The 254896-nt window shown below is 43.1% G+C and overlaps 1 protein-coding gene across 1 annotated transcript; it reads right to left on the reverse strand.

The window, feature by feature from the left end:
• Positions 1 to 2043: 2043 nt before the first annotated feature.
• Positions 2044 to 234935, reverse strand: ARFGEF1 (ADP ribosylation factor guanine nucleotide exchange factor 1). Its single transcript, XM_040354367.1, has 39 exons — positions 234592 to 234935; positions 156174 to 156204; positions 150504 to 150660; positions 147543 to 147689; positions 142800 to 142979; positions 136062 to 136344; positions 134548 to 134661; positions 131948 to 132108; positions 128665 to 128795; positions 111612 to 111846; positions 107474 to 107573; positions 107199 to 107338; positions 98551 to 98659; positions 95645 to 95846; positions 93021 to 93132; positions 86783 to 86988; positions 82567 to 82651; positions 79394 to 79565; positions 78096 to 78247; positions 75538 to 75666; positions 64835 to 64993; positions 61350 to 61494; positions 58695 to 58785; positions 50286 to 50326; positions 50036 to 50205; positions 49179 to 49330; positions 48002 to 48174; positions 44466 to 44626; positions 41883 to 42013; positions 36054 to 36183; positions 26430 to 26565; positions 23563 to 23701; positions 22302 to 22365; positions 19372 to 19501; positions 17622 to 17761; positions 16908 to 17076; positions 13303 to 13441; positions 7014 to 7131; positions 2044 to 3404 (listed from the first exon to the last, which is right to left on the reverse strand). The coding sequence occupies exons 1-39, from the start codon at positions 234686 to 234688 to the stop codon at positions 3171 to 3173; spliced, it is 5565 nt and encodes a 1854-aa protein (XP_040210301.1). The 5' UTR covers positions 234689 to 234935; the 3' UTR covers positions 2044 to 3170.
• Between the last annotated feature and the right edge of the window lie 19961 nt (positions 234936 to 254896).

Consider the following 254896-nt stretch of genomic DNA (forward strand, 5'->3'; position numbering starts at 1 on the left):
GCCGATTAGAACCATCTCCCATCTTTTTTTGTTCTAAAGAATAACTTATAAAAAACGATCCTGGTCTTTTCCATCTTGCTTGTGGGCATTGTGAAACTGGGCATGCCTGAAAGTATTCAGTCCACAAAAATGCAGTGTTTTGAGGCCAAATCAGGGGAGGTAAATGCAATTCTGGCAGATCTTGAGATTTTTCTGTACTTGCATAGCCTTTAAATGGATAAGACTTGGGGAAATGTGCATGATTGCAGAAATGTACTAAATATGTTTTTTTGCCCTTACATATGCTTAAAATACTTAAGCATTTTGATTCTTCGTATCATCAATAAACTTCTTCCAAAAACATGAGCAAAAGTTTTGCTCTCAAAACTGTCAAGCCATCAAATAGCTGGTGTCATAAGAGATCACATGTCCAGCACCATTCTAACCGGCAGCTTCCTTGGCTGTAAAGAAGAGGACGACTTAGTTCCACTTTAGCGTATCAGAGAAAAAGTCTCCCGTTTACAACCTCCACAGCCCAACTGAGCATCCATTTGGATTTTTATTGTAGAGATGATCTGCCCCCTTCCTTCCCCCATTTCATTGTACAGCACACAAGAAATGTATCAGGCATCTAATTTGACCCTTGATGTCTGCTCTCTTAAAAGTGGACCTCTCACCACCTATGTTCACTTTAAAAAAGGGGTTTGTCAAGAAACAGTATTAAAGCAATTGACTCAGGACTGGTGATTAGGGTTGTCCCGATACCACTTTAAGACCGAGTACAAGTACAATACTTTTTTTCAAGTACTCGCCGATACAGATACTTTTTTTTTTAAAGTCATGTGACAGTGATGCACTGATGGCTGGCATTAACTGATGGGTACTAAAAGGTGGCACTGATGGATGGGCACTGATAGGTGGCAGGCATTGATGGCTGGCACTGATTGATGAGCACTGATAGGTGGCACACACTGATGGCTAACAGTGATGGGTGGCACTGATGGCTGGCAGTGGCCCTGATGGCTGGCACTGACTGGGCACTGACGTGGCCGAGTGCAGGGTGTACCAAGATGGGCGTCGGATGTCCAAGCACTGACGGCAACACGGAGCGTCACTTCAGCCACCAAATGCGACGGCTCCGGTCACCGATGATGCGGATGGACCCTGCACCTCTGCCAGGTCAGCTTACCTGCTCGAGGACTCGATCTCCACTCCGCCCGCTGACTCCACCCACTGACTACGCCCATATTGAATGCCGCCTCTCCCATCCCAGGTATCAGATTAGGCATTGGTAGAATTTGTGCGAGTACAAGTACTCGCACAAATGCTCGGTATTGGTCCCGATACCGATACTAGTATCGGGACAACCCTACTGGTGATACTCCCCTTGGCCAGCTCTCCCCTTTCTACTTCCCTGCTTAGCACCCACTCCTTTTTACCCTATTCTTTTCTCTACTTTTTTTTCCTACTCAGTCTTCTTCTTTCACTTAAATTCCATATGCACAATCTCCACTGAATCCCTTGTTAACTGTCTTTTGTATCTGTATGTGTTTGGTGAGCCGTTTTTCTGCACATTGCCTGTCACGTACATGAAATACACAGTTTTGCTTCTTTTTTTGTTTGTCAACTGTTCTAAAAAAAAAATGTAATAAAATGTAATAAAAACGTATTGAACAAAAAACATGATGATCATTTAGGAAACTATCATGGTATGTAAAAAAAACTAGCCCTACCTTCTATAGTTCATGTGTATCAGAAAAATATGGTTGGGGAGGAAGGGGTTGTTTTTTTGCAAACTTTGAAGGCTGCGACATGAAAGTGGAAAAGAGCAAATTGGTCTGTCCAAAAAACAGTTACTTGGATCAAAACTGCAGCATGTCATAGTACTAGAATAAGAAACAAAAATCACAGCTATGCAAAACTTTATAAGAGGTAAAAAAAAGTATCTGCCTGGTTTTTAGTTTACAGCTTTTCAGAGGGAAAAAAACGGCTTATGGGTCAAAAGACACCCACATGCTCAAATTCTTTCTCCCTGATACACAAGAAGGGCATTAGGACTCTGTCTTGGTTTGCAATGATGAAAGAATTCAAAAACTTTATTGACCTATAACCTGATTAGAATATACCAGATGAGAACCAATATAGTACAGAAAGTTGTACAGAATTTTACATAGAAAACTTTACAGATCTGTACCATGTACATTTTTTCCAATAATAATTCTACATCCACCGCAAGAAGGAATACTCAACAAGAATTTGTTTCTTTGTTTTGTTACCATTGAAGCACAATTCACAGTAGTGATATAACCCGCCCCCCCCCTCCATTCCCACCCCAAAAAATTAGGTTTCCCACAGGCCAAACCAAAGCCAGATTTGTTACTTTTAATATATTTAACATTAATTTCTGTACAGAGTAAAATCTACATCAAACGAGGGAGCATTGTCATTATAATAACAGCAGATGCAACCTAGACTTGGCTATGCTGATTCAAGTCCCAGTCCGCCCGAGAGGAAAATCGCTCATTTTATTCAAAGCCCTACTATTATTTTACAGAGAAGTCAATGCAGTATTGTCAGCCTCTGCTTGGAAAAGTCAGCAGCAGTAACATCAGGGCTAAAATAGAGTATTAAAGAAAACTAAAAAAATATTTATTCTTTTAAATCTCAAAAAAACCTAGTGCATTCCATAAATGATAAAATAATGGGATCTGCAGCAAATCAGTGAGGAAATGAGGAAATCAAATATCGCAGGAAGATCGGCATATAGTGTTTTATCTTTTATATTACAGACCTGCACATCTGTACACATTTTATTTCACAGATGTCTAAAAGTTCTTTGATTAACAGAGTGCAACATAAAATAGCAACATCCGATTTCTTGAACTCTTCTCTGTGGTATGGGCTTAATTCTTCCATCCTAAAGGATTAGTAAGGAGAGGTGAATTCGGCCATTCAACCCCTTTATAGATTAGAGCTTTCACAAGTTCTATATGGCGCAAATAGGTTTCATGTTTCCCCCTTATCTGCTGTACTTTATACAGCAGTTAGGGCTCTGGACAAAGACAATCCAGCTCAGTGCTAGAAATGATCCAGTAAGGGGACAGTGTCTACTACAAGACAGTCTGGAGTGTAATGAAGCATCATATTCAGCAGCTGTACCATTAAAATCACAATAGAAAATTGTTTCAGGTTCAGAGTTTCTCTTCATGGGTGGCTTTCTGTCTCTTGTCCCCTTGGAACGGTAAGTCGGTAAGCTCCATGTTTTGTCCTGACCTGTCTTGGTCCTGATCTGGGGGTAGGGAGATTTTAAAAACAAGCCCAATTCGGTGGAAAAACCTTCTGAGGATTGCACGCAGTTCTGGGATCAAGTCAAACTGAATGGTTTCACACAGCAGGGGGTAATAACAGGAGGCATGAGCTTTAAACTGCAAGTAAATAGAAAATAAAACCATTAGTATGTGCAGTTATATTGTTATATCAGTTTTCATCTTTTCTACATATTTTTAACGGTACAAAAGATGCTTGATTCAACAAGTTTAGAGAAGTGACAATTTTGAATATACATACAATCTCTAGTATACTTGTGCAGGCAATAAATATCAGACAATACTGAAGATGACCGTTTCTGGTGATACATGAGATTGGCCATACAAAGATGTAAAAACAGTTGCTTCCGTGTTCGACAATCCTATGATGTCGTTGCCCAGTTTAAGCGCATTAATTACCGGAATTGTCTCCCTTCTTTTTTGTTGACATCATTAAAAAATCTTTATAGTCTTCTTTAAGTAATTAAACCTTTCATGTATTTTGTTTTTTCTTCCAATGTACTGCCTGGGTAAAAACTCCCCCATTAGAAGTTGGCAAGAAAAACAAATGACAAATTATGACATCAACAGAATTTAAGTCTTGGGATAAAAAGGATGAGTAGCGGAATAAAACGTATACCATGTACCCATTGTAGCACTAGCCCTTTTACAACTATCACATGTCAAAACAGGAAACATTAACATTTTTGTTATACCTGTAAAATCATTTTCTTGGAGTACATAACAAGACACAGAAAAGATAATAATATTCATGACTACTTGGGTTACACTGCAATTTTCAGGTGAATGGACACTGGTCAAAAAAAGTCAGGAATCCCAGTTAAGGCATAACCACTCCCAGCTCACCTAGGCCTCATTTTTTTGTAGCAAGCAATAAGGACAGCCAAGAGGGGACAGATCTTTGTTTCCCATGATGTTCCCCAAGATTTCTTAATGTTAATCATGCAGCACAGGACACAAAAGTTCATTTTCATGTATACTTGGGATGTTCCAAAGCACTGAACATGCAGGGTGGGCAACACAGCAACAAGGCCAACATGCCCAAATCAGAACAAAAAGGGAACACCACAAGACCTTCTGACCAATACTGATGTCCACAGAGGTATAAACATCTACCTGGTAGAACTTCATAAACGTGTGACGGGAAGAACAGGTAAAAGCCTTACAAAATTGAATAGCAGATGATTGATGTTAAATAGCCCTGGAAGCACTGACAATCCAGGTGGAATGAGCCTTGCCTGGGAAAGGAAGAACCTTACCCCTGATTCCATATGCCCGAGAAAAATGAGCTGACACATCCATCTACTAATACTAGTTTGAGAAGCAGTCTGACCCTTATGAGGCTCTTCAGGCAGATCAAATAGGGAATCAGACTATTGAAATGAAGCTGTAGACTTTAGTTAAACTCAAACAACTTGATCTTCACCTGCAGAGTAAAGCACCCTTTCCTTAGGATGGTTACGGTTAGGATAAAATGATGCAATGCCCTGACTTATCCTGGTTAACAACCAAGAAGGCGACTTCTTGTCCTACCTTGATGATTGGTGTATGCCACAGCCATGGCATTGTCCAAATTCACCCTGGTGAGGAGACCAAAAAGGTATACAGACCACTGTAGAAAAGCAACTTAAATTGCCCAAAGTTCCAGGAAGTTGATCAGCAATTTCCACTCTTTTGAAGACCATATTCCCTGAACCAAGAGATTCTCAAAAACACCTTCCTAGCCCGTGAGCCTGGCATCCGTCTTCAAGACCTTCCAATTCTCGGACAGAAGGATTTTCCTGTATCCAACATTCCAGAGCCGATCTGATCTTGGGACTCAAGTATTGGCAGATCCAAGGACATTTGTCCCAAACCAATACAATATTGTGCTGCAAAGCCCTGGAATGAAACTGGAAATGGGGACTGCATCAAAGGCAGCTACCATCTTCCCCAGCATCTTTACTGAGGCCCCATATGAGGGACTTCCCAATAACCTTTAAGAACTCTATCTGGGCTTGAAGAGGCAGGCAATATTTCTGTGCAAGCAGTACAAGGCTTACGTAATCTAGACTGCTGACTTCTGAAGGTATAGCACCCTTTCCAAGATTTGCACCACTGCTGGACATTTGACATCAGTTTGAGCTGATTATTACCTGAGGAACAGGTCATCCAGGTACCCTATAAGGGTCCTCAACAACTCCAAAATTAAACTAAACTAATCTGACCCTTTGGGGAGCCACTGCAAGGTGAATTTTTAGGGGGGTCCCTCCCTGCCCAAGTTTTTTGGACCCCCAATTGTCCTTCCCCCTACCTCTCTGCCTGCACAAGGACATAGCTTGCTGAGGGTTAAAAAGGTCTGTAAATCTTAGAAAAATGCATCCACCAAGCTGAAATGAGTGTTAGACTAAGCCAGACACACTTATGAGGTAGTTATCCCTAGTAATAGTGTCCTAATGCTGCTTGTACCTGGTAATATGAAAGCGGCAGGCACAATGGTGCTACGCAGATTGAAGCCTGGTGTGGTGCACAGGGTCCCTACGTTGCATAGGGCCAGGAGGCTGCAAAATGCACCTGTTCCGTGCCCAGGACCAGTGACAATTGTGCCTGTGCATGATGACATTGCTGTGCAGGACCACTCCATTTTCACCCCACCACTAGAATATGTAATTACACTGGTACATTTTCTACAAACATCCCATACACGGGAAAACCCTGCCTGGGGGGACTGCATCAATAGTATTCAGAGGCATGTACAAGTCCAGTAGGACCAGTCTTCACTGTTTATGGCATGCACCCTGCAGGGACTCTACTTGACTCCCCTACAGGGAGATCACTGCCCTAGACCTGTATAGCACCCTGCCAGTGAAGTTACTGGGTAGTGTACACACAAGATTGTAACCTGCAGTGTCCAGCAGACATAAAAAAAGGCCACACCAGCTCTTGCATGCAGGGTCCAGTTACTGTCCTTCATGGCCATAGTGATCAATCCAGATAAAGCCCATCTCTGTTCTACCAGGGATGTGATGGACAGATCGAAGTTATGGAATCAGAGACCCCAAAATAAAAAAGAGATCTTCAGAGAGACCCAGGGAGGCAGATCCATCACCTAAGAACATTAGTTAAAAACTGAGCTAGGAGTGGTTATGCCTGTTTTTGGCCATTGTCCATTCACCTGAAAGTAACGGCATAACCCAAATAGTCATGATCATCAACTCCTCTGTGACATGTGATGTACGATTAGGAAAGTATGTTTTGTTCCTTTTCTATTTGTATATCTTACATGGGTATATATATATGGCTGCTAAAAACCCTTTAGAAAGAAGACTTACTGCATTTACAAAACACATGTGCTATCTGGATTGGCCCACAAGTATCGCCCAGTCAATCCAAAATTTTTCAATGATTCCTTAAAGACCTGCATCACTTTCTGTTTTAACATTTACTGCCAACGTCCAGCAAATGAGGACTTTAGCTTAAAATGTTCAAGCTAACATTTGTCTGGCAGCCTAGTTGTATACTTTATGTGAACAACTATTCCAACATGTAATATAAAATAACTACAGGAAGGCAAAACTACCAAAATAAATCCTTATTCGTCTCCAAATCAGTATGTATCATTTGGAAATCAGAAGTAATTACATAGATAATATCACTCAATACCCCTATAGCTAAATTGTGGAAATGGCATTTGACTCGATATCGTAAGAACACATCAATAGTACTTACTCGCTCATCGCTGATTTTCAGGACTTTAGTAAGAAACAGTAGTAGAAGGTTTGTCCAGGCCTCTCGGTGACTTTCTGATGTAAGTGTTAAAAAGTAACTCAAAGCTTCACTACAAACACTGAAAAATAAAACAGAAAAGCTATAATGTAATTATGTTTTGTGAAATGCTTCTACTACTCTAAAAGTAATTCATGTAGAAATGTGTGAAGGCGTTGCCCTTTTTTTTATTCATGTGTAAGCTCTCAAAGACAGGCCGCCAATATTGTTCGACTCTTATGTCGCGTACACACGATCGGTTCGTCTGATAAAAACGGTCTGATGGACCATTTTCATCGGACGAACTGATCGTGTGGGCCCCACCGTTTTTTTCCCCCATCAGTGAAAAAACTTAGAACCTGTTTTAAAATTATCTGGTGGTTAAAAAAAACGATAGAAAAAAACGATCGTCTGTGGGCAAGTCCATCGGTTAAAAATCCACGCATGCTCAGGATCAAGTCGATGCATGCTCGGAAGCATTGAACTTCATTTTTCTCAGCACGTCGTAGTGTTTTACGTCACCGTGTTCTGACACAAACGGATTTTTAACTGATGGTGTGTAGGCAAGACTGATGGAAAGTCAGCTTCATCGGATATCTGATGAAAAAATCCATCGGTCCGTTTTCATCGGATGAACCGATCATGTGTGCGTGGCATTACATTATAGTGTTTTTTTTTTACTTTTTTATATTTCCTTTATTATAGAAAAACATTTTTTTTTTAAATAAATCTATTTTAGCCAGGCACATTCAAAATTTTACATATGAATATTTAATATTTACTGCATCCAGGCAGCAGATGGAGCTCTAGGCTCGTTTTTATAATTTCTTGGCTAAACTTAACTGCTTGCAAAAAAAAAAAAAAAAAAAAAAAAGGAAGAATTTTGACATACCTATAAATTCTGTATCTTGAAGTAATATTAAAATACAACTATACAGCAGCAATAGGCCCACAGAAAAAAACAAACAAAAAACAAGAAGGAAGAACAGACCCAAACAAACAGTAGAAGCATCACAAGCGACATCAGAAACTCAACAGTCACCTAGTAACCAATGGTTTGGGAGAAACGTGAAAAATAATGCAGGCAGTAGCTCTGATCCAAGGAGTATAGCTGGTAGGTGCTGTAAAACCCAACCACAATGGGAGAATAGGTTCAGGCAGGGAACAGGGGACTCAATCCCAGAGAGCAGAAGCCCTGTAAAAAGGAGGCAAAATAACCACACAGATGGGTAGAGGCAGAGGCCAGGGGCACCTTCCAATAAGGCCCCTTTCACATTGGGGAGGGGGCGGCATCTATGGTAAAGCACAGCTATTTTTATTGACAGTTTACCGTCAATTTTGCGGCACTATTCTGCCACACGTGGGGCGCCCCCCCCCGCCCTCGCTAGCGGCCGAGAAAGGGTTAAAAAACTCTACAGAGGCGCTTTGCCGGCAGTATAGCCACGGTGCCCCACTGATTTCAATGGGCAGGAGCAGTGGAGGAGCGGTATACACACCGCTTCTTCAACGCTCCAAAGATGCTGCTAGCAGGACTTTTTTTTACCATCCTGCTAGCGCACCGCTCCAGTGTGAAAGCCCTCAGGGATTTCACACTGGAGAGACAGCAGTGGCTGTTTCAGATCGCTTTGCAGGTACTTTTTTTTGCGTTATAGCGCCTGCAAAGCGACCCAGTGTGAAACTGGCAATAAAATATAGCACCATGGTCAAAAATTAGAAGAGGGAAGGATAAGTGCCCCATTACCCAGAAATAGGTGAGTTGGTGGTCTGGAGTCAAGGAAGGGGTAGAGAAGAAAGTCTGTTCTTAGGTCACGGCTCGAGGGCCAAAGCCATGAAAATACATGCCATGACAAATTGGAGTGAGTAGCAGGGGCTCTAGGTTGTGGCACTAACCTCAGTAGAGAGGATTGGGAACCTGGTACCAATAAACTCCCCCTAAGCTGTCTCAAAGGAAAACCCACATAATGAAGAAAAAACTCATAACAAGCAAATGAATAGCACCAAGAAAGCCACAAAGATTTTTTCGTATCATGGATCAGGCAGAGACAAGAATGTTGTGCCTAAGGAAGGTGTCAAAAAAGACCTTGACACATGTCCAGTAAACATTTCTGAAAGGGCGTAGGCACAGCCTTAAGACATACAGAGACATACAGAGACCTGCAGATGGTCAGGTACTGGATGTAAGAAATCTGTATCTAGTCTGTAAAGTAGGGGATATCAATTCCAAAGAGAATTGTGATCTTGGGTAATGAGGTCACCGTGAAGTAGCTTCCTCAGTATATTCATTGAGGGAATTGCCAAAGAGAGGCTCCTCATCAAAGGGCATGTGCAAAAGCCACCTTTCCCACACCGGATCAGTCACCCAAGCTTTAAGCCATGGGTGCTCAACCTGTGGCCCTCCAGCTGTTGCAGAACTACAAGTCCCATGAGGCATTGCAAGTCACTGACAGTTACAAGCATGACTCCCAATGGCAGAGGCCTTAAGGTTGAGCACCCATGCTTTAAGCCATAGGATTATGTGCATATGAACAGAAAATAGACAAACATTCTGGAGATCTGGCAAATCATTCTCCAGCCCAGGTAGTCAACATATGGGCAACCGCCAAGGTGAAAATAGCTAGCTCTAGGGCAGGGCCTGCCAGCGCAAAGGAGGATTTCAGAAGAGTCTCCAAACGCCTAGTCTTTAAAGGAGGGGATACCTACAACAGAAACAGACTGGCGATTTAGTGGGGTCCACAGTGGGGACAGACCAATTTTTGTTAAATTCTGCATTCAAAGGATACAAAATCGTTGTCAGGAGGGGGATGTAACCTCTCAGAGTTTGGCTAGTCATTGTATAAAGCCAAACTTGCCTGATCAAAATAATTTATTTTGTTGGATTTTAACCCCTGTCAGTTTTTGCTTTTATTGCCAACTGTGTCCCACTGGGGAGATTTTCATTCACTTCCTGTCAAACAGTCACAACAGAAATCAAAAGTTTAAAGAATAATCTTAAGCGCTAGCCAATAATGAAAATGATAAATAAAATAAACTAAATGTGCATTCCTCTGATGAAGTCACGTGCCGTGACGTAACGCGTAAGGAACAATAGCTGGACGTGACGCGGAACCCCGTCCGACCGGAACTCTGTTATCCAGCGTTCTGATATTTTTATGCGTGTAAGCAGTTTTTAGTCTTTAATAAATCCCCCTTCTTTTGATATACTTCACGATGGAAGTCTCCATGTTTGTGTTCTTTTCTGGTTAATACCTGTACTCTACGGGGAGCCTCCATTGTTGTGAAGACCAGGATCTACAATACAGCACCCAGGACGTTGCAGTTTCCATCTATCTGGTTGGAGGTTATTCTAGGCGATTTTCCCACAAGAGGGAGGTAAGCGCTCTGTGAGCCCACCATTTAGGAAGACACCTCTGTGTTGCTATTTCATTGGCCAGCTGAACTGGATTGGACTTTTTTTCAATGGGAGTTTATTTATTTACATACCATTCCTTTTGGAACATTTATTCATTTGCACATAAGATTGCACTGAATCTTTATTTTTATTTTTGATGAATTTTGACAGTTAGCTGTCAATTTTTTATTTATTTCATTTCTATGTTTGATTGCAATTCATCCATTAATTTTCACTTGACCACATTTCTTATTCACGCATTGTTTGCACACGTATATATATTTGTTTATTAGACCATTCATAGTGTTGTTCACTGTTTAGTGCACTTGACTGCGCTCGTCACTTCTCACCTAGGAATCAAAAGTTATCGTGTCTAAAAACTACGGGTTAGATTTATGGCATTTTTTTTACTAGTAATGTCGGCAATCAGTGATTTTTTAGCAGGACTGCGACATTGTGGTGAACAAATCTGACCCCAAGTGACAATTTTTGGGGACCAATGACACCAATAAATGACACTGGAAGGGGCATTCAAACAGTTAATGGCTGTATTCGTTTTTTTTAGGCTTTATTTTTCTCTACTTTTATCTGGGGACCCAGCCAGTAAGCCTGTTCTTTTTCAACAGACAAGTTATCTTGCAGTTACAGGGATGAAAAAGACTGGCGGGAGTGCTTAAAATTATCAGCTTTTTTTTTAAATATAAAACCTTTATCCCAAAGGGTAAATCCGCTAGTACTTCCAACACTCCCCACTTCCCAGACTGACAATACTGATGTCCTAATCTGCCCCCTGTGCGCCTTCATCCAGAGTGGTGCCTGTATAATATAGGTGGTGTGATACTGGCCAGATCACCTGGGGAAAAAAAAATACAGGCACCACATCTATTGATTGGTAAGTTCCAATATATTACACTTTTGGTTTTGAGTTTAATACCGCTTTAAAGTGGAAGTTTTATGGTAAAAGTAAAATCCCTGCATCTACATTCTAACACTAACCTTTCTAGCCCTGTAAAGAAAAAATCAGTATACATACCTTTCCTGAAGCTTATCCGACCCGATCTGCAGCGGCGGAAGCTCTGCTGAGTACACGTCCGACAGCGGCTGTGAAATGAATGGAGAGTGACATCACCCATAGAGTTATTGGGGCTTCCGTTGTCGAAAGTGTCCTCTGCAGCTGACTTTTCAGCGTGGGATCAGAGCTTCCGCCGCTGGAGATCGGGTCGGACCGCCTGCAGAAAAGTTATGTATACAGATTTTTTCTTTACAGAGCTAGATAGGTGAGTGTTAGAATGTTGGTGGCTATAGATGCAGGGATTTTAGTTTTAGCACAGACTTTCACTTTAAGATTCCAGGAAGGTGCACATAGATCTGACTGGTTCAAAGAGATCCATGGTTTTCTTCTCTTTCCTCTAACCCTTTTCAGAACTCTTAAGAAAGAAGAAATCATCCTGGACTGCCGCACTCTGTTTAGGCGAATTTAACCGCTTAAGACCGGGACCTTTAGGCAGCTAAAGGACCCGGCCAGGTTTTGCGATTCGGCACTGCGTCGCTTTAACTGACAATTGCGCGGTCGTGCGACGTGGCTCCCAAACAAAATTGGCGTCCTTTTTTTCCCACAAATAGAGCTTTCTTTTGGTGGTATTTGATCACCTCTGCGGTTTTTATTTTTTGCGCTATAAACAAAAATAGAGCGACAATTTTGAAAAAAATTCAATATTTTTTACTATAATAAATATCCCCCAAAAATATATAAAAAAAAATGTTTTTCCTCAGTTTAGGCCGATACGTATTCTTCTACCTATTTTTGGTATAAAAATTGCAATAAGCGTTTATCGATTGGTTTGCGCAAAATTTATAGCGTTTACAAAATAGGGGATAGTTTTATTGCATTTTTATAAAAAAACATTTTTTTACTACTAATGGCGGCGATCAGCGATTTTTTTCATGACTGCGACATTATGGCGGACACTTCGGACAATTCTGACACATTTTTGGGACCATTGTCATTTTCCCAGCAAAAAGGGCATTAGAAATGCACTGTTTACTGTGAAAATGACAATTGCAGTTTGGGAGTTAACCACAAGAGGGCGATGAGGGGGTTAAGTGTGACCTCATTTGTGTTTCTAACTGTAGGGGAGTGTGGCTGTAGGTGTGACGTCATTGATTGTGTTTTCCTATAAAAGGGAACACACGATCAATGACGGCGCCACAGTGAAGAACGGGGAAGCTGTGTTTATACACAGCTCTTCCCGTTGTTCAGCTCCGGGGACCGATCGGGTCTGCGGGTCCCGCGGTCACGGAGCTTCAGACCCACGGCTGGGCACTTAATGAGGACGTACCTGTACGTGCTTGTGCCCAGCCGTGCCATTCTGCCGACGTATATGTGGTTAATGTAGAAAAAACAGGAAATAAAATCCAAAAGATACAAAATGGTCCAAAAAATCATGTAAAACAACAGTCAAACAAAAAGTGGACATTCAGGGACAAATGGCTGACACGTTTCACATGTTAAATTCATGCTTACTCATAGCCTTTCAGAACTCTTGTCAGCCTATTGGAAATAAGATATTCACAATGCAACAGCCTAAGGGATACCTGCTGCATCCTATGGGAACAATTGATCCAAAGGCTTTAATACTTTAATTCACAGACCCTCAAGTATGCATATACGTTTTGACTTAACTCGCTGAACATTTCTTCTGTGTCTGCAACTCAAAATGCATTTAAGATCGTGAAATCCAGGCAGATAGTATTTTCAGAACAAGCAGTAGTGGCGAATTGCATACATGTTTTATATGTCCTTCATAGTGGCTGTAGCTTTCAGCAAAGGATTGATTGGTTGTTAGACTTGTAGGTTTTACTCACTTAAGTAACCGATGCTGGACCTCATCCCAGGCACTCTTCCGACTCTCATCCATGTACATGCGGAACAAAATCCGCAACCCACAAGCCAGGCTGCTTGTCTCCTGCTTCAAGAGGTTTGGCTTGGATTTGCCTTTAAAACCTTAAAAAAAATAGAATACGATCAACTAAATAACCGTGAAGGTTTAGGAGATATTCATAGTACCTACAGGTAAGCCTTTTTATAGGTACAAGCCTACAGAATGGGTTTATATCCACTTTAAAACACACCAGGAGCTGTTTGACCTGCTTTGCCTGCATGGAGAGCAGATGTCAATAATACCCAAAGCAGGAAAAATGCAGCAAGAGAAATTCTGGTCCACAATACACAGCACCATTATATACACAGCACCATCATATACACAATCTACTTTGCTCCTGAGACTCATACAACTCTAAGGCCCCATACACACGGGAGGATTTATCCGCGGATACGGTCCAGCGGACCGTTTCCACGGATAAATCCTCTCAAAGATATCCGCTGATTTCGATGGGATGGAGTGTACACACCATCCCATTGAAATCCGCGCGGAAATCCTCTGGCGATGACGTGTCGCGCCGTCGCCGCGATTATGACGCGGCGACGGGCGCGACGCTGTCATATAAGGAATTCCACGCATGCGTCAAATCATTACGACGCGTGCGGGGAATCCCTTTGGACGGATGGATCCGGTAAGTCTGTACAGACGAGCGGATCCATCCGTTGGGATGGATTCCAGCAGATGGATTCGTTGTGCAGCACAACAAATATTCGATCTGCTGGAATCCATCCCAGAGGAGATTTCTCCGCGGAAAGAGATCCGCTGGCGTGTACACACCATAGAATCTATCCGCAGAAACCCATTTGCTGGGATTTATCTGCGGATGGATTCTATCGTGTGTATGGGGCCAATGGCCCCATACACACGATAGAATCCATCCGCTGAAAAATCCCAGCGAATGGGTTTCAGCGGATAGATCCTATGGTGTGTACACTCCAGCGGATCTGTTTCCGCGGATATTTATCCCCTGGGATGGATTCCAGCAGATCGAATATTTGCTGACATGCCAAACAAATCTATCTGCTGGAATCCATCCCAACGGATGGATCCGCTCGTCTGTATAGACTCACCAGATCCATCCGTCCGAAGGGATCCCCCGCATGCGTCGTAATGATTCGACGCATGCGTGGAATTCCTTATATGACAGCGTCACGCACGTCGCCGCGTCATAATCGCGGCGACGGCGCGACACGTCATCGCCAGAGGATTTCGGCGCGGATTTCAATGCGATGGTGTGTACACTCCATCGCATAGAAATCCGCGGAAATCCTCGAGAGGATTTATCCGTGGAAACGGTCCGCTGGACCGTATCCGCGGATAAATCCTCCCGTGTGTATGGGACCTAAGACCCCATTCACACCTGAGCATTTTGTAGCTTGAAGCCTGAAACGCTGGAGGGGAAAAAATCTATTATTCTCTATGGAGATGGTTCACATCTCCACTACAAAACGCCTAAAGCCAGAAGTTCAAAAACGCCTGAAGCTCTAACAAGTTCTGGGACTTTTTTTTAGGCAGATTTGGGCGTTTTTCAGTTTTTAACATTGGTGACCCTAGACCTGTCCAAATTCACAACAAAATGCCGTAAAAAAACGCCGCAAAAATTGCGGTAAAAATCATTTACATCATTTTTTGTCATGTTATGTCCACAACTAAGACAGTTACAGAAAAGGAAATTACATTAAACCCCAAGTATAAAAACTCCTGCAAATGCATGTAAAACTTGTGTTGGATACATACAGTGTGAATGAGCCAAAGCCCAGGTTCTGGTACTGCTTCTAAAAAGCATTACATAACTTATAAGGCTACATTTGCTTATTTTTGGTTTGTTAAATAAACTGAATGCATTTTTATATCTACTTAATATGTTCAAAAATTCCTGCTGATCCTGCCAGAAATCCAGTGAGCCGATACACTGTCTCGGTAACAGTGAAATGCCCAATAATGTTATCAGCCCTGCCCAGTTCTCTATGTGGGTTAAAGAATACCCCTTATGGTATAAAGAGAAGGAGAGGAGGAGATGTTCTGTAGTCCAAAGTCAGGAAAGCCCCCTAGGGGACATTGTTGTTTCTCAACAGATACAGTACCGTGAGTGTGTGTTATCACTTTGGGGTAGAAAGTGCGTTACCGACAGGATAACCAGATGGGAAGGAAGGAAGGAAGAAAGGAAGAAAGGAAGGAAGGAAGGAAGGAAGGAAGGAAGGAAGGAAAGAAGGAAAGAAAGAAAGAAAGAAAGAAAGAAAGAAAGAAAGAAAGAAAGAAAGAAAGAAAGAAAGGAAGGAAGAAAGGAAGAAAGAACGAACGAACAAAAAAAAAAAAGTGTCCCACATAAAAAAAAAAAATGCAGCCATTACAGATAAAGAAGAGCTAAACGTACCTTTCCTTCAATGTTCCCTATCCCTTTACAGAATCTTCTGCTGGCTGGCAGTCTTCAGCCGTCTTCATTGGCCAGCGCGGGATGATGTCACTCCTGCGCACGTGCAGGAGTCTGTTATCCTGGCACATAGGGACCGCATTGGCAATGTACACAGAGCTGTGCAGGCGCAGCTCAGTTTATATGCTGGAGAAGACTGAGTAGACAGGTAGGTATATTTTATTGCAGAAGAGTCTGCCTGCTCGCAGTTTGTGACAGTGGAACTTTAGTTCTGTTTTAAGGAAAGGTAAGCTGCAATATACTACATGTTTGTTCTTATATTCAGATAATTTAAAGCGGAGCTCCACCCAAAAGGGCAAGTTTTGCTTGTTTGCACCCTCCCCCCACTCCACTGCCATATTTGGCACTTTTTGCGGGGGGGGTCACCTGGTTTTGGCAGTGGCATCTAAGCTGGAAGTTCGTTCCCCCACAGTCTTCTAGGACACATCACAGGTCCCAGAAGACTACAGGCCATTCACAACGCACAGTGCGACTTGCAAATGCGCAGTAGGAAACAGGCTGTGAAGCTGCAATTCTTCCTGTTTCCCTTACTAGAGATGCTGGTGCCTACACTCAAAGCTAATTGAAGAATTGGCTCGGGTGACAACATCGTGGGCTCCCTTGACAGGTAAGTGTCCTTATATTAAAAGTCAGCAGCTACAGTATTTGTAGTTGCTGACTTTTCATTTTTTTGGGGAACCCTGGAGCTCCTCCTAATTTACTTTGCCAGCAATCTCACAGGCTCAGCATCAGGTCTACTTGTAAAATATAGATAGCGGCAACTTACTGGGATTCTGCTGGTGGGACAGCCATATGCCATATGCACGTGAGTAAATTAATAAATAAGCACCAAACAGAGAAGCCTGGGCCCCCAAATTCTATTGAAAAGCAAAATATTCCATGTTTTATTAAAGTGTACCTTTATTACGAATGTCTATTTATATATTTACCTAATAGGTATTTTTAATACCTTAATTACATGAATTAAACAATAGCTATCACACAGTGCCCAGGTATGTGTGTACTACATAGACAACAGTGCAAGTGGTATGTCTGCTAATTAACCATATGAACTTTGTATCCAAGCTCTCCACAAGATGGACATCAGAGGCACTAACCTGCTTTCCATAGCGCCGTTCTCTGCTCATTATTGGAGTTAAAAGCTTTTGCAAATCTGTGGGATTCCAGCAAACAATCAAGGAGTTTGAAGAGCTGCTGAGATGTGAGGAAGCGATACATGCCTTGATCTTGAGTGTCAACATGGACATCAAAATGAACAGCGTCCCTCTGTAAAGACAGAAGCACATAGCTTTATAACGGTGGCTGTCAGTCTGCCAACACAAGAAGAAAGGAGGCGCGTTCCGACACCGCGGGATGGCTGCAGGAGGTGGAAACTAAATAAACCCCCTGGTAGTTCATATACACACCGCTACACTTTATAGATCATTCACAAGGAAATGAATGTGTATATTATAATCCATTACATTTTTTTGCTATACGACTTCACAACTGCTGTTCTATATTGTGATCACTACTTTTTATACACAGATGTGTTTATTTTCCCAGTAGGGACAATGTCAGCCAATGTTAGCACAAATGCTGAAAAACCAATGAGAAGATCAATTACTTATAAGAAGTATCCATTCATTTTAAACCACTGAACAAGCATTGATAATGTTATTTGGAACAGAGACAATTCAGGCAGTTTTTGCTGGCTTTGCATGCTGGGAGTTGTTGCTTAGTAGCTTCACTACAGCTCTAGTCCAACCCTAAAGAGGTCTTTGTGATTAAGCTGGGGGGGCAACAAGGCTACAGAAGATGATGTGACCCACCTGAGCTGCTGCCAGGTTTTCGGCATCCTCCTTCCTACTGGTTGCCGGAAAGAACACAATGTTGTCAATGGTCTGAATGAGCTCCAGTTGGACCACACACTTAATTAAAAGTGCCGAGAACAGCTTCTGCTCTGGAAGTTCTTAAACATAAAGCCAGAAAAATGATTACTTACAAAGAAGACATTACAATCTCTACAAAGAAGACATTACAGTCTCTTCAGACTCAAAGCACATAGTTATCAATCAAAAGAAAGACTCATGAAAAAAAAAACATTTCACCCATTTCTGGAAACAATGGAAGTACAATACAAAAAGGTACAAATCACGCATGTTAAAGTGGTTGTAAAGTCAGAAGAGGATTAGTGCCAGCCCCTCTGTTATACCAAGGTATACTACACAGTGTAAATGTTTAAGATGATGCCGATAAATACCTTATTTCAAATCGCCTCTGTGCAGTCACGTGACCTCCTACAGCTCTCTTTCCCTGATCTACAGCGGGAGGGGCCAAGAGACCCCTCTGATGTCAGCTGGGAGGTCATGTGATTGCTGTGCTGTCCACTCAGCCCCTCCTGCTGTAGCCCTTAGATTGGGGAGGAGATCAGCGGGAGGTCACATGACCGCACAGAGGCGATCTGAAAGAAAGTATTTAGTGGCAAAAATGTACACTGTGTAGTATTCCTTGGTATAAAAGAGGGGCTGGCAGTAATCCTACTCTGACTTAATGGCCAGCTACTAATAGCAGCAGGAGGGAACGGGCGGGGAGGAGATTGCTCACACACAGGAGCTGACAGACAGGGAGAGAGGAGAGACTGCAAAATGATGGAGGTACCTAAACTGACCACGGTATCGTGGATCAGCAGCCATGATTACCATGGTCAGTTTACATAGGGGGGGACACAGGACTAGGCAGGATCAACCAGGTTTTTTACAGCATAGAAAGGGACTGATTAGACAGCACAAGACTATCCCGTTTCACCTGTTTTAAAGGAACAGAATTTTTTTTTCTTTAGGGATACAACCTGTTTAATACAGCCTACGTACACTTGTGGTTAATAAAATGGAATGACCAGTGCAGCAGGGGAAAGCAGCAATTATTCAATTTATTTGCTGTATACTTGTTCTGGTGAAGCTACTGCCCTGAAATTAGCATATTGTCTGAGCTGGGGGAATAGTTATTTCCATTTCAGGTTTCTCATGGGAGTTCTGCATTAGGTAGTTGAATACTTCTTTATTACACAGAATGGCAAATGACAGATACATTTTTATTCCTCCTTTTATAAACTCAGAATCTGTCAGTTTCATCACAGTTGGGGTCACAAGAGCAGTACATCTGTGCACACAAAACTTTCCCCGATCACCTGCACAAATGTGGGGGTTTCCATGCATGAGTAAAGGACGGCTGTTAGGGGATACTCAAAACATTGTGATCTTTGCACATGTGCAGAAATCGAATGCACATACGCAGATGTGTCAAAGTACTCTGCCAGGACCCGAAGGCTGGGCACATCGGCGCACATGCTATAGTGGCGCTGCTGGAGAAGGGGAAGGACTAGTACCTCCGCTTTAAAAGGGCAATGTGGAGAACAAAATTGCTTGAACTGAGCGATTTTTTTTCCCCAAGGGTAGAAAGTCTTTGGTCATCTAGTTCTTAAAGCTCAGAATAAAAAACAAATGCTGTGCCACACAAACCAACACAAGTAAAATTATCCAGTCTTAATTCAACAGGGCAGTAAAATAAAGAGATACTCACTTGTTCCAGACTTGGAGTAGAACTCCTCATGGGTGACTGATGTCATCCCCGACTGAGTAATTCTCCTGCCGTCTGTTGTCCGAGGCTGGATAGAGTCATGAATATCCACTGATTTCTGAGATACAGAATCCTGAAACAGGCACATGAACACTATTAAGAGGACGGGTGATGAAGAACAAAATACTTACTTGGTTCACGCACATAAATCAAAGCTTTTATTTTAACTGCAAGACTTTAAAGCTGAACTCCAGCTTTTAGTGAAATTTAAATAGTTTGTTTGGACCAAGCTGGTCTGAAATTTACCTTTACTGTGACTTGCAGCAGCTGTGAGCTCTATACAGTATACATCGCTGTGTTCTGGCAGTGGGATGGAAGCTTTCCATCCCAAACTTGCAACAAAATAAAGTTGGGCTGAGCGCTGCTCAGCCATTCACAGGGAGCTTTGTTTTTTTTCCAGAACGAATACAAGGCTTCCTCTGATTGGCTGAGGCAGAGACATGAGCAGATGATAGCAAGATCTTCACCTCAGCCAATCAGAGGAAGCTTTGTATTCGTTCAGAAAATACCAAGCTCTCTGTGAATGGTTAAACATAGCTCCATTGTGTTCCAGGTGCTGCACCCAGCCTCTGCGTGTGTTAGTATATAGGTAATAGTTTGGATAAAGCTTGGTGGTGGAGGTCAGCTTTAACACTGCAAATTAGTTGAGTCCCGTGAGCAAGACTTGTGCAATAATTGTTGCAATTTCAAGACATGCTTTTGGAGGTCTACCTGCTACTAGATACCAGCAGTACTGATACACAATACGGTTTGAACCTAGAAGAACGGGTTAGACCCCTAAAAGCATGTCCTGAAAAAAGAACTGGTAGAGCAAATTAAAATAAAGTATCACACACACAGTACGCATCTATTATCGCTACAAATACCTTACACTAACAATAGAATGCCACCACTGAGCACTAAGGCTGGGTTTGCAACTAGTGCAGCTGCAACTTGATCCAATTTTCAGTGCAATTTTGTAGTGTGTTTTTGAAGTCTTTGGTGCACAAAATTGCACGGCATTGTATCAAAGTAGCACCAGTAACTTTCCAGCAGTTGCGTTGCAGTGCACCATTGAAAGCAATGTGATTTTCGTTGTCATGGCTATACATTATACAGTTTTCTTGTACAACTTTAAATTTACCAAAATAAAAATGGTCAAACCTAATCACTTTCACTTTGTATGCAATCAGGCAGACCATATACAGTTGAAGTTAAAGCTAAAGGAAATTGAATGAGAAAATTGTATATTTTATGGCCAGCATAACTCTTGATAAATAGCATTGGGTGGCAAAAAAAAATACAGTTTATGTAGTATCTGGGATCAATGATACAGTAAGTCCCCTACATACGATACTTTGAGTTGCGAACGTTCAAAGATGCAAACTTAGAGTTTTTGTGTTCTGACAGGGGGACTCCCCCCACCACAACACACTGATCAATGTTCACAGCCTTTGTCTGCAGGTACTGATCTTTGTTGGACTTACGATCAAGTTGGCTTGTGACAGACTTCGCTGGGACAGGGGGCTTTTGGAGAGGACTGAGAGCAAGCCTCTTACCCACTGACTATGGGCCCTGGCATTTAAGGGAACACTATTTTTTGGGAGGTGTATGCCTGGGGGATCCGTGGAGTGGTCTTGGTTCCGATTCAATATCATGTCTCCCCAAAACACACAGACTCTGTAACCTGGAGGTTCCATATTCATATTTGGGGGCCTATATGCCTCAAATCAGCAAAGACTGTAGATGTTAAATGTAATACGCTCAAACCACTGGGGTCCCCTACTATAATATGTTTATTGTAAGTAGGTCTCCTGCTATAGCTTGTGGCCTACTATGCTGAGGTGGAGTGAGATCACGGTTTGTATTGTTAATTGTGCTAATTAACTCACCTAGTGTGTGCTAGGGGATGTGTTTACGGTTGTAATAATGTGTATCGTACTTTGTAAACTCTATGCCAGCAAGTCTGGACTGAGACCTCTGAGTGTTCAGGTGGCTAGTTGTTTAATTAACTTAAAGGGTCACTAAAGGAATTTTTTTTTTTTAGCTAAATAGCTTCCTTTACCTTACTGCAGTCCTGGTTTCATGTCCTCATTGTTCGTTTTTGCTTTGATGTTGCTGTAATTCCTCTCTGTTCTGGACACTTCCTGGTTGTCTGTTTCCTGATCACCACAGTACTGGGAGATTTCTCACTGTGGTGACTAATCAAGGAGGTGTGTCTAAAACCCCTCAGCACCAATCCAGTTTCGTTTTGCAAAACCTTCACTGCCCTCTATTGGCTCTCTGGCTCTGTACATCAGAGAACCAGTAAACAACAGCAAAAACGAAACTAAACTGTAGGTACATTTTATGATTGGTTTTTATCTATTTTTAATCATTTTTAAAAGGAATCCCTTAACTATTATGTCTCTATACCCTGTAAACAGTCATTTCAGCAAAAAAAAAATGTTTTCCTTTAGTGACCCTTTAATGTTTATAGTGTTAATTATACTTCTGTGTACAGTTGCGTATGATAATGTGATAAGCCTCATCTAAGTGTGTAGTGTATGAAAAACCTGTATGCATGCTCAATAAAGAGTTCTAGTTTTGCAGCTAAACTAGTCCTTCCTAGTTCTTGGTTGCAATAGGAGGCTATAATATCTGATTATCTATGTTCAGACTGGAGGAAGCGGTACACTGACAAAAGCACTCAAGCGGAGTGTGGTACGGTTCTGTCACAGGACTTGCGAACAAGCTCCCTGAACAGAATTCATGCCTCACTTCCTGTACTTTGAGTGTAAATTACACTGTTTTAGATAACATTACAGAAAATGTTTCAGATTTATTCATGTGTCCTCTTTAAACACTGCCACACTTCAAATGAATTACTATTATTCTGGGAAGGAAACGCTTACCAACTGCTTGTCAGATTGGGCACTTATATCTGCATCTCCACCAGCAGGTTTCCATGTCAATAACCTAAGCAGAGAGAGACAGAACAAGGGATGGTAAGCCCATTGCACACAGACACACCATGACAGATCTATTATACAGTTTTACAGAAGCAGCAGAAATGATGCGACTTCAAAACCAATCAATCAATCCATCAATCACACATGCTTTCAATGGTAGACTAAACCATACCAGGACAGTGAATGGAAGCTAGAATTTCTCTATAAATTACTTCTGGAACAATTTTCATAAATGCTTACCTGACCAAAATTCATAAAGGCCAAGCCGTTACAGATGAATTCTGAAACTTCTATCTCTAAAAAAAGGTTTGTAAACACTATGGCCCAGATTCACGTACCACTTACGCCGGCGTATCTTCCGATATGCCGCGTAAGTTCTCTGATGCGCCGTCGTATCTGTGCGCCTAATTTCACAATACAAGATACGCCTGAATTTTGGCTTGATCCGACCGACGTAAGTCTCCTACGCCGTCGTATCTTGGGCGCATATTTACGCTGGCCGCAAGGGACGCTTCCATTGATTTACGCGTTGAATATGCAAATGACCGAGATACGCCGATTCACAACATACTTGCGCCCGGCGTATAGTTACACCACCAAAAGCAGGGGTAAGTCATGTTAGGGTATGGACGACGGAACAGCCGTCGTATTTTAGGTCGTTTACGTAAGTCGTATGTGAATGGGGCTGGGCGTAGGTTATGTTCACATCGTAGGCATTGAGCCGGCCTATCTTAGGGAGTAAATTCGACGTGATTCTGAGCATGCGCGCGCATGCGCCGTTTGTTCGGCCATTCATTTACATGGGGTCACGCTTCATTTTAATACATCACGCCCACTTCCTTGCTACTTTGAATTGGGCGGGCTTACGCCGGCCAATTTACGCTACGCCGCCGCAACTTACGGAGCAAGTGCTTTGTGAATACTGGTCTTGCCTCTCTATGTTACGTCGGCGTATCGCATATCAGATGTGCTACGCCCACACAAAGATACGCCACTCTACCTGAATCCAGCTATAAATTTCTATTTCAGGATGTGACCTATGTGATCCACCAATAAACCATTTATATGGTGACTTCCTATTGAATGCAACAAAAGCCGTGAACCCCTCTGCTATATTCTATTCCCATACTTGTACAGACGACCTGCCTTATGTGTATATGCGATTTTGTGAATTTGTACAAGGAACCAGAGACTGAACACTCACGCATGTGGGATGGTGGTCTTGAAGATATCTAGCATACAGTTGCCGGTTTTATCCCAGATTTCAAGTGTAAATTTTTCTCCATTTAGAATAACAACATTTTCTAGGCAATTGGTTCCAGATCTAGCCAGCTGTTCATTGTCTGTAAAATAGAAGATATTTCTGCATTATTCAACAGGAAATTGGAAACATAAGAAATGTGGAGGGGCAAGTTACGAAGAAGTAGGCAAGCTCGCAAACTGAACATGTGCTTTGTCCATGCAAGTTATCTAAAATGGGGATGCCTGCAGTAGCTTATTATTTAACATCCCTTTCCTCCTCAACATCTGATTGCGACCACGAGAAAAGAGAAACACCATACGTACACCTTCCATTCCTCCTATATGACACCACTGGTCCTGGCTCAACCGCTGGTCAGCACTGTCACAAGGGGGTGGGGAAGAGTCTTTCATCGGGTCTAAACCAGCCTTTCTCAACCTTTTCAAATCTTTTTCCTGTCTCAGGGAACCAATGATAAAATGACTATATCTACAACTCATGATACATTATTGTGATTGTCAGTGGGAATAATTTTCCCTACATTGTGATCATTGGAAAGAATTACCCCCTTGCAGATAGCTAAAAAAGATCAGTGGTGTCAATTAGAACTTGCTCATTGCTTAACTGCTTGCCGACCAGCTGATGCAGTTATACGGCGGCAGGTCGGCTCCCCTGCACGAGAGCCCGTAGCTATACGTTGGCTCTCGCGCAGGCCACTAGGGGCGTGTGCGCGCCCCCGCTCACCCCCAACTCCCATGCGTGTGCTTGGCAGGCGCGATCGCCGCCGGGCACACGCGATCGCTCGTTACAGAGCAAGGACCGGGAGCTGTGTGTGTAAACACACAGCTCCCGGTCCTATCCGAGAGAGAAATGCTGATATTCTGTTCATACAATGTATAAACAGAAGAACAATCATTTCACCATGTCAGTCCACCCCCCCTACAGTTAGAACACACCCAGGGAACATACTTAACCCCTTCCCCGCCCCCTAGTGTTAACCCCTTCAATGCCAGTGTCATTTTTATAGTAATCCAATGCATTTTTATAGTACTGATCGCTATAAAAATGCCAATGGTCCCAAAAATGTGTCAAAAGTGTCCGAAGTGTCCGCCATAATGTCGCAGTACCAAAAAAAAAATGGCTGATTGCCGCCATTACTAGTAAAAAAAAAATAATAAAAATGCCATAAAAATACCCCCTATTTTGTAAACGCTATAACTTTTGCGCCAACCAATCAATAAACGCTTATTGCGATTTTTTTTTTACGAAAAATATGTAGAAGAATACGTATCGGCCTAAACTGAGGAAAAAAAATGTTTTTTATATATTTTTGGGGGATATTTATTATAGCAAAAAAATATATTAATTTTTTCCAAAATTGTCGCTCTATTTTTGTTTATAGCGCAAAAACTAAAAACCGCAGAGGTGATCAAATACCACCAAAGAAAGCTCTATTTGTGGGAAAAAAAGGATGCCAATTTTGTTTGGGAGCCACGTCGCACGACCGCGCAATTGTCAGTTAAAGCGACACAGTGCCGAATCGCAAAAAGTGCTCTGGTCTTTGACCAGCAATATGGTCCAGGGGTTAAGTGGTTAAAGAACCCCTAGCAACCTTTGGAGGAACCCTGCTCTAATTTGTGATTGTTTTTTTTCTGTTCCAGCAAATGCAGCAGCAGGGGAGAAAATGTAAGATAAGTAATAAGCAGTGTGTTTTGGATTTATTGTATGTAAATCTAAACTTCAGTAGAAGTTAAATCAATCAATACATCATTACATTTTATTTGTTTTTTCCATTTTAGAATAAGTACCTGAATAGGACTTCAGCCTTCCAGTGTACTGTACAGCAGAGATCAGACTAGCAGAAGTAACATCAGAAATTATGCTGCAGTGATCATATGCCAAGAATCATGCTAATAGAAGGAGATCGCTTAAAGCGATAGGGTAAGTGCCGCTAGTTTGCTCCCCCCCCCTCGCTGCCACATTTGCCACTTTCGGGGGTGTGTCTGTTTTTGACAGGTACCCGCTCCCAATTCCAAGTGACTTCTCTGCGGAGAAGCCACTCGGAAGTTCTGACCCCTCCTTCTTCCCCCTCCGCTGGGCCATTCACAAAGCGCAGCAGGGAACCGGCTAGGCTTTAATGCCTGTTTCCCTGACAAGAAATGGCAGCGGCAGCAGCGGAGAGCCGATTGAAAAATCAGCTGGGGTGCCAACATAGCGGTATCCCCTGAACAGTTAAGTGTCCCAATATTAAAAGTCAGCAGCTACAGTATTTGTAGCTGCTGACTTAAAATTTTTTGGTGGGGGGCTGAAGCTCCACTTTCACTGTATCTTTCCCTGCTGGACAGGACAGGACTTTGCAGTGTGGAAGAGCTGTGTAAATCTTAGGACTGGATGGCCAGAAATACATAAATGGGATTTTTACCTGCCAAAGAAAGTTCATTCTAAACCAACAATTTCTAGAATTAACCTCTTGTCTACCAAGATAAGTTTGTAAACAGCATGACAGACAAGTAGTTAAATCAAGCTTTATGGTTTGCGGCTTCCACTGTGAATTAGTTACCACAACAGCCAGCAAAAGGCTTTTTGGTGAAGGTGATCCAAGTGGCTCCAGATTTGCCTGATCACTTATGGGGCTCTCAAAATGCACCCTACAGGAGAGTCTGGGAACCCACCAAGGGACTTTGGTTTCTCACAAGACAAAGATTGCACCATTGTATCTCTCTCAATGAGCATTATTCACATTAATACTATAGCAGTAGAATTAGTGAGTAATGCACCATCACTTGGTGAACACCGATTTACAGTCTGTAGTGAAAACCAGCCGATCTCACCTTGCTGCACACACCAGTATAGCTGAGAAAAAATATCATCCAGTAGGACATCACTGAGGACCTCAAAGTACTGTGTGAAGACATCACATATTGCATAGAGTGCGTGGTTGCATGTAGTTGTCATCCACTCTGCTTTCTACAATGACACAAGGACAAACAATAAGTATGTGCAGATTCTTCATTCACAATGATTAGCAATATGTTCATATACTTGTACAATGGACTGGATCACGCTGTGAATATATTCTCCAAATGCAGGATTACATTGTAAGAATCACACACTAATATTTAACATGTACCTGTCACTATGCAAAGCAGCCATCTTCTTAGATGAAATATAATTCCGCCTATTATATTAATGACATTGAAGCACTTTCAATAATTTCTAATTAGAAGTTACCTTAGAGCGGTTCTAAAGGCTAGAACTTTTTTACCTCAGTGCAGTCCCTGAATTAAGGTAAAACAAGTCCCAGTCCTAGATTGATCCAGCGCTGTGCCCGTTTACAGAAGCTTTCTTCTCTCTCTGTTTGCTCAAGAAGGCAGCAGTGGAAGTCATTGGCTCCTACTGCTGGCAGTCAAACTATGAAACAGAGAGCGAGGGGGGTGGACAGGGCTGACCCGGGCTGTGTGCATCCACAAGACATACACAGCGCGGGTCAGCCCTGCCCGCCCCCCGCCCATGCTGTGTATGTCTTATAGATGCACACAGCCTGGCTCGGGAGTTAGTCAGGTTGAAAAAAGACACAAGTCCATCCAGTTCAACCACAAAAAAATAAACAAACAAAATAAAAAACAGTACAATCCCATACACCCAACTCCATACCCACAGTTGATCCAGAGGAAGGCAAAAAACCCCAGCAGAGCATGAGATCCAATTTGCTACAGCAGGGGAAAAAAATTCCTTCCTGATCCCCCGAGAGGCAATCGGATTTACCCTGGATCAACTTTACCTACAAATCTTAGTACTCAGTTATATTATGTACATTTAGGAAAGAATCCAGACCATTCTTAAAGCAATCTACTGAGCTGGCCAGAACCACCTCTGGAGGGAGTCTGTTCCACATTTTCACAGCTCTTACTGTGAAGAAACCTTTCCGTATTTGGAGATGAAATCTCTTTTCCTCTAGACCTAAAGAGTGCCCCCTTGTCCTCAGTGTTGACCGTAAAGTGAATAACTCAACACGAAGTTCACTATATGGACCCATTATATATTTGTACATGTTGATCATATCCCCCCTTTTTCTCCTCTTCTCAAGAGTGAATAAATTCAGTTCCTCTAATCTTTCCTCATAGCTGAGCTCCTCCATGCCTCTTATCAGTTTGGTTGCCCTTCTCTGCATGTGTACCCTTATAGAAAGCAGCTTCCTATGGTGGTGCAGAGAGAAGAGTAGGAGCCAGAAGCGCCAGTGGGGGACTCCAGAAGAAGAGGTTCAGGGCTGCTCTATGCAATACCATTGCAGAGAGCATGCAAGTATAATATGTTTGTTATTTTAGAAAAAAAAAATTAAGCTTTTATAATCACTTTAAAAATGGATCTGCCAGCATCTTAGCTGTGGCACAAATTAACAACATATCACCGCCTGACAATATTAATTGGTGCAATATAACTAAGAAATAAATTACACCCACTCCATATCCCCAGGCTTCAGGATGTCTGTAGCCACAGGCGCCTGTTATCAGATTTTAAAGATGCTGGAACATCAGACTCCAGACATGGGGTCCTTTTAATGTGCTGCATGCAATGTTAAATTAGGTGTTAAATTAGGACACATTCTTTATACTGCCTTAGATATATCCATGCGCTCAACATGGCTGGGGAGGGATGCCAAAAATAAATCTTTTTGTATTTGCATACTGTTACCCTCTCCAAATAAATGATTAACACAAGCATATCTCACTTCTTCTCATCAGTCTTAAAGGACAGGTGTACCCTTTAGTAAACTTTCACTAACCCCCCCCCCTCCCCCCAGAGACATGGCTCATTTCTATCTTTACATCTTTGATTACTGAATACGATTCCACTAAAGCCAATGGAGACCCAGGCATGGAGGGGGTTGCAGAAAACGACTACCAATAATGAAAACAAAAGAGTGGGCTGCAGCTGTAAGTATGCAGCTAAGGCAGGGGAAGGCATTTCATCGAAAGCATAGTACACACAATCAGAAAATCTGAAAAAATATTGCTTTCGAAGTGATCATAAGATAATCTGATCATTTGTACACAGCTATTGACAGGCCATCACGACAGTTCATCCAAAATTATGAGAAGGGATAAACACAAAATTTCTCTCGTACAATACCAGATAGTACAATTTTCACTTAATCAGTAAAGTTTTCATCTGAAAAAAATACACAATACTTCTGAAGTTGTACTTCTGTCGTATGAGAATTTTTGTAAATTGAATAACCTGTCCATTTTCAAAATGGAGACTAGCATGCTAAAAAAAAAAACGGACGATGTTCTCATTGTGTGTACGGTTTAGGTTTAGTAAAAGGTACAGGTGTCCCAAAGAGTATGATGATATACCAGGACTTGAGAAAAGAAGGCATTTGCCATCACTACCATCAGGTGTCCAAAAAAAAGGAAAAGGTTTATTTCTAATTTATGGTCAAGAAACTGAGCGAAGAAACAGAGCGAGGCAAATCATAATTTTCCATGGTGAATCCATAGCTACCTGGGTTCAATACGTATAAAGATTTCAGAGCCAGTTACTTGGTTGAATTTTTTTGCTTTCTGCTGTTTGAGGCTTATTATTAACCATTAGGGCAAAATATGGAAGCCATGGCTTCTACAAATTCGGGGTTGGAGCGTTACAAGCCAGGATAAACAGTTGGGTTATGGGGAGAGGGCTACAAGAAAGAGGTCTTTCTCCAGCATAGTGGGATTAATTTACTAAAACTGGAGTGTGCAAAATCCGGTGCAGCTGTGTATGGCAGACAATCTTCTACGTTTCTTTTAAAGGGGTGGTTCCCCTAAAAATAAACTTTTAACATTGCATTTCCCACATTAATGACAAATAGAATCGGCTGGTTTTATTTAAAAAAAACGTCCGTAAGTACCGTTTGCTGTAGCCGTTCTCACCGCCACTTCCGGGTACGATGGTGGGGCTGGGCGTTCCTAATTGATGGACAGGCATCCGACCGACGCATACATCGCGTCACGAGATGCCGAAAGAAGCCAAACGTCGGTGCGCATGCGCCGTATAGAGCCGCACCGACGTTCGGCTTTTTTCGGCATCTCGTGACGCGATGTATGCGTCGGTCGGATGGCTGTCCATCAATTAGGAACGCCCAACCCCACCATCGTACCCGGAAGTGGCGGTGAGAACGGCTACAGCAAACGGTACTTACGGACGTTTTTTTTTTAATAAAACCAGCCGATTCTATTTGTCATTAATGTGGGAAATGCAATGTTAAAAGTTTATTTTTAGGGGAACCACCCCTTTAATTAGGCCGGGTTCACACTGGTCCGACAAATGCTCCGACATTGGGAGCTCATGCCGCATGACGTGTGAAAATCAATGTTTCCCTATGAGAGGCATCTTAACTGGTCTGACACATGTCGGACCGACTTTGAAAATGCTCCCTGTACTACTTTGGTTCGACTTTGATCCTAATTCAGCCCATTGAATATCATTGAAGTCAGACCCTTGTCCTAACCATCCTACTTTTGACATCCAACATTGTGATAACAGCAGCAGTAAAAGGAATTTATCTCACTCTGGGATTGTTTTGATTGGTCAAAGTACGAGTCAGACGATTACAAAGTCGGATCAAATTAGTATCCTGTTCATGAAAGTCGGATGGATGTAGGACCAATGTAGGACCGATGTCGCAGAGCAAAGTAGGATGAAAGTCGTACTACTGTCGTGTATTATAGTGTGAACCCAGCCTGAAGCTTTGGCAATAAAACCCAAAATCCGGTGCAGCTGTGTATGGCAGCCAATCTTCTAAGCTTCTTTTAATTAAGCTTTGGCAATAAAACCCAGACGTTGATTGGTTTCTATGCAGATTTTTCACTCTCCAGTTTTAGTAAATCAACCCCAGTGTTTCACCACACCTTTCACTGGCAAGGTCTATAGACCACACCACTCACCCAATAATCCATTAGAAGAATAGAAGGAAGAAAATAGAGAAGCTCCGCAATGTACAACTCTGCGAATCCAATACACATTATCAAAATATCATTAGGTTATGGTAAAAATACCACTTGACATACAAATGAAAAAAAAAGACCATCAAAGTCAGGCAATTGCTGATAACTAATACTGTAATCTACCTGACAGGATCACCTCAGCATTAAAAACATGCCCATATTTAAACAGATTATAGTTAAAAAACAAACAAAAAAAAACGCTCAGTTTATTATTCCTTGGATTTCGTTCCAGTCTACAGAATGGTGAAATCCCAAATGAAAGTAAATCCAGACTTAGAACAACGTTGATGCAAGTAACAAAGTATCAATTCTGAGCTGGATTTGACAGCAAGATTATTGCATTATATACATTTGACAAGCTTGTGTCATCCATAGAGGAGATTTTAGTTTGGCTGAAGAAAAAAATACTTGAATATTTAATATGAAATCTTAAAAACAATCTACAATTTTGGTAAAAATCTTCTGCAGATTTTTTGAGAAGATAGTGAGACCTGTTTCTTCCAACAACCCCTGATCGTGTTCTGATGAAGCAATACAGCAAAACGCGTTGACGCACAGGTGCTCACTGTTTAACCGCTTAAGGATCAGCGCACGCCTATTTACGTCGACAGAATGGCACAGACAGGCATATGGGCGTACAGGTACGTCCCCTTTAAACTGCTGCCGCCGATGCACTCGCGACCCTGTCGCGAGCTCCGTGACCGCGCCCGTGGGAACCGTGGACCTGATTGCCGCCGGTGTCCCGCGATCGGGTCACAGAGCTGAAAAACGGGGAGATGTTGTGTGTAAACACAACATCTCCCCGTTCTGCCTAGTGACATCGGGAACAACGATCAGTGACGTGTCAGATGTAGCCACGCCCCCCTACAGTAAGAATCACTCCCCAGGGTACACTTAACCCCTACAGTGCCACCTAGTGGTTAAACCCATTCACTGCCAGTGTCATTTTTACAGTAATCAGTGCATTTATATAGCACTGATCGCCGTAAAAATTACAATGGTCCCAAAATGGTGTCAAGTGTCCGATGTGTCCGCCATAACGTCGCAGTCACGATAAAAATAGCTGATCGCCGCCATTACTAGTAAAAAGTTATTAATAAAAATGCCATAAAACGATCCCCTATTTTGTAGACACTATGAGCCAGATCCACAAAGAACTGCCTATCTTTAGGCAGGCGTAGCGTATCTCAGATACACTACGCCGCCGTAACTTAGAGCGTAGTTTCCTTATCCAGAAACAATTTGCGCCGTAAGTTACATCGGCGTAGTGTAAATGTGCTGGCGTAAGCGCGCCTAAATCAAATGAGGAACAGGGGGGCGTGTTTTATGTAAACTAAGCATGACTCCACGTAAATGACGCTTTTTTGGAACGGCGCATGCGCGCGCATGCTTAGTTTCACGTCGAATTTTCAAATTAAATTACGCCCGCTCAATGCCTAGACGACGTGAAGGTAACTTACGCAAAGCCCTATTTGCGAACGATTTATGCAAACGACGGAAAATTTGACGCCGGGCGGACGTACGTTTAAGAATCAGCGTATCTAGCTCATTTGCATACTCTACGCGGAAATCAACCAAAGCGCCACCTAGCGGCCAGTGTAAATATGCACCTCAGATCAGACGGCGTACCAAGACGTACGTCAGTCGGATCGAGCCCACATTCAGTGGTATCTTGTTTTGTGGATACAAAACAAAGATACGACGGCGCATCGTAGAACTTACGCGGCGTATCAATAGATACGCCGGCGTAAGTTCTTTGTGGATCTGGCCCTATAACTTTTGCGCAAACCAATCAATAAACGCTTATTGCGATTTTTTTTTTACCAAAAATATTTAGAAGTGCTTTTCTATTTATTCACTTTATTTTTTTTTCTTTTGGTTAAGTAGATGGACTATGTCACAGATGTAACTATGCAATAAAACAAGGTATGCAAATATTTCATTCCTTACAATATTCAAAATAAAAAAAATCATACTGTTGAACTAAATTGAAGCCCAATGAATATTAATACTTCTATTCTCCGTAATAGCCTGTACACATGACTGGAAAGTACAATTACAGAGAGATGCATAATGAATGATTGCACAGGCTCAGTCAGCGAGAGGATAACCCTGATGTCACTGGAATGCAGACAACAAATTTACACATTACAGCAGTTTACTCCAATTTTAAATAATTCAGTAGCCTATGAACGGGAAAACACTATGGTGTATTAAAAAATCAGAGATAATGACTTTATACCACTGTTCAGGTACATATTTCTGGCAGAAGTGACAATGAGACACGTGAGTGCTGCACTGAAGGCTGTGGATCAGCTTTTCTCAGCTGAGTGACAATTTCTATAGAAAGTAAAGGAAAGACTAATGATAAGATTTGCTAGTGAAATCCTGCTGAAATAAAAAATACAGCCCATTTACACTGCTTCCTACTCCTATTCCTTCCTACTCTTCACACTTCACACTTCACAGCTAAGCTGCAGTCCAGTGCCTGACACCCTGTCATTCCATTTGCTATATATACCATAAGATAGAACACAGATGACAATATTTTTTTACCCTGGTTTAGATCTGCCCAGCTATTAAATATATGCCGAGGCTGAATGGTCAATGCAGGAATACAAATTCACACCATTACAGTTGCTGGTGAATGCTGCATTTAGACGGATAAATGTTTCCTGCCATTTACACACGCCTTAATAAAATATTAAAGTGGTTTTAAAAGCCTTAACGTTTTTTTTACCCTAATGCATTCTAGGCATTTAAAGTCGTTGTAAACCTCAGACAAGAAATTTGAACAAAGTATATCCCTCTATAGCGTGTACTTGTCTCAATCCAGAGCACTGAATATCATTTCTGTCCACAATCTCATTTCCCTGCTATCAGCACGAGTCTCTTCTGACGAATTTTATGGACACCAAGAGAAAAATGGTGACAAGGGAGGGAGCTCCAGCAGATTGACAGCCTCAGCTCTGTTCCTGTGTGATGTGTGAAGGGGGTGTGTCCCGTCCCTCCAATCAGCTCTCAGAGCTCTCCTCACTGCTGTAACTTTAGCTCCCTTCCCCCTTCTTTTCAGAGCCGAGAGAGCCTGTGTACATGTTGCACTTTTAATGGGCATGGGGGAAAGACAGCTATAGATAAATAGGTAAAACTTGATTAGGAGGATTTGTTTCCTCTCTGTGTACTATTAGAGGCCAGTCACTTCACTGGGTATGTGTAAGGGTTTACAACCACTTTAAAAAACCTTCTGTGCTAGAGAAAAACCTCCCCAGGAGCCACCTCTTATACCTACCTCAGCCTATTCTCGATCCAGCGCTGTGTTTGAGAGCAGCAGCTCCCTCCCTCTTCATTGGGCAGAATGATAGCAACAATGCAGTTGGTTCCCACTGCTGTCAATCAAATTCTGTGAGAAGAAAGCAGGGGACAGGGCTGAGACACACTGTCTGTATCGGGAGTGAGCCTGCACGAGTGCGCCCATAGAGATCCATGGTGGGCACATAGCAAAGAGTGGTAGCTAGAAGAGCTGGCTGGGGACCCCAGAAAAGGAACATTGGGGGTTTTCTGTGCAAAACCATTGCACAGAGCAGGTATGCATGACATTTTTATTTAACCACTTCCTGACGGCCGTACGACTTTGTACGGCCGCAGGGTGGCTCTACATCTCTGGGAGGCCGTGTTTTTACGGCCTGCGCGCGCAGCCAGCGGAGGCGCGCGCGCCGCATCGCTGAGATGCCGATGCGAGTGCCTGGCGGCCGCGATGTCCGCCAGGGACTCGCGATCGGCGGCTACAGGGACAAGACGTGGAGCTCTGTGTGTAAACACAGAGCTCCACGTCCTGTCAGGGGAGAGAGGAGACCGATCTGTGTCCCTTGTACATAGGGACACAGCATCGGTCACCTCCCCCAGTCACCCCCCTTCCCCCACAGTTAGTAACACAATTCAGGGTACACATTAACCCCTTCCTCACCCCCTAGTGTTAACCCCTTCAATGCCAGTCACATTTATACAGTAATTAGTGCATATTTATTGCACTGATCGCTGTATAAATGTGAATGGCGCAAAATGTGTCAAAAGTGTCCGATGTCTCCGCCATAATGTCACAGTCACGAAAAAAAATGCTGATCGCCGCCATTAGTAGTAAAAAAAAATAATAAAAAATAATAATTCTGTCCCCTATTTTGTAAGCGCAATAACTTTTGCGCAAACCAGACGCTTCTTGCGATTTTTTTTTTTTTTTTTTAACAAAAATATGTAGAATAATACGTATCGCCTAGACTGAGAAAAAATTATTTTTTTAAAAAAAATTGGGCAATTTATTATAGTAACAAGTAAAAAATATTGTTTTTTTTTCAAAATTGTCGCTCTATTTTTGTTTATAGCGCAAAAAATAAAAACCGCAGAGGTGATCAAATACCACCAAAATAAAGCTCTATTTGTGGGGAAAAAAGGACGTCAATTTTGTTTGGGAGCCACGTCGCATGACCGCGCAATTGTCAGTTAAAGCGACGCAGTGCCGGAAGCTGAAATTTCACCTGGTCAGGAAGGGGTATATGTGCCCAGTAAGGAAGTGGTTAAAAAAAAAAAAAAAATATCAAGCTTTACAATCTCTTTAACAGAGAACCTGGCAAGCTAACAATATATAGCTGTAAACATTTACACAAATGAGATTTAAATTATGGCTGAAGTATTAAAAAATTCCCAACAGCTTTATTTTTCCTGGGTGTTGCATATTTCCCATCAGGAGAGCTTTGCTGATTACAGATTTCAAGCTTCAACTAAGCGGGAGGCATGACATACCTCTACAGAAAGACCGCGGCTATCACATAAAGCGCTTATTTTTTTGATGAATGGTAAACACATTTACACTTCATTCAAATAAAGTTTAACACGCTTGAAGAAAATTCACTTTTTGAGTATTTTTGGGAATTACACAGGCTAATTAATAGTTAAAGACTGTACAACAGTAAACAATAGACCATACCTGGAGCTGCATAAGTGATGGTTTATTACAAGTATAAAAGTGGAAAGGAGTCAGAGTTTTACCCGCGAGTCATCAACTCAAAGAAGAGGAGGAAAAACGAACAAGAAGGAGTAGTCTAGGATGGCTCATTGACAATCAATAATGGCTAATGCATTATAAAATCAACATTTATTAGAAACGTTGTATAAAAAGTTTCCCAATAGAAATGTATCACATATACTATGTTTTTATACTATGTTTATAATAAATTATGATTTTTATAATTCAATAGTCATTATTGATTATCAATGATCAATGATTCTTTTTCTTTACACACCCACTGGCTTCTAGTTTCCACCAGGATACAAGAGGATAGGTACATGCAACACATTTCTCACTATGAACTATGATGTCATAGAACCTCCCTGCCCTTACTATACACACACACACACAATGTAGAGAGCGATGCAATTGGGACTGTTTCATTAGATAGACACAGCAGTTTGTCTCACCTCAGTCTGCTGCTCCGGAAGTTTCATATTATCAAAGATTCTGAAGACGATTCGGAACAAGTCCTGCCACCAATGCTTCTCAAATGTATGTCCGTATGTCTTCATCACCTCAAACATCACGGTCAGACCCCTGTCAGTAAAAAGAGAACACTGCCATCTCCAAAAACATGAAAAAATACACAAATACTTTTTATTCACTCTTAAAAGATCCCTGTCATTTAGCAGAAAATCTGTCAAGCATATCATTGAGAGGTAGATAATGACCTTGGTTCATTCAGCAACATTTTTGTATACTTTGGAAGTGTTTAAAATGGTGCTAAAGCCTTATAGTTTTCTACCTTAATGCATTGCTATTAAAGTAAAAAAAAAAAAAAAACTTCTAGGCCCCCTCATACTTAACTGAGCCCGATCTTGATGCAGCGTTGTGCACAAGAGCAGATGCTCTCCTGGCTCTCTACCTCCTCACTGGGCAAACTGATGGCAGTGGGAGCCATTGGCTTCTGTTGCCGTCAATCAAATCTTGTGATGAGGGAGGGGCCAAGGCATGCTGCCTGTCTCTATAAATGCAGACAAGGCGACTTGGGAGCGAGCCTGTACGAGTGGGCCCCCCCCCCCCCCCCCGGCCCCCCCCAGAAAGCGGCTTTCTATGGCGGGAATTCACTCATAAGAAGAAGCCCACAGAGCAATTAGTATGACACGTTTATTATTTTAATTTAAATAAACTAACTTTTTTTATATAATTTTAAGGTCTATTAGAGCACCATGTTACGCTAACAGCAAGGCTTTTGGCTTGAGTTGATGGCACCAGTTTGAGAGCATTCAAAATTCGCTGACAGGTACACTTGAGCTGGGTTGGCCTTCTTATAAGCTGAATTTCACATAATCAAATGGGTTTTGCGTTGCCATAGACCAGTGGTTCTCAACCATCCTAGTGCCGTGCCCCCTTTATAAAATTTCCGAAGTTTCGGGGACCCCCAACAGAAAAAAAAAAATTGTAGCGTGGCAAGTAATTTGCTCCCCTAACCCCTTCCACTCCACAATTTAGGATGTACCACGCTTTTTTATCTCCCTATCCTAATTTTTTTTCCCCATCTTTCTCTCTCTCTAGCCGTATTTCTTGTTCTCTCTTATATTCTTTTTCTCCCTTTTTCTTTGTTACTCCCCCTCTTTTCCTCTCCCTTCCATGTATTCTCTCTTTATTCCTTCTCTTACTCCTTGTTGGGGGGGTGGAGGGAATGGGAAGTGTAGCCATGCTGGAGGGAGTTCTGATTAGCCAAATTAGGTGCTCTTGATCAAGGTCATCTGCTGATCTGAGAACTTTAGTGGGGACTTTAAATGGCAACTATAATCACAGGAAGTGTTACTCACTGTGTCTCCGGGTTCATGGTGTCTCGCAGGAGTGACCCTTATGCCAAAATCAGGAGTTGGGGTCTCCTCCAGCCCCTCCTACTTCACATTCCTCACCAGTCAGCTGACCTCTAGTCTCCGCCCCACATCCATGCCATGAACTGAATGGGCAGCTGCAAAGAGGCCGAGTGGGCGGCCGCAGGCTCCAGGAACAGCCCTGTTGGGCGGCCACAAAAACGCTGGGAATGTGGCGTGGGCTTAACAGCCTGAGATTTGGTGACCCCTGGCAAATCATCATTTGACCCCCAAGGGGGTCCCGACCCCCAGGTTGAGAACCATAGACATATGAGAATGCAAAACCTGCCAAAAGCCTACAAAACACCCACCAACACAGGCTCAAACAAGATATGATCTAATGTTTCCTGAATAATAGTTCTTCAAACATCCTTTTGCATCTCATTTTCTCTACAGTTCTCTTGCTTAATTTGGCCACAAATGTTCAGAGGTGGTCAAAAAAGAAAAACAAACAATTAAAGGAAAAAAGTTTGTAAGCTCTGGAGACAGTCTCTTTAGATATAGGCATGAGTCAACACGTGACAAAATGGTAAATACAGGTGTGTATGAATGTAAGATGGAGCAGTCCTAGCTGCTTGCTGATTTAGCTCTTTGAGCATCAATTCTGGGGAACGCACTTGGCTATTTCAGCAAGTAATGGGCAAAGCAGTTGAACAGCATGTGATGATCCATTCTGTTGCACATGGCAGAATGAGTATAAAGTGTACACCCCAGGAATACTGCTCAAAGGGTTCAATAAACACTGAAAGTATTGGGTGGAACAACAGCTCATGCTCTTGGCACTACGAACAGCAAGTGGAAGTCAAAATCAATTGACTCTGACATTTATTTTAGAAAAGAAGAAAGGGATCACAGAGGGTGGGAAATAACACTTTGTGCATGAACAGAAAGCACTACCGACTCCAGGCAACGTTTGAAAACTATCAGCAATATTATACAAAAAATGGTATTGGTGAAAAATAGGATTTTTACAGCTTACCTGTAAAATCCTTTTCTTGGAGTACATCATGGGACACAGAGCCTCAGGCCCCTTTCAGACGTCCGCTCCGTCTGTCCGTTCATTACAAGTCCGTTAACGGACTTGTAATGAATCCCTATGGGGACGCGTCCGTTAGCGGATGGAGCATCCGCTAGCGTCCGCGTCAGTCAGGTTCCGCTTTTCCGAACGGAAGAAACCCTATTTTTCTTCCGTTCGGCGGAGCGGAACTGATGCAGACGGACAGACGGTCCGTCTGCATCAGGTTCCCCATAGGGGACAGCGGAGCAGAGACAGGGCGGTCCCTGCACTGTGTGCGGGGACTGCCCTATCCGCCGACAGCTGAGCGGGGATCCCCGCTGAGCCGACGGAGACACACGGAGCGGAACCGGGAAACGGTCCGCTCCGTGTGAAGGAGCCCTTAAGTATTTACTTAATGGGTAATAGGCCACCTTCAGGTGTTGACACTGGTAAACCCTAATTAAGGAAGTTTACTCCCAATCTAACCTCTCCTCCTTCCAGGAGCACATCATTTTTTGTAGCAAAGCAATATATCTAAATCCCAAAAGAGGGGAGGGACCTCTGTGTTCCATGATGTACTCCAAGAAAAGGATTTTACAGGTAAGCTGTAATAAAAATCCTATTTTCTTTATCGTACCCACTGGTCCCATCTGAGGGAGAGAAAAAATACCCTTTTTAAAGGATCTTTTGACCTTGTAAGAATCTCCTCTCCACCTGATGTGCAAGCCATGCACGGACTGAGCTCTAGTGAAGATGACAGAGTATGGTAAGTGCATAGACTCCCTCTTTTCCTTAAGGGAAGAAATACATAGATATTTAAAAATATCCAAGTCTCTTCCTTACCTTATCATTGCCGCAGGATTTTACTGAATTAACAGAAAAAAGTCCAGCTTTCACCCATCACCGCGGGCTTTGTTTAGCCAAACCTTCAAGGACGGGGTCCCTGAAACAGGGTTCCACTGCCTTGGGCCATGTATAGCACCCCCTCAGGAGTTTTAGGTAATTTTACAAAGACCTACACCCTGGATTTCTGGGGTCCAGCCCTACAAAGAGAGGCATTACAGGCCAAACCTCATGCTTCAGATATGAAGTCCCAGGTACCATCCATTTAGGCCTCAGTGGCAATGTGGTTGGATCTGGCTTCTTTTTATGGAGGAATTTAAATCCAGCATGGATCCCTCCTGGAGCTCTTCAGAGTTTTTTAGCTATATTTGCTGGGTTCAAAGGCTACATAGAGGTATTTCAAAGATAATTTCACCTCTGGGAACATGTTACATGTTCCAATGATGCAGCCACTGCCCGATCCCGGCTCCCCTGTGAAAGCAGTAGGGGGAGAAGTTCCCTGTACTAGCTGTCACTTTTTGAAATCAGCTCGGCCATGTGGCCACATCATTTATTCTGTGTATGAATGAACTACAAGCCCCATGGTGCTGTGGTAGTTCACGGATTCTTCCTGTCAATGTATCTGCTTGCCCGTATGGAATGCATGAGAACCAAGCTACTCAGAAAGATCTGCAGGAGACCTGCATGGCACCAGTGATGTGCTGATTGCTGGTGCAAAGCTTTCCAGGCACCAAAAAAAAGTAAATGCACATCTTTTTACCTGCAATAAATGTGCATTTTGTTTTTTTTAAAGTGAAACTTACCCTTTAAGCTGGGTACACCCAAAAAAAATCGATTGAAAACAGACGGTTTGGCAAGTGTGTAAAGCTCCTCGTCAGACTATGTCGAACAAGCATGCTGCAAAACCAGCATCTGATCAGAGCAATTGGCTTATCAGTGCGTTCTGGTCAAAGGCAATAACCCTGTCAGAACACAACAGCTTGGTGGGGAGATCACTGCACTAACATCGAATGTCGATCTAAGTTTTTTTTTTTTTTCATTTCAGTCCGCTGGGTTAAATTAAAAGTGAAAAAAAAAGAAAAAAAAATGATTGTGTGTTCCCAGCATTAGTCATGAGGAATTAGAATTAACTGACCTCCTCCAGGCATCTGGCTGTCAGGTTGGATGGATAGTGAACATACATATGGACTTTTTTTTTCTTAAAGTGAATGTAAAATCTAACAATCAACCCCTCTTATTTGTGACCCTTTAAAATATTTGTTATATCTGATCAAAAAGTGTTAAAAAAACAAATTGTGGATCATGTAAAAAAAAAAAAAAAAAAAACAGCTGTCATGTGCGCAGATCCTGTGATAACTCATGAATCTAATTGGCCCTCTTAGTTCTTATCTTGGATGAAATAATAATTACTGTCTAGGCTGTAGAGATAGTAGAGCGGCAGGGTCTGAGTAGCTTAGTAAAACTGAAGCACTCAGAATCTGGTGCAGCTGTGCATGATGGCCAATCGGCTAACTTCAGCTTGTTCAATTAAGCTTTGACAACAAGTCCGCGTTCACATTGGGCATGCGATTTGACATGCCAAATCGGTGGCTATTGCTGGCAATAGTACCGTCTGAATAGGTGCAATGCCGCACCGATTCCCAAAAGTAGTTCCTGTACTACTTTTGGTGACTTTGAGGTCATTTGAATACATATCTGTACACAGAAGTCTGTCAAATCACCCCTGAAGTCGGACTGCATTGCTGGTTTGAAATTGTGCGAGTTCAGTGTGAATCTAGGCTAAAACCTGGAAGTCGATTGGTTTCTCTGCAGAGCTGCACCAGATTTTGCATGATCCAGTTTTAGTAAATTCCCCTCACTGGGTAGGACTGATACCACTCAGTCCACAAAAATGCTGTGTGTTGCCAGTCCACAACAGAACTTCGGTACTGAAAGGCCTTCTAGCAGATCAATGGGTATTTTCAATGCTTGCAGGGTCTTGATTCCACATAAGGTAATGTACATGTATTTTAGAGATGTACAGTCTCTTTTTTTTTGCACTTACATATGCTTTAAAGCAAAGTACAATATGTAACGTGTGGCACCTCATAGCAATCAATGTTAATAAATCTTAATTATCTAACAAATCGCAATGTGCATGGCCTTATTCTACTGCCTGTTTTGCCCTACATTGGCCAATCTGCCTAATATTTCCCCGTGCAGGTTTTGGTCAGACTGGCTGCTAAGGGATAATACAAAGAATTCTTAATGTAAGTACTTTGATATGAGCTGCGTGACACTATTCTATTCATATTTTTCAATTGTGCAGATTCTGCTTAGATAGGTAGTATATAAAAAGCCTATTTAGACTGATTGTATAAGAAAGTGAAAATGCAGTAGCTCCTTGCACATAATAATTTCACTTTTGCCAATGACATGAACAGAAATTTGACAGGTTCCCGAGATATAATGTGCCTGGCATCAATCCAAATGTCCAAATGAAAAAAGATGCTTAACATGTTAGAAGAAATACACAAATGCAATACTATAAAATACCTTAAAACTGAAATACAAATACGGATTGTTACCTGGTTCTTACATCTAATTTGCATCTGTTGATGATGCAGGACAACTCAAACAGAATGGGGAACCATCCTCTCACCCAGACACGGTCCTCAGGAGCTACATTCATATCATCGCTTGTATACTCCTTGAATGCCTGCAAAAAATACATATATTCTTCTGTAAGATAGAAGCAGATCTGCAAGAATTCATAATGTGCACTCACTAACTAGTAATCCTATGAACTATAGCTTTTTATAATGCTTTGTGAACAAATAAGCAACACAAGGGCTAAAATACTTTGCCTTTTCAAAGAAAATTATGCTCTAGATTCACTCAAGCGTTGACTGCAATTAGTCATGTGGTATCTGTTGAAGGCTGGTCCTGACTTTCAGCAGGGATCACAAACCTTAGATTATGAGAGCAGAATCTTCTCTAAGAAAGGCAAATGTTTTAGGCGCTCTTTCATTCTCAATCCAGTCAAGCAAGAATAAGCATTGTTTAAAGGCCAAGTTCACTTTTAGGAAAATGTTGCATGTTCACTGTTCGGAACATGTTCCTAAGCACTACAACCCCTCACGCCCAGAGTCCCCTCATGAGAGTGGGCAGGGGGTTAATTCACAGAGGTTTGTGTATGAATTAAAGGAGAAGTACAGCCAAAGCTCATTTAGCTGGGTTTCTCCTGTGAATCAGAAGAGTGCAGTTCGTTTTCACTCCTGTGACCCGTTTTTAGCAGAAAGCGGGCTGAAGCCTGCTCTTTGCTGACATCACAAAAGTCGGTCCAGGCTCCACGTCATCACGAACATGGAGTCGGGATCCACCAGATCCCTGGACCGACACCCTGCTCAGCCTCTCAGTGAGCCGCTGAGAGGTTGAGCCAGGCGCCCCCATCCCCTCCACAGCCCAGCACTCCAGTGAGTGAGAAGGGGGCAGAGCAGAGAGCTGCGACTGACAGTCTGCAGCTATCTGCTCACGGAGCTGTAAGAACTGAGCGATCGACTGTGTTGGATCACTCGGTTCTTAGTGTAGAGCCGATGTTGCATCCACCTAGGTAAGTATGAATTAGGGTTACACCGATACCACTTTAAGACAGAGTACAAGAACCAATACTTTTTAGTACTCACCGATTCTTTACCAACAATTTTTTATTTTAAAGAAGTTGTAAAGGCAGGTGTTTTTTTTTTATCTTAATACATTATATGCAATAAGATAAAAAAACTTTTGAGTGTAGCAGCCCCCCTCCCCCCCATGATCCCCTCAGCCATCCAGTACACTCCTCCTGATTGGCTGAGACAGAGCAGCAGCGCTGTTGGCTCCCATGGCTGTCAAAGTCAGTCAGCCAATTAGGGGAGAGAGGGGGTGGGGCCAGGTCGGGGCTCTGTGTCTGAATGGATACACAGAGCTCTGACTCGGCTTGGGTGCCCTCTGTAGCAAGCTGCTGGCCGAGGGGCACTCAAATGAGGGAGGGGCTAGGAGCAGCAAAGAGTGACCCGAGAAGAGGCGAACCGAAAGAGGAGCCGGAGAGCTGGGAAAGACGCAGGGGGACCCGGAGGATGACACAGAGGGGGACCTGGAGGATAAAATGGATAGGGACTCGGAGGAGGACACAGAGAGCCAGGAAGGATGCAGGGAACACAGAAGGGGACAGCCGGGGGTGATCAATGTGGCGGTGGGGCCAGTTACCAGCACCGATCTCCCTGAGAGAAAAGCTATACAGAGAGATCAGTGCTTTTAACTCCCCCCACCGCCGCACGATCAGCCCTGAGGCTGCCTAAGTATTGGGTCAAGCATCGGAGCATTTGCACAAGTACAAGTACTCCTTGCAAATGCTCGGTATCAACATCGGCGCAACCTTAGTATAAATATAAAAAACCCCTCTCTGTTCCTTTATTCTTTTTTCTGCCTTTCTTCGACTTTCATCTCATCCCTCTGCTCTCTTTTTTTATACTTCACTACCTTTATTTTGTATGATTTTGTATGATCGTTGTTAGTTTGTGCTGGCTGGTTTGGGGCCTGTGCGGCCTGGGGGGGTGGCCCTTGGGGGCGGGCCTGCCTCCTGCGGGAACTGGGACTTTTAGTGGGATGTGGGTCCTAGAAGTAATAGGCCAGATTAAGCCCCATTAGCGCACTGATGTGCCCTGGCCCGATTTTGCACTTGTTTTTTTGCACTTAACAGGACTGTGATGTTACGTTCCCACTGTGTTGAATTATTATTTCTCAACGAAATGTTAAGATTATTTTTCTGTATCCTTGTATGGAAAATTCTTTAATAAATACTATTGAAACATAAAAAAAAGAAAACCCATATTTTTCTTTTAACTACAAGTCCCGCCTGGCACGTCATTCTTGCAGAGGCACTGCAGCACAAAAACTCTAATTGAATAAAAATTAATAATATTCAAATATAAGAAAGGGGGGGGGGAATGCAGGGGAAGTTAATGTTCTACTTGTTTTGCTTTGCTTCTGTTAATCTACCAGTGAATAACAATAGCAACATTTATAATAATGGTGCAATTTTGAATAATTTTTACTGCAGGTTGAAAGCAGCTGCCATCATGGAAGCCCATTGATGTAATGAAACATGACAAATTCCACAGCGGAAACTATACCTGAGGCCGGTCAGATACATATTTTGCACAATGGCGGATGAGACGTATGGCTTCCATGCTGGTATCTGGGAATGCTGCATTACAGGCAAATTCAGACAAACATTTCACTGCATCCTGAAAAGAATCAATGGTGGCTGGAAAGTGCTTCTCAAAAACCAGTGCTGTAACAAAGAACAGAGCGACAGGATGCAAATATTTCTTACAACTGAATTCCGACATAACATATTGGTTATCAAGTCTATTTTAGTAAGACGTGTCAAATATGCCACAAATGGCCTAAAAAAATTAAAAGTCATCCAAATATTTTTTTCATGAGTAATATTGCCAGTTCTTCAACTTTCTCCCTTACTCTCTCAATAGGGGGACTTTCCTTCACTTCTTGTCCTGTAGATGCAACAGGAAGTATAAGTACATCTTTCCAGGGTGAGGGCTATGCTATCTATGTTATCACAGGAACAAGTGTTCTCATTGAAAGATTTTCACTCTAATCCTGCTCTGATGGCAACTCAAAATGTTGTATTTACCCTCTCTTTCATTCCTGGTGACACTGGTGATAATTAGTGTGAATCTCCCCAGTGGTGACACAGACCGCAATAAAGAAAAAAAAAAACTTGACTGTGATTATAATCCCTCACCAGTCTAATTAAAAAGACGAGTTAAAAAGACCTACACCGCACAGACTCCTGGGAATGTAGTGGGTGTAACTTTCCAGGAGTCTGTGCACTCCCCAGTCTCGAAGAATCATGTGACTTGGACAGTACAGGTGCTGAAACCTGATCTGAAACCTATTACACTGCTTGTGCAGCACTGAGCATGTGTGAGATCTGCACGGCTGAAATCCAGGAAGTCATACAGTCTGGCTTCATGATGCCCACACTTAAGATGGCCCCAGTCAATTTCTATTTTATAAAGTGTCTAAATGCTGTAACAACCTAACAAAACGGACCTTAGTTTACAGACTAACTTTACTAGAATACATTAAGCTTGCGTATTACAGGGGTATTTATATTTAAAAAGTGAAATTGTGGCCGGAACTCCGCTTTAAACTTCATATTTTTCCTCCACATAGCTATTATCGTGGTGCCATTGTTTTCCATTCTTATCCAGCTTTCCTTTCTATCATTTATTTTATGCCTTCATAGTTTTGGTGATGCATTAAAAAAAATATGCAACATTGGGAAAAAGCATCTTTATTTTATTTGTAAAAAACGTTGCCACGCTATGTAATAGAATTGCTGCTCGTAATAGAGTTGTCATTATAAATGGGATAAATTATAGAAAAATAAATAAAAATAAATTCTGCAAGACAATATTGCCAAGTTTGCATAAAAAATGTTTTGGTCCTTAAGGGATATAAAGATACAGTACGTGAGCTTAAGTGGTTAAATTTCAGGTATATTGGCTTTTAAAAGACTATTTGAACATCTTTTAAAAAAACAAACTGGCAAGGATTTTCTCCAATTAACATAGGAATAAAAATTCTATTGAAAGCAGTAGACTTTCTCATGTTCATGCATTTTTTACTAAGCTGGAAAATGCCATGCCACAGTCTTCAACCATGTGTGACCACCTTATGATTTTGCTTTGGTTCTACAGTTTTGACAAAAAACATACTGTAATTAGAAGACGACTAATGGCTTAATTGTCCGATGACAATTTCTTGTAGCTCAGAACCTAAGAATTTCCTTAATTTTAAGGTGTTAGGAATATTCTAAACAGCATACAGTAGGTGAAGCCGATTTTGTGTCAATCTCGCTCTCTTTCTCAGCGAGATTGAGCACCTACGAGCCCCATCGCGGGAGCCAGCGCCGAGCTGGCTTGCCGCGATGGAGACAGAGCCGTCATAGAAGCGACGGGAGATCCGACTTGGATTCCCGCCAATTCTACACGTGTGCGGCGTTTGTTATGAATCCTGAGGGGGAAGTCCCCGCCGGATTTTAAATAAAAATCCGGCATGGGTCCCCCCCTCAGGAGCATACCGGGCCCTTAGGTCTGTTATGGGTTGTAAGGAGAGCCCCCCTACGCCGAAAAAAACGGCGTAGGGGGTCCCCCTACAATCCATACCAGACCCGTATCCAAAGCACGCTACCCGGCCAGCCAGGAAGGGAGTGGGGACGAGCGAGCGCCCCCCCCCCTCCTGAGCCGTACCAGGCTGCATGCCCTCAACATGGGGGGGTTGGGTGCTCTGGGGCAGGGGGGCGCACTGCGGCCCCCCCACCTCAGAGCACCCTGTCCCCATGTTGATGAGGACAGGGCCCCTTCCCGACAACCCTGGCCGTTGGTTGTCGGGGTATGCGGGCGGGAGGCTTATCGGAATCTGGGAGCCCCCTTTAATAAGGGGGCCCCCAGATACCGGCCCCCCACCCTAAGTGAATGAGTATGGGGTACATCGTACCCCTACCCATTCACCTGCAAGAAAAGTGGTAAAAACACAAATAAACCACACAGTGTATTAAAATATTTTATTTTTCTGCTCCGGAGGCCGCCCCCTGTCTTCTTTATTAGCTCTTTTACCAGGGGGGGCTTCTTCTTTGACGTCTTCGGGTGGGTGGGGGCCGCCGTCTGGTTCTCTTCCACCGCCGGGGGGGGATGGCTTTTAAAAAAGCCCCCACCCCCCCGGCGGGTTTCCTCCGGCGTCTTCGGCGGGGCTCTTCTTCTTCCGCTATCCCGACGGGTCTTCTCCGCTATCCGGGGGGTCTCGCCGCTCTCCGCTGTTGACTCGTCGCACCCCGGTTAATATTAAATAAAATATTTTAATACACTGTGTGGTTTATTTGTGTTTTTACCACTTTTCTTGCAGGTGAATGGGTAGGGGTACGATGTACCCCATACTCATTCACTTAGGGTGGGGAGGCCGGTATCTGGGGGCCCCCTTATTAAAGGGGGCTCCCAGATTCCGATAAGCCTCCCGCCCGCATACCCCGACAACCAACGGCCAGGGTTGTCGGGAAGGGGCCTTGTCCTCATCAACATGGGGACAGGGTGCTCTGAGGTGGGGGGGCCGCAGTGCGCCCCCCTGCCCCAGAGCACCCAACCCCCCCATGTTGAGGGCATGCAGCCTGGTACGGCTCAGGAGGGGGGGGGGGGGCGCTCGCTCGTCCCCACTCCCTTCCTGGCTGGCCGGGTAGCGTGCTTTGGATACGGGTCTGGTATGGATTGTAGGGGGACCCCCTACGCCGTTTTTTTCGTAGGGGGGCTCTCCTTACAACCCATAACAGACCTAAGGGTCCGGTATGCTCCTGAGGGGGGGACCCATGCCGGATTTTTATTTAAAATCCGGCGGGGACTTCCCCCTCAGGATTCATAACACGCCGCACACGTGTAGAATTGGCGGGAATCCAAGTCGGATCTCCCGTCGCTTCTATGACGCGCTTGCTGGGATGTGCTGTCACTATTCCAGTGAGTGTGAGATGCCGGCGAGATCTCGGCACCCTGTCGCCGAGAATCAGCGCGACGCTGTCGTGCTAAAAGCACAATATCACAAACACCTACTGTATGTACAGCTAGCTCAGTACATGCGTCATACAAATACTCACTGACTATGTGCCCAGTGGTCTGAAATGCCAGCTCCACTATGCTCTCATCCTGGTCGGAGGCAGCCAAGTGAAAAACTGAGAATATGTTCTTCCAGCCTGAGCGAATGTTAGCAGCTTGGGAGTTTACCATCTGTGCAATGCAGCGGACGACCATGTCCCGGATGGTGGGAGACCTTTTTTGACAAACAAAGCACAAGCGTTACATGAGGAAGGCGACACGGTCACAGCTTTGTGAAACAGTTACAGTGTGCGCTATCACACATTTCCAGAAAGTTATCAAGAGTTACCTAAACTAATATAACCACTTTCACAATACTATATGTACCCCAATGCTCAGTACTTAATTGTGCCCTCTACCTCCACTTTCTTTAACCCATGGGCTTAACCCACCCATCCATGACCTACCCCCCCTAATTTCCCACCCATTCCCCGGTTTGCATTGCTAGTTTAACCTTAAAGTGGTTCTAAAGTCTCAAGGCTTTTTATCTTAATGTATACTATGTATTAAGGTTAAAAAAAACTTCTGTACTGCAGGAGCCCCCCCCCAATCTTACCCGAGCCTGATCCGATCCAGCAATGTGCACAAAAGCAGTGGCTCTCGCTGCTGCCTCCCACCTCAATGGGCAGTTTGAGAGCACCGGCAGCCATTGGCTCCCACTGCTGGCAATAAAATGCAGTGACGAGGAAACGGGTGTGGTGTGGTGTGGTGGGGCGACGGATGGGCGGGGTTGGGCCGAGTCACCTGCTCTTTGTCCATAGACAAAGACTGGGCAGCTCAGGAGCCAGCATGCATGGGTGCATTCAGGAAAAGTGGCTTTCCTTTGGGGCACTCACCAAAGAGGAGGAGCCAGGAGCGCCGCCTGGGGACAACCAAAAAAAAAGAAAAAGAAAAAAAGAGGATCGGGGCTGCTCTGTGCAAAACCATTGCACAGAGCAGACAAGTATGGCACGTTTATTTTGGTTTAAAACAAAATGAAGGTTTATAATCACTTTAACAGTGCATATAACTCACACCAATGTACAACGTCTACCTAATACACACTTCACTGCATTTTGTACCCAAGATGTATCTGTACCCATATGTACCCCCAGCTGCACACAGACCACCAATGTAGCCCACCTTTATACCTTAATAAAAATAACACTCATGATATACAACGAGTACAGTATCACCTACCTGTTCCTCTTCATGATGTGTTCAAATGGCCTTAAGAAATCTTTTTGGAAGCGGAAATTTGCAAGCTCCCCTTTTTCTAAAAATTTCATAGACAGCTGTCTCAAAGAATCTACTGCAAAGATTGCAACATCTTCATTAGGGTTGCAACCAACCTAGGAAGAAAACATAGCAAAGACTTTATTAAAAGGTAGTTAAATCTTATAGCTTGTTGTTTTTATATTCTAAAACTACCAGTAATGTATATGTTATATATACTGTATATATGCCCAATTAATTAAAATTCAACTTGTTAAAATGCTATGTGCATCCTTTAAGATATCCAAAGCTTCTTCTTTCATAGAATAAATACTTGGTGACCCTATCAGTTTGGCCAACGCTTTTACTGTCCCTTAGCTGCAAAGGCAGCGGCTGGTATTGTACACATGCCGTGATTCTTTGCTTTGGAATTATACTCTGTTGCTTTCGGCAAAACGCAACCCATTTAAGCGATGGCAATTATGCCACAACCACATGCAAAGCACATGGTTGTGGCGCACTAGCGCGTGGTTAAAACAGGCGGTAAATAGGTGATATAAAGCCTCCTCGTCGCCTGTCAAATGTGGCAAACAAAGCCCTGGATAGCCGTACAAATCTGCCTGGTTCGACCCCTTCCCCACTCTATATAAACCTAAGAAAAAAGTTTTAGGATTTAGACTTTAAGACAGAAAAAAAAAAATCTGGTATTCTCCTTGAGAAAGCACCCTCCTCACCAAACTCGAATGCATGACAAAATGGCCAACATAGAAACAGTTGTATAGAATACAAAAGACCTGCCAGGTATGCAAGCCATTACAATCGGTGTGGAAAGCCAAGCATACCTTATTAAAATGATCTCCGATAACCTCCCATATCCTGGACCACTGAAGTCGGATACGACCCATGTTGTAATAAGAGATCTCTACTATTTTCTGTAAGCTAAACATTCGCGGGTGTGTTGGAGACACCAACTCGTCCATCGAGACGGCACACAGCCAGCGTACAAAATCCACTGCAAGCATAGAATGGCATGAGATTCATAGAAAAATGCAGACAGAAAGAAGACGAAAAATATAAATAAACTTGTCTTACCTATAGCATTTCCATCCAGTCTTGTGGATCCAGTAAATATCCTGAAATTATAAAATGTATTTCAAAATTATAAAAATGTATTTCAAAACGTACATCCAAGTACATGCTTATAATGGAATGGCATGTAAGCTATGGAGTTTGACACAATCCCTAAGAAAATAGCTAAGGCACCAATAATATATACTTGCATTGCATCTAATCTGCCATAATTGTGACCACGGCATCACCATGGGCATGCCCATGTACTCTTCAGTATGATGTTCGGAATGGGCCTATGCAGACAATCCTCTGCTCCGCCACTGCAGTGGAAAAAATACATATTCTGTACATTCCATCTAATGTACATGTGACACTTGCAGCTCCTGGCCATGTGAGAGTCATGAGACCCAATGGGAATCTGCTAATTTGCCCAGCATGCGAGAGTGATGGTGGAGATAGCTGTCCTCCTTACTTTTTATACCAATTATGGGAAATGCAAATAAAACAGCAGAGTGCGCCAGACTAAGCGCAGTAGTATAAAACAGCATTAAAAAAAGACCACACCCATCTGTTTCCGGTTCTGCTGGTAATGACGTCTCATGTGGTCTTGTGTCTCTATGGGTTCAAGCGTGGTTCCTCTATGGGTTCAAGCGTGGTTCCTGACCATCCAGCTGGGGTTTACGAAAGTGTTCCTATCATTTACTGAGTGGGAGGACACTCAAGCAGTCTACTTAGAGATGGAGCTATACCTATTTTATAAAAAACAAAAAGCCGCGCCAAGATAAGGTTGATAAAGTCCACTACCACAGTATAATTAATATCGATGGAAACAGTCTGTGGGCTTTAAACAGAGGCAGAGGTTGCACTCAATAATAAAAGGACACTGGTTCCATGTAGTGTGGCACAACGATGTATTGATGGATGTAAATTCCTCCAACACCCAGTGACATGCATGCAGTATGTGAATTCCTCCACCTGAAAATCAAAGCCTCTTACCAGAAGGTAAGAACTCAAAGCAGATGGCTATAGCCCAGCCTCGGCCTTTACTTTCTCCAGGGGTCCCGGATCAGGAGTCCGCAGTGTCACAGCGACTGTGATCTTTTGATTGTGACACTGCGGACTCCTGATCCGGGACCCCTGGAGAAAGATCAGGAGTCCGCAGTGTCACAATCAAAAGATCACAGTCGCTCCATAGGAGGGAGTGTATAAAAAAAGAAGTCACCCCCATTGATAACGTCACCTGTGACGAAACGCGAATCAATGGGGGTCACCCCCATTGATAACGTCACCTGTGACGAAACGCGTCTGGGGGGCTACGTCAGTGACGTCACCACGCTCGGGAGGAAGGGCTCCTGTTTGCCGGCCGGCTTGTTCAATTTTAACACATGACTGTTTTAATCAACATTGATGTAAGTAGACTACTTTTTCAATAAATTTTCGGTACTGTACTGTATTACGCTATATGCGTCTTCTTTTTTTATACACTCCCTCCTATGGAGCGACTGTGATCTTTTGATTGTGACACTGCGGACTCCTGATCTTTCTCCAGGGGTCCCGGATCAGGAGTCCGCAGTGTCACAATCAAAAGATCACAGTCGCTGTGACACTGCGGACTCCTGATCCGGGACCCCTGGAGAAAGTAAAGGCCGAGGCTGGGCTATAGCCATCTGCTTTGAGTTCTTACCTTCTGGTAAGAGGCTTTGATTTTCAGGTGGAGGAATTCACATACTGCATGCATGTCACTGGGTGTTGGAGGAATTTACATCCATCAATACATCGTTGTGCCACACTACATGGAACCAGTGTCCTTTTATTATTGAGTGCAACCTCTGCCTCTGTTTAAAGCCCACAGACTGTTTCCATCGATATTAATTATACTGTAGTAGTGGACTTTATCAACCTTATCTTGGCGCGGCTTTTTGTTTTTTATGTTTATTTGTGTACTTCACACGTTAGCTGCTGCCTTGGTGATCATTGTGTTGTAGCGCAGTTTTTTTGTTTTTCTGGTTACTATACCTATTTTATGCCAGGAACCAGTGACCTGCCCATTGTCTTTTTATAATAACTATTTTATACTACTTCACTTAGTCTGGTTCCCTCTGCTGTTTTATTTGGATTCCTTTTGAGATCAGTCTCATAAAGTGAAGCCGCTGGCGTGTGTAGCGCCTGGTTACTTTCCAGAACCGGTGCTAGGTTAAATTTAAAGGGGGTCAGAGAGTTAGGCAACTCTGACCATGTTAATTTGTTCAAATTAAGGCCTCTGTCTCAGCTTTGGCTGTGCTGTGGGCTCATTCTGTCGTTTCTGGGGTGCTGATCACACCCCAGGTTGGCAGGTGGCAGCAGTGGAGTCAAGGATTGGGTGCGCTTACCCAGCAGCCTATCAGGGGGAGTTTGCCTCGCTGTGCATGCTGGGGGAGGGTATTTATGGGACAGACGCCATTGGTCTGGGTCTTCTTCGAGTGCGACCCCCACCTTCAGGGTAGCCATACCACGACGAAATGGCCTTCCGGGCCGGGGTGTGCGTGCCACGCAGTGTTTCTGGCTCCGGGACCACGTTGGTCCGGAGCATCTGAGCTGTGGCTGGGCACCAGTGATCGACTGGGTCCCCAAATCTAAAGAGGTCCCAAGCGTTAGTCCCGATAGAGGAAGCTGTTCGGTGGAAAGTCTGCCTGAGAGGTGCCAAGAGAGGCTGGCGATCCAAAAGGGTTTTGACCATCCACCGGGGATCAAGGTAACCGGGTACTGAAAGGCTGGACGTCGGTCTCCTATCAGTCGGTAACCTACCAAATTACCTGAAGGAGATCCAGGTGCCAAGTCTGCTAAGGAGGATTGTCTCCGCTGTTTCAACCATAGGGTGGGTCTGTGGCAGAGACTTTTCCCCAAAGTTCCGAGTGACATTCTGGCTGCCAGGCCGGTGAGAGGGGCCTGTCCAGGTGCACTACACCCACTCAGGCTGGAGTAGTGAAAAAGAAAGTGTTGTTGGAAGCAGGACTGTTGCTCGCACCTGGGTCTGCTGTCTGCATTTCTGCTAGACCTCTACTCTTCACCAAGTTTTATTGTTTTTACCCGGCTGGGTAATAAAGAGGACAGAAAAAGACAAGACATTCCATTACTGCAACTTTTACCAAATACCCCTAGACATCAGAGAAACACGAGGTAACATGCCACCCAAAACAAACCAGCAGCTCCTTTGGGGGGTAGTGCTACACATGTATATACTTTCACAGAGAATTTATGACTTTTTAGGACTACTAATTAGTTACTACATGTGAATTAGCTGTATTGTTTGGTACACTGTATACCTACTGTTTGTTTATGGGGTGCTGCTCCAATATTGCACCATGCATTTGTTTTTACTATAGGAAATGTTTTTAATTTGCGCCAATTAAGACTATTAAAAAAACAACTGGAAGTATTTTATTTTATAAAAGCAAAAACCCTGCTAGAAATCCAGTGGGATTGAAAGTTCCACTATTTTTAGCTAGAACTATTGTCAGCCCTTCAGCTCCCTGCCATGTTATGAAGAGGAGGATAGGGAGAGATGTTCTGTGCCTCCAACACATTTCCTGTCCTGGGGGAGCAACGCTGCACCTTCATACATACAGTTTAGAGAGCGAGCGTCTTCTCCCTGGAACAGGACGTGTGCTACTAGTGAGACCACCAGCTCACAAATCGGGAAAAAATAATTAACAATAGTAAAAAGAGTCACGGCATTCAAGGACTGGTGTAGCTGCAATATATTAGAGTTTTACTCTTGGGTTTAGATACACTTTAAACATGGTTCACTCAACCACAGCCAGCCAGTCTGGATTTCTCACTAACAGACAGAAAGGTCACAGAATGAGACGTGTTGTGTTAGGACATTGGTCTGTACATTATGCGTTCTCTACCCTTTCACCGACATGGTTCAAAATGTTCCTGCAAGCAACTACCCAACCATGCTGAAAATGTAATTGTAATAAAAGATTAATCTGTCCTAAATATTAAAGTAAAAGCTGTAATAAGTCTGCATACTTTAGGATGTAATGAAACATCGTTCGAAAGAATCATGCCTAATTAATGAGAACAGTTCATTTACAGCAATTTAGAGATGTAAATGGGGTGCAAATCACTGGCACTCTTGCATGAGTCTTCTAAACTGCACAGTGGAGCAGCTGGCTACCTATAGCATGGGTAGGCAACCAATAACTAATGACCATCTCTAGGCTCACCCAAAGGGTTGTAATACCGTGAAGGAAAAAAATATTTGATCCCCTGCTGATTTTGTACATTTGCCCATTGACAAAGAAATGATCAGTCTATAATTTTATGGTAGGTTTATTTTGACAGTGAGAGACAAAACAAAAATATCCAGAAAAACGCATTTCAAAAAAGTTATACATTGATTTGCATTTTAATGAGTGAAATAAGTATTTGCTCTCCTATCAATCAGCAAGATTTCTGGCTCTCAGGTGTCTTCTATACAGGCAACGAGTTGAGATTTGGGGCAATCTCTTTAAGAGCCCTTTCACACTGTGCCGCCCATAGCGTCGGTGGTAAAACACTGCTATTTTTACCGCCGACGCTATGGGCGGATTTCAGCCGCTAGTGGGGTGCATTTACCCCCCGCTAGTGGCCGAGAAAAGCAGTGCATTGCAGGCGGTATATCCGCGCTATCCCATTGATTTCAATGGGCAGCAGTGAAGGAGTAGCGGTAATCACACCGATCCAAAGATGAGGCTAGCAGGACGTTTTTTAACGTTTTGCTAGCGCACCGCTCCAGTGTGAAAGCCCCTCGGGCTTTCTCACGGGAGTGAATGGGGACAGCTTTTTAAGGGTGTATTGCAGGCGCTATTTTTAACGCTATAGCGCCTGCAATACACTCCAGTGTGAAAGGGGTCTTCGGGACTGCTACTAATCTTAGTTTGAAGCAATCAGATTCCAATCTCTCCACCATGGCCAAGGCCAAAGAGCTGTCCAAGGATGTCCAAGCAGCTTGGTGAGAGGGTGACAACAGTTAATGCGACTATTTGCAAATGGAAGAAATATAGCTGCCAATCTCCCTCAGATTGGGGTTCCATGCAAGATCTCACCTCATGAAGTATTAATGATCATGAGAACAGTAAGGAATCAGCCCAGAACTACACAGGAAAATCTTGTCAATAATCTCAAGGCAGCTGGGACCAAAGTCATTAAGAAAACAATTGGTAACACTACGCCGTGATGGACTGAAATCCTGCAGCGCCGCACAAGGTCCCCCTGCTCATGGAAGCACTTGTGCAGGCCTGTTTGAAGTTTGCTAATGAATATCTGAATGATTCAGAGGAGAACTGGGTGAAAGTGTTGTGATCAGATGAGACCAAAATCAAGCTCTTTGGCATCAACTCAACACACTGTGTTTGGAGGAGGAGTAATGCCACCTATGACCCCAAGAACACCATCCCCATCGTCAAACATGGAGGGGAAAAAATTATGCTTTGGGGTGTTTTTCTGCTAAGGGGACAAAACAACTTCACCGCATCAAAGGTACGATGAACGTCAAATCTTGGGTGAGAACCCGATTCCTGAGGAACCACAGCTGGCATCCCACTGTGCATGAGCAAGCTCGCACAGCGCTTTGCGAATTGTCGTAGCCTCCTGGAAAATTTGATGTGTCCCAAGAGGCTGCAGGAGGAGAGGGGGTAACACAACGGACACCATTCCTGCCGAGACGAGGACTGCGGATGTGGGAACCGATAAAAATCAATACTTGCCCCCCCCCCCCCCAAAAAAAAACCTGTAACTCAGTTATAGCCTGGGGGAGGGAGTGCACTAGTAGGACATACATAAAGTAATACACGTATTCTTGCAAATCACCCATTTGCCCTAAGTCTGTGACTCTGCACACTCCACATTGATATCCCACATCCTGCTTGCTGGAACGATTAGGTAAAATTACTAGTGACAAGCTCTCTGAATTCTTCTCCCTCTTTTAAGCCCACTTAGGGCCCAATCACACTGCTCCGCACACTAAAACACAGCACTTTAGTGTGAGGGCAGCTGTCCATTCTGGCTGCAGGGAGCTGGTGGTAGGGGGCAGTGTGGTGCGTGTTTAAGTACATCACAGAGTTTCTTTTTTTGCATCAACTTTATTTGATGTGCACAAAGTGACAGTTCATTCATGTCACTGCAGTATCATGCATGTTGCATAATATCGCACATCTCTGGAACACAGAAACACTGCATTTTGGGATGAATATGTCACACAGAAAATTATTGTTTTCTATGCACCACTGCAGTTACCTGTATTTATCCATGGGGAAAATGCAGCTAACTGCACATGCAGTATGAACGGGCCCTGAATATCTACTCCTACAGAGCAAATGCTATAGTTTAAGTACTAAACAAAATAAATCCGCGCTATCCAAAATAAGTGAGCAGCTACAAAAACCAATAGACAAGTGGAAAGTGACAAACAGAACATATAAATTGTAGCGCTAAATGATAACCCAAAATAAGTGTATAAAGTAAACTATATGTTTTAAACAAATAAACATATAACTTGGGTATATTACAATATGGAAATCACCATGTGAGTGGTGTGCAATCAAAATGTAATGATTAAATATAAAAACATGTGTAAGTGAAAGTCCAATATAGAAGTCCTATATAAACATATGAAGTTGGAAAACGTGAACTTCCAATAGGTGAATGGTCCTATGTAGACAGGAAAGCCAAATGGTGTTCCCACAATCTGGGCGTGACACACACTTGTAAAGAAGCCGCCACCAAATGAACAGAGGCTCGCCAGAAATGTTGAACCCTAAGGAGCATACGCTTGGAGGGTCAACAAAGCTTAATAAAATCACTGGATGTGACCACTGCGAGACCAGATCTTCAACAGCAATGAGCGAATGACTTCAAATGATTGGTGTGTTTGAAGTCATTCGCTCATTGCTGTTGAAGATCTGGTGTCGCAGTGGTCACATCCAGTGATTTAATTAAGCATTGTTGACCCTCCGAGCGTATGCTCCTTAGGGTTCAACATTTCTGGTAAGCCTCTGTTCATTTGGTGGCGGCTTCTTCACAAGTGTGTGTCACGCCCAGATTGTGGGAACACCATTTGGCTTTCCTGTCTACATAGGACCATTCACCTATTAGAAGTTCACGTTTCATATGTTTATATAGGACTTCGTTATTGGACTTTCACTTACACATGTTTTTATATTTAATCATTACATTTTGATAGAACACCACTCACATGGTGATTTCCATATCGTAATATACCCAAGTTATATGGTTACTTGTTTAAAACATATAGTTTATACACTTATTTTGGGTTATCATTTAGAACTAAAATGTATATGTTCTATAGTTTAAGTACTGCAGACTCCATTCCATTTCCACCCTCCTGTTGAATCCTTCATAATATAAAAATGACAGAATACGTAACCTCTCATAATTGCCACAACACTTATGCATACTCAGAAATGCAAGTCCACATATCTCAGTACCAATCACAAAAGGATAAAGGAAACTGTCAGGTGATTCAACTCTCCAGCATCTACCAAAAACTGAAATATCCGTTTTGGGTGAACTGACACTGCTGCACTCCTGAGGCCCCGTACACACGTCCGAGGAACTCGATGTGCCAAACACATTGAGTTCCTCGTCGAGTTCAGTTTAGAAGCCGCAGAGACCTCGGCGGGCCGACTTTCCTCATTGAACAACGAGGAAATAGAGAACATGTTCTCTTTTCGGCCCGACGAGTTCCTCGTCGGCTTCCTCGCGGAAAAGTGTACACACGACCGAGTTTCTCGGCAGAATCCAGCTCCGACCGAGTTTCTGGCTGAATTCTGCCGAGAAACTCGGTTGTGTGTACGGGGCCTCACTCTATAATATTGTGATGTGCTAAAAACCAAACACCTCACGGCCGACATACAACTCTCCAATGTGGAAAAAGCAACAGCCTTCGTAGCTCCATCCTCTGTCCCTGGACTAAAAGATATATGGAGACCGATATGGCTGTCCTGCTTTGGAAATACTAGTTTCTTGGCTGTCACAGTGATCAATGCGGTCTTAGACATTGACCTAAAACCACTATGCAGCTTGACAAGCCAAAACAGAAATATGAAGTCCAGGTAACTAGGATTTCCTGAAATCCTAAAATCAGCAATGGCAGCACCCATCTTTCTATCCGCACACATTTCCGTTAAATGAGAAATAACCACTTTTTAAACTTTTGATGGAAGTAATGTAATGTAAATACCCTTCATCTCAAGAAGTCTGCACAGATAGTTCTGACTGTCTATAGATATATCTGTATGGTCCGACACCCTGTTTTTGTTTCCATTCAGGATTATGCAGCAATATTCTCCTCTTTATTATACAATATTTCTATATATTTACTGTTAGATCCAACAAATCAAACTACAGAATAACTAGAGAAAAAACAAACCATGTCATACATACCTGTCAACGGCTACCACAACACTCTGGGAGCTGGTCTCTCCTATGGATTCCTGTATACTTGCTATTTGCTTCCAGTCCATGTTTCCTCCAACTATTAATATGGAGAAATGGAAATAGGCAGAGATAATTATTACAAAGCCTGGAATTCCCACCAAGTACACAGACAGCATGACAAATAGGTAGCACTTCTACCACAGCTTAGTTTCATTAGTCTTGCCTTGCAGCTATGGGGGTCCAAAACCAAATCTGAGCTGAAACACTTCAGGGTTGATTTGCTAAAAGAATAGACTTCTCCATTTGAAAAGAAAAGTGAACGTTCGCTTAGCTTACCAAACAAGAAATCTTCACTTTGAACACCTAATCATCTGAGGGAAATTAAAAAGTCGGATTTGCGCACTTACATGATTCAATGATTGAAGTGATCACAGCTTCACATTGTTCACTAAAGCTAAATGAACATTAATTTTGACAGGTTAGCAGTCTACTCCTTAATAAATCAACCCCTCAGTATGTGGAATTTTTGAGGCCTATTTAAAACCAGGAAGCAATACATTTTACAAGTTATTATAAAAACATTTGTCCCAGCTTTCTCTGGAAGCCCCACTTTCTTCTCCTCATAAGAAAATGCTAAACCCAAACTGAGTGGCGTTAGGTCTCTACAGCACTGTGAATAATTAATACGTTTTCGTAATTGCCCAAATTTTTTTTTGTTTGAGTTCATTGAAGGCCACAGGAATTCAGAAATGGTTGAGTTACACTGCTGTCTTATACAGGAGGTTGGGACATGGCAAACAAAGATTGTAAGCCAGGCCCCGTATAACCCCCATTACCTAGAACGCCTCAGTTTTGCGATAAAGCAATAGATAGGACCAACATAAAACACAGAGGGCGGGACCTGTGTCCCTCAATGCAGGGACACAGGAATGCAGAAACATTCTGGACACCCAAAAACAGTCCAACTAAAAGGTAGGCAACCGTCTGTAACACAGGACTACCAGAAGGACCACTGTTCGAAACAGAAGCAGATGTGATGAATATGCCAACAACCACACAGGACCAACCTATTGCTCAAAAAAGGGCAAAATAGATCACCAAAGGAAAATAAGGGAGCCTAGAGGAATCAGCACCAGACCAGCACCAACAAGGTGCTGTAAAAAATAAAATGCCAAAACAGTTGGGCCATTGCAACTTTCTGATCAAGAAAAAATAGACCAACTATGTAATATGTTCAACAACAAAAAAAATCTCTTGGGAAAATCCCCAAGACAACAGGCCCTCAGAAGGCACCAAGGCCTTAAAAATGGGTCCACAAGAGGAGACCAGCCAAACTACAAGCAAAAAGCCTTGTACACACAATGAGAATATCAAATTAATGATCGTCCTTTTTTTTTTCTTTGCATGCTAATCTCATATCAAAAATGAAGAGGTTACGCAATTTACGAAATTTCTCATACTACAGAATACAACTTCAGAAGTGATGTAATGTATTATATTTTGATTGTATTTTTGGACGAAAACTGTACGGATTAATCAAAATTCGGCCAAAATTTTTTCGTGTTTGTCTCTTCAGATAATTTTGGATGAACTGTCATAATCAGCTCTTGAAAGCTGTATACGAATAATCTGATTATCGTACGATCACTTTGAAAGCAGTATTTTTCATTCTATTTTCTGATTGTGTGTACTAGGCTTTACACGCCCAACCCTTGGAATCCAAGGATGGAAGGTACCTGTAAAATAATAAGATTACCTGGCCAGACAACCCATCTCACATTAAATATCCAGGGAGAACTTAAGTTTAATATTCCATAGGATAGCCAAAAAAAAAATAACTAAGAAAGGCAGATACAGTACACAAGCAGTACCCCTACATAGGTGGCAGGGATGATGGTCTACACCAGAAGAATGAGCAAGACTCATCCACTAAAAAAACCTACAGGTGTTTCTGGGGCCTTAAAGACAAAATCTGCACAATCTACCTAACCTTGAATCAGATTATGTCTGAGGCCCCGTACACACGACTGAGTTTCTCAGCAGAATTCAGCCAGAAACTCGATGGGAGACGTATTCTGCCGAGAAACCCGGTCGTGTGTACACTTTTCCCCCGAGAAACCTGCCGAGGAACTCGTCGAGCCAAATGGAGAACATGTTCTCTATTTCCTCGTTGTTCAATGGGAAACTTTGGCTCGCCGAGATCCTCAGCGGCTTCACAAGGAACTCGACGAGCAAAACTATGTGTTTTGCCCGTCGAGTTTCTCGGACGTGTGTACGGGGCCTAAGAATCATCTGATCAGCCACAGTCAAGAGAAATATCCACAGCTGTAGAGCGAAGGGTAGGAACCTTAGCAAAACAGCTATGAACATTCACCAAACAGAGAAACAAGGAAGCGATCTGCAGATAACTTCCTCAAAAGGCTGTTAATCAGCCCACAGAAGGAAAACCTAACCTCAGGTGGTCAGGTCCCAAGAAGGCCTCTGGACTTACTTGGGGATGAAGTTCCTCTTTAAATGAAAGCTGCACATTTAAAAATATTGAACATTACTTCTGAAATTAAACATCATATTAAAGCTTATGAGATTCCACATAGTCAGGAAAGCAAGAACAAAACATCAAAGCTGTATGAAGAGAAAACAAATATTAATCATCTTACTAACCAAGACTAACAAATTCATCAGATGCGTGGTCTTTGGTTCCAGTGAATGACCCTTCTCTATTCCTCACTGTCCCAGAGATGTAGCGAGGCTTCACTCCAGTGCCTATTAACTGTGCAAGTTCCAGCTGACTGATGCACTTCAAGATCTGTTTTGTAAAGAAAAAAAATATTCTATAGCCACATGAAAAATGCTATTTGCACATCTGTAATGCACTCTCACAGAGCAATATTTTAGTTAGTAAAATCAACCTGTGCACCAAGTGCAACCTAAATAAAAAGCTACAGCATATTATGGTTTGAAAAAAACTGTTAAGAGTCGGTTCACACTAGGGCGACACGACTTCCAGCGCGACTTTCAGAGGCGACTCCGACACGACTTGAGCATGAACCACAGGGCGATCTGGGGCGATTTACAACACGACTTGAAGTCGTCTCCAGGACAGGAGACTTTCCAGTGGCCAATCAAACAACAATCAGCTCTAGGGGAGGGAGAGGTTTGCCTGAGAAATGTATGTTATCTTCCTGGAAAGTCGCTTCAGTTAAGACAGTGATCAGACTTGGAGGCGACTTCCATTGAAATCAATGGGTACAAATCGCCTACAAGTCGGATTGAAGTAGTACAGGAACTTCTTCTGAAGTCTGAGCGACTTGAGTAGTGTGTATTAACACCGCTCCCATTCACTTAAATTGTTTTTCTCTACAGCGCGACTTGGGACGACTTGAGGCGACCTCAAGTCGGATCCCAAGTCGCCCCAGTGTGAACCGACTCTTAGGGATACATTACATTAATTTATACATGTCTAATAGTACTTACCAGTACCAAATATTTATGTTATTGTAGAAATAGAATTGCTTCTAGGAGCTTCAGCATTCAACAACTTCAGTGTGTCAGACGCCTCCATCTCCCTGCTGCACGTGGTAGTTCCACTCACTGGTTATTTTGTCACAAGAATGTTCCTGAAGCTCTGAAGGATTCACTAGTGATGCTGCAGGTGGAACTAGTGCGTGCAGCAGAGACACTCAGTGATCTGAGAAGTTTTAGATGCCGAAGGTCCAAATGGTGATTCTAGCTATGCAATAAGGCATGTGTCAACAGACTTTTGTTTACTTCCTGTCTAAAAGTATGCCACATGTGTTAGAGATAAATAAATGGGCCCATTACCAAGAACAAGAAATATTAAGTGTTGCCAATGGGACATATACTGGAGATCAAAATTAGAGAACAACCTACAACTACCTAAATTTCATGGTCATTGCTTAGTCCCTTTTGTAATTATCTAAACTGGAGACAATGAGCAGTTTTGTTAAGCATATTTCATGAAATATATATATTTTAAAGCACAGAATAAAAACCTAAATGAGATTTAAAAAAGAACATTGATCAATATTAGAGAACACTTTCAGATACCTCCTAGTTATTGGTGTTAATCTCGCACCTTGCGCTAATTTCTTTAATCATCCGACAAACAGGATTGAACTGGCAGCCTAACTTTCCAGTTTTTACTGACTTTGCAAGATGGTGAACCGTTCTAAAGTGACTAAAATCATCCAGCAGCAAGTTGTCCAGATGAGGGCCAAACACGACCCTTTCAGCCATAGCAAAAGAGACGTTTTTTGGTTCAAATCTGTGATTTCTAGAATATTGCATCTTTACAACGTCACAAACTCATTCAAGTCCCCCAAGAAGGCTGGTTGTCCACGACTGACAAATTCAAGAGAGGACAGGATAATGCAGAGAATCTCAATGGGCAATCGGTTCAACACTGCAGCTGTGATTGCTTGCCAGTTCAGCGCTGAACAGAGTAAAGGCCCATACACGCGATCAGACTTTTCGACAACAAATGTTCGACGGATCTGTTTTAGCGGACAATCCGACCATGTGTACGTGCTATCGGACAAATGTTTTCATCTGACAAATGTTCGCTGTGAGAACAAACAAACTATCCGGCAAAAAAATGTCTTACGTCGGCTAATCCTATCGTGTGTACACAAGTCCATCAGACTAAACTCCAAAGTACAAACACGCATGCTCAGAACCAATGCTAAAGATCAGACAACAATAGCAGAAGTTGCCCACAGGGTGGCGGTAAAGAGCTGAAAAACCATGTGATTCAGTGAAAGTTGGCTGAAAAAGTCCTGCCGTGTGTATGCATACCAAGTTCACAGCCAAAGCCCTTCGGACAAAAATCCACGGAAAAGTCAGTTGGAAGTCCGATTGCGTGTATGAGGCTTTAGAATCTGTCTCATCATTCAGTGTCTCATCATTTAAGAGAATTTGGACTGAAAGCCCACTCTGCAGTGACCAAACCTCGCATTAGCAAACGGCTAGACTAACCTTTGCTGAGGAGCATGTTGTGTGGACAGAGGATAACTGGTCCAAAGTCCACTCTAGTGATAAAAGCAAGTTTGATTTATTTGGGTCCTATGGGAAACATCATGTTTCATCGGCAAACTGGGGAAATACTGAACCCAAAGTGTCTAAAGAAGTGAAAGGTGGAGGAAGCATCGTAGTTTGGGCGATGTTTTCAGCAGCAGGAGTTGGGCTTTCTTATACAGCTACATGGCAGAGCGAATGCAAATGTTTATCAGAACTAAGGATGAGCTCTGGCGTGTTCGCATAGAACACGTGCAGAGCCCGCCAGGAAGTGTGCACGGCGCTGCACTAATAACAGCCAGGGAGACATTTCACGATCCCTGCAGTCGAGCATCGGGACAATGTCTCCCTGGCTGTGATTAGCACAGCGCCGTGCTCACTTCCTGGCGGGCTCTGCACGTGTTCTATGCGAACACGCCGGAGCTCATCCTTAATCAGAACCTTCTTTGACAACATGCAGTTCCTTCACCCAATCAGCCAGCAATTTTTCCTGCATGACAAAGCCCCGTCACACAGAAAAACAGGGTAAAGCAGTTCCTTGAAGCTGAAAACATTGAAATAATAAAAAGGCCAGCCCAGAGTCCCGATCTGAACCCAATAGAAAAACATCTGGAAAATCCTTGGCGACAAAGTTATGGCCAAGAAACCCACTACAGTCACTAAACTGTGGGAGACTGGACGAAGAGTGGAACAAAATGACACCAGAACAGTGTGAGAGACTAGCGGTGTCCTGTGGCCGCAGATGTGCTGAAGTCATTCAAAGCAAGGGCCTGTACACTTCCCACTTGTTAATAGTTGTAACCTTTCTACAAAATAATTTTTTTTGTTGAAGTGCCTTGGTTATTTTGAAAAACGCTGTTATATTAAAATGGTATTGTCACAACAAATATTACATCAAATGTTGAGCAATGAAGATTACATTATTTCTGAAAAAATCAAGTGGTCATTTAAATTGTTCCCTAATTTTGATCTTCAGCGTATATGCAATTGTTATAAATATGTGTTTCTTATTCATGTATATACATATCTATCACAAAGCAAACAATGTTGTCACCACTAATCTCATTATTTTTGTCCTTGACATATCAAACAGACCAGCTGGAAGACAGTACCTCAAGCCATGAGCTACCCAAGTAGTTTCCATCTGTGTGAGCCACAGTGATGAGAGTTTTGATGGTATCTATGTTCTTCTGTTTCATTTCCGTAATTCCAGAGCTAACAGTTAATAATGTAAACCTTGCTAGTGCCTGGACATAAGCATCTCGTTCAAGCTGAAAGACACAGAAGCATCATTTTAGCACATAATACAAAGAATGCAGCATAATATCTCCTACTTTTTAAAAATGGCAGAAGTTGTTTTTTGGGTGGCTGACGGGGTAAAAAATTCAGAGAGAACAGTTGGAGAAATGTGTTGTCAGAATAAAATAAATAATTCAACTCCTACGGTCTAAAAAATCCATTGTAACATTTCAGAGAAAATTTTAAAACTAACCACTTTATTTATAATCCCAAATACAAGGCAATGTAAATTGTTTGGCTTCTAAACCCAACCATCACACTTTAAAATATTACTCCCAACATTCCTGGTAATACGTGGTAGTGAAACCCACTGGAAATATGAATCATGCCTTTAATTTTTTACCTTTCGCATATAAAAAAAAATTTTTTTTTTTATAAGGCTCCATATGCACATTATAAGCTAAAAAAGTGCCAGAAAAACACACGTTAAAAACGCAGATAGTTAGTAGCGCTTTTGTGCCAGCTTTTAGTAGCAGTTAGGAGCATTCAACTTTTTTTTGTAAATGGCAAATTTTCTCCTAGAAGCTAAAAGCTTTAAAAACGCTTCTAGACTAAAATAGTGTGCATGGATACATAGGATAATACTATTTTCTTCTAGAAGCAGAAACAAAATGCTCAAAGGCAAGGCCGTCTTAATAGCATCTTGGGCACCTGGGCAAAGTAATGCTCTGGGGCCCCTACAATGATGATCGTGCAGGTAAACAGACATCAAGTAGGTAGGAGGCAGACTGCCTCCCCTGTGTATCTATCACTCTCAGTGCTATCATGGGGCCCCCTCATTTCGGGGCAGCGTGGGCTTAAGGACCAGCTGCTTTGGGCAAAGTGCAGGGGCCCCCCATGCAGTGCCCAGGTGTGCCCTCTCATTAAGACAGCCCTGCTCAAAGGCTGCTGCTAGGAGAGTTGTTTTAAGCTAGTGTACATGGAGCCAATAGTTTTTACTTGAATTTTTCCTAGGTACAACAAAAAATATAGAAAAGATGAGCACATGACATTTAAATGTTGACTGACCAGAGATTAATATGTACAGAGATAATTGGATAAAACAGACATAATGGTATTATCATTACAAATTAAAAAATGCTCTCTTTGAACACCATTTCCAAACTGGCATCATTTCCAAAAAAATTGCTCTGCTGGTGTTCTAGGGTCACTCCGGGGTACTGGTTTGGATGGATGTTACCATTCCTGATAACTCTAAAGCCTAGTACAAACAGGCCAAATGTTGGGTGGTATCGGCAAGTTCAATAGAAACTGGCTGACATTCGGCCGGTGTGTACTGCAGCTGGTCCGACATTTCTGTCGATTGGGCATGACCGAAAAAGGTCTGCCAACCATTTCCCGATCAGCGCTCTCAGTCATTGGCCGGAGTGTTCTGCTGGGGGGGGGGGGGGAGCCCGTGTGTACTGTAGCCTGTCCTGCTTTATAGATGTAGAAGTTGCATTTTTTCAATGTTGTTTTTTGTCCTAAACCATGGGTGTCCAACCTGTGGCCCAAAACAACTATGAATGCAGCCCAACACAAAATCTTAAACAATTAAACATTTTGAATTTTATTTTGTGGGGGATGTTTTATAAAAATGCGATTACACTTCGCAAACACACGCGAACAAAGAAAAATTTGACAGTATCTCTTTACTGGACTTTTATAAGTTTTATCTTCCCAAAGAAAAATATCACACTCTTCACAATCACGCCTTATGTCCTCAGTTTTCGGCAACACCTATATTTGTGAGCAACTATTTTCAAGGATGAAGCACACAAGGGGCAAAATTAGAACCAAAATATCTGATGAGCACCTTAAGAATTTATTGAGAACTGCTACTACATCCATCAAACCAGATACTGATATGTTCATTTATCAAAAACAGTCTCAAATATAACACTAGTTTTATGCTGCCATCTTTTACTTTTATAATATAAAAAAAAAAGTTTTATTACTCAGATAGGTGCATTATCTATATCAGTGATCGTTAACTTGTGATCTGTCCATCAGCTATCATTGTTCGTGTATTTTATGCGTGGCCCAAGACAACTATTCGTCCATTGTGGCCCAGGAAGGTCAAAAGGTTAGACACCACCCCTATCCTTAAAGCGGAGGTTCACCCAAAAATCCACTTTTTGACATTAGCTGTAGCATACTGCTAACATCTGCAGTATGCTGTTTTTTTTTTTTTTTTAACTTGTACTTATCGTTATATGAGCCCTTGTTTTCCAGCTCCGAGCGGGGAATCCTGCGGGGAATGGGCGTTTCTAATCGAAGAGGAGTTGATTGACGGCTGCTAAGGTGCGTCTTGGCCGCTGTTTAATCTTCAACTGCCATGATGCTGCACATGTGATCAGTTATGACACCAGCCATTGGATGGTTTGACAGTTTGGTTGAGAGCACAACCAATGTGACAGTTAGCATTCCCGGCATGCCAGGAATGTAACTGCTTTTTCAAACTGTTAAATTGATGGGTTTACTTCCGCTTTAAGGATGCTGGAAAGTTCATTTTGAGGGTGAACCTCCGCTTTAACCATTCTTTCACATTTGCATTGTTGTGCAGTATTGATCATATGCAATCTCAATTTCATACAGTGGGTTTTGGGGAGGGAAAAATGGTGTAAAATGTATAGGGCTGGGCCCAAATCTGGGGTAAATACTGAGACTGTTGGAGTGAGGTTATGGACCCATGTCGAATAATCTGAAATGGAAGGGCAAGACCACTAAATATGCAGAAAGGTTCCTTAATCATTCACAGTGCCAGCAGGGTTTTGGGATACTCAGGGCAGCATGACCCCCCCCCCCCTGCCAAATGGAACAATGGCGGATCTGAAGGACATCGCTATAATGTACTGCCCAATGTTTGCTGCTCTATTAGTCACCATTCCTTCCATAACCATTTAATTAAAATAGAATGTGCCAATAAATAAAATTGTTTATATTTTTTCAATGACAACTATGATTTAAAATGATCTTTCTTTCATGCAACATACATTCTGAAGAAATACATTTTTTTTAACTTTACCCTAGGAGGACAAACGTTTGATGTGTAATGGGCTATGTCAAAAAAAATTGCAAGTGTTTATTTTGTCTAATCAATGTGTAGAATAATCCGGGCAAGCAATTTTCTGCTGCATTTAAAATATTAAGTAGAAAGACCACAATTCTCGCTTTCTTTGCAATACCTTCCACACTCTGACTAATCTTACTTTACAGCTGGCTCTGGGAGTCTTTGCTCATTTCAAAATGTAATGCACTTTAAATTGCCATAAACAATGAATTCTAGGAGTTCACCTCTGTTGACTCTGAAAATCTCCTGAATACGTACTCGTACTCTCAGAATATATGGCCCTCCTTAGACGATATATTTTTTAACTCACATTTGAACTTTTAAAATCAATGTAAAAGGCAGCTATGTAAAAAGTGAGCTAAAAAATAGCCCATGGTAACCAGGTTTCGGTTACTGTATATACTTCTAGTATAAGCTGTGTTTTTTCAGCACATTTTTTGGTGCTGAAAATGCCCCCCTCGGCTTATACTCAAGTCAACTTTTTGCGCCTGATCTCCCGGATTTTGGGGACGCGGTATCGGCCGGCCTTAGCACACATATAGCCTCACTCTACTTCTACAAGTGTGCAAAGTTTGCTGTCTGGGGGACCTATGGCCGGGGAGCCCCGACTTTTCAGCTGGGCACCCCTTCCATAGACTCCCATGTTAAATGCAAGTCTAGTCATGGACACAGTGAGGAATGGGCACAGTGAGGAATGCACATGGACACAGTGAGGAATGGGCACAGAGAGGCATGCACATGGACACAGTGAAGCACAGTGAGGCATGCAGATGGACACTCGAGTCAATACGTTTTCCCATTTTTTTGTGGTAAAATTAGGTGCCTCGACTTATATTCGGGTTGGCTTATACTCGAGTATATACGGTAAGTATTTTCAGACCAGTGTACTGTATTTTGATTTGGGATTTACTATTATAGGTCACTGCATTTATACACTGCCTGAATGGCTACAATAAATGAAATCTAGTTCACTTTGTATGATGCTTTGTTGCCCTTATTCTTAAAATAAGTCACTTAATACTCTAATATACAAGGAACCTATGTAATGATATGCAAGCTGATAAGAAGACGGGCAAGGAACACTCACTGTGGAACATCATAGCAAAATGTTCTAAGTACTCAGCCAAATGAAAAGTGATTTTGGAATCTATAGCTTGGAAGGTCCTCCAATTGCAAGATAAATTGCAAAGGAGCAAAGATAGGCAATACCTTTTTAAGAGGCACACACGACTAGAAAGTCAGTCACAAAGTGACCACATGGTCTTTTAAAAGTGCCGAATGGGCAGCACTAAAGACATTTCTTAAAATTCAAGGCGGTCCGGTCGTTGAAATGTTTTTGGGAGTGCCCCATTATATAAGGTTCCCCCCAATCACAGTAACCCCTTACATAGGGTGTCCTTGTCAGAGTGTCCCCTTAGAGTAGTTGTCACCATAAGAGTGCCTCCCTACATCAGGTAAACCCACATCAAGTGTGCCCACCAGAGTCCCATTTAGATTAGATTAGGTGTGCCCCTCAGAGTTCCCCTTTACATCAGGTGTCCCCATCACAGTGCCACCATACATCAGGTGTCCCCATCACAGTGCCACCATACATCAGGTGTTCCCATCACAGTGCCACCATACATTAGGTGTCCCCATCACAGTGCCACCATACATCAGGTGTTCCCATCACAGTGCCACCATACATTAGGTGTCCCATCACAGTGCCACCATACATCAGGTGTCCCCATCACAGTGCCACCATACATTAGGTGTCCCCATCACAGTGCCACTATACATCAGGTGTCCCCATCACAGTTCCACCATACATCAAGCATTCCCGTCAGTGTCCCCTTACATCAGATGCCCACGTTTCCCCTTACCATAAAATGTGCCCATCAGAGTGACCCTTAAAAAAAGGGACAAGCTGATGGGCACAATTAATGTTAAGGGGCACAACGATTTGTGCCCATTTGGGTGCCTCTTAACCTATTGCAGACCGCCCACCGTAGTTTTACGGCGGCAGGTCGGCTGCGCAAAATCACGTAATAGAACGTGATTTTGCATTGCAGCCACTAGGGCCGCGCGCACGCCCCCTAATCGCCCCTGGTGCTGATGCGAGCACCCGGCGGGCGCGATCACTCGTTACTGTAAACACACAGCTCCCAGTCCTGTCAGGAGGAGAAATGACTGATCGCATGTTCATACAATGTATGAACAGCGGTCTGTCATTTCCCCTAGTCAGTCCCAGTCCCAGTTAGAACACAATAAGGGAACATAATTAACCCCTTCCTTGCCCCCTAGTGTTAACCTCTTCCCTGCCAGTGACATTTTTTACAGTAATCAATGCATTTTTATAGCACTGATCGCTATAAAAATGCCAATGGTCCCAAAAATGTGTCAAAAGTGTCCGAAGTGTACACCATGAGGTCGCAGTACCCATAAAAATCGCAGATCGGCACCATTACTAGTATAAAAAAAATATTAATAAAAATACCAAAAATCTATACCCTATTTTGTAGATGCTATAACTTTTGCGCAAACCAATCAAAAAACGCTGATTGCGATTTTTTTTTACGAAAAATATGTAGAAGAATACGCATCGGCCTAAACTGAGGAAAAAAATATTTTTTTTATATATTTTTGGGGGATATTTATTACAGCAAAAAGTAAAAAATATTCATTTTTTTTCAAAATTGTCGCTCTATTTTTGTTTAGCGCAAAAAATAAAAACCGCAGAGGTGATGAAATACCACCAAAAGAAAGCTCTATTTGTGGGGGAAAAAAAAGGACGCCAATTTTGTTTGGGAGCCACGTCGCACGACCGTGCAATTGTCGGTTAAAGCGACGCAGTGCCGAATCTCAAAAAGTGGCCCGGTCATTGACCAGCAAAATGGTTCGGGGCTGAAGTGGTTAACATTAAATGTGCCCATCAGTGTTGCTCTTAAAATAAAATATGGCCATCAGAGTTCCCCTTAACATAAAATGTACCCATCAACTTGCTACTTATGTTATGTTAAGGGTCACGCTGATTGGCATATTTTATTTTAAGAGCAACACTGATGGGCATATTTTGTTGTGCCCATCAGAGTTCCCCTTACCATAAAATATGTCCATCAGCATGACCCTTAACCTAAAATGTGCCCATCAGCATGCAACATATTTTATGTTAAGGGTCACGCTGATGGGCATATTTTATGTTAAGGGACAATCTGATGGGTATAACAATATGTGCCCATACGTGTGCCCCTTAACATACAATGTGCCTATCAGTGTTGCTCTTAAAATAAAATATGCCCATCAGAGTGCCCCTTAACATAAAACAAGTAGCATGCTGATGGTCACATGTTAAGGGTCACGCTGATGGGCATATTTTATGTTAAGGGTCATGCTGATGGGTATAACAAAATGCGCCCATCAGAGTACCCCTTAAAAAATTATGCTCATCAGTGTGCCCCATAACAAATTATCACCATCACAGTACACAGGTTAAAAAAAATAATAATCTTCACCAGCACAACAAAGCAAATAAATTAAAATTATATTAACATTTACACCCATGGTCTCCAAACTACGCCCCTTGGGCCAGATGTGGCCCTTTGCTTGCCTTGGGGCCCTAGTCCATCCACAACTGACACGAATGATGGGGCAAAATTACTCCCATTGACACCAGTGGTGGGGCACTATTTCTCCCACTATACCAACAATAGGGCACTAATCCTTCCACTAAAACCAATGATGGGGTGCCATTATTCCCTCTATACCAACAATAGGGCACTAATCCTTCCACTAAAACCAATGATGGGGCATTGTTTACTCCCGCAGATGCTGGGGCATTTTCTACTCCCACTGACCACAGTCCTGCCCCCCTAAAGTTGGAAGGACAGTAAACTGGCCCTTTGTTTAGAAAGTTTGGAGACCCCTACTTTACATTATTCGGTACCCCATGGAGCAAAGTAGATGCAGTAGTTTGTCCCATTCTTCTAGGGGCCCTGTAAAGCTAGCCGCAATGTAAGAAAGAGAGAAAAGAGGCCGACATGCCTCATCTCCCCCTACATGCCTCTCGCCGGTGCTTGCCTTGGACAAGTGTTGAAAGACGGAGACAAATGCCCACAAGGCAGACGTCTCCTTGCTAGCTGTGGTGTTGGGTGGCTGTGCGCCAAGGGGGGCACCATGTCCAATACTGCAGCTAGCTTTACAACTAGGAGGATAGGTCAAAGTACTACATGCACTTTGCCCCATGGTGGACTGAATAATGTAAAAAAGATATTGATAATTCTTTTTTTTTTAAAAGTACAAAAACACTACATGTCCCCTTTAAGACCGTTCTGTGTTCAATTTCGATTTTTTACAACCTGGATTCCTAATATTTATGCATAGAAGTACATTACTGATAGGAAAGGAGAACTGCAAGATGTGCTCCTGGGACAAAGGAAAATAATTACCTCAGCTCTCTGGCAGTAATTACATTGTACAAATTAAACTCCATTGTACCTCAGCAGTAGAAACCGTTATTACAGCGAAGTGATAAGGTGTAAATATTGCCACAGTACCAGAATATCACATCATGTACGCAGAGCTCGTCTCCCAACAAGACACTTTTTCTTTCTAATCAAGATGTGATTATATCAAAGTCATACAATCAAAGTTATGTGTCACATTTTAGACTCCGAATTCGATTGTTCCATTTCTACTTGGCATAACAAATAATGCTAATCTGCACCAACTAAGATACTTGCTTCCCTCTCTATCACAGCGGTGGACACCTCCTTTATGGCAGAACCCTTTTGTCTCATAGATTTGAATAGGTCTGTATATCAAGGCTGGAAATTAGCAGGTGGGAGTGGAATACTAATGGGATCAATAGTCGTGCTCCCATCTGCTACAGTACTAGCCATTTCCATCTTTTATAGTACTAGTATGCACTCTCTTACTCCCTGATTAGTAGGGTGTAGGTCCTCAGGCCTGCCTTGAAAGTTTTGAGTGAGTAACTTGTATAGCGCAGCAAATGCGAACTTAATCGCCTCAAGGCGCTTGGCATCCAGCGTCGTACCGGTCTTTCAGAGGTGGGTCTTTAGTTTTTTCCTAAATGCCCGAGGGTTTTCCTCCGAGCGGATGGTAGTGGGTAGAGCATTCCAGAGCCGTGGTCCTTGGACCAAAAATCTACGTTCTCCCTTCGATTTGTAGCGGGATTTAGGAATTTGGAGAAGGTTTTGGTTGGTTGACCGGAGCACGCGCTTGGTGACGTAGGGTTTCATTTTCTCGCTTAAGTATTGGGCTTGGCCTTCTGGTCAGGTTCTCCCCCTCCCATAGGGTCTCCCTTTAGGGAGCCCCACCTAGTACTTGGGGTTGGCTTGTTCCAGCAGGCCTCCCAAAGTAAGGGGTCCATCTGTTTTCAGCCAGGTGGACCTGTGAGTACTCCAGTCCCTGTCAGGAGCTTTTCACGCCGAGGGATCAGGGCAAGGGTCCTTTCTCTTTAGAGGAGGACCATGTGTACACCCTGTGCACTTTTTGTGTGCACACTTTTTTTTTTGCACAGGGCGTTACATTTTTCACTACACTGGGATTTTAAAGAAAAAAATAAACTAGTAGATTGCCATTTGTTGCAGTACTAGCCGTTCCCATCTGTTATAATACTGGTCGACTCCCATCCCAAAGTACTAGCCATTCCCATCTGTTATAATACTGGTCGACTCCCATCCCAAAGTACTAGCCATTCCCATCTGTTATAATACTGGTCGAACCTCCCATCCCAAAGTACTAGCCATTCCCATCTGTTATAATACTGGTCGACTCCCATCCCAAAGTACTAGCCATTCCCATCTGTTATAATACTGGTCGACTCCCATCCCAAAGTACTAGCCATTCCCATCTGTTATAATACTGGTCGAACCTCCCATCCCAAAGTACTAGCCATTCCCATCTGTACAGTACTAGCTGGGATAAGGGGGAAGCATTACATTGAAGTTTCCACTCTCTCTTGCATGGGTTCAGTTTAAGATACCAACAGATATTATAATATAAGGAATTTTTATTTATTTTAGATAGAGTGTAGAGGGGTTAAAAATGGTCAGGGTTGTACTGCCATATGTGCCCCTGGTAGGGGATACACCCTCTATAACTGTCATGTTTACCTTCATCACCGAAAGTGAAAGAAAATCTTAAATTTTGGGGTTATCCCTAGAACAGCAGTTGAGGGGAAATTTTCCAATGAGGACTCCAATTCTAGTGACCCTGGTGACAACCAGGGATTGCCTCCCGCTTCCTGTTTTGGCTTTGGGATAGGAAGTAATGGAAAATCTCCCCAAATGACAAAAAAAAAAAAAAACCTGACTGGGGTTTATATGGGGTTATAATTATCCCTTATCCCTTACTCTTCCAAAATAATAATACAAAAGGTTTACCTTCGTTACACCTTTAGTGATGAGCAAGGATGAGCTCCGGCGTGTTCACAAAGCCCACGTGCAGAGCCCGTCAGAAAGTCGGCACTGCGCTGCGCTAATCACAGACAGGGAGACATTGTCCCGATGCGCGGCTGCAGAGATCAGAAAATGTCTCACTGCCTGCGATTAGCGCAGCGCCGACTTCCTGGCAAGCTCTGCACATGGACTTTGCGAACATGCCAGAGCTCATCCTTAGTGGTGAGCATACATTCACATTTAGTTTGTCTGCTAAATCTTACCATCAGAACCTCTAATCAATAAGGAGCAATGATTTATTGGAAGAAAATACAACTCCAAAAAAAAAAAATCTCCCAAGAAAAAATCTATCGACATTGGGGCTACTGAGCTTTCAGGGCATGCACAAACAATGCGACTGTCATTTGATCCTGCTATTATGGCATTTAAAGGGGAGGTTCACCCTAAAAAACACTTTCTCTAATTACACTGGCCCCCCACATTACAATACGATTATGCCTGTTATGTTTTTTTTTGATGCTGTACATACCTTTGTACAGCTAATTCACCCGTGGCTTCAGGGTTGCGAGTCCCGCGGGAGTGGGCGTTCCTAACATGTCTGTGATTGACGTTTTGACAAAAAAACAGCTCCCCCCCATCGCGTAAGCCGCGTCACGATTGGCGAAAGGGGCTGAACGGCGATGTGCAGGCGCAGTATAGCGCCGACTCGCCGTTCGGCTCCTTTCGCCAGTCGTGACGCAGCTTACGCGACGGGGGGAGCTGTTTTTTGTCAAAACGTCAATCACCAGCATGTGAGGAAAGCCCACTCCCGCGGGACTCGCAACCCCGAAGCCACGGGTGAATTAGCTGTACGAAGGTATGTACAGCATAAAAAAAAAACATAACAGGCATAATCGTACTGTAATGTGGGGGGCCAGTGTAATTAGAGAAAGTGGTTTTTAGGGTGAACCTCCCCTTTAAGCTGATTGTGGCTCTCCAGACAAGGGACATATGGAAACTAGAAAAAAAGCACAGCAACTACAAAGCAAAGTTTCTCTTGCTACGAACCAAGATAGGATCCTTTTACCTGTATACTGAAGATGCATGCAATTCTTATTGCACAGCGGATACCTTCCAAACAGAGAGAAGCCACTTCTGTATCGTCACAGTCTTGTAAACCCACACTGAAGGCCGCCAGAAATGGAGTCCACGCCAACTGCAGAGAAATTGAACATCCAGTTCAGACATGAACAATTAATAAGGCACACAAGTGACCTGATTTGGTTGAATTTAATTTTGAGCATTAGAGAGATTGATCTTTACCTATAAAAAGAATATCAAAGATATTGATATCTTAATATCTGAATGGTATAAGAAAATGTCCCAAAAAACAGTACTGCTATTACTTCATCTAGAAAAAGGCTAGCTGTCTCCGTGCTTAGCTATTTAATTCACAGACTTGAAAAGGGTATTAAACCAAAAATTTGAACATATACATGTTCTGGAGCAGTGATCCAGAAAGAATATGTAAACCCAACATTTCATATTCCTAATATGTGCCTGCTGTACCATGTACCTGCATGAAAACGTATCATGTTCCCTTTGTACTTATTTTGTGCGAAATCCCTGGTGTTCCTGCCCGTTCGTCTGCTTTCTAATAAAAACTGGTCACATTAGGCATGAAATCACAGTGTGTTCAGTTTTCTGGCTGTGCTGGAAGCTCAGCCTGATCTCCTCCAATGATCAGACTCGTCCTGAAACGCCCCCTGCACAGTCATTCACTGGGAAGATCAGTGCGTTGCCGTTTCTCCTCCCCCAGCTCGTATGCAGCTGAGAACAGAAGGAATGTTATCACTTTGGGGAAATGGGGGAAAAAGGTATTTATAATTATTTTTTTGTATCTATACACATATTTTACCTTTCATTTATTTTTAAAACTGAATTGGTTGTTTTACAAGGTGATCGTTTGGCTATCTTTGATTTCAAGTGATTGAAGACAACAAGAACTTTTTAGAAAAAGGACTCCACAATGGAAGTCTACATACTCTTCTTATCACAGATCTTTGGGAAAAATAGGAATCCTATAAAGGTTCTGCACCGACACACAACCAAGGGCAAGACGTTGGTCAAAAAGTCTCTACTAAATGCCTCTGCCTAAACATGAGTGCTACAATACTAGTCAAATGACTGGCTCCGTACCTTTGCGTCCTCCCTCCTCCCAGAAAATGTAAATTCTTCAGTGCCTAAATTATCATTAAGAGGGAATTTAAATGTGTGAAATTTACTTAATCACTTGCCGACCATCCGCGGCAGTTTTACCGCATGGCACGGCTGGGCGAAACTATGTTACGTTGCTTAGCCCTGTGGCCACTAGGGGCGTACACCTGCTGCTTGCCCCCCGGGGCAGATGCGAGTGCCCGGCAGGCACCCGCGATTGCTCGTGACACAATGAGAACCAGGAGCTGTGTGTGTAAACACACAAATCCCGGTTCTCTCAGGGGAGAAATGATTGATAGTCTGTTCATACAAAGTATGAACAGCGATCTGTAATTTCCCCTAGTTAGTCCCACCCCCCCCCCTTCAGTTAGAACACAGAGAGGGAACACAGTTAACCCCTTCCCTGCTAGTGACATTTTTACAGTAATCAGTGCATTTTTATAGCACCGATCGCTGTAAAATTGTCAATGGTTCCAAAAATGTGTCAAAAGTGTCCGATGTGTCCGCCATAATGCCGCAGTCCAAAAAGTGTCCGATGTGTCTGCCGTAATGCCGCAGTCCAAATAAAAATCGCAGATCGCCGCCATTACTAGTAAAAAGATAATAAAAATGCCATAATTCTATCCCCCATTTTGTATAACTTTTGCGCAAACCAATCAATATACGCTTAGTGTGATTTTTTATTTATTTTTTATATTTATTATAGCAAAGGGAGATTGTGTTTTTTTCAAAATTGTCGCTGTTCTTTTGTTTATAGCGCAAAAAATAAAACCCGCAGAGGTGATCAAATGCCACCAAAAGAAAGCTCTATTTGTGGGGGGAAAAAAGGACGCCAATTTTGTTTGGGAGCCACGTCGCACGACCGCGCAATTGTCAGTTAAAGCGACGCAGTGCCGAATCTCAAAAAGTGGCCCGGTCATTGATCAGCAAAATGGTTCGGGGCTGAAGTGGTTAACATTAAATGTGCCCATCAGTGTTGCTCTTAAAATAAAATATGGCCATCAGAGTTCCCCTTACCATAAAATGTACCCATCAACTTGCTACTTATTTTATGTTAAGGGTCACGCTGATTGGCATATTTTATTTTAAGAGCAACACTGATGGGCATATTTTGTTGTGCCCATCAGGAAAGGGGTAAAATCTTCCGGGGCTAAAGCAGTTAATGCCTATCATAACAAAATAATACAATAAAGAATGTCTTAGGGGCCAACACCTCACTTGAGTCATTTATACAGACCATCAAGTGTCTGCGATAATGGATAATACCTTTAGGATTATACAATAGGGCAATGCAATGAGCCATGATACTGTGCAAAATTGACACACTCCTAGCAACTAGGTAACCTCCAATCATAACAGAGCACTAAAAGATGTAGAGTAGTTGCTATGGTTACTGCATTTTGCACACTGTTCTAATCAATGTCTCACCTTGAACATTGGTCTGACATGCTCCAAATGAGTGGCACTTGTGAATGGAGCCTGGACATGACTCACTGCTTCCATTAAAGCCTTTGCGGTCCTTGCCATTTGCTCCATTTCCAAATTATACAGCAATCGTCTCTGCTTCTCACTGGCCACACCTGAAGGGGTTATCACAATAGAAGATTAATAAACAAAAGCTTTTCAAATTTAAAGACTAATGGTTCAACCACATTCACGGCTTTAATTTTTTTTAGTTAAGCAACACAAAACAAACATTTATATACTGCCATCAAACATGCCTAAAAACCTATAGCAAATTCTCATCATTTTTTCAAGCACTGAGAGTGGGAAAGATGTTAAGCTGCAGGTTGGCTCTGAATAGCGGTATAAACCTCACATAAATGCAGTGTGATAAATATTATTATTATACAGGATTTATATAGCGCCAATAGTTTACGTTGCACTTTACAATAAAAAAAGGGAGACAATATGGTTACAATACAATAAAATCCGAGAAGATTTAGAGTGCCCTGCTCAGAAGAGCTTACAATCTAATAGGGTGGGACAGGTGGTACAAAAGGTTGTCACTGTGGGGAATGAGCTGACGGAAATGTTAGAAGATTCGTTGGAGACGTGATGGGCTTCCCTGAAGAGATGTGTTTTCAGGGATCGCCTGAAGGCAGCCAGAGTAGGAGATAGCCAGATTGAGGTAGAGAGTTCCAGAGGATGGGAGAGGCTCTGGAGAAATCCCGAAGATGACCATGGGAGGAGGAGACAAGGGAGCTTGAGAGTAGGAGGTCTTCGGGGGAGCGGAGAGGACAATTTGGGCGATATTTGGAGACAAAATTGGTGATATAGTTTGGGGCAGGGTTGTGATGGGCTTTGTATGTTGTGGTTAGCCCCGCGATTTGAAAGCGCTGATGTGTCAATGGCAAATCGCGGGACTCGCATTTGAGAGGCCATTCATTTGAATGACACCTCAAATCACTGCATGGAACTGTCGCGCTGCAATTGCGACAAACACGCATCGCGAGAAGCACGTTGCTCAAAAGTAGCTCATGAACTTTTTTTGGGCGACATGTTGCCACGTTTGGAGTGCGATTTATCGCGCGGCTGACAGGCGCCGCGATTTGAGGTTTCATCGAAATAAATGGCATCTCAAATGCGAGTACCACGATTTGCCATTCACACATCAGCACTTTCAAAACGTGGGCAGATTCGTGGCAAATATGCCCGCAATTCCAAACGCTGAAGTGTGAATGCAACCTAAGGGAAGGCTTCATTTTAATGCGTTATTTACTCACTTGGTTTGGATGATTTAGTGGTGATTGAATGCTCTTTTGTTTCTTTCATTGAGATTTTTTTTCCAGCAATTTCATTGTAGATAGCAGACAGGTACTCTTCAGGTAGATCTTTGCTGTCATTAATACCGCGATTCATTTTGATGTACTGTTCTTTTGTCATTTTGTTCTTCACCTGAGTTACACATAGTAATAAAAAAATAAAAAATAAAAACCCAGTTTATAATGACTTCTATGTTTTATGGTCTGGTAACTGGAGAAAAGGCATCAGTAATAAATAACGATGTATAATAATAATAATAATAATAATAAGAACACAAATTTAGGCACAGTACTTTGCATACGCATTTGCCCCATTTTGGCTTTCTACCCATATTGGAGCATTACAATCTTAAAATGAAAAATGATTTAATTGGGGGATCTTAGGCCGCTGACAATCAATATTGTTGAAATGAGAAAACAAATAATGTACATATAAGCTAAACTGCTTTTATTGCATTCATAAGCATTTCCCCCTGCTGTTAAGCCTCAAAAAAGTTCTGTTGCAAGCAGCCGCTTGTGGAAGTCATAACTAGTTCATGGGAGTCTTCTGTGCAATTAAAGGGTCCCGTAATCTCAAAGTAAACCCGTTTCTGGAAGGCCCAATGTTTGTTGCAACTATCCAATAAAGTTTTGGAAAAGCACTGCTGTAATGTACTGTAAATCGCAGGCCGAAATCGCAAAAAAGTCGTACAGAAACTAGTTTTTGAAACCCGGGTAGCGCCGCAGATGCAGCGTCGCACCGATTAAAACGGTGCCATTGCCGGCAAATGCCACCGATTTGACATGTGATTTGTCATGTCAAATCACACCAGTGTGAACCAGGGCTTAACACTACAAAATGTGCGATTTGACATGGGATTTGGCATCTGCGACGCTGCACCGATTTCAAAAAGTAGTTTCTGTACTACTTTTTGCGATTTCGGCCCACGATTTACATGTAATCGTGGCCGAAATCGGGACAGGCAAGCGGGAGTGAAATCGTGCGAGTTCAGCTAAACCAGTGATATGCAATTAGCGGACCTCCAGCTGTTGCAGAACTACAATTCCCATGAGGCATAGCAAGACTCTGACAGTTACAAGCATGACACCCAGAAGCAGAGGCATGATGGGACTTGTAGTTTTGCAACAGCTGGAGGTCCGATAATTGCATATCCCTGAGCTAAACCCACACAGCTTCACTTCCGCAGCTCAGTGTGAACCTGGGCTAAAGAATACTTCTACAAAACACTGTGGGGCAGATCTACTAAAACTGGTGAACTCAGAATCCTGGTGCAGCCGACCATGGTAGCCAATCAGCTTTTAACTTCAGCTTGTTCAATAAAGCTTTGGCAATTAAACCTGGAAGCTGATTGGTTACTACGCACAGCTGTACCAAATTCTACACTCTCCAGCTTTAGTAAATAACCCCGTAAATGTATACATTTCAGAGCTTTTTAATAGATTATTAACACGGAAATTCAGATTCCTATACACGTCCTGTCCAGTAACTGTACTGAACATTACAGTCAACTGAGAAAACCAGTTCTAATTTTGCACTTTATAATCCATTGTTTGCATCAAAATTCACTTAAAATGCAGTTTGCTACAAAACTGGCAATCGGCAATGCAGGGGGTAGAATTCTCGGTCATGTGGTATTATAATCAACAGGCGCCTCTTTAGCAAATCCCTTTACTGGCTGCAACATAGGACTCTTAGGCCCAGATTCACGTAGGAGAGCGCATCTTTGTGCGGGCGTAACGTATCCTATTTACGTTACGCCTCCGCAACTTTGACAGGCAAGTGCTGTATTCACAAAGCAAAGTTGCAGCGGCGTAGCGTAAATAGGCCGGCGTAAGCCCGCCTAATTCATACGTGTAAGATGTGGGCGTGTGTTATGTAAATTTATTGTGACCCCACGTAAATTACGCTTTTTACGAACGGCGCATGCGCCGTCCGTGAAAGTATCACAGTGCGCATGCTCCAAATTAACCCGCAAAAAGCCAATGCTTTCGACATGAACGTACATGACGCCCAACCCTATTCGCAAACGACGTAAAACATGAAAAAATTTACGCTGTTCCGACGTCCATACCTAACATTGGTACGCCTCATCTACGCCTCATCTATGCCTCATAGAGCAGGGGTAACTTTACGCCGGAAAAAGCCTTACGTAAACGGCGTATCTGTACTGCGACGGCCAGGCGTACTTTCGTGAATAGGCGTAGCTAGCTAAATTAACTATTTCTAGGCGTAAATCAGCGTACACGCCCCTAGCGGCCAGCGTAAATATGCAGTTAAGATACGACGGCGTAGGAGACTTACGCTGGTCGTATCTTATACAAATTCTGGCGTATCCGATTCTTTGAATCAGGCGCCAAGATACGACGCCTCAGACTCAGAGATACGACAGCGTATCTGGAGATACACCATCGTATCTCCTACGTGAATCTGGGCCTTAGTCTATTTCCCTCGTTGATCAGCTGCCATGCTGGCTGCATATAGCTGTATACAGGCATGTTCCAATGATGAGTGGAGGAAAAAAAAACAGACATTTAGTCAGCCCATTATAATTGTGTTGCCCTGCAGTCTGGCTTGACTGCATCCCAACTAGCCGCTAATGAAGAGAACAGAATTGACAAGGAAAACACTGTTCATGAAACCGCCAGTACTTTTCTGGACACCGTGCACCATCCAAAAATAAATGCAGTTATTTTCACTTGTTTAGCCCATGAGGTGGTAAACAGAAAATATGGATGTTCTCGAGTTCACACAAACACGACTGGAAATTTACTTAGATGGATGCAATAGTAAATTACAGCTGTCAGAAAATGTGTCTTCTCAGTGTGATAGCTCCAGCATAAAAAATACATAAAAAGGGTTTATTCTTTACCCAATTTAATCTTACCTACTACAATTGCCACTATATATGATACGTTTATTACAATACATGTGAAATGAGCTACATACATTTTATAAACTGCATATGAAGAAAGAATAAGGTTACTGAGAATAAAACTAATTTTTAAGCATATTTCTGTTTGCACATATACTAATCTTAATAAATACTCCTTACAACACAGACCTAAGATACAATGATTGCACTGTTCTCCTCTGGGTCACACCAATTATATTATTATATACATTTTCAACATACCTGAGGGCTATGTAGATCTGTCGTCAACATGATAATTGAATAGGCCAAAACATAAGCAGTGTCTGCACTGGCAAACAAAGTTTGCCTAAAAAAAAAAGAAAAAAACAAACAAAAAACAGATTAACATGATTGTTAGTGAATTTGTTAAAAGTGTTAGGTCAGGGATTGACAAATTTGCTTTAGTTCAAGTTTTTTCTCCCTAGCATTGCTTTGTTTTCAGCGAATTAAGTGTCAGATCTTGGATTTGCACATGGATGGGAATGAAACCGGGCACATGCTGCTGGATGGGACGGCTTTCTCACTGTGTGGTCTTTGGGGATGCATGCCCCTCTGGGGCACCCGGGATGTGGGGATTGGACATGGGATTTTTGGGGCTGGGGTTTTTGGTGTGTGTAGCATGCTGTGAGGGCTGGACTCTGCTCACCTCCCTACTGGGATAGCCCTCTGCACCCCCGCAACACCACAAGGCACTATCCCACCGCCACCCCCTCCCCCCCCCCCCCCCCCCGACACCACAGGACACTCCCTGCAACAAGATAAAAAATAATACAACTGAATAGTGCAAAATAGAGAGTGGGTGATGATCACACAATGAAAGACAGTAATGTCTCTGGATTGCAGCCCCTGCAGCATCCACAAAGCCAGTCTTCAAAATCTCCATTTGTCTGCTTGCATTTGGCGAGTGGAAATATACCGAAGGCAAGTGTGGAGCCGTGGAGGGGGGGGGGGGGGGTTAAGCAGGCGGGGTTGAACAGGAGCTTTATCTCCTCCCCTTAGCTCGCACTTCACACTAAAAACCCTTCTCCTTCGCTCATTGGCTGCCTCAGACGCCTATCATCAGTGGCGCAGTGTGGGTGGGGGCAGCTGGGGGTATGGCCTCTTGCAATGTCCGGTTCAGTAGTGGCGAGAGGGCGGCACAACGGCGTCCTCAGGGTGCAGGTATCGCCACATATTTATCCCACAGCCTCCTTGACTCTGAAGAGGCACACAGCAGCATCCCCAGAGTCACAAACCCTGGGCTCTGCTCCTCCTCTCTACTTCAGCATCAGCAGTGAGACCCATGGGACGAGGATGGGCGGGAGGCGCAGGCTGCCAGGGAGCCGCTGAACGCAGCAGCAGAGCACCTCCAGGATCAAGTTTATTATTAAAGGTACCAGGCATCATACACTGATACACAGACCGACATGCAGACACAGACTGGGATAGGGGCCGATGAGTGACTGCAGATAGGGAAAGGGCTAAGGGTCCCTTTCACTCAACTCACCCCCCTCTCTCTCTTCTAGCCCCTCTCTTTCTGTCTCAGACCATTTCTGTCAGCCCCCTCTCTCTCTCTCTCTCTTAGCCACCCCATCAGACCCCCTTCTCTCTCAGCCCCCCACTGACTCTCTCAGCCAATTTATAAGGGTGTGCTGTGGGGCGGGGTAGGGGCAGGATTTGGGTAGGGGCTGGGATTGGGTGGGGCAACTAGCAGCGAGTAACTCTTAAGGCCTGGCTAGTAGCTCAGACCCCAAAATGTTGAGCCCTGCACCAAGCCACATTTCATCTGCTTCACAGTGCGGCATCCACAGGCTCACAAATTAACTTTCTGAACTCCTGTTCCTGAGGCTTGCTAGGGAACAAGGACTGATGATATGCCCGTTTCTGCTCATCCTCGTGAGTGCATTTTAACGCTTTGCTTACCAATTGTTTTTAATAAATTGATACACTTACATGGCGGTACCTTCTATTTGTCACTCCTCTGCCCCCCCTAAAACCACAAGATACCCCTTGGCACCCAACTGACACCACAGGATACTCCCACACATGTACTGATACCACAGAAAACCCCCCTGCTCTGTGACACCTCCTGACAACATAGGATAGCTTACACACAGAGAAAAGTTTGTATCAAGGGACCAGATAGTGATAGAGGTTTCTGGCCTGTACAAGGAAGGGGTGTGCTGTGTGTTCGGTACTCTCTGGCGGCAGGAGGTGTGAGGGCATCAGAACAGGAGCTATCCACTCGGGCGGTGGGAGTTGCTCATGCTTTGTGCCGGCAAAGGATGGGCTGGCAGGGGGCCCTGGGACATGGTTTCTAGTCACTGGGGTGACCTAGGATTTATTGAGCCCTGTTTTAGTGTATAGACAGCCTAAGGGTGCTGCCAAAGACTCCAGCCTTGCCTAATTGTAGTAAGGGACCCGTTTCCACTATGTAAACATCTGTTTGCCTACGTTCCCCAAAGTGTGTGTATAAATAAAAGATCAAATTACTGGGGCACCCCTAGTTTAGTGCAATTTTATAAAACTGGCTAAATATTCCAGAGAGACTTGATACTTTGAGGGAAACTTTTTTCAATGAATGCAAAAATGCATAGTATTCACAGACATTTAAATAAAGATGACTTTAGAGAAAGATGGATGCACAATGCCCATGTCTTCAGACCACATAAAAATGCCTAACAGTCTCATATAGGCTCTCAACCTTTTCAACACAGATAAACACTTGAAGTATTTTTCCAGTCTCGGGGGAACCTGTGCTCAAAATTTCTGTACCTACAACTCATAATACATTAGTGTGATGGTCAGTGGGAAGAATGTTCCTTACATCTATGGTCAGTGGGAAGAATTACCCCCTTATAGATAGCTAAAAGGATCAATGTCAGTGGGAACTTATCGGAGAGTCAGAAATTGCTCAATGAGCCACTAGCAACCTCTGGAGGAACCCTGCTCTAATAAGTAGATTACATTCTGCCAACAGACAATCATTAACCACTTCCATACCAGGCACTTATACACCTTCCCGCCCAGACCAATTTTTAGCTTTTAGCGCTGTTGCACTTTGAATGACAATTGCGTGGTCATGCTACACTGTACCCAAACTAAATTTTTATCATTTTGTACCCACAAATAGACCGAAAATTTAGAAAAAAATTATTTTTTTTTGTTTCTGTTATAAAACATTGTAAATAAGTAAGTTTTCTCCTTCACTGATGGGCACTGATGGTACTGCACTGACGGGCACTGATGGGCACCGATGAGGTGGCACTGATGTGGTGGCATTGTGGGGCACCAATATGCGGCACTGATGGGCACTGATAGGCGGCGCGGATAGGCGGCATGGATGGGCGGCACGGATAGGTGGCACAGATAGGTGGCACAGATAGGTGGCACGGCTGGGCACCGATAGGCGGCACGGATAGGCGGCACGGATAAGCGGCACAGATGGGCACGGATAGGTGGCACAGATAGGCGGCACAGATGGGCACGGATAGGCGGCACAGATAGGCGGCACAGATGGGCACTGATAGGTGGCACGGATGGGCATAGATGGGCACTATAGCATGTGTTGTACTAATGGATGCCAATCAGTGCCAAACAATGCCTGCCAATCAGTGATGCCCATTGTGGGCACTGATTGGCATCCATTGCAGCACTGATTGGCATCCATTGCGGCACTGATTGGCATCCATTGCGGCACTGATTGGCATCCATTTTTTGTGTCCTCCTCAACCCTGGTGGTCTAGGGTGGCAAACTTTTTAATTCTAATCCCTGGTGGTCTAGTGGGCATCCCTGGTGGTCCAGTGGGCATCCTCGGGGGGGGCTGTGCTGATAATCGATCAGCACAAACCCCCCCCTGTCACAGGAGCAGTCGATCGGTTCTCCTCTACTCGCGTCTGACAGACGCGAGTGAGGAAAAGCCGATTACCGGCTTTTCCTATTTACATCGTGATCCGCCGTGATTGGACACGGCTGATCACGTGGTAGAGAGTCTCCGTGAGAGACTCTTTACCTTGATCGGTGTTGCGGGGTGTCAGACTGATACCCTGCAACAACGATCGCCGCGATGCGCGCCCCCGGGGTCATATGACGTCCAGTCAGGATTCTACAACCACTTTGCCGACGTCAATTTGTCATTGGCGGGCGGCAAGTGGTTAAACAGTAACGCAATCAAAACAAAATTCTAGGAAATACTTCATGCACAACCCTTCATTCATGTTTCCAGCAGCCATACGCAGTGAGGTCCTCCCTGAAGTCTACCTTTCATCCATGTGTCTATGAAGGCATTAGTTGTCCCGCAAATAAGTCACTCTTGCCTTCAAGATCACTTGCAAATCTTTCTCATATTTCAAAACACAGAGAAGTTAACCAAGGTAGTTTCATCTAATCATATTTCATGCTAGGAAACAAAGAGTTATGAATGAGCCTATATCAAGTATGCAGATATGTAATACACACCCTTGATTACACTCTAAATATCGAGCAGCAAACTTCTCCATCAAACGGTCAATTTTCTGAGCTTCACCAGGAAGACGGAATCCTTCCAGGAACATTCGGAGGGCAGACACAAAGTCTTTCCCTAAAAAGTCATGTTGATCGACATATGCATACATCACTTCTTTATTAAACCTATCGTTATCTCCTAGGAATTCTCCAACCTGAGTCTGTAAAAAAAAAAGCCAAACACAGGTTTTTTTTATTATTGAGCAGATTACAACTGGAAATGAAAAACTGTAAAACTTCTGTTTTTATGCTGTTTGTGTCACTGTTGGGGATATTTTCCTTCACTTTATATTTGGTAACTGAAATAGAAAATAAAAAATATTTCCTTTTTTGTGGGAAGGGTTATAACCTCTGTCCAGTTTATCTGTTGTTCGCTCACTTTTGGTGAACAAAAACAAAATAAAAAAACAGAAGAAGTGAGACAATCTCCACTAAAGGGGCACAGACGCAATAACTTGGCACCTTCTCCACTTTGTCCAAAAGTAAGTAGAAAATGTTTTTGGCTACAGATGGAAAGGACACCGGCACAGAGTGCTGTGCTGTTTGGAATGCTTTATTCATCACAGGGTAAAATCTTCATACATGTAAACGTGTAAAATCTTCATACATGTAAACGTGTAAAATCTTCATACATGTAAACGTGTAAGCATGGAAGCCATGTGTTGAATAAAGCATTCCAAACATCCTGAGATCGGGTGTCGGTGTTCTTTCCTACATTTTATTTTTATGAAGATTTTTGGATCGTTTAATTTTTTTTTAAAAAACATCCAAGTGGAAATGAAAGGCAACGTTTTTAAATACAGATATGCTACACGTGTCATTTTTATACATGAATGGATATAAAAATCATCTATACATTTCAACCTCAAATGTTGCTTCTTTGTAACCATTGTAACACTGGTGCATTCTATAAATTGCATGTGTTTGGGCCAAAATTATTTTTCCCCCCCATGCAAAAGTAGGGTGGTTACTTCTCCCAGCATTTTTTTTTTTTTACCTATTACGGCTCAAGCACTGATCATGTGACTGTTTTAGCAGACAGATGCTCCCACTTAAAGCAGAGCTCCAGTAATTTTTTTGTGTTTATTAACCACTTAAGCCCCGGACCATATTGCTGCCTAAAGACCCAAGGGGTTTTTACAGTTCAGGGCTGCGTCGCTTTAACAGACAATTGCGCGGTCGTGCGACGTGGCTCCCAAACAAAATTGGCGTCCTTTTTTCCCCACAATTAGAGCTTTCTTTTGGTGGTATTTGATCACCTCTGCGGTTTTAATTTTTTGCGCTATAAACAAAAATAGAGCGACAATTTTGAAAAAAATTCAATATTTTTTATTTTTTGCTGTAATAAATATCCCCCAAAAACATATATACATTTTTTTTTCCTCAGTTTAGGCCGATACGTATTCTTCTACCTATTTTTGGTAAAAAAAAAACACAATAATCGTTTATCGGTTGGTTTGCGCAAAATTTATAGCGTTTACAAAATAGGGGATAGTTTTTTTGCATTTTCATTTTTTTTATTTTTTTTTACTACTCATGGCGGCGATCAGCGATTTTTTTCGTGACTGCGACATTATGGCGGACACTTCGGACAATTTTGACACATTTTGGGGACCATTGTCATTTTCACAGCAAAAAATGCATTTAAATTGCATTCTTTATTGTGAAAATGACAGTTGCAGTTTGGGAGTTAAACACAGGGGGCGCTGTAACATTTAGGGATCACTGTGTGTGTGTTTACTAGTGTAGGGGGGTGTGGCTGTAGGAATGACATCATCGATCGGATCTCCCCTATAAAGGGGATCACCCGATCGATGCGCCGCCACAGTGAAGCACGGGGAAGCCGTGTTTACACATGGCTCTCCCCGTTCTTCAGCTCCGGGGAGCGATTGCGACGGAGCGGCTAAAAACAAATAGCCGCGCCGTCGTCCCGGATCGCTCCCCGAGCGGACCCGACCTCCGCATGTACCGGGGGGGGTCCCGATCGGACCCCCCACCCACGTCTAGCAGAGGACGTACAGGTACGTACATGTGCCTGTCCGTGCCATTCTGCTGACGTATATGTACATGAGGAGGTCGGGAAGCGGTTAAGACTGCATTCACACCTCGGCGTACAAAATTGCAGCGTTTTGTCCCGCGAATTGCGGCGACAAATAGCAGCGTTTTGTACCGCGTTTTGCGGAGACAAAACGCCGCGATTGTAAATGCAGCCTCACCCCCTCTATGGAGATGGTTCACATCTCCTATGCCGAACGCCGAAAGCCGCCTGAAAAAAAGGTCCGGGACTTTTTTTCAGGCGGCAGGCAGATGGCGTTCGGCGTGGAGATGTGAACCATCTCCATAGAGGTGCATGTTAAATCATCCCTCTGGCGTCTCGGGGCTGCAGCGGCGTCGCACTACAGGCGTATATACGCCTAGGTGTGAACGGGGGCTAAAAGTCAGCAGCTTCAAAACTAAATTTTTTTTAAAAAAAAAAACACTCACCAGCGATGTAGTAACCCGTTCCGTCGTTGCTCTACCTCTCCTCTCCCCAGAGTCACCATTTAAATTGTGGGCACCCGGCTGTGACAGCTTGCGGCTTCACAGCTGGTTGCAAACCACGATGCGGCTGCCGAATGGTCTGGCAGTCTAGGAGACCGCAGGGAGGGAGAGGAGAACTAAGCGATCCGAGCAGAAGTGGGAGCCGTTACCTGTCAAAACCAGCAAGTTGACATGCTAAATGTGGCAGGGGAGGAGTGCTTAAAGCGGGAGTTCACCCATTTATAAAAAAAACAATTTTCTCCCCTTAGATTCCTGCTCGTTCGGTCTAGGGGAATCAGCTATTTGTATTAAAATATGAGCAGTACTTACCCGTTTTCGAGATGCATCTTCTTCCGTCGCTTCCGGGTATGGGTCTTCGGGAGCGGGCGTTCCTTCTTGATTGACAGGCTTCCGACGGTCGCATCCATCGCGTCACTCGTAGCCGAAAGAAGCCGAACGTCGGTGCGGCTCTATACTGCGCCTGCGCACCGACGTTCGGCTTCTTTCGGAAAATCGTGACGCGATGGATGCGACCGTCGGAAGCCTCTCGGAAGACTGTCAATCAAGAAGGAACGCCCATTCCCGCAGCCCATACCCGGAAGCGACGGAGAGGATGCATCTCGTAAACGGGTAAGTACTGCACATATTTTAAAACAAATAGCCGATTCCCCTAGAGAAAACAAGCAGGAATCTAAGGGGAAAAAGTGCCCTCTAAGGGTGAACCCCCGCTTTAAAGCGGAACGTGCCCTTTTTTGGTGGCGCTCCGCTTCAACACTCATGAAGGAACAGGAGACTGCAATGCAAGTCATTATCCAAAAAGAACAACAAAAAAAATTCATGCAGTGACAATTCCTAGAATTTCTGCAGTGTACGCAACTTTCTTGGAGACATTATTTTCTTATGAAAAGTTTGACTTTTAAGGTACTCCCATCATAACCATCAATCCCTCTATGGATACGAAGTCCTGCTCTGTATATTTCTTTTCTAAAGCAATTGTGGAAACTTTAGGTGACACAGGGATGTACTACAGTTTTTGATGACAGCAAAGCATGTCACCATTTTTTCTTCCACATGCTATGATACCCCCCTGCTAATACCATGGTAAGGAGGAGCACTGTGAAGGAAACGCACAGGAACACTTGAGAGAGAATTCTAGGTTTTGGGGCATTTAAAAAAAGAATTCTCCTGACTCTTAGCCTGTTGGAAGTTATTAATATAGTTTACACTAAATTTAGCTACGAAAAATGTTAGCTTATTTTCTATTTGATAAAATCTGGAAAACATGGTCCCATTAGTATAAAGTTAACAGAATATACAGATATAATATACTATATCTATCAGTATGCAAATATATCACTGTGCACGTTTTCTACTTTTCTTGAATATTTTCTCCTTTTTCTGCCATATTCTTATGAATATTGTCCTTGGTTATTATTTTCTCCTCTCCCCTTAAGTATATTAATTATACATCATTCTATGCAAGACTGAGATTACTTTATGAACAAAACTCCTAATTATTAACCTCTTTTACTATGGAGATGTACATATAAATATGTGGATGTGTACTACAGTTTTACTTGTTTCTATATGTTCAGGACCTTATAGGTCATAACTTGTTTCACTACACTAAGCCTGATTTTGCACTTTCCAGCTTTAGTAAATAAACCCCATTGTGTACTTAAAAGTGGGGTATGCCTGTACCTTTTTGTATTTGTACTGTCTTACTTGCTAAAGATCTTAATAAATAATGTTTTAAAAAATAAAATTAAAAAATGTTTGGGCCAACAAATTATTTGTAAGTACGGTAAGAACTAACTGGCTGCTGATTAAGCTGTAATGTATAGTACCTTGTGCTATGTACAACAGGTGGCACTCTGTTCTTGTAGCAGTACCAGAGACTTCCCCTTAACTGCTAGAATTAAAGAGAGTAGGCTGCACCGAACCCCACCATTTAGGAGAAGTTTGTATTTTCTCAATGAATGCAAGGCTTCTTCTGATTGGCCAAGGTGGAAGACTGACATCTACCCAACCACTCCCCCTTGGCCAATCAGAGGAAGCCTTGTATTCACGTAAAAATAAATAAAAAACACACGTTAATAGGTGCAGATGTTAAATAAGCAACTGTATATCCGACAGTAGAGTGGAGGCTGCCAGCACCGCTACTGGAACAGACCACCACTTACTGTACATAGTGTGACAGAACCCACTGTCACTGTGTGTGTTTTGGAAGGGCCTCTTACCCACAGATTATGGCCTAGCACAAGCTACTATTGTATATTACAGCCTGAGAGTCGGTTCACACTAGGGCGACACGACTTCCAGCGCGACTTTCAGAGGCGACTCCGACACGCCTTGAACATGAACCACAGGGCGATCTGGGGCGATTTACAACACAACTTGAAGTCGTCTCCAGGACAGGAGACTTTCCAGTGGCCAATAAAACAACAATCAGCTCTGGGAGAGGGAGGGGGAGGGAGGGGGGCAGGAGAGGTTTGCCTGAGAAATGTATGTCATCTTCCTGGAAAGTCGCTTCAGTTAAGACAGTGATCCGACTTCTGAGGCGACTTCCATTGAAATCAATGGGTACAAATCGCCTACAAGTCGGATTGAAGTAGTACAGGAACCTTTTCTGAAGTCGGATCGCCTTGAGTCGTGTGTATTAACACCGCTCCCATTCACTTCCATTGTTTTTCTCTACAGCGCGACTTGGGACGACTTGAGGCGACATGAAGTCGGATCGCAAGTCTCCCCAGTGTGAACCGGCTCTAAGAGTAGCGAGTTTGTTCTGACATGCAAACAATTTTAGTCTAAGCTGGCCCCAATAAAATATTTAAAAAGCCAGGAAACCTAAAATTCTCTTTTAAAGTGGTTGTAAACCTCAGTCATAAAATCTGAACAAAGCACATATATATGTAGCATTTACTTATCTCTCTCCAGAGTGTAATTTCTCTCTGGTGCTCCATTCCTCCGTTATCAGCATGGGTCACATCTGAGAAGTTTTCCCCACACATGAGATAAATATTGATAGGGGAGGGAGCTCAGCACACTGTCTATTCAGAACACAGCAGCTCTGTATCCTTCCTTTGTAGTGTGTGTGTGTGGGGGGGGGGGGTGTCCCTTTCCTACAATCAGCAATCACACACTGTAACTGCATCTCTTCACCCCACCCTTCTGCTTCTCACAGATGCAGAAGGATTTTATCACAAATCTGCACTTTTGAAGGGTTGTAGAGAAAACAGATAAACAAGGAACACTTATATAGGTGGATTTGTTTCCTCTCTGTGTATCACATGAGGCAAGTTACTTCACCAGGTATATTGGAGGGTTTACAACCACTTTAACTCTTTCAAAATGAAGCCAAAATTTCAGTACTGGAAAAAGTGCGTGTTATGGCCTCTAACCTTCTATTTTACGACATACTGTACACTCTAATACTACAGGTGCACTTTAGCTGCAGATAACAGTTTTGAGAAAATAATATCTAATTTAGCAGCACACTCGAGAAACATTTTAAGTCATAAGCATTTCTCTGAAGACATTCTGTCAGGCACAAAAGGTTAGAAGATCTTAAAAAACATGGACCTCTTCAAAGGGCAGACATCAAAACAAGCTCTGGGCTCCACATCTATAATCACGATGTGTTTCACAGAGATAAAATTAAAGGCATTCTTACTGAGTCTAATCGCTCCTCTTGATGCAGGAACTGAGCAATGTCTTCTGGAGTGTTTCCCAGCATTCCTTGCTCTTGCAAATATTGGATTCCCCTTTTTGGTTTCTTGTTAAATCTGCTCAGTTAAAGACAAAAGAAAATGCTTAGATATACAGAATTAATTATCAAGTGATACAAACACCCAATTTCAATTTCAAAGAATGGGCTAAATTATTTTTAGACTTGGAAAAAATTGAAAGTCAGTGTATCTCAAACTTAGGCAATCATGAGCACAATTCAAAGGAGTCTAAATGCTATGATCAGGAAAAGGCTTTATGCATTCGGTACAGAGAAGCTGCTTTGTGAAGAAGGGTAGTGCACTCAACTAGAAGAAATATTAAGTCAAGTGTGTCATTGTATCTATCATTTTGACAATTTTTCATGCTTTTAGTATGCAGTTGTCTAGGCAGAAATAGCCTGTTACTAAGGCAGACAATCCATTAATATAAAAGATTTAAGAGACTCTCTCAGTCAAGGGATAACACTGAACACCCCAAGCCAATTGAGAATTCAGGGAGCAGAGGCTGACAACAACTTTCTGCATAAAGAAGCTGTGACAGTAATGTTTGTAACCTAATCAGCGCATTGGGTGTATAAATGGTGGATTGCATTACCGAATCTATGGAAACATATACAACTGCTTTATGGTAAAAAGCACACTAGATTCAATGGAATTTTCGATTTCTGGGAGACGCTTATCTTCAAATACAGACTGGCTTTATTCAGCAAGGCAAATTGAACAGGTATGATTAAGTGAAAGAGCTATAAGTAAATAAATTCATATACCATACCTGGCCAATGTCCCTGGAAACTGGAAATTGCTGAAGTAGACATCGTTACTCCAGTGATATCCCTTCGCTTCCGGATCCCGCATCGAGTGGCTGCCCTGCTGCATTATGATCTCAGGAGGTTGGCCGCTCAGTACAGGCCCTATTCAGAGAATGTTTTTTATTTTCTTAATGTATAAAGTGTTATCCATTTATTAAGAAAATGCGGCAAACCTTTTGTGTTCAGAATGCAGCAGGAAGCCACTCGGCACCGTACCCTGAGGCAAGTGGAGATCACTGTTAATAGGGTCTACTTCATGATTTCCAGTTTTAAGAGACATCGGTCATCAATCAGGTATGCTATATGGATAGTTACATTGATCCCAGCTGTGTAACCATGTATAAAATTACCCACATGTCTTGAATTCTTCTTCAAAAAATCTCCTAAATAAAAGGGACTGCAGGAAACTAAAAGCCAATTAGTTGTTGCTGGATAGTCCACTTCCAATGTTTTTTTTTTGACAAACTGTTTCATAATGTGTGCCGATCTTTGAATTAAAAAATTAATTAATTAACTGCATTATTATTTTGTGTTTATTTTATTTTCGTTACTGTGAGATGAAATCAGTATAAGAAAAAAGTGTTATATACATATTAAGTTGTACTGATTAGCAGGATAGGACGACATATGACTGCTTCTGATGAAAGTATTGATTTGTCAGAAGACATTCTCCTGAATCAATACATTTGGAAATTATGATCTGCTGAATTAGACGGACTGAAAAGAAAACACCAGAAAAGTCCATTCATAAGTTATATTCCAATTCTAGAGAGAATTGTCTGATTGGGTTATGCACCACTTGAAGACCAGGCCTTTTCTGGTACTTTTTGTGGACAAGTAAACATCTGCATTTTTAATAGAAAATTACTTAGAACTTCAAACATTATATATATATATATATATATATATATAATATCTCTCAAAGAACCTAGAGAATAAAATGTCGATCAGTGCAATTTTTTATGTCACACAGTATTTGTAAACATCTCTTGTGACAGAAATAAGGGATTACAGGTCATCTTTATGGAGAGATCTGGGGTGAAAGCGTCAGATCAAAAAATAAATAAAAAATTGTTTACTTTCACCCTAGACTGGAAGTGACATCCTGACGTCGCTCCTTGATCATGGAGGTGAGGAGAGACGATCTAAAGGGTAAGCCCGATAAACACTGGCGAGCAGCAGGAGGGGGTGGAGAGGACCTCTCCCGTGGCTTCTAAAAACAATTCAGCGGCTAATCGCCCACTTGGATCGCTTTTACACAAGAGAATCACCAGCTATATATACATATTGCGGTCTTGAAGTGGCTAGAGGACTTCAGCAGATTACTCAATGTTTTGGAGTGTCCACTTTCTCTCACCTGATGAAGAAAGAATGAGTGGGTCTTGCTTTTGTCGGGTATGCAGCAGGAAGAGTGACACTACCTTGTTTGACAATACCCTTGGCTTGGGGAAGAATTGAAAACTGCTCGGATGTTCTAAACAATAAAATACACAAGAAGCCAGAGGGTTCAACCATAACTGAAATATCATTTGTGGGCGATTGCAGCATTTTTCTCTGCATTCACTTTACTCTGGATTTTTAGTAATTGGGCAGGGTAGAGACACAACAAACTTCTCTAAAAGAAAACAATTTTTTTTCAGCTTTTCATAATTTTAGGAAAGTAGACTTTTTATTTTGGATAGGCTACAAAATCATTCTCATAAACAAGAACCACACAGGGTTTACCAGCAGCAGCAATCCTAAAGAGCAGCCAAACTTACAAATCTATTCCTTGCTCTATAATCTCTTTTTGCTGTTTCAAGACTTCAAACTGTTCTGGGTTGTCTGTGCCAGACATCTGTGTGCTGTAGCTGCCGATGCCTGAAGAGGTGGTAGAATCCAATGAGTTCAAACTTCCATATCGATTGATGGTCTCCGGGTGCTTGGTCTCATTGGTCTCTTGCTCTACAGGTTTTTCCTGCCCTGTAGAATAAAAAATACTATTGAACTGTGTGGGCATATGTTTCCCGCAAATACAAGAAAACAAAAGTATATATTACTTCTTTGCAGTATTAAAAAGCAAACGCTGCTGATATACATTATAAATGTATTGCTGTGTCTCCACCACTGTCAACAGAAGAGAAAGGGAAACTCCAACATTAAGATTGTTTATCACTCTAATACAAGAAAAAAAAAAACTTAGTGGGGACATTCCAGAAGGTCCTATCATTAAAACTTGGTCCGAATCGCATATTTGTCCAATGATTCAGGGTCCTTCACATCACAGCCCCCCCCCCCCCACTCCTCTTATATCACAATCCCATTCTTACATCGGTGTCCTCTGCCCCTTCACAGTAGTGTTCTAAAGACCTCCTTCACATCAACACTCCCCCAGTAGTGTCCTCTGCCCCTCTCACATCACCCCCCACAATAGTGTCCTCCTCTGCTCACCCCCCACAGCAGAGCTTACCGTCCCTTTACTTCACCCCACCTCACAATAGGGCTCTCAGTCACTTTATATCACCCCCTCTTTCCCCAGTAGTCCTTTTGACCCCTTTACATCATCACCCCCCCCCCCCCACACACACACAGTAATGTGCTCAGCCCCGTTTAATACATCACCCCCCCCCACAAGTTGAGCTCTCAACCTCACATCAAGAATACTCTACTCCCCCATTCTTCAGTGCCATGTCCTCACTCCGCTACCCGACAGGTACAGAGAGCGGAAGACAGGACAGTTCGGGAGCGAGAGGAACAGTAGCACTGCATGGTGAGCGGGAGCTGCTGAAGTGAACTTAACGAGCATATTAACGAGCTGGTGGTTAGTTGCTAGGACTGCTCTGTGACCCACAAACCAACTACCTGCTAGTAAATCTGCAGTTATTTCGGGCCAGCACCTGCTCCTGCCCTCCATGCAGTGCTACTGTGCCTCTCGCTCCTGACCTGTCCTGCCTCCTGCTCTCTGTGATGACGACAGCAGCAGTGCCTGGGCGACAGAACTAGCTCCTAAACGGCACAATTGCGGGACCAGATGAGACAGTGACTTGGTCCGGATCCAGGCCGTGGTCCGCCATTTAGTGATGCCTGATCTAAGGCTTCATTGCTAGATGGAGTAGAATACCATATGGCTGTGCAGGGCCATGTTTACTCACGCTGGGATGCTTGGGTGTTCCATGCATTCCCATTGATGTCTAATGGGACACAGCAACTGCACACACACAGCTGCTGTGTCCCAATATGACATCTGTGTGGGTACGTGTCCCTGCTGCATTTGGGGACACACACACGGATGCTATATTGGGACACAGCGGCTGTATCTATGCCCTGAAAGACATCAATAAAACTGCCTGCACGGTCTAGTGATTGTAAGCAGGGCCCTCTTAACCCTCTTCTTGAATTGTAGATGTACCCTCTCGTTCTATATTGTAATGTGCTACGTCAACTGTTGGCATTACATATATCCTGTATAATAATAATAATAATAATAGACCCCTAATGTTACCTGTGCATTTTGGAAGCTGATCATGCAGAAATTACACTTAATGAGCCTCTCTGCCACTCAAAAATTACACATGTGCAGTGTGCAGACCTTTTTCCTCTGTGGAAGTAGTGGCTGAGCTTAGTTATGGTACTGCAGGGGAAGAGCACTGCACATGCATCGTTTTTAAACACAGGGGAAGAGTGCTCTAAAAGTAATGCCAGCAGCTAACTAGTCGCTGGATTGCATTAACAAGCAGCGGGAGGGGATGTTCCCCACTTCCACAGCTTTCTCTGGCTCTCCCATCCCATCGGGAGACCCGATCAACCCTACAGGTATGCCTTAAAGTGATTGTAAACAATCGCCTTGTAAAACAACCTATTCAGTTTAAAACAGAAATTAAAGGCAAAACATTAAAAAAAACAAAAAAACATTATAAATACCCTTTTTCCCCTTTTATATAAGTGGTCACATTCCCTCTGTTCCCAGCTGCATAAGAGCTGGGGGACGAGAAGCATCAGCACACTGAGCCTCCCACCAGCGAAAGGCTGTGTAGGGGGGGGGTGTCAGGACAAGTCCGATCATTGGAGGAGAACAGGCTGAGTTCCCAGCATAGCTAGAGAACTGACCACAATATGTTCTCCTGCTTACTGTAGTCAGTCTTTAAAAGGAAAGCAGAGGGACTGGCAGGAACATCAGGGATTTCACATAAAAGGAAGAAATACAAAGAGAACGGGACACCTTTTCATTTTTGCTACAGCAGGCACATATCGGGAATATGAATCGTAGGTGTAAAAAAAAAAATACTTTAAACTCAGCACAATATTTCAAAGGTGCACAGTGCTTTTGAATACACTGACTGTATACTATAGTTTATTAAATAGGTGAACTTAGCCTCCAAGGCAGCCTTCTCTCGCAACTTTTTCAACACTGCGGAATCCAAAAAATAACTTTCTGGTGTCAGGGAAGCTCTGCTAAAAATCAATATATCTACAAATCTTGATACATTAAGTTTGATGGTCAGTGGGAAGAATACTTCTTGCACTTGAGATCATTGGGAAGAATAATCTCCTTACAGAGAGCTAAAAAGATCAAAAAATGTCAGTGGGAATTTTGAGAAGCAGAAGGTGCTCAAAAGAAGCCCCAGCAACCTCTGGAGAAACCTGGTTGAGAAATCCCGTTTTAGGATAAGACTTTGATGATACATACCCAGAGTAGTCTGAGAGTTTGGATTAACATATAGGTCTTTGCTCCACTCCACCATACATTTTAATATGGACACCAGGCACTCCAGACCTTTCTTCCGTAGATTTAATTCCTTCAATGCAAAACACATTAGATAGTGTTAAAAAACACTGACACTCAGTAACAAAACACAAACATATTACTGACAGTTCTCTCTACATGAAAAATGTGCCTTTCCATTAGCCTCTATTCTAGGAACCACTGGCAGAGAAATTATTTAGTCCGATAACAATTCCAAGAAAACTTAGGAAAATAATAAGATAAAAGGTAGTCGAACTAACACCAGTTACATATATTTTCAATACACTTACAATGGACTATGCGTATGAGAACACCAAGACAGATGCTTGCCTTATACACTCAACTGACACTTTATTAGGTACACCTGTTCAATTACTTGGTAACACAAATTGCTTAGGGTTAGGTCAGCCAATCACATGGCAGCAACTCAATGCATTTAGCATTAGGTGAAGACAACTGTCAAGTTCAAACCGAGCATCAGAGTGAGTAAGAATGAGTAAGAATGGGTATTTAAATGACTTAGAACATGGCATGGTTGTTGGTGCCAGACAGGCTGGTCTGAGCATTTCAAAAACTGCTGATATACTGGGATTTTCAAGCACAAACATCTCTTAGAGTTTACAGAGACTAGTTCGAAAAAGAGAGACTATCCAGTGAGCGGAGGTTGTGTGGACAAAAATGCCTTGATGTCAGAGGTCAGAGCAGAATGGGCAGGCTGGTTCGAGATGATAGAAAGGCAACAGTAACTCATATAACCACTTGTTATAACAAGGTATGCAGAATCGCACAACACATCGAACCTTGAAGCAGCTGGGCTACAGCAGCAGAAGACCACACTGGGTGCCACTTTTGCCAGCTAACATTAAACTGAGGCTACAATTCGCACAGGCTCACTGAATTTGAATAAGATTGGAAAACGTTGCCTGGTTTGGTGAGGAGTCTTGATTTCAGCTGTGACATTCAGATGGTAGGGTCAGAATTTGGCGTAAACATGAAAGCATGGATCCATACTGCCTTGCATCAATGGTTCGGGTTGGTGGTGTAATGGTGTGGGGGATATTTTCTTGGCACACTTTGGGCCCCTTAGTACCAATCATCCCTTTATGACTACAGTGTACCAATCTTCTGATGGCTCCTTCCAGCAGGATAATGCACCATGTCACAAAGCTCCAATCATCTCACCACTGGTTTCTTGAGCATGACAATGAGGTCACTGAACTCCAATGGCCTCCACAGTCATCAGATCTCAAACCTTTGGAATGGGGTTGAATGAGAGATTTGCATCTTGGATGTGCAGCTGACAAATCTGCAGCAACTGTGTGATGCTATCATATCAACTCAATATGGACCAAAATCTCAGGAATGTTTCCAACACCTTGTTGAATCTATGCCATGAAGAATTAAGGCAGTTCTGAAGGCAAAAGGGGGTCCAACCGGGTACTAGCAAAGTGTACCTAATAGTGGCCAGTAAGTGTATAAAAATGTTATAATTTAAAATGATTATTCAAAAAAAACATTTGTCTCTAATGGAGTGGAATATCTCACTGAATTAATTCAGGCAACCTTAACTCAGTCTTTCAATAGCCTAATATATTATATAAAAATATATATATACCGTATGTATTTAGTAGTCAAGAATATTGTTAATGCCTTTATCTGTGTAGGGAAACTGGCTTTAAACTTAAAAACAAATTTGTGCATTGTCCAGGCAGGGTAAAGCAAAAGGATTGCTTTAAACCCCCCCCCCCCTCCACATTCCCAAGCAGCGTATATATTCCACTTTGCATTTCCAACTTTTTCTTGTAACTATGACATTAGCAACATGTACAGGGTTACACAGAAAACATACCAAAGCATCATATACTGAAAAATTCTAATAAAAAGTCACCATCCACATGTAGTAATGGTTGTATTATGTCCACCATCTACTCCCAAACGTTTTAAATCGCATTTCTGGTTTAGTTAAAAATAAAAAAAAGACCAAATGGTCCATCAAGTCTGTCACATTTTTTTTTTATCTTTTTTTGTCTTTTTCTCTCACTTACATATAACATATTTATATAATTGGTAATCATTAAACAATATGCCATATATAGGCACTTGGTTCCCAACTTGTGGCCCTTTAGCACCTCTTAGGAGGCCCACTTGGGCCCTGGAGAAGCTCATCTTTAATTTTCCTAATGCCCTGTTATAGCAGTGATTTCTAGCAGCTCCATGCAATATGTGTCCAGAAGCATGTTCTCAGTATCCAACTCCTATAGCGCAAATGGAAAAGTGGATAACCACACACCTCGAAGAAAAACTCCAGCTTCTTTATTTCAACAATTTAAATCTTAACAGCAGCACAGCTACACCAGGAACACAGTTGATGCATTTCCTGTGAAACGCGTCAACCATTTTCCTTGTGTAGCGGTGCTGCTGTCAAGATTTTAATGGTTGAAATAAAGAAGCTGGAGTTTTATTTCTTCGGGGTGTGCGGTTATCCACTTTATCATTATGTAACAGTACAAGCCGAATCTGCACCCTAGCTATTTACAGGGGCAACATAGTGGTGGACTGACCTGGAGCGGTGCTTTCTTTGCAGTGTACGATTATTATTATTATACAGGATTTATATAGCACCAACAGTTTACGCAGCAATTTACAATGTAGAGGGGAGACAGTACAATTACAATACAGAAGGAATAAGGAGGACCCTGCTCATGGAGCTTACAATCTAAAGGGAGGGGGAGGTGGTACGCAAAGTAATAGTTGCTGGGGATAATTTGGAACTCTTTTAGTATGTTCACTTTGACTCTGTAGTCTCTGACCATCTCTCGTAGTATGTCCACAGTCTCTGACCATCTCTCGTAGTATGTCCACAGTCTCTGACCATCTCTCGTAGTATGTCCACAGTCTCTGACCATCTCTCGTAGTATGTCCACAGTCTCTGACTATCTCTTGTATCATACCCATAGTCTGATTATATTCTGTTGTGCATCTCTTATAATGAATATTCACTGAATTGTATGCATGGTCCACTAGTAGGGAGCTAAACTTGAGGGTCCCCATATCAATATCTAGGCTGTCTAATAGAGTTTTTTTTTTTTTTTTTCGGTTGAACAAAAAAAGAAATGACTATTTCCCTATACGCACATTCGAGGTGGATGGGGGAATCCTATCCGCTGACCTTTTGTATTCTGACAGCATAGAGACTTCCCTGCCGTCAAGAGTACACTGATCAGAACTGATTGCTATAGTAAAAAATTTCCAACAGGACTGTTGTACAAATGTCAATCGATTGATTGTACAGAAGTCGATCTCTCTGCCCATTCATGGATTGAAATTCGGCTGGTCCCTGGTGTATCGGCTGAATTTTGATCCATATATGGCCAGCTTAAAATTTACGTTATGTAAGGGAGCCTGTGTGCCAAAGAATAATGTAATTGGCTAATGCTGACACATGACCTGCTAATTTATACGAACAGTAGACTTGAATTAACCCACTGTAATGTCACTATTTTCTTTGCGAGTGTTACAATCTTTTACACTAAAATGTATTTAAAAACCAGCTTCCCTTTTCTTACAATCAATTTTATTTTCTGTTCCTTATAGACTGTATGGAACAGCTGAATTTACCACTGCATTCTAACATTTTTATGTCACCAACTGTAAAATCTTTAGGTGCGTAATAACTTTTTTAAATAAGTCAATAAGGGGTGTATTAGGAAAGCATTGAAAGGAGCAACCTAAGGCATAAAAATAAAATAATGCATTTAACCGCATTTGTCTGGGAAATTGTCCGGCAATCGTGCCTGCTGGCCACGTGCATCCGGTCCCCTGCCGCGTAGCGGGCACGCGCCCTCTGGTGGCCGAAAAAAAGGACATACCTGTAACAGGAGTGACTTTTGGGCACAGATTGAGCCAGGAGATGGGGGACACATGTTGGATTGTTTTGGCGTGGACAGTGATCTACAGTATATTTCTTAATGCCTGCAAAGAATATTCTATGACTCATCTCTCTGTGAAGACTGTTAACATGTTAAATAAGGCTGGCTCTTGAAAGGCCTTTAATTGTGTGATAACACTGTCTAAAGCCTATTGATGCTCAAAGGTGTTAATTGCATCTACCCCTAGACATTTCATTAACCATTGTGTAAGGCTGTAAAGGTGTTAATCCAGGTCTGCTCCCAGACCTCTAATTAGGTATGCTAAATACTGTTTTATGTGTGGAATGTACTTGTCGGAGACAGAACGTCTGCCTAAAGAATGTGATTGAAGCCCCCACGGTGTGATGTGTGGGTGGGAAGTTGATTGTTCCTTTCATGCCTTGTACTGTATAAAAAGCTGAGAAGAAACCATTAAAAGTTCAGTTCATATTTTGACGCAGTAACAGAACTTGTCAGTCTCGTTATTGAGGGAATTCTTATGTAATGGATCGGGTCTGCCTGTTGGTTGGAGTGTCGATAAGCTGTCGTGGATGGGATGGAAGGTCGTAAACAGTGGTGACCGTTGCAATTGGTGGCTAGCAGCGGGATAATTCCATCGCTTAAAGGAAAGCTACAAGGACTACTGGAGAACCGTGGCAGACCAGCCAGCAACCATAAGAAGATGGAGGTGATCACAGAACTTGTCCAAATGGATGGAGCGGAAAGACCCAACTTAACGGAAAGGCCCAGCGTAACAGACAGGACCCCAGAGGAGGCAAGTTTTGATCGGGCTGTCAAACTAAGACTGGCACACTATGGCCCTAACCCTCCACCGGAGTTCATAGACCGAGTTATAGCTGCTGTGGACGCAAATTCGGCTACGGCAAAGACGTTCTGCAGCAGCCGAAGTCACAGCAGCACCAACTGAAAGGAGAAAGATACATTTTGCTGCTTTTAAGAACTTCATTGAAACTGAAGGGGAGATTGATGGGTACCTTGCTGATTTTGAACGGCAATGTGCCCTACACCGGGTGCCCACAGAGGAATGGGTTACCATTTTGTCTGGGAAATTGTCCGGCCGGGCCAGTGAAGCGTTCAGGGCCATCCCAGACAAGGATATTATGAACTATGGACTGGTAAAAGAAGCACTTTTGGCCAGGTATGCCGTCACACCGGAGGCATACCGGAGGCGGTTCCGAGAGACGAGCAAGCAGACTGGAGACTCATATACCGAGTGGGCATGCCACCTACACCGCACAGCATCCCACTGGGTCGATGGATGCCAAGCAGAATCCGGGGAAGAGGTGCTGCAGGTGTTCCTGCTGAAGCACTTCTTTGACAAACTGTCCTGGGAAGTCAGAGATTGGGTCTGGGACAGAAACCCTTTCTCCTTGTCTGAAGCAGCTCGCCTGGCGGACGAATACACAGACGCCCGCAAACTGGACAACTCTGTGGTCAAGACCACAGCTCGGGTGGATTATCGATCAGCGGCACCCCCGCCGGCTATTGCCTACAAACCCCAGTCGGACCGTCCTACAACACCACCTCCAGCGGCCACTTATCCTCAGCAGCCTAGGTTCAACTCCCAGGACTACTCCCAGCCCATCAGGTGTTTTGGGTGTAAACAGCTAGGACACAGAAAGCTAGACTGTCCATTGAATCCACCCAGGCAGTCAGTCATGGAGACAGCCAGAAAGGGGGAACCCCCGCACACCCATGCCTGCGGCCCACTGCGTTGAGGAGGAAGAACATTGGGGCGTTCTGCACGAGGCAGATCCGATACAAGCAGCTAACTAGGACAACAGGCAGCAACACAGGCAGACTGTCCGGGTCAATGGAAAGGTAGCCAAGGGGCTACGAGATACTGGGGCCACGATGACCCTGCTACAGAAGAAACTCATCCCAGAGAGCCAGCACACCGGAGACACCGTAGCCGTAAGAGTAGCGGGAGGCACCGTCTTCCGGCTACCCGTTGCCCGGGTTCACCTGGATTGGGGGGTTGGTTCGGGACATGTGAATGTGGGGGTGATGAAGGATTTGCCAACAGATGTACTACTGGGAAATGATTTGGCCCCCCTTGTTTCTGCGTACGCCCCGATGTGCCCCGCTGAAGCCCACACAGTGACTACCTGTGCCCCAACCCTCGTTGCTGGAACCAACTCGCTTGCTGCTGAGACCCGGGTAAGACTATCTTCCCCGACATGTACTGTAGATCCGGCACAATATCACAGTCTAAAATGGGAATGTGACAAGTTAGCCAGTGAGAAATCAAGAGATGCAACGACACTACGTCATGTATTATGAGATGTCCCGTGGCTTGAACATTGAAATGCACAAACAGGCTGAAATTGTCAAAAGATTAAATGGGATTTGCATGCAGGTGGTGCCTTATCTGTCCCAAGAGCATCAGCAACAGGTTTTGGGAGCCATTGAGAGAGCAAAGCAAGTGACTGTTCCAGAACTGGATTCCATTATTCACCTTCACCATCAGCTACCGACCTGGTAAGCCAAATGGCAATGCTGATGGTTTATCCCGGCAAACAGATGTCATCCCGGCCTCCTAGTTCCGTACATCCCCAAGTTGACCCGAAAAGGATCAAGCCGGGTCTGCCGGAGTGTTCCACAAGGAGGGAGCCATGTAACAGGAGTGACTTTTGGGCACAGATTGAGCCAGGAGATGGGGGACACATGTCGGATTGTTTTGGCGTGGACAGTGATCTACAGTATATTCCTCAATGCCTGCAAATAATATTCTAGGACTCATCTCTCTGTGAAGACTGTTAACATGTTAAATAAGGCTGGCTCTTGAAAGGCCTTTAATTGTGTGATAACACTGTCTAAAGCCTATTGATGCTCAAAGGTGTTAATTGCATCTACCCCTAGACATTTCATTAACCATTGTGTAAGGCTGTAAAGGTGTTAATCCAGGTCTGCTCCCAGACCTCTATTTATGTATGCTAAATACTGTTTATGTGTGGAATGTACTTGTCGGAGACAGAACGTCTGCCTAAAGAATGTGATTGAAGCCCCCACGGTGTGATGTGTGGGTGGGAAGTTGATTGTTCCTTTCATGCCTTGTACTGTATAAAAAGCTGAGAAGAAACCATTAAAAGTTCAGTTCATATTTTGACGCAGTAACAGAGCTTGTCAGTCTCGTTATTGAGGTAATTCTTATGGAATGGATCGGGTCTGTCTGTTGGTTGGAGTGTCGATAAGCTGTCGTGGATGGGATGGAAGGTCGTAAACGGTGGTGACCGTTACAATACCCATATGAGATTTCGCCCAGGGGGGCCATTCTGGTGCAGTATATCTGCGTGAGCCAGCCGGGAATCGGTTAATCACTGCTGAAAAAGACCAAAAATTTTGAAAATAAATTTGTAAATAATTTTTTCTCCTTCACTGATGAGGCGCCACAGATGGGCACTAATGAGGCGACACTGATGAGGAGGCACTAATATGCTGCACTGATGGACACTGATGTACACAGATTGTTGTCACTGATGTGGACAGACTGGCATCACTCCTGGACACTGCACTGATGATCAGTGCCCCGATTACCTGTACAGGTCTCCCCTGCGAGGAGATGCCGCTGATCCGCTCTCCTCGTCTCACACTGTCAGTGAGGTGAGGAGAGACGATAAATAGGACTTCTGTGCTTACATGTGATCGGCTGTGATTGGACACAGCCAATCACATGGGTAAAAAGCCACGTCATCGGCTCTTTACCGAGATTGGGGTTTCGGCCCTTCAGTGGGCGCGCAAGAGTGGCGACACTTGGGCGAATGACTGAGAGGGGATCCTGCCCGCCGTCATTTTACTATACGGCGGGAGGGAGGAGCTGAATGCATTTCTGGCAGATTAGCATGTATTTTTCTGTACTCAGAAGGTCTCTAAAAAGGGATAAAGCATGGGGAAAGGTGTATGTTTTGCCTAGATGTTTTATTTTGAAACTCCACCCAAAAGGGGAAGTTCCGATTTAAACCTCCTTCCCACATTTGTCAAAAAAATTTGGGGGGGGGCTGAGTACCCAGTTTTGACAGGGACCCACTCCCACTTGACCCCATGGTCTTCTAGGACAAGTCACAGGTCCCAGAAGACTGTGGGGCCATTCACAGAGCGCAGCTTGGCTCAGGCATGCACAGTGGGCAAAAGCAGCACAGCCAGTTGCTCACAGTTAGGATGTCAGTGCTGGGAACCCAAAGGCTAGTAAAGAACTGGCCTGGCTGAGGATGGCGCTGGATCCCTGGAAAAGTAACTGCCCTTTAATTTCAAAGTCAGCAGCTACAGAGTGAACCTCCTTTTTAAGGACAAGCAAAAAAGAATGCAGAAAGAGGACAAAAACGGCACAATCTCCTGGAATACAGAGGCCACACATCTAAAAAGACACTGCTGGAAAGGTCAAACACTGGACAAATGTATCTGGACTAAATTTTAACAAATTTCATTCCACTGTAATGAGAAAACTATAGTTTAATTATAGTTCGTAATAATTATACACACTTAGGTAAAAAGACAGAAGTCAATCACAATTCTTAACTCAAACCAATGCCTAGCTTTCAAAGCTTACTTTAAAAAAAACAAAAATTTGGTTTATTACTTAATTTAATGGTCTCTAGCAGTAAAAAAATTAACAAATAAATAAATCTTGACAGGGAGATTATATATGAGACGTTAATTACATACCTGAACATTTGACATGCCGAGTTCTTGACTGCCTCTTCCTTGAGCAATCTTCGAGAGATCATTAACCAATCTTTCAAAGATGTTGGCTGCGTTCAGGTCACAGTCATAATTGACATAAATGTCCACCACACCTTGTGCATCTGCAGGAGACATTGAGCATTACATAGCCGATTATAGACAGTCACTTAGTCTACAGCACATTAGGCAGAACAGGCAGAGGAAGTGACAGTTACTCAGTGTGTGATATGGAGGCAAGGCAACTGCTTGTTTCGTACCTGCGCAGATCCTTGTCAGAGTCTGAATAACCATCCATTTATGATCAAAAGAGCTTGTTGAGGTTTCCAGAATATAAAGGAAGATTTCTTTAAAGAAAACCTGAGAAGCAAAAAGTGAAGAAATTATTATAGAGACATGAAATGTAATGTACTGCAAATCATTTCAAATTGAAATATAGAATAAAGTAAGCTAAGAGATGACAATAGTATGAATCACAAACAAATGTCACAAACTGAGCACTCCACCTTGTTACCAAAGAAAATTTTAAATTATTTTTGCTCAGGTAAATATGTAATATCGTGTATATCCCTCTTGTATTTTTGCTATAAGCCGATGGAGCATTAGTCTCCTATAAATAAGGTTTTCCCAAGCCTGCTCAGTAGGCTGTTGAAAGCAGCCTGTTTACAGAGCTCTGTAGCTTAAGCTGTAGTCTGCACAAAGAATTTAAGGCCAGATTCACGTACAATTGCGCCTTTGGAAACTTAAGCCATTTAAGTTACACCGCCATAAGTTTTCAGGTTTAGTGTTCGATCCACAAAGCACTTACCTGGAAACTTGCGGCAGTGTATTGTAAATGCGTCCGGCGCAAGGCGGGCCAAATCGAATGGGCGGCTAACATTTAAATTAGGCGCGTGCCCGCGCCGGACCTACTGCGCATGCTCCGTTTCCTAACTCCCGCCGTGCTTTGCGCGAAGTGACGTCATTTTTTCGAGCGGCGACGCGCGTAGCGTACTTCCGTATTCCCGGACGGCTTACGCAAACGACGTTAAATTTTGAATTTCGACGCGGGAACGACGGCCATACTTTAGACAACAATACGCTTGCTGACTAAAGTTAGGGCACCAAGAAAAACGACTAACTTTGCGACGGGAAACTAGACTAGCGGCGACGTAGCGAACGCGAAAATCCATCGTGGATCCGCCGTAACTCCTAATTTGCATACCCGACGCTGGTTTACGACGCAAACTCCCCCCAGCAGCGGCCGCGGTACTGCATCCTAAGATCCGACAGTGTAAAACAATTACACCTGTCGGATCTTAGGGATATCTATGCGTAACTGATTCTATGAATCAGTCGCATAGATAGAAACAGATATACGACGGCGTATCAGGAGATACGCCGTCGTATCTCTTTTGTGAATCTGGCCCTTAATGACTAATCCAGGTGACTTATACTTCATCAGATGGCACAGTCAAATTCTATTCAACATAGCCAGAGGAGAGAAAAGTTATCACTAATTTTGATTGCAATATACCGAATCTATCATGTGTTAAACATTTATTAGTAAATCAAAGATGGTAAGTAAAAAAAAAAACAAAAAAAAAAAGGATATTAAAAGATCAATTAAAAAAAAGTTAATACAATTCACCCAAACCATTATAGTTTCCCTTTAGGAGAATGTATTAGAAGATTTTTATATTGGGCTGAAAGGAGGATTGTGACAAAACCTCTCGGCAGCGTGATGTAGCATTGAAACTTAGGTGTAAAATTAACAAGTGTAAAAATGCAACAAATGAATAATGGAAGTGTTATTTCACTTTGTAACACCCTCTACTTAAAACTTGAGGTCATTCTGCCATTGGAAAATGAATAAAAAAGCTTTAGTAACAACTTAACCACTTAAGCCCCGGACCAATATGCAGCCTAAAGACCCAAGGTGTTTTTACAGTTCGGGACTGCGTCGCTTTAACAGACAATTGCGCGGTCGTGCGACGTGGCTCCCAAACAAAATTGGCGTCCTTTTTTCCCCACAAATAGAGCTTTCTTTTGGTGGTATTTGATCACATCTGCGGTTTTTAGTTTTTGCGCTATAAACAAAAATAGAGCGACAATTTTGAAAAAAAAGCAATATTTTTTACTTTTTGCTGTAATAAATATCCCCCAAAAACATATATAAAAACATTTTTTTTCCTCAGTTTAGGCCGATACGTATTCTTCTACCTATTTTTAGTAAAAAAAATCGCAATAAGCGTTTATCGATTGGTTTGCGCAAAATTTATAGTGTTTACAAAATAGGGGATAGTTTTATTGCATTTTTATTTTTTATTTTTTTTTTACTACTAATGGCGGCGATCAGCAATTTTTTTCGTGACTGCGACATTATGGCGGACACTTCGGACAATTTTGACACATTTTTGGGACCATTGTCATTTTCACAGCAAAAAATGCATTTAAATTGCATTCTTTATTGTGAAAATGACAGTTGCAGTTTGGGAGTTAACCACAGGTGGCGCTGTAGGAGTTAGGGTGCACCTAGTATGTGTTTACAACTGTTTGGGGGTGTGGCTGTAGGAATGACGTCATCGATCGTGTCTTCCCTATAAAGGGAATGACGCGATCGATGCGCCGCCATAGTGAAGGACGGGGAAGCCGTGTTTACACACGGCTCTCCTCGTTCTTCAGCTCCGGGGAGCGATCGCGACGGAGCGGCTATAAACAAATAGCCGCGCCGTGGTCCCGGATCGCTCCCCGAGCGGACCCGACCTCCGCATGTAGCGGGGGGGGGTCCCGATCGGACCCCCCACCCGCTAATAGGCGAGGACGTACCTATACGCCCATGTGCCTGTACGTGCCATATTGTGGACGTATATGTACATGGGGTGGTCCTTAAGTGGTTAAAGGAGACATACAGCCAAAGCTTGTTTGTCTGTACGTCTCCTGTGGATCACAGGAATGCGGTTCGTTCTGCACTCCTGTGACCCGTTTTCAGAAGACCGCCGGCTGAAGTCAGAGTCGTTTTAGGCTTGGGAAAGATTGCGACCACATGGTCGGGATCCGACCACATGTCTGGACAGGGCACCCACCACGTAGCTGTGAGAACTGAGCAATCGGCGGTGTTTAATCGCTTGGTTCTCAGTCTTGGAGCCAGCAGGGGACAGATGCTGTATAAATCATTGATGATCGGTTCCTTTTTAAATACAACAAAGCAAAAGGTTTGTTATTTGACAGTTTTAACCCCTTTTCAACAATAAAGGGTCAGTACAGAGTTGCAAAGAGCTGAGAGAAAAAGAGACGAAAGAGGGATTAGTCACTTCTTGTTCAGCTGCATGTGTAATTTGAGCTTGAGCTACTCAACTCTGTAAACTAAATTATTTTTTTTGAAAAGCAGTTAAAATTGGCCCAATAAATATATCTAAAGGAACCTAAAGCTCCACCTGCTGGCTGTAAACTACAAATATACAATAGAGCAGAATACATTTTGGCTTAAATTGACAAAGAAATATTTTTTTTCTAAATTTTATAACAGAACCAAATAAAAATGTGTTTTTTCCAAAAATTCTTGTTTTTCTTAGAAAAAAAACATTTTTTTTTCAAAATTTTTATTTTTGTTCCGTTTATTTTGCAAAAATAAATAAATACATCTGCAGTAATTAAATACCAACAAAAGAAATCTCTATTTGTGTGAAAAAAATTATAACATTTTCATATGGAAAAGTGCTGCATGACTGCATAATTGTCATTCTAATGCCGCGTACACACGGTCGTTTTTCGGCAAAAAACGTTTTTCCAACTTCATCATTAAAAACGATGTTGCCTACACACCATCGTTTTTGAAAAATGATGAACAAAGCGTGGTGACGTACAACACATACAACGGCACTCTAAATTCCGTGTTAGTAAAAGACGATTCGTGCTTTTTTGTCTGTTACAGCGTGATGAATGTGCTTACTCCATTAAGAATGGTAGTTTTACCTGAACGAGCGCTCCCGTCTCATAACTCGCTTCTGGGCATGCGCAGGTTTAAAACATTGTTTTAGCCCACACACGATCATTTTTTACAATCCGAAAAACGACATTTTAAAAAACGACAATAAAAAATGCAGCATGTTCGAAAAAAAATGTTGACGTTTTTCAGAAGCCGAAAAACGATGTGAAGCCCACAGACAATGATTTTAAATGACGTTTTTTAAAAATGTCATTTTTTTTCATGCCGAAAAATGACCGTTTGTACGCGGCATAACTGTTATTGGCCTGAGCAGGAAGGGATTAAAAGTGTCCGATATTTAAGTGGTTAAAATCCTATGGCAAAAATAACTGTGAAGATGTTTTATCTTTTTTTTTTTGTAATTTCATTAATTGAAAAGGTCCTTTGGAAGTTTCAATAAGTTACTGAAGCCTTGAAAAAAGAAAATATACCTCAATCTGCATCTTTAGATGTAACTTGAAATTTGATAACAATGTCAAAAAAATGGAAAGCGAAAGCTCAAAGACTTCAGGGACGGACGAAACCCCATTTTTAGACAATGCGACGCAGAGGTACTGCTTGATGGCATTTATAAACATCTCGTTGGTCTTGAAGACAGGACCAGCGTTCTGCAGGATAGACAAGAGCAGCTGCAGCGACAGAACCTTTGAGCGCAACTCATGGGACCTAGGAAGAAATAGAAAAAGATTGGATTATCATATCTGTATAATACGAGGAAGGAAATTATACACGGCGGACACATCTTCTGGTTACTAAGAACATATAGGTCTCCAGGGAAGAAATTCATAACACCTACCAACTTTATCATGCACTGTACTTGCAAGGGAATTACTAAAGGGACCATTCCAATGCAGCACAACACAGTGTAAAACTCGCAATTTAATCTAGGTTATGAATATCACTTCTACACTTTCTAAGAGCTGTGACACCTGCATTCCCCAAGTGTCTTAAACCATAGATATAAAATAAGCAACGTGAAGAAAACAATGCTAGAGAGAAAAGAAAAAACAAGATCATCAGGCATGCAGTTGAAAATAAACATTTTGCTTTCAACCATCTGACATTTCTGCTGTATTATGTAGGTTCCCAGATACATTTCAGCAGCATTCAGAAAGAGCTCTGAATACAGAAGATCTAAAAAAAAAAAAAAAAAAATGCCAATAAATTACATTTTCAATGCTTCCCCTGCTTCTGGATGTAAACAAAGTGGCCGGGAGGATCCCGGGTGACATCACCAAACACCGATATGGGATAACATTATGACAACTGACAGGTAAAGTGAACAACACTGATTATAGTGTTGCAATGGCACCTGAAAGTGGGATATTTTAGGCAGCATGAGATACATGGAATATATTAGGCAGCAAGTAAACTTCTTGTCCTTGAAGTTTATGTGGTAAAAGCAGAAAAAAATGGGTTAGATGACTGGGTCAGAGCATCTCCAAAATGGCAGCTCTTATGGGATGTTTGCAGTCCGCTATGGTCAGGACCTACCAAAAGTTGTCTAAGGAAGGAAAACCAGCAAACTGGCAACAGGGTCATGGGCAGCCAAGGCTCACAGATGCATGTGGGGGACAAAGTCTGGTACATACTCAAGTTGCTGAAAAAGTTAATGCTGGCTCCGATAGAAAGGTTTCAGAACACACAGTGTACTGCTGTTTGTTGTATATGAGGCTACGTAGATGCAGAACGGTCAGGGTGCCCATAGCCAAAAAGCACATACAATGGGCACATGAGCATCAGAACTGGGCCATGAAGCAATGGAAGGTGGCCTGGTCTGATGAATTGCATTTTTCTTTAAATCATTTGGAAATCCAGGGGCATGTGCATTGCTTACCTGGAAAAACATGGTACCAGGGTGCACTATGGCAGGGGGTACAGCTTTTTTTAAACTACAAGTCCCATGAGACATTGCAAGACCCTGAGAATCACAGGCATGACTCGCAGAGGCATGATGGAATTTATAGTTTTTGGTTCAATACATTTTTATTGCAGAAATAGTATTAAAACATACAACAATGTCAAAGGCACCTAGACTGCCCTCGCAGGGGCTAGAACGGGATTTGTAGTTTCATCACACCTGGAGTGCCGAGGTTGCCTACCCCTGCACTATGGCAAGAAGGGAAGCTGGTGGAAGCTTTAAAAGGGAAGTCCAGCCTGAGCTTTTTAGGCTGGGCTTCTCGTATGGGTCACAAAAGTGCAATTCGCTTTGCACTCCTGTGACCCGTTTTCAGCGGAGAGCGGTCTGAAGTCTGCTCTCTGCTGACGTCACTGCTATCAGTCGGGGCAGCGCATCATCACGACTTCCAAGTAGCAAACAGACAACATATGACGACGCAGGAATACCTTTTAATAGCTAGGAGGTCACCAGTTTCCGAAAGAAGCCGAACGTCGGTGCGCAGGCGCGGTATAGAGCCGACTCGCAGTTCAGATTCCCTTGGAAACTGGTGACGCGCCTTATGCGCCGGGGGGAAGCTTTTGCCATCACGTCAATCACTTAGTCTCTGAATAGGAACACCCAGTCCCGCAGGAGCCACTACCGGAAGCCGGGGGGGGGGGGGGGGGGGAATAGCTATACGGCGGTATGTACAGCAAAAAAAAAAAAAAAAAACAGCATACTGTACATGTCGGCAGTATGCTGGATGGAATGGTATATACATGTTTTTAAAGGTGAACCTCCGCTTTAATGACTCCGGGACTGGGTCATGTTCATCTCTCCCAACTACTGTTTGGGGCTTCCTTCATATAGGCCCAACTCTCATTGACTTGAAACAGGGCCACTCTGATTGGTTAGCTCTTTCCTCCCTCCGGGCATATTTCTTCCAAATATGGGCAATATCCTCTTAATTTTCAATTTCCCCTCACTAGCCCCCTCCCTACTTGTGTTGGTGATAATTAGATTTGAAGATAAATTAAAGTAAACCAAAGGTCGTTACCTTCTCTTGAATGGGACACTTAGCTATGCATGGAACTAGCTGAGGCAAATTGTCCCTTAAATCGATATCTGGTTCGTTAACATGGAAGAATACAAAAGCCTTTAGCTAGCTAATGAAGTCGGCCCCGCTAAGACTACACACTCAGATGTGATCTTTTCCTGGCCTTTTGAATATCTAAGCTAGGCAGAACAGTAGAACGTCTCCACAAATTTTTTTCACCCTCATTTACTGCAAGTCAAAAGGGGACTGTTAAATGGAATATATGATAGGCACAGCCTGTCATATACAGGTATACATTTAGCCAAGTAAACCCTTACAGAAGCAATTTTACATACACACACAAATTTCTCATCATAAACTATATATACATCTATGTACAAATATTCCCTGTTGCTAATGGAGGTTTCTCATAAACCCCTCATAAGGCAACAATTGGCACCTTGAAAATTCATTTTTTTTTAAAGCTGAGGTTGTTGTACAAATTTAGGATGTGGTGCTGGTTGGATTCCTGCTATCCGATTCCTTTTTTGAAATGGCTGCTTTAATGATATGCTCACGTATTTACATCCCTCAGGAGTGTGAACATTATAAGACGTAACATGTTTCTAAGGCAGCATGAACTCCTAATAGATTCCCGTTCGAATTCCATTTTATTTTGTCACTCAATCAAATAAACAACCTCAAATGAAAGTGTCATAGTCAGGGTAGTGGCAAGGTTAAACAGCTCATTTTTTTAATTTACTGAACACACATTGTGCTTATAGATCTGTGGGCCTCTCAGAATGTGACGCATGTACCTAGTCAGCCCAGAAATACAGTAGATTCTTTATTTCAAGCTGTCACACGGCTCTAAAGAAAATTGTTCTCAGCAGTAAGACTTCTTTTTAAAGGAAAAACTTTACTGTAAGCAGCAGCATGACAAGCTGTGGTTTTCTTATTTCTCACACCTCTAGGATAGAAATCTAAGATGCCGTCACTGGTGTATCATTTCCACAGAATTTTCTGCTTTGTGTGTTACTCTCTAGTGCTCATGGTGATGAACTAAAATACTATGGGGCAGATCCACAGAGAGAGTACGCCGGCGTATCTACTGATACGCCAGTGTACTTTCAAATTTCCCACGTCGTATCTTTAGTGTGAATCCTCAAACCAAGATACGACAGCATCTGGTTAGATCCGACAGGCGTACGGCTTTGTACGCCTTCGGATCTTAGATGCAATACTTCGGCGTCCGCTGGGTGGAGTTTGCGCCGTTTTCAGCGTCGGGTATGCAAATGAGCTATTTCCGACGATCCACGAATGTACGCGCGGCCGTCGCATTCTTTTACGTTGTCTCTAGTCGGCTTTTTCCGGCGTATAGTTAAAGCTGGTGTTTTGCGGCGTATAGTTAGACTTGCCATGTTAAGTATGGCCGTCGTTCCCGCGTTTATTTGAATTTTTTTTTTTTTGCGCAAGTCGTCCGTGAATCGGGATGGACGTAATTCACATCTATGTTTAAAAAAATTACGTCCTAGCGACGTAATTTAGCGCAATGCACAGAGGGAAATTTAGGGACGGCGCACGCCCCCTAATTGCCAATTTGAATTCTGCCGCCAGAAATAGACTACAGCGCTGTAACTTACGGCGCAAAATCTTTAAGGATTCGAAGATAACACAAGTAAGTTACGGCGGCGTAGCGTATCTCTGATATGCTGCGCTGGGGCAGATATTTGTGGATCTGCCCCTATCTGTATTATCTCAAAAAAAACAGAACCTGATCTTATAGAACTCTAAAGTCACTATTTTCATAGTATAGGTTAAGCCCAGACAAGCTAGCATGGATGCTTCATGTTGGATTATGTTGTGCTCGCCAAAGTAAGAAATGTTAAGCTCTATATGATTATGAGTGTTACTCCTGCGCTACCAGCTCCATATTGAAGTGTAATGCCCTGTACACATGATCGGTTCATCTGATGAAAACGGTCTGATGAATTTTTTCATCGGATATCCGATGAAGCTGACTTTCATCAGTCTTGCCTACACACCATCAGTTAAAAAAACGATCGTGTCAGAACGCGGTGACGTAAAACACAACGACGTGCTGAGAAAAATTAAGTTCAATGCTTCCGAGCATGCGTCGACTTGATTCTGAGCATGCGTTAATTTTTAACCAATGGATTTCCCCACAGACGATCCTTTTTTTAATCGTTTTTTTAACCATCAGATCATTTTAAAAACGGGTTCTAAGTTTTTTCACAGATGGGAAAAAAAATGATGGGGCCCACACACGATCGGTTCGTCTGATGAAAACGGTCCATCAGACCATTTTCATCAGACGAACCGATCGTGTGTATGCGGCATAAGAGATGTACCTTTTTTTAATATCTGGTGTTTCCCACACCTTCAAAATGACTGATAAGTTCAAATGAGCATGACGTAACGTGTAGGGCGAGAGGAGAGGCTGACCTGGACCAGAAGTGACACGGTAGGATACCCAAGAGTTTAGTTTTTTCACTATAAACACCAAATGACAGTTTTTAACTATTTACATGTGAGTGCAATACAGTTTCAATAAATTATTGTTTGGCTTTAACATACTACACTATGGGAGCCTTGCATCCTTACTTCCTCCACTAAGTGCTATGCAGATTGGCTGCATGAATTCTAGGAGGTGAATTTAAAGGAGCCATACATACAGCCTGCATAACAGAGGAGACATCTGGAGAGGGACCCCTGGGAATGAGTGGCACCCATCCAAATGAAGGAGTAACATAAGGTGTGCTGGGCAATACATTATCTAACAATATTTATTTGAGGTGAGAGTTTTGGGAGCCCATTACCAACACATGGAGTGCAGCAAAAATCTTGGGATAAGTCGTGGATGCACCTAGTGAAGACTGACGTTTGAGCACTTGTCGCTATATTTTAAGGTATTTTTCATTTTTTATAACAAACAAGTATCACTCCAGGAGTCACCAGTTTATTGAATAACATTTTTGGTACCCACAAGTCACAATTTTATCAGATTATATGGATGGCACTATAACCACAATTAAGATCACAAGTCACTATTATTGAGTCGAATTGGTTATATTATTTGTGTTTTAGATTTAAATGAGCACATTGCACTTTGGCCTAATTAAGAGCAGCGCAGCACCCTGATAATAAGCAAGCTCTCGATGGTGTTGCAGCAGTTGCGTCAGTTCACGCTAAGTGTTATGGGATCGTTTCTATAAAATGTCTGACTGCATGCGCCAAAATAATGATGCATTGTGCCAATCTTTACTTCTAAGCCCTGATTGGGTGAAATGCATTAGAGGGGCAGTCCTAGGGCAAGGACTGTCTTTGTCATGGAAAGCCAGGTTAATCACTATGGTGACCCTGAACAACTCTGATGACAGGATGTAAAAAAAAATCTTAAAAAGTAAAAATGTAAAAAATTAAATATAAAATTGTTTATTTTTAAAATACGGTCACCAGTCAGTATCCTTGATAACTGACACACCAGCCATATAAATTACGCTGTACTGCACTGGTGACAGTATGTGAAAAAAAAAACATAAAATAAAAAAACAAAATTTTATTAAATTTCTTTTTTTTCCAAAATTGTGGCAAAAAAACTGCCATTTCAAAAAACTCGTCATGACTTATACTAAATACCTTGGAATGTCTACTTTCCAAAAAGGGGTCATCATTTGGGGGGGGGGGGGGGGTATTTGTACTGTCCTGGCATTTTAGGGCCTTAAGAAATGCGATAGGCCGTCAGTACATCAGGACTGATTCATTTTCAAATGCATATACCAGAGTTTGTGAAGGCTATAAGTTTCACACAAACCAATTAATATACACTGAGGCCTCGTACACACGGCCGAGGAACTCGACGGGCCAAACACGTCGAGTTCAGCCCTGAAGCCGCCGAGGAGCTCGGCGGGCCGAGAGCTCCCATAGAACAACGAGAAAATAGAGAACATGTTCTCTATTTTCTCGACGAGTTCCTCGGCGGCTCCAACGGGCCGAAAGTGTACAGACGACAGAGTTTCTCGGCAGAATCCGGCTCTGACCGAGTTTCTCGCCGAATTCTGCCGAGAAACTCTGTTGTGTGTACGAGGCCTTACTGGGGTTTTTTACCAGAGATATTTGAATACATTTTGGCCTACATTAATAAAGAAATTCGATTTTATTGGATATGTTTTATAAATATTGTTTTTGTTTAAACATTTTTGGGCTTTTGTTTATATAGCGTAAAATGAAAAATCTAGTGGCGACACATACAACCAAAAGATAGCTTTATTTGAGTGAAAGAAAAAAATTATACAAATTTAATTTGCCTACAATGATGCACGATCGACTAATTGCCAGTTAAAGTAGCACAAGGGCTGAACAGCAAAAAATGCCCTGGTCATAAAAGGGGGAAAAGCTTTTCTGGAGGTCAAGTGGTTAATATTTTAGACAACGTAAATTGGCATTCACACAATACATTTCTGTTTTATACAGTATACAGGCCCTAGATGTTTGTTAGAAGTTAACCGATGCAAACTATTTAAAAAATAAGCAAGCATCTTGATTAGATATTAAAATTTGGACACATTTTTAGGGCAAGATTTGTGGCAATGATCACTTACTGAATAGCCAATTTAGGAATATCTTCTAATTTCCTGGAAATGTGTGATATTTGGAAATTGTTACATTTGGCACTGAACCATCTCATTAAAGGTATACATGTATGTCATATTAAGGGCTCTGGGTACCCATTAGACTTAGCTAGTAGGAGACTAAGTAATGCCTGGAAAGTAACTATTTTTGCCTTGATCTAATTAAAAGCCTTCTTTTACGTTAAGGCGTTATTAGGATTTATACAATTTTGTGAATACTTAAGAGTATATTGATTTTTCTCACCTTGAAAACGCTCTGGTTACTCATCTACATAGGCCTACATTTCACCGAATTATGCAGATTAAGAATACATTTTGGTTAGTATTTTTACTTTTATATTATACCCACTGAAATAAAACCTTACTGAAAGAAGAAGAATGTTGGCTACCATTCTTAGTATGGTAATTTGTCTGGTTTCCATTGACTTCATTACTTTACATGCAGAACAAGCATGTGGATTTGAAGTTTAGGGTGACTTCAGTACACTGATGGACTTCTTTCTGGTCTGCACCTCAGGTTTGAATCTGAGTGTGGGCTTTAAGAAAAGCGTGATAGTGGCCAGTGCCAATGAGCCTTTGTGCTTTAAAATCGAAGTCCATGAGAATGCGAACGCAGCTGAAGCAGGTCAGGAAGAAGGTCAGTTGCAACTTCACTCAATTCCGAAAGATCTTAGAAGTGCCTTGAATGGATGTCAAAAGCAACCTACATTTGCCAATCGAATTCTGTCAATATTACATTTGCCTGTTGAATCAGTCAACATAGCCCAACACTATACATTTTTTCTGCATGGAAGAGACATCAAGGTGTCTATAATGAGTGTTTTCAGCAATATCCCTTTATTGTTGCCAATAGGTCAGCAAAATGAGTTTCCAGACCACAGACAGATGGAGTAGGGGGAATGGCAGGTTACAATGGTGCCTGGATAAAATACAGAAGCTCTGGGCAGACATGCTGAGTCCCCGTGTGCAATTCACTTGCAGTTTTGACTGGAATATACTGTTAAGATAACCAAATGACCACAAGTTACATATTTTTCTTATTGCAAATCATCATTACAATAACATCTGGCACTGCTATACTTGATTTAAAGCGAAGTTCCGGCCACAATTTCACTTTTTAAATATAAATACCCCTGTAATACACAAGCTTAAAGTATTCTAGTAAAGTTAGTCTGTAAACTAAGGTCCGTTTTGTTAGGTTGTTACAGCATTTAGACACTTTATAAAATAGAAATTGACTGGGGCCATCTTAAGTGTGGGCATCATGAAGCCAGACTGTATGACTTCCTGGATTTCAGCCTTGCAGATCTCGCACATGCTCAGTGCTGCACAAGCTGTGTAATAGGTTTCAGATCAGGTTTTAGCACCTGTACTGTCCAAGTCACATGATTCTTCGAGACTGGGGAGTGCACAGACTCCTGGAAAGTTACACCCACTACATTCCCAGGAGTCTGTGCGGTGTAGGTTAGGAAGCTTAAGCACCTAGGTGCAGGAAGAGGGAAGATTAACTATTCTGCCTAGCAGCAACACTTTGAAGGCATCTAAAAAAAAAAAAAAATTCTTAAAAGGACTAATGACATTTTTTTTAAACTACTGATGTAATGTTATATTTATGGGTGGAACTCCACTTTAAGTAGGGACAAATTAATTACTGTTTGCTGGAAAAAATGCAAAAGAGAACAGGTAAAAGTGACCTGCTTATTATCAATTCAACTGCAAGAGATAAAGGAGACATGTCAAACATGAGCATGTTTAGTGGGTAATCAAATCATGTACAATCCAGGGAAACCATATGAGATATACACGATCGGCCATAACATGGACCACTGACAGGTAAAGCGAACAACATTGATAATCTTGTTACAATGGCATCTAAAGGTGGGTAGGATATATTAGGCAGCAGTCTAATATGTTGACAAGGTCAAAATTGTAAATAGCTAGATCACCTGGTCAGAGCAATTTCAAAACTGCAGCGCTTGTGGGAATGTTCCTAGACTGCAGTGGTCCAAAGAAGGAACACCGGCGACAGTCATGGGCGGCCAAGGCGGACGTGGCGTCCATGGCTTTCAAAAACAAGTTGTCACATTTTGATTCACCTTACCACAGAACAGTTTTTCACTTTGCAGCAGACCATTATAAATGAACTGTGACCCAGAGAAGATGGCAGCATTTCTGAATTATGTTTAGATATGACTTCTTCTGCATGGTAGAGCTTGAACTTGCATTTTTGGATGGCATGAATGCCCAGACAGTGATTTCTGAAAGTATTCCTGAGCCCATGTAGAGATATCTATCACAGAATCATGCCTGTTTTTAATGCAGTCCCGCCCGGGGGCCAGAAGATTATAGGCATCCAATATTGCATTTTGGCCTTGTCCCTTGCACACAGATTTCTCTAGATTATTGGATTCTTGATAATATGTACTATAGATGATATATTTAAAGTGTTTGCAAAGGTTTTTTTTTTTTTTTTTTACTAAACAAACATGTTATAGTTATCTGCTCTGTGCAATAATTTTGCTCAGAGAAGCCCTGATCCTCCTCCTCTGGGCTTCCACCAGCACTGCCCCCTGCCAAGTGCCCCCAAAGCAAGCTAGCCAATGGGTCCCGATGCTGCCTCCATGGTCACTGAGGAGAGAGTGAATGTGTTGAGAGCCACTGCTCTCGGGCACAGCACTGGATCGAGGCTCAGGTAGGTATTTTTTTTTGGGGAGTCTTTTCTGTGGTACCCCATAGGAAGTTACCTGTGGCGTACCATTGGCAGGCTCGTACCCGAGCCTCACTGCCTGCCTCTATAAGCACACACAGCATGGCTTAGCCCAGCCCCCACTCCCTTGTCACGTGACTTTGACAGCAGCAGGAGCCAATGGCTCTTCCTTGTTAGTACCATTTACTTTGCCAGCTTTTTGTTGCTATGTCCCAAATTTTCTGAGACTTGTTGCTGCCATCGATTTGAAAATTACCTATTTTTTTCTTAAAATGCTACATTATCTCAATTTGATATGTTATTTTTAGTTTCTTTACTAGGAAAAATCAGTCATAGGAACTATAGAAAGCATTTCAGGTGTGTGGAGCAGAGTTATAAAATATAGCTTATAATGGTAGCAAATCCTTGCAGCTGTACAATGAATTAAAAATAGCAGCAAGTATCCCACACTGCCTTGGGATGAGCTGTACGACCCTATAGAATGTATTCAGAAGACACAGACCCAATGATAAAGAAAAGATGACTTGACTCTTTGCATCTATACAACTAGCCCCAAGCAAACACATATTATATCACATGCCAGGCTGACAGCCATATACCAAAGGTTAGTAAACATTGAATCATTCTGAGTTTGGATTCTAGGAGCCCTAATTAGAGCAGACACTTTCTGTAACAATATTATTCATGTCTGATTTGTCCTTTTAAACTAGGAACAGATGGTTAGTTTAACCTTTTCTGGGATGACAATGGCACTGATACAAATCTAAATCCAATGCTTTATATGAAAGATGACAGCAAGAGAGCAGAGGTGAGACCCGTTAAAAGCCAAGTCCTTAAAAGCAAAAACAAAATAAAATAAAAAAATACACCGATCTTAATTAATAAAAAAAATTGCATTTATTATTATTTTGGACAGGAGCCTGGAAAGAATTGCAACCGTGATCAGTGGGTCTCAGGTGTAATGCTCTAATTTCTACAGACCCAGGGATGGGGGAAGTGTCAATGGACTGCAAGTGAGGTCATGTCACTGCACTTGTGTTCTATTGAGAACTAGTTCTCCTGATGCGGTGGCAGGCGGGTCTTGTATCCTTTTTCATTTGTAGACTCCTATGAATGAATGATGTACAGCGCATCGAGAAAGTATCGTACTTTTTCCACATTTTGTTATTTTCCTCAAAATTCTACAAACAATAGCCCATAATGAGAACATGAAAAAACGTTTGTTTGAAATATTAGCAAATTTATTAAAAGTAAAAAAAAATAAAAAATCACATCTACATTAACCACTTCCATACCAGGTACTTACGCAGCTTCCCGCCCAAGCCAATTTTCAGCTTTCAGCACTGTCGCACTTTGAATGGCAATTGCGCGGTCATGCTACACTGTACCCAAACAAAATTGGCGTCCTTTTTTCCCCACAAATAGAGCTTTCTTTTGGTGGTATTCGATCACCTCTGCGATTTTTTTTTTTTTGCGCAACAACTAAAAAAAGGCTGAAAATTTGGAAAAAAAATTACGTTTTTATTTTTTTCTGTTAATTTTTTTGTAAATAAGTTTTCTCTTTCAATTACGGGCACTGATATGGCGGCACTAATGGGCACCGATGAGATGGCACTGATGGACATCGATGAGGTAGTACTGACGGGCACAGATGAGGTGGCACTGATTGGCGGCGCTGGTATGCGACACTGATGGGCACACATAGGCGGCACTGATGGGCACACATAGGCGGCACTGATGGGCACACATAGGCGGCACTGATGGGCACACATAGGCGGCACAGATGGGCACTCATAAGCGGCACAGATGGGCGGCACTGATGGATACTTATGGGTGGCACAGATGGGCACTGATAGGTGGGCACTGGGCATGGATGGGCACTGTGGGGTGGCACTGATGGACACTGGGGTGGCGCTGATGGACACTGGGGTGGCGCTGATGGACACTGGGGTGGCAGCACTTATTTTTGCCAGGTTGCCAGTCAGTGCCCATTTGTGGGCACTGACTGGCATCTTTTTTCTTTATGCTTTTTTTTTTTTTTTTTTTTAGACTTTTTTTTTTTTGCCATTTTTTTTTTTTTGCCCACCCTGGTGCTCCAGGGTGGGCATCCCTGGTGGTCCAGTGTGGCGATCCGAGGGGGGGGCTGCGCTGATAAACAATCAGCGCTAACCCCCCCTGTCAGGAGAGCCGCCGATCGGCTATCCTCTACTCGCGTCTGTCAGACGCGAGTGAGGAAGAGCCATCGACGGCTCTTCCTGTTTACATCGTGATCAGCCGTGGTTGGACACGGCTGATCACGTGGTAAAGAGTCTCCGCCGGAGGCTCTTTACCGAGATCGGAGATGCAGGGTGTCAGACTGACACCCCGCATCACCGATCGCCGCGATGCGCGCCCCCACGGGCGCGCGCGGCATGAAATCCTGCAGGACGTTCTAGAACGTCCTGTCAGGATTTCATAACCACTTCCCGGACGTAAATCGGCCATAGGCCGGGCGGGAAGTGGTTAATATTCACAGCCTTTGCCATGACACTCAAAATTGAGCTCAGATGCATCCTGTTTCCACTGATCATCCTTGAAATGTTTCTACAACTGGATTGGAGTCCATCTGTGGTAAATTCAGTTGATTGGACATGATTTGGAAAGACACACAACTGTCTATATAAAGGGTCCCACAGTCAACATGTCAGAGCACAAACCAAGTCATGAAGTCCAAGGAATTGTCTGTTGACATCCGAGACAGGATTGTATCGAGGCACAGATCTGGGCAAGAGTACAGAAACGTTTCTGCAGCATTGAAGGTCCAAATAAGCACAGTGGCCTCCTTCATCCGTAAATGGAAGTTTGGAACCACCAGGACTCTTCCTAGAGTGGGCCATCCGGCCAAACTGAGCGATCGGGGGAAAAGAGCCCAATTCAGGGAGGTGACCAAGAACCCGATGGTCACTCTGACAGAGCTCCAGTCTTTTTCTGTCGAAAAAGGAGAACCTTCCAGAAGAACAACCATCTCTGTAGGACTCCACCAATCAGGCATGTATGGTAGAGTGGCCAGAGGGAAGCCACTCCTCAGTAAAACGCACATGACAGCCCACCTTGAGTTTGCCAAAAAAGCACCTGAAGGACTCTTAGACCGGGAGAAACAAATATTAAACTCTTTGGTCAGAATGGCAAGCGTCATTTCTGGAGGAAACCAGGCACCGCTCATCACCTGGCCAATACTATCCCTACAGTGAAGTATGGTGGTGGCAGAATCATGCTTTGGGGCGTGTTTCAGTGGCAGGAACTGGGAGGCTAGTCAGGATCGAGGAAAAGATGAATGCAGCAGTTGACAGACATCCTTGATGAAAACCTGCTTCAGAGCACTCTGGACCTCAGACTGGGGCGAAGGTTCATCTTCCAACAGGACAACGACTCTAAGCACACAGCAAAGATAACAATGGAGAGGTTACGGGACAACTCTGAATATACTTGCGTGGCCCAGCCACAGCCCAGACTTGAACTCAATTGAACATCTCTGGAGAGATTTGAAAATGGCTGTGCACCGATGCTCCCCATCCAACCTAATGGAGCTTGAGAGGTCCTGCAAAGAAGAATGGGAGAAACTGCCCACAAATAGGTGTGACAAGCTTGTAGCATCATACTTAAAAAGACCTGAGGCTGTAATTGGTGCCAAAGGTGGTTCAACAAAGTACTGCGCAAAAGCTGTGAATACTTATGTACACGTGATTGTTTTCGTTTTTTTATTTTTAATGAATTTGCAAAGATTTCAAACAAACTTCTTTCATGTTGTCATTATGGGGTATTATTTATAGAATTTTAAGGAAAATAATAAATTTAATTAATTTTGGAATAAGGCTGTAACATAACAAAATGTGGAAAAAGTGAAGCGCTGTGAATACTTTCCGGATGCACTGGACATGCACATCACCACAAATTTCATATCGGACTAGAGCCAGGTGGGAAAAGAACATATAATATGGTCCGCCTCAGATGCTGTGCTGACCATATTATATGTTACCCCTAAATATGTGTAAAACAAGAAACAGGCTAAAGTCCCATACACACCATCAGATTATCTGCAGATTTTTGTCTTCAGATTTACCAAAACCATGTAGTACAAGGGCCTGCCTGATTGCATACAAATTGAAACTCTTAAGGTTTGACCTCCTATTATATGGTTTTGGTAAATCTGAAGACAAAAATCTGCAGATAATCTGATGGTGTGTATGGGGCTTCAGAAAAAGTGAACTTCGTCTTTAGATATTTTTGAAGTGAAGAAGTTGCAGCTATAATTTATTACCACAGCTATAAACATCTGCTCCGACCTGAGCAGCCTACAGATTAACTTCCAAGGAAAACTTCTTTAACCCCTTCAATACCGGGCTTTTATACCCACCTCCATACCAGGCCTATTCTGGCACTTCTCTCCTACGCGTACAAATCATCATTCATCAAATTACGCAGAACCCCCAAACATTATATATGTTTTTTTAGCAGACACCATAGGTAATAAAATGGCGGTCATTGCAACTTTTTATCTTGCACGGTATTTGCGCAATAATTTTTCAAACGCTATTTTTTGGGGAAAAAAATGGTTTCATGAATTAAAAAATAACAAAACAGTAAAGTTAGCCCAATTTTTTTGTAAAATATGAAAGATGATGTTACGCCGAGTAAATAGATACCCAACATGTCACGCTTTAAAAATGCGCACACTCATGGAATGGCGCCAAACTTTGTTACTTAAAAATCTCCTTAGGCGACTCTTTGAAAAATGGTACAGGTTACCAGTTTAGAGTTACAGAGGAGGTCTAGGGCTAGAATTGTTGCACACTCTCTAACGCACGTGGCGATACCTCACATATGTGGTTTGAACGACGTTTACATACGTGGGCAGGACTTGCATATGCGTTCGCTTCTGAGCGCGAGCTACCGGGGACAGGGGCATTTTAAATTTTTTATTATATTATTTATTTAACTTATTTCTTTATTTTTTACACTTTAAAAAAAAAAATGTTTTGATCACTTTTATTCCTATTACAAGGAATGTAAACATCCCTTGTAATAGGAATAGTGTGCGACAGGTCCTCTCTAAGGAGAGATGCGGGGTCAATAAGACCCCACATCTCTCCTCCAGGCTGGAAAGCATGAGATCGTGAATAAAAATTCACCAATCTCATGCTTACTAGCCGCAATTGGGACTTTTACTTCCGGGTACCCGGGTGTGACGTCATCACATCGCGCCCGGGCCTCCGACGGTCATAGAGATGTCATCTCTATGCTTCCTATCCGGCGCTGGGCGATTCTTTTTCTGAGCCTCCGATGGAACGGGAGAGCCCGGAGAAGCACCGGATATCGGCAGGAGGGGGGTGTCCCCTCCCGCCGCCTAAAGGAACGATCGTTCTTATGGTGCGCAGGATCGCCGCCAGCAAACAATGATATCTGAATGATGCCTCTAGCTGCAGGCATCATTCAGATATCACCACACAAATTCCAGGACGTCATATGACGTCCACCCGAGATGGGAGATCCCCTCTGTGGACGTCATATGACTATGTGCGGTACTGAAGTGGTTAAAGCACTTTTTACCTCTATTTTCTTTTCTTTCAGAAGCTGCCATTTAAAACATTCCTTATTTACACTGCCTGTCTGCAATCCACACTGATCCAAACACATTGCTGAAAGGAGCCAACTATTTGATTCAATGTCTCCACTGCTTCAGTGGTTATAAATTATGTTTCATATGGCCCATTGCACTTTTGTCATCACAGAGGAAACTGATGTAGCGGTACCCCCTTAGGGGCTGCTGAGTGATTGTGGGCCACCTGTCACCCAGCCCAGCCTGGCATTCACTTCCAGACACTCCAAGACCATGAACAAGTCAAAGCTTTGTTTTTTTGTAGTTTATTGAGGGATTTCGAACTTGGATGGGGTTAAGGAATTTATGGGATGCCCAGGAAACTATTCTTGATTTGGAACAATTTAGATACTCTGCTCCTGCACAACACTCGTGCAGACCAGCTCTCCTTTTCGATTTCAGCCAGACCTTAGCAACAAACCTACAGGCAGGGACTGCAGGCCCCTATGTTGTTGCAAAGAAAGTTCAAGTGCCAGCTGCCCTTTTTTGGTGGACTACTGCTCCCATTTAGTCTCTCCTGCTGGCTCTACATCCATCGTAGACTGCACACTCCCAGTCTGCTTCGGCATGCCTCCCAGCTCTCCCGACTGTGCCTGCCACTGACCCACACCTGGTAAGTGGTAGGCATTCCCCACTGTCCTCTCCTGCTCTTGTTTAGGACACCCCTTTGGGGTTTATGGGGCTCCTATATAGCTCCGAGCCCCTGACCCAAGGTCCCCCCCCCAGACTTGGGAGCTTTCTCATAGGTCCCGACAGCCTAATACTCCATCTGAAGTTTTTCTATCAAACAACTCCTCCCCAACTGGGCTGACTGTAGGTATTTGAGAAGGCCTGCCCTCTGACCATTTAAGTTGGGGATTGGTCAGGGCACCTTAGAACACCCCAGACCACTCCACCCTTCTTCCCCACCTTTCTTCTAGAAGCCTCTAAAAAGCAGAAGGGAGGTAACCCGAAAGATGAAGCTAGCTGTGAGTCACCAGCCTATTCTAAGCCACTCCCAGCCCCACAGATCAAAACAAACAGGCCTAGCTTTCATCTAGGCCTGCCGAAATGTACCTATGCTACAAAAAAAAAATCTCACTCTAGCACCTAAACTAGGTAGAGGGTGCTACACTGATAACAAAACTTCTGGAAGAGAGCATCCCCTGTATAGGTTTGGCTAAACTTTGCTCATCTCCTTCATTCATCCCATGTGATTCCAAAAATGGTTGTGAGAAGTAAAAATGCACACCTAGAGGAATCCTTGACTGTTTTTAGTAACTTGTTTGGGTTAGTGACTTACAAAATAATTTGAATACAAAAGAAAGCCTAAAAATAAAAACAAATTCAGCCACCACATCTAATGATTGTTAAGCTGCAATATATTACATTTTTGGTTGGGGTTTAACATTGCTTAAAAAAAAAAAAAAAAAAATCACATTACAAAAAATAAAGTTTTACAGCCATAACTTTAAATGACAGATGCTGTAGAGACATAATCACAGATCCTCTTTAGTAATGGGCAGCAAACAGTTAAAACAGCAGGTTCAGAGAGTATCGTGGATACTGTAAAATTAGTACGAGAACAGCACTTACTTTGGGTCTGGAGGTCCATCAGACAGCGGCTTCATAGATAATTTACATAGTGACCTGAAGACTAGGAAGGCATCCTTTTGTAAGATATGTGAGAACTTAGCACCAGAAGGTCCTGAAGTAATTCCAGATTCCTAAAATTAAAATAAACAAGTTACCTAATTAACTACTGGCACTACCATCATAACCAGTGGCGTTGCTAGGGGGGTGCGGGGGGTGCGGGCCGCACCGGGTGACACCCACTAGAGGGGTGACACCATCCCGATTTAAAAAAAAAAAAAAAAAAAATTTTTTTTTTTTTTTTTTTTAGCTGACATGACCAGAGGTGCAGGTGGCTGTGTAATGTAAAAGGGGTGCAGTGATGCAGGGTGTTGTGTAATGTAAAAGGGTCCAGAGGTGCAGGGGGCTATGAGATGTAAAGGGGGCAGTGATGCAGGGTGCTGTGTAATGTAAAGGGGTCCAGAGGTGCAGGGTGCTGTGTAATGTAAAGGGGTGCAGAGGGCTGTGTAGTGTAAAAGGGTCCAGAGGTGCAGGGGGCTATGTGATGTAAAGGGGTGCAGAGGTGCAGGCGGCTGTGTAATGTAAAAGGGTGCAGTGATGCAGGGTGCTGTGTAATGTAAAGGGGTCCAGAGGTGCAGGGTGCTGTGTAATGTAAAGGGGTGCAGAGGGCTGTGTAGTGTAAAAGGGTCCAAAGGTGCAGGGGGCTATGTGATGTAAAGGGGTGCAGAGGTGCAGGCGGCTGTGTAATGTAAAGGGGTCCAGTGGTGCAGGGGGCTGTGTAATGTAAAGTGGTCCAGAGGTGCAGTTGTGGAGAGGGGTACACAGTAGTAACAAAAAGATATTGAAGGATGCAGAGGTACGCCCCTGGCCTATAGGCTCCTGAGAATTCTGAATTCCGGTTCTGGAGAAAGAGAGGTGGGGGGAGGGGACAAAGAAAATGGAGAGAAAGAGAAGGGATAGAACGAACAAGAAAGATGGATAGGGAGAGAGAGAAAAGGGGAAGAAAGGAGAACAGAGAGAAAACAGTAGGGTAAAAAATATTTGAATTTTTTTATTGGGGGGGGGGGGGGGGTGACACCATATTTTACCGCACCAGGTGACACCAACCCTAGTGACGCCACTGATCATAACCATTACCTGTAGGCAATATGGCTTATGGAATTTCAATTTGCATGAAGAATCGTGGTTTGAGCAAATTATACAGGAACTTATTTATTAACACATTCCATCTTATTAATAACTGCAGTGAGGTGGGTCCCCGTTTTCTTCCATTGGCCAACACACTCCCCATGACCTCTTGGCTCTTTTTAAACATCCACCCACTGGGTCTCAGCCCTGTATTATCGCAAGTTAGCCCAACTGTCCGCAGCTAATATAAAGTGTTGAAAGTAAAATTCTTAACCACTTAAGCCCCGAGCCTGTTTTTCAGATTCAGCGTTTAAAAGACTAAAACAGTTTTTTTTGCTAGAAAATTACTTAAAACCCCCAAACATTATATATATATTTTTTTATAACACCCTAGAGAATAAAATGACGGTCATTGCAATACTTTTTGTCACACCGTATTTGCGCAGCGGTCTTACAAGCGCACTTTTTTTAATTAAAAAATAAGACAACGATAAATTTTGGCCCAAGATAATGTTACGCCGAGTAAAATGATTCCCAACATGTCACGCTTAAAAATTGCGCCCGCTCGTGGCATGGCGTCAAACTTTTACCCCTAAAAATCTCGATAGGCGACGTTTAAAAAATTCTATAGGTTGCATTTTTTGAGCTACAGAGTAGGTCTAGGGCTAGAATTATTTCTCTCGCCCCAGCGATCACGGCGATACCTCACTTGTGTGGTTTGAACACCGTTTTCATATGCGGACGCTACTCGCGTATGCGTTCGCTTCTGAGCACGAGCTCGTCGGGACGGGGCGCTTTAAAAAAAAATTGTTTTTGTTTTCTTATTTTTATTGATTTTATAATTTTTTACACTGAAATAAAAAAAAATGTATCACCTTTATTCCTATTACAAGGAATGTAAACATCCCTTGTAATAGAAAAAAGCATGACAGGTCCTCTTAAATATGAGATCTGTGGTCAAAAAGACCTCAGATCTCATATTTAGACTTAAATGCAAAATAAAAAATAAAAAATGGAAATGTTGTCATTTAAAAAATGACAACAAAAAAATGTCTCTTTAAGACGCTGGGCGGGACTGACGTTTTGACGTCACTTCCGCCCAGCAATGCTATGAGGACGGGTGGGGACCATCTTGCCCTCACTCGCATCCTCACACAAAATGTAAAGTTAAAGACTTGAGACTTGGGCAGAGGTTCACCTTCCAGCAGGACAATGACCCTAAACATACAGCCAAAGCTACAATGGAATGGTTTCAATCAAAGCATATGCATGTGTTATAATAGCCCACTCAAAGTCCAGACCTAAATCAATTGAGAATCTGTGGCAAGACTTGAAAATTTCTGTTCACAGACGCTCTCCATCTAATCTGAGAGTACTGGAGCTTGTTTGCAAAGTAAAAAGGGCAAAAATGTCCCTCTCTAGATGTGCAAAGCCGGTAAAAACATCCCCAAAATACTTGCTAATGTAATTGCAGCGAAAGGTGGTTCTACAAAAAGTATTGCTCAGGGGGCTGAATACAAATGCACGCCACACTTCCACATATTTGTAAAAAAAAAAATTAAAACCATTTATAATTTTCCTTCCACTTCACATTATGTGCCACTTTGTGTTGGTCTATCACATACAATCCCAATAAAATAGTTTTTTTTTTTTGGTCGTAACATGACAAAATGTGGAAAATTTCAAGGGGTATTAATACTTTTTCATGACACTGTATAAATAACATTACTATTGAAATTAACTTGAGATCATTTCTTAAAATGTCACACCACAAATTATTTAAATAATGAAAAAATGGCATAGATGTGATTTATACCATGTGATTTATATTCAATAAACCTTTTTTTTTTTTTAAACTGATTTTACTACATATTCAAAAGGTTTACATCAATGTTCGTTTACAAAGCAAAACTTTAGCTTGTAGGCAGCACTGCAACTAATCTATTCATAGCCATACATTTATCCATTTTACTTCCTTCGTAGGATTTTTTTTTTTAAATATCTGAACTTGTTCCATGGTTATTACAAACATTTCTATCATCACATGTAAATTTAAACATCTGTAATCAGCACTGAATGAAAATGGGGAATATTGGTTGCTACAGTGCAACACAACTTGCCTTAAATACATTAGGGAAATACAGGAGTTGTAACTTGCCTGAGTGTCATTAGAAGAGATAGACAGCCTGTCATCTGGTAAGGAGGGGGTGTATGCCATAGATATTGGTGTGCCAGGAATGCCATTAGCGTGAATGGCATCTCCTTCGCTTCCATCCTCTGATGTTCTTGTGGTACATTCATTGAGTACAGGATCTTCGGCTACACATAAAAAAAAAAAAAAGAAAAAAAATGAAGGCAGGGTGACACATACAAAAAGTTCATTTCCATGAAAGGCATAAACGAATATGTACAGCAGGTAAAAGTATTGAAACACGTCACCATTTTTCTAGGTAAATATATGTCTGAAGGTGCCATTAACATGAAATTTTCATGTCGGTAACAACCCATGCAATCCATACAAGCAAGGAAAAGTATTGAACACATAAAAAAAGTGAGGTGCAAAAAAGGCATGGAAAGCCAATATACCAGCTGAAATCTATCAGTAATTAGAAAGCAATCTTGCCCTTGTCAGTGCAAATTAATATCAGCTGGTTCGGTCTCAACTGATGGCCTATAAAAAGGTGTCTCATTACCAAGGTGTCATACAAGTAACATCTCATGATGGGTAAAAGCAAAGGGCTATCTAAAGACCTTCGCAACCTTATTGCTGTAAAACATACTGATGGCATTGGTTACAGAAGGATTTCTAAATATCCGAATGTTCCAGTAAGCACTGTTGGGACCATAATCCAGAAGTGGAAAGAACATATCACCATAAACCTGCCACAACCAGATGCTCCTCACAAGATTTCAGACAGAGGAGTGAAAATAATAGTGAAAAGGCAGTTCCTTGCAAGCCTAAGGCTGCATTTCTGCAAATGGAGTTGAAGATTTGGTCAGGATCAATGGTCCCCAATGCTGTGAAATACAGGCAGATACTTATCTATCATGCGATACCATCAGGGAGTGCCTTCTGAATTTATTCTACAGCAGGACAATGACCCCAAACATACAGCCAATATCATTAAGAACTATATTCATTGTAAAGAAGAACTGAAAAGGAAAAGGAGTCCTGAAAGTGACGGTTTGGTTTCCACAGAGCCCTAATCTCAACATTGTCAAGTTTGTCTGGGATTACATGAAGAGACAGAAGGATTTGAGGCAGCCCACATTCATAGACGATCTGTGGATAGTTCTCCAAAATGTTTGGAACAACCTACCTGTGTAGTTCCTTCAAAAACTGTGTGCAAGTGTACCTAGAAGAATTGATGCTGTTTTGAAGGCAAAGGGTGGTCACACCAAATATTGGTTTGATTTCTATTCTGTTCATTTACTTTCCATTTTGTTAACTGAGAACACTTCTATTTCTGAAAGCATTCCTAATATACAGCATTTTTGCACCGTATTGTGTGTATATATATATATATATATATATATATATATATATATATATGTATATATATATATATATATATATATATATATATATATATATATATATACACATATACATATACACACACACACACACACACACGTATGAATGCATGCATAGAGAGATATACACACTAATCATTACAATATAAACTATTGTAAAACACCACAATGACCACACCAGGACCCTACAATGGGCTTTCGTGCTGGAGCGATGTTGCTTTGTAGCAGAAAGCAGCCCTGAAAATCCCATACCTCTCAACTAATATGCTGTAGTGGGTGAACAGCACTGTCCACCATGCCAAATATAAGAGACAGATGTAGGAACGGACATTCCTTGTTGCTGGCAGTAGGATCATCAATATACATGGATACCTCACATACATGTATATCTCATTAAATCTTCACATCAGCACTATGGGTAAATACTTTACAGAAGTTGCTAATGACACCCAGAATTATTGTAAATGCTAAATGTCTCTTGAAATTAAAATAACAAACATTTCATACCGGCTTTCATAGTAGCCCCAATCCTTTTCTTTTTGGTTCCTCCACCGATGCTCCTGGCTCCTCCCCCTGCCGAGTGCCCCCCATAGCAAGCCCCTTGCTATAGGGGCACTCATTTGTACTTGCTCCCAAGCAGCTCTGTGCCCATTGATGCACAGAGCACGGCTCGGCCCCACCGCACTGTCTGTGATAGACAGCAAAAAAAAAAAAAAATAACTTTATTCCAAATAAAAGACAGCAATTGTTGTACTCACAGACGCAAGTTGCGAAAGAACCGGTGATGTGGAAGACCAGGCAATGTTTAGTCCTCTGGAGGGCAGCAAGGCCGTTGGCATTGAAAAGAGGTTGTCTGCACTACACATGCCCACACCTACCACCCAAGCGCAGGAGAATTGTTTTGTGAATTTGTGATAGAAAGCAGCGGGAGCCATTGTGTCTCAGCCAATGAAGAGGGAGAGAGCCTAGAGTGCCTGTGCTCTCATGCACATCGCTGTATGGAGCCCGTGGCTCAGGTAAGTATAAGGGGGGGATGCATGCAGATGGTTCTTTACCTTAATGCATTCTCTGCATTAAAGAAAATGCTGCCTTTATCCACTTTAAATTAAAAGTGAGAGTCTTCTTTTACTATGAACAGTGTAAGGCTCAAAATGTTTATTCAAAATCACATGTCAAAGAAGTTTTATTTACACAGAAATAGAAAAAAAAAAAAAATCTTACCTCCAACTACAGAGTTAAGCATTTCCTGAATTATGCTCTGGACAACATCCTGGGCATTTTCTTCACACTCATTACTGCCATCTACACTGATCCCCAAATCAGATTTCGCGTGGTCTACAAGAAGAAATCAAATGCATGAATGTGAGAGATCCGACCCCTTAACATTTCCACATGCAAGTAACAGAGACAGACTGACCTGACAAAGGTCTGTGGACATTTAGGAAATGGGTCCCAAGAGGAAAAAATGGTAGCGTTATCCAGAACCACCAACATTATCTTAAAGCAGGGGTGTCAAACTCAATGTCATTGTGGGCTGCATCAGCATTATGTTTGCCCTCCAAGGGCCGGATGTATCATTAAGACTATGTGTACTTAGAAGGATGTAGCGTACAAAGTGTAGAGTTCACAAGTGTACTACATACAGACTGCAGAGATCAGGAGTGTGCCGTGTACAGGGTGCTGCCCCACCAAAAAAGAAAAGAAGAAGCTTTCTCACATCTTATCTGCCTGGCTCTAGTACCTCCCGGCAGTGTAAGTGGCTCTTCATCTCTCTCACTTGCAGGGAGATCATTGGTCTCTACTACTGTGCCCCACCGTGAGTATGTGCAGGGAAGGTAGGGATCTGCGAGAGCTGAAGGTGGCTACCACATGAAATGGGCTAAAGGGCCGGATTCGGCCCGCGGGCCTTATGTTTGACACCTGTGGCTTAAAGGATAAGTTTGTAACATGTTACACCCATATTCAAGTTGTAACATGTTACAGATGCACCACCCCTGCCCTGACAGCTAGTGGAGGATCTTCTCCTCCCCGCTAGCTGTCACAATCTGCAACAAATGCTCCACCCGCCTGGCAGTGTCATTCATTCAGTGTTCTGTGGATGGGAAAACGTCAAGGTCCGACAACCTCTACAGCTGTCGCTTGTAGTTCTCCATGAACTACCATGTTGCTGATTAGAACTGTGCTAGTTCATTCATGTCTCCTGTCACAGCGCAACTGCCTGACGGTATCAGAGGTACAGACAGATACACAAGACAATCTGCAGGACCGTGGCATTACACGCACGATCACCTGATCATGGGTGCAATGCTTTACAGGTCCATTACAAAAAAAAAAAAACGAAGATTTTTTTACATGCAATAAAATCGTGCATTTTTTTTTCTGGAAAGGTGAACTGATCCCTTAGGTTAAAGCACACCGTAAATACAGCTGGCCATAAATATAAAAAGGTGTCTGAATCATGTGTGTATGACCAGGCTAAACAAATATTCTTTATTTTACAGATTAGGACACAGACATGCCAGCTTGTACCACATGAGTAGTAGGCACCCCCTATACACCCAATATCAGTTTATTTTGTAAGGATCTGCATGAAAATACAACCCAATTCCTCAACTATCTGACGGGATCTTTGTGCTAGTCGGTACTTTGAGAAAAAGAATATAAGAAGTCCATTTCTTCTATATAGTCTATATTGTTAATAGACTCCTGAGAGGAACATGCTGGGCTGCTCTTACTTTCCACGTGTGTGGCCTGGTCTGCCTCAGGATGTTCATTCTCTGTGCCCTCAGCATGATAGCCATTCTCTTGATCTGGCTCTTCTTGAAGTGTGTTTTCTATGTAGCTCTGATGCCGATCCACCTCCCCATCTTGTTCCCGAGTCAGCTGGCCCGTCTGTTCCAAACTATGCCTCATCTGTGGAAGTTCCAACTCATGGTGGCTTAGCGGAGATGCCGGAGAGTTCTGTAGATGGTGCTGCTGCTTGTGTCGCTCCTTCTCCATGTGCTTGGCTTCTTGGAGCTAAAAGAATTGACAATATTAAAAAATAATAAACTTGTTATACAGCAAATTAAGTTAAACGTATGCGTTTCAATGGTGGTAGTAATAGAATAATTGCTGAGCCGATAATGACAACATTCTTTTAATATATATATATATATATATATATATATATTTTTTTTTTTTTTTTTTCCAAATAAAATACCATAGAAAAAAAAAACTGTGGCCAGCTATATTAATGTAATGTAATAAACTAAAATATTTACCCCATTTAATCACATTGAACACAAACTTTAATCCCATTAGCAAGGGATACTGACAATTAGGAATGGATGTCGATCCACTCTGTTGCCATTACATGGACTATAATTAAAAAGATATCCTTCTGGTAAATGGCTCTGCACATCCAAGACGGAAACTTGGGAACCCTCCAGTCCCAGAAATCCATGTAACCTAGGAAAGGTGTTCTCATTTCATTAAATCCATAAAACCCCCCTAGCTTGTCATGTGTCTATGGCTTGTGATGTTGCCATCTCACTATGGCCCACATAACCAACTCTTCTACCCTATATGTATAGTCAAGGACGTTGAACCACAGTGCATGGACTTTGTAGGCACAACTACATCAAGTTAAAGACAAAACTTTATTAATATTAAAACCAGTCAAGTTAAAAGCAGAGTAGCATTAATGCACCATAAAACACAAAGTGGTAGACAAGGTTGAAGAGTGTGGTACACCATAAAATAAATATACTAAGCTTATTGAATAACAGACTTTAACCACTTAAGACCTGGACCTTTAGGCAGCTAAAGGACCTGGCCAGTTGTTGCGATTCGGCACTGCATCACTTTAACTGACAATTGCGCGGTCGTGCGACATGGCTCCCAAACAAAATTGGTGTAATTTCTTTCCCACAAATAGAGATTTCTTTTGGTGGTATTTGATCACCGCTGCGGTTTTTATTTTTTGCGCTATAAACAAAAATAGAGCGACAATTTTGAAAAAAAAAAACAATATTTTTTACTTTTTGCTATAATAAATATCCCCCCCCCCCCCAAAAAAAAAAAAAAAAAAAAAAAAATGTTTCCTCAGTTTAGGCCGATACGTATTCTTCTACCTATTTTTGGTAAAAATTGCAATAAGCGTTTATCGATTGGTTTGCGCAAAATTTATAGCGTTTACAAAATAGGGGATAGTTTTATTGCATTTTTATTAATTCTTTTTTTTTTTACTACTAATGGCGGTGATCAGCGATTTTTTTCGTGACTGCGACATTATGGCGGACACTTCGGACAATTTTGACACATTTTTGGGACCATTGTCATTTTCACAGCAAAAAATGCATTAAAAATGCATTGGTTTACTGTGAAAATGACAATTGCAGTTTGGGAGTTAACCACAAGGGGGCGCTGAAGGGGTTGTGTGTGACCTCATTTGTGTTTCTAACTGTAGGGGGGTGTGGCTGTAGGTGTGACGTCATTGATTGTGTTTCCCTATAAAAGGGAACACACGATCAATGACGGCGCCACAGTGAAGAACGGGGAAGCTGTGTTTACACACACACACACACCTCTCCCCGTTCTTCAGCTCCGGGGACCGTTCGCGGGACTCCAGCGGCGATCAGATCCGCGGAGCTTCGGACCGGGTCGCGGGCTCGCGCCCGCGACCCACGGCTGGGCACTTTAAAGAGGACATACCTGTACGTGCTTGTGCCCAGCTGTGCCATTCTGCCGACGTATATGTGCAGGAGGCGGTCCTTAAGTGGTTAAAGTGTTACTAAACCCAGGACCCTGCATTCATCTCTGGACTTCCACTGTACACAGAACATGGAAATTCAATTGAGATACGAAGAGAGGAAAAGATTAAGCACTAGCTCAGTGCGAAACGCGTCGGCTGTTCCCCTGTTCCTTTGCTGTGACCTTGTGAAGTGATGCATTTGCTGTTCGTTTGAATAAAAAGACAACCTTTTTGGTTATTGGAATGCGGCTATCCATTTCCTCTCTTCGTATCTCATGCATGGTCAGTGCATTGCCAGCACCCACGGTATCCTGAGTCAGTCTACTCTACATAGCGACCCACCTGGAGCGGTGATCCTCTTTTTTCTCTATTTGCTATGGAAATTCAATTATTTTGGTAAATATAACTGCCAAATACCTTTTCTCATCGGCAGTATATAGCAGTCCTATGACTTCTTTCAGTTTCAAGCTGAGCACAGGTTAAAGCTTATAGTCTTCATTCTCGTCTGACTGTCCTATGCGGCTGCATGACCCCTGACTTTGTCTGGAGTTTTTTTTTTTTTGCGGTCTTTGTACCAGCGTCTTACCCATGGGTCTTTCCTATAGCCTGAATTGTAATGGTCCTCATATTTAAACATTGGCATGTGTTTTATTTTGAGATTGGTTCAGCCATCTCCTGTCCATTCGCTTTAATTTTGTATTGAGATTAAACGTGATTCTCAGGGGATGGACCTTGATGCGTGTTAGGTCTCGTTGTAGCACTCCTATGTTAGCACCTCTGCTCCTGAAGCAGCGAAACACTCAAAACACGTTGAGCCTCACATGAAATAGTGGTGGAGCCTTCTACTATTGTTGACTTAAAGTCTGTTTTTCAATAAGCTTAATGTATGTGTACACACAGACACATATATATATATATATATTTTTTTTTGTGTGTGTGTGCACCACACTCTCAACCTGGCCCCCCACTCACAGTGATTTATGATGCATAATGCTACTATGCTTTTTAACCTTGATTGGTTTTAATTCCCTTTTTTGTTATGTGCATAAATAAAGTTTTGTATTTTGTTTAACTTGATGTGGTTGTTCCTACACAGTCCATGAACTGCGGTTCAACTTCCTTGACTATACATTTAGAATTTATTGGGACGTGGCACAGTTGTATTATTAGGGCTGGCAGGTGCCCGCTGTGCTCCCAGTGGCCCCCCCATAAGTTCTATTTCTTAAAACCCAGCATAAGAAATTTTGATGGGAAAAAAGATGCATCATGAATCGTGCTGGGAAAACAAAAGTTATAGAAGTAGTAAAATCTAACAGGAGCATTCTCAAAAGAAAATTGGTACATTCTGGGAAATACATTTCAAACAGATGTTGATGTCCTCTAAATCAGTCTACCTGATGCCCAACTACTCAAGACACACATTAAAAAGTCAGAGATGAGGTCAGAGGCCCATTTAGACTAAATTATAGTGCTCCCCCTTCTTTCAGCAGACTCTCGATTTGAATGAAGGAATAGATACATCACCACAGAAGAGCAGTAAAATCCTTCAACAGAAAGCCAAAAGGTTTCCAGAATATAATGTTACACACCCACAAACCCCAAGCAATACTGTGACCAAAAAAAAAAAAGTCTATAAAAAAAAAAAATTCTGCCTTTACAACCCCTTTATCTGAATGCACACGGTTGTTGGATTGCATTGATGGAGTCATCTGTATAGCTATAAATGCTGGGGGCATGTTGTCAATACTAAGTTAATTTAAGGAAGCCAGTTGGAGTTGTGAAACTTTTTGAAAGTTATAGAATAATTTTATAGAAGAAAAAAAAAATCCTTCAGTTTATGTCCAGCAGAAGATACAGTGCCTTGAAAAAGTATTCATACCCCTTGAAATGTTACACATTTTGTCATGTTACAACCAAAAACGTAAATGTATTTTATTGGGATTGTATGTGATAGACCAACACACAGTGGCACATAATTGTGAAGTGGAACAAATAAATATCTGAAAAGTGTGGTGGTGTGCAGGGACAGGGAAGCTGATCAGAGTTGATGGGAAGATGGATCCAAATACAGGGCAATCTTACAAGAAAAAAAAAAAGACTTGAGACTGGGGCAGAGGTTCACCTTCCAGCAGGACCCTAAACATTCAACGAGAGTTACAATGGAATGGTTTCGATCAAAGCATATTCAAGTGTTAGAATACCCTAGTCATAGTGCAGACCTAAATGGAAGGAGAATCTGTGGCAAGACTTGAAAATTGCTTTTCACAGACGCTCTCCATGCAATCTGACAGAGCTTAAGCTATTTTGCAAAGAAGAATGGGCAAAATGTAACTTTCTGGATGTGCAAAGCTGGTAGAGACATCCCCATAAAGACTTGCAGCTGTAATTGCAGAGAAAGGTTGTAATACAATATATTGATTCAGGGGGGCTAAGAAAAGCATCTCCACAACATGATGCTGCCAACACCATGTTTCACAGTGGGGATGGTGTGTTCAGCGTGATGTGCAGTGTTAGTTTTCTGCCACACATAGCGTTTTGCTTTTGGCCAAAAAGTTTGATTTTGGTCTCATCTGACCAGAGCATCTTCTTCCACATGTTTGCTGTGTCCCCCACATGGCTTCTCGCAAACTGCAAACGGGACTTCTTATGGCTTTCTTTCAACAATGGTTTTCTTCTTGCCACTCTTCCATACAGGCCAAAATTTGTGGAGTGCACAACCAATAGTTGTCCTGTGATCCTATGATTAAGCGACGTAGGGCTGTCGCGATACGCGTGAGGAGGACACAGAGGGCTTGCTGGTGAAGTCACCTGCTTTGCGGCCGCAGAGCGGTGACACTCGATTTTACACACGCTGTTTAACACAGCAATGTTTGTGAGTGTATTCGTTTTTCTTTATTAAACTGATATCCTGTGGTTTTATGCTATGGAGGCATTCCTGTGTTTCTTTTTGAGAGCCTGAATGGGGAGGAGTGTGAGCCGTCTTTGGATCCTGGATTTTATCTATGTGACTGCAGAGCAGCTCCTGTTACAGGCTTGGTAAAAGCCTCAGGAAGGTAAGAGACTGGTAAAAATAATCCCCACACTGAGGAAAATCGGGCTGGTTTGATTCACAGACATATGAGCACAATGTAACAAGTCTTCACTGAATGAGCACAATGTAACAAGTCTTCACTGAATTAACCACTGATCATCTGAATTGTTGAATGGAGCACAGATGCACTTTGCACTTTGGACTTTATTTTTAATATTATCATTATCACTTGATTGTGCACTGGATATAGTTTTATTCACTATCACTAATCCTGCAGTGATATTGTACTATCTGTTTTTGGACTATTATTTATGATTTTTTTATTTTTTATTTATTATTATATTATTATATTTTTTTCATCGCACAGAAAAACAACAGTTTTATGATTAAACCGTTTAGGTTTTTAGGACACTTGCATTTTTGGACTTCTTTTCAGTTGTTGCTTTTTCCTGCATGTGTTTGCTAATTAGTAATTAACCACTTTCCAGGAGAGCTGGAGCTTTCATTCACTGCTATTATTGTTTTATTTATTAGCACTTTGCACTTGTTTTTTATCAAGCACTTTAAGGATTTATGACACATATTTTTTAAAAAAAGGATTATTATCCCATGTACACTGTGCGGCCAGTTAGGCACTTTTATCCATTGGATTTCATTATTTATTCACTCGCAGTTCCTTCCACATCTAATTATTGATGTTGGATGGTATTCTTTGGGCATAGACCTCGAGTGGAACACAATTTTACCCCAGTAGAGGACGGACTCACTCTCATACTTTAGGAATCATTGTTTAGAATATTTTATTGTTTTAAATTATTGTCGGTTTTTAGTATTTGCAAGCGCCACTACATCCTCCTGTCTATCATGTCCTGTGGACAGATTCTCCCATGTGAGCTGTGGATCTCTGCAGCTCCTCCAGAGTTACCACGGGCTCTTGGCTGCTTCTCTGAATAATGCTCTCCTTGCCCGGCCTGTCAGTTTAGTTGGATGACCATGTCTTGGTATGTTTGCAGTTGTGCCATTCTCTTTTCATTTTCAGATGAAGGATTGAACAGTGCTCCATGAGATGCTCAAAGCTTGGGATACTTTTTTTTATAACCCAACCCTGCTTTAAAACTCTTCACAGCTTTATCCCTGGCCTGACTGGTGTGTTCATTGGCCTTCATGATGCCGTTTGTTCACCAATGTTCTCTAACAAACCTCTGAGGGCTTCACAGAACAGCTGTATATACACTGAGATTATATTACACACAGGTGGACTAATTAGGTGACTTCTGAAGGCAATTGGTTCCACTAGATTTTAGTTAGGGGTATCAGAATAAAGGGGGCTGAATAGAAGTGCACACCACACTTTTCACATATTTGTAAAACAATTTGAAAACAATTTATAATTTTCCTTCCACTTCACAATTATGTGCCACTTTGTGTTGGTCTATCACATACAATACCAATAAATTCTGTTTACATTTTTGGTTGTAACATGACAAAATTAGGAACATTTTAAAGGGTATGAATACTTTAAGGCACTGTATACCCCCACCTTGAATTCAAATGAACTAAAGCTCATCCCAAAATTGGGTAGAGCTACAGTGGTTGGTATTTTTTTGCTGAAATATCAACTGAGCTAGAAACCAAAAATTAAAACACTGACATTATATAAAACATACAGTATACTACAATATAGAAATGAATGCAAGTAACACACACCGCCTGATTTTCCATACGTGCAAATATCACATTGAGCATCTGTGTCAGAGTAGCCTTGGCGGTGGTCTGATTGACAAGGTTTTTGCTGGCTAAGTAGATATTGTAACATGTTCTAACAGCTTGTAGTACTGTTCCTTCGTGAATTTCTATTTGTTGTGAAGTGACTGCGGTCAGAAGCGCCTGAAATAAAATGTAAAAAAATGATTAGCTAAATATAAAAGGAAATACAAGCAGCAGTCAAGTACATAAAAATGGACAGCATGTAGTTACTCAGGACTTTTACTTTCCGTTTTGACATTGCTTACGTCAGCGGTGCTCAACCTTTTGAAGAGCGAGGGCCACTTAAAGTGTAACTCCTCTTTTGTTGATAAAAAAAATATTCCCCTCTGGGTGATCTATGTCCATTGCAAGGATTACAACAACCTTTGTTGCAGATTCCTATCTATTGTTATTCTGAAGACATCACTGTTGTTCATCTGTTCTGAGTGGGTCTAATGGGAGTGGTTTCATAATTATCTATCAGCTGTGCAGCTGCAGAGCACTAATGAGAAAAGCTGCTGGGCCTGCATCCCTTTAGACCTGTTCCTACTGGGAGTATCTCACCAAAAATAAATTTTTTGTTGCAGGGGATGCCTGAAATCTGACTTGTATCTTAGACAGACTTCTGGGAAAATTGGTGAGCCAATCACACAAGCAGGAAATTATGTTTCTGGGGGTGGTCAGTACACATTCTGTGTACAGAACAACTCCAGGTAGCCATATTGCATTGCATTTTTTTTAAATTGGAGTGGCTGCAGATTGAAAAAGGAAAAGTTTTTTTTTTTATAACATTAAAATTACAATATGACTTGTGTCGCAATTGTATACACCAGGGGTTGACAAATTTGCTTGGAATCTAGGAGCCAGCTAAAAAAGTTAGGAGCCAGAAAACGCACCCCGTCCCGACGAGCTCGCGTGCAGAAGCGAACACATACGTGAGCAGCGCCCGCATATGTAAACAGTGTTCAAACCACACATGTGAGGTATCGCCGCAATTGGTAGAGCGAGAGCAATAATTCTAGCCCTAGACCTCCTCTGTAACTCAAAACATGCAACCTGTAGATTTTTTTAAACGTCGCCTATGGAGATTTTAAAGGGTAAAAGTTTGTCGGCATTCCACGAGCGGACGCAATTTTGAAGCGTGACATGTTGGGTATGAATTTACTCGGCATTATCTTTCATAATATAAAAAAAATGGGGATAACTTTACTGTTGTTTTATTTTTTAATTAAAAAAAGTGTAATTTTTTTCCAAAAAAGTGCGCTTGTAAGACCGCTGCGCAAATACGGCGTGACAGAAAGTATTGCAACGATCGCCATTTTATTCTCTAGGGTGTTAGGATAAAAAATATATATAATGTTTGGGGGTTCTAATTAGAGGGAAGAAGATGGCAGTGAAAATAGTGAAAAATGACATTAGAATTGCTGTTTAACTTGTAATGCCTAACTTGTAATACCAACGGCCATCACCAGATGGCGCCAGCTCACATCTGGTGGTAATAACTTTTAATACCAACGGCTCACCACCAGATGGCACCAGCTCACAAAAAAAAACATTTTTTTTTCCTAGCTGTGGTTGGTGATCAGTGGAGCGCGGTGGAACGCAAGTTGTCTTCCGTGTAGCGCTGTTTGTAGCTACGCTCTGACGCGTTTCGTCACTTCCGAATTCAACTGAGGGCGCCCTGACGCCCTCAGTTGAAGTCGGAAGTGACGAAACGCGTCAGGGCGTGGCTACAAACAGCGCTACACGGAAGACAACTTGCGTTCCACCGCACTCCACTGATCACCAACCACAGCTAGGAAAACTACATCAAGCTTGCAGCATGCGCGCGGCCCCTGTGGGTAGGAAGACGGCGGTGACAGCGGTGAAACCTATTTTGTTTTTATGTTCATTCTCGAGTGTAACATTGTACGGCCATTAACCATTGGTTTTTACACCTAACTCTTCTTGTGAGTTGGTAAGCTTTCTGGTGGTTGGTGGCAATCGCACTATGAAGGCCGGTTTCAATGACTGAAGGTGGTGGAAGATTTCACATTATATTTTGGCATAAACGTGTAAAAATCCTAATTTTTTTTGCTAGAAAATTACTCAGAACCCCCAAACATTATATAATTATCTTTTTAGCAGGCACCCTAGGAAATAAAATGGCGGTCATTGGAACTTTTTTTATTTTGCACGGTATTTGCGCAATCATTTTTCAAACACCGTTTTTTTTTGGGGGGGGGGGCGTTTCATGAATTAAAAAAAAAAAAAAACAGCAAAGTTAGCCCAATTTTTTTGTATAATGTGAAAGATGATGTTACGACGAGTAAATAGATACCCAACATGTCACGCATTAAAATTAGAAACACTCATGGAATGGCGCCAAACTTCAGTACTTAAAAATCTCCATAGGCAACGCTTTAAACATTTTTAAGGGGTTACCAGTTTAGAGTTACAGAGGAGGTCTAATGCTAGAATTGTTGCTTGCGATCTAACGCACGCGGCGATACCTTACATGTGTGGTTTCAACAGCGTTTACATATGTGGGCAGGACTTGCATGTGTGTTTGCTTCTGAGCGCAAGCTACAGGGGACAGTGGAGTTTTAAAAAAAAATATTTTTACCTTTTTTTTTTTTTTTATTACTTTTATTCCTACTACAAGTAATGTAAACATTCCTTGTAATAGGAATCTATCATGACCGGTCCTTTTTTTATGGAGAGATGCGGGGTCAATAAGATCCCACATCTCTCCTCCAGGCTGGAAAGCATGAGATTGAGAAAAATAATTCACCGATCTCATACTGACAGCCGTGATCACTGCTTTGTTTACATCCGGGGCACGGGCGTGACGTCATAACGTCACGCCCGGGCCTCCGACGCTCATAGAGATCTCTATGGTCATCACCTGGAGACGGACAATTCTTTCCCCGGGGTCCCCGATGGCACGGGAGTGGCACTCCCGGTGGAACTGCCGCTATGATCATTCTTGCTGTGCACAGAATCGCCGGCAGAAAATAATGATATCTGAATGATGCCTGTAGCTGCATTCAGATTCAGATATCCCTGCTGAAATTCCAAGACGTCATGTGACGTCCTTGGGCTGGAAGTGGTTAAAATAAATTCTTATCACACAGAATAGGTTATGATTAATTGCACATGCTGAATTAAATAATTGACACATTTTTCTTTTGTTGTTGCATTTGTATGCGTTATTGTTAAAGCTTTATGTAGATTGACCTTGTTGTTAGCTGCCGTTATTTATTCTAGCGCTGACTTTTTTCCCCATTTCTGATAGAGGACATGTTTTGTCTGGAACACATTGCTATAGTGATATAGGAGGTTCAGCTTTTAATTGTGGAATAAACTGTTTTTCCCTGACTAATGTGCCGATTTTCAAATCATCTTCTACTTTAGGCTGGGTACACAGAGGCTGAGAACATCAGAAAACTTTAGTTCGGCAGGAACTGTACAACTTTTAGACCTTGTGTACAGCTCCCTGACCAACTAAGGACTATGCCTAGCCATACTATTATTGCAATAATGCCGATTGGTGTAGTGAAACCTGAATTTTTGCTCTGTATACAGTGAGAACTGTATAGCTTCGGCCAGGACCAATACAAACTTTGGTGGGCCTGGCAGCAGAGGGTGCTTGTTTTTACATTATTATTATAGCTTCACTTAAAGGATAAGTTCACCTTTCTGAAGATTTTTTACCCAAATGTGACAGCGGGCCAGGGATCTTCCCCCCGCATCTGCTGTCACAATTTAAAAAGAACATGGTTGTGTGGCACATCATTCATTTACAGATCTCTGTGAATTAATGAGTGAGTAACTTGTATAGCGCTGCAATTGCGAACTAAATCGCCTCAAGGTGCTTTGCATCCAGTGTCGTCCTGATCCTTCAGAAGAGGTGAATCTTTAGTTTTTTTCCTAAAAGCCCGATGTTTTTTTCCCATGCGGATGGTCGTGGGTAGAGCATTCCAGAGCCGTGGTCCTTAGACTGCAAATCTTAGTTCTCCCTTAGATTTGTAGCAGGATTTGGGGATTTGGAGGAGGTTTTGGTTGGTTGACCGGAGCACACGATTGGTGACGTAGGATTTTATTTTTGTATTGAGGAGCATTCCCTTGTGCACATTTGTGAGTGAGGTAGAGGGTCTTGAATGTGACCCGATCCTTTACGGCTAGCCAGTGGAGGGACCTCAAGACCTGATGAGCACCCTTGATAGTTCATTGAGCTTCCTGTCACTCAGAAATTGCCTGGCCATATAGGAGGTACAGGCAGACAGCTACACTGACAGTCTGCAGGAGCCTGGCATTATACCCACGATCTGCTGATCGCTTTACAGGCTCCTAAAAAAAATATATATATATATTAACTTATCCTTTAACTATCTAATGAAATTTTTTTGGACAGCATTAGTAGCTTAGTAAATGGTGTTGCCTCCTCCCTGGAGTTTTCTCCAATAAATGCAGCATGATCCAAAACCTATAACCAAAAGTTAATCAAACACCGAGTACAAAATGCTAAATTCTGCTCTGCAGGGACAGTCCTACAATAAAGTTTTTGTACAATAGATGAATACGGTTTAATTTTCATTCCTCAATGCTCTGCAAAGTAAAGGAAATTAGGTGGTGGCTTTCATGTAGCAGGAAATTATAACATTTTTGAGCCGCAATTCTCATGGCAGACTCTCACAACATAAATCTGCAGATTGAAGCTACCTTTATAATTTGTAACTGGACATCCTCGTCGGTCTGGGGTCCTTGGAAGCAACCACATATAGTTTCAATAATTCTGTCAATTAGTTTTTTTCCAGGTGTTGTGCTATCTGGTGCATTTCCAGTCAAGTGCCCATAAGCAATAAGTTTCTGAAGAAAGGGAGAAAGAAAAAAAATGATTGTTATGTTATTTGAACCCAAGTGTAAAAACGGAATTATTATAAAAGGTCATAATTATCTTCCATCCATGCAAAACAAATGCAAACACATCTAGAGTCTATTTTATTCGTTTTAAGCGAGTCTGCTCAAACATGAATGTGAATACTATTGTTTAAATGTAATTTAACAATTTCTGCTAATCTTTTAAAAACACTGCTTTTAGGGTTAGTTAATAGGCCTAATTGTAGGCTCACATTCCTGTGTAGTGACATTGCCCTATCATTGTGCTTTATCTATCTCATCTTTCGTGACATATCTCAGATTGACTAAAAATAATTAAATCTCTAGAGTTATTGATCAGGGTTGTTGACTGTACTACTTGATATAATGAAAAGCACTGGAGAATGGATTTAATGCTTTATGGCCATATTTCAATCCATGTATGAGTAGGCTGACTTTACCCAAGTTGATCCATTGATTGACTTGGATACAAACCAACCTGTCAGATTTTTCTACATGCGATTACTGCCAGCGGCTATAGCAGTAATCACTGAATTCCACCAGCTGGGAAGGCTCCCCATCGGCAGAATACAATAGTGCTGCGGGAGGCATTCCCCCATTAACACTGACTGTGTTGATGGGGGACTCGAGACATTTTCTTTCCTTCCACCTGTGGTCTATGGAAAGAAAATCCATTCATCTATGGCTTGCCCAACTTGTTACTAATTAAAAGAGAAGTTTGAAAAAAAAACCTTCTATCTCGTTGTGGCTCAAGAAGGTAGATGAAATCAACAAGCTTGAAGATTTCATCCTTACTGCACAGAACTGTCAGGAACAATATACCAAAACATGGTTATACTGGAACATGTATGTTTACTCTGATGAGGGCAAAGCCCTACCAGAAAACTGTTCTGGGGATCGACTTCATCTGCCCCTTCCTTTTAATACGCACTCCCCAGCATAGTGTGTCGTGCCCCCTCCTTTCCTTCCGTTTTCCATCTCTATATCCCTTTTTTTGTATCCTTTGTGCTCATCTTAATCTCTCTTCTCCTTCACTGAAAATTGGGTAGCCAACTCAACATCTACTATGGCCAGCTACCGGTAGTATAGTAGTGCGCGAATGTAATGGGTTACCACATTGGCCTTTTCACTGGATGCATCTCTTCATGTTTGCAGATTGTGTGTTTATTGGCATCTGGAAAATGATGTACATATTCTGCATGTCTTCTTACTGTATGGTGATCTACCCTTTACGCAATGTTACCACTGTTTTGTACTGCATTACCTTGTTGGATATTTTATTTACAAAGAATTTGAGGGAAAAAAAAAAAGTTTAGCCCTACTTCTCGTGTCACAGGAGTCTCCTGTGACTCAGAATCAGCCGACAGCGGGCTAAAGCCTGCTGTCAACTGACATCACAGTGGCTTCACTTTCTGCAAGGATCCTGGTGGAAATGTAGAGATCAAACCAGATACCTGACCGGCAGCTGGCTCAGCGATGACTGCTCCAGAAATACCAAGAACTGAGCGATCTGTGGTCATGCAATCACTCAGGTCTCAGGATTTGGGTCAGCTGCAGTATCAGACCAATGCAACATGGAGGCAAGTATGGTTGTTTTTTTAGAATCCCACAATACTCATTGAACACCTTCAGATTGGCAACCTTGCAGAAAAGAATATTTACCGTTATTCTGAACGTATTTGGCAATTTTGGAGCATTGTACTAGCTTTCAACCACAGCACTCACACTTTTTGGGCCAATTCACATTGACTTGCGCTAAAATTGCATGTACATTTCCATCCATTTTAGTCGTATATTAACACGAGCCGATGTCCATTGGCATACATTTTTTCATCTATTGGCATGCTTTTGCATTTTAGCGCAATGTATCATTAGGGTGTGAATAGGACACATTGGAAATTTATGGTTTTCAGATGTCCTTTGATCTGCATTTTACAGCTGCGCTAAAAACGCACTGGAGTGAATTGGCCCTCAAATATTTCCCAGCTGCCAGTGACCAATTAAAACTAGGACAGTAAGAGCTGGTTCACACTGGTGCGGCGCGATTTTGGGGGCGACTCGGCAAGGCGTCCTGAAGACGACTTCGGGGGTGACTTGCAAAATCACTTCTGTATAGAAGTCAATGCAGGTCGCCCCCAAAGTCGTACAAAAACCTTTTTCTAAGTCGGAGCGACTTGCGTCGCTCCTATTGGAACGGTTCTATTGAATAGAATGGGACGTGACTTGTCAGGCGGCTGGGTCGCCTGACGAGTCGCCCCAGTGTGAACCGGCTCTAATTGATGGTACACACTTTCAACTGGCATTTCTAAAATGAAACAAGAGATGGCAAAGTATTGTGAATGAAAGCTGATGTTAAAATTCCAAAATCACGAATAACATTTTCAGAGTGTGTCATCAGGGCTCCGTTTACACAGGTTACAAAGATTATTAATAAGGCATGCAGGAATATTTCCATGACACCACAATGCAACGTACTGGTTGGGACATGTCCCAAAAAAAAAAAAACGCACTCTCTCTTCTTTGTACTTTGTTTCAATGAAACATGTAGCAAAACACATGAGCACCTTTCTAGCAAGAATACCACGACTATACATCTTCCAGTTTCTAGAAAGAAATTACAAGATTCTATTTTTTTTATTTTACAATGCAATAGCCCACACCATTAAAATTATCTTTACTGTCAGTTACTGCAACAGATTGAAAATAGAAAGATAATGAGGGGTCTATTTATTAGGATACAAAGCAGCCAACTGTGAGGTCTGAAAAAGAACAAAAAAGACAAACCTGCAAACAGTCCAGAGATGTGCTCACAATGCGGGGGCACTTAGACTGGCATGCGAGCTCAAATGGTAGAAAGTACTTGTCGGCTTCAATAAAGGTGGCTTTTGATTTCACGGGTGGAAGGGTGCTGGAACCGGCCTTTACTTCTCCTTGGGGAGGACTGAGAAGAAAGAGAAAACACAAGCCAATTAAGATGCAGTCCACACAATCTGGCTGTGTGCCACCACACTCATCTATGTCTATTTATATAAAACTACAGCTTCAGACACATACCATCTGCTAATTCTATTAGACCTGTTACCTTCACATACAAATTATGATAAATGAATTATTAAAAAATATAACAGCAGTAAAGTGGGCCATTTTTACCATAGTTCAAAGATATATGAGGGGAAGTATGAGCTCAGAGTATTATCTGAACAGACATAACATTTACATACTATTATATTTGCTTAAAACATGTATAATTTATTAGGAAATACACAATATAGGAATCGAGAAATTAGTCACATAGAATGATTTTAAGAGATACAGTTGTGTAGGTGGACCTGGACGGTAGGGTAGTAGGCATGACATTGGATGCAAGTAGATGTAAATTCTAGATGACATTCAATATTGTATGTTATTATTATACAGCATTTATAAAGCACCAAACGTTTGTGCGGTGCTTTACATTACAAAGCAAGAAAGTAAAGAAATACAATACAAGAGGGTTAGGAGGGCCCTGCTCCTGGGAGCTAACAATCTAATATGGGGGAGTAAGTGGAACAAAAAGGTAAGAATGTAGGATGAGATGATGGGAGAAATAAGATTTTGTTAGCTAGCTGAAGGTAGAATAGGCTTCTAGGGAAGAGATGAGTTTTCAGGGATTGTCTAAAAAAGAGTAGGAGATAGCCAGACAGATTTGGGTAGAGAGTTCTAGAGGATGAGAGAGGCTCTGCAGAAGTCCTGGAGACGAGCATAGTAGGAGGAGACAAGGGGCAGCTAGAGAGCAGGAGGTTATGGGTGGAACGGAGAGGACGCATTGCGGGATTTATTGAGTCAAGCTTGTGATGTAGCTTGGGGCAGAGATGTATATGGCTTTCTATGTTGTTGTTAATATTTAGAATTTTATTTTTGGGCAATAAGAAGCCAATGGAGGAATGGCAGACACTGAGCAGGTGTATGGTAAGGTGGATGAGTCTGGCAGTGGCATTCATAATAGACTGAAGAAGGAATAGTCTGCATAGAAGTAGACCCTATGGAGGAGGGAGTCACAAGAGTCAAGGCAAGAAACAACATAGGAGTGAATGAGTTGCTTAGTAGTTTTATTGGTTAACACCTTCCCGCCTGGCCTATAGCAGATTGATGGCCGGGCAGGACATTCGTCATATGACGTCCTCGCAGAAGGCACCACGCAGCGGAACGATCTGTCACCGGCTGTGTCTTGGTGAATGATTGATCGGTGTACCAGCTCGCTGACGGTACCATGTGACTGCTGTGACCAATCACCACAGGTCACATGATAGTTGTAAACAATGGATGGCATCCCTTCATGCCAACTATTTTGTACAATTGTGTTGCTAGCTGTGATTGACCAATTGGTAAAAAAACACTAATTCCCCCACTGTAAGGTAGCAGATTTTATGAAGTGGCTGAATCCCAGAGATCAGCTTTAAACTTCAATGCAATTATCACAAAATGCCTTATCAAAGTTCACACATTTTCTCTGGCTCACAAGGCCTCTGTAAAGATTGCCAAGTAGCTTCACCCCTTCCCACTGACCGTACACATATATGTGGCTTCAAGGAAATGGGTGGAAATGGAAATGGATACTGGGCTCCAAGAGCCCCAGGATGCCCGGTTCCGGGTCACCTGATCACTGTGAGATCGCTGGCATTCTCAGAGTAAATAATTCTCCTCTGAGTGTCTATGTAGCAATGTAGATCAAAGAGAAAAGATCTGCTTAGAACATACACACACACAAACATACAGTATCTCACAAAAGTGAGTACACCCCTCACATTTTTGTAATTATTTTAATATATCTTTTCATGTGACCATACTAAAGAAATGACACTTTGCTACAATGTAAAGTAGTCAGTGTACATCTTGTATAAGAGCCCATTCACACAGGGGCAACACGACTTCCAGCACGACTTTGGGAGGCAACTTGGACACGACTTGAGTATGAATCATCAGGCAACTTACAAGGCAACTTCAAGTCGCCTCCAGGACAGGAGGCTTTCCAGTGGCCAATCAAACAACAATCAGCTCTGGGGGAGGGAGGGGTTTGCCTGAGAAATGTATGTTCTCTTCCTGTATTGTTGCTTCAGTTAAGACAGTGATCCGACTTCTGAGGCGACTTCCATTAAAATCAATGGGTACAAGTTGCCTACAAGTCGCCTAGAAGTCGGATTGAAGTAGTACAGGAACCTTTTCTGAAGTCGGAGCGACTGCAGTAGTGTGCATTAAGACGGCTCCATTCACTTACATTAATTTTCTCATGCAGCGCGACTTGAGGCAACTAGGGACGACTTGAAGTCGGATCCAAAGTTGTCCCTGTGTGAATGGGCTCTTATGGTGGCCACACAAAATATTGACACTTTGGGCCCAATTTGGACATTTTCACTTAGGGGTGTGCTAATTTTTTTGCCAGTGGTTTAGACATTAATGGCTGCGTGTTGAATTATTTTGAGGGGACAGCAAATTTACACTGTTATACAAGCTGTACACTCACTACTTTACATTGTAGCAAAGTGTCATTTCTTCAGTGTTGTCATATGAACAGATATAATAAAATAATTACAAAAATGTGAGGGTTAATACGGTGTATAAAATAATATATATATATATATATATATATATATATATATATATATATATATATATATATATATATATATCTCTATATCTACACACACTATATTACCAATAGTATATTGCCTCTACACATACACACTAGGGGTGCAACGGATCATCATTGATCTGTGATCCGAATGGGTCAACGTCTGTGGATCGGAACACCGCGCGATCCGCGGATTGAGCCCATAGGAAAGGCCGTGGCTTCGGCCTAGCTCCGGAGCAGCGACCATCTTGGTACACCCGGCAGCCTAGGTGAGCTTCCCAGAGCGGCGCTGACTGGGGAGATGTGGACATTGCAGTGGGGGAGATGACGCGGACATTACAGAGGGAGAGAGGACGCGGACATTACAGTGGGGGACATGACGCGGACATTACAGTGGGGGGAGATGTGGACATCACAGTGGGGACTCTATATGGTGGTGATCCAAAAAATGATCCAATCCATGGCTCTGATCCGAGGAACGATCCGAACCATGAGTTTTTTGATTCACCGCACCCCTAATACACACACAAACTTTAATAACATAAGGCTTTGTAACTCCTGTGAACCACGGATGGAGAAAACGTGGAACAGTGGTGAACCTTCCCAGGAGTGGCCGGGCCTACAAAAATTACTCCAAGAGCATGACAACGACTCATCCTGGAGGTCATAAAAGAACCCAGAACACCACAGGTAAAATCAGTGTTCATGATTCAACAATAAGAAAGACACTGGGCAAAAATGGCATCCATGGGAAAGTTCCAAGGCCAAAATCACTGCTGACCAAAAAGAACACAAAGGCTGATGAGACAAAAACTTAACTTATTGGAAGGTGTGTGTCCCGTTACATCTGGCATAAAACTAATACAGCATTTCAGACATGGTGGTGGTAGCGTGATGGTCTAGGGCTGCATTGCAGCTTCAGTACCTGGATGACTTGCCATAATTGATGGAACCATGAATTCTGAGCTCCACCAGAAAATGTCCGGCCATCAGTTCGTGACCTCAAGCTCAAGTGCACTTGGGTTATGCAGCAGGACAATGATCCGAAATACAACAGCAAGTCCATCTCCAAATGGTTCAAACAAAGCAAAATTTAGGTTTTGAAGTGCCCTAGTCAAAGCCTGGACTCAAATCCAATTAAGATGGTGTATCATGACCTTACACAGGCCGTTCCTGCTGGAAAACCCTCCAATGTGGCTGAATTAAAACAATTCTGCAAAGAAGAGTGGGCCAAAATCGCTCCACAGCAATGTGAAACACTCATTGCCATTTATTGCAAACACTTGATTGCAGTTGTCGGGTGGCACAACCAGTTATTAGGTTCAGGGGGCGATTACTTTTTCACATATAGCCAAGGCAGGTTTGGACAGCTTTTTTTGCCTTAACCACTTCCCGACCGCCGCATGTATATGTTAGTCCACAGAATGGCACGTACAGGCAGATGAGCGTACAGGTACGTCCCCGCCTTTCCACAGGTCGGGGGTCCGATCGGGACCCCCCCGCTACATGCGGCGGTCGGATTCCCGCGGGGAGCGATCCGGGACGACGGCGCGGCTATTCGTTTATAGCCGCCCCATCGCGATCGCTCCCCGGAGCTGAAGAACGGGGAGAGCCGTATGTAAACACGGCTTCCCCGTGCTTCACTATGGCGCTGCATCGATCGAGTGATCCCTTATATAGGGAGACTCGATCGATGGCGTCAGTCCTACAGCCACACCCCCCTACAGTTGTAAACACACACTAGGTAAACCCTAACTCCTACAGCGCCCCCTGTGGTTAACTCCCAAACTGCAACTGTCATTTTCACAATAAACAATGCAATTTAAATGCATTTTTTGCTGTGAAAATGACAATGGTCCCAAAAATGTGTCAAAATTGTCCGAAGTGTCCGCCATAATGTCGCAGTCACGAAAAAAATCGCTGATCGCCGCCATTAGTAGTAAAAAAAAAAAAAAATAATAAAAATGCAATAAAACTATCCCCTATTTTGTAAACGCTATAAATTTTGCGCAAACCAATCGATAAACGCCTATTGTGAATTTTTTTTTACCAAAAATAGGTAGAAGAATACGTATCGGCCTAAACTGAGGGAGAAAAATGTTTATATATGTTTTTGGGGGATATTTATTATAGCAAAAAGTAAAACATTTTGATTTTTTTTCAAAATTGTCGCTCTATTTTTGTTTATAGTGCAAAAAATAAAAACCGCAGAGGTGATCAAATACCACCAAAAGAAAGCTCTATTTGTGGGGAAAAAAGGACGCCAATTTTGTTTGGGAGCCACGTCGCACGAACGCGCAATTGTCTGTTAAAGCGACGCAGTGCCGAATCGCAAAACCTGGCATGGGCATTTAGCTGCCTAAAAGGTCCGGGGCTTAAGTGGTTAAAAACTGCAGTTTGTATTTACTCGAGTTACCTTTGTGTAATAATAAAATTTGTTTGATGATCCAAGTCATTTAAGTGTGACAATTATGCAAAAAAAAAAAAAAAAATCAGAAAGGGGGCAAATACTTTTTCACAGGTACCTTGCCAGTGTACTACAAATTGCCCTAAATCAGCAACTATGTCTATACAAGGTTAAACTTCTGCCAGTACTTTAGTCATACATGTTTGTGGTTTAACTAATGATTTATAAATCAGATATCAGTATTACATTTAAAAAGGATAAACAAATACAAATTATTTTTATAATTTACTATTTTTATAATTTACAAACAAATAAAAAATAAAGATTAAAAAAATAAAATAAAAATGTATTTAGCAGTATAAGTCTTCCTTCTATTTACGCAGGATTAAGGGACTAAACAAGACGCTAAAGTAGATAATATAACAAATATGTGACATACCTTTGTTTATCTGCTTCAGATTTAATTTCCTCTGTAAATAGAAAAAAAAAAAAAGAAAAATTAGACTTCAAATTTCATTTTACTTTACAAGTCCTTAAAAAGCTTTAAGGGTCATTCCTCCTAAAATTTATCATTTAGCTTTTAAAAGTAACTGCAGACTGTAAAACTAGATCTTTCACAAACCCACTATTTCCATTCAGATGCCCTGGCACTGCCTAGTGGGAGACCTTAATTAGACATTAGAAAATGAGTAGTCTATTGGCTTCTGACCAACCTTTTAACAAACTGGAAATACTAACAGACAATGGAAAAAGTCATGTGCATTGAAATAAAGTTGTGTAGTGATCATTTTGTAATTTATACCAGGGATCTCCAAACTTTCGAAAACAAAAAGGACCAGTTTACGGTCCTTCAGACTTCAAAGTGGTCGGACCATTGGGAGTAGAAAACGTCTCAGCATTAGTAAGAGTGGACAATTTCTCAGACTGCTCAGTGGAGAAAAAAAAAAAATTTGACATAGCACCTGTGGTCAGTAGGAGGTGGAATAATCTTTGGTATTATCAGGAGGAATAGTGCACCAGCATTGGTGGTTCAAATTGTCATTATATGCAATCCACAGTTCCCAAACTTTTAAGAATTTAGCATTGGAGTCACTCAAAATAGAGGGGAGCTTCTCATGCACCATGGTCCCCCATGTGGCGCTGTTTAACCTCAGCTAGGTTGAGAAATTGTCTCCATGCTTTAGCTCAGGGGTGCCCAACCAGTGGCGCCACATGTGGCCCACGGAGCCCTCTGATGTGGCCCGCGACCTCCTGCTCTGGGATGGAATAGAATACGGTTATTAAAGTTCAGTTTATTACTAAAATCAGTGTATATATGGGCAGATCTGTTCTGCAGTGGTTACTGGGCTGCTTTCAAACTAATCCACAGATGCAGAGCAACGCACCTGCGGGTTACCTGCACTGAGCCATAGATTTCTGTTATTACCTGCAAGTTTGGTGAGCTTTCTGAAAGTGCACCAAACATGCAGAATATAATAGAAGTTTATTGGAAAGTGCAGAAAAGCCAAAGGTACACTGTGTTGCACCCACAGTGCGGGTAAACCGCAGCGCATCAGTGCGAAAGCAGTCATGGGCCCCTTTCACACGGTCAGTCTGACCCAATTTGACCTTCCATTGACCTCCAAGGAGTGGCAGATGTAAACCGACTTGTGTCCCATCTCCAATCCGATCCGGATGTGTCCGTGTCCGCTCTGCATATGCAGAGCGGACACGGACCTGCCATCCGCCGATTGTGGCTAGTGACCAGTTACCGAGTCGCTTAAGTGGCCCTCGTGCTTCAAAAATTTGGGCACCCCTGCTTTAGTAAATGTGTGGCGAGGTGCCAGGTAAACAAAAGGTATCCAGCCTCATTTGATTCTTAGACAGGGGCTTATGAAGCTTATGGGATACGTTCAGTGCAGTTCTGATCATTGCATACACTTGGGTCCACCAAACGTGAAGTTCTCTAGAGCCCCCCTTTTATCATTTCAAGGTCATCTTCAGCTATTCTCCAAAATCATGGTCTGTACCACAGGATTTTAACCACTTCCCGACCGCCTCATGTACATATACGTCGGCAGAATGGCACGGACAGGCACATCAACGTACCTGTACGTGCCTGCCTAGACGTGGGTCGGGGGTCCGATCGGGACAACCCCCCCGGTACTTGCGGCGGTCGGGTTCCCTCGGGGAGCGATCTGGGACGACGGCGCGGCTATTCGTTTATAGCCGCTCCGTCGCGATCGCTCCCCGGAGCTGAAGAACGGGGAGAGCCGTATGTAAACACAGCTTCCCCGTGCTTCACTGTGGCGGCATATCGATCGAGTGATCCCTTATATAAGGGAGACTCGATCGAGGACGTCAGTCCTACAGCCACACCCCCCTAAAGTTGTAAACACACACACAAAGTGAACACTAACTCCTACAGTGCCCCCTGTGGTTAACTCCCAAACTGCAACTGTCATTTTCACAATAAAGAATGCAATTTAAATGCATTTTTTGCTGTGAAAATGACAGTGGTCCCAAAAATGTGTCAAAATTGTCCGCCATAATGTCGCAGTCACGAAAAAAAATCGCTGATTGCCGCCATTAGTAGTAAAAAAAAAAAAATTAATAAAAATGCAATAAAACTATCCCCTATTTTGTAAACGCTATAAATTTTGCGCAAACCAATCGATAAACGCTTATTGCAATTTTTTTTACCAAAAATAGGTAAACGAATACGTATCGGCCTAAACGGCCTATTTATTATAGCAAAAAGTAAAAAATATTGCATTTTTTTCTAAATTGTCGCTATATTTTTGTTTATAGCGCAAAAAATAAAAACTGCAGAGGTGATCAAATACCACCAAAAGAAAGCTCTATTTGTGGGGAAAAAAAGGACGCCAATTTTGTTTGGGAGCCACGTCGCACGACCGCGCAATTGTCTGTTAAAGCGACGCAGTGACGAATTGTAAAAAAAACCTTTAGCTGCATATTGGTCCGGTCCTTAAGTGGTTAAAATACAATAACCCTTTTATTTATGTAGAAAAGCCTTGCAGCAATGTAAAAAGCTCTGAGCTCCAGAAAGGGCGGCTTGTTGACTGAAAATGTCACTCGCATAATAGAAGAGCTCTTTGCTGCTAAGCTTTCAAATGTTTATAAAGCTACTTTTATTGTAAAGACCTGTGTATGGGTCACAATTATGGAGTAAGAATGGGAGGTCATTTGAGCTGAACGTGCATGCTCAATACTTGAACATTTCCCATTTACTGAGCAGAGACTTGTACATTACTTTTCTTAGGCAAACAATATACTGTACAGTCGATTATAGAAAATACTTTCCAAACCACTTCCCCTGAATGTGGTCCACCTGGGAGGGGAGGGGGGCTCCTAATGATCAGATCAGCCAATAATCATGAAGGAAATGCATGAAAGCAAGACTTTCATAGGAAAAATACAAAGGCTGTCATTCTGACCCTCCAGCTTCAGTACTTTCCGTCTCAGAACATCTATGCAGATAATGACTGTTCCCTGCATTACCCGATCTGCATACGTATTCCAAGTCAGTGAAATTAACCACTTAAGGACCACGCGGCCGCTGTATATTTTAGTGTAAATATGAGATCTGAGGTCTTTTTGACCCCAGATCTCATATTTAAGAGGACCTGTGATGCTTTTTTCTATTACAAGGGATGTTTACATTCCTTGTAATAGGAATAAACGTTACCCAATTTATTATTATTATTTTTTATTTTTTTTGTTTGTCAAAAAAAACAAAAAGTAAAAAAAAAAAACGCATTCGTTAGTAGCGCCCACATCGCCGCGATCGTTAGAGCAAGAACAATAAGCCCTAGACCCAGGGCCGATCCGCCCTATAGGCTCACTAAGCAAGCCGCTTAGGGCCCCGCAAAGCTGCGAAGGGCCCCCCAAATTACTAGAGGCCCGTCTGGTGAGAAGTCATTTTCGCCCCCTCACCCCGCTTCTCAACTCGCTGGCTGCATGGAGTCGGAGGAAATTTTGGGTACCTGGAGTCGGAGTCGGAGGAAATTTTGGGTACCTGGAGTCGGAGTCGGAGTCAGCAAACAATGCACCGACTCCAACTTCGACTCCTACTAAATTTAGATTGTCGGAACATTTAGAAGTCAAAACATTTATCTAACGACTCCACAGCCCTGCGGGAGAAGAGGTAAGAAGTCAGCACCCCCTGCTTCTCAATTTAATGTAAGATGTCTTTTCCGACAGCAGAACACCCTCTACCGGGACCACGAGACCCGCGGACCCGATCGCCGTTGGGGTCCCGCGATCAGTTCCCGGAACTGAAGAACGGAGAGAGCCGCGTGTAAAACACGGCTTCCCCGTGCTTCACTGTGGCGGCTGCATCGATCGTGTCATCCCCTTTATAGGGAGACACAATCGATGACGTCACTCTTACAGCCACATCCCCCTACAGTTGTAAACACACACTAGGTGAAACATAACCCCTTCAGCGCGCCCTGTGGTTAACTCCCAAACTGCAACTGTCATTTCCACACTAAAGAATGCATTTTAAATGCATTTTTTTGCTGTGAAAATGACAATGGTCCCAAAAATGTGTCAAAATTGTGCGAAGTGTCCGCCATAATGTCGCAGTCACGAAAAAAGTCGCTGATCGCCGCCATTCGTGGTAAAAAAAAAAAAATTAATAAAAATGCAATAAAACTATCCCCCATTTTGTAAACGCTATAAATGTTGCACAAACCAACCGATAAACGCTTATTGCGATTTTTTTTTACCAAAAATATGGAGGAGAAATTTTTTTTGGGGGGATATTTATTATAGCAAAAAGTAAAAAATATTGCATTTTTGTCAAAATTGTTGCTCTATTTTTGTTTATAGCACAAAAAATAAAAATTTGCAGAGGCAATCAAATACCATCAAAAGAAAGCTCTATTTGTGGGAAGAAAAGGACACAAATTTCGTTTCAACATTGCATGACCGTGCAATTACCAGTTAAAGCAGCGCAGTGCCAAATTGTAAAAACACCTCTGGGCATTTAGCTGCATATTGGTCTGTGGCTTAAGTGGTTAATGCAATACAATTTTGACACATTTTTGGGACCATTGTGAGAGAGATATATATATATATATACACACACACAGTACTTCAGCCCCGGGCTGATTGTAACATTTCTCAAATTTTATGTAAAAAAATAAAAATTTGCTAGACAATTACTTGAAACCCCCAATTATTATTATCATATATATATATATATATATATATATATATATATATATATATATATATAAATATAAATAATAATAATTAGGGGTTCCAAGTAATTGTCTAGCAATTTTTTATTTTTTTACATAAAATTTGAGAAATGTTACAATCAGCCCGGGGCTGAAGTACTGTATATATTTGAGTAGTATAAGCCTAGGGTGGGAAATGCAGTAGCTACTGTAAGTGGAATGCGGGTCAACAATGCCCACTTGCAGCCTCGCTGTGCCCATCTGCAGCCTCAAGTACCTTGTTCCATGTTTTACCAACTTCTCCCGCTGGGTTTACTGTAAACAGCGGCCGTTGCCGGGTGTATTGCGCATGCGCGAGCACGTCCTTCGCTCAACGCACGATAATCCCCCCAATCGCACACCAAGAAAGACGTTCTCGTGGACGTGCTCGCGCATGCGCAGTACACAAGGGGGATTTTTCAGCATAAAAAAATTGCTGAAAAACTTGGCTTATACTCAGTCCAAACAAGATTGGGTAAGGTACTATGTGGAAATGTAGAATACACCCAACACCACCATCAATGAGCACTGATAACACTTTACTGCAAACTAGGAATACCTCTAACGAAAAAAATGAATCCTATCCTCTTTAATACAAGACAAATATAATGGAAACCTTAAAAAAATAAAAAATAAAAACCATTATTAATCACATAAACTCACAAAAAATATATTTTGTCCTGGTTATGGGACATTCCTGCACAGTATAGAAGGTTAACTTGTTGCTAGAATACTTTTCAATTTATTTTTTTATTAATATATTTACATCTGCAATTATTCTGCACCAATGCATCAAACAGCATAGCTGTCACAGTGAATTAACGCAAGTAAAATCCACAGGCACACATGCTATCTGTGCTATTTCTCAGTATATGCACGAGGGAGGAACGCTTTCAATCAAGGTCGGCATACAGTAGTTTGACTCATTAGAATATCAGGATGCCTCAGGAGCTGCAGGCTCAGTTCTGCGGGTTTCTCCGTCTCCCAGGAGAGGTGACAGCAGTTCAGCTGAAATACGAAGACACAGAGTGTAGAAAATTGTGCTATCTGATGAAAAACACGGGGAATGACAAATATGTGACTTGCACACACTCAGAATCTCCACTGGCAGTCTTCCTAAACTTTGATCAATCGAATGCAACCCAAACCACCCCCTCAGGTATTCGAATGCCACGTGTACCTCCCAACCACTGCTGGATGGAACCGCAAAGTATTTCCCAACTCGCCCACACTCCTTATTGCTTCCCTTGTAGGGGGTTTCTAAACTACGGCCCTCCAGTGGTTCAGGAACTACAATTCCCATCATGCCTAGTCATGTCTGTGAATTAGGGCTGCAACTAACGATAATTTTCGTAATCGATTAGTTGGCCGATTATTGTTTCGATTAATCGAATAATCGGTTAATAACCTTAAAAAAAATATTATTTTTGTTGGCCAATTTGTTGTTGGGCTGATTAGAAAACACAAATTGCCCAAAAAAAATAAAAAATTCTGCAGCTTCTCCATTGAAGCATATTGAACCTAAAAAAAATATACAAATAGCACCTTTTTGCGTAAAAAAAAAAAAAAAAGTCCTTGCCCTTTCCAAATACACAGCAGCTGAAAAAATCATGGATGTGAAACCATGTAAATGAACTGTAGTGTGTTTCTGCAAAAAGCACAGGGGTGTGACCCAGGCCTGAGATGTTTAGTAACATAACGGAGTTAAAAAACTAAAATTAGTACAAAAAGAGCAAATAATCGCTACTGTAAGGGGTTCATTTTTTACTGTGGGACAGTGAAAGTAATATTTACAGTAGAGATTTGCTCTTTTTTGTACTATAAAGGGCTATTTTTTTTTTTTTTTTTAACCCCATTATGTTACTGGCTGCTTAATCCAGGGCTCGACAAATCCCTGGATTTTTTTTTTTTTTTTGTGAGCTGACGCCATCTGGTGGTGAGCCGTTGGTATTACAAGTTATTACCACCAGATGTGTAGGCTGGTGCCATCTGGTGGTGGCCGTTGGTATTACAAGTTAAACAGCAATTCTAATGTCATTTTTCACTATTTTCACTGCCATCTTCTTCCCTCTAATTAGAACCCCAGAACATTATATATATTTTTTATCCTAACACCCTAGAGAATAAAATGGCGATCGTTGCAATACATTCTGTCAAGCCATATTTGCGCAGCGGTCTTACAAGCGCACTTTTTTTGGAAAAAATTACACTTTTTTTAATTAAAAAATAAAAAACAGTAAAGTTATCCCCATTTTTTTTAATATTATGAAAGATAATGTTACGCCGAGTAAATTCATACCCAACATGTCACGCTTCAAAATTGCGTCCGCTTGTGGAATGCCGACAAACTTTTACCCTTCAAAATCTTCATAGGCGACGTTTAAAAAAATCTACAGGTTGCATGTTTTGAGTTACAGAGGAGGTCTGGGGCTAGAATTATTGCTCTCGCTCTACCAATCGCGGCGATACCTCACATGTGTGGTTTGAACACCGTTTACATATGCGGGCGCTGCTCACGTATGTGTTCGCTTCTGCGCGCAAGCTCGTCGGGACGGGGCGCGTTTTCTGGCTCCTAACATTTTTAGCTGGCTCCTAGATTCCAAGCAAATTTGTCAAACCCTGGATTAATCAATTATGAAAATGGTAATCGATTCATTGACAACTAATCGATTATGTAATTAATCGATTAGTTGTTTCGGCCCTACTGTGAATGTCAGTTTTACAATGCCTCATGGGACGTGTAGTTCCGCAACAGCTGGAGAGCCGTAGTTTGGAGATCCCTGCGGCATAAAGGGTGAAAAAACAGAATATTTTTTTCAGTATCTGTTTTTTTTTTATATCATTCATCACATTATTTACTTACAATCAAAAGCTTTAGAATATTCAGCTTGTACCAAGTACAGTACCAGATACCTGGCTGATCCTGCGGTTTAGAGTTCCTTACTCCTTATCTATGGCAACACAATAGCAGCCGATCCTCTTGCCATTGCGTCGCCACCTTTACTGCACATGCTCCTCAGGTGCATAATGGGGAAGCCATTCATTCCTTATATCTTCTATTGCTCTCCGATTCCTCCTGTATTGAATTGTATTATAACTGTACTGTCTGCCCTCATGTTCTAAAGCACTGCACAAACTGTTGGCGCTATATAAATCCTGTATAACAACAACAACAGTATTCCAGCTGCTCCTGGGTGACTGACAATTTTGGGGGCGACTCCAGAATGTAGAATGGCAAGCCCCCACTCTTATCTGCCATGCCTACATTATTGACATCTAGTAGGGCGGGGCAGGTATGTAAAATGGGCGGGGATTACCCTATTTATCGGCGTATACCGCGCACTTTTTTCCCCTTAAAATCAGGGGAAAATCATGGGTGCGCGATATACGCTGATACCCCGCCGGCCATGCTCAGGCTCCGCCCGCGGCAACACGAGAGGAGCCGAGACAAGCCGAGAGGAGCCGAACACACAGGAAATCCAGCTCCTCTCGGCTCGCGCCAAAATCGAAAAGCGAACACCGGAGACGCTCACCTGGATGGAGGCCGCAGACGGACACGCTGGACGAGACGGACACCTGGATGGAGGCCGCAGACGGACACCTCCAAAGCTGCAGATGGACCCTGCGCAAGGAAGCCGCAGACAGACACCCACAAGGCCACAGACGGACGCTGCAGACGGCCGCCAATGGACGCAGGGAAAAAATGTAAGTTTTATTTTTTTTTATTTTTTACCTTGTTGAGCTTGGGATGCGCGTTATATGCCGGGCGCTGTATACCCCGATAAATACGGTATATGATCACTTATAATAAAAGAAAAACGTGTAATATATATATATATATATATATATATATATATATATATATATATATATATATATATATATATATATATATATATATATATATATATATATATATACACACATATACATATACATATATATATATATATATATACATACACATACATACATATATATATATACATATATACACACACACACACACACACACACACACACATACATACACACATATATACACACACACACACACACACACACACACATTTATTTTTTTAAATATTGGGACACCTGCCTTTACATGAACTTTAATGGCATCCCAGTCTTAGTCCGTAGGATTCAATATGGAGTTTGCCCACCCTTTTTCATCTATAACAGCTTCAACTCTTCTGGGAAGGCTGTCCACAAGGTTTAGGAGTGTGTCTATGGGAATGTTGGACCATTCAGGCCTGGCTCGAAGTCTCCACTTCAATTCATCACAAAGGTGTTCTATCGGGTTGAGGCCAGTTAAGTTCCTCCACCCCAAACTCGCTCATCCATGTCTTTTGGAACCTTCCTTTGATTGATAACCTCAGTAATCAATTATGAGGCAAACAAAAAAGAACAATCTCCTGCACTTGAGTGTGAATTTTTACTAACTATATCTGTTTTACCATTCTAATAAAATTTCTTATTAAAGTAAAGTAATGCATAAGTTAAAGTGGAGTTCCACCCATAAATATAACATTACATCAGTAGTTTTAAAAAAATGTCATTAGTCCTTTACGAAAAAAATATATTTTTTAGACGCCTTCAAAGTGTTGTTGCTAGGCAGAATAGTTAATCTTCCCACTTCCTGCACCTAGGTGCTTAATGCACCGCACAGACTCCTGGGAATGTAGTGGGTGTAACTTTCCAGGAGTCTGTGCACTCCCCAGTCTCAAAGAATCATGTGACTTGGACAGCACAGGTGCTGAAACCTGATCTGACACTGCTTGTGCAGCACTGAGCATGTGCGAGGTCTGCAAGGCTGAAATCCAGGAAGTCATACAGTCTGGCTTCATGATGCCCACACTTAAGATGGCCCCAGTCAATTTCCATTTTATAAAGTGTCTAAATGCTGTAACAACCTAACAAAACGGACCTTGGTTTACAGACTAACTTTACTAGAATACATTAAGCTTGTGTATTACAGGGGTATTTATATTTAAAAAGTGAAATTGTGGCCAGAACTCCGCTTTAAATTTTGTAGTCAATTATGGGGCACCAGAGCCTGGGTAGGACCACAGAAACTAGTTGAATTTAGTATCATACTAGAGGTGGCACATTTTGGGCCTCCAGGGATGTTAAAAAATTAAAGCCAAACTGATGCTCAAGTACCTGGCAATACCCGATTGTTTCTTTCTATTGTTGTTGTTCATCAACCCACATGTGAGAGTAATATGAAAGTCATCATTCAAATGCACAGCAAAAAAAATAAAAAGTAATTTTACTGATCAGGGCATTAAAATGCTTGGAAACCTTTGACATGAAATATTAAACAAAGCATATCCCTCTGCGGCAAGGGTAGGCAACCTGGGGCCCTACAGCTGTTGCAGAACTACAAGTCCCATCATGCCTCTGGGAGTAATTCTACCTACCAGCCTTGCAATGCCTCATGGGAAATGTAGTTCCACAACAGCTGGAGGGCCCCAGGTTGCCTACCCCTGCAGACTATATTGTGTGCTTGTCTCAATTAACCATATGTGTAATTTCTGTCTACTGCTTCATTCCTCTGTTTTCTTGACAAGAGAAAAAAGTTGATAATTGAGGGAGCTCCAGCACACAGTCTGTGACTGACAGCCTCAGCTCTGTTCCAGTGTGCTGTGTGGAGGGGGTGAGCTCTGTAGTATGCAACTTAAGCTTTGTGACCCATTTTTTTCTGACAGTTCAGACAAGCTCTATAAATTCTGGACAGATGAAGAGAAGACTGCAGCTAAAAAGATACAACCCATGTAGGAGGATTAGCTTAACCTCTGAGGCCAGTTACTTCACTGGGTATATGCAAGAGTTTACAAACACTAAGGCCCCTTTCACACTGGGGCGGGAGGTACAGTGGCCGTATAGCGCCGATATTTTTAGCGGCGCTATATCGTCGGAATTGTGGCGGTATTCGGCCGCTAGCGGTGCGGTTTTAACCCCCACTAGTGGGCACAAAAAGGGTTAATACCACCAGCAATGTGCCTCTGCAGAGGCGCACTGCGGGCGGTATAGCCGCGGTTTCCCGTTGCTTTCAATGGGAAGGAGCGGTAAACACACCGCTTCTCTCACGGCTCCAAAGATGCTGCTAGCAGGACTTTTGGAGTGGTCCTGCTAGCGCATTACAAAAAAGGGGGGGTTGCCATCCGGGACCTTTGGGCCCTTTAATAAAAAAAAAAATTATATAAAATAAAATAAACATTTATAAAAAAATAAATAAAAAGGGGGGTTTGCCATGCAGGGCCCTGGGGACCTCTGGGCACTTTAATAATAAAAAAAAAAAAAATACATATATAAACAAAAAATAAAAAATAAACATTTATAAAAAATAAAAAAAGGGGGTTTGCCACATGGGGCCCTCTGAGCCCTTTAATAAAATTATATATATATATATATATATATATATATATATATATATATATATATATATATATATATATATATATATATATATATATATATATATATATATATATATATATATATATATATAAAAATAAAAATAAAGAAATAAAATATAAATAAAAATATTTTTTTTTTATAAAAAAAAGGGGGGTTGCCATCCGGGGCCTTTTTATAAAAAAGGATCTCCGGGCCCCTGTACCCCTAAAAAAAAAATGGCCCTTTAATAAAAAAAATAATAAAAATATATTAGAATTTTTTTTTTTTTAAATAAATAAAAAAAAAGGGGAGTTGCCACCTGGGGCCCTGTAGGCCTCTGGGCCCCTGAGGACCTACGAACCCCCTAACAAAACAAAAAAAAAAGGGGGGGGTTGCCATCTGGGCCCCTTACAGGTGTACTGCCTGTACCCTCCTGATGGCGGCCCTGTACTACATATTCTTCTACTTTTGCAGACTGAATCAATCCTTCACTCGCTTTTGGAATAAAAGTATGATCGGGTTCTGAGATTTCACAGCACAAGAAGATGCTTGCAATCTCTTTTACAGAGCGCCCCCTAGAGGATTTCTAGCAATTCTTGCCCATGCATGGCCAGTCTGGATCTAAGGTTGGCAGAAAACAGTCAGTCATTCTAGAATTCATACCCACAATAACTGATTGCAGAAACTATTTGCAATTGTTCTTTGTTATGTGAAAACACACAAAGACAAGCTTGTTCAACTTTCAACCCATTTCCAGAGATTTATAGGTCACAAAAACTGAGATGTCTCCAACCAGAGAGTTTAATTGCTTCCTAAATCAACTCTAAATATCCTAAAATCCTTATTACTCATTATTATGTACATAGCGCTGTGCCAGAGTTGGAGGAATGAATGATGTTTCATTTTCTCCCAAGGACGAGGGAGGTTACATATACAGTCTGGGATAGAATTAGGAAACTGAAATTTGATTAATAAAAAGTACACCCAAAGGGAATGGCGAGATGCAATCCACAGGAGAACCATGTATTCATATACTGGAGTGCTTAAAGTCACTTTGTCACTACACTAAATAAAAAACATTCCCTGTTCCATTGCCGACTCTGCAGATCGTTGCTCTTTTAGGCTGCATTCACGCCTAAGCGTTTTCAGCTCATAAAATGCACGGAAAAAAAAAAACGCCTGAAAAACACCCAACACGCAAAATCACATTCATTTCAATGGCACCTGTTCACATCTGAGCGTTTTGTCACCTGAAGCAAAACGCCTTAGACCCCTTTCACACTGGAGCGGTTTGCAGGCGCTATTGCGCAAAAAATAGTGCCTGCAAACTGACCCTAAACAGCTGCTGCTGTTTCTCCAGTTTGAAAGCCAGAGGGATTTCACACTAGGTGCGCTAGCAGGACGGGAAAAAAAGTCCTGCTAGCCACATCTTTGGAGCGGTGAAAAAGTGGTGTGTATACCACTCCTTCACCGCTCCTGCCCATTGAAATCGGGCAGTTTTAACCCTTTCTCGGCCGCTCACGGGGGTAATACCACCACGCTAACAGCTGAATGGTGCCGCAAAATTAGCAGTAAATCGCTGCTAAAAATAGCGCCACTTTACCACCACCGCACCTCCCACTCCAGTGTGAAAGGGGGCTCAAAGCGGAGTTCCACCCAAAAATGGAACTTCCGCTTTTCGAAATCCCCCCTCCCCCTGGTGTCACATTTGGCACCTTTCAGGGGGAGAGGGGAGCAGATACCTGTGTAATCCAGGTACTTTGCTCCCACTTTCAGGCATAGATATCAGTGGATATCTAAGCTACGTCCGGCACCTCCTCCATCCCCCCAGCTGTCTTCTGGGAGACACACAGGTCCCAGAAGACAGCAGGGACCAATCAGATCGCGCAGTGCGACTTGCGCAGTAGGGAACCAGGACGTTTCTGATTCCCTTACCGAAGATGGCGGCCGCAACACCCGAGAGCCGAGGGACAGAGCGGCTTCGGGTGCCAACATTGCGGGCGCCCAGGACAGGTAAGTGTCCTTATTTTAAAAAAGTCAGCAGCTGCGGTATTTGAACATTAGCTTCTTTGGGTCGCTTCCGAAACAAGATTTTCACGGGTCGCCTAATCTGACGGAACAGCGGCAGGAGAGTGTACTTAGCTGAGAAAGCCCCTCCTCTCCTCCTGAAGACTGCTGGGTGTATGACATAATTTGCCTAGGCATAGAAACCAGGAAGTAACTGAAGAAATTAATAAGTAAATCTAATAGAGCTTTGAGCCATCGTCAGAAGAAAAGGTGATGGAAAAGCATCTGGTGACAACGAACGGGAATTCCCTCGTTTTGTTGAGATTTTTTTCTCACTTCCTAATGGAAGACAGACGGCAAAAAAGACTAACAAAAAAAAAAAACTGACAAATGTTTAATACTCCTAAACTGTAATCAAAACTAAAAAAGGAACGTTTGGGCTATATATACACACACTAAGGTCTAACCACTTTAGTTAGGAATTTTTTTTTTATATATATTATGTACAATTGCGACACAAGTCATATTGTGATTAAATGTTATTAAAAAATACCTTTCCTTTTTAATCTCTCTGTAATTTTCTATAACATGCAATATGTATGGCTACCTGGAGGAGTTATGTACACAGAATGTATACAGAAAGCCCCCAGAAACAATTTCCTGCTTGTGCGATTGGCTCACTGATTACCCCAGAAGTCTGCACTAAAATACAAGTCGGATATCAGACATCCCCTGCAAGAAAAAATCAATTTTTGATGAGATACTCCCAATAGGAAATCACATCTAAAAAGGGATGCAGGTGCAGCAGCTGGTTGAGAATTAACCACTTCCATACCATGCAAATTCCAGCATTTTTTTCCTAGAAAATTACTCAGAATCCCCAAACACACTATATATATATATATATATATATATATATATATATATATATATATATATATATTTTACACACACATTATATATATATATATATATATATATATATATATATATATATATATATATATATATATATATACACATATACACACATACATACATATGTATTACCCCCGGAGGAGCTGCTGGTTTGTTTTGGGTGGCAGGTTACCACCATTTCCTCGCCGTCTAGAGTATCAGATGAGAGTTGAGAAAAAAGTTCAATGTCCACACTTTAGACTTTTTTTTCTCTGCTTTATTTGTTGAACTTGGTCAAATAATAAAATAAGTAGTTGAAGAGGTAACAGGTAATAGGTTCAGATGTACAACTTCTGTCCGGAAACAGTCCTGCTTCCAGCAACACAGCTTTCGTCGCCACTCTAGCCAGAGTGGGTATTGTGTTCCTGGATAGGCCTCTCTCACTAGCCTAGCAGCCAGGATGTCACACGGAAACTTGGTAAAGTCTCTGCCTTCCTTCAGATGGAGGTATGTTCGGTCCAAAATCCTCTCACAACGGAGTCAGCACCCGGATCTCTCCCGATTAACTCCTTGTAGACTTAGGACTGACAGGCGACCATCACTCAGTCTCTCAGTAGTAGTGCGTCCTTCGATGAAGTTCAAGGCCTCTCCTTAGATACCAGTCTCTTGCTCGGTGCTCTCCAAGACAGGTTCTTCATTGAGTGGCTTCCTCCCTCGGGACGGACAGCACAGAACCACTCTGCAAGCGTAGACCCAGTCTGACTACCGGACCTACTTAGTAGATCACAACCCCGGACCAACGTGGTCCCAGAGCCAGGAACACTTGAACACGTACCCCTGGCCAGAAGGGCCACACATGGGGGGTGGTGGGACGACAGACCAGGATAGACGACGACCCCGGACCAATGGCGTTCCTCCCCAGAATGCACAGCGGGACGATCAACTCCCTCTGATTGGCTACCGAAGGGGAACACCCAAAACACCTTGTCCCGACTGCTGCCACCCTTGGCCTGGGGTGGTAACGGCACCCCAGACAACAATAGTGGTCACTCACAGTACAGCCATGGCTGGAACAGAGGCCCAAAATTTTGAAAAATCATACAGTCTGAGTCAACTAACTCTCAGACTACCCTCTAAATTTAAAGCAGCACCACCTAGAAAGTAGCAGGCCGCCACACACACACACACACACACACACACACACACACACACACACACACACACACACACACACACACACATATATATATATATATATATATATTTGCGAAGCAAATGTTCAAACGCAATTTTTTGGGGGAAAAAACACTTCCATGAATAAAAACAAAACAGTAAAGTTAGCCCAATTTGTGTTGTATAATGTGACAGATGATGTTACACCAAGGAAATAGAGACTTCACATGTCACGCTTTGCGCACAATCGTGGAATGGCGCCAAACTTAGGTACTTAAAAATCTCCAAAGGCGACACTTTAAACGTTTTTACAGGTTACATGTTTAGAGTTACAGAGGAGGTCTTGGGCTAGAATTATTGCCATCGCTCCAACGTTCGTAGTGATACCTGGTTTGAACGTCGTTTACATATGCGGACGCAACCTACGTATGCATTTGCTTCTGTGTGCAAGCATGTGGGGACGGGGGCGATTTAATATTTATTTTTAGGTTTACATTTTTTTATTTTTACACTGTCCCTTTAAATAGATTTTTTGATCACTTTTATTCCTATTACAAGGAATGTAAACATCCCTTGTATTAGGAATGGTGCATGATAGGTCCTCTTTATGGAGAGATGTGGGGTCTATAAGATGTGGGGTCCTTCAGGCTGGAAAGCCAGAGATCAAAAAAAATAAAATTAAATGATCTCAGGCTTTCCAGCCAAGTTCCCAGCATTGTTTACTTCCACCGGCCTGAACGCGACGTCATAACATCACGCCTGTGCTTCAGAGTCATAGAGATTGCCGTCTGTCCCTCGGTTTTCTCTATGATCAACTCCCGGCACAGGTGGATTTCTTCTCCGGGTCGCCGATCGCACGGGTGAGCCGGTAGAAGCTCCGGAGGTAGGGGGGACGTACCCTCCCGCCGTCTGTAAGAACAATCAAGTGGCTGATCAGCCACTATGATTGTTTTTTTTTCGATGAAAGGAATCGCCGGCTGAAAAAAAAATGATGCTTGTAGCTGCTCCCATCATTCAGATATCACCACTGAAGTCCAGGACGTCATATGAAGTTCTGCGGTATGGAAGTGGTTAATAAACCACTCCCATTAGACTCACTTTCCCACATAGACACAGAGAAACACACAGGGATTTCTTCAGAACAAAAAAAGTAGGAATCCGCAAACAAAGTTTGTTAAAATCTTGTAATGTACATAGAGGGGAATTTTTTTTTCTCAACAGAAGTAGAGTTACTCTTTAAATATAAGCTTGCAATAGACTGTTGAGGTAGTGTAATAAATGTTTTTATTTTTTTACTACAAAATGAAATAACCATTTAATATCATTGCAATTTGAGATTTTACATGAAATTGTGAAGTGACATTTGTAGCAAATGACAAAACTGAAGACGACATCTGGCTGAAATGTAATTGTACGCTGCCCTTTATACCTCCAGGGACCTGTACAGATGCTGCACAGAGGAGTATTATTTGATGAAAGAGATACACTTCCAAAGAGAAATCACAGCCCCGTCACCAAATCTAGTAAATACATTTTAGGCCTCATGCACACAAAGCTAAAAACAAAAAAAAAAAAAAAAAAAAAAAAACACAACAGGCGTTTGCCCTTTTTTTCAGCCTGAAAAAGCACCTCTATCTAAGCCCATCTGCCTACGTGAAAATAGGCATTTACAGGTGTATTAGAAGAGGAGCAGTAACAGGCAGGAGAAAATAAAAATAAAAATCATTAATGCAATCCAATGCCCAGAATAAATAACCACTTGCTCTCCAGGAAGGTTTTACTCCCTTCATGACCAGGCCATGTTTTGCGCTACAATAACTGGTAATGGCTCGTTTATGAAATGCTGTATGCAAATGAAATTTATATTCACAAATAGCGCTTTCTTTTGATGGTATTTGATCACAACTGGGTGTTTTATTTGTTGTTATATAAATAAGATAAAAAAATAATAATTTTCTGCTATAAAATATATCCAATAAAAAAAAATTCTTCATGAATTTAGGCCAAAATGTCTTTGGTACAAAAAAAAACTAAATACTGTAAGTGTATATTATTTGGTTTGCGTGAATGTTATAGCATCTACAATATGTATACTGGAATTTTTATTTCTTTATTTTAAAGCGGTTGTATAGGCTAAACATTTTTTTTTTTTCTCTCTGGCACCTAGCTCATTATGAAATACTTGCCTTGGAACGAGGCGTCGGTACCGCTGCCGGTCAAAGTCGAGGGAGACGACATTTCCCCTCTTCGTATCTTCCGGGTATCGCGGCTCCAGCGCGCGGGAGACTTCTTTCGGGCAAGGTCCGGCGGCTGCCGGGCCTTAAGCCGAAAATCCCCTGTGCGCATACGCCGCTGCATTCAGTGGCTAGTCGCGAGGGGAATATCTCCTAAACTGTAATGGTTTAGGAGATTTTTTTTACCTACAGGTAAGCCTTATTATAGGTTGGTATAAATATATATAATATATATATATATATATATATATATATATATATATATATATATATATATATATAAATATAAATATATATATATATAAATATAAATAATCAGCAAGCGGGCTCTTGAATGCTCTTAAAATGTCTTTGTATTAGCTCCCTACATCTCAGACAAGGTGTGGACCTCACTGTATTGTCACTCTATACCACCCATAGACAGTTCAAATCTCAAACCATGTATGGGCAGGCTGAATATACCCAAGTTGATCAACCCAACTTGGTAACCACCAGCATGTCAGATTTTTTTACCGGATTATTGCCAGTGGCCATGCGTGTTCTCCTGGCTGGGAAAGCTCCCCCTGTCGACTGACTGGGTTGATGGGGGAATCGAGCGATTTTCTCTCTTGGGACCGGTGGCTGCAGGGAAGAAAATTGCTCCATCTATGGCCGGCTTTAGGCCCTTTCACATGGGCATTCCAGCAGTTGTTTTTTTCAACCCGTAGATCAAAAACAGACTGGCATTTATCTGGGTGGCTGGATGTAAACAGAAATGCACTCTATTTGCATCCAGATCTGCTTTTACTGACCTGACCTGATGTGGCCCGATATAGGTCGAAGCGCATTGGACTAAATAAATCAGAACAGACACAGAAGTCACGAATAATATAAATTTCCATTCTCCATGAGAGAGGAGTCTAGGCTTACCAAATGAGACAGAATAGAAGGTGCCCTTGTGAAAGTGGCCTTAGTCTGGCAGGGATGATGGAGTACCCCAATAGAACTGTCAATTTTTGGCAGCCAAAACCATCCACATATTTATTTCTACTGAGTTCAACTTTAACTAGATGACTGTGATATCAAAAACAGCCCTAACAGTGATCAAATCAATCTTTCTGAACGAAAAAATGCTCCCTTGTAGACACATAGGTGGCCCATTAGTCAGCTAGAACACACAATTTCCTGAGGACTCTATAGGAACTTGGCACTTGATCTATATTTTTATTACGCTGTGTGAATGATACAATAGATCTGGCTCACCCCATGGAAGTTCAGAAACAAAACCAGTGAAACAGCCGTGGATTTATGGATCGCTACACAACCATAGAACATTAAATGCAGGAAACAATATGAAAGTATTACAAAGCTAAACACTACATCAATGAGTGAAATGCCCCGAGCAGTCAATCAATCTCCACTCTTCCTGGGGAACAAAATTCTGTTACTCTGCTCATGATTCTCCAGAAACAGTTTAGAATGCTTTTTCTGTTAATTAATACAGAAACAAATGGACGCAAAAACACAACATCCCCCAACCCAAATACAAACTGTGTACATTTCATTGCTTGCTGAGAGAATTTAGTCCAAAAAAGGAAAATAGAAAAAAAAATATTTCCCTGCAAGACTTGTTTTTTGAGCATATATTAAAAAAAGATTTTAGGCCTGAAGATGAATTAAAACTCCGAGGCTTTTTTTTGTTTGCGTAAGTCGTCCGTGAATTGCGGGATGGACATAATTTACGTCCAAGTCTAAACAATGACGTCCTTGCGACGTCATTTCGCGCAATGCACGGCGGGAAATTTAGGGACGGCGCATGCGCAGTTTGTTCGGCGCAGGGACACGCTTCATTTAAATGAAACACGCCCCTACCCGCCCAACTTGAATTCCGCGCCGTTACGCCGCTTGAGATACACTACGCCGCCGAAACTTACGGCGCGAAATCTTTATGGATTCGAACCAAAGCCAGGTAAGGTATGGCGGGGTAGCGTATCTCAGATGCGATGCGCCGGGGCAGATCTTTGTGGATCTGCCCCAAAATGTATGGCTGAAATTGCATCGCATTCGCACCAAAATGGTGCAGGACCCTTTTCTTGGTCTGCACTGGAATTAGATTGCATTGTATATATGTGAACCAGGACTTATGCCTCGTACACACGATCAGTTTTCCCCACGGGAAAACGGTGAGGAGAGTTTTTGGCGGGGTATCCCGGCCGTGTGCATGCTCGGAAAACTGAAAAACTGCCCAGAAAAAGTTTGTCAGTTTTCCTATGGGGAAAAACTGCGATGGAGCATACACACGGCTGGGATTCCCGACCAAAGCTCCATAACAGTTTTCCTGTCGGGAAAACCGGCCGTGTGTAGGGGAAAGACTGACCAAGCAGGTTCTCGGCTTTCCCCTCGGGATTGTCGGAAATCCCGCACGTGTGTACGGGGCATAACCGTATATATTTCTGAACAAGGGTGGATAACATTTTTTTTTTAGGGCTGTGGAAATTAACTAGTAATTCCTCGATTATTGTTTAATTTTTTTTATCAATCAAAATTCTTTTGATTGGTACTCACCTCTCCGCCAGCTTCCGGAACTTCAGGGAGTTCTGTCGGATCCGGTGACAGCTTATTATTCTAAATAGGAAACCTTCATTTTGTTTGCATTTATTAAAGATTCTAACTACCAGCTAGAAGTTGTCCTTACATTTAAAGAGCACCTGTCATCTCAGATCCATCATGGCAGCGCCTGTTAGTGGGCATCCACATCCCTCCCCTTGTTGGGTCACTGCCGCATCACCAGCTGTCCCATTAAAGTGAATGGGACCGTCTGTGATTTAACAGCGGGTCAGAGGAGGAGCCACTGCAGGACAGAGATGACAGTTGCTCTTTAAAAATTATGATTTAAAATCAAGTTGATTTAAATCAAGCCTTATTACTAGTGTTTGAAATTTTGATTTAAATTATGATTTAAAACGACTTGATCTAAATCAAATCCACCCTGTTCTGAATAGAGGTTTTTCAGGCGCTTTTAGGCTAAAAATAGCACCTGTAAAGTGCCTGCAAAACGGCTCCCTTGCAGTCTCAGGGTAAACGCCAGAGTGCTTTCACACTGAGGCGGTGCGCTGGCAGCACAATATTAGCACAGATTATCAAAAACAAAATTTTAGTAACAAAATTATACCAAATTTATTTTAGTACACACAACTGCAATATATTTCTGGTAAACTATAAAAGATGACGTTGCACCAAATAGATTGATACCCAACATGTCAACCTTTAAAATAGAGCGCACCTGTAAAATGGCAACAACATTTTGGTACTCCACATTTTCCATTGGCGACACTTTAAAAGCCCCTACAGGTCACCACTCCCGAGTCCAACATTTGGTGTCCATACCTGCCGAATGCAGGACTCGGCTGTGCTGCTGTCAATCTAGCCAATAAAGAGCCGAGAGTCCACTGGGCAGAGAGACAGCGTGTCGTCGCCGTGGGACATTCCAGGGCTCAGGTAAATAAAACGGGGGGGCTGGTGACTGCCAGAAGTTTTTTCACCTTAAGGGATAGGATGCCTTAAGGTGAAAAAACAGAAGGTTTACAACCCCTTTAAAGAAAACCTGTCATAATAGAAATACAAAGGCCGCTCCTCTACAAATACTAGTATCCCAGGTGTCGTGCCAAGCCTCTTGTTCAAGGCCTCATTCACAAAGGCATACATATGTGTGCTGGTCCCCAAATGTGCATTGTCTGCGTTCAGGGAATCGGCACCCACACAGATGTCAAATTGGGAGCAGCCATAGTTGCAGCTGCTGCATCCCAAATGTCATAAATGGGATTGCTTGCATAGGGGACAAACATGCCCCTCGAACAGGTATACACTTAAATACGCCCACCTGAATGAGGCCTAATACTCACTGATCAGAAGCGACTATGCAGAGAAATACTTTTTTTTATGATCTGCAGACTTGTTCTGTATTTGTGCCATTTAGCTGGGGTTCTACTAACCACCCGAAAAACAAAAAAAACAACAAAAATTCATTAAAATGAAATACTGTATATGAAGGCTACCCCCATACATGAGATGACCACCATGATCTCGACAAGAATTATTGGGTTGTAGGATAATTGCATGTTTAGGCACTGGGACCACTTCCATTGCCCTCTGGCATAGCGATCTCAAGGGGGGGCTGTTAATCATTTGGAATATATGTCTCCAAATGATTGCAATTGTTTGCCAATACTACGGATGTCTGCACACTGCATTCATCAAAATAATAAAATAATTGTGCATGAAAAATAAAGATTCTTAAAAAAAAAAAAAAAAAATTAATAATAAATAATAATAATAATAATAATAATAATAATACTAATAATTCATTCCAAACTTTTAACCATTATCTTAAATCTGGGTCTAACTTCACACTAATGATGTCATTTTCTAAATGACAATATAAAGAAGAAAAATCCATTACCCCTCTCCAATACAGATAAACATTCCTAAATTGAAATTTCTTGTAATACTGGATAAAAAAATTAAATAAAAATTCTTTATATAATTTTATTATTCATCTCACTTGTTTTTCCTAATGCATTATTCAATGTTATTTAACATTTCCAGAGCAAATGAAGAGGAAAAATACATTAAACATCAAATTTTAATCGCAAAACAGCTGCATAGCTTGCGATCTGTAAAAAATGTGTCTCTGACAATGCTATAAACCTTAAAAAAAAAAACACTTTGAATTAAGCTGTACTGTATGTGTTATAAAACCAAGGATGAGAACGAAGAACAAACTGAGAAAGAAGTTGTGAATAGTTCTATTAAAAGTGTTGTTGCTAGACAACCGGCTCCCTGCACTCCACTAGCGGTGTGAGGAGTTGATGAATGCTATACAGGCTTTAAAGACGGAGAAGAGAACAGCTTCTCATCACGTTTCCTCTCACTACCGCTATTGTAATGACCTGAACAAGAAACCGGATCAGCTTGTGTTACCTTAATACTCGTATGACCTTCACAGGAAAACATGGGTTCAAATAGAATAAAGGGTCGAGTCATTAAATTAGATATCCAATAACAATATGCCCAAAGCTGAACAGGTTTTAGGCTCATAAGACATAACAATTTTCACTTGTAATTTTAACACCTGATTCACAAAGTCTTTTCACTAGGTTCAGGATAACTTTTCACCTTCTACAAGAAGTGGCGTCCTAGACTTAGACATACCATGTTACAGCAGTTCTCTTATTGGGTTACAGGAGTAGTGCTGGACTTCATCAAGAATAATGTGTAAAACAAAATCCAAATTTTTTGTACAAAAAATAATAATAATAAAATAAAAAAAGGGCTGCATTTTTGTAAAAAGACCCCACCAGAGGAGTATGGACCACCCATAGGAATGAATGAGGCTGCTGGGAAGTAAAAGTAGGTGTAGGGCCTGATCTGGTTTATAGGGTTGCACAGATACCAGTGCGATACTAAGCATTTGCACGAGTATTGGTACTCATGCAAATGTGTCGAGACCCAAAACTGATACCTTCAGGCTTGGTTCTTTTAGTTCTTAGCGGGAATCCCCCACTGACATCCGAGATATTGAAAAAAAAAAAAGCTGGCATTTATCAATTGTTAACCACTTAGAGGACGTCATAGTACGCCCTCCCACAGTTATCCAACCGTGCTGTAGCCGTCACTCAGCTATGGCCTGGTCGGCAACTGTTAAATAAAAACTGTGATCCTACTACAGGCATACCCCACTTTACGTTCCCTTACTTTACGTACACCCGCAAGTACGGACACATTGCCGTCTATGGGAAATCTTGGTCAGCTTGACATGGCATTGCTCAAAAAGCATAAGTTACAGAGACACCAAACTTGGGGAGCACCAATAGGGGACCAAGGACTACAACATATCTGATTTTGGGGTCGGCCAGCTTCTCTAGGTAATCAGTTATGCCTGTAAATGACTATTGCAATGCAGTACATGCCCTGAGAAGTGAAAAAGGGTATTGCTTCACTTTAAGTACATTTTCGTTGTACATACATGCTCAGGTCCTATTGTGTACTTAAAAGTGGGTTATGCCTGTACTGCACTTAGTCTGGCTTATCTGCGGTTCTTTTTTTAATTTTCTCAGAGGAACTTCACTCTTATCAGGAGCAGCCGCTGGTGTTGTGTAGAGCCGCAAATTGATTTTATGGACTCATTTACATGGACTTTTGTGGGATTAAGAAGGAATCTATAGATTTAACTACAGCTTGTTCATTGTTTCTGCTTTTCCCTTGTGCACCAGTTTATGAGTGGGATGCTTCTGTCTTGTGTCGTTTGTCTTTAGTTTGAAAGGAGACCAGACCAGGTGCTCAATTTAAAAAAAGGAACCTGTACTAAAAGAAATATTAGTAGGTTGCAATTAGTAGCTTCCTTCTGCAAATGCAGGCTGCCACTGCCGTCAGAACTTTTTGAGGCTGGGTTCACACATATGCGAATTGGATGCAGGGTTTTTCCCACATTCGTACCCGAACCGGTGAACAGGGAAGTACCGGACCCAGTGCTGGGAACACGTGGCTGCATATGTGTGAATCCAGCCTAAATCACAGAACTGAAACAAACAGGCAATAAGAACGTTGTTGTTAGATTAGAACACCTTATCTGTGTAGCGCTACCCCCGCAGCAGCCGCTGATTTGTTATTGGGATCGGCATATTGAGTACCTTAATGTGGCATATGGGTGCAGTTGGAGAACAAAGCAGTGAGCGAAGGTCCAGACAGTGAATAAAGGGTTTTCCAATGCTTTATTCCAGGCCAAACACGGCCAACATCAACATTAAATGGGAAGAGCAGGTTGATGAAGAAAAGGGAGAACCTTGCAGTGTCAGGCCCAGATACTAATTGAGCGGTACTTGCTCAATAGAGTACCAACTCTAGTTGGAGTGGGTAAAGTGCCCCCGGACAGACCCCTCTCACAAGCCTGGCAGCCGAAGTGTCACTTAGCCCCCATTCACATCTAGGCATTTTAACGCCTGTAGTGCTACGCCGCTGCCGCCAGAGGGATGAAAACACATTTCCCTCTATGGAGGTCCCGGACCTTTTTTTCAGGCGGCTTTCGGCGTTCGGCTAGGAGATGGGAACCATCTCCATAGAGGGGGTCAATCAGGGGCACATCTAGGCGGACAATACCGGCATTTGTCGCCGCAAATCGCGGTACAAAACGCCGCTATTTGTACCGCGATTTGCGGCGACAAAACGCCACAAATTTGTCTGCCTAGGTGTGAATGGAGCCTTAGGATTTGCTGGGAAGAACAGATCTCTCTCACAGACCTGGCACTAGGGCCTCTGCCACAGGCCAATTACTTTAAGTGAGCTAGATGGATAAATGGAGCAAATCCTCCCAGTAGGTTTTAGCATAGGTCACCAGATGACAGCAAAACGTACCTGTCAACATTCCGGTCACCAGATCCCTGATTGGGTCGTTCAAGCCCTGTTGGACAACCTGCCCCTGGGTTCTCCTCAAGCCGACCCCCCAATCAAACGGCACCCAGCCTGGGATCCTTTCAATAGAACTGGGGACCCAGTACAAGTCACTGGAGTCCCCTTTTACCTCCGGATGAGGGTTTGTGTAGACTGCAATTCTGGCCTGGTGGGCCTCGCTGGCGGGGTCCATGGATGCGCACACCCTGAAGGTGGATGCCGCACCTGGAACCGGGACCCCGCGAAAACTTGCTTAGCACATGACACCTGTCACAGATATACCCCTCCCCAGCATGCCTTGTGAGGGAGAAACTTCTTTAATTGGCTGCTGGGGAAAGTTGCTCTGCCAGAACCCCTCTGGTGCCAACTGCAGGCCAGGGATGGTATTGCATCCCTGGATCACAGACTGACCCAGTGGACATTTCTGGAGTGACAGAAGTCCCAATTTTAGCAAATTGTGAATGGGAGCAAAGTAACTCTCCCATTCCCCACTAACTTTAGCGTAGTGCCCATACTGAAAGTAAGGGGGCGCTACATCTGCATCTGGGGGTTAGCACGGCAGATTGGCAATGGTGGCCTCTATATTCCCACTGGGCAGTTTTTCTATAAAGCCTTGTGTCCAAGGAATTAAAGGAGGTGCAGAGGGTCCAGCAATGCATCAGACTGATTGGCCATTGAGAGATCTCCTTGTCTACGTATGATCATGTTAAGGATGTTTAAGCTGCATATAATACAGTAAACATCCAGCTCTCCTAACGTAAAGCAGTACACTGCCACTCCATGGTTAAGGACACATTCTCTGAAATACTATTTAAAACCAGATGCCAGCATGCAAGAATATGAGAAGTGACAAGCTAGAAAGGAAAATGATAAATAATGCACTAGGGCTGTGTCCTACTGCATGGCTGCTAATAAGAAAGCCGAGTACAATTACCAACCCCGAAAGGCCAGGAAGAGACACAGACACCATTGGAAATAGGACGGCATTAGTTATTTATTAAAAACAAAGACTTTAATTTTCATGTCCTTTTCTTCCACATCTGAGCAACCTTTCCTGCCTGCAATGTGCACAGTGAGGACTGTGTCATTGTTTACCGCCAATCATCAGATAATAATGTCAGGAGCCTGAAAGGCTTGAAATGAAAGACTAACACAGATGCCGCACGGTGCCCCAAGTTCATTGCTAGGCCATATACATCCATGCCAATATGCTAGCTTATATGATGTGGCTGAAAAAGGAGCAATGATCAAGCGTTAGAGCAGCTAGCCCCATAAATCAATCCATTATCACCAGAAAGAATTTCAGTAACTGAATTGTATTCTATAGACTACAGCACTTTTGTGCAACTCCATTGCAATTAGGACTGTCTTAGTAAAGTGGACCTTCCAGAATGAAATTACAGTTCCTGGCCTTTGCTTTCTCTCCCTACGTCTTACACAATTGCAGATAGTGTATGTTTGTAAAAGTAAATGCTTTTTTTTACCTTTAATAGTGGTGGGGCCCGCCACTTCCAAATTCCTGGGAGTTGAAAGGGGAGAGCCGCTTAGGCCCCCGTTTCCTCATGGGATCATGGCATTAGGTCTAGTTTAAAGTGGAGGTTCACCCGGAAATAACATTTTTTAACCTTAGATTCCTGCTCATTTTGTCTAGGGGAATCGGCTAGTTTTTTTTAAATCGAAGCTGTACTTAACGTTTTAGAGAGCGATCTTATCTGCCGCTTCCGGGTATGGGCTGCAGGACTGGGCATTCCTATTTTGATTGACAGTCTTCCGACGGTCGCATCCATCGCGCCACGATTTTCCGAAAGTAGCCGAACGTCGGTGCGCAGGCGCAGTATAGAGCCGCACCGACGTTCGGCTTCTTTTGGCTACTCGTGACGCGATGGATGCGACAGTCGGAAGCCTGTCGGAAGACTGTCAATCAAAATAGGAACGCCCAGTCCCGAAGACCATACCCGGAAGCGGCGGAGAAGATCGCTCTCTAAAATGGTAAGTACAGCTTCGATTTTAAAACAACTAGCCGATTCCCCTAGACAAAATGAGCATCAATCTAAGGGTAAAAAATGTTTTATGGGTGAACTCCCGCTTTAAGTACAAGTATCGTTTTAAGCTAGGATTGGTTGCAGAGTGTCAGGTGGTGCCGGGGGTATTAGTTCATGAGGTTATGTAAGGTTAGCAGAAAGGTGAGCTGCAGGTGAGCCGTTAGGATTGGTAATTTGGGTCAGGTGTCTTAGAAGGTTCTGGAGGGGGTTTTTGGGTCCGCAGGGATTGGTTAGAGAGGTCAGGTGATTCTGGGAGAAAATTTCCAGAAGCTGGTACCGGCCTATTTAAGGGTCATTAGAGTCTGGGTCAGTACCATTCCAACCTGAAGATTGCAGGAGGACTCCCCACCCTACCCCCCCTTTTTTGTCGCTGCCTATTCATGTGGTGGCTCCCTTCGGGTTCATCTGAAGGGGAGGTTTAAGTAAAAATTGTTTAAAATACGGTATCAGCTCGAGTCTAAGTGGCTGGGTTGAATATGGTGATTTGTGAGAATTTTGGTTTAAATTGGTTTATATTAGGGTTGTCCTGATACCACTTTTTTAGGACCGAGTACAAGTACCGATACTTTTTTTCAAGTACTCGCCGATACCGATACTTTTTTTTCAATTTCATGTGACAGATGGGGACTGATAGGTGGCTGGTACTGATAGGTGGCACTTTTGGGCACCGACTAGTGGCTGGTGCTGATGGGCACTAACAGGTTAGCTGGCACTGATAGGTGGCAGAGAGTGAAGGGGAGTATATAGGGCAGGGTGCAAGTGGGTCCAGAGTACAGGTGGGTGCAGTGTGCAGGTGGGGACAGGGTGCAGGTGGGTGCAGTGTGCAGGTGGGTCCAGAGTGCAGGTGGGTGCAGTGTGCAGGTGGGTGCAGAGTGCAGGTAAGTGGTGGGTGCAGGGGAGTACAGAGGGCAGGGTGCAGGTGGGTATAGCGTGCAGGTGGGTGGTGGGTGCAGATGGGTGGTGGGTGCAGGAAAGTACAGAGGGCAGGGTGCAGGTGGGCAGTGGGTACAGCGTGCAAGTGGGTGTAGGTGGGTGCAGTTGGGTACAGCGTGCAGGTGGGTGCAGAGTGCAGATCGGTGGTGGGTGCAGGTGGGTGGTGGGTGCAGGGTGCAGGTGGGCAGTGGGTGTAGGTTGGTGCAGTTGGGTACAGCGTGCAGGTGGGTGCAGAGTGCAGATCGGTGGTGGGTGCAGAGTGCAAGTAGGTGCAGGGGAGTACAGAGGGCAGAGTGCAGGTGGGCAGTGGGTGTAGGTTGGTGCAGATCGGTGGTGGGTGCAGAGTGCAAGTGGGTGCAGGGGAGTACAGAGGGCAGGTGGGCAGTGGGTGTAGGTTGGTGCAGAGTGCAGATCGGTGGTGGGTGCAGAGTGCAAGTGGGTGCAGGGGAGTACAGAGGGCAGGGTGCAGGTGGGCAGTGGGTGTAGGTTGGTGCAGATCGGTGGTGGGTGCAGAGTGCAAGTGGGTGCAGGGGAGTACAGAGGGCAGGTGGGCAGTGGGTGTAGGTTGGTGCAGAGTGCAGATCAATGGTGGGTGCAGAGTGCAAGTGGGTGCAGGGGAGTACAGAGGGCAGGTGGGCAGTGGGTGTAGGTTGGTGCAGTTGGGTACAGCATGTAGGTGAGTGCAGGTGGGTGGTGGATACAGGAATGTCTTCCCTCTCCCAGCACAGACACCCTGTGGCTGGAGAGGGTGGGCGGAAGCCAGGCTTCTGTATTTAGATGTAACACAGCAATGTGCTTCTGTCCAGCTGGATTCTCGGCACCCGCCAGCACTCCTGCAGCATCGCTCCCTGACGTTTGTCACACTAGAGCTGGTGATGGAAAGCTTTTCCTGGGCAGATTTGGCACACTTAGCACACTTTAAAACTCACTCCTCCGAACACAGACCTCAGATACAGCGTGGCTCAATTCAGTGAGAGAGCTGCCCCTCCTCTCAGGCTCCTCCTCATGACCTGTGAGACATGTCAGAGCCGGGGAGGAGCCGCCTAGGAAAAGCTTTCCATCCCCAGCTCTAATGTGACAAACGTCAGGGAGCGATGCTGCGGGAGTGCGGGCGGGTGCCGAGAATCAGGCTGGACAGAAGCACATTGCTGCGTTACGTCTAAATAGCTATAGTCACTTCACAGAATCTTTTACTTGCCTGCCTGCTACGATGTCCTTCCAGCTCGTCTGATCTCCACCTGCTCTCCGCCCCGTTCCGCCCACTCTCAGCTCAGCACTTAGCACGATCTTCGCCGCTAGGTCTCCGCCCCTTCTCAGTCCCGCTCTCCACCGTTCTAAGCAATTCCAATGATCTCCGCTGTCTCCCCACCCATTCTCAGCCCCCTGCTCTCCACCAGCTCTCCGCCCCCTCTCGTCACTTGAGGAAAAAAAAAATAGTATCGGCAGAAGCATCGGGAGCATTTGCGCGAGTACAAGTACTCGCGCAAATGCTCAGTATCGGTCCCGATACCGATACTAGTATCGGTATCGGGACAACCCTAGTTTATATACATAAAAAGTTGATATGATATTAATGGTTTAAAACCAATGAATCAGGCCATGGCCAATACCATCCAAAACAAAGTAAATACATTTTGTGACAAATGGTAAAATGAAACATTAAATAAAGTTATTTTGTTAATTCCATATGGTGTTTTGTTGTTCTATTTCTCAATGCATGTTTTATGATTCATGATGCCTATGATCCCATTGCCTAGGCAAGGACTTCACAGTGATCAACCACCCCTGATGCCTCCTGGAATGTCCACATCACATACCTCAGGTGAGGGCTGAAGTATCAAGTGATTTATGATCCTGGGTGCGATTCAAGTATTTGGGACTTGGCTGAGAAACCTGTGGCATGTTTGTGAGATCCAGTGGTGCATCATGAGGGGGTTAGTTGTGAAAATGAGGAAGCAACAGTCATCTCCTGATCATAGGACATGCAAGATGGGGGGGCAGAATTGGAACTTCAGTTGATGGCTCTGGACTCCATGTACTAGTAAGTCATTTTCTTTTTTCAAATACAAGGAGAGGAGTTAAGCCATACATGGTTCGAATTTCAAAAGAATTTTCTCTCAAAAAACTAATTTCACACCATAAAATTTTCATGCGGCCAAGTAATCGGGCATGTTGGAAATTTTTTGAAAAACAAACGATTTTTTCTAATCCATGATGGCAGAATCGTGCAAAAAAAAAATGTAATCAAAAAAAGAAATGTGCATGTACATAAAAAGAAAATTCCCAGCCACGAAAAAAAAAATTCTGTAGCAAAATGAGGTGAAATTGAAGGCTTGGTTGGTTGAATTTCGAAATCAAATGGTGGCATCATTGGATCACAAACGCACAACATTTCTGATTTTCAAAAGAAAATGATTTCGAAATTTGACCACATTTAGCTTTGTATAGGTAGTTTAAATGTCCTCATAAAATTAAAGGAAACGTGTCAATACAGCTGCTCTTAAAAGTGATGCTAGGATCAAAAGCTGGCATTCTCCAATCGGTGATACCAAGTGGGATTCTAACATAACTTGACAAAAAAAAATAAAAAATAAGAATCCATTCTTAAAGTGGAGTTCCACCCAGGAAAACATTTGGGCAAAAATTAAAAAAAAAAAAAAAAAAGTATACTCACCCGAAATACCTGTTGCTATGCGGAAGTCCGTAATCTGCCTCTTCCGTAGCCGCGGTCCGTCTTCTTCTTCATCTTCTCCTAGTGAATGGGGCGCGCTGCTTTCTGGGAACTGTGTGTGTTCTCAGAGAGCAGCCGCCCATTCAAAAGTCGGCGCAAGACTCGCGCATGCGCAGTAGGAATTGTCAGTGAAGCCGTAAGGCTTTACTGCCTGTTTCCCCTAGTGTGAATGGCGGAGCGGGACCTGCTTCGATCGTGGGATCGGCATCGGGGGGGCCATCAGCGCGGGCAAGTAGGACAGGTAAGTGTCCTTATTAAAAGTCAGCAGCTACACTGTTAGTAGCTGCTGACTTTTAAAAAAAATTGCGGGTGGAATCCCGCTTTAAAATGTAGTATGTCTGTAACAGGCTCATCAGCATAGTTTGTAAGGCTAAGTTTACACATGCAGCAGACTGACGCCCCTCTAAAAAATGATCCATGGTGGATTCTTTTTTATCAGTGTTTGACAGATGATGAAGAGGCTGTATATCACCTCCTCACAACCTATTTTAAGGCTCAGTTCAGATATCGTGTTGCGGATACAAGCGCTCCCGCTTCAGATTCTAAAAAGCAAAATTTACACGCATTTCCGCATGTTGCACACAAGGCAGCCCATTCAATTCAAATTGCAATATTTATACTTGCGCTTTGTAACGCTTGCCACTCGACTCTGTTGCGCAACAATCATGGCAGAATAACACTGTGTTTTGGGTGTCATTAAGAATGATTGCATCCAAGCGCATGTTGCGAGTTTTGCTGTAATTTGGAATCGTGGCCTCCAATCCTTTTGCGGCCAAGGAAGCTGCCATCTTAAGCCTAGTTTGATCTGCAACTGCCATGGTGCTGCAAAGGTGATCAGTTATTTGATGGAATGACAGATTATTTTATATAGATTTTATTAAAAAAAGTATAGAATAAACAAGCACTTATGTTGACAGTATTAATATAAACTGTGTACAAATAGGGATATAGTACTGTACAGATCGGTCCATAAAGCAGTACATATTAACGGAAATTAATACAGATTTGTCTTCATTGGAAAATGTTTTTAATGGTATTTCACTTTTTTTATATTAAAGTGGAGGTTCCCCCTAAATTTTTTTTTTAACAATACATTGAGAAGACTGATTACACTGCGGGTATGCTGTTTTTTTTTTTTTTTTTGTACATACCTCGATATCGCCGTTACATCCCTCGGCTTCCGGGTATGATTCTTGTGGGGCTGGGCGTTCCTAGTTGATTGACGTTCCTCCGACCAACGCATACTTGACGTCACGACTTTCCGAAAGAAGCCGAACGTCGCGCGCAGGCACCGTATAGAGCCGACTCTATACGGCGCCTGCGCAATGACGTTCGGCTTCTGTCGGAAAGTCGTGACGCGCAGTATGCGCTGGTCGGAGGAACGTCAATCAACTAGGTCCAGCAAGAATCATACCCGGAAGCCGAGGGATGAAACGACGATAACGAGGTATGTACGAAAAAAAAAAAAAAAACAGCATACCAGCAGTGTAATCAGTCTTCTCAATGTATTGTTAGAATTTTTTTTTAGGGGGAACCTCCACTTTAACAAGTAAGCACCAAGCAATACATTTAATTAATCCAAGACCTGTCAACTGCTATAAACACTGAAAATGTGCTGGTCTAATGCCACGTACAGACGGTCGTTTTTTGTGATGAAAAAAAAACGACGTTTTAAATCATGAAATAAAACAACGTTTTTGAAACTTCATTTTCCAAAAACGACGTTACCTACACACCATCGTTTTTTCACAATGCTCTAGCAAAGCGAGGTTACGTTCACCACTTTTTTCCATTGAAGCTCGCTTCATAACTAGCTTCTGGGCATGCGCGGGTTTAAAAACGTTGTTTTAAACGTTGTTTTTTGCTACACACGGTCAATTTCTGTGACACAAAAAACAACGTTTTGAAAAACGACACAAAAAATTCAAGCATGTTCGAATATTTTTTTTGTCGTTTTTTTGAAGACATAAACCAGCGTTTTGCCCCCACACGATCATTTAAATGACTTTTTTAAAACGTCGTTTTTTTTCATCACAAAAAACGACCGTCTGTACGCGGCATAACAGTTCACTGAGGTTGGCCATACAGAATACAATTTTCTTATTCAATTTCCTTTAGATTTATCTATGTAATGTAAGGGCCTGCCTGATTGCAAGAAAATTGAAAAGGTTTAGGTTTGGCCTCATATTACATGGGTTTGTTAAATCTTAAAGACCAGGCTTCTTACTATGCTTTTGGATGGGACTGCAGTCTCTTGACAAATCAAATGCTCGTTACCTTCATATCACGCTCCAATATACATGCGTGGGGCGCGAGCTGACAAAAAACAGAGTTTGAAGAAAATAATACGCTGCTCTGCAATTTAATAGGCCCAGGGTTGTGCCACAGTATTTACTGACACCAATTCTAGGTATTTTAGTCTGTGAATAAGCTAGACAAAATATAAATAATAGAATAAATGTTTATTCAGGAGGTCCGTTTTAAATTAAAAAATCTGATTAAGTAAAAATATCACTCAGTCGGCATGCTTAACAGCCAGGATTTTATGGCCCTGATGTTTCTACTACTGGACTTATGATCCACAGTAACCAGGACTTAAAGGTTTGATTTAGATCTCAATTTCACTGGTGGTGAGGTTAAAGTATGGTAAGTTTCTTTTTTAGCACTGTACATACACTTTGATACCTCAGAATAAAATGAATTGTACAATTTATCTGTGCTGACTCAAAATCAGTTGATGTTTGATGTCTCAGTCTCAGCAGATCAGCTATATAATTCAAAATTTCCATTGCTGCAACATAACATCCATCGCTTTAATTAAAAAGTTGTAAAAAATGTCAGCACAATCACAGACAAGATACACAGCACTTGTATATATATATATATATATTTTTTTTTTACATTAGGTTCCCCCATTCCCCTTTGTTGCTGTCATATACCCCCCCCCAAATTTTTATATATATATATATATATATATATATATATATATATATATATATATATATATATATATATATATATATATATATATATATATATATATATATATATATATATATATATATATATATATATATATATATATATATATATTAGGGGTGCAGCGGATCAAAAAAACTCACGGTTCGGATCGTTCCTCGGATCAGGAGTCACGGATCGGATCATTTTTCGGATCGGCAAAAAAAAAAAAAATCTCCCCCACTAATATCCACCTCCCCCCCCCCCCCCCACCAACTATAGTACCCCCTCGGTGCAGACCCCCCTCCTCTTAGTACAGAGACCCCCACCCCTCCTCTCAGTACAGTGACCCCCCTTCTCCGTACAGTGACCCCCTTCTCCGTACAGTGACCCCCTTCTCCGTACAGTGACCCCCTTCTCCGTACAGTGACCCCCTTCTCCGTACAGTGACCCCCTTCTCCGTACAGTGCAGTGACCCCCTTCTGAGTACAGTGCAGTGACCCCCTTCTGAGTACAGTGCAGTGACCCCCTTCTGAGTTACAGTGCAGTGACCCCCTTTCTGAGTTACAGTGCAGTGACCCCCTTTCTGAGTTACAGTGCAGTGACCCCCCCCCCCCCCCCCAGCAAGTACCGACAGTGTATCGAGCGGCGTGTCCCACAAGTTCCCGCAGAGGGCAATGGAAGGTCCGATTGGGTCCGCCTAAAAAACCGACAGGTGGACCCGAGTAGTCTGCCCGTGTGAAAGGGGCCTTAACCACATATGTACCACAATTGCCTCTCAGCTGATTTACATAGATCACATTGAAGATAAGCAGAAGTTTCACACCCAGTCACAAAAACTAACAAAACTTCAGTCAAGCTCCGAACCTGTGTTTTGCTTGAAGAACCATCCATGTTTGTTCCCAATGAACAGAGAAATATCTCTTCACTGAACACAAAGGGTATAAATCACTAGTCTAGAGTTCCCATGGGTTCCAAAATGGTAACGATGACAGGATCTTCTCATCCTTCATTCCTGATGAAAAATTTCCAATTTACATTTGCCCATTACCTATCAACCCAGCAAAAATAGCAAGCTCAGATGACTAATTAGTCTACAAAACCAGCCACCGCATTTCATACTGGAATCCACAACACACTGTACACCACACCATGCTCAATGAGGAGATAAAAAGCTGAGGCTGAGATCAGCACAAGATAAAACGTTTTCTTTCTCAGGCATGACATCTGCAGGGCAGTCTACAGAAATAGGATTCTATCTATAGATTCTTGACACTCTTCAATAAAACTGATTATATGGAAATGCAGCATGGTCCAAAAAAAAAAAAAAAGCGCAGTATTACAAAATGGCTCACACTCAAATCACACATCTCGTTAGATGAACCTTTTAACCTAATAGCATATTAATATTTACTACAGAAGCCATTCAGCACATTTTTACAAGCTAATGGGCAACTTTTAATGGCAAGAAACATGAGATCGCCTTGTAAACACAAAAGTACACAAACACAATGCTGTATCTCAAAAACTTCTAGACTAGCCTTTCAGAACTTTTTCAGCACAAACACTTGAAATAACTTTCTGGTCTCAGGGAACCCCTGATAAAAATGACAACTCATGATACATTAGTGTTAAATACGGATGGGCGGACGGTTCGGCCGGAGCATAAGTTTGGGCCGAACTTTCGCTGATCGGACGTTCGGGACACAGACAAACTTTCGGGACGTTCGACCGCTTTTCGCCCCCAAACCCCGCCCCCCCCTGACTACAATGCATTGCGGCGCTAAACAGTGCATTGCAAGCCCTGATTGGCTGAAGCAGTGAAAACTTCAGCCAATCAGGGCACAGAGCACCGTCAGAGTCAAAGTATTCTTGCAATTGCAGCCATCATCAGTGTGATTTTGGCGTGGAGAAAGATAGAACAGGGCTCTGTTCAATGCTATTAGCTAGTTAGTGTGCTATAGTGTGCTATTTTGCTTCAATTGTTAGTGTAGAATATTAATTTAGGGCCCTTTCACGCGTACGGACAAACGGTCCGTTTATTACAAGTCCGTGTACGGACTTGTAATGTATCCCTATGGGATTGCAGACGTTAGCGGATGATGCATCCGCTAACGTCCGCAAAGATCCGCTTTTGCGGACGGAAGAAAACCCTATTTTTCTTCCGTCCGGCGGAACGGATCGGATGAATACGGACACACGGTCCGTATTTATCCGATTCCCCATAGGGGAGAGCGGAGGAGAGACAGAGCGGTCTCTGCACTGTGTGCGGGGACCGCCCTGTCCGCCGACAGCTCAGCGGGGATTTACGGAGGAATCCCCGCTGAGCCAAACGGGCTAACGGAGCGGATCAATACGGATCCGCTCTGTGTGAAAGAGCCCTTAGCGTCAGTCTAGGGATAGTGTGAGTGTAGTGACCATCATTCAGCTTTGCATAGTGTGCAGCTAGAGTAGCTTAGATAGTTTCACTGTAGTGTAGTGAGACCGTGTCATTTATACATACATTAGTGTAGAGTAGGGACAGCTCAGATAGTTTAGTGTAGTGAGACCGTGTCGGTAATCTTGACATTAGTGGGTAGATGTCCCCCAGGGTAGGACCCGTACCCCATAACCATTGTATGCCCAATTACTTGCATTTAAGCCTTCAAAATGGGCACTTTTGATATTTGATGTTCGGATCCCATTTAATGAGTTTAATGGGGTTCGTTATTCGGGTCCAAACTTTCGCTGTGTTCGAAAGTTTGTGTGCAGACCGAACAGGGGTCCGTTTGGCCCGTCCCTAGTGTTAAAGTGGTTGTAAACCTTGTTACACCGCTTTTACCTACAGGTAAGCCTATAATAAGGCTTACCTGTAGGTACAGTGAATATTTTCTAAACCAGCGCAGTTTAGGAGATTTTAACTGTATCCGCATGTGCAGTCATCAGCACATGCACACTGAAGAAATGGCCCGCTGGTGCTGTTACTTCAGGGTCCGTGCCGTGACCGCCGGCTCCCGCGCACATGAGTTTGAGTTTACAACCACTTTAAAGTCAGTGGGAAGAATGCTCCTTACACATGTGGTCATTGGGAAGAATGCTCCTTACACATGTGGTCATTGGGAAGAATGCTCCTTACACATGTGGTCATTGGGAAGAATTACCTCCTTACAGATAGCTGAAAAGTCTGGTGTCAGTGGGAAGTTATCTGAGAAGCAGAAATTGCTCAAGGAACTCCTAGCACTCACTAGAGGAACCCTAGATTAGATACTCTGCTCTAGGCCATGGGTTTCTAAACTTTCTAAACAAAGGGGCAGTTTACAGTCCTTTGAGCTGGCTATACATGGGTCAATTTGGGTACATTCAGCCTGCCCATACATGGTTTGAATCCCAGCCAGTCCCTGCTGAAACGGACAAGATTTGAACAGTCTATGGCTGGCTTTAGGCTTTGGGGGGGGGTAGACTGTGGCTATCTGAAGTAGACAATGCCCCAGTGTCAGTAAGAGTAAACAATGTCTCAGCCCTGGTGGTCAATGAGAGGAACAGTGCCTCATCGTTGGTGTCTGAGGGAGGAATAGAGCCTCGTAGTCAGGGTCAGCGGGAGGACTAGTGTTTTGTATCAGTGGTAGGAATAGGGTCAGATAAAGAAAAGCAAAGGACTGCACCTGACCGGCAGGCCACAGTTTGGAGACCACCGTTCTAGGCAATGGCTACCAGTTTTACTGCATTTGTCCAATGCTGTGGCGTGACACAGGAGAAGGCCTTGGGCTCTGATGAAGAAAACTTGTTATGGAAATGCGTCAGCGAGTGACACACATTGCACTTGCAGTGGTTTCAAACTAGCAGTCAATATGGGCTGGATGTCATGACGGCCTGGTAGGACTGAAAGGAATTCCAGTGAATGAGAGTTATGTGGCTTTTAAGATAAACATGCCATTCATTACAATTGTTAGAGCATTTTTTTCCTTTTTATGAATTGTGCATTCTTGCCATCTTACATCACAAGGCCAGAACATTTTAGCTTTGTTTTTATGTTTCCTAGGGGATTGCTGATAGGCAATTGCTTATAACAAGAGATGAAGTATGGCAATGGACTGGCTCCCTCTTGTGGTGTGTAACAAATGCTGAGGATTTGCCATCGCACATGAAGTGTTCACCGGACAGCTCCAAAAGTCATCTATACCAGTTTGTGATGTGATCGTACTGGGATTGCACTATTGCACATCATACAGGATCACTACCTGGATTGGTTTTAATTTTTATATGTATGTGTGGTTTATGTTATGTAATCTTTTGGAAGGTATTGGTTCATATACTCAAATTCTGTACCATTTTTAATCAATTATCAATAAATTTTGAACAGACTACGCTACTTGGTCATCTTTTTGCCTACTTTTGCAGTTTGTACCACAGTAGGGTAAGGGTAGAGTCTCTGCCAAGTTTTTATCAGGATCTTTGTCCTTCTTGGGGACATTTTCCCCCTCTATTTTCCTGGTAGCCATTGTCACCGAGACATAACCTATGTAGAAATCTTACATTTCAGAGCAGTCATGAGAGCAAGAGGTGAGGGTAAATCTTTCAACGGGGAGACATGATGAGATTTCTTCTCATTTTGCTTTGTGTCTTCAAGAAAGGAATTAAGGAGAAAATCGCCCAGAACGTAAAAAACTAACAAAAAACAACCTGATGTAATTTAACCCTTCTTTATCAAAACTCTACGGTACTTCAAATCAGCTTAAATGGCAAATTGCAGATCCACAAACCAAACTGCAACACAAGACGTTTCTGGGAACAGACTACTAGTATTAACTATAGAACAAACATGCTGCGCTAAACCCACCATGTGCAATTAATAGTATGCATCTGTGTACTTACAGTACAGTAAAAAAAAAAAAAAAAATCATAAAGTGAAAAAAAAAAAAAATCAATAGATATCATAAACAGAAAACAAATTCATATGAAAGTGAACATGAGTAATCACAATGTGTCAGGAAATAAAAACAAGTGACACTCAATTGTAATTTCAATGTCCTTGAATAATATTTCAAAAAGTACTGAATGAAAAATGAACCAAAGGTTTCCCAAATGCTAAAATGTGAAGCCACAGCACACCGCTACTGTGATACAAAGTCTGCTTACCAAATCACACTGACCCCCATACACTGAGTGGTCATATAAGCTGTAATAATTCAACCATCCACAGATCAGGTATATAGATCCTCCAATTTTCTCTCCATCGTTAATAAGGCATATAATTCATATAGAAGAAATAACAACAAGTGATGCACTCCCAGCAATGTAAAATATTAACTATATTAAAATAAAGAGTTAAAAAAAAAAACTCACAAGTGATAATAAATGTAGTAAAAAAATATAAATAAAAAACACACCACACACGCACATACTGGATCCAAATCAGAGAACTTAAGCAACACCAGGCGATGTGTGTGGTGATGACATCAATGCATCTTCCAACGTGTTTCGTCATTTGTGACGTCATCAGGGGCATGATCGCATGTTATTCACTATGCACTGTAAGACTATGGGGAACCAGTTACCTCTATGTAAATATCCCAAAAGGCCATATGGGTACCTTTGTATATATAAACGCCCTCTAGCGACCAAAAAAAAACCACAATAAAACCGAATATAAACCCACTGTGAACATGGCCCAGCTGTAAAAGCTCCATCTAGTGGGCAAAAAAAAACAACTGTAAAACTTGTACCAAAAAAAATAAACAAGTTCATGGCTGCAACCACCGCCAAGATCTTGTAAAAAACACTTACCGACAGGACGTTTATATAGGTAAATTGGTCAGAAAGGGATTAAAGTAGCACTGGAGCATATAAAAAACAAAACAAAAAAAAAAAACTGATTGACCACCTAACTATGTGTCTGAAGTGAAATTGCGTCTCATCTTCAGTACTAAATTGCAGATGTCTCCAAATCGGTTTTACTTTACCTTGTATTCCCTGCACAAGAGGCGCACACGCACAACAAAAAAGGCACATATAATAGAGGCAGCTTCATTCATGACAAATTATGGCACTGATTTGTTTCATTAAATTTCCCAGGGTGATTTTTCTTTTGTTTGAATTTTGACAGTGCTGGAAAATGCAGAAATGACATGGCAAGCCTCTACAGCATAGAGTTCTCAGTATTTTCCATATTTTCCTGTATATCTGGGCAGCTTCAGATAATGAACCTCCAGCGACAGCACAGGCGATTAGCATACAGTCCTCACTTCGCAAAACTCTCCTCCTAATTACAGGTCAAGAAAGCTGCCCAGCATATAAGTACAAGACCTTAAGCGTGTTATTTTTTTTATAATTCACGTCCGCTGCCTCAAACCATCAACACACACTTGTAAAGTGTGAAATTACGATACACACAGGGCTAAGACACCCACTGGGGTACAGCCAGCCAGCAGCCTTTCCAATATGCTTATCTAGCAATTTATCTGGCAGTAAACACCAAATCACTTCTTTAAAGAACTGAGACTCGCATGCAAATGAGAAGGAAAAGCCGGATCCGCCTAAAAGGCCCTAACCTAGTGTATTCTGACAACCCTAACAGTGCTTATCATGCATACATAATATCCTGCAATATCCATCAAACAGGCTCAGCCAGGGAAATCCTACTTTAATGACTTTCTGCTCTAATGAACAGCTTTAACATACGAGTAAAATATTCTGCATTCTTTGCAACTTGAAAATACAGCCAATGTACTAGGTATGGGATATTATAATACCGCCATCCCTACATTTCACATTCCTTTATCCCTAAAATTAAGAACGATCAGGGAGAGATGGTTCACTGGTCCCCGGAAGTAGCGGAGGTCTTCCATGAATACTATAGCTCATTATACATGCACGTCGGGACCCTTTGGGGGTAAGACCGCGCTATATTAAGATACCTCTCACTTGAACTCAACTTATACAATGTGAATCAGAGAAAGGTATATAGGGAGGGAAAAATGTATGAGTACCTAGACCTTCCGATGGTGCCTAAGGAGGAACTGAAGCAATTTGACGTTCCAATTACTCCAGAATAAGTAAGAAGAGTAATAAATAGTCTGGGAAAGTCTCAAGGCCCTGATGGGTACTCTATTTTATATTATAAGAGATTTCAAAAGTTTCTGATCCCGAAATTTGCAAATATCTTAATGTCCTGGCCGAAGGAGAGAACATGCGGGAGGAATCATTATTGGCTCCCTAAAAGAAGGGAAGGATCCAATAGTCCCAGCTAGTTATCGTCCAACATCCCTGTTAAATACAGATATAAAGATTTTTGCTAAAGTATCAGCGGAAAGATTAAAGCCCCTACAAACAATGATCAGGTTTGTATCAGGGAGAGAGGGAAAGATAACGGCATGAAGTCACTGTGTATGATTCATGAAGCAGAGGGGGGAGGGGTGGTGAAGACCCCAGTCACATTCCTGTTGATTGATGCCAAAAAGGCCTTTGACAGGGTGGACTGGGGCTTCATGTTTGGAACATTAAAAGACATCTGGGTATTGGGGTAAAAATTATAAATTGGATATCGGCCTTTTACCATCACCCAACTGCCAAAATCACAATAAATGGGAACTTATCCCCCCCTTTGGACTTATTTAAACGGCACAAGGCAGGGGTTCCCCCTGTCGCCAATGCTGTTTGAAATGGCATTGGCACCCCTGTTAGCGGCTATTCGTAAAAACCCAGAATTGGAGGGGTAAAAGTAGGGGAAAGGGAGTTTAAGGTAGCTGCATATGCAGACGAACTGCTTTTCTATGCGTCTAATCTTAGAAAAACAATGCCAGTTATATTAGATGAGTTAACTAGATACGGAAAACTGACTAACTTCAAAATCAGAGTCATATAGACTCTTTCCAAGGAAATGCTTTCAAGTGGGAGGGATACACTCCACAATCATCAGAGGTGGTGGCTGCATCAGCTTTCTTTTCTGTGGCTTTTTTTCTAGGGGTGTCAACCCCAGTAAAAAAGCATTTCCTTGAAAAGAGTCTATATGAGGAACCATTCTACACTTACCCAGTTTATTGATTTATATGATCCCAGACAATTTTTTAGGTTCTGATACTTTTTGTGCAGCAGCCTCCCATTTTTACGTTAGCACTTTAGCGCAAGTTTTTCTTATTTGTTTTCTTGGTACACACCAACAGTTGTTTGTAAACATCTACGATGATCAAGGGGTTAACTGTTAGTCTAGCCAGTGTTTTTGTGTACTGTGTTAGGTGCTTTTACTAAGGGAAGTAATAGTTGTGTGTCCCTGCTTTGCAGGAACACAAAATCCACCCCTTCCCAGAATGGAGATCTGCTTTGTTTACATAGGCAGATCCCAGTTCTGTGTTTTAACCAACAATCGTGGGTGCCGGAGGACATCCAGTGCCAGCCACCCGCAGATCTGCCTCTCTTGTGATTAATCACAGCAGAAATGGTGTGCCCCCTGCAGAATCATGTATATGAGTGATCCTGCACAGGAGCGTTGCCCTGTAGCAGTAAATCTACTATGGGGCAGATAGCAAGTGGTTAAACATCTCAGAATTTTGCTGCATCTGTTCTGTAAACCAGACATTATGGAAACAGTTTGCCACTAAAGAATACAGTAAATCACTGAACACCTCAGTCCACAATCCTTTAATAAGGAAACGAATCCTCTCTTTCTATATTTATGCGGAGGAGTCGAGGAGTGCATATCCTGCGTTAAGGAGCAAATGCTGTATTTTATTACCTAAATAGTCATCATACCATAAAAACATTCCTCAACAACCTATATGAAGACTCATTGCCTTACAATGTAGAGGAGCAAGGGGAAATATTCATCTAAAAAGTGTGAAAGATACTAACATATTGTAGTACTGGGCAAAAATATTTTATTTATCCTGCAAAATCTTTGAGAAATGGCACATAGGATTGCAGGAGCTATTCTCAGCCGACGAGAAAGCACAGCTAGGTGAAAAAAATAAAAAAATAAAAGATCGGTGGAACAATTTCACATTTTATCTTGAGGTTAAACCCTTCAGCATGCTGTGAATGTACTTTATCCCTTCACCAGACTCTCCGACATCAAATCCTCTTCTATCCATTGTAAGCTGTGTCTGCCTGGTAAAAAGCAAAGAAAATCTCACTGTACCATTATTTCATACCAAGGCCTCTTTGTTGTGGAGTAAATAATGGAAAATTAAGCATTTATACCCAACTAGATTAGTCCAGTGTGCAGTCTGCTCTATTTCGGGAGGGTTCTTCCTGTATAGTCGATGACTGCTCAAAAGTCTACATTTACGAGACTAGTTCTGAATATTATTATATACTAGCATATACTGGTGTCAGTGGCTGAATTAACAGGGTCGCAGCAGTCGCACTTGGGCCCTGCAGTTCCGCCACTTCAGGGGGGGCCCGCTCGTCTGCCAGTGTTCAGGGGCCACCCCGCCTGTGTGAAGGTCTGCCAGTCCGCTCCGCCGCACGGGAGGTGGGCTTTCGTCCACTGACAGTGCTGAGGGGAGAGAAGGCAGAGCTGAGACTGTGGACCACCATGCCTATCCAGAGAGAATGTAGGGAGGCAGGGGCGGTCACTGAAAAAGTAAGTCAGTTGACACCAATCGAGTGAAGGGGAAGGAGCTCTCTCCTCTGCGACTGCCAGGAGTTCCCATGAGGCAAAGGCATCCCTGGGCTGGAGGCACCGCATGACAGAATTCGGAGGAATCGATTGCGTGACCTAAACAAGTGACAAATTGCCAGTGCAATCTATCCGGAACCTCCACCATCTCTGCCTCTTACTGATCCCATCCCCCCCACCACCACCGCCCGCACCCCCCTCAACACCACCGCCGCTATCCCCCCTCAACACCACCGCCGCTATCCCTCCTCAACACCACTACTGTCACTGATACCAACCCTAAAAAATACAAATCAAGTTACACCTCTGACTGGTGCCTTATTTAACAAAACAAAAAAAAATTCTATTTATCAGCCTGTTCAGATTCTGAAACATTTAGTGCACAAACGGCTGTAGGAGATTCACCAAAATCTTTTAAGGGCTTCTTAACCACTTCGGCTCTCACACCTGTTGGACCAGAGCAATTTATAAATTTTTGCCATGAGCCTGTCGATTCGGCAATAATTTTGGCATTGCTTAAAGTGATTGTAAAGCCTGTGCAGTGGTATTGCACAGAGACGCCTCGGTCCTCCTTTTCTTGGGTCCCTCGCCGTGCTCTTGGCCCCTCCCTTCTGTTGAGTGTCTCCACAGCAACCAAGCTGAGCCACAGCTCCCTGTGTCCATTCAGACACGGGGCAGCTGTTAGACCTCTCTCCCCTGATTGGCTAGCTGACTTTGATCGACAAGCAGCTGGAACCAATGGCACCGTTGCTGTGTCTCAACTAATCAGGAGGGGAGTCTGCGAAATACCTTTTTCTCATCAGCAGTATACTTCCATCAGTGCCCGAATAAAGCTTGTAGGATGAGTTTTAATAATGCACTGGCTGTCCTATCAGGATCCAGGACCCCTGACCCTCTGTCTGGACAGTGCCGATTAGCCGTGTGCTGATCACATACACTCTCCCAAGAAAAAAAAAACTCTCTAGCAATACACACCAAACTGCTCTAGAAGAACAACTGTACACTGTGCGGTGGATACCAACCTCCACTTTCCCTTATTCCACTTTTATAAATGGTGCAGCCTGACTCCAGTAACTCTTATCCAGAGATAGATTGGAGTCAGTGGAAGAAGAGGAGGATCTGTGCATACAAGATCAAACGGCCTTTTTACTCAATGCAGAGGATTAACCCCTTGGGTTCCACAGTGAGTATAACAAGGCCGGGGTCACACCTGTGTGTTTTTTGGTGTTTTTTGCAGAAACGCACTACAGTTCATTTACATGATTTCCTATGGGACACGTTCACATCCATGTTTTTTTCAGCTGCTGCCTATTTGGACTTTTTTTTTTTTTTTAACATAAAACGGTGCTACTTTGTTTTTTTTGGTTCAATATACTTCAATGGAGAAGCTGCAGAAAAGTATGTAATGTGTTTTTGCGGCAATTTGTGTTTTTTAACCACTTAAGGACCGCCTCCTGCACATTTACGTCGGCAGAGTGGCACGGCTGGGCACATGCACGTATAGGTACGTCCTGTGCTGGTACCCAGCCCGCGACCAGGTCCAAAGCTCCGGGACCGCGGGACCCAAGGACCCGTTCGCCGCTGGAGTCCCGCGATCGGTCCCCGGAGCTGAAGAACGGGGAGAGCCGTGTAAACACAGCTTCCCTGTTCTTCACTGTGGTGGCGGCATCGATCGTGTGATAGGGATACACAATCGATGACATCACACCTACAGCCACACCCCCCTACAGTTGTAAACACACATGAGGTCACACATAACCCCATCAGCGCCCCCTTGTGGTTAACTCCCAAACTGTAATTGTAATTTTCACAGTAAACAATGTATTTTAAATGCATTTTTTGCTGTGAAAATGCCAATGGTCCCAAAAATGTGTCAAAATTGTCGGAAGTGTCCGCCATAATGTCGCAGTCACGAAAAAAAATCGCTGATCGCCACCATTAGTAGTAAAAAAATTAATAATTAATAAAAATGCAATAAAAATGGGTAGAAGAATACGTATCGGCCTAAACTGAGGGAAAAAAGTTTTTTTTATATTTTTTTGGGGGATATTTATTATAGCAAAAAGTAAAAAATATTGCATTTTTTTCAAAATTTGCGCTCTATTTTTGTTTATAGCGCAAAAAATAAAAAAAACGGCAAAGGTGATCAAATACCACCAAAAGAAAGCTCTATTTGTGGGGGAAAAAAGGACGCCAATTTTGTTTAGAAACCATGTCGCACGACCGCGCAATTGTCTGTTAAACCGACGCAGTGCCGAATCGCAAAACCTGGCCGAGTCCTTAAGCTGCATTTTGGTCCGGGTCTTAAGTGGTTAATCTGCCCAACAACGAATTGGCAAAAAAAAATGCAAATGACAACAATTTAGTTTTTTTTAACGCTATTTACAGATCAAAACAATAATCGGCCAACTAATCGATTATGAAAATAATCGTTAGTTGCAGCCCTATTCCCGTCTCTCGCGTGCGGAGGGGGGGGTATTGCTTGGCAACATGGGTGCGAGTGAGGGAGGGGGAGGTTAGTTTGCCAACCAACCCCCCCCCCCCCCCAAAATACTGACCACCAGCCGCCACTGCACCTGAACAGAGAATCATTTTCAAAGCCAAATGGGAATACCAACACGGTGAATGCAGATTTCGTATTTTACTTGCAAAATCTGCAACTCAATCTAGAATTGTATCATGCACTGACTGAGCACTGCAAAAAATGCTTTAAATGAAAGTCAAAAGATATAAAACCTCATGTGACCTGGTTGATTATTAATCTTCCAAAGTATTACTTTAGCAGGATGGCTATGAAGTGATAGATTAGCAACCAAGATAAAAGTCCTGCGCAGCGTTCTGAATAAAAGTCACATGATGATCACACACAGTGGACTCTGAGCCTCTCGTGAGGTGGGTTTAATCCAATGCCAGGAGGAGGAGAACAATGCTGTAATGCATATGAGCAAAGGCCTGCCTATGTACTCAGCCAAGTGCATTATCCACCTTAGCTCTAATCCAAGGTATTATGCAGAAACAAACTAGAACCTGTGGAAATTTCCATTTTGTTCCTAGAAAAACTTAGGGAACATAATTTTGTAAAATTACCAGATGTGACAAGGCATCTTGCAGAACGGACAGCACTAAATGTTAATATTCCATTACCAAACATATTTGTAGTCCTTTTTGAAGGGGATTTTTCACTGTGTTCTGAACCTCTTATGCTGCGTACACACGACCGTTTTTAATGGTCTAGAAAAAAAAAAGACTTTTTTCAACCCGATTATTGTCAAGCATGCCTTGCCTACACACGATCGTGAAAAAAAAATGTTCTAGCCAAGCGCGGTGACGTACAACACGTACGACGGCACTATAAAAGGGGAAGTTCCATTCCGATGGCGCCACCCTTGGGGCTGCTTTTGCCGATTTGCGCTTTTCAGTCTGTTTCAGCGTGATGAATGTGCTATCCCCATTACGAACGCTAGTTTTAACAGAACGAGCGCTCCCGTCTCCAACTTGCTTCTGTGTTATTTTAATGTCGTTAAAGCCCACACACACGACTATTTACGACGTTAAAAACAACGTGAACATTTTGGAATGTAAATATCCCTTGTGACAGTAATAGGCATGTGAGAGGTACTCTTTATGGAGAGATCGGGGGTCTATAAGACCCCAAACCCCTCCTCAGCACTTCAAAGTATGCAAAACATCAAGATCAGCGCTTTTGAATACTTTATTTTTTTTTAAAAACTGGTGCCTTTAAGATGCCAGTAAACCGGGAAGTGATGTCACGACATTGCTTCCGGATTACTAGATTTGAGACTCGGAATCGGCTTTGCTCGGGTCTATGGCCACCTGGCAGACCTCCTGGTGGGACACGAAAGCCCAGGTGAGCGTCAGAAGGCGGTGGGAGGGGGTGGAACGTCCCCTTCCGCTGCTTGTAATAACAGTCGAGCTGTTGTTATTACAATAAAGTCATCCATCCGCTCTAAAGAACGATACAGGGGTGCTGCATGCATCACCCCGTTAAAACCCCTTGAAGCAATATTGTAAATATCGGTCAGTTTTTGACTGGTACTTCTAAAAAAGTGAATATTGGCCGCCGATTATCGGTTGCACCAATAGTCGAACAATCCCTACTCAAAAGTAGCAGCATCTGTGTCCAAACAAATCTGGTGTGAATGAGCCCCAATACCCTCTGCAGTGGCCATAAAAAGGTAACCTTTTATCTGTCAGAAATCGAGATCTAAGTGGCCGTATAAAGCCGAATGCCTGGAGACAAGTCCCACAGAAGCCGGTCGGTCAGCTGGCTTGTCGGACGAGCTTGCTGGAAAACCAGCAGCCAACTGATTCCCGATCAGCACTCTCAACCAATGACAGAAAACGCTGATCAGAGTGTTCTGGCGGGGAGGGGGTGCACCCCTGTCAGAACACAACAGCTCAGCAGGGGGTGGTGGGAATAAAAAAAAAAAAAATTGCTGGACTGACCTTGCAGCCCCCGACCTGAGTTAAGTTTTTTTTGTGCAACTGTAGTGTGTACCAGGCTTAACAGGCCATACCTTGAGCATCCCGTTAGCCCCATCGTTGAGCCCCAGAACATTCTGACCATAGCTTACTCTCCTCTTGGTAGAGCTCAGCCTTCTCAGCCAACAGGAATGTGCAAAGGGTGGTCAAAGTTTAACACAAAGAGTATAGGAAGTTTTGCAGATTAGATTGACCGGTGTGGGATTCAAAGGCCGTGGCGAGAGAGTCAAAGGCCGAGGCGAGAGAGTCAAAGGCCGAGGCGAGAGAGTCAAAGGCCGAGGCGAGAGAGTCAAAGGCCGAGGCGAGAGAGTCAAAGGCCGAGGCGAGAGAGTCAAAGGCCAAGGCGAGAGAGTCAAAGGCCAAGGCGAGAGAGTCAAAGGCCAAGGCGAGAGAGTCAAAGGCCAAGGCGAGAGAGTCAAAGGCAGAAGCGAGGGATTCAAAGGCATAGGTGGGCCTGCAGGCTGTTTCAGGTGTGTGTAGGCATCTCTAGAACATTGCACTTTATACATGTATACTGCTTAGATCCCTGCCCCCCCCCAAACGGGTTCACTTTAAGGGCTTGTGTACATGGGCATTTATTCACACAGCCCTGTAAGAAATAAAAGTGCACCACAGACTCATCTCAAATGCCTATTGTCAATCAGCCCTCAAACAGCCATTTCGGTCAAACAGTCATTTATAAAGACCTGACGAAGAGGTCCTGAGTGACTTCGAAACATTGCTATTTTTGTGATGGTTTCTTTGTTGGACGTTTTTTATACGATCCTCGGTGTGCTGATTAATATATTCACATTTATAAAGACCAGTCAGTTGCAGCAGCACAAATTCTCACTTTTTAAAATCCAGTTTTTAATCTAGAGTGAGCTAATCAGGGTGTTTACACTTGGGCATTCTGCTCCTTTGAATAGTATTAAGGAGGCAGAACTAATTCTTCTTTACTGCTGTACACCAGAGGCACTTTAATATTGGATCCGCTGGTTCGTTTGTCAACATGTAAATGGGAATTCAGTCAAGCAGAAACAACAGAACCATATGTCAGAATATTTACCGCTACTGACGGCGCAGGCCGGAAAAGAACGGAGCCTCGCATTTATTTAATAAAACACACAGGTCTTGCTCGTCATGTAAACCCAAATGTCTGGATTACCAATGCTGTGCGCGGCGACATATCTTACTGACCTTAGCAGAGGTTCTGCTTTCACACCACAATGTACCTCGTTGTCAGGAGGAAAGTACGTGAAAGCCCAGATGTGACTCCAGCAGATCACATAACGTCTATGGGGCCCAGTTCATGAAGACCGCATAGTGATCTCTCCTGGTAGTAGCAGTATTTGGGAATTATCTTAAGATAAAATCAATAATTTGTCAGGCATGTTGTGTACAAGTAAAGCAAGGATAAAACCGGCTGATAAATCCACCAGAGGCTGCATTAGGTCCATCTAGCGTTCCATGGATTTTAATACTAAAATATTAAACCAGCCTTATAATTATAACAAAAAGTAATAATAATATTATTATTAATCTCAACATTTTATCATCAAGAAAGGTGCCTGTAACATTTTATGAAATATTCAACTGAAAATTACGTGAGGAACAATATCCATTACCAACTACAGAACAGCCCGAGACCTCATTCTGCTTAAACTGTATCTTTGGACAAATTTAGGCGTTTCAGTTGTGCGTCATCATCGTCCTTAAAATAATAATAATAAAGCCCCCAGTAAAGACATATAGTGTATCACAGTAGTATCTTCTGTCCCGCTTCAAATCCATCCCCCCCTCCCACAGTGGTGTCCTCCGTCCGCTTTCACCTTATCACCCCCACAGTGGTGTTCCATGCCCCTATGCCCTACCCATACAGTAGTGTCCTCTCCCCCCCCCCCCCACACACACACACGGTAGTGTCCTCTGCCCCCCCCCCCCCACGGTAGTGTCTTGTGCCCCCTCCCTCACTGTAGTGTCCTCTGCCATCCCCCCCCCTCCACACAGTAGTGTCCTGAGCCCCCTGCATAGCACTGTCCTCAGTATCACCCCCCAACAGTAGTGTCTTCTGCCCCCCCCCCCCCATAGCACTGTCCTCAGCTACCCTCCCCTGCATAGCAATTGTCCCCAGCATCTCCCCCCCCCCCACACACACACAGTAGTGTCCTCTTGCCCCTCTGTAGTGCCCTCTGCCCTCCCCCTCCATGGCAGTGTCCTCTGCCACCCCTCTCCCCACACAGTAGTGAATACCCCCCCCCCCCGAATAGCACTGTCCTCTGTATTCCCCCACACCCAAACACACACAGTCCCCTACTAACACCCTACACCATGCCCATTCCCCACTGTACATGCCTTCATGGGTGATGTGCGGTCAGTGCCCATGCAGTCAGTGGAGCGGTTAGGGGGGGGGTTTAAAAATCCTTTGCTGTTATCCCCGTTCATTCTCTTGTGCTTCCAGGACAATTCAGTGTACTTCTGATTGGGCAGCGCCAACACATGGACACTTTTACAAATCTGAGTCATTCTGATCTGTCCCAGAATCCCCAAAGAATGAAGAGAATGTGGAGTTTAAATCCAGGCACTGTTACATTAGCTGGGTGGGCACAGACAGGGCATCAAGCACCGAAGGCAAGTACACCGGAGACAGGGCTGAAATCTAGGAAGAGCCTGTAGGATGTTCGTTCACCTATACATTTTTGTGGTAAACCTACACTTTAAGTGTTTTAGTATTCCTCATACATACAGGGTCTAAAACCTATGCAAGCATCACTTGAGAACCTGAAAGCACAGTGCTATAGGGAGCAGGGTACTAATAAGTCTTCCAGAGAAACAAGAGAGAATGTCCATACTCAATACATCAGGGTAAAACCTTGAGGCCAGGTTCACACTGGGCTGCAGGAGTGAAGCCGTGCGAGTTCAGCTGAACTCGCACAATTTCACTCCCGCTGGCAGTCCCGATTTCGGTCGGCGATTTTAGACATCTGTGCAGGTTTCTGCACAGATGTCAATGTAAATTGAGGCCCCAAATCGCAAAAAGTAGTACAGGAACTACTTTTTGAAATCGGTGCAGTGCCGATTAGGATGGTGCAATTGCCGACAATTGCCGCCGATTTGAGATGCGATTTGACATCTCAAATCATACCAGTGTGAACCAGGCCTGAAAACTGCATAAAGCATCTGAGGTGCATATGGTGCCAGAAAACTGTCACCACATTCATATTATACATAAAGATTTACTGTGTTGCTTTAGGCCCCTTGCACACTGGGGCGTTTTTCATGCGGTACAGCGCTAAAAAAAGCGCTGCTATACCGCATGAAAAATCATGCCCTGCAGTGTTCAATGTGAAAGCCCGAAGGCTTTCACATTGAAGCGGTGCGCTAGCAGGAGCGCACCAAAAGTCCTGCTAGCCGCATCTTTACCGCGGTATAGGAGCGGTGTGTTCACCGCTCCTATACCGGGCCTTGAAATCAATGGGAAAGCGCGGTAATACCACGGTAATACCGCCCGCAACGCAGGCGGTATTAACCCTTTTTCGGCCGCAAGCGGGGGTTAAAACCTCACCGCTAGCGCCCGAATATCGCGGTAAATACCGTCACCGCGGCTCCACGCTGCAATGTGAAAGCAGCCTTAGGCTGCATTCACACCTAGGCGTATATACGCCTGAAGCGCGACGCCGCAGCCGCCCCTCATACGCTGGAGGGGTGATTTTACATGGTCGGCTATGGAGATGGTTCACATCTTCACGCCAGACACCTGACGCCTGAAAAAAGGTCCCGGACCTTTTTTTCAGGCGTCTTTCGGCGCTCGGCATAGGAGATGTGAACCATCTACATAGAGGGGGTGAGGCTGCATTCACAATCGCGCCGTTTTGTCGCCGTGAATCGCGGTACAAAACGTCGCTATTTGCCGCCGCAATTTGCGGGACAAAACGTTGCGATTCAGTACGCCTAGGTGTGAATGCAGCCTTAGTCTCCTGTACCACGCATTGCTAAGCTCACCTACACCCAACTGCCTCTGGGTGCTGCAAAAAAATGCCCATGAGTATGGGCTCCAAATGGTATCATCAATAAAACATGAAGATACAGAAAACAGAAGGTGTCCCCCACAGCAACCAATAAAATTATATGATTTATTACACACCACTGCTCTGTGTATCACAAAATATATATTGCTTCCTATTTCAAGAATAATGAACTCTATTAGATCTAAAATTGCTTTCTACCACTATAGTAATACAGACACAAATATGTCATTATACTGTTCAAGACCTTTAATAACTTTGCATAAATCATTTAATTTACATAATTACAAATTTTCCATTCATTTGTACCTGCATCTTGTATCTAAAGTAGAATTTCACTTAAAGACTACTACTAGAAGTAGTTTGTTTGAGCCAAATTAACTGCCTCCATTGCAAGGTGCCCACTGCAGTATCATAAGCTACATACAGTAGGAGGTGCAGTGTTCCACTCTTCCGGATATAAAGAAAGTAGGCCTTCCAACCAGGTCTTGTACTTTTAGTCAATGAATACAAAGCAGCTCCTGCAGAGATGGAAATCCTGATGTCAATGACCCACCTCCCTCTTCATCTCAGAAGAAGCCTTTTATTTAATGATTAACCACTACTGGGCACTTTTACCCACTTCCTGCCCAGACCAAATTTCATCTGTCGCACTTTGAATGACAATTGCGCTACACTGTACCCATGTGAAATTCTTATAATTTTTTTTTCACACAAATAGAGCTTTCTTTTGGTGGCATTAATCGCCACTGTGTTTTTTCTTTTTTGCTAAATAAATGATAAAAGACCGAAAATTTGGAAAATAAATAAATGTTTTCATAGTTTGTTATAAAAAAAATAATTTGAATAGGTGCTGTATTGTTTTAATGAGGTTTAATAAATATTTTTTTTATAGTTTGTGTCCACATAAAGTCCATGACTACTGTAACGGAATGACCTGTGACAAACAGAGACTTTGGAAGGATGAGGGGTACTCATGTACCGGCGTCACCAAGGAGTCTTATGTCTAGGGTCACCTTATGTCCAATAGGGCCATAGGGTGACTGAGAAATTATATCCTAAATTACAGGACAGGGGACATTACTGATTGCAATATCTCAAGATCCTGCAATATGAGCTAAGTGTTGGTTTATTCTATGACTTATCTCTCTGTGTAGACTGTTGACATGTTAAATGAGACTGGCTCTTGAAAGGCCTTTCATTGTGTGATAACACTGTTTAAAGCCTATTGATGCTCAGGTGTGAATACCTTTCTGTCTGAGACAGACAGTCTGTCTAAAGATGTGGATTGAGGGGAAATCATTGTGTGATGGTGTTTTGTTTGAATTCTGTTAATGAAGGAATGTGACTTCTCAGGTGGAGTGATTAGGTCATGTTAATTATAGAGCAGCGCCGAAATGTCTGGAATGTTTAGTAATTAGCCATCTGAAGGTGTATTGAAGCCCCCCAGGGTGATGTGTGGGTGAAGAGTTTGATTGTTCCTTACATGCCTTGAAAACTGTATATAAACTTGAGAGCTAACCATTAGGCTTCATTTCCACTGGTGTTTTTACAGCCACTGTTGTTAGGCTTTTTTACAGCTTAAAAACGCCTGTCCATGTTTATTTTGTAAAAAAAAAAAAAAAAAAAAAAAAAAAAATTTTTGTGAGCTGCAGCTTTAAAAATGCCGCGGTCGCGTTTTTGAGCGTTTTTGCGCGTTTTTGAGCGTTTTTTTACCTCTGGCGTTTTTACAGCTCTACTCTGGAGCTTCAGAACGCCCTGGTCCCGCGTTTTTTTTACAGCTCAAAAACGTCTATGCCACTTGCAGCTCAAAAACGCCTATGTGGGAATGAAGCCATAGAATAACATGGACAGGCTTTTTTAAGCTGTAAAAAACGCTCAGAAACGTGGCTGTAAAAACGCCAGTGGAAATGAGGCCTTAAAGATGTTCATACATTTGAAACCAGTAACAGAGCAAGTCTCGTTATTCTGGGAAATGGGATGTCCGATGTCTGTTGGATGGTCGGTGTGTCGGATAAGCTGTCGTGGGTTGATGGAAGGTCGTAAACGGTGGTGACCGTTACAACTACCAATAGGATCTTGTCATACTTCATTTAAAACTGAGTTCCGCCTGAAAAAAAATTAAAACCTTTGCGCCTGCTGCAAGGTAGACAATCACAGCGGCTCTTTACCACATGATCAGCTGTGTCCAATCACTGCTGATCACAATGTAAACGGGATTTACCGGCTATCACAATCCTCCCCCCACGCCGACAGTGTGCGGGGAGAGGAGAGACGAAAACTGGCAAATCCATACAGGGAACGTATGCACTGACAATTGGGGGCTCTGATCACGAGTGTCCTGATTATCACTGCAGGCCCAACAGTGCTGCCAATCTGTGCCCATCAGCGCCTCCTCATAAACGCCGCCCCGTCATTGCCAGCCCACCAGTGCCCGTCATTGCAGCCTCATTAGCGCATAAATGAAGGAGAAAAGTTACTTATTTACAAATACAAAACAGAAACTAAGGAAAAAAACATTGGTTTGTTTAGCAAAAAATAAAATACTGGTGATTAAATACCTCAAAAAAATATTTGTCTAAAAAAAAAAAAAAAAATGATACTAATTTAGTTTGGGCAGGAAGGGGGTAAAAGCGCCCAGCAGGCAAGTGGTTAAGGGCTAATCCATATACTGTACATATTAAAGCTGAACTGTTTTGCACACATCCAGGCAGAAAGAAGCCAAGATATTTTTTATACATTAAAAATTCTTGGTTCCCGTTTCATAAGAATGGTGACTCGCCTATCCCCCCCCGCCAGCGGTCAGTGCAAGTTTCTTTTCAGTGAGGCTCCATGCACACAAAAGCTAAAAATAGCGTTTATTATTTTTTTTTTCAATGGATTAAAAAACGCAAAAAAAACGCTGGCACCATCGTTTGAGCGTTTTTAAGCGTTTTGAGCATTTTTCGGCGTTTTTCAGCGTTTGAGCGTTTTTCAGCGTTTGAGCGTTTTTTTCCCGCCAAAAAACATCAATTTGAACGCAAATTTCTGGCGTTCAGAAAAAAGCCAATAAACTCCAAAGCTCATTAACACTAAAAAAAGCCCAGGTGTGCATGGGCACATAGGCTAACATAGAGTTCAGTTTATGGGCTTTGAAAAAAAAAGCCAAAACGCCAATAAACTGCAGTTTATCAGCTTCAGTGTGCATGGAGCCCAAGCGTTGAGGAACGCCAACAGGAAGCAATATTGCCCTTTCTGAAATCCCTCCTCGTGGTACCCGGGCACTGCAGATTATTCCGGCAGATCTTACTAGGTTTTAAATAGTTTATACAAAAATGTGTAAGGAGAAAAAAAACAAAAAACTACTATCACTTTTGCTAATCAAAGGCACAGAACTGCTGGATAAATTGTATTAATCTCCGGGAGTTCAGCTTTAACGTCATCCTCCTGGCCTTTATGTTCAGTACAGAAACACAATCTACAGAGTCAAGCAATCCTTTTCAGAAGCTCGAGGTACGGAATACATAATTTTCTTACTGGAGCTGCATAAAAACAATCTGATTGCATGTGGCAGTACGTTGTAGCGAGCCGTGGCAATAGCTCAAAAAAGATTTGAATCCCTACATCAAACATAAAGTGCCCACGAGGCCTCGTAAATTGTGGAGCGGCGTTCCCTGGGTGCAATGCAGTCTGCAGCCACATTGATGATCTACCTTGCTGGACTGCATAGTAGATTTATCCTGCAGTGAGCACACAAAGGGCATTTATCAATGAAATAAAAGACATTTGAAATGTGTATTTTAGAGACGACTAAACTCCAGCCTCGGCTGTATAATGAGATGTCACCTAAATACAATAACCAAGAAGAAAAAATACCACCCAGGGTATAGAGTTCTACATCGAGAGTAACAAGGCCTCAATCTAGCCAACTACGCATAACTTCTATTTGAAGTGGAGGTTCACCCAAAATATACATTTTTAACATTAGATTTAGGCTAATTAAGGGGAGCAGAAACGGGTAATTTTTTTAAATTAATGCCATATTTACCGTTGTAGAGATAGATGTTCTCCCGACGCTTCCGGGTATGGGCGTTCCTATTTGATTGACAGCCTTCCGGCAGGCTTCCGACGGTCGCATCCAGCGCGTCACGAGTTTCCGAAAGTAACCTCCAGCAGTGTAATACAATGTTCTTCCACGCTGTGTCGGCGGAGGAGCAGTGATGCAGGCGGGCAGTGAGAAATTATCTCATCCCTCTGCTCGCTCGCCTCAGTATAGCGCCCCCACTGTGAGGACGGAACAGCAGTGATTCGGGCGGGCGGTGAGAGATGTTGTCATCTCTCTGTTCGCTCCACCGCCGCTCGTCAGATAGTGCAGCCTTCGCGGCCCGGCTGCAAACAGGCCACGGCCCGGCAGTGGCCCGGGGGTTGATGACCCCTGCTCTAGGGAATGTATACGGGATAGACATACCTCTGGACTCCTTACCCTGCTATTGAGCCATTTAGAAGATATAGAGGGGGACAGCTACATCAAACTGTGCCTTACCTACTCGTTATTCTATGCCAGAAGGGAAATCTTACTCAAATGGAAGCAGAGGGAGGCCCCCTCCAAACATTCATGGCAAGACGATTAATACTGTGCTACCAATCTACCAAATCACATATGAGAGTAGAAATTGCCCTGAGAAGTTTGATAAGGTGTGGTCGAACTAGATCAGGGATAAGCAATTAGCGGACCTCCAGCTGTTGCCAAACTACAAGTCCCATCATGCCTCTGCCTCTGGGTGTCATGCTTGATGCTGTCAGAGTCTTGCTATGCCTCATGGGACTTGTAGTTTGGCAACATCTGGAGGTCCCCTAATTGCTTATCCCTGAACTAGATCGATGCATGCGGCTAATCCCTGGTTGACCAGGTGTCGCCTTATACTGGGGGCCCGGGGCTCTGTTGGATGCCTCCTGGTCCCATCTGTCCCCCCCACCCCCTGGGTTTCCTCTCTCCTCCCCTGCACCCCCCTCCAAGGGGGATTCCTCCTTCTACCACCTCTCTCCGCGCTCTCCAGGCTTCCCCCCCCCCTTTCACCTTTATGGTATACACCAGTTATTACCGGGTTAGTATAGATTACCGGCTCCCATCAGCCCCTTAACCCACCCCCACCCCCCAATTGATGGTGTTCAAATGCTGGTATAATTTGTAATGTACTTTTATATTACGCTGTACATGTTTTTTGATTGTACTGATAAACTTTTGCTTATGTAATAATTAGGATCTGTGATACCATAACAGATGTCAGATTTTTCTTTAATCTGCTTGCTGTGTATGTACCGTTTTATTTGTCCAATAAAAAAAACCCTTTCTGGTGAAAAACATATTGCCACAAAAAAAAAAAAAAAATAATTATATATATATATATATATATATATATATATATATATATATATATATATATATATATATAATTATTAAATAAATAAATATATATATATTTTTTTTTGTGGCAATATGTTTTTCACCAGAAAGGTTTTTTTTTTATTGGACAAATAAAACGGTACATACACAGCAAATTATATATATATATATATATATATATATATATATATATATATATATATATATATATATATATATATATATATATATATATATATATATATATATATATATATATATATATATATAATCTTGGATGCTGCTAAGGATGACTTCTTCAGGAAGCAGTGACAAGGACGATGTCCTCAAACAGCCTTAAAACATAGCTATTTTTGGTGACAATAAGAGTTCTGTCTTTTTGTATGAACAACATATTGGACTGAACAAGCAGCCCAACGCACATGGTGTGAATGGACCCCAAGGTCTCACATTGAATCCACACCATATGTTTATCCTGCTGCATTGTCATAAACATCAAACACATTATTTTCAAGGAATCTGTTCACACCACGGTGTAACAAAAAGTAGCACATGTTACATGGTGCGTGCTGACCTGTATTTTGTCGTTCAAGTCATTTGAAGGAAATTCTTAAAACGGAACTAAGGCCTCATGCCCACGGATGTTTTTACAGCCACTTTTATGAGCGTTTTTTGCAGCTCAAAATGGCTCTCCATGTTAGCCTATGGCCTCATGCCCACCATGCCATTTTTGAGCTGTAAATGGCTGAGCCGTTTTTGAGCTGCAAAAAAAAAAAAAAACAGGACCAGTGTGTTCTGAAGCTCCAGCGTTAGAGCTGTAAAGACGTCAGACGCCAGCAAAGGGTGTTAAACGCGATTTAACGAGGCTTAACAATGTGTTAAGAGGCAAACCTGGAGTAGTGGGTAGTGAGAACAGCGGTAATTGGGGCCGGGCTGCGTGCTCGGATAAGGGTCTGGTATGGATCCTGGGGAACCCCCACACCGTTTTTGTTTTTTTTTGGTGTGGGGGATTCCCCTTAAGATCCATACCAGACTTAACGGTCTGGTATCATCCTGGGGGAAACTCACGCAAAAAAAAAAAAAAAAAATTGCGGCGATTCCCCTTCAAGATTCTCTGCACACGAGTCGCCCCGCAAGTTGGATCATCTTGATCCGACTTCTGGTGCGACCTCTGTTCAAATCAATGGGCTCCCATAGGCAACCATTGATTTTGAATAGAGAAAAAAAACGCGTCTGAAAGCTAGCGTGGCGAAACGTGCATTGAATTCAATGCAAAACGCGGAAAAAAAATCGCGTTAAAACGCTGCTTTTTTCCTGGCGTCTGTACAAGTTTTACAGCTCGTTTTTTAAAACGTCCGCGGGCATAAGAGCTTATATACTCACCTTTTCTCCAACAGACTCATTGCTCGCTGGCATCTTCTCCTTTGTGCCAGTTTTTTCGGCTATCTTCACTGGCCAGCGCTAGATGAAGTCACTCCTAAGCATGTGCAGGTGGCTGTCATTCCAGCACACTGGGGATCGGCCCGGCTGCTCTAAGTTGATATGTGCATGCGCAGCTCATTTTACTTACGGGGGAGGGGGGGCGGTGCTTATGTTTCTTCTACAATAAAAACCTGACAGCTCGCAGTGTACAACAGCAGTACTTTAGTTCCGCTTTAAAAGCAGAGCTCCACCCTAAAGTGGAACTCCCGCTGATCGGAACCCTCCCCCCCTCCGGTGTCACATTTGACACCTTTCAGGGGGAGGGGGGTGTAGATACAGGTATTTGCACCCACTTCCGGCCACACAGTCTCAGGCAGACTGCGGGCATGACGTCACCTCCCCCACCGTTGTGTTCTGGGAACATTCGGCTCCCAGTACACAGTGGGAGCCAATCGGCAGGCGTAGCGTGACTCGCGCATGCGCCGTAGGGAACCGGGCAGTGAAGCCGGAGCGCTTCACTTCCTGGTTCCCTCACTGAGGATGGCGGGGGGGGGCAGCAGAGTGACGAGCGATCGTTCGTCCTCTGCTGCGGACGGCGCTGGACTCCAGGACAGGTAAGTGTCCTAATATTAAAAGTCAGTAGCTGCAGTATTTGTAGCTGCTGGCTTTTAATATTTTTTTTTTTCCAGCGGAGTTCCGCTTTAATGCAACATGCATCTCTGATGCAAACAGTACTTTGGGAAATTTCAAGACAACCAATCAGAAATTGCCCATCTACCCTAAACAGAAACTCTCCAAGCCCCCATTCACACCTCAGCCGTTGTGCCCATTCTGAAAGAACTTAGCGGTGTCATCTACTGGATTAGCTTGATTCATGGTGTTCTGTGAAGGAATCCGCTCACGTAGAGTATAAGCAGGAGCTCATGTAAATGACAAGAATCCTTCCACTAAGTGCTATCAAGATGTTTGCACATCAATCCAGTGCAGGGAAGGCTGTGTTTGTACTCAGCAAAGCAGCTTTGGAGGCAACAGTTACATTATAAAAAATTCAGAACACACAAACACCATCGCAATTAATTATTTCTTGTAAAAGCTGCAACTTTCTAGCGAGCACAATTAGTATGTGTGAGATCCCAGAAGTGCGCGGCATGCAGACTAGTTCTCACCCATATTTACACTCATACATCCAGAAATATGTTCAATATTAGCAGCAAGTCCGTGTTCAAGAAGGAGATTTTCAGTGTTTGGACGGTGTGCAGAGGTTACATGATAAATTAAGAGAAAAACCCTGCAGTGTTTGGAGTTCAAAGATGATCTTTTCTTGGTATAGATTGAAAAAAAATAAAGGTTTATTACAAATGTCACTACTGATCAATAACACCCACATACACAAAGTATATTTGGGCCCATGATATGATAGGCAAATAAATAATTCCCATTATACAACGTGATCCAAAGGGAGACTTTTGCATGGTCAGAATACACCGATCAGCGCTGTCAGCTATAGCCTGCAACACTGATTGATGGGGAAACTCCTACAGCGCAGTTGTACAGAAGTCAATCCGTAGATCGACTTTTGTACAGCTGTATGCCCATACATAGATCAAAATTCAGCCAGTCCCCGCTGAACCAGACAATTTTCCGGCTTTAAAGTGGTTCTAAAGCAGTGGTCTCTAAACTGTGGCCCGGGGGCCAGATGTGGCCCTTTGCTTGATTTTATCCGGCCCTTGGGGTGCTTTTTTATTCATTGGCACCAATGATGGGGCAGAATTCCTCCCAATGACCCCAGTGATGGGGCAGAATTCCTCCCAATGACACCAATGATGGGGCAGAATTCCTCCCAATGACGGGGCAGAATTCCTCCCAATGACGGGGCAGAATTCCTCCCAATGACGGGGCAGAATTCCTCCCAATGACGGGGCAGAATTCCTCCCAATGACGGGGCAGAATTCCTCCCAATGACGGGACAGAATTCCTCCCAATGACGGGACAGAATTCCTCCCAATGACGGGGCAGAATTCCTCCCAATGACGGGACAGAATTCCTCCCAATGACGGGGCAGAATTCCTCCCAATGACGGGACAGAATTCCTCCCAATGACGGGGCAGAATTCCTCCCAATGACGGGGCAGAATTCCTCCCAATGACGGGACAGAATTCCTCCCAATGACGGGACAGAATTCCTCCCAATGACGGGACAGAATTCCTCCCAATGACGGGACAGAATTCCTCCCAATGACGGGACAGAATTCCTCCCAATGACGGGACAGAATTCCTCCCAATGACGGGACAGAATTCCTCCCAATGACGGGACAGAATTCCTCCCAATGACGGGACAGAATTCCTCCCAATGACGGGACAGAATTCCTCCCAATGACGGGACAGAATTCCTCCCAATGACGGGACAGAATTCCTCCCAATGACGGGACAGAATTCCTCCCAATGACACCAATGATAGGACAGAACTCCTCCCAATGATGGGGCAGAATTCCTCCCAATGACACCAATGATGGGGCAGAATTCCTCCCAATGACACCAATGATGGGGCAGAATTCCTCCCAATGATGGGACAAAATTCCTCCCAATGATGGGGCAGAATTCCTCCCAATGATGGGGCAGAATTCCTCCCAATGATGGGGCAGAATTCCTCCCAATGATGGGGCAGAATTCCTCCCAATGACACCAATGATAGGACAGAATTCCTCCCAATGACACCAGTGATGGGGAAGAATTTATCCCAATGATAGGACAGAATTCCTCCCAATTACACCAGTGATGGGGCAGAATTTATCCCAATGATAGGACAGAATTCCTCCCAATGACACCAGTGATGGGACAGAATTTCTCCCAATGATGGGGCAGAATTTCTCCCAGTGATGGGGCAGAATTTCTCCCAGTGATGGGGCAGAATTTCTCCCAATGACACCAATGATGGGGGATTTTGTACTCCTGATGGCCACAGTCCGGCCCCCCTAAAGTCTGCAGGACAGTAATCCGGCCCTTTGTTTAGAAAGTTTGGAGACCCCTGTTCTAAAGCCTCAGGCTGAGTCCGGATGCGGCTCAAAGCAGGGGGCTCGGTGCGTCCCCGTTCTCCATTTCAGGGACGAATCTGGCCCAAATTAGGACCTGAAACGGAGCCGAAGAGGCACAGGACTCCTGTGCAATCAGCTCCACAACCACCCCGGAGATGTGTAAACTGGCTCCTTTGAGAGCTGGTCACAGTCTCCTGTCATACGAGTTGGATGTGGGGGAAACCCACATCTAATTCACACAAGTGTAAAGCCAGCTGCAAGGTTTTTCACCTTAATGCAGAACCCCCTTTTTTCTTATGTGAGCCCGATCCGATCCAGTGATGTATAAGTGCAGAAGCTCTAGCCACTGTCTCTCTCCTCACTAGACAGATTGATAGCAGCAGGAGCCATTGACTATCTGTGTCAAAGGACAAAGCAGTGGAACTAGGGAGCGAGCCTGCATGGGTGCCCCAGGGAAAGCGGCTATTAGTGGGGGCACCCGATGAAGAGGAGGGGCCTGGAGCGCTGGCAGGGGACCCCAGAGGAAGAGGATCAGGGCTGCTCTGTGCAAAGTGATTGCACAAAGCAGGTAAGTATAGGCATGTTCGGTAATTTATTTATATCAGAGGTTTACAACAACTTTAAAGCTGTAAAAAAGTAGCTTTGTACTGCTTCTTGTGCTTTGCCACTTTCCAGGCTAAGCCAGGCCCTGCTACCCTCCTGGGATAGGTGTGATGAAACAAACCTAGGCAGCATTGAGCTACTAAAGGTGCAAGCACACAGCACAGTTGCAGCACATCTGCGCACACGTGGTGGATTTCTATGCTTGCGCAAAGCTACTCAGTTGAGGCACCGCATCATCTCGACTTAGGAGCTCTGCATCCGCCAGCTGCCTTGACTAATGGCAGTCTCTGTAGGCCGCTGAGACAGACGCTCCTCGCCCCTCCACAGCTCAGCGCTCCAATGAGCGTGGAGGAGAGATGCTGACCTACAGGCAGCATCTCTCTGGTCGGGGAGACACGAGAACCGAGCCATTGGCGGTGCTTGGTGGATCAGTTTGCAGTGCAGAGATGCCAGGGGGGACAGATGCAGCATTGGTGTGAGGCTGCATCAACCTAGGTAAGTATGAATATCCCCCAACAAAAAATAATTTATACTTCTGTTTTAATAAATGGTGTATTACATGCTGTTCACGTACACTCAGTCACTATAGGATTTGTTTTCTGAATTTGATTTAATAAAATGCTTTGGAGTAAAAATCTATCTAAAAGATAGTTTTCCATTTAAGATACATTAAAAATTGAGTTTATTCGGCATTAAATGGAGCTTAGTTATGTAGCATGAGGCTGTATATTCTGCAATATTTAAATTTTTTGGGAAACTCATTCAATGAATCCAAGCTCTACAAGCCGACATAACATGCACTGGCAATGTTATTGTTTTATTTAAATAAAAGAGTTTGAGTAGTTCAACTATGTGTTATTAAAGCGGATGTCCGCTGAAAAAAAAAAAATTAAAAGCCAGCAGCTTTTAATATCGGCACACTTACCTGTCCTGGAATCCAGCGCCGTCCGCAGGAGAGGACGAGCGATCGCTCGTCACTCTGCTGCCCTCCCGCCATCCTCGGTGAGGGAACCAGGAAGTGAAGCGCTCCGGCTTCACTGCCCGGTTCCCTACGGCGCATGCGCGAGTCACGCTACGCATGCCGATTGGCTCCCAGAACACAACAGGGGGGGGGAGGGGACGTAATGCACGCAGTCTGCCCGAGACTGTGTGGCCAGAAGTGGGTGCAAATACCTGTCTTTAGACAGGTATCTGCAACCCCCACCCCCTCCCCCATGAAAGGTGTCAAATGTGACACCGGAGGGGGGGAGGGTCCCGATCAGCAGAAGTTCCACTTTAGGGTGGAGCTCCGCTTTAACATAAAATCGGTCCTGATATCGCGGTTTTACTAATTATTCTAAATAGGAAACCTTAAGTTTGTTTGCAAAAATTAAAGATTTTAACTACCAACAAGAATGAGTCCTTACATTTAAAGAGCACCTGTCATTTCAGATCCATCGTGGCAACGTTACATACTCCCATAAGCAAACAATTATTTATTATTTTTAGGGTTGTCCCGATACCACTTTTTTAGGACCGAGTACAAGTACCGATACTTTTTTTCCATGTAGTCGCCGATACCGAATACCGATACTTTTTTTAAATGTCATGTGACAGTTTTCAAACCACAATACAGACTAAGGATATTTTCTTTAGAATTATGAAGAACTCTAACTCAAGACATTATAAAAGAATAAAAATGAGTAAAAATGAATAAAAATGTTTTATTTGCTTGTCACGCAGTAGTAAAAAACTCAAAGAATTTTCATAGAACATGTTGATAAATACAAAAAAAGTATTCTATTTAGGTATCGGGAGCATTTGCGCGAGTACGAGTACTCCCGCAAATACTCGGTATCGGTCCCGATACCGATACTAGTATCGGTATCTGGACAACCCTAATTATTTTGTTTGAAACTCTAAAACCTATTAACCACTTCCCTACCTCACCATTGTAATATGACGGCCGCAGAAACACTTTGTCCCTCCGGTTGGCCATCATATGACGTCCTCTGTATCCCGGCATTGTGGAGAGTGAACGCTCGCCGGATCACTCGGGACCCTATGCGTGTGCCCGGCGCCCGCAATGTTTTCTGGGCACCCGTGATTGCTCATCGCAGAGCAGGGACGTGGATCTGTGTGTGTAAACACACAGATCTACGTCCTGTCAGGTGAGAGGAGACCGATCTGTGTGTTCCCAGTACAGAGGAACACCGATCGGTCTCCTCCCCTTGTGAGTCCCCTCCCCCTACAGTTAGAATCACTCCCTAGGTAACGCAATTAAACCATTGATCGCCCCCTAGTGTTAACCCCTTCCCTGCCAGTGATATTTACACAGTAATAATTAGTGCATTTTTATAGCACTGATCGCTGTATAAATGCCAATGTTCCCAAAATAGTGTCAAAAGTGTCCGATATATCTGCCGCAAAAAAAAAAAAAAAAAAAAGCGTATACCGCTGCTATTACTAGTAAAAAAATAATAATAAAAATGCCATAATTCTATCCCCTATTTTGTAGATGCTATAACTTTGGCACAATCCAATCAATATATGCTTATTGCATTTCTAATTTACCAAAAATATGTAGAAGAATACATATATAGGCCTAAACTAAGGAATTTTTTTTTTTTAAATAAAATAAAAAAAAAAAAAATAAAAAGGGATATTTATTATAGCAAAAAGTAATAAATATTGTGTTTTTTTCAAAATTGTCAGTCTTTTTTGGTTTATAGCGCAAAAAATAAAAACCGCAGCAGTAATCAAAAACCACCAAAAGAAAGCTCTATTTGTGGGGAAAACAAATTATCAAAAATTAACTTGGGTACAACGTCGCATGACTGCACAATTGTAATTCAAATTGTGACAGCACTCAAAGCTGAAAATTGGCCAGGGCAGGAAGGGGGTGAAAATGCCCTGTATTGAAGCGGTTAATCATGTATCATGAACTATGGAAGTGTCATTGTTTTTAGCAGGGATTCCCCAAGAGCTGAGAATTATTTCAAGGATTCTACGGGGCTAAAAAGGCTGAGAAAGTCTGGTCTATGCCCAGGTACCACCAACATTTCACCATCTATTTTACCCTCAACTGTCAGCTGAGAAAAGACAAGTCTACCTGGTTGCTATGCGCAAGTCAGTTCCTCTTCAGACACATTTAAACATGAAATCCAATGTCTACAAATGCTGAATTCCACAACTGGAATATTATAGAAGGAATACTCAGCATTTATTAATGTTATCACCCACGGCTTTTCATATTTGATGATGTCTAGGGTATAGGAAGTATTCATAAGCACATCTAGTGAACTGGACTGCATAGCCCGGCGTGTATATAGTGTAGCATTATGCATATAAGCTCTCCACCAGAATTCTGGAGGGATTTGTAGCCTTCCTTGGCATGACTGCAGCTTTCCTGCACACCGAGCATAGAGCGGCTGATAAAAAAGCTTCTGTGTTAGCATGGCTTCCTCCTGAAATCCAGGACTCACAAAGCTTTTCTTCCCTCAGGACCTCCGGCCTCAATACCTGAGACTAGGCATGAATTTCAAATGAGTCGGTCTAGGAGCCTTTGTTCCATGTCTTCCTCCGATCCCATCTCATTGTTCCCTGACCTCTTCCCTTTTACCTGGTTTTGTCACCTCCTATCACATAACACTGCATCTCAGCTGGCCTTCCATCCACAAAGCAGTGAGCTTTACTAAAATAACAGTTTTATGACCCAACAATACAGCTCATGACACACCCATTGCAGTTTAACCACTTGAGGTCCAGTGAAACACCTGTATGTCACTTGAGTTTGAGTAGTTATACCAGGATGATGTCTGCAGCTGCAGGCATCATCCCGATACCATTTTTTAGAGTCTGCTTTTTTGCAAAAGCTATCCGAGCAGCTAACCAACCACAGGATTGCTTTTACAAGCAACGGGAGGGGATGCTTCCTGCCTCCTGTTGCCTTCTTTGCCCCCATTCACATCTAGGCATTTTAACGCCTGTAGTGCTACGCCGCTGCCGCCAGAGGGATGAGAACACATGTCCCTCTATGGAGATGGTTCACATCTCCACGCCGGACGCCTGACGCCTGCAAAAAGGTCCCGGACCTTTTTTTCAGGCGGCTTTCGACGTTCGGCTAGGAGATGGGAAGCATCTCCATAGAGGGGGTCAATCTGGGGCACATCTAGGTGGACAATACCAGCGTTTTGTCGGCGCAAATCGCGGTACAAAACGCTGCTATTTGTACCGCGATTTGCGGCGACAAAACGCCGCAAATTTGTCTGCCTAGGTGTGAATGGAGCCTTTGTCTCACCAAGAGTCCTAGTGGATCAACTGACGCTTCCGCTGGCTAATCTTAGAGCCCAACAAAGTCTGCCAAAAACTTTGTCGGACTCTATAATATAGTAACCTGGAAGCGATGACGTCACATCACTTCCAGGTTACCTGGATGTAAACAGCGCCATTTTTATAAATAAAAAGCATTTGAGAACATCCATCTTGGTGTGATCAAATGCTTTTAAGGACAGAGGAGAGATCTGGAGTCTTATAGACCCCAGACCTCTCCATAAAGAGAATCTGTCACATGCTTATTGCTGTCATAAGAGAGGTTAACATTCCTTGCAACAGCAATAAAAAGGAAAAAAAATAAAAAACATAAAACTAAATATGCAACCGTGTAAAACCAAAAAAAATAAAAAATGTAAGTGCCCCCATCCTTGCACATAAAGACAAAGGCACGAAAACAGCAAATGCCCTGCACATGTGAAGTATCACTGCGAACAGCAGATCATGGGCAATAAATCTTGCAAGTGGTAACCTATTAAGGAGGCTTTTAAAGCATTGTCTATGTATAGTAAGATTTACATCATTTGTCGCCAATGCACGGGCATGCGCAACTTTTAAAGCGCGACATGTTTAGCATATATTTACTCAGGGTAATATCATCTTTTCTATTTTAGCTAAAAATTGGATTATGTATTGTGTTTCTTTGGATTTAAAAAAAAAAAAAAAAAAAAAAAAGCGTATTTTTCCCAAAGAAATCGCATTTGAAAGATTGCTGCGCAAATACCGTGTGGCATAAAAATTTGTAAAAAAAAAAACAATTTATTCTCTAGGGCCTCTGCTTTAAAAAAATATATAACGCTTGGGGGATTCAAGACATTTTCTAGCAAAAAAAAAAAAAAAAACTTAGTTAAATGTAAAGAAGTGTCAGAAAAGGCCCGGTCTTCAAGCGGATAAAGAAATGCAACTTCACAAAGAAAATGCAGCGTAATGGAGACGATGGACAGAGCCACCAGCATTTGTCTCCTTTGTTTCCACAACAAATCATGGCTTTGTTGGAGATTGTCGAAGTTGTGGGACCTGGGCGCAGTCAGTAAACTGTGATATTCCAGAGTCATAGCAGCTCTCCTGATTACAGGCTGAGAAAAGCCTGTTCCACCTGTTACCTCAGGCTCTATGGTGAACGCCTACATACTTCCCCGTTCTATGCACGTAGAATACGCACACTTCAAGATGGGTGTGTTGACCGGTATTGCTGCTGGAGTTCAGATCTTTGTCACATGGCTGCAACTGGAGAACTTTTTTTTTTTTAATAGAATGATAAAAGGACATATATTATTACTATTTTAAACACATGAACACCAGACATGTATCAAACATCTGTTCATTCAATGGTGCAAACAAATCTTCCAATGCCTCACAGGAAAATCTGAACATCCTTTAGCCCAGGTTTGTCACTGGTGCGTTTTGACATGCGATTTCACATGTCAAATCGACAGCATTTGCCGGCAATGGCACAATTCTAATCGGTGCGACGCCGCACCGATTTCAAAAAGTAGTTTCTGCACTACTATTTGCAATTTCAGGCCTCTGAAATCGCGGACAAAAATAAGGCGAGTTCAGCACTGGATAGTGCAGATAAAAACACTTCTAGGCCTTGTCCAGACACGCAACGCCCTTGTCACCTCAGGGTGGTTGACAGGTTGCTATGAGGCAATATGTCACCTCACCACTGCCAGTTTGAACACTGAAAAGAGTCCGAACCACCATGCCACAACCATATACAATGCATGAGGTGGTGACATGGCCCCATTCACAGGTTGTGTTTGGCAGCAGTACTGCCTTACAAAAGGCAATAGGGGGTTTCATTTCATCATCTGCATGTCCTTTTTAGGGTGAGCGTTAAAACCATAGTTAATTGGCATGCAGCACTAGGTACAGACTTAACCTTGTAGGCCTTACTTTTGTGATATGCTCCAGTGTAAACCGTATGTTTTGTTTGGCACCTTGTATGTAAAATGCCTTAGTATGTCATTTCAAGTCCAAAACTTGAATCTTTGTGGACATCAGGAACAATCTTCCAGCACCCCCTTTTGTTGTTTATATGCCTGAGGCCTGTAAAGGCTGAAGTTTTCTTTTACCTTATGCTTCATACACACAATGGAAATATTAAACGAATGATCGTCTTATTTTTCTTGCATGCTAGGCTCATATCGAAAATAGAGGTTATTAAACTTATGAAAACACTTGTACGACAGAATACAACTTCGGAAATGATATAATGTGTTGTATTGTAATGTATTCTGTCATTTCTGAGCATGCGTGGTCTTGGTCTTCTGATTTCTTTCGGATGAATACTGTACTGATTAAATGAAAATCATTAGTTCTGGTATCGTATGAGAAAAATTCTCATGTTTGTCCCTTTCGATAATTTTAGATGAACAGTCGTGATCAGCTGCTTACTAACTCAGGTTATCGTACGATTGCTTTGAAAGCGGCATTTTTCATCTAATTTTCTGATCGTGTGTACTGGGCCTTTTTCACACTGACAGACCGATCAAATCCGCCTGTCAGTTTTTCAGGCAAACCCGATCAGACCATCCATTGCCCTCTACGGAGCGGCAGATATAAAACAGACATGTGTTGGTTTACACCCGCCAACATTCGATCCAATCCTATCCGTTAAATACAGGCAGATGGTGGGGGTCTGTTCCCCAACCGTCTGGCGCATCAGATAGCAGATGGAGGAAATCAGGCTGTGTCCGTGTCTGCTCGCTGAGCAGAGCAGATGGATCCTCTGGCACAGTTTGCCCGTGTGAACGAGCGCTACGATGCATGCTCTTTATTAACCACTTTAAAACCAGGCTGTTTTTGGCATTTTTTGTTTACAAGTTTAAATCAGTATTTGTTACTAGAAAACTACTTGTAACCCCCAAACATTATGCATTTTTTTAGCAGAGACCCTAGGGAATAAAATGGTAATCATTGCAACTTTATGTCACACCGTATTTGCGCAGTGGTTTTGCAAATGAAATGTTTTGGGAAAAAAACACTTAATTGAATTAGAAAAAAAAAACAATATTTACCCCAATTTTGTAAAATGTGAAAGACGATGTTACGCTGAGTAAACAGATGCCCAACATGTCATGCTTTAAAACTTTGCATGCTCGTGGAATGGCGACAAAACTACAGTACTTAAAAATCTCCATATGCAATGCTTTAAGCTCCTTTACAGGTTACCAGTTTAGAGTTACCAGTTTAGAGTTATTAAATAGGTCTAGCGCTAGAATTATTGCTCTAGCTCTAACAATCGTGAATTATTGTGGTGCGAATACGGTTTACAAATGCATGCGTGACTTTACGTATGGGTTTGCTTATGTGCAGCCCCTAATCTCGTCTTTACTTTTACCAGGAATTTTTTTTTTTTTACCTTTTTCTTTAAAAAAATTAAAAATAAATAAAAACTTGTTTACTTCCAGTCTGGACCGGAATTGACGTCATAACGTCGCTCCGGTCCTCCAAGGCCATAGAGGCAATCAAAGCAGATCTATTCTTTAAATCACCTGTGTGACCAGCTGGTGGCAACATGACACTTGCCTGTTCTGGAATCCCACATTGTCGGCACCCTGAGCCGATTCGTCAAATCCGCTTCAGGTGCAGGCGCCGGCATTTTAAGTAAGGGAAACCGGCAGGGAAGCCTTCAGGCTTCCCAGCTGGTTTCCTACTGCATGTACATAAGTCGTGCTGCCATTTCTGAATATTCCCACCATCTTCTGGGACCTGTGTCCCCCCCAGAAGGCAGTGGGGGGGGGAGAAGGGGTCGGAAATTGCAGATCGGCTTTCTCACCCGTAAGTAGGAGCGGGCACCTGTCAAAACCAGGTACCCTCTCCCCCCCCAAAAAAGAGGCAAATGTGCCAGTGGAGGGGGGGGGGGGGTTCGAACAATCGGAGCTTCGCCTTTTAGATAGAGCTCCGCTTTAAGGTAAAAAAAAAACCTTCTACTGTCAGCTCCCACCCAGTCCTCTCAAATAAATACGTAGAACCCAATCTTGATCCGGCATTGCTTTCGCTCTCCCTCCTCACTCGAATCAATAAGGGGAATGGGCACCATTCGCTCCTGCTGCTGTCAATCAAATCCAGTGATGAGTGAGCAAGTGCCGAGCAACACTGTATGCGTCAAAAAAACACAGAGCGCAGCTCAGGATCAAGCCACGCGTGTGCCACCCTAGGAAGTAGCTTTCTATAGTGGCACAGGGAAAAGAGGAGTCGTTGTCCAGAGTGCCAATTTAGGAACCCTAGATGTGGAGAATCTCGGCTGCTCTGTGCAAAACCACGGCACAGAGGGGGTAAGAGTTGGTTCACACTGGGGCGACTCAGCCGCCTGACAAGTCGCATCCCATTCTATTCAATAGAACCGTTCTAATAGGAGCGACGCAAGCCGCTCCGACTTAGAAAAAGGTTCTTGTACGACTTTGGGGGCGACTTTCATTGACTTCTATACAGAAGTCATTTTGCAAGTCGTCTCTGACGTCGTCTTCAAGACACCTTGCCGAGTCGCCCCCAAAGTCGTGCAGCCCCAGTGTGAACCGGCTCTTAGTATAACATGTTTGTTATTTAAAACATAAATAAATAAATAGAAAAGTTGAAGTGGCCAAACCCAATGAGTTTTTCATCAAATTTCCCCTGCCTATATATCTTTGGACCTGCTAATCATTTTGGCACGCGTTTCTCACTGACAATAACTTCCACTTACGCATTTTCACTGTATGTTTAGTTGGAAGTGCCCAGGTTACTGTCAGATCCACAATCCTGAGTTGTAATAAAATGTAAGAGCCAAATGCATAACCACGTGTCCAGATCCAAAGGTATTATCGTGTTTTTGCTGTCCATGGTATTGAAGTACTTCGGGATGATAGGCATGTTTATTGCAGAGACATTTTTAATCAGTGAGGTTATAGGAGCTCTTCTTCAAACCCATTCATTTTATTAGATTGAATTTCAAAAGCTGAATCAACCAATATCTGAAATAAGTAGCCTTCTAAAAAGCCCAAACCAAAGATCGCAAAACATTCTGAGCTCAAGCAAGCCATGACAATGGATAAAAGTGAATGCATCAACGCTAAAAAAAAAAAAAAAAAAGAGCTCAGCCATCTGCAATCTTCACAATTTATTCAATTTTACATCACCAGGCAAAGAGATCAAATCGTTGGCATGAGCCGTGTATCACCACCAGATGTGATCAGGTGCTCAGTCTATGTAAATACAAGAAAAATCCTTTCTGCCCTTAGGCAACTCAGCTCTGCTTTCCTTCAATGGGATAAACTAGCATTCAGATAACTACCAGGTTTCCATGCGTTTTTTTTTTTTTTTTTAGTCTCCAAACATCACCAGGTGCCTTCAATAGGATATAATTACATTGGTCTGCCTGAAAACAAACCTATTAGTCCATAAATCACTGCCAAACAACAGTCACCATCCAGGACAATGCTGGGCAATCTCACAGACATTTCTGTTCAATGGCGAGCCTACCAAAAACAATATTCTGTAAAGTCAGCTGTAGAATTAATGTGGACCTGTCATTTCACCACTTCCTCCTCCTGTCTCACAATCAGATTATTTTTTGGGAACCCTCCCTGTTCTTTTTGGATTCTCACAGTACAAACTGGTCCACACCTATTTGCAGCAAGGAGCATATGGAAGGGCAATGGATGTCAAACAAAACCCCCAAAAAAGTCCCAGCTCAACTCACCGACCAGCCTGCAAACCAACATATTGTCCCGTCTAACAGTTTGCACTAAAAAGGATTATTATTGTTATAAACAATAGGTAATAATCCCATATTCAGTTGCCTACAGCCTCCTGGGATACTGACATCATGCATTCCAGAAGGCCCTTGGATACGCTACAGCAGGGGTTGAAAAATTTGCTTGGAATCTAGGAGCCAGCTAAAAAAGTTAGGAGCCAGAAAACGCGCCCCGTCCCGACGAGCTTGCGCGCAGAAGCGAACACATACGTGAGCAGCGCCCGCATATGTAAACGGTGTTCAAACCACACATGTGAGGTATCGCCGCGATTGGTAGAGTGAGAGCAATAATTCTAGCCCTAGACCTCCTCTGTAACTCAAAACATGCAACCTGTAGATTTTTTTAAACAACGCCTATGGAGATTTTAAAGGGTAAAAGTTTGTCGCCATTCCACGAGCGGACGTAATTTTGAAGCGTGACATGTTGGGTATCAATTTACTCAGCATAACATTATCTTTCATAATATTTAAAAAAATGGGGATAACTTTACTGTTGTCTTATTTTTTAATTAAAAAAAGTGTAATTTTTCCTCAAAAAAGTGCGCTTGTAAGACCGCTGCGCAAATATGGCGTGACAGAAAGTATTGCAATGATCGCCATTTTATTCTCTATGGTGTTAGAATAAAAAATATATATATCGGTGAGTACTTGGAGCATAAGTATTGGTACTCGCCGATTAAGAAATAACAGTATCGGTGCATCCCCTAGTCACTATCACAAACCTGGGTTCACACAGGAACGATGTACCGCAAAAGTAATGCATAGTATTGGTGCACCCTACTGATGACCCAGGTAAGAAGGGGGGGGGTTAGGGGAGGGGTCAGTAGATAAGGTATGATTTGGGTCACGCAATATATTCTCAGAATCAGAAATATACTGGGGGAGATTCAGAAAGAGATACGATGGTGTATCTCCTGATACACTGTTGTATCTCCGAGATCCGGTCGGATCTATGCGACTGATTCATAAGAATCAGTTACGCATAGATCTCCCTTAGATCCGACAGGTGTAAGTTACTTACACCGTCAGATCTTAGGCTGCAATCTCCCGCCGGCCGCTAGGTGAGGCTTCTGTTTTTTACACGACGAATATGCAAATTCCGATTTCCGCCGATTCAGAAACTTATGCCCGCCGCTTTTTTTTTTACGTCCGGCTTTTTCCGGCGTATACTTACCCCTGCTATATGCGGCGTATCCAATGTTAAGTATGGTCCAATCTAGAAGGCAATAAGAAGAAGCCAGGGATCACCAGCTTCCACTGACAGCAATGCCGGGGGTTAGAACTGAATGGCACTGCTGTAACACTTTAGACATGTCCTCTATTCAGCTGCAGGGATTTGTACAAAAACTCAGGTTCACTCTTCTCTGATGGTTGACCCGTCAGGATACATTGACCCCAAAAATAAGTCTGGCTGCTCAGTAGTAAAGTCATGTGTACCAAAGAGCAAACCAATAAAAAAAAAAACGTCTGAAAAAACAAATTGTCCAATCTGTAAAAATAATACAAAATGGTGAATCCACGATTGGTAAAATTCCTGAATTGCATGATTCTCCAGCGATCAGACACATCTACTACTCAGGGTAACCATAGATTAGAATATTGGAGTCTATGTATTCCATCATCGCTCCTATGTGCTCTGCATCTTCAGACACACAGATATATATACATTGCATTATACATCTGGTAACCACAGAGACAAATCCATATCTATTGTGTCCATTGAATAGTCACTGCAAACTCTGGAGAAGGCAACAGAAATAGCACATATACCTACTGGAAGCAGGCAAGAAGTATTCCCTTTGAAGGCCAGATAAATGGATGCCAGAAATTAGTAATCAACGGTAAACTTCAAGGTCTTGTGCACATTTTTCCATATGGCAAAAAAAATGTAGTACTTTGTCGCCCAGTCGGCACATCCTAGTGGTTCTGGCACACCAGGCCATATGTCCTCAACACAGAAAGCCAGCGTTTGAGGCATATGCCGCCATGCACATATGCCCCTGTAGACGAATACTGTGTGCATAAAGCCACGTGTAAAAGTGTATTGCAGCCTGTCATTGACAAGCTTCTGGCAGCGGGCTGTATGCGCTGCCTGGGCTTCCCAGGCATCAAAATAAGCCCATTGGGTACACTGTACGGGTGAATGCGCCCATGTGCACAAGGCCTCAGGCTGCCATCAGAAGTAGATTTTACAGATGACCACAAAACAATACAGTTTAATCGGCCAACAACACCAATGTGTGCGCTGACTTGTTCTGTTAAAGGCATAGTCCACTTTCAGCATAAATGTAATAAACACATGCACATTAATAAAGTATAAAAGAAATGTGCATTTATAACATTTTGCATTGAATCCTATGGAGCACTAAAACCACAATCAGTCATCATGGGTGTACTGCACAGGCTCCTAACTGTTCACATCCCAGCTCCAGGTTTGTACGGAAGATGTGGGGCTGGAGAAAGTAAACCATTAACTACAAGTGCAGTGATGTCACCACACTTGTGACAGCGCGATCTGTGAGCTCCTCTGCCGCGGTGGCAGATGGCACTTGTGGTTTTCCCATTCACAGATCCCTGAGAATGGATAATGTGGCTGTGCAGGCAGAGCCATATGTCAATTATAAAGAACCATATAATGCAGGTAAGAGGGGAGGGGGAGTCGGGAATGGGACCATGTTTCATAATGCACCCTAAATATCAGTGTATCATGAAACACTGCAATTGATTTACTAAAGACAAACAGACTGTGCACTTTGGAAGTGCAGTTTCTCCACAGCTTAGTAAATGAGGTAAAGCTTCACTTTACAAAGAATACCCAATCACATCCAAGGGGGGAAAAAAAACATCATTTTTTTTCTGCACATAATTGGATGATGGAAGTCAGCAGAGCTTCACCTCATTTACTAAGCTCTGGAGCAACTGCACAGTTTATTTACATTTAAACCCAGTGTCAAAAGGTGAGCAAAACTAAAGCAACCGTCCCCTACAGTGAACCTTTAAGGAAGCCTCAACACACAAGATAACTTACCTGCACTACTTCTGGGCAGCACAGAGCACCACAACATACAGTGACATCACAGCCATGCATTCTGGTGCACTGATGGGCAGACTCATTTGTTTACACTGTATAAGTGCATTGGGGTTCCAATCAGAATGAATAGCAATGCATATACATACACCTAGGTGTGAATCCAGCCTAAGTCAAACTTTACTTGTATGACCGATTGGAAAAAAATAAAAAAATTCCTCCAGGCAGCAATAAATCTCAGTGTTGGGGATCAGAATACAGTCTGTATAAATGTGTGTAATCCTGAGTGCTCCTTACAGCCCTGGGCTACACTCACGTGTGTCTCCAGCGTATGGTTTATCTAATCACAGGAGATATTATCTGGGGGGAATAAAGACACCTAATCACGTTCTCCTGCATGTAAATGTACCCGTGTCTACATGCGTTTATACCCAGTGTGTATAATCTGACCCTGGATGCACAGAATTCGATTTTCTCTAATGCAGCTAAACAGTATGCACCTGAACACAGGTAAACGCACAGCGTGAATTATACCATCAGAGACATCCTAGAGACAGATATATGTCATTGTGAATGAGGCCATAATCCTAAAACTGCAAAGACGTGACGGATGGTGCCATCTAATGCAAAGTCCAAAGACAGGAGAATTACCAACACACCAACAATGGGAAGAGTGATGTTTTGTGGCCACTGTGGACTCCCTCCAGGTCATGACAAGAAAACGGACCAATCACAAAGCCCACCCTGAAACGTTGGGAGATTGCGATTGGTCTGTCTGCCTATTTAAAGCTTGTGTGCACCGCTCTTTGTAGTCAGTGCCTGTCTTAGGAACAGGTCCTCAGTGGCCCCAAAATGCCACTTTGTCCTATGGGGGCCAATAAATGTGATGCTTATACTTCTCTTCGAAAGAATAGTAATATATACCTAGATGTGCCCGACACCACATCACACATGACCAACACTTCATCAGACAATACACATGTGTACAACCAGCTGCGAGTGCCACCTCTATATATCTCTGTCTCCGCCCCTTTCGCATCTATGTACCTCTATCCCCCACCTCTATGTGCCTTTGTCCCCACCCCCTGCCACCTCTATCCTCACGCCTTGTCACCTCTACGTACCTTTGTCCCCGCCCCCTGTCATCTCTATGTTTCTTTGTCTCCGCCCCGTCACCTCTATCCTCACGCCTTGTCACCTCTATGTACCTTTGTCCCCGCCCCCTGTCACCTCTACGTACCTTTGTCCCCGCCCCCTGTCACCTCTACGTACCTTTGTCCCCGCCCCCTGTCACCTCTACGTACCTTTGTCCCCGCCCCCTGTCACCTCAACGTACCTTTGTCCCTGCCCCCTGTCACCTCAACGTACCTTTGTCCCCGCCCCCTGTCACCTCAACGTACCTTTGTCCCCGCCCCCTGTCACCTCTACGTACCTTTGTCCCCGCCCCCTGTCACCTCTATCCTCACGCCTTGTCACCTCTACGTACCTTTGTCCCCGCCCCCTGTCACCTCTATCCTCACGCTTGTCACCTCCATGTGCCTTTGTCCCTTGTCATCTCTATGTACCTTTGTCTCCGCCCCCTGTCACCTCTATCCTCACGCCTTGTCACCTTTATGTACCTTTGTCCCTGCCTCGTCATCTCTACGTGCCATTGTCCCCGCCCCCTGTCACCTCTACGTACCTTTTCCCACCCCCTGTCATCTATGTTTCTTTGTCTCCGTCCCCTGTCACCTCTATCCTCAGGCCTTGTCACCTCTACGTACCTTTGTCCCCGCCCCCTGTCACCTCTATCCTCACGCCTTGTCACCTCTACGTACCTTTGTCCCCGCCCCCTGTCACCTCTATCCTCACGCTTGTCACCTCCATGTGCCTTTGTCCCTTGTCATCTCTATGTACCTTTGTCTCCGCCCCCTGTCACCTCTATCCTCACGCCTTGTCACCTTTATGTACCTTTGTCCCTGCCTCGTCATCTCTACGTGCCATTGTCCCCGCCCCCTGTCACCTCTACGTACCTTTTCCCACCCCCTGTCATCTATGTTTCTTTGTCTCCGTCCCCTGTCACCTCTATCCTCAGGCCTTGTCACCTCTATGTACCTTTGTCCCCGCCCCCTGTAACCTCTACGTACCTTTGTCCCCGCCCCCTGTCACCTCTACGTACCTTTGTCCCCGCCCCCTGTCACCTCTACGTACCTTTGTCCCTGCCCCCTGTCACGTCTACGTACATTTTTTTTCCCCACTTCCTGCCACCTCTATGTATCTTTATCCCTGCCATGTACATTTGTACCTGCCCCCCCCCCCCTTTCCCTCTCCTCTATGGTCTTTTGTCCCTGCCACCTCTATCCCAAACCCTTGCCACCTGTATGTACCTTTGTCCCCACCCCCTGTCATCTCTATCGCTACCCACTGTCACTTCTATGTACCTTTGCCCCTGCCACCTTCATCTCTTGCCACCTCTATGTACATTTGACCCCACCCCCTGTCACCTCTATGTACCTTTGTCCCCACCCCTTTGACATCTTTGTACATTTGTCCCCACCCCATGCATCTCTATCCCCACCCCCTGTCATCACTATGTAAATTTGTCCCCGCCCCTGTCACATCTATGTACCTTTGTCCCCGCCTCCTGTCACCTATATCCCCACCCCTTATCACCTCCATGTACCTGTGTCCCTGCCCCTTGTCACCTCTATCCCCACCCCTTACCACCTCCATGTACCTGTGTCCCCGCCCCCTGTCACCTATATCCCCACCCCTTACCACCTCCATGTACCTGTGTCCCCGCCCCCTGGCACCTATATCCCCACCCCTTACCACCTCCATGTACCTGCCCCTTGTCACCTCTATCCCCACCCCTTATCACCTCCATGCACCTGTGTCCCTGCCCCTTGTCACCTCTATCCCCACCGGTTACCACCTCCATGTACCTGCCCCTTGTCACCTCTATCCCCACCCCTTACCACCTCCATGTACCTGCCCCTTGTCACCTCTATCCCCACCACTTATCACCTCCATGCACCTGCGTCCCGGCCCCGACTCATTGCTATGTACCTGTGTTTCCCTGCCCCCTGTCACCTCCATGCACCTGTGTCCCCGCCCCGACTCATTGCTATGTACCTGTGTCCCCGCCCCCCGTCACCTTGTGGCACACACAGCCCCTCCCCCTGTCAGCCTGTCCTCCTCCATTGTGACAATGCCGCCCAGTCATCTCACCTAGGGCCACCTCGCAGGCTTTGCGGAGCTGGCTGTGATGGGCTCTCTTCACCTCCTTGTCGCTGAGGATCTTCTCCAGGGCCCGGGTGAGGAACATGATGTGACGATAGGGGGGGTTGTACGATCCGAGGCAGGAACTGGCAGTACGGAGTCCCCGGCTAATGTCCACCCGGCGGGGGCCGCCCCATCACAGCCCTTCACAGTACACGTCACCCCTCGGGGGGCTCTCCGTCCGTCTCCCGGGGAAGGCTGGCCGCGGCTACAGTGACGGGGATCAGCTGCTCAGGAAAGCTCGGCTCTTCTCTTCGCCATGTTGGAAGGAAGCGACGTCAGGGAGAGCCCCGCCCACAGCAGACACTGCGGCAACACCCGGGGGCGGGGTGGGGAGGAGGCCGGGGCGGGGCCAGCCGGTGTCCCCCATCACACCTTCCAGGGACTGTCCCAGGTGGGAGCCCTGACCCCGGAAGTGTTCGCACCCCAGCCTGACAGACAACGACTAATGGAAACACTTCATTCCATACTAATAAAGTGTATGTGAACTCCAATATCTTATATCTCACCGGGCATTACATGATCTTCAATACTTTCCTTTATTATCAGGAGCACACTTCCTGTCTTAGGTGACAACACTCACTCCCAGGCACGATTGCCAACCCTCCTGCATTCACACCTGAGCGTAGGTCGTTCGGTTGTTTTTTCCGTCGTTTTTTTCTGGCGTTTTGCGCGTTTGCATACAGCGTCGTCCGACGTTTTTTTGTACTTCGACGTTTTTTATTTTAGCCAATAGGAAAAATTATCATCTTTTCATCACTTGTTGCTATGTTGGTAGATTTTTTTTATCTTCTGCCTGGGTGAAATTTTCTATTGATTAAAGCGACAAAACGCCCGTAGCAAATGCTCGTTGTCGCGCTAGTCGCTTGAATCTAGCGTTTCCATTACTTTCTATGGCTGCATTCACACCTGAGCGTAGGTCGTTCGGTCGTTTTTTACGGCGTTTTTTTCTGGCGTTTTGTCGCGCGTATTCATGCTCATTTGCGCGTTTGCATACAGCGTCGTCCGATGTTTTTGTACTTCGACGTTTTTTATTTTAGCCAATAGGAAAAATGATCATCTTTTCATAACTTGTTGCTATGTTGGTAGATTTTTTTTATCTTCTGCCTGGGTGAAAAGTTCTATTGATTAAAGCGTCAAAACGCCCGTAGCAAACGCTCGTTGTCGCGCTAGTCGCTTGAATCAAGCGTTTCCATCACTTTCTATGGGAAATAGAAATGCTCAAAAATGCCCAAACCGCCCGATTCGCGCAACAAAAAAGGGTCCGGAACTTGTTTGAGCTTCAGGCATTCGGCGTCAGGCGTTTTGGAGTGCAGATGTGAACCATCTCCATAGGGAATAATGTATTTTTTCCCCTCTAGCGTTTTTGAGCGTCGCGCTTCAGGCGACAAAACGCTCAGGTGTGAATGCAGCCTAAGTCCCCGTTCACACCTAGGCGTATATACACCTGTAGTGCGACGCCGCAGCCGCCCCTGAGACGCCAGAGGGATGATTTAGCATGCACCTCTATGGAGATGGTTCACATCTCCACGCCGTACGCCTGCCGCCTGAAAAAAAGTCCCGAACCTTTTTTTCAGGCGGCTTTCGGCGTTCGGCATAGGAGATGTGAACCATCTCCATAGAGTGGGTGAAGGCTGCATTCACAATCGCGGCGTTTTGTCGCCGCGAATCGCGGTACTAAACGCCGCTATTTGTCGCCGCAATTCGCGGGACAAAACGCCGCGATTTTGTACGCCGAGGTGTGAATGCAGCCTTAATGTACAGTCAGTTTGTACATTTCTGCTGATTTACGATCTGTCCATGAGGCCGGGTTCACTCCGGAGTGATGTCACACATCCATGTGATTCGCACCGTATTCCTGTGCAGATCACATGCGTTGTCTGTGCAATGCAAATTCAGCTCCTATGGCTGAAATCGCATCGCATTCGCACCAAAATAGTGCAGCACCCTTTATTTTGTCTGCACTGCATGGGTGCGATCTGATTCCAATGCGATCCGATTCCACAGTTTGCACTGCATTCTGCAAACTGATTTGGGGCTGCCAAGAACCTTACATTGACACCTGCAGCGGTTCGCAGAGAGCAATGTGAACTGCCTGTGATTCCGATGCAATGCGGGAACCGGCGCTGGAATTTCTGTAGTTACCGCATCGCACTAGCGTGAACCGAGACTAGGCCAGATTCAGAAACATTTTACGCCGGCGTATCTATTGATACGCCGCGTAAGTTAAAAGATGCGCCGTCGTATCTATGCGCGGTATTCAGGTACCTAGATACGCCTGAAATATGGCTTCAGCCGACCGACGTAAGTTGTCGTACGCCGTTGTATCTTTGGTGCATATTTACGCTGGCCGCAAGGGGCGCATCCGTAGATTTACGCTTCGAATATGTAAATGAGCTAGATACGCCGATTCACAAATGTATTTGCGCCTGCTACGCCGTTTACGTAAGGCTTACGTCCGGCGTAAAGTTATCTCTGCTATATGAGGTGCAGGTAATGCAAAGTATGGATGTCGGAACAAGCGCATCTTTTTACGTCGTTTACATAAGTAGTACGTGAATGGGGCTGTGCGTAGGTTATGTTCACGTCACAGGCATTGACCTGGCGTATCTTAGGGAGTAAATTCGACGTGATACTGAGCAAGCGTGCGCATGCGCCGTTCGTTCGGCGCTTTATTTACATGGGGTCACGATTCATTTCCATACAACACGCCCACTACCAGCCTACTTTGAATTACCCGGGGTTACGCCGGCCCATCTACGCTACGCCGCGGTAACTTAGGGGGCAAGTGCTTTGTGAATATAGTACTTGCCTCACTAAGTTACGTCGGCGTAGCGCATATGAGATGCGCTACGCCCGACTAAAGATACGCAGCTGTACGTGAATCTGGCCCTATATGTCCATTGCTGACAGCGGCCGCCTTAAAGAAAGTCTGTTGGCTGACGTTGGAACTCCACATGCACAGAAGAGCCAGGACCTGGTAGGCGAGAGTCGGAGGCGCAGGGACCTGTTTGCGGTCTACCTGTTACCTGCATGCGGTTGACAAGTAGACCGGGTTTGACGGGTTGCCGCCCCCATTCTAAGGGAAGGAGGAAGCAATGCAAACTCCACGCAGTGCCTTAACCCTATGGCTGCCAGGGTACTTTTTGTATTTTGTACACGTTTTAAAAATAATAAATAATTTTAGGTCTGATGATTGGTTACATATTTGCGTGCATTAGTGCAAATACAGCTGTCCTGAGAGTGCGCGCCCTTCACGCTTCCGGCGCAGTTGCTGGGCCGTTGACGGAAAGCTCCTGATTACTGCTTTCCGATCATGTGAAAGCCAATCACAGCGGTCACATGATCATAAATAAATACAAGAATATCTGCGTTCAGCTAATAAGTAGAGAAAGCTGCTAGCACATTTGCTGGTCACAAACAGAAAAATATAAGAACATAAGAATGTTTCATTGATAAACGAAGTCCATTTCCCTTTGGAGAAACACGCCTTCATAGGGTGAGCAAGAACAGAGATCCTAAGTAGAAACCACCATCAGCACCATCAGCACACACAGCCTCTTACCGTATACGGTTGACCACCCTATTACAGAGGGTCAAACACACGCATTAGTAATCTTCTCCGGGCGGCTCCAGAAATGATCGCCTTCCTCCGCTACCCCGTCAATTATGGTTCCTTCCAGATCCTCATGGTTAAGCCAGAGGTGTCTCCCCAATCTGCACCCCACCTCTCGAGGTCCACAATGTATATCTGTCTCGGTGGTCCTGAGACTCTTCACATCGCGATCCAATGTAGCATTACCTGCAGGGTGGGTTTCACGTGTCTACTTTAGCTGTATAAAGCAGCTTTCTGTGTCTTTTTACAGCTAAAGTAGACACGTGAAACCCACCATGCAGGTAATGCTACATTGGATCGCGATGTGAAGAGTCTCAGGACCACCCAGACAAATATACATTGCGGACCTCGAGAGGTGACCATTAGGATTTGGAAGGAACCATACTTAACGGGGTAGCGGAGGAAGGGGATCATTTCTGGAGCCGCCTGGAGAAGATTACTAATGCATCTGTATGACCCTCTGTAATAGGGTGGTCAACCGTATATGGTAAGAGGCTGTGTGCTGATGGTGGAGGGGGTGGTTTCTACTTAGGATCTCTGTTCCTGCTCACCCTATCAAGGTGTTTTTCTTCAAAGGGAAATGGACGTTATGTGTGCTTTAGTTTATTAATATAAGCATACCTCCCAACATTTTGAGATGGGATTGAGGGACACTTTTTCGCAAAAGTATATAGGCATAGCACCCACCCCCGTCACGCCCCTTTAGGCCTCATCCACACAGATGGACTCCGTCGCTACGGACTCCGTCTTCCCCCGTCAGCTCAGCGAGAGATCAGTCCGCAGATCTCCGCTGAGCCGACGGATGACAAGCTCCTCTCTGCTCACTGAGCGGGGAGGGGCTTGTCGGGCACCGCTGTATCCCTATGGAGCGATCTGATGAAAACGGACAGCGTGTCCGTTTTCATCAGATCTTACCCGATCCGATCCGCATAGTAGTGATGAGCTTAGGCATGTCTGGATCCTAGTCTGAACCCAACTAAGCAATCACGCCAGAAAGTTCTCACTGTACTGAGCGTATCATTTGTGACTAAGGCAGTGGCGGCTGGTGCTCAACATTTTTAGGGGGTTGCAAACAAACGAAAAAAAAACACTGTGCCATCAATTGTCACCACTGTGCCATCAAACGCAGCCACTGTGCCATCAATTGTCACCACTGTGCCATGCCATCAATTGTCACCACTGTGCCATGCCATCAATTGTCGCCACTGTGTCATGCCATCAATTGTCACCACTGTGCCATGCCATCAATTATCACCACTGTGCCATGCCATCAATTGTCATCACTTTGCCATGCCATCAATTGTCACCACTTTGCCATGCCATCAATTGTCACCACTGTGCCATGTCATCAATTGTCGCCACTGTGCCATGCCATCAATTGTCACCAGATTGCCCCCACAAAAACCGCCAGACCGCTACACAATACACACTGTATAGACTGTTTACTGAGCCTCAAGAGTCATTGAACTGTGTGTTGTGCTGCGAGGAAACTTCTGGGAAAATAATCTGGGTAAACTACAGAGCGTCTCCTACGGTGGTAGCGCTACACCATAGCTCCCAACTGTCCCTGATATGTCCCCCTGTCCCTCATTCCTCCTCATTTGTCCCTCATTTTGGTCTGATCTATATAGTTGTATATAAAATGCACTTTTAATCTTTCAAAAAGTGTTTCCCAGCACAAAACCTTTCATCTGATTTCTAAATTGCTGCATTTGGAAATTCTAAAAGCCAAAATAAAGGAATGGTAGTGGTAAAAAAAAAACACTTGTGGGTTTAACCAATCTTGTTTTTTTGTACAATTCTCCTTTAAGGGGGCGTGGCAATGGGTGTGTCCTATGCCTGCATAATTTTGCTGATAGGTGTCCCTCATTCCCATCTTAAAAAGTTGGGAGGTATGTGCTAGACAATGGAAATCTATATGTAGCTGCTGGGCCGGGAATGCCTTGGCTGCTTATGATTGGCCCAGTACAGTGAGAGCTTTCTGGTGGGTTCGGACTAGGATCCAAACATGCTAAAGCTCATCAATACTCCCTACTATCCACACTATCTGTGAAATCTGGACTAAAGAATTCTAAGCAAACTGCCTGTGAGATCTACACTCCTGCACATGCAGTTCCTTTTCCTTCAATGGCACTAAAGAGATCAAACAAACCATACACTTGTAGGCAGGTGCAGAAAGCTTGCCGGCCACTAGATGTCTCTGGCATGATAAGGGGAAGATTATAAGCAGGTGTTAGTCTCCCTTTTAGAGAAACCCCTTCTATTGTGATGTAATAGGTGGAGAGAGTGCCATCTGTGGGTGGGGCCCAGTCAGTCGTGGTATGGAAGCAGTAAATGTAGTAGATGAGCTGACCTAGAGGGCCCTATGCAGAGCTGAATTTCCCGGCTGATGTGGTACAGATCGCATGAGGACCGTCTACAGGGCTGGTGCAAGTATTTTTGACACCCTAGGCGAAACCTCATTTTGCCACACCCCCTTGGCTCCACCCCTGACTCCACCCTCTTTGCCCTGCCCATGTATACCTTACCTTTTTAATGAAGCGCCCATCAAATGCAGCCTCACCAGCGCCCATCAAATGCAGCCTCACCAGCGCCCATCAATGAATGTTTGCTTGCTTCCATTCATTCGGGAGTCGGGACACAGACACAGTCCTCCGCTGCCGCTGCACCTCTGACACCATGAGGTTGATTTACCAAAACTGGAGAGTGCAGCTGTGCATGGTAACCAATCAGCTTCTAACTGCAGCTTGTTCAATGAAGCTTTAACAATAAAACCTGGAGGCTGATTGGTTTCTATGCAGAGCTGCATCAAATTTTGCACTCTCCAGTTAGTAAATCAACCCCTATATGTGAACGGAGCGGCGGCTGCCTGCTGATGCTGAGACGTAGCTGCTTGCTGCAGAGAGAAGAGTGTAGGACACGCCTCCTGCCACACCCCCTTAAAGGAGGATTAACCAAAAAAAAGGTTAATTAGATCCAAAAGGGCTCCCCCCCCCACTACTATTCCTTTATATTGGCTTTTAAAATTTACAAATGCAGCAATTTAGAATTTGGATGAAAGGTTTAGCACTGGGAAACACTTTTTGAAAGAGAAAAAGTGCATTTTATATATAACTATATGGATCAGACCAAAATGAGGGACAAATGAAGAGGAAAGAGGGACAGAGGGACAATGATCCAAATCAGGGACAGTCCTTCGAAATCAGGGACAGTTGGGAGCTATGCTTGTGCTCTGCACTGAAATGCCTGCTGCAGGATGTATATTCATGCTAATGGTGCTCTGCGCTAAAACATGTGCCAGAATGTCAAGTGTCACCTGCCACAGAAGGCTATATGAATATTTGCAGAAAAGTGCTGGAAATGTATCTGAGCTTGGACATTCCTCTATAGAAAGTGTTAGGCCTCAGGCAATGTGTCCAATAAGTTGGCTTCAAAGGCAGGCAGGTGGGTGCTCTATCCAAGAAAAAGGTGTGAAAATATAAGAATATCCCACATTTTGGGTTGTCCCCAGGATAGAATACTTTACAAAGGATACTTTTCAAAGAGAAATTAGTTTAATACCACTTTAAGTAAATGTAAAGATTTGAATGTCCATAGCCTGACCACAAGTTCTGTGTATGGCAACCCTGGGCTAGATTCAGATAGGTTAGCGGATCTTTAGATCCGCGAAACCTATCTGATTTACGTTACGCCCCCACAAGTTTTTGAGGCAAGTGCTTTATTCAGAAAGCACTTGCCTGTAAACTTGTGGCGGCGTATCGTAAATCCCCCGGCGGAATTCAAATTCCGCGGCTAGGGGGCGTGTAAAATTAAAATCAGGCGCGTCCCCGCGCCGAACGAACGGCGCATGCGCCGTTCGTAATATTTCCCAGCGTGCATTGCTCTAAATGACATCGCTAGGAAGTCATTGGTTTTGACGTGAACGTAAATTACGTCCATCCGTATTCGAGAACGACTTACGCAAACAATGTAAAAAATTCAAAACTCGGCGCGGGAACGACGGTCATACTTAACATAGGATACGCCGCATATAGCAGGGGTAACATTACGCCGGAACAAGCCGAACGCAAACAGTAACAGTGACGCAGGTGCATTTCTTCCTTCCAGTAATACCACTGACACAGGGGGCATTTTTTTTATGTTCAGTGACACCACCAACACAGAGGCATGTCTTCCTTTCAACGACACCATCAATGCGGGTGGATTTTTTCCTTCTAGTGACACCACAGACACATGGGCATTTTTTACTTCCAGTGACACCACAGACACATGGGCATTTTTTACTTCCAGTGACACCACCGACACAGGGGCATTTTTTACTTCCAGTGACACCACAGACACATGGGCATTTTTTACTTCCAGTGACACCACAGACACATGGGCATTTTTTACTTCCAGTGACACCATAAACACAGGGGCATTTTTTACTTCCAGTGACACCACCGACACAGGGGCATTTTTTACTTCCAGTGACACCACCGACACAGGGGCATTTTTTACTTCCAGTGACACCATAAACACAGGGGCATTTCTTACTTTCAGTGACACTAACAATGCAGGGGGATTCTTTTCCTTCTAGTGACACCGCGGGCACAGGGGCATTTTCCAGTGAAACCATCTACCCAGGGGCATTTTTATCTTTTTAGTGACACCACCAACACAGGGGCATTTTTTCCTTCCAGGAGCACCCCCAATGCAGGGTCATTGTTTTGCTCACACCGATGCCAGGGCATCGGTGTCACTGTTAGCGTCATATAGCTGGATTCAGAGAGATTTCGGCGGGCTTGGCGTATCTCAGATACACTACGCCGCCGTAAGTTAGAGCAGCAGGTCCTGTATTCACAAAAAAGTTGCGCTCTAACTTACGGCGGTGTAGTGTAACTGGGCCGGCGTAAGCCCGCCTAATTCAAATGTGTAAGATGTGGGCGTGTTGTATGTAAATTCATTGTGACCCCACGTAAATGACGTTTTTTACTAACGGCGCATGCGCCGTCCGTGGACGTATCCCAGTGCGCATGCTCCAAATTACGCCGCAAAGATTCATTGGTTTCGACGTGAACGTAACTTACGCCCAGCCCCATTCACAGTCGACTTACGCAAACGACGTAAAACGTGAAAAATTTGACGCGGTCCCTACGTCCATACTTAACATTGGCTGCGCCATCTTTTTGGTGGTTTATATTTACGCCTGAAAACGCCTTACGTAAACGGCGTAAATTTACTGCGACGTCCGGGCGTACGTTCGCGAAAAAGCGTATCTAGCTGATTTACATATTCTAGGCGTAAATCAGCGTACACGCCCCTAGCGGCCAGCGTAAATAGGCAGCTAAGATACGACGGCGTAGGAGACTTACGCCGGTCGTATCTTAGCAATATTTAAGCGTATCTCAGTTTGAGAATGCGCTTAAATATACAACGGCGGGGATTCGGACTTACGATGGCGTATCTACTGATACGCCCGTCGTAAGTCTTCATGAATCGGGCCCAATGTTTACTGCAGAACAGAATTGACACCTCTTTTAAACATTTTAGCGTGCTATTCAAGGGGCATATGGGGGGGGCTTCTTCGCCCTGGGCCTGAGCACTGGAAAAAATGTGTCTAATATTCTGTGCTACCTCATAACAAGTAAGCTGATTGAAAACGACACTTTTGATGAGGACAGAAGGAAAGTTTTAGCCTATTTGGTTGTTATTTAGGGGAGAAAAGAATGATAAAGTAAAAAGCAGCACAAGACTTGTCCAGGTGAGCGCCTGTTTTCACTCTGGTATGATGGCCTGCAGACTATGGCATGCTTCGTTCTTTCTTCTTTTCACAATCTCTAAATTGCAATCTGGACAGCAGTTGCAGGAACTTCTCTGAACAGAAGCATTGTGCAATGGGAGCTTTGTGTAAGTAAGACACCTGTGAGAATTCAGAGGGTTATACAGGCATGAAATACTGCAATCCCACAAATCCGGGGACTGGAAGATTCTACAATGAATGGCCAGTGTTTGCTTTCATTATAACAAAAATGACAAGGGTCTTTACTTTTGCAAGCTTATATTTGCTTTCTTCTATGTCAGATATTTTATGAGCAATGTCAATATATAAAGAAAACCTAAAACTTTAGCACAAAATAATAAATTAATAGCCAGATTCAGAGAGGTTTACGCCGGCGTATCAGTAGGTACGCCGTCGTAACTCTGAATCTGCACCGTCGTACATTTAAGTGTATTCTCAAATTGAGATACACGTAAATGTAGCTAAGATACGACCTCCTACGCTGTCGTATCTTAGAGCCCATTCACACCTTGGCGTTTTGTCGCCTGTAGCGCGACGCGCACAAACGCCACAGGGACCAAAATACATGTAAGGCTATGGGCATGGTTCACATCTGAACGCCGATGCGCCTGACGCGCATCGCATGTAGTCAATATGCGCGTATTTGAGCGTTTCCATGTCCCATAGAAAGTAATGGAAACGCTTGATTCAAGCGACTTGCGCAACAACGGGCGTTTGCTACAGGCGTTTCGTCAATAGAACTTGTCGCCCATGCAGAAGATTAAAAAAATCTACCAACATAGCAACAAGTGATGAAAAGATGATAGTTTTTCCTATTGGCTAAAAAAAAAACGTCAAAGTACAAAAACGTCGGACAACGCTGTATGCAAACGCGCATATTAGCATCAATATGCGCGACAAAACGCCGGAAAAAAACGCCGGAAAACGCCGCTATTGCCTACGCCTAGGCGTGAATGCAGCCTTAGGCTTCTTTCACACTATGGAGTGTATGTCCGTTTTATAATATCCGTATTACACCTATTAACGGACGTTTATTAACGGATTTAATAACGGATACATACGGATAAATATTTTACCATTCTTCCTTTATTGAAAACGGATAATGTTTATCCGTATACATCCGTTATATCATTCCTTTCTAACGTCCGTTAATAAAAAACATTTCACCCTTTCTTGAAGTCCAGCTCCAGAAGTCTTTACTGAGCATGCTCAGTAAAATTAACGTCCGTTAACATAACGGACATTTACGAAGACATTTACTAACGTCCGTGCGCCATAGACTTCAATGTTAAAATATAACGGACGTTAATATATCCGTTACTTGCAACGGACAAAAAATGGACAAAAAATAGTGCAAGACCCGTCACATATTCCGTTATAACTAACGTCCGTACGTTATAACGGACTATTACGGATCTTTACGGAACATAAAAAAATCCCATAGACTTTAATGATATTTTATAAAGGACGTATAACTTCCGTTTTTTAACATTATCTGACAGATTTTAATACGGATTATTAAAACTGATTTATTTTGTAGTGTGAAAAGGGCCTTAGCTGACTATTTACGCCGGCCGATAGGGGCGTGTACGCTGATTTACGCCTAGAATGCGTAAATCAGCGAGATACGCCTATTCACGAACGTACGCTTGCCCGTCTCAGTAAAGATACGCCGTTTACGTAAGGCGTTTTCAGGCGTAAAGTTAGTCCACCAAAAAGCTGGCCCAGCCAATGTTAAGTATGGACGTCGGACCCGCGTCGAATTTTGAAATTTTTACGTCGTTTGCGTAAGTCGTCCGTGAATGGGGCTGGGCGTCATTTACGTTCACGCCGAAACCAATAAGTCTTTGCGGCGTAATTTGAAGCATGCGCACTAGGATATGTCCACGGACGGCGCATGCGCCGTTCGTTCAAAACGTCAATCACGTCGGGTCACGATTCATTAGCATAAAACACACCCACCTCTTCACAATTTGAATTAGGCGCGCTTAGGCCGGGACATTTATGATACGCCCCTGCAACTTAGGACGCAAGTGCTTTGTGAATACAGCACTTGCCTCTCTAACTTACAGCGGCGTAGCGTATATGAGATACGCTACGCCTGCCTAACGTTAGGCGCGTCTTTTTGAATCCAGCTATAAGAGCCCATTTACATGTGGGTTATTGCACATTATCACGTGTTAACATACGTTATGTTAAGACAGCCTTTGAAATGAATAGGTAGATAACACACCCTGACGTGCCAAAAATCAGACATTTTTTTTTGTATTGCAAGGCACTACTGTGTGCTGCCATAGGGCTCATTCAGACGGGCACTGAGACCCCTGCTCCTGCCCGCATGTAAAAGTTTGATATGCACCTGTTTCTGTGCAGCCGCTGCATCTGCATTGACTTCAATGGGCTGCCTGCACGCAGCTCTGATATGGATGCACACTTAGCAAAAGTGGCTCAACACGGAGGATGGTCTCAGCGCCTGTCTGAATGAGCCCTTAGCGAGTTGGTTTGCCATTCAAAATGAAGTGTGCATTGCCAAGCGTTATTTGCATGCTTGCAAAATTTGCATGCTTAAACTTAATTTGTACAGGTCACGGTGTCATGATTTAAAGAGGTTCTAAAGGCTGAAAGTTTTTTTACCTTAAAGTGATTGTAAAGTCATGTTTTGTTTTCTTTGAAAAAAACAAACATGTCATACTTATCTTCTCTGCACAGTTGGTTTTGCAAAGAGCAGCCCCGATCCCCCTCTTCTCGGGTCCCTCTTGGGCGATTCCTGCCCCCTCCCTCCTGGCGAGTGCCCCCACAGCAAGCTTGCTATGGGGGCACCCAAGCCAAGCCGCAGCTCCGTGTGCCCATTCAGACACGGAGCCGTGGTTCGGCCCTACCCGCTCTCTCTTTCATTGGCTAATTGACTTCGATTGACAGCAGTGAGAGTCAATGGTGCCGCTGCTGTGTCTCAGCCAATCAGGAGGAAGAGGACCTGGACGACCGTTAGGAGATATTTGCAAAAGAATGACATCAATGTCTACGGCGCAGGAAGTGACGTCATTGCACCTCCAGCCAGTCACAGCGTCGGAGCCGCGGTATGCGGAAGTGAATCGCGGAGAGATGGCGCTGACGGAGGAGAGCAACGAGCACCGCTGCCGTGGCTTCGATCTCAGGTAAGTACTTCATAATGAGCTAGTAGCTAGAAAAATTCCTTTAAATATCGTACCTGTTGGGTGTCTATAGTATGCCTGTGAAGTGGCATGTGTTTAGAACTGTCCCTGCACAAAATGAGATTACTATAAGAAAAAAGTCATTTAAAACTGCTTGCGGCTTTAATGTAATGTCTGGTCCCTGCAGTATGGATGAAAATCATTGAGAAAAATAGCACAGACACAGACAGTACACACACCACGTAGCTTTAGGTGCACACTGCAGAAGACACGGGCACTACACAACACCACGTAGCTTTAGGTGCACAGTGCAGAGGACACGGGCAGTACACACACCACGTACCTTTAGGTGCACACTGCAGAGGACACAGGCAGTACACACACCACATAGCTTTAGGTGCACACTGCAGAGGACACAGGCAGTACACACCACATAGCTTTGGGTGCACACTGCAGAGGACACAGGCAGTACACACCACATAACTTTAGGTGCACACTGCAGAGGACACAGGCAGTACACACCACGTAGCTTTAGGTGCACACTGCAGAGGACACAGGCAGTACACACCACGTAGCTTTAGGTGCACACTGCAGAGGACACAGGCAGTGCACACCACGTAGCTTTAGGTGCACACTGCAGAGGACACAGGCTGTACACACCACGTAGCTTTAGGTGCACACTGCAGAGGACACAGGCAGTACACACCACATAGCTTTGGGTGCACACTGCAGAGGACACAGGCAGTACACACCACATAGCTTTAGGTGCACACTGCAGAGGACACAGGCAGTACACACCACGTAGCTTTAGGTGCACACTGCAGAGGACACAGGCAGTACACACCACGTAGCTTTAGGTGCACACTGCAGAGGACACAGGCAGTACACACACCACGTAGCTTTAGGTGCACACTGCAGAGGACACAGGCAGTACACCATGTGAGAATACTGCAGCTAGCACAATCACCTGCCTGCCTGTCAGTAAATTAGAAAGAGCGGATCTAGCTAAACTATACAGTGTATAAATATATATACAACACCTGGGATGCATATATATCCTCTACACACTGTGGCCCAGATTCTCAAAGGATACGACGGCGTATCCCCAGATACGCCGGCATATCTCTGAGTCTGAGCGGTCGTATCTATGCGCCCGATTCTTAGAATTAGTTACGCATAGATTTCTATTAGATCCGACCGGCGTAAGTCTCTTACGCCGTCGGATCTTAACTGCATATTTACGCTGGCCGCTAGGGACGTGTACGCTGATTTACGCCTAGAAATATGTAAATCAGCTAGATACGCGAATTCACGAACGTACGCCCGGCCGACGCAGTACAGACATGCCGTTTACGTTAGGCTTTTCCCGGCGTAAATTTACCCCTGCTATATGAGGCGTACATGCGGCGTACCAATGTTAAGTATGGACGTCGTTCCAGCGTCAAATTTTGAAAATTTTACGTCGTTTGCGTAAGTCGTCCGTGAATGGGGCTGGACGTCATTTACGTTCACGTCGAAACCAATACGTCCTTGCGGCATACTTTGGAGCAATGCACACTGGGATATTCCACGGACGGCGCATGCACCGTTCGTGAAAAACGTCAATCACGTCGGGTCACAAGTTATTTACATAATACATGCCCCCCCTGTTCCACATTTGAATTAGGCGGGCTTACGCCAGCCTATTTACGATACGCCGCCGCAACTTACGGAGCAAGTGCTTTGAGAATACAGCACTTGCCCATCTAAGTTGCGGAGGTGTAACGTAAATAGGATACGTTACGCCCCCACAATGATACGCCGATCTACGAGAATCTGGCCCTGTAACTTTAACTGACTAGCCTGCCTGCTCTATCTACCTACTAAAAATGACTCTCTCTCTCTCTCTCTGTCTTTTCTCTCTTAACCACCGCAACACACTACACAAGGCCAACCTGCAGGCAACCTTTCATAGTGTGGGGCGTGTACTAAACCCCCTGAGCCATAATTGGCCTAAGCCACGGCCCAAAACTTTTGTAATTCGACGAACGATCGAACATACGATGTTGGAGTCGAACGTGAGTTTGACTTGAATACGAAGCTCATCCCTACTGAGGACTGGTGCCCAGAACTGGACAGCATACTCCAGGTGCGGCTGGACCAGAGTCCAGCCGCACCTTTGGGGTGAATTAGAGCGGAGACTGTGATCCAAGGCTTCTCGTCCAACATCAGTGCCTGACTCCACAAATGCTCTTCTGGAAGAATGGTCAAACATTCCCATAGACACACTCCTAAACCTTATGGACAGCCTTCCCAGAAGAGTTCAAGCTGTTATAGCTGCAAAGGGTGGGCCCTACGGACAAAGACTGGGATGCCATTACATTTCAAATGCGTGTAACAGCAGGTGTCCCAATATTTTTGGTAATATAGTGTATGTCCAATGGCAAACTGTAGTCTTGCTGAAATGCTCTTGTGGCTTTTTCCTGACATACCTCCCATGCAGGTTAAATTAGTGCAATCTCTTTCTGATTGTAGATACATGGACTTTGACAGCAACTGTTGTAAGAGCTACATACAGAACCCACCATGAAATGTTGGGGTTTTTGTAGACTACTTTTAGCATCAAAAGGTCAGATCTAGAGCAGCCAGTCTTGGATAAATTTGCATATTATTTTTTAGATGTAGATGATTTTCAACAACATATCTCTTGCATAGGCAGTAAAACAGGCAGGAAGCCCCATTAACATTGCTGGTTTTCTTCTTATCTTACCAACGGCCACCACAAGATGGCACCAGATCACAGAAGGAAGCATAGGCCTGCAGAAGGCCGCAAAGCTGCGGCCTCAATTACTGGCCGGCCCGATGCGATTGCGTGGCAGGGCGCACGGAGACACAGGATACCCCAGCTGTGCCGCCCCTGGCACCAGGTCACTAATTCTAATCGCAATTGCGACCTGGTGCCCGGGGTTTGTCAAACCCTGCCCTAGATAACTGAGGTTTAGGCTTGGTTCACACTGGATGCTGATGCAGCTCCCAGCAGGGGTCCTGCGCGTCCTGGTTCGCCGTTTCAGGTTCGATTTTAGCCCGAATTTTTGGCAAAATTTGGACCTGAAACAGACCAAATGACGCACAGCGCTCCTGTGCAAATTCGCACCAGACTCCATAGAGAGCCATTCACATTCTCCTGCTATTGCGAATCGGATGCAGTATCCTGTATCCAATTTGCAATTTGCATTAGTGTGAACCCGGCCTAAATAAAATTTAAAGAAGAAAATGTACCGCTCTCCAAGCCTCTAATCCCGTTTGATTGCTCCCGCCCTGTTAGACCCACAGGTGCTGTCTCTGCACAGATCCATGGAGAAAGGAAAATATCCTGGACTGCCGCACTCTGTTAAGGCGTCTTTATTTGAAAAATCAAGGGTTTAAAAAGCTGGGTAAGCTATGAGTAAGCATTTTATTATGATGTGAAACACGTCAGCCAGTCCACTTTTTAATATTGCCTGTATTTTGTACTTTGGATTTTTAAACTCTTGATTTTTCAAATAAAGATTCCTTAACAGAGTGTGGCAGTCCAGGATACTTTCCTTTCTCCTAAATAAAATAAAACAAGTTCCACCTGCATACTTCCTGAGCATATTACAATCATTGGCACCTAACCTGGAACATGGGATTCTATTTTCATGGATTTAAAGTTATGGAAAATATAGGGGTTCACTTACTTATAACATGTGAGAAATTAGCATTTTTATTAATTTTGATTATTAGAATAAATATACCGATATTCCAATTTTCTCTGTCTTTTCTCTGTGGGTACTGCGGGTACTGTTTTAATGAAGTTCTGATGTTTCCCTGTTCAAATATTTAGAAAAAGTCATTAGTTTCCATGAGGTGTACTTAGTTTTTTACATGACTGTACAACAAAAGCAAACATTAGATGTTTTTAATTTGAAATGTGCCTTTTTCTTTCTTCGTATCTTTATTTTATTTCATGTTATATTTTTATGGCCATGCGTACTATCTTGTTTTGTAACAGAGGAAACATTTGGGAAATGGGAGATTATCGAAACATTTACTTCCCCTATTGCTGCAATCTGCCAAGTAACCAATGCGCCCTACAAGCTACTGGATAAGTGCCAGGAAATGTATCTGGTGATTTAGCAGGTTGCTGTTTGTGGTATATGTCCAATAGGTCACTTCAAAATTGCAGGATTGCGAACAGCACTCTAAACTCTAAGGTATTTCTGATCAATAGCTATTTATAATAAATAAAAGACTGAATGACGTTGCTTAGCAAAACGTCAATGTCTAATGGTGCCTAATACACATGCATTTTCAATTAAAGTAAAAATGATTTGACATAAACATTAGAAATATAAAGTGGGGCCCGAAGCTTGAGCCCATCAATAGTAACTTTCCTGTTGGTCCAATATTTGGCCTTAAAGGGGTTGTAAAGGTAAATGTTTTTTCATCTTAATGCATTAAGGTAAAAAAACATCGGACAGTACTGCCCCGATCCCCCGATCCCCCTTTTTACTTACCTGAGCCCTCGAAAAAGTCCCGCGCTCGTCCCCTTCATCTTCCTCAGTTCTCGGCCTGGCCCGTTGATTGGCTACACTGGATGGATTGAAAGCAGTGCAGCCATCGGCTGGCGCTGCTGTCAATCACATCCAATGACGCGGCATGCCGCTGGGCGGGGCTGAGTGATACAGTCAGCGGCTATGGCCGCCGCTGTATCATAGGAGCGCGCCCGCAAGAGCTTTCCACCATGCGAGCGCGCATGAAGGTGGAAAGCTCTTGCGGGGGGAGGGAGCCGAGACAGCTGCCGAAGGACCGAAGAAGACGTGGATCGGGGGCCACTGTGTGCAAAACGAGCCGCACAGTGGAGGTAAGTATAACATGTTTGTTATTTAACCACTTCCTTACTGGGCACATATACCCCTTCCTGACCAGGTGAAATTTCAGCTTGTGGCACTGCGTCACTTTAACTGACAATTGCGCGGTCGTGCGACGTGCCTCCCAAACAAAATTGACGTCCTTTTTGTCCCACAAATAGAGATTTCTTTTGGTGGTATTTGATCGCCTCTGCGGTTTTTATTTTTTGCGCTATAAACAAAAATAGAGCGACAATTTTGAAAAAAAAACAATATTTTTTACTTGTTGCTATAATAAATAGCCCAATTTTTTTTAAAAAACATTTTTTTTCTCAGTCTAGGCGATACGTATTCTTCTACATATTTTTGGGGGAAAAAAAAATCGCAAGAAGCGTCTGGTTTGCGCAAAATTATTGCACTTACAAAATAGGGGACAGAATTATTATTATTATTTATTATTTTTTTTACTACTAATGGCGGCGATCAGCATTTTTTTCGTGACTGCGACAATATGGTGGACACATCGGACACTTTTGACACATTTTTGGCGCCATTCACATTTAGATCAGTGCTATAAATATGCACTAATTACTGTATAAATGTGACTGGCATTGAAGGGGTTAACACTTGGGGGTGAGGAAGGGGTTAAATGTGTACCCTAAATTGTGTTCTAACTGTAGGTGGAGGGGGGGTGACTGGGGGAGGTGACCGATCTATGTCCCTATGTACAAGGGACACAGATCGGTCTCCTTTCTCCCCTGACAGGACGTGGAGCTCTGTGTTTACACACAGAGCTCCACATCTTGTCCCTGTAGCCGCCGATCGCGAGTCCCTGGCGGACATCACGGCCGCCAGGCACTCGCATCGGCATCTCAGCGATGCGGCGCGCCGCTGGATGCGCACGCAGGCCGTGTTTTTACGGCCTGTTAGAGATTCAGAACCACCCCGCGGCCGTATAAAGTCGTACGGCCGTCGGGTAGTGGTTAAAAAAAAAAAAATGTTACTTTAGTGATCCTTTAAGGCCCATACACACAATCCGATTTTCCGATGGGAATTGTGTGATGGCAGGATGTTGTCGGATAGTCCAACCGTTTGTATGCTCCATCGGACAATTGTCGCAATTTCCGACAACAAATGTTGGATAGCATGCTTTCAAATTTTCTGACAACAAATGTGTTTTGTCGGATTTTCCAATCGCGTGTACACAAGTCCGTCGGAAGAACAAACACGCATACTCAGAAGCAATGATAAGGATAGCACAACATTAGCAGAAGTTGGTCAAAGGGTGGCGCTAAAGAGCTGAAAAAACAAGTTTTTTTTTTTTTTTTTGTATGACAATTCTTTGCCGTTTGTATGCAATCCAAGTTCCTGGCCAATGCCCTTCGGACAAAAGTCCTACGCTTTGTCTGATGGAAATCCGATCGTGTGTATGAGGCTTTAGAATGGACCATATTCTTTAAGTGTGCAATGTTCCTTATTCTATGTATTTCTGCTATTGACATAAACAGATGCCCAACAATCTGTGGAATATTATATATATACTATACAGAAGCTGTAAAATGGAACTGGGTTATCTGTGGCTCATGCAGTATCATTTCAGATCCCATATTTAAAGTGACAGATGAGTCTAAGGGCAGTGATACATCAGATGGCCCTTGATTGCATTGCAGCGTCGTTGGTGACAGCAGTGTGTTTGATGCCAGCAGAGTGTGCTTGGAATGATCAGCAGACCTTGTACAAATTGGAAAATCTATTTCTGCAAAAACAAGTGGGCCAAAAGCATTCGACTATTTCACCCTGGGGAACCTCTATACCTCCACCTAATCATCGCAAGGGATGCTTGAACTGGGCATACTACTTGATAAGACTGGATTGTGAATGAGCACTCTAACCATAATTTGGATTATTTGATGACCTATTGCCATCGATTTGTCTTTTTGACGTTTTCTTGATACAGTATAGAATCTAGTCTAGTATAGGTACAACGTTTCTCCATTAATGTAATTGCCTGACCACACACTTACGACTTGCTGTTAATAAATGTGAGTAATTAAGCTAAATAATTATATTCATTTTAAAGTGGAGTTTCCATCCTAAATTTTTTTTTTCATTATTGTGCTCATTAGACCTAAAAAAGTAAAAAAAAAAAAAAAAATTTTTTTTTTACTAATCTGGAAATGCCTGTTGCTATGCGGTCCCAATCTGCCTTTGAAACCACCTAGGATTTTGACATCATCTCCCTCTAATGCTCCTGGGAAATGTGTGTCATCATTTCCCAGGATGCAGTGCGCTGTCCAATTTACACTCCCTATCCAAGACTTCCAGGAAGTAAGTGCTTGTAGGCTTCACAATGCCCACAAGCAAAATGACAACGGTGTAGATATAGTTTTATAAACTAACTTTTTTGAATATCTATGCGGATCGGCAGCGGATTGTAAAATAGTAAGTGACCGGATATATATTATAAAAACGCAGGATGAAAGGACATACATTTAAAAAATGCTAATTGTGGTTGGAACTCCGCTTTAAGTCTTCTATAAATATATTATATATGTCATAAATATGTGTAGGTGGGACTTCCTGTTGTATATATGACACTGATTCACATCAACATCTAGCTTTATGTACAATCCTGACATAATGGGGGTTATTTACGAAAGGCAAATCCACTTTGCACTACAAGTGCACTTGGAAGTGCAGTCTCTGTAGATCCGAGGGGGACATGCAAGGAACATAAAAAAATCAGCATTTTAGCTTGTACATGATTGGATAATAAAATCAGCAGAGCTTCCCCTCATTTCAGATCTTCCCCTCAGATCTACAGCGACTGCACTTCCAAGTGCACTTTCAGTGC

Source organism: Rana temporaria, chromosome 5, assembly GCF_905171775.1.
Source record: "Rana temporaria chromosome 5, aRanTem1.1, whole genome shotgun sequence".
Classification (NCBI taxonomy): domain Eukaryota; kingdom Metazoa; phylum Chordata; class Amphibia; order Anura; family Ranidae; genus Rana; species Rana temporaria.

Coding starts and splice junctions, on each gene's coding strand:
- ARFGEF1 (XM_040354367.1), bottom strand. CDS start 234,688: ATGTTCCTCACCCGGGCCCTGGAGAAGATCCTCAGCGACAAGGAGGTG. Junction 150,661..156,173: donor TCTGAAGCAGATAAACAAAG/GTATGTCACATA, acceptor CTTTCTTCTCAG/TCCTCCCCAAGGAGAAGTAA. Junction 17,762..19,371: donor CTACTCCAAGTCTGGAACAA/GTGAGTATCTCT, acceptor TTTATGTTTAAG/AACTTCCAGAGCAGAAGCTG.